Source organism: Chelonia mydas, chromosome 4, assembly GCF_015237465.2.
Source record: "Chelonia mydas isolate rCheMyd1 chromosome 4, rCheMyd1.pri.v2, whole genome shotgun sequence".
NCBI classification, from domain to species: domain Eukaryota; kingdom Metazoa; phylum Chordata; order Testudines; family Cheloniidae; genus Chelonia; species Chelonia mydas.
Genome location: NC_057852.1, coordinates 28,654,335 through 28,942,692, shown reverse-complemented (window position 1 = coordinate 28,942,692; position 288,358 = coordinate 28,654,335). Strand labels below are relative to the sequence as shown.

Genomic DNA, 288,358 nt, shown 5'->3' with positions numbered 1-288,358 from the left:
ATCGGGACACTTTTTTTCACGGGCGGGGGGGAGTGTATAGTTGCCTGTATAAGACGAAGTCCTTAATATCAGGGCATCTGGTCACCCTAATCTCATGTGACACTCAGAACTTCAGAGGCTCCACCCCTTCCTCACATCTGCCTGCTGCACAGCTGGATTCTCATGCAGTGACTCCTCCCAGCCACTAGGGGGCCCAGGTGGCAGCTGCTTTCTGCCTCAATGCTCCCTGCTCCCCATTGGCTTATAGCCACCATGGAACAGCAGCTGGGAAGAGCAGGGAGGCAACAACAGGATAAATGGGGGGGAGGGACGTTCCCTCCCAGCCCAGGCATTGCCACCCACCCTAGCTGTCAAGCACCCACATACTCTGTCACCCAAGCTTCCCCCATCACCACCTCCTTCATCCCTTCTCCCAGATACTGCAGTACCACCAGCAGCAGCTCTCCCCCACCCCATCACCAAACCTGCACCTCCACATGCCCAGTGCAGGGCTCTCACTGTCTGCTTTGGGCAGTGCAACAGAAATAAGCTGCCGGCTCCCCTTCTCTTCCACACCTGTGTCCGCTGCTCTAGGAGATCTCAGCTTCTCCATCCTACCACAGCTGGTCTCGGTGACTTGCTCTCATGTGTGAGAAATGCCAGAAATGAGGTGGTTATGTCTTACAATATAATGCTCCCACTGGTATAGGGTTCCTCCATAGTCCTTAACTTGACCTGCTAACACATGTGAAAACTACAAACTGCCTTGTCTTCACTAGGTTTTACATCATGTTAGCGACCACCTGTTAGCTTACATGCAATAAAAACACTCCTTTTTCCCGCGTGAGGATGCACCCTTAGGTGCCTTTGAAAATCCCCTTTTGTACTAGGATATATTGACCCTTTAAGGCCAGAGGGGGAAGTCTTGGGCGGCAGGCTAACCTGTTTCAGGCTTTCTGGGGCAGACAGAGACCCAGAGAACAGCAGAGGAATACGCTGAGAGAGAAGAAGGGGTCACAGGGTAACGGTGTCTGGAAAAAGCCCCAGCTACTGTTTTCTTTAGCATCTAGGACCAGTATAGGGTGAGGCAGGGTTCATCTCCTTGTCAGCCAAAGAGGACACGTCCTAGGAAGGAGCACAGCATACAATTTTCCCCTTCTGTCATAATGGGGGGAGACACTGGTAGGAAGAGGGTTACCCCGCCAACCTCTACATTCGAGGGAGAACGAGACTGAATTGTTTGACTCTGCTTCCATCTCTAAACTGTGGAGGAACATTGAAAAACTGCATCCCAGCAGAGGTACCTGTAGAGAAACAAACATTTTGTTGTGAAGGTTTTTGTTTCAAGTTTTGTTTATCTGAGAGACTTTGCTGATAGTCTGGGAAGAGCTGGGTGGAAATAATTTAAACGGTCATCTGGGAACTGGCTCAGGGATGCAGCCTGCTAAACCCACCTTAAGGGTATTATTCAACCCGGTGAAAAATTCACCTGAGTTGACAGAAGAATTGAAAAAATATATATATATATATACATACACACCAGCACTAATAATAGGAGAAATATGACTGCATAAATTGTCAATGAGAACAGGGTTTTGGCAAATTAAAATATACTCTTGCAGCACTAGAAATAATGAACAATAGATGAAAGTTTTTAATTGTCTCAGAGACTTTATTAGAATAATACAGTTTTTATTACAACCAAAAAGAAATATAGAAGAGACGAGCATCTAATGACAGAAACAGAAATAATTATATGCATAATGCTTTCAGTCTCAAGGAGTTAGTAACAAGGTAAGATTTTTTTTAAGTACATAACTTTTACACTGACATCTTAAAATAAATTACAAATAAATTTTGTTGCCCATTTCCTTTACAAACAGCAATGTAAAAGTTAGAAAACTGGTAGGCAAAACATATTAAATGATAAACAAACTTTGGCCTTTCCTTTGGCCTGCTATAATGTTCTACACTTCTACATTGGAATCTTAATCTTTCTTTCTTCCTTTACAGCACTGTCTCCAATGCTTGGAAAATTGAGAAAGATGGCTGAGCTGAAAGAGAAACCAAAACTGTAGAAAAGGAGAAAGAGACGAAAAAAAAAGAAGGAACCTGGAAATAAGGAGAGGCAGTGAAAGAAGAGATCAGACTAAAAGGACTTAAACTAGTTTTGTGATTTGGACATTAATGATGTCTCCCAATCAGAAGCAGCTATTTCTTGCTGTCCTTCTCATCTTCAGTGGCCATGTCACGGGTAACAACCTGACCGCTGGTAACCTTTCACAAGTTACATGTTCAATTTCAGGGCATGATCCTGTTGTCTTAGGCAAAGCCTGGGACTTTCCTATTTCACTAAAGGAGTTAGACATTCACGTGCATTGATTTTCAATAGGAGTTGTGTGCCTAACTCTCTTTGGCCCCTTTTAAAATGTTTCTTTAATTCCCTTCTTGTCCTCTAAACAGTTCCTTCTCAGAGGCCCGTTCAATGACCGAGATGAATCCTCACCCTGGAGCCTGTGACCAAGTGAGCATTGGTTGATGCTGTCTGCACAGGAGCACTGTCAGGAGCATCCTGGAAGCCTGCAAGAAACAGAGGAAGTGTCTCCCTTCACTAAATGATGGGTAAGATGGGACCTAACTGTGTCCTATTTGAAGGAATATAAGTACCAGGGAGGTAGAGGGATGGTTTAAGATATTTTTGGTGGGGACATTTGGAGGGATTCTCATGAGTTATGTCTGTTCAGGATGAGAGGGGGATTTGTTCTCCCTCCTCGTTCAACGTGAAGGCCTTTGTCCATACTGCTACTGTGCTGGACCAGAACCCCAACCTTCAGGGGGCACCATTTCCAAGGATGATAGTAATGATCACTTAATTTTGCCCTGTCTTGTAGTTTTGTTGCCTAAACCATGTCTCTCAGGCTGCCTCCTACAGTTTCCTAGGCCATTTATTTTAGTTCCCTGTCTCCTCATCCCCACACTACCTGCATTGCTAAGCACAACTTAGGCACTTCTCCATGTGACAGAATACTAGGACCATAGAACTGACCCAGCACTCTGGTCACTAAGATACTAATTGCCAGCAGATTGAGGGACGTGATCATTCCCCTCTATTCAGCACTGGTGAAGCCTCATCTGGAGTACTGTTTCCAGTTTTGGGTCCCGCACTACAAGAAGGATGTGGAAAAATTGGAAAGAGTCCAGCGGAGGGCAACAAAAATGATTATGGGACTGAAACACATGACTTATGAGGAGAGGCTGAGGGAACTGGGATTGTTTAGTCTGCAGAAGAGAAAAATGGGGGTGGGGAGAGATTTGATAGCTGCTTTCAATTACCTGAAAGGGGGTTCCAAAGAGGATGGATCTAGACTGTTCTCAGTGGTTCCAGATGACAGAACCAGGAGTAATGGTCTCAAATTGCAGTGGGGGAGGTTTAGGTTGGATATTAGGAAAAACTTGTTCACTAGGAGGGTGGTAAAGCACTGGAAGGGGTTACCTAGGGAGGTGGTGGAATCTCCTTCCTTAGAGGTTTTTAAGGTCAGGCTTGACAAAGCCCTGGCTGGGATGATTTAGTTGGGGATTGGTCCCGCTTTGAGCAGGGGGTTGGACTAGATGACCTCCTGAGGTCCCTTCCAACCCTCATATCCCATGATTCTGTGGGATTGGTGAGCTAATGAGAGCAATCAATCCATCAGCTGGGAACAGTTAAAGGACAGGAAAGACATGCAAGGGAGAAGGCTGACAGGGGCAAGGGGAGACAGGATCTCAAGATGAGGGTCGCTTTCCCTCTCCTTCTCTGGAGAGTGGGCTAAGGGGGAGTTTACTTCCAATTACATGTTGCTGCACAAGGCTGAACTGGTGGAGAGGACTCAATAAATAATACATGCTGCTTACAAATGCACAAGTGTCCAGGTTGTTGAAGGTGGTTCAAAGTGTGGAGAAGCCAACTCTGCCACACCCCAGTATCAAACCATTATGCTTCAATTTCTAATTCCCTTTCCATTTACCTAGTTCCTTGTCCCTCAAGTTTTAACTCTCCCAGCTGCTGTATTGCTGGAATGTCTTTTTTCCTGTGACTTCTTCACCAGTACATCACAGTCAGCTGGTGATTGGATACAGGCACCAGACGCTAATTGTAGCTGAATATGATGGGGGAATAAAAGTCTCTAAAGACTGAACAAATGTGTCTGTAGATGAGCTGAAGAAAGGAAATGTGACCCTGGTTCTCTCCAGTGTCACCCAGCTGATAGTGGTGATTATATATGTAATATCTGCTGTCACAGGGGACCATTCTTCTAGCCCTCTCCTGGTCTCGGGCTCCCTGGTGGCTCTGGGGCCCTCATTTATATCCCCTAGCTGGCAATCATCTGACCCAATCACTGGATAGTATCCAGCTGGATCCAATGATGCCTAGCACTTGCTTGGGCAAGTACTTAACAGGGTTAAGTCAGGGACACAGAGAACAGATTCATCCTTAAGAATAATCTCACTTCCTACAGATTCTTTGATTTTGAAAGTGCTGCTGAAAGAACACTTCTCTGACCTGATGTTTACAGCTAACAATTTGGAAATAACAGTAAGTTCATACAGAACTGCCTTACCCACTGTCTGAACCCAGGACCATTCTATCACTTTATTAACAAATACGGGACCAGATGGGCCATTCCACCCCCACACGCACACACTCAATGCAAGAAGCACCTTTTTGATGTTGCTACACTACAATATCTTAGAGTCTTAGCTGGGGTGATTTTTGCAGCTTCATATTAGCTACTGTAGCACCAGGCGGTCTCACAGCATGAGAGGGAACCTAGGAGAAGTGTCACAGCTATGATAGATTTTTCCATTAAGCATCAGTTGTAATACTGCAGGAGATATTTAACCTAAGAGGACCATTAAAATCAGGATAGATCTGAGCTCACCCAGGAGTGAGGCAGCTTTACTTTTGCTCTGACATCTATAAGTCAAGGCAGCATAGAGGATGAATACAATTCCTGACCCTGAGCCATTCCTACCCTTCTTTATCCCTCTGTTTTCTGCTTTCTATGCTCACAGCTATAGAAAAAGAACAATCTCGTGGGGAACACTGTATGGCTGGAAAAGATGGTGTTTATTGTACTTTATTGGTAGGTCACTGTTTGACAACATGCTGTTTATATATAGCACAGATCTAGTTTTCAAACAAAAGGAAAGGATTGCAGTGCTGGAGCTAAAGCAGGTTGGGGAGGGGGTTAGAAACAGTTGACATGGGGCATGATACAAAATCTGGTTGCATTTCATGCCCCCTTTACACAGGTGTGTATGACTACACAAAGTGCAATACAGAGAAAAGTCAGCTTCCACATGTAGTGAGGGAAGGGGGAAATGAATTGTTTACATCCAACTACTTTTTTGGGCTCTTGTCCCCAGTAGGACTATGCAAATGTTTGCAGTTTTGGGGGGCTGATTTTGGTCATAAACATGACAAAGACGGTTTTATATATAGAAACATGGATGCTACAGCACACATACCTTCAACTTCTTTATTCTTACAGGCAAAACATTTTACTTGGGCCCAGGACTAGGTCTGAGGATGGTATAAATGCTTGAGCCAAGGAACATGGAGGTGTGACGTTCCCCTCTGGTGTTATCTGGACCAGTGACCTGCTAGGCCTCTCCAATCCTTGACTCTGGGAGCCAACCTTACCCTGCTGTTCTGTGAAAACCCCCACTCCTGGGCTGTTCATGCACAGCCTCTGGCAGGTAAGCTGCTCCCAGCTACTTGCAAGCAAATGCCACTAGCCAGTATCGCCGGTCGCAGACACAACCCTAGGAACCTCCATCTTGCAGTGTCCAGTTATGCCCGCTGGACGTTGCAAGCTTATAAAAGTTCATCAATTTAACAAGTAACCAGAGCTGATCCAGAAAATAGGAGGGTGTGCTGTCTTCCGGGTGCTAAGATACGGGATGTAGACCTGAGGTTGAAAAGGATTCTAAAGGGAGCGGGAAAGAATCCCCTAATTATCCTTCATGTGGGAACAAATGATACGGCTAGATTCTCGCTGGAAAGTATTAAGGGAGACTATGCTAGGCTGGGGAGGACGCTTAAGGAAATTGAGGCTCAGGTGATCTTTAGTGGGATTCTGCCTGTTCCTAGAGAAGGGCAACAAAGGTGTGACAAGATTATGACTATCAATAGATGGCTTAGGCAGTGGTGCTATAAGGAGGGCTTTGGGATGTATGGCCATTGGGAGGCATTCATGGATAGAGGACAGTTCTCTCGGGATGGACTTCATCTGAGTAGGGAAGGAAATAGACTTCTAGGATGGAGGCTGGCACAACTGATTAAGAGAGCTTTAAACTAGGAATTTGGGGGAGATGGTTGGGAGATGTCCAGGTAATCTCCACGCCAGAATTAAGCATAGAGTGGAAAGAAAATGAAGTAAGAGTGGATACAGCTGTAGGTAGGAGGAAGGGCAGTGTAGATACAAGTCTAATAGGTTATACTGGTAGTAAAATAACCGTGCCTAATAGGGTACAGAATGTGAGTGAGGCTAAACAGCAAAAATTAAGATGTTTGTACACTAATGCAAGGAGCCTAGGTAACAAAATGGAGGAACTAGAGTTACTGGTGCAGGAAGTGAAACCAGATATTATAGGTATAACAGAGACCTGGTGGAATAGTAGTCATGACTGGGCTACAGGTATTGAAGGGTATGTGCTGTTTAGGAAAGACCGAAATAAAGGTAAAGGTGGTGGAGTAGCACTGTATATCAATGATGAGATAGAATGTAAAGAAATAAGAAGCGATGAAATGGATATGACTGAGTCTGTCTGGGCAAAAATTAAATTGGGGAAGAAAACTATTAGAGCCTCCCCTGGGATAGTGCTTGGGGTGTGCTATAGACCGCCGGGATCTAATTTGGATATGGATAGAGCCCTTTTTAATGTTTTTAATAAAGTAAATACTAATGGAAACTGTGTGATCATGGGAGACTTTAACTTCCCAGATATAGACTGGAGGACGAGTGCTAGTAATAATAATAGGGCTCAGATTTTCCTAGATGCGATAGCTGATGGATTCCTTCAGCAAGTAGTTGCTGAACCGACTAGAGGGGATGCCATTTTAGATTTGGTCTTGGTGAGTAATGAGGACCTCATAGAGGAAATGGTTGTAGGGGATAATCTTGGCTCAAGTGATCATGAGCTAATTCAGTTCAAACTGAATGGAAGGATTAACAAAAATAAATCTGCAACTAGGGTTTTTGATTTCAAAAGGGCTGACTTTCAAAAATTAAGGAAATTAGTTAGGGAAGTGGATTGGACTGAAGAATTTATGGGTTTAAAGGTAGAGGAGGCCTGGGATTATTTTAAATTAAAGCTGCAGAAGCTATCGGAAGCCTGCATCCCAAGAAAGGGGAAAAAATTCATAGGCAGGAGTTGTAGACCAAGCTGGATGAGCAAGCATCTTAGAGAGGTAATTAAGAAAAAGCAGAAAGCATATAGGGAGTGGAAAAAGGGAGGGATCAGTAAGGCAAGCTACCTTATTGAGGTCAGAATATGTAGGGATAAAGTGAGACAGGCTAAAAGTCAAGTAGAGTTGGACCTTGCAAAGGGAATTAAAACCAATAGTAAAAGGTTCTATAGTCATATAAATAGGAAGAAAACAAAGAAAGAAGAAGTGGGACCGCTAAAAACTGAGGATGGAGTGGAGGTCAAGGATAATCTAGGCATGGCCCAATATCTAAACAAATACTTTGCCTCAGTCTTTAATAAGACTAAAGAGGATCTTAGGGATAATGGTAGCATGATAAATGGGAATGAGGATATGGAGGTAGACATCACCATATCTGAGGTAGAAGCGAAACTCAAACAGCTTAATGGGACTAAATCGGGGGGCCCAGATAATCTTCATCCAAGAATATTAAAAGAATTGGCACAAGAAATTGCAAGCCCATTAGCAAGAATTTTTAATGAATCTGTAAACTCAGGGGTTGTACCGTATGATTGGAGGATTGCTAACATAGTTCCTATTTTTAAGAAAGGGAAAAAAAGTGATCCAAGTAATTATAGGCCTGTTAGTTTGACATCTGTAGTATGCAAGGTCTTGGAAAAAATTTTGAAGGAGAAGGTAGTTAAGGACATTGAAGTCAATGGTAAATGGGACAAAATACAACATGGTTTTACAAAAGGTAGATCGTGCCAAACCAACCTGATCTCCTTCTTTGAGAAAGTAACAGATTTTTTAGATAAAGGAAACGCAGTGGATCTAATTTACTTAGATTTTAGTAAGGCGTTTGATACGGTGCCACATGGGGAATTATTAGTTAAATTGGATAAGATGGGCATCAATAGGAATATTGAAAGGTGGATAGGGAATTGGTTAAAGGGGAGACTACAACGGGTCCTACTGAAAGGTGAACTGTCAAGTTGGAGGGAGGTTACCAGTGGAGTTCCTCAGGGATCGGTTTTGGGACCAATCTTATTTAATCTTTTTATTACTGACCTGGGCACAAAAAGTGGGAGTGTGCTAATAAAGTTTGCAGATGATACAAAGCTGGGAGGTATTGCTAATTTAGAGAAGGACAGGGATACCCTACAGGAGGATCTGGATGACCTTGTAAACTGGAGTAATAGGAATAGGATGAAATTTAATAGTGAGAAGTGTAAGGTCATGCATTTAGGGATTAATAACAAGAATTTTAGTTATAAGCTAGGGACGCATCAACTAGAAGTAACGGAGGAGGAAAAGGACCTTGGAGTATTGGTTGATCATAGGATGACTATGAGCTGCCAATGTGATATGGCTGTGAAAAAAGCTAATGTCATCTTGGGATGCATCAGGAGAGGTATTTCCAGTAGGGATAAGGAGGTTTTAGTACCGTTATATAAGGCACTGGTGAGACCTCACCTGGAGTACTGTGTGCAGTTCTGGTCTCCCATGTTTAAGAAGGATGAATTCAAACTGGAACAGGTACAGAGAAGGGCTACTAGGATGATCCGAGGAATGGAAAACTTGTCTTATGAAAGGAGACTCAGGGAGGTTGGCTTGTTTAGCCTAACTAAAAGAAGGCTGAGGGGAGATATGATTGCTCTCTATAAATATATCAGAGGGATAAATACCAGAGAGGGAGAGGAATTATTTAAACTCAGTACCAATGTGGACACAAGAACAAATGGATATAAACTGGCCACTAGGAAATTTAGATTAGAAATTAGACGAAGGTTTCTAACCATCAGAGGAGTGAAGTTTTGGAATAGCCTTCCGAGGGAAGTAGTGGGGGCAAAAGATCTATCTTGCTTTAAGATTAAACTCGATAAGTTTATGGAGGAGATGGTATGATGGGATAACATGGTTTTGGTAATTAAATATTCATGGTAAATAGGCCCAATGGCCTGTGATGGGTTTTAGATGGGGTAAGATCCAAGTTACCTGGGAAAGAATTTTCTGTAGTATCTGGCTGATGAATCTTGCCCATATGCTCAGGGTTTAGCTGATCGCCATATTTGGGGTCGGGAAGGAATTTTCCTCCAGGGCAGATTGGAAGAGGCCCTGGAGGTTTTTCGCCTTCCTCTGTAGCATGGGGCACGGGTCACTTGCTGGAGGATTCTCTGCTCCTTGAGGTCTTTAAACTACAATTTGAGGACTTCAATAGCACAGATATAGGTGTGAGGTTTTTTTGTAGGAGTGGTGGGTGAAATTCTGTGGCCTGCGTTGTGCAGGAGGTCAGACTAGATGATCATAATGGTCCCTTCTGACCTAAATATCTATGAATCTATGAATCTATGAATATGTACCAGGCTTGTTCTCCCAAGGGGAATCTCTGACATGCTTCAAACCAAACGCACTGCTTCAGGTAGAATAAACAAACAGATTTATTAACTATAAAGATAGATTTTTAAGTGATTATAAGTCAAAGCATAACAAGTCAGATATATGAAATGAAATAAAATACGTAAATGAAATAAAAGCAAAACGCATTCTAAGCTGATCTTAACACTTGCAATGCCCTTACAAACTTAGATGGTTCTCACTACAGGCTGGCTGCTCTTCAGCCAGGCTCTCCCCTTTGATCAGCGCTTCAGTCACTTGGTGGTGATGGTGTCTGTAGGTGGAGGTGCGAGAGAGAGAGAGAGAGAGAGAGAGAGAGAGCATGGCAAATGTTCAGAGTCAGGTGAGCATTACTGAGTCTCTCCAAGCAAGGTTGAGCAAATCCCCTAGTGTGGCCTCATGCAGGTGAGTCACTGCATTGTAGCTCCCTTGCTGGACAATGGTTGTTGACATCCCGCCTGGAAGTTGGTGACTTTCCTTGCTGTTGCCTCTGGGGAGCTAATATCTATCTGATTCCCCCAACTTACAGCATGTTTTAGTGACAACCATACAACACAATTCTTATAACTTCATATGCATTAATGATACACACAAATGGATAGAGAAATGACTTTCAGCAGATCATAGCCTTTCACCTTACAAGGCATGCTTAATATGTAAGAGCACGATTTTATGAAAATGAGGAATATGGGGATGACAGTACACGCCCCCAAGGTATAGAATGTCACAGGAGGATTGAACTCCTCAGCTAGAATCCTTTCCATCTTTGATTACAAAGTCATAGTAGAAAAGCAGCTGTCAGGGACTGAGACCTACCCTTTGTTTTCTCTCGCTCCTCCTTCTGCAACTCTTAGCCCTCAGGCTTGACAGTGCAGTTATCTAGTCCCCAACACCTTCAGAAAAAACAGGTACTTCATGTTGTGCAACAAATAACCGGAACGGTGATGACCAGAACAAAACAAAAAAAACCAGCACAGACTGGCACATCCCATGGGGAAAATAAGTTTGATAGCAAAATGCCCTCTATCTTTGTTTAGAAACCGTACATTCTATTACAAGCAATTACTCCCCGTTTCATTAAACTGAAGGCACCTTGAAAATGAAGGCTGCTTCTGTTAAATTTAATTATTTCCCCCTGCCCTTTACATGACAAAGAGGTAGCTGTTAAGCAATAGTGGCTACTAAATGAAGTTGCTATTATATTTCTATTAAACCATTATTAATTCTATTATAAACTGCATGGTAAAATATGCCATGTTTGTTTATTACCATATAGCTTAAACTATGATCAGTTTACAATACATAAATACATAACAAAACACCTCTAACAACCAGCTCAGTCTCAAACCCTAAACCAATAGAGAGATCTCACAATATCAGTAGACGAACATGCTATTTAACATTGTTGCTTCCTGAAAGTGATTTTGCAGTGAAGACAGACAGTAGGCTAACTTTCTCATTACAATCCATGTAGTCTAACAGAGGTTCTTTATCATTGGCATTTGTAAGTCCATTGTTGATTTTCCCCCTCCACACCTTTCGCCCTATCCAGACCCCTGCACTGTACAAATGTAGTGAGCTACAAACAAAAGGAAAGCTATTTATATGCTGATCACTTCTATTACCTTTCCCCATCCTCAGAGCACTCTTTGTACTATGGTAAAATTGAATAGCAACTTGTTCTAAGACTGAGGCATGAACAAATCTGTGCTGAGTGGTGATCAAGTTGGATTCAAGACAAAGTTCTGTCATGTTAAATCAAGATGACTGGATATAATGGTATTTCTTCCTGCATCATACAATACAAAATGCCATTCATTCTAAGTACAGTGATCCAGTGCAAGACAAATGTAGTGTCCCATCTAAGGTTTCCAAAAGTAAATGACCAGAAATTGATCAAAGACAAAGAAGAAAAGATGTGCTACACTACCCAAGTAAAAAGACTAGAAAGGTGAGAGTGGTGCCATCTCTTCTGGGGTCCATCAAGGAAGATTTCTATTCCTGATGATGATGTCTAAAAGTTCCTGAGCTTCTTGGAGCCCATGACCTGCAGCCACACTGAGGAGATTTTCCACTTCCCTAAAGAACATACAGTCATTATCAAGAGAAGAAATTTTAAAAACAAAAGTACACAGATAGGAATGAATTAGCTCCCACTGCCTCTCTCTATATTCAGGCTTTTATAACAGCACCCATCACTGTAACACTGAAGAACTTCCTAAGAGTTAATTCTCAACATCACAAAAGGACAATGCCCTAATTTCCTCCCTACTTCTCCCAAGGTCTTTGGAGCTATGCTTTGTTGTGCCTTCTAACTCAGTGGCGTTATAGCTGGGCTGAATGTGTATCACTGATCACTCTAAATACACTTTTCATACAGCTGAGTACATAACTCCACCTACTCTAATGCAGTGTTGTTGAAAGAGAAACATGGGGAAGAGATTTATGACACAGCAGTTTCAGATCATATGGCTTTGTTCAAATCCATTTTTTTTCCAGTTTCAGGTCACTTGATTTTGCACTCCCCAAGATTTATTTTGAGTTTCAGGTTTGAATGAACCAAAAAACTCCAAAACCAAGAAACAAAAACTCAGTCAAATCTGCTGTGAAACTCATTAGTTGACTTAGATCTAAAACCTTCAGTTAACCTAGATTCAATCAAAACTGGACTCCTGTTCTTACACAGTGAACGTACAAAACACCAAGCCAGGCAAGTTTTCTCTGGGTTCCTGATCTCATTCTGAACATTTCATGCAGCGTAAGTGCTCCCAAACACAACATAAAGAAAACCACACTTCACACAAAGAGAGAGAGAGAGAGAGAAGCACGACATTTTCTCAAAGGGCTTCATCCAAAGCTCGTTGATGTCAAGGGGAGTCTTTCTATTGACTTTCAGTGGCTTTTGGATCAGGCCCAAAGAGAGTGCTTTCACGCCAGAGGGACAATTCTGTCTATCTGAAAATTTGACTCTCATTTTTCTCCTCATTGGCCTTGTCTACACTAGTATTTTTCTTAACTTTTCCACACTATAGTACCATCATCAGCACAGTTCTACTGGCAGCAGTATTAATGTAGACAAGCTACGGGCATTTTAACTGCCATATTATCTAATCCTGGTTTTAAAAAAGCAGCAGGTCTACACTAACTCTTCCAACTTTTCTATTACTGGAGGTGCTGTATGACTCACAGTGCAATGGTGGGTAGTTTCAACAAAAATGCTAGTGTAAACTCTCCTATTGATCGTGATATTGGAAGGAACTAGGATTCAGCAAAAGGAAAATGTTACCCTTTGTCAAATGACATGGTCATGTTCTTCAGCTTTCCCACAGCCAGGTTAAAGGAGGAGTGGGGATGGCCCTGCTCTGCAGCTTCCCTGAAAGACAAGAAAAAGGAATATAAGAGGAAAGGGAAAAGAAGGAAACGCTGAGAGGATCCTCCGTGTGAATGAACTAACCCAGGAAAAGAGCAAACAATGAGAAGGCATGAGTAAACTTACATTCTTAAGTGGGATTCGTATTTAAAGTGAGACCCCAATTCAGGAAAGCACTTAAGCTTGTGTTTTTCCTCGTTAGGGATGGCCTTACGAACACATTAAAGTGCTTTCCCAGATTAGGGCATCTGTTGTTAGAAATAGGATTTTTCACCCTTTAAAGCACTGCTGCTGACAGTCTGTTTTCACCATCTTCTGTGTCCAAAAGTGAGTGAGTGTTTGTGGCAGGAATCAAAATTGGGTGTCTCAGTTCATTGGTGAAGTTACAGGGAGTAAAAATCAACATTTACCACGAGCTGTAGTTTCACTTGCTGTGGCAATTTCCACACTAAGGACCAAATTCTTCCTTCAGCTGTGTGCTCCACTCCTGTTAACTTCAAAGGGAGTAGTACATACAGATATGAGGGCAGAATTTGGTCTTAAGCATAGCTAATGCTTCAAATGCCATAGTAAAGGCAGCTGCTGCAGCAGGGTGTACGTTGATATTTTTATGGTACCTACTACTTACTCTTTTTGGATTAGTTTGGGTGTTGCTCTAATGAAAATACATGTAATTGCTCCTAGAAGTGCAGATACCACCACAGACTACTTATAATTCCTGAAGGTGTGTATCTGTTCACTGCAGGTTTGCTGCCTACATAAACATCTTCAGAAGTAGGTAGGGAACTATGGATCTGATTCAAAGACCACTGATGTCAGTGCTACAATGGACTTAGGTGCATATATAAAGTCTGATCCAATCTGCAGGTTCAACAAGCAGTTACTGCAGTCTGTGGTCTGAAAACTGTCTCCCAAAGTTACTGCTTCACTTTACATTAATTGGGCTACTCTTCCATCCATTCTGCAATTCCCATGGCCCTATCTGTGCTAGCAGAACAATGGCGCTCAAAGTAAAATGTTTAAAACCTTGTGTTTGAGATGGCTCTAAGCAAAATCTCCTCTGAACCATTTTCATACTGTCTGATCATGGCATAAACATCTTTTGTAGAGGGATAGTTACCTCACTCTCGCAGCAGAAAGCTTTCATCAGCAATAAATTAACAGTGGGGGGGGGGAATTGTATGCTGCCGATGTCCCTAAATGGTCCTGAGCCTGTACATTTTTTTCCCTCCACTGCCTGCCTGCTGTTCTAGTGTCCCTCAGAGGGCTTTGTTCTTGTCCCTCACAGCCGGAGCAGCACTCAGAGGCCTCGAGAATCTCTCTTTGTAGGTACTTATATGGCCCCCCATCACCTTCGTGTTTGAGCACCTGCTGTGTTTTTTAAAAAAAGAAATAGCAGATGGGGGGAAATCAGACAGAGGTGAAGTGTCTTGCCCAAAGCCCCAGAGGGAGTCAGTGTCCAAGTTAGACCATATTGCTCTCTCATAAATTAGAGCAATTTGGAAACAAACTACAGTACTGGAAAAAAAAATAGTTTGTTTTTCTTCCCTAATCCACTCCTGCAGGAAGTCTTCTAAAGACACCTGTGGACTTTCACCCTGGGGACCAGTGTGGGAGGTTGCCACTTCAGTAATCTTTGACTCCATCTCACCTGAACCAATGCATGGCCATCTCCTCATTCTTTTCCACACCAGCTCCTGGATGTGAGACAAAGACATGGCAAAGAAATGAAGAGAATTTCAGTTAAAATGTACAATATGGGGGCCAACATCTGTCCACAAGGCAACGTATTGTGTAACACATTCACAAGTTCTCTATTTGCACGCACACACATATTCTGAAGCCGAGTTACTCACTGACTTGGAGAAATGTTACCTTGCAGATATCTCTGCCCCACAATGTGTTGGGCATTGGGGTACCCCAGGTGAGCATACATATGAGCCACGTGGAAATGGAAGTTCTCATAGCACAGCAAGATGTAAAGCAGAAGGAGGACGGGGACAATCATAGCCAGCAACTGTAAAGGATAAGGAAAGAGTCATGATAGAGGGAGACATTAAAATGGGAGCTATTACAGCAAATATTTCATTGAAAGCATCTTAGTGTGCTGCTTTCCAAATAGCAAAGCTAGGGAAGCTTCACGCAATAGCGGAAAATGTAATTTAGCCTTGTGCAATGGATACAGAACCTGATCCAACATCCATTAGAGCCTACAGAATGACTCCATAGACTACAAGCGATACTGGACCAGGCCCCTACCTTGTCTATACAGTGTGTGGCAATGTGCACTAGAGGGGTGTGATTTCTAAAGTGCACCAAAGCATTGCCCACTGAGTGGCCCATGTAGATGCTGATGGTGGGCACTAAAAGTTCCCTAATGAATGTTAACATAGTGTTTTGTGCACTAAAGAATGTTTAGCCAGTTAGTGGACAACATACTGGTGCACTTTAGAAATCACACCTTTCTAGCGCGCTTTGCTGTGACGTGTAGATAGGATTGGCCTGGAGTCTCCAGGAATCTGCACAGATCTCCAGCTGACTATTGAAAGCAATCCAGAAGATTTTAATAGGATATTTTAAGAAAATGCCATTACGTCATGTTGGGGGGGAAAAAATTTCCCAGAATAGCTTCAGTCAGAGTTGGCAACCCTATGTGTAGACAAGTAACTTTTGGCTCTGCTGTAGCAAATCATTCCTTTGTCTAATGGCTCTTTTGTGAGATGAATTCATTAGTTGGCAGCAGATCGGGGTGAGCAATTCATTAAGAAGGTTTGTGAGAATGAGTATTTGTCTCCAGGTGGATGGGTTCACAGCCATGTCATTTGCTTCACAGGTAACTGTGTTTACTATGTATAGGTCTGACAGCTCTTTTTATAAACTTTGTGATGAAAGGATTTATAGTTTCACATACTACAGTGGGCAAACTTTTGAAACTCTTTAATTTGGCAGTGGAGTAACAATGGGTCGATTCTCTTTTCAGCTACACTGCTGTAAATAAGGAGTAACTTTGCTTATACTAGTGGAGTTACATCAGTGTAAAGCAGATATAAAATCAGAATCAGGCCCGTTATTTTTCAGTGCCAAATAAAAAGCTTCAAAAACAGGCTCACCAGTAGTTTGTGATAATAGGGATTTACAGATGAAAACTCAAGTTTGCACTGATGGTGCAAGAACCATGCCCCCCGAAAAAGGTTTATAAGCAGACTGTGGCCCCAAAGCGGTGTGGGGCACATACATATCCACTGAGAGGCATTTGCCCTACACAGACACAACCTGAACTTATAAAGGGACTTGATGAAGCAGCAAGGTCTGTAAATTTAATTAAAGGTGTCAGCTCTGTTGATGTTAGCATGCTTTCAATGGTATGTGATGTCATGGGTGCTGATCACTGTCATGAATTGTACCATGCAGAAGACCTTTTTCTTTTAGAAGAGTGAGAGCTGCAAATATTTAACAAATTGCTAAATATGTTTGCACTACGTTGATATAAACGATGTTTGTAGCTGAGCCGTAGTTGACGCTGTGACCGGGGTCTCTGTGACGGCCAGCTGAGGTCACTCTGTATGGGGAGACTCTGGCAAACCAGTAAAGTGCCTGAAACCACTATGGCTTATTGCTAAAAGCAGCCAAGTCAGCAGGCTGTAAATTGGCCATTCAGCACTCTTAGTTTGACCAAGGCAGGAGTGGGGGCGGGGGGAGTTTTGGGTGCCACAGAAAGGGCAGCTTGACCCCTCATCCTTCCTGATAAGAATTGTGTTGAAGTGGCTCATACATGCATTTTCAAAGAGCAGGATGTGCTCCAGGAATGTCTATCGGGGCCTCAAGGCTGCAAACGCTGGAAAAACCCACACCTGGTTAATCGATAATCAGAAGGAACCTCTTGCTTGACTATTGAAACTGCTTACTTAACAAGTTTTCTTTAAGGGACATGTCATTCTATTTCTAATGTTTAAATAAGGGGGAAAAGTTTGAGGTAGTTGGACTCTTTTTGGACTCTCCCTCTGGATACATCTTGCAGTCCCCACTGGCAGACGGGAGATTTGGCCACCGGAAGCCTGCCGCTGTGCCACACGAGAGCCACACTCAGCTTTGGTAATTATCAAGGGTTGGGGGAGTTTTACTAACCTTTTGCGGACGTGTGTTAGTGCTTGAGACTGAGTAAAGTTTAGCTTTAAGTGAAAGCACTCTTGTGTTGTCCTGTTTGTGCCAGCCATCTATCGGTCGGACAGCCATGTCTCCCCTGATTTACTTCCTGATACCACCTCGCACAGAGTAAAAGTTACCAAGAGCTTTGGGTTGAAAGAACCCCGGGTAACAACTCAGTTAGGGTGAACTGCAAAGAATGAGGCAGACAAACCTCAAAGCTGGTGGATAATTCAATACTTAGATTTACCAAGCTAGCATAAAACAGCTTCTTAATTACCTCAGTCGTTATTCAGAAGTCAATAACACTGGTCCCTTAAAAGTACCCAGCCTCAGGCCTCCATCCAGGTGCCCAAGTCAAATATGATGAAGATTTCTGAAAAATCTTATTTCATCATATGAAAGAAAAGGTTCTACCAATCCCAGCGGATCAGACACATTACCTCCCAGGTTAATGAATATTCCAGATCTTACCCAAATACACGCATACAGCTAATTCTTATTAACAAAACTAAAATGTATTAAAAAAGGAGAGAGAGAGTATGGTTAAAAGATCGATATACATACAGACATGAGTTTAATTCTTGAGGTTCAGATACATAGCAGAGATGGTGAGCTTTGTAGTTGCAAAGAGTTTTTAGAATTCAATTCATAGGTTATAATCCAAGTTCCAATATCATATTCAGAGCGTACCAGCATAACTGGGATCTCATCTTGTGATTCAAACTTCCCCTGATGAAGCTTAAGCAGATCTGAGATGAACAGGATCAGGACCCAAGGATTTTTTATACGATTTCATATCTTCTTTGACAAATTGAAGTCCCTCGGAGAACTAAAGGTAATTAGGATGACTTTGAAGGAGGTCCATCTCTGGTACTTAGCTATACGAATTAACATAAGATGATTGGCTTGTTCCTCCACCATTCACAGGTGATTTGCTATACATTTCAAAGAGAGATGAATACAGAGATACCCAGCGTTTACAATTCATGTAAATGCTAGGATGTTCTTTGGATCTCTGAATTACCAGAATACAGCATAGACAGGGACCTTTGATTACATTGTTGACTATTACCCATTATACATGTAAATATGCAAAAACACAAACATCATCTCCCCAGATGTTTTAGAGGGCTGAATTTGAGTCATTCATCCTGCAAGATGTTTAACCCTTTCTGGCCATGCATCATAGACACCTTGTACATAACTTTGTTCTTTTTTATAAGAATATTTCAATTTCTGCAATATTGATACTTTTGACTACCAATAGAATTAGTGATGAACTGAAGATAAAGTCATAAGATCAGTTCTTCACTGTAACGCTTAGCTTAGCTCTTTACATGGCATTTTTCATCCACAAGACAAAGCACTTTGCAAAGGGGGTAATTGTTATCCCATTTTATACACTGGGAAACAAAGCCCTGGAGAGATGAAGTAACTTGGCCAAGGTTGTGCAGCACAGCCAGGAATAGAATTTAGGTTTGCTGTCTCTTAGTCTCAGGGCCTATCCACAGGATTCCTAAAATATTTATTTTTTCTTGTTTGTATTTTGCAAATGATATGTTACTAAGTATTTGCTATAAAATACATTGGTGTTTGTAATGTATTATTCTCAAAGGATTATGGGTTGTAGATGTAAGGGATTATTGGATTGGAATCTCAGCTAGTCATTGCATCCAGTTGTGGGGTCACTGGTAGGGAAGATTGACAAGCCCCTTCTTTAAATTACAGAAGAAACCTCTTAACTAGTACTTAGAATTGTGTTTAGATTCAACAGTGCTAGGAAGATTGGATAGAGAGAGAGTGGCAGAAGCAACCAGGATCATCTGTGCCATATTCACTAGGCGAGAGACCAGGTTGCAGTGGCACTTTAGAGCATATTGTAGAGATGGACTGGAATTGCAAAGATTAGGTCTAAATCCAAACCTCCTCAAAGTTCCAGAGCACTCGGACTCATTGTTCAGGTTCAGCCCATTGTAGACACAGATCTGTCCTGTGACATTCAGATTATGCTCTGCATCTTAACTGTCCTGAAAGATTCAAGATGAGGGAGCTTTGGACCCAGAGTTCTTGGGTTAAATCTTTGGTGTTGAGCAGCCATAATTCTTATTAAAGCCAGCTGATGCTCAGAATCAACATCTCCCAAAATGTGGCTCCTGATTCAGGCCCATCTCTAACTGGATCATATTAAAGCTGAGAATCAAATTAGCTACAGGCAAGTGATAATGGAGCAAACATCTCCCAGTATTCAGACGTCTGGCTGACAAATTTAGGAACATAGGATTCGCTGCCCTGGATTAGACCACCAGTCCAACTAGTACGGTATCCTCTTCAGGCAGTGACCAATGCTTCAGAAAAATGTTCTCCAAGAACCATGTAACATACCTAGACATTCCAGCTGATTGCAGTGGCACAAATAACACATGGGTAAATCTGTGGTGATACCATGGCAATTTTTTTTAAGACGACATCCTAGATTGATCCTGTTTATTGCTGAACATCTTTCCAAGGAGAGGAGATGATGGACCACTCTTTGGGAAAGATCATGCAGAATAATCATTCTGCAGATTGCAGGGCTGAGGGCAAGAAATCATTGTTACTAAAATCAAGTTTCCTTTGATGATTTTAGAACTGTCCTCCAGAAAAGTCACTGAAAGAAGGTGGCAGTAGTCAATGTTTGACTCTTACAGACTTTTCTTGCATGCAGCACATATTAAAGAATGCATCTTGAGACTTGTAGGAGGAAACAGTCACTTGAAAACCTCCTCCTTCAAACTCTGGAGGAACATGGCAACTTACACACAAATAATCACCATGGCAAATGCTCAGATAAGGCCAGCAATTGATGGTAAAGCAAGCTTGTAAGTTTACTTGCATAAGACACTCGGGAGGGGACTCAAGAAGTCTGAAGGAATGTCCCACAAGTGACCTCAGTTGGGTGGTCCTACAAAACTCCAAATCCAGATGTGTGCAACTCATCTGACAGCATAAGAGTGAGATATTGGGAGACATTGCCAAGTTTTTCACCACTTTCTAATGACGCTGCTTATTTGTACTCCCAGGCGTGGATAGATAGATTTCTCTGTGTTGAAGTAGATGGTTAGCTGTTTGGGGTTTTTTTTTTGTTCTTTTCCGGATGGGAAATGACAGGCTAGCTCAGACCTTTTCATCAGCCTTTTGTGTAGGTCACCAATGAGCCAGCTTATCAGCAGGTTTGCAGGTGGCTGCTGCTAATTCATATGAAGCAAACAGGAAGAAAGATCTATATTTTACAGAGAATTCAAACATCTAGCAGGCTGCCTCACCTTAGAAAGGGCCAATTCAACCTTTTAAACAAAACCATGATAGTTCATTGTGCTGCACACAGTTGTTAAAGATAACCACTAACAGTGGAGATTCATCATCCTGTCCCAAGAAGCAATTGGCACTGCGGAGGAGCAGTTATAAAATGGAACCTGGCTTTTAACAGTAACAAGGGAGTGGGATGAGATCCCCTGATCTCCCCTCAGATTCAGCTGATAATACCCACAACTGGCACAAACCATTAGCCCTGCTGAAACATGTATTTGTGAAGCATATTCCAATGTTGTGTATTCAGATTTTGGGACTCAGATAACACTTAGATGAAACAGGTGAAGAAAACAAGAACTCATTTAATGCCAGCTGCCCTTGATACAAAAAACTTCTATGGGAGAAAGCAAGGGAATACAATTAAATTGCTCCCAGAGTCAGGAAATGTGCAAGACCTATTTGTACCCTCCTAAATGCAAGGGGGACAAGGATTGGTGGCTCCAAAATACTTCCTTGTCTTTCTGTTGAACAATCTGTTGCTCATTTCTTTGTATTTTTTTCTCTGGTATTTTTATTTTATTTACATTTATTTCCAGATGTGTCCAGGTATCAGATTCTGCTCTCCTTTACACCACTCTCAATTCACAGCAACTCCATTGAGGGTTTAGTCCTGATTCAGAGCCATGTAGCACTGTGAGCAGAAATTGGCTACAGCTGTGTTATGTGCAACTAAACAATCTTTTTTTTTTTTTTTACCAAAACACAACTATTAAATTGAGAGGAAACTCAGCACCAACTAGTTTGTTCAGCCCTGAAACAGAAAGAACCACAATCATAGAAACATAGGACTGGAAGGGACCTTGAAAGGTCATGTAGTCCAGTCCACTGCTCTCATGACAGGATTAAGTATTATCTAGACCATCCGTGACAGGTGTTTGTCTAATCTGCTCTTAAAAAATCTCGAATGACGGAGATTCCACAACCTCCCTAGGCAATTTATTCCAGTGTTTAACCACCCTGACAGTTAGGAAGTTTTTTCCTAACGTCCAACCTAAACCTCCCTTGCTGCAATTTAAGACCATTGCTTCTGGTCCTATCCTTAGAGGTTAAGAAGAACAAGTCTTCTCCCTCCTCCTTGTAACAACCTTTTATGTACTTTAAAACTATTATGTCCCCTCTCAGTCTTCTCTTTTCCAGACTAAACAAACCCAATTTTTTCACTCTTTCCCCATAGGTCAAGTTTTCTAGACCTTTAATCATTTTTGTTGCTCTTCTCTGGACTTTCTCCACATCTTTCCTGAAATGTGGAGCCCAGAACAGGACACACTACTCTAGTTGAGGCCTAATCAGCATGGAGTAGAGTGGAAGAATTACTTCTCATGTCTTGCTTACAACACTCCTTCTAATACAACCAAGAATCATGTTGGCTTCCCCCGCCCCCAACAGTGTTACACTGTTGACTCATATTTAGCTTGTGGTCCACTATGACCTCCGGATCCCTTTCCGCAGTACTCCTTCCTAGGCAGTCATTTCCCATTTTGTATGTTTGCAACTGATTATTCCTTCCTAAATGGAGTATTTTGCATTTGTCCTTATTGAATCTCATCCTCTTTATTGCAGACCATTTCTCCAGTTTGTCTAGATCATTTTGAATTTTAACGCTATCCTCCAAAGCACCTGCAACCCCTCCCAGCTGGGTATCATCTGCAAACATTATAAGTGTACTCCCCCTGCCATTATCTAAATCATTGATAAAGATATTGAACAGAACCGGACTCAGAACCGATCCTTGTGGGACCCCACTTTTTATGCCCTTCCAGCATGACTGTGAACCACTGATAACTACTCTCGGGGAATGGTTTTCCAACCAGTTTTGCACCCACCTTATAGTAGCTTCATCTAGGTTGCATTTCCTTCGTTTGTTTATGAGAAGGTCATGCGAGACAGCATCAAAAGCTTTACTAAAGTCAAGATATACCACGTCTACCACTTCCCACGTACCCTGTCAAAGAAAGCTATCAGGTTAGTTTGGCATGATTTGTTCTTGACAAATCCATGCTGACTGTTACTTATCACCTTATTATCTTCTAGATTTTTGCAAACTGATTGCTTAATTATTTGCTCCATTATCTTTCCAGGTACACAAGTCAAGCTGACTGGTCTGTAATTCCCCGGGTTGTCCCTTTTTATAGATTGGCATTATATTTGCCCTTTTCCAGTCTTCTGGAATCTCTCCTATCTTCCATGACTTTTCAAAGATAATTGCTAATGGCTCAGATATCGCCACAGTCAGCTCCTTGAGTATTCTAGGATGCATTTCATCAAGCCCTGGTGACTTTAAGACATCTAATTTGTCTAAGTAATTTTTAACTTGTTCTTTTCCTATTTTAGCCTTTGATCCTACCTCATTTTCACTGGCATTCACTATGTTAAACGTCCAGTCACCACCAACCTTCTTGGTGAAAACCAGAACAAAGAAGTCATTAAGCACCTCTGCCATTTCCACACTTTGTTATTATTTCTCTCCTCCGCCCCTCCCCACACACACACATTAACGGGCCTACTCTGTCCTTGGTCTTCCTCTTGCTCCTAATAAACTCGTAGAATGTTTTCTTGTTACCTTTTATATCTCGAGCTAGTTTGATCTTGTTTTGTGCCTTGCCCTTTCTAATTTTGTCCTTACATACTTGTGTTAATTGTTTATATTCATCCTTTGTAATTTGACCTAGTTGCCACTTTTTGTAGGTCTCTTTTTTGATCTTTTAGATCATTAAAGAGCTCCTGGTTAAGCCAGCGTAGTCTCTTGCCATACTTCCTATCTTTCCTACGCAGTGGGATAGTTTGTTCTTGTGGCCTTAATAATGGCTCTTTGGAAAAACTGCCGACTGTCTTCAGTTGTTTTTCCCCTGAGACTTGCTTCCCATTGGATCTTACCTACTAACTCCCTGAGTTTGCTAAAGTCTGCCTTCTTGAAATCCATTGTCCTTATTTTGCTGTTCTCTTACCATTCCTTAGAATCATGAACTCTATAATTTCATGGTCACTTTCAGCCAAGCTGCCTTCCACTTTCAAATTCTCAACCAGTTCCTCCCTATTTGTCAAAATCAAATCTAGAACAGCCTCTCCCGTAGTAGCTTTCTCCACCTTCTGAAATAAAAAATTGTCTCCAATTCATTCCAATGCAATATGATACAATGGCAGCAGCTGCTCCCACATTAGGGTAGCATACGTTAAAAGTCCAGGCTGTGGTCCCCAATTTAGAGGCTCCCTCCTAACTTGAAACCTGGAATCTAGTTCTCCAAGGATACTGCCTTAATTTGCTATTTGAGTGAGGGAAGTGGTTGGTCTTTCCTTAAACTCTGCCGTCTGGATTACTTGTCTCTGACTCTCATACCAGGCCACTTCTACAGAACTTTTTCAGTCATTGCAGCAGTGCTTCGGCCATCTCTCTGCATCATCAACTCTGTCGTAGCATAAGGTTATTTCACATAAGTTGCACCCGGAGCCAAGAGCCAAAGTTCAAAGGGTGCATAAACAGCCTTTGCCATGCTCCAGTAAATTCTTAAAGAAGACTGTTGTATGTTAGCAAACTTCTCTGCTAGTGATAGTTAAGACAATACAAATGAAGTGAGAGCTCCAGTACACTGTTTACACAAACAGAAGCAGCCTAGAGCACTTTATAGATGACTTCGGAGATGTCACAATCCAGTATCTGTGATGTCATAATGCTGAGAAAGAATGTACTTGAAAAAAAAAGATAGGATTCAAATTTGATAAACAGATTGCATTAGAAGCTCTGTAAGGTCCTGATCCTAAGAAGCGCTAAGTGCCTCATGTGATATCCACAGTGCCCTCACTTCCCACCTCTCACGGTGCTCCGCTTATTGCAGGATTTGACCCCATATCAGATCTGACTATATGGGATTTTACTGTTCATGCACAACAGCAATGAAGAGAGTTTGCTGATACAAATGCAGATACAGTACAATATAACGGAAACAAATGGGGGCATTTTGTAAACTGCCGTTTCAATAGCATTTGCACAGACTCAAATCTGTTGAGAATTTATCTGACTGGAACATAGTACATCATCTGATTTCCAGGTGATGACAATCCTACCACCCATCCCACGTTCTGGGGCTGCACACTCACCTCCAATTTATTCCACTCCGAATGAGTTGGTATCTTACTCCTCTGGGAAAGGATCATCCCCCCTGTCTCAGCACCACCTGCCTGGGTCCTTCCTTTCTGTTTCCGTTGTACCGTGGGTTTCATGTTCCTCCACGTCTCTCTCTCAAACCTGCTTCGAACAATCTTGCTTTAATTGAGCATGATCTGCTCCCATCCTCAATCCATACCCAATCCCAACTCTCCCCTATTTCTGGTTATACTCTATTGTTCTCTCTCCTGATCTATCTATTTATACTCTATTGTTCTCTCTCCTAGTACAGATCACCCAGCTGCCTCACTGTGATAAGGAAAATGGATTAATATCCCTCACCAGCGATACAAAGAAAAACAGACTGAACGGTGTGCATTTAACCATCTCAGTGCCAAAGGTCCCCAGCTTCCCTCAGAATTCTCCCTGATCGTGCAAGCCTGTCAATCAGAACAAGTAAGCCTTGGTATCTGGCAAACTTGATAAAGAAAAAAAAAGCTTAAATACAATACAGCAACACAACTGGGTTTTCTCCACTGCTTATTGTGCAAGAACATATTAAATGATTCACAGTGGATGACACTGCAATATCCAAATAAAAATGTTTAGTATCATTATTATTTAATATTTATACTGCATAGGGTCTAGAGGCCCTAATCAGGCTTAGCAACCTGTTGTGCTGAGTGCAATACAAAACCATATAAAGACACTGGCCCTATCCTGAGGATCCAGTATGTCACACAGGTAATACCTGCAGATGAGAAAAGTCAGAGAGAGCTATAGGGCATATGAAAAAATAGCAGGCTAAGGGATAGAATTTTTTTTATTAGTGAGGGAGTTGGAAGTCAGAGGCCAAAATCCATGACCAATTCTTCAAGAACTAACTGTTTTTATATAATGGATAAAGAGACGCATAACATTCTTAACACCATCTGGGGACTTGCAATAGTGGTAAGGCTCTCTCTTCATTTCTAACAGAAGTTGTGTTTTACTGTGGAATAACTAAAACATATTAGCTATCCTGCTGTAAAATCCTAGCGGAGATAAGGCACTGTAGTTTTAGTGTGAGGTAAACTAGGTGAGGCCAACCATGGGCAGGGGTATAATACCGACTTTGCCTGGCTACTTTGTAATGAAAACTACAGGCACCTTGTCTCCACTAGGATTTTACAGTGCGATAACTATCAAGAGTTAGTTACCTCACTGTAAATGAAAAAACAAAACAAAACACCTTTTGGCAGTGAAGACAGCCTAAAACTCCTACAGAAATAAGGGTTGCATATTTTACATTTCAGGTACCTATTTTCATTTCTTAAATTATACTGCCACCAAGTGGCCAATGCATTTTGTTCATTTAAAGTACAGTGGAATTTCAGGAGCTTCTCCCACACTTTTTGACAAAATTGGTTCTTGCCTTTAAAAGTGCGTGAAGATGTTGATACTAGTATTTGAAACTGATTATGCTATTTTAAGGATTTAACAACAAAATTGTATCCCATCTCCTAGATAATCTGAATGTTATTATTACAGCCACTTGTAGAGATATACTCTAAATATTTATATTCTGATGCTTAGCCTATGTTCGTGAAATAAATATTCTCATTGCTATATAGAACATGCCTGGGTTTGTAGTCCTTTGCTATAGGTGGCTAAATTAAGTGTACATAATATTTATTTAATGTTTTAATATCTGATGTGTAATTTATGTTGGTACCAGTTCTACACTTTTCTTAGTCCAGCTGTGATCTTGATTTTGTAAATGTCACCCTAGGTGGAGGGGAAAAACAGGTATTTAGTAACTCAGGATATTGGCACTAGAAACAAACGGCAGGTGTAAGAGATTTACATATTCAAACAACTCTTCAGCAGCCTCTTTGTCACTAGAACCTGGATCCTCTCCTTTCTGCAATAAAACAAGCAGGAGGTACTAATGGAAGAGAAAATCCCTCCTGGATTCTCATGACCTTCACCCTTCCATCCCCACAATGTGCCGTGATGGAACCCATTCCCTCTTTCCATGAAGGAGCAGTTTAGTGAAGAGTCAAGTACTGTCACAGTCAGGTGGAATTTCCCTCTTTCTGTCCACTCCCATTTTTTCCCCACAGAAAGGGCCTATCGTCCTACAGTCTCTATTTTTTTTTCTCCTTTTTACCTCTGAATAAAAGAACTAGAGTTGGAGAATTTATTCAACTTAAACTGAAAGACAATACTTAAATATTTCTGGACTGACTTACGAACGAGAGGTACTTCCCAATTGTCTCTACAGCTGCCTGGCATTGTTGCTGAAGGAGGAATGGATGCCTGTGAACCTGAGGAATTAATAGGAATCTGCCAGCTATCAACATCTGGGCGAGCTGGAGGGAAAGACCGGGAGAACAAAGGAGCTTGACTGAAAACCAGAGATGGAACTCATTGACCTGTTCTTAATTTCTTTCTTTTGTTTAATCTTTGCTTGCCTTTATCTCAAATTAATTGTGTGGTAAATAGATCGATTGAAGGCGGATTATTGTAATTGACTAGTGAAAGAATTGACCCTTGTGTCTTCAATCTCTACTATACCAAATTAGTGAGGTCATAAAAACAAAATAAAACGCATTCAGAGTAAACTGAAAGCCACTATACAATCCAACTGTAACGATTTGGTTAGTTCAAGTACAGACCATGTCTGCACAGCACCAGGCCTGAATTTGCGTAGCCCATAAGCACTGATGAAATTTCTGCAGAAGAGGGTATTGCCTGTGTTTCACTCAAGTATTTCGCCAAGATTTGGGGCCTTGTCTTTGGTAGGAGGAAAATCTGAGAGTATGAGTCAGGTATTTCTTTGGTGCAGTCCTGTTTATTTACAAAGAATGTACACAAAACCCTATTTCCCTGAACACAGAAGAAACAAACAGCAGGAGATGGTTTCCTTCTTCAGAAATCCAGCATTTCCATAGACTACTGTATCTATAAGAAGCTCTGTCTCTCCAGTTCGCCCCAAGGTCTTACCTACCATTTCCTCTCTCACTTGCTTTTGGCTATCTGGTTGCTTTCTGCCTGTCTCATGCACAGTCAGTCCTCTCCACGGCCTCTGCATTTGCTGTCAGTCCTCAGAGGAAACCCTTAAACCGACATGGCTTAGCTTGTGACTGGCCTAGCTCAGTGCTGTGGATGATGGCTTCCTACAGTGTCAACTATCTATCACTACACATAGGAGCATTTAATTGCTCCTTCTATTTAGCCCGAATGAAGGGTGGTTAGTGCACACATCAGCTTTAACCAAGTATGTGACTGATCTGTAGATCAAAGACACACTTAATGGCAGCCATGAATACCTTACACCATAACAATTTGTCTATCTGTTTTCTCACCTGAACTGTTCACAAGTTCTCTCTGACAAAATCGTATTCAATTTTTGCCTCACTGTGGGTTTAGCCAATATACTAAAAATAGATTGTACCATTGTAAATAGGGGTAATTAAGACAGGATCCCTGTTGTTCAGGCCGAGTGCTCTGAGAGACTCAAGAATGCCTCTGAGAAACCAGATTTGATTCTCCCTACTGCTTTGGAACTCAAGCACAACTAATAACTGGGTCCCAAGAATGAAGCCATGGGTAAATATTAAGGGGGAAATTGAGGCATTCACTAAGGGAAGGAGAGTGGGGAGGAAGAGCCTCTGTGCCTGATGAGGGCAGAATTGTAAGGAAGACTTATGATTTGATAGACTCTGTAGCAAATACAGCTCCCATTTAGTCTTATCGATCAAATCCTCCACTTACAATCCTCTCCTATGCTAGTAGTTTCTTTCCTCAACTGCACTGAGCAAGGAGAAAATAAAAATCTATGCCGACCAGTCTTTATGACACTGTTAATAGGAGCTATAAGGAAATACAATCAACATGTGACTATAGCCAAAAGGGGAGTTTGTGCCTCTCTGACAAATAACATGCAGCACACTGCCATAGTCAAGATTTACTGCAGATTCTTAAAGAACTGTTTGTTGATGCCAAGCTAATAAATATATCGGTTAAAATCAACTGTATTTTCCATGCACCATCACACATGATACAAGAGTGCCAGCAGAGGACATATGATCTTCCTGAACTCAGCTGTATGAGTCAGCAGGGAATGCAAAGCCCTATCATTTGACAAAGGTTCTGTCTATACTGCAATTTCAACCATGTCAGGGGAACTGTTACTACAGCATAGTCCCTCAACAAGTTTAAAATATGCTTCAGTCTGGCAGTGCAGGCAAGATCAAACCATGCTACGGTTTTGAACTTTGCAAGGTAGAAGCACAAATCAGGAACAGAAGTTAAAATGCAGTTTGGTTCCCTCTGTACTACAAGACCAACATGTTTTATCTGTTTTCAGTGAGAGGAGGATGAGACCAGATTTCTCCCTACTCCCTGCCTGGTTGATCTTACGATGTACAGGGGCCTAGGCCAAAAGTACTTCAAAAGTATTGAAAGCAGTGAGAGTTAGAAACCTCAGTACCTTTGAGGATATGGGCCTATGGGATATGCAAACAGAAGATACAAATTAAATAATAAAGAATGAAACAATGCTTCCTTAATAAAGGGACTTACTGTAGCATGAACACAATATGTCTGATGGCTAGAAACCATACATCTTCAGAAAAGATACGAGTGTAGGTCAGAAACGTACAGAAACAAGATAACGTGAGTTTCCTCCTTAGAGAGGAAGAATATTCTTCTGGTTGAGGCCCTGCACTAGCAGTGAGGAGATCTGTGTTCAGCCTTCCTCTGAAACATTAGCCATGTCCGTCAATCAATCAATCCCTCTGTGCCTCAGTTCCCCAGCTATAAAGTGGACATAACAATTATTTCTCTTACCCTTGTCTATTTACACTGTAAGATTTTGGGACGGGGCCTGTCTCTCACTCGGTGTTTGTATAACACCCAGTAAAATGCAGCTGGCCCTCTTCTCAGTTGGGGTTTCTAGGTGCTACAAAGATATAAATAATAATATTGTGCAAAGGACAAGAAGACATGTTAATGCACAAAGCAGCTTAGCTAATATGGAAACAGGGTCTCATAGTGGGAAGCGTCAGGCAACCTTAATAATAGGCAATGCTACCAGCCCTGTCCATAATAAAAGCAAGCAGGTTTCACAGCCTGGACACAGATGCCTATAGACAGGTTGCCCCATTGTCTTTAATAGGTATCAGTACCATTACACAACCCCAGTTATTAGCTCTAATCCCTTTTCTTTACAGCTGCTAGCATCTCTTAGAGCTTGTCTGTACAAACTTGTCTGTACAAACACTTAGTTCACGGCAAGGTGGGGTGTAAATCTGCCTTGCACTAGCCTGGTGTGCACTAAATGTCTGTGTGGACCTTCCTGCCATGCACTAAAAGTTTCCTAATGTGCTTTAATCTACCCGCTTTGAAACAGAAATAAGTTAAAGCACAGTAAAAAAACTGTGTGCAGCAGCAGGGTCCACACAGACACAGTGCATTACAGACTAGATTTAAACCCCATCTTGTCACAATTTGTTTTCATATACACAAGCCCTTAGACCACTGGTTACCAAACTTTAACAACCCGTGAACCCCTTTCACTAAAATGTCAAGTCTCACAAACCCCGTCCTAAAAATGAGTATTTCCATGGATTTTCTCCTTTACCCGAGTATAAATTATAAAAGCAGTGATCTTGGAAATATAAAATTTGTTTTTATGACATGCTTATTACACACTTTTTATTATCATTACAGTATTTTATTACATTATGAAAACGGCAACGCTCTTCCAAGATCTCACTTTCATAGCTTGTATCACTTTGAATAAGCCTGTTATAAGACAAGGCTCCTATGTTTCATCAAGGAGTAACAGATGTGAAACAGCATGAAGGTATTTAAGAAGCCAACTCAAAGAGTTCCTCCTACACAAGCATTCAGGTCTTGAGCAGTGCAAGCAAACAACACACTTTACAACAAAGCTTAAACCTGTTCTCCATAATCATTTTAAAAACAATACTAGCTGCCTATTTAATTTTAAAAACAGCAAAAATTATCTACCTCCCTTTCCATTTCTTATAAGAAGTCTTGAAGTTTAAATCTCCTCACTGTGATAGATATGCTTGCTTTGATCTGCTTAGCCCTTGGAAGTCCAGGGGCTCCGGGCTGCTGGCCCCTTGCTGCCCGGAGTCCCAAGGGAGAGCTCTGGCCGCCATTAGGGAATTTTTTCCTGAGACCCCCCTGTAACATTTCACGAACCCCAGTTTGGGAATCATTGCCTTAGACTCAGCATTCAGTACTTTACCTCTTTCCCCATGAACCTTTAATTTTTAAGGGATATTTTGCCTCCTTAAAGGGATCTCTTCTAATTATTATGTGACCAATCAACACCCATCATTCAGCCATCCCCTTGAAACAGCTGAATAACTCCACTTCCATGAGGCAGTGTAGACTCATTATAAAAAGAGAGTCAAGCCAATTGTTCTAGTGTTGTGTAATGAGAGCGGTTCTAGGAGTGCATGCCTGTAAGAACATGGATGTGGTAAGGTAATCTTATGTCATACAATATATAGTGTTTGGACTTCTTTTGTTCTTGTGCAACATTTTTGTTTACAAACTAGTCTCTTACTCTTTGTTTATCTAAGTAGTTTGGCCTTTACCATTAGGATATTGCTAGTTCCTTTTTCAGTGTATCCTAACTTTTTGTACTATATCTTAACTCTAAAGTTGAAGAAAATCAGCACCACAAAAGCCTGGTATTCCTTTCTCAGTATCTCCTAGACATGTTTCCCTATAAGTTTCTGCCTTTCCGAGCATGATGGTGGCACTAATTTTGATTGGGGCTCTCGGCACTAATGCAATACAAATTTATTAAATACATCTACTCCCCTTTGTAGAAGGAAGGGCTTATGTTTATTAAAGCAGATGAGTCTGAGTCACACTTAGATTCTATTCATAAGCTCTCACACAGATTGGTGGTTTTTTTTTTTTTTTAAGGCAAATAACTATTCAGGACCAGCCCTGTAGTTGTACACTCTTATTTGTGAACAAGAATGCCTTGTTCACATTTAGTTTAACGAGTTCCTGAATATCTCCATGTGTAGACAAGCCCTTAGACAAGGGTGTTTAGTGTTCCTCTTGAAAATCAGGCCATAAATGTATTTGTCACTTTACTTGTTTAAAATGGTGATACTTGCTGTAACAATGCTGGTTCTGGTGGGACCCAACTGAGAGTACCAATTCAGGACAAATTGCTTAAAGCTGGGCAGTTACAGCCCAAGGCTGGGGTTCCTTTGCACACCATGGCAAACCATACCAGCCAAATAGAGAAGACTTTGGTTTTACCCCACTGGCTAACCATAAGTCCCACAAGTAGCTCCCTTAGACACTCCAGTTTCCCAGTGTCCCCATAGTGCCACTCATTATGGGGATGAATGGTTATGAAAACCAATACCCCAGTACAAGGAAAAAAGTTCTCCCGATCCCAAAGCACCAAGCCCCAGACCCGGGTCAATATTCCAATCAGATCTTACCACAAATCACACTGTTACCAATCCTTTAGAATCTAAAGGTTTATTCATAAAAGAGAGAAATATAGATGAGAGCTAGAATTGGTTAAATGGAATTAATTATATACAGTAATGGCAAAGTTCTTGGTTCAGGCTTGTAGCAGTGATAGAATAAACTGCAGGTTCAAATCAAGTATCTGGCGTACATCCACAGCTGGGATGGATCATTCAGGCCTTTGTTCAGAGCTTCAGTTTGTAGCAAAGTTCCTCCAGAGGCAAGAAGCAGGATTGAAGACAATATGAATGTGAGGCAGTTGCCTTTTATAGCCTCTTCCAGGTGTAAGGACACCTCTTTGTTCATACTGTGGAAAATTACAGCAAAACGGAGTTTGGAGTCACATGTGCAAGTCACATGTCCATGCATGACTCAGTTCTTTACAGGCGGCAGTCATTGCTCACATGCTATCTTGAATGTTCCCAGAAAGACTTCTTATGTGGATTGGAGTCTCCCAAGGTCCACTGTCTGTTAACTGTTTCTTGACTGTGCACTTAATCTGCAGATTCCTTTCTTAAGAAGCTGACCAAATGCTTTACTAAGGCTTCTTAGAATCAAAACACATTGAGATACAAGTACATAGCCAGTATTCATAACTTTAACTACAAAATTGGTGCACACATACAGACAGCATAATCATACCCTTTCCATAGACATCTTACACGACAACCTTTGTACAATATTTGCTGCAAATATACAACAGTGGTTGCAACAATGATTTATACGGTCATAGGTTACGTCAGTAACGTCACAATTGCCTATCTCGCAAGTGTGTTCTGTCTGTCCAGACTGTCTGCTTTTCATCTAGAGATCAGTCTATGTAAATGCAAAGTAGTGTTAGAAATTTATTGTATCTGAGAAATAGGATGTGGATCCCATTAAAACTAACATTATAATATAAAAAGGAAGGATTAAAGTTTGAGTTGTCGGGAATGCAAGTTAGGTTTTAAGTACCTAACTGTACAACATCAATGTTGCATGAAGATCTGCACTTGGTTTTTGTTTTTTTTCCCCCCTTCGAAAAAAACCAACAAACTTGCAAGTAACTCGTTGCAACTGGGATTTGAAACATGCACCTCACTGAGGTGGGGCTCAGATGTGCTGATGCAGTCTACTTTGACACACACTTCTGCAACATGGCAGCTACATCTTACATTTTTGTTTTTTGCTTCTGCCTATAGTGAAATTACAATTGTGGGGCTCCTGCTGTAACATAGCCCATCTATATGCAATGAGTGGGGAAGGAACTGATTACTAAACAGTTAAATAGTTTACTTAAGCATGGATTATTCTTGCAGTGTCAGTGTGACCTTTTCTATCCATATTTTGGAACCTCATCAGCCAGGCTCATTGCACTATGGACTAGATTTACAAAGAAACTTTGGCATAGTGATATTCAGCTTCACAACACTTAACTTCTAGGCGATCAGACAATCACTGGCATTCACAAAGCCTCAGTTAGGTGCCTAGGCTCCCTGTGGGATGGATGGGGAGAAGAGCAAGCATTCTAGGCAGCTCTGCTGCTACAATAGCCATGGGAGATGCCAAGCTGAGAGGGAGGGTGTGCTAAGCCCCACCCCTCTCTTAGAGCTAGATGCTAAAACCCAGGCTGCAGGGAGGTGCTGCCTTCTCCCTGTGGGATTCTCTGCGGCAAACCTTCTTTTGGTGCTCTAGCAAGAGGCCTATGAGGGGCATGACCTCCCTCATAACTTTTAGTCCAGTACCTAGGTTTCCCATCTAGGATGTGGAAGACCTGCAGTTCAAGGCCCCCCACACACTCCCTGCAGGGTGACCTGGGCTAACTGCTGGACAATGGGGTATTCTGATAAGGGGCTCCCTCAGTCTCTCCCATTAAAGCTGTCCAATGTGGATAGACAACATTTAAAAACAAAAAGAAAAGGAGTACTTGTGGCACCTTAGAGACTAACCAATTTATTTGAGCATGAGCTTTCGTGAGCTACAGCTCACTTCATCGGATGCACCACAGTATGCATCCAATGAAGCGAGCTGTAGCTCACGAAAGCTCATGCTCAAATAAATTGGTTAGTCTCTAAGGTGCCACAAGTACTCCTTTTCTTTTTGCGAATACAGACTAACACAGCTGTTACTCTGAAACCTGTCATTTAAAAACAAATCATTGGAGCAAGAGGACTGGATGTTGGGTGTCTCACCTACAGGTGAGTGCACCAACCACCAGGTTGGCTACAAAGTCATTTTCATGCTTGGACTTTGCCCAATAGCTCAGTGATTAGGGCACCCACCCATTATATAGGAGACAAAGTTCAAGACTCTGCTCCAAATCAGGCAGATCAGGGATTTGAAAACAGGTCTCGATCATCCCAGATAAGTGCCCTAACCACCGAGTTATTGGCTCTAATGGACGTGGATGTTGACACAAGAAAGGGCTGACCTGCCTTAGGCACCTCACTCCAGAAGAGAATTCGTGGCTGTAAATCCTGAGCCAAGACAGACATTTAACTACTTTGAAGAATTTAGGCCCTTCCCCTTGACCTATCCTACTGGAGAGTTTAAGCAACTCCTGTTCAGATTCCTGGCTTTTTTGTGAATCCCATTCATAGGTACTTAACTCTTCCCATGCACTGGATGCCTCACTAGTGGCGGAGAATTCCACTGTATGGCAGGGTATACATAAAAGTTTATCTGTGGCTCTAACCCTAGGTATCTAAAGAGGCAGATGGGCCTGGAGGAATTCTCAAAAGGACCTGGGTGCTCAATGCCCATTGACTTCACTGGAAATTGAGTGCTCCTCTTTAGACATCCAAATACCTTTTAAAAAATGTGCCTCCTTGTCACCAGAGATACTTAACACAACCATCAAATAGTCTTCTCCCTCTAAAATAGAATGTATTATAAAGTGCTGTAATTGTCAGATAATTGCAACTTTCACTGAGCAAAGTACGTTCAGGATCCATGTAGAGTAACTGCTTACAAAAATAAGAAGCTCTGGTATGTAGATTGTAACTTATAAAAACCCACCCATCACTAATTCTTTGGGGTGTATGTACAAAAAAATATACTACCGCTTTTGACCAAAGTTAGTGACCCCTGCCTTCCCCCCAGAACATTACTTCAGCAAACTCCAATATTCTCCTCTCAGGCTAAAGTCTGAAAATGACCTTATCTTGCACTGATAAATAGAACTGGTTGACTTTCCCATCAGAATACTGATTTGTCAAAAGGTTAAACATTCTGCAGAGATGGTACAATTTTGATGAAGGTCAGATGAAAAGCAGGCTGGGTTCTAATGGAATCCTGCCAGGTTTTCTGCCTGCTCCCTGGTGGACTGATGAGGACCCTGGGAGTGCTGGCTCCCAAGCTCATGGTCCCTTGACAGCCTGAGCATCCAGGATAGCCAGCCATGGTAACTACCTCTGAGACAGGGGCTCCATGGTTTTCCTTTTTATGGAGAACTTCAAAATTTAAGCTCTTGTTTTAATTCTGAACAAAATCAAACTTTGAGGTAAATAATCCTGTCTGAGGATTTCAGTTTCTCAGCACAGCTATCTAGTAGGATGGGAAATGAATTCATAAATCAAGGGTGCTTCACGGAGAATATCCTGCCACTACATGTTCCAATTTTGACAGCTGACTTAGGTACATAGGAATTGCCATACTGGATCAAACAGTAGTGTCTTTGGTCTCCTATCCTGTCAGTGGTTCATACCAGGTCATTCAAAGAAGATTGCAAAATGCCTAATGGAGTTATGGAAATATCTGTCTAGGAAAGCTTTTTTTCTCACTCCTGGTAAAATGTCTACAAGGGGTTTTAGCTGAGTTTGCCAAATAATTTTCACTGAAAGTTTGGGGGACTTCTTGTGTAGACCTACACAGAGGCTGCAATAAACAGTCAAAGGTTTGAGCTTGAGACGGGTGAGCAGTGAGAACCCTTATTAATATTAACTCAATTGGAAACACTGTCCTTGCCCCTCAACACATGACTGGAGCCCTTATGGCCATGGTACCCTGTGGCTACAACGGGTAACTGTCCTGAGACTCTTTGGAAGAAATGGGAATGTCTTAAAGAAATCCAGCCTCAGGCCTGAGTCTGGGGTAAGCAGGCAGCAGCTGGGCAGTCCCTGCAACAAACCCTGTTGTGGCAGTGAAGAAATGTATCATGGCCAACTCTTGCAATAGCTGGTATCATCTTTAAAGTCCTGGCCCTTGGAATTATGTGATTACGTGAGACTCTCATTGTCTTTTATTTCTTAAAAGCTGTTTCTAGCTGCCCTGTTCAAGGGCAGAAACCTAAAACGTGACCTGTGAGCATTCACCAGGCTCAAACCCCAGGGAAAATGACACGCGCCCTTCCCCCCGCACCCACTAAGCGTTTGATGCTCCGGATTTTTAAAGCCAGCACTAAGCGGGGGGTGGAGAGGGGGTGACTCATGCTTTCTGGACGCCACAGTTTGGCAACGCTGCTAGCTGCACCAGCATGCACCCCCTGCGCTGAGATAAGCCCGGGGGGGGGGGGGGGGAGATAGCTGGAGGCAGGCACTGGCCAGAGGCCCCAACTTCCCCCAGGAACTGGTGTTGATGGAACAACATGAACCGCGCACTCACCACGCCCGAGACCCTGGAAGGGTGACGTCACTTTAAGTGTGGGCGGAGTCTCCATGGAGGAATGGAGTAGCGGGTTGCCCGCTCCTGTCAGTCAATCAACACTGCCAGTCCCTCTCCATCGCGGGCATATGATTGGTCCTGGCGCCTCAGCTACGGCCCCTCTCCACTCTGCGGTGATTGGCTAGTCGTGGGATCCGGGTTCCCGGATGTGGGCACGTTCGGCGGTTATAAAGCGCTCGCGGAAGGCGGGAGTGGGCGCAGTTTGAATCGCGGCGGGTGCAGGAGTGGTGGTGTAGTTGGGTACGCTCGGTGTGTGTGGGACGCTCGCTCTCTCCTACCCCCCGTGCGGACCTGCAACAACGCTCATAATGGTAAGGGAGCCGCGGAAACCGGCCTCGGTAGGGCGTGCGGCTGCGTCGCCTTGGGGCGGCAGTGGTAGAAGCTGAGGTGAACGAGCCGCAGCGGTGGCGGGGGGGGGGGGGGTAAAAGCACAAGAGGTTAACGAGTGGGTGGTAGCGGTTGTACGAGTGGGAGGTGCTAGTTAATGCTAAACCTGTCGCGTGGGGGGGAGGGAGGAGAGGGTGGTGCACGCGCACTAGTGCTGCCGCCGGGGGGGGGGGAGTGGTTGGGGCGCATGCGCTCGAAAAACCGTCCGTGTCACCGAGTGTGGAGGAATAAGGCGCGCGCGCGCATTGGCGCTGGCTAGAGGTTGGAGGCGCATGCGCAGGGTGGGCGCGTGGCGCGTCTTCAGCTCGCACGCAGGGCGCCGACTGCCTTCGCCACTGCTTGTGGCGTGTGCTGCTGCTCACAGTCTCTCTTTGCGTTAGGCTGGCGGTAAAGCTGGGAAAGATTCTGGAAAGACCAAGACGAAGGCAGTGTCCCGCTCACAGAGAGCCGGTCTGCAGGTGAGGACTGGACTAATTGTCAGCTTACAGCACACCCTCCCCGAAGTGGGAGGGGTTTGCTTGAGGGCCCTCCAGAGTTACAAGGGAACGTGCCTTTTTATTGCAAATCTTGTGATATCTGGTGGTTTATTTTAAAAGCCCCAGCTCCTCACATGTGATTACATGATTAACTTCAGCTCCTTTTCCTCATCTTGAGACAAGAATGCCAAGTTTTTATGCCTTCTGGGCAGAACCTCTAGTGTCCTCGTTTAAATCTAATTATGTAACCTAATCTCTGTTTTGTGAGAGGCTGACTCTTACCCATCAGATGACTGGGTTTGGCTGAGACAGGCCTCCAGCAAGTTTTGCTGGGGAGGAGGGACTGAAAGTATGCTATAAATAGCAGCAGCAGCCACAGACTTCATTATACAGAGGGTGATGGGATAGCCATGCCAGTGTAATCTCAGATGGGATGGAGATCCTGCTAGAAGCACACTCAAACTGCTGTGTTGAATGCAGACATACTTATGCCATATATCCAACATCAGCTAGGTCTTTTTTCTTTTTCCCTGCCTGGATGTTATACACAAGCAAGAGGTGTAAGGATTGCAGCTTTACAGGCACTCTTACTGCAGTGATGTCTGCAACATAGTCTTATCTATTCTGATCTCTTGCAGTTCCCTGTTGGCCGCATCCACCGACATTTGAAATCTAGGACTACCAGTCATGGACGTGTGGGGGCCACAGCTGCTGTATACAGTGCTGCCATCCTGGAGTACCTGACAGCTGAGGTGAAGTTGATGATGGGGAGATGTAGAAGACAGCTGACACTGCTGGAGCTGCATAGTGACCAGGGCTGCTTGTATTCTGCAGTTCTGTGATCATGGAATTTGCTGTAGAGTTGTTCTCTAGAACCTCTGCTTCAATCTTTTGTTTTACAAATTCACTTTAGTTAGCAAAAATGTAAACTAATGTCCCTGAGGCCTGGTCTCCACTAAAAAGTTAGGTTGAGACAGCTACATTGCTCAAGGGTGTGAAGAATCCACACCCCTGAGCAGTGTAGTTAAGCCAATCTATTCTGTTGTGTACATAATGCTGGGTCAGCAAAAGGTCTTCTGTTCTAGCTGCTGCTTCTCCAGGAGGTGGATTACCTATGCTGATGGGAGAACCCCTCCTGTTTGTGTAGGTAATGTCTACACTTGAAATGCTGCAGTGACAGCACTGTAGCTGTGTTGCTGTAGCATTTAAAATGTAGACAAGGCCTCATCAGCGGACCTGAAACTGGCTTTAAGATGTGACTACCCCAGTCATGTCACATGGAGGGGCATGGACTACCTGACTGAAATTGTGGGACTTGCCATTTTTTCCCAAGATGCCACAGAACTCTACATTTTTGTTGCAGAATGAGTATCTTCAACTACAAGCTGTCACTCTTCATTCTCATCCCTTCCACAAGAGAATCTCGCAAGGCAATCAGTAAACACAACTTAATGGTGCATGCTACAGAATGTAGTTACACAAGGCCCTGATAACACTCCATGTAGCCTAGCCTACAGTGCCTGCCATATATTGTTTCGGAAGTGTCATTAACTATTGTAATCTGTGCATGATGGGTAGGCGCTGAAAGTGCTTTTGTCTGCAGGTTCTTGAGCTGGCAGGAAATGCATCCAAAGACTTAAAAGTGAAGCGTATCACTCCCCGTCACTTGCAGCTTGCAATAAGAGGAGATGAAGAATTGGACTCTCTCATTAAAGCAACAATTGCTGGTGGTGGTATGTAGCTGCAACTCAATACTATTCAAACTAAACTTAAAGTCAAATAGGTTTCTTGCTGCTGATTGCTTTTTACAAACATTGTAATACACAAATAGAATACTGTCTGTTTCAAATGATACCGGGAAAATCCACTTCAACTTGCCTTAATCTTATGTGTTTTTTATCTTAGGTGTAATACCACATATCCACAAATCTCTTATCGGAAAGAAAGGACAACAGAAAACTGTCTAAAGGATACCAGTATTCCTTGTTATCTCAGGACTCTTACTACTTAACAGTTGTCCAGTGTTGGTGATTCCAGTGGACTGTATCTGTGAAACACAGTTTTGCCTTTTATAACTTTGAGAAGCTAAAGCTCACTGAGCATTCTAACAAACCAAATTTCTGCATTGAAGTCTTAACCATATTTAAGTGTTACCATGGCTTCAAAGAAGCTGTTGTATCTGTAGGGGTTTTTGATTGAGCTGACTGTTTTAGATCTGTTTGATTTTAATGTGAAGCAGAAGTTAAAGGAAATGTTTGGTTTTGTACAGACTCTTGATCCACTCAAGTGGAAGTATTCAATAAATGTTATATCAATACTAGTCTGTGTATTCGCTATTGCTATGCTTTTTGATAGCAGCTCTTAAGACTGATCAGACCCAGTTCTTGACCAAGGAAATGTTTGTTCTACTGCTGCTATAAATTGTAAAATGCCTTAATTTGATTCAAGCAGGCTCTGTTGGCAGAATATCATTCTGCTTCAATTCTGATCATACTTAGTGACCCCTTATGATGTGTAACTAATCAAGCAATGTAGATTGTAAACTTAAAGCTGTTTAATGGGCTATATCAAGCTCCATGCCACATACTGATTTTTGGCGGGGAATTAATTTGTATTCCAGGGTGCTCCCTCTGCTTACTATCTTCAGTACTGGCCTGTATAAATGGCCCCAAAGCCTATAAAATACTCAGTATTTAAAATAAAAAAAATAACCTTGTGCTAGACTGCCCCAGTGAGTAAAGATTTCTAAGGCTTGTTCTTACTTTTATGAAGTCATGTTAACATCAGCAAATAACAAATGATGCCTCTAAAGTGTCATCTGAGCTTGCTCATACAGGTGAAAATGATCAATTACTGAGTACAGGAACCTTGTTCTAAGTAGGGTCTCTGTTGCCATCACAAGTGAAATTGCAGCAGGTATGTGGTGTGAATCCCTGCAGATGCAGCAGTGGAAGTTAAGATGAATTCTGGAGAGCAAATTTTACAGCACTTCTAGTGCTACTGCAAAATACTCTATTCTCTCTACTAGGACATAAGTAGCATTCAGCAGAGGATCAGTTTCCTAGGATTGAGCAGATCACTTGAGCCTATAGGATAAAGACCTGATTCTGCTTTGTGAGTATAATTTGCCACTATAACCTTAGGGCAACTTCTAACTCATGTAGCATATTCTAGCTGCTATACTAAAATAGTTTGACCCAATTCTTGAATTTGACTAGATACCTACTAAATTACAACCAAGTACCTCATTATTTTAAAATGAGGTGCATCACTCTTGTAAGTTAGTCTCTTCTACATGCATAGAGTGTAGTATCAAGTGAATCATTTCAGGGGAGGAAGAAGGAAAGAACAGTTTAAGGTTAAAGGATGCCTCAGTTACCATTTTAAAGAACTGCTGCATGCCCCTTTCCCCCAGTCTAAAGAATGGGGGGAAATGAAGTACTTTCTAGTTAGAAAATAATTCTGCTGCTAATAAATGTCTATTGCTAGGAAAACAGCCCAAGCCATCTGAAAGGTTTCCATAATTACTGTTAACCTTTATATACATGATGGGGGTTGGTCATAGGCTCTTGTAAAGGGTGGCACTTGCTGGGCAGGAGTGCGGTCATCAAACACTTAAACGAGATTTAGTGATTAGTCTCCACCTGTGCTTTACAACACCCCACGACTGCAGCTTGCCATCGGCCCTAGCTCTCACTGTGGTTTGTTTAGGAGGTATTCGCCATGGAGGCGGTACAAGTTGTTGCCTTCGAAGGCAAGCGCTGCCTCTGATCCAGCGCACTGCGAGTTCATGGGGCGCTGTCAGAGCGTGCCACCCCGGTTCGAGACGCTTATCCCCCGCCTCTCTACTCCTGCCACCAGGGGCCCCTCCTATCGGCCATCTGCCCATTGCTCACCACGCTACTGGCGGGGGGAGTGTCCCTGCGTGATTTCTCTAGTAGCCCCGCAGGCTTGCTGGAGCGGGAGGCAGCAGGATGCACACGTGCAGGAAGGCGTTCAGGGGCCCGTGCGCCGGAGGTGGCGAACCCTCCCCAGGCACGGGACACGCTCCGCCACCTCCAGCCCCAGCCCCGGGCTGCGTCTGGCGGCGCAGTGCGCACGCGCGCCCACAGCGCCCGCTCACCGCCGTCGCGCAGTTTGGCCCGGAAGCAGCCGGCGGCCCGGCCGGTCGGAGCCGCGCGCTGGTGTTGCCGTAGCGGCGGGGAGGATGCGGCGCGCCGGGATGGCTCGTGCGGAGTGAGGAAGAGTCCGACCCCCTTCCACTCCCCCCCACCTCGGCTCCGCTCTGGCTTCAGGCCCCTTCTCTCTGCGCTGCGGCGGGCGGAGGCGGCGCAAGGAGAAGCCTATGGAGGGGAACCGGGACGAGGCCGAGAAATGCATCGAGATCGCCCGGGAGGCGCTGGAGGCCGCCAACCGCGAGCGGGCGCTGCGCTTCCTCCACAAGGCCCAGAAGCTCTACCCGACCGAGACCGCCCGAGGTGAGGCCCGGACCCCCTCCCCGCCTGACCGCCCCGCGACCCCCCTCCTTGGGCCGCGACCCACCGCCGCCCGGCTGCCACCCCCGGGGGCCGCGACCCCCAGCCCTGGGCGAAAGCCCAGACTAGCTCTCCTCGGCCTAGGTGGTCTCTGAGGCCCCATCCCGCCTGTTTGTTGCCTCCTCTCCTCTAGGTTTGCCAAACATAACGCCCCTGGGCGGCCTTGGGTAGGGCCTGACCACCGGAGGGGAGACACTAGTGATCTCTGGGCCACCTTCACCCAGCGTGGCCTCTTTGTGGCTGTGCCCGTGCCCCATGAACACAGACGTACCCTCGTGAGCCGAACACGTCAGTGGACTTTGTGCCTGTGAAATCGCTCACCTCGGACTTCAAGTGATGTGCACAGAAAATTTCACATGTGCGTAGAGCACATGTGTGTATACAGATGCAGGCCAAGGCGAGGGCCCTAGAAGTGAACCCAAAATGATTAGCTTGTTTGTTCAGCAGTATTCAGACTGGTCTGGCTCTAGACATGTAACAGGGAAACCAAATAGTAAGAGGTTTAACTGTTGGAAGATTGACTGTTCGGGTATTTAAAAGGAGAAAGTGGAGTTGGGAAGAGAATCCTTTGACTGGAATCAGGAATTGAAGTCAGCCCTAGACAAGCACAAGTTCAGCTTTGTTCTACTGCACTGGGTCATAGACTGCTATTTCATACAAGTTGCCAAAGAGTATTTCTACACAGCAGCTAGATGTGGCCTGTGCCAGCTGCCGGTGCCTAGTTGTTGTGTAGACATACTCTAAAAGGCTTGAAGAGCTAGTTGAAATTCAGAGAAGCACTTCACTAAAACACTTAGCTAAAACAGTTGGAAGGAACATGCCTTTGATTTACCATGCTCTCTTTAGGGATGTAAAAAGTTAACCGGTAAGCATTAGTTTTATCGGTTAACCCGCCTTAACCGTTAACCCCGAGCTGGCTGGCCAGCCCCAGGGTCCCTGCGCTGGCTGGAGTGGCCCGAGCCGCTTGATCTGTTAACCGTTTAAGTCAGCAGTTCTCAGTCAGGGGTCTGAGGCCCCCTGGAGGTCCACGAGCAGGTTTCAGGGGGTCAGCCAAAGAGGACTGGCATTAGACTCTTTAGAACCCAGGGCAGAAAGCCCACGCTGCCCTGACGCCACCACCTGGGGCTGAAGCCAAAGCGTGAGCAGCTTAGCTTCATGCAGTTGCCCTGCTTGCTTCCCCCTAATGCCAGCTCTGGCTTTTATATGCAGAAAAACAGTGTGTTCTGGCACAGGTGGGCCATAGAGTTTTAATAGCATGTTGGGGGGGCCTCAGAAAGAAAAAGGTTGAGAACCCCTGTTTAAAGGACACATTTTTAATAATTTAAGCGGTTAACTTTTTAAACGGTATTTACATCCCTTGTTCTCCTGTTGAAAGAATTTATTGTGGGTTATTGTTTGCACTTTTAGCCACCAACATGGCTGAATTGGGCCAAACCATTACTGCGGATGGGCTTTACAGCATGATTCACTGCACTAGTACAAGTTGCTCTACTCCATTGTGAACTGGGTCTGCACTAGTCTTTGGCCAGTTACTAATGCTTTTTCATATTACAGTGTCTATCTTTCTAGCAATCGTTTAAAAGATGGTTCTTTAGAGGAAACAATAGCATGGTTTTAAATTTTATTATCGGCATGGTCATTGCCTGTCTAAGGGTATGTCTTCACTACCAACGGTAAAGCGCTGCTACAGCAGCGTTTTAACGTGGCTGTGTAGTCACAGCACCAGCGCTGGGAAAGAGGTCTCCCAGCACTGTAAAAAAACCACTCCCAGCGCTGGGAGCACTGTCTACGCTGCTGCTTTACAGCGCTGAAACTTGCATCCCTCAGGGGGGTGTTTTTTCACACCCCTGAGTGAGAAAGTTTCAGTGCTGTAAAGTGGCTGTAGACAAGGTCTTAAGGTCTTCTAGTCATGCTATGCCAGAAGTTTATTCTAGATATTAGTGCATGCAATGACTTGTTGAGTTTCCAGTCTCCACTGAAATTCCCTTTATTTTCGTCAAAGAATAAGTAAGTTTGTTTTTATTCTTTTCACAGAAATGAAGATTTCCACACAAAATTAAATACTGCAGCATAGAATATTTCAAATTAAAGGTGAAGCTCTCTAGTGTGATGCTCCAAAAATTGATAGTAGGCAATACTATCTTTAGGGTGATGCTCTCTAGGGTGATGCTCCAAAAATATCAGCTCTAGGTGCTCCAGGTTCTTACAGTAATATCAAGTATATATTTACCAAATACGTTCCCTCCTCCTGTGCCTACCTGTTAAATTTTGTGAGCAAGCAAAAAGTAAGGGCTCACAGCATCTGTTGTTGTTTTTTAAAATTACAGTATTGCTTCTTCTGGAATAAAAGATAGATATATTAGGGATCATTAGGACAAGGGAAATCCATTGCCTCCTTATCTCCTTATCCCAGAGTCCTATGGAGAATTGATAGGTCACATGCTTTGCACGTCTTCCACTTTGCCTGTATGTCTTAAGTACTACCAAAAGCCTGTGATAATCCAAAACACTTGCCATGGCTTAGTTGGATGGCCTTCATGAAAATACCCTTTGTCTATAAAAAGGAATATTGGACTGGAAGCCAGGAGACTGAGTTTCAGTCTTGCCTCTTACACTGACTAGAGTTAATAATTTTGTACATTTCACAGTCCCTATGGCAGTGGTCACCATCGCAATCTCTGGTGGTGTAGCGGGGCTGCCGCTAAGGCAAGCTCTTTGCCTGCCCTGGCCCCGTGCAGCTCCCGGAAGCGGCCAATGTGGCCCTGTGGGGGAAGGAGGGAGGGAAGGGGGTCTCTGTGCGCTGCTCTTGCCTGCAAGCACCATCCCCACAGCTCCCATTGGGTGGGAACCAAACTGTGGCCAATGAGAGCTGCAGCGGCAGTGCCTGCAGAGAGGGGTAGTGCGCGGACTGTGGTGCACTTTGGGAAGACTTTACTGCTGCCCTGCAGATTGTTAGGAAGCAGGTCACTTTACAAAAGGCTTGATTGGTTCACTCTCCATTGCAAACCCCAGAAGGCTCTCTCGTAATGTGCTTGCAGATCTCTAATCAGAAGAAAATGGATTAATGCTGACCTGAGTTGCTGCTTTGCAAAGGGGGCGTGGCTTCCATTTTCAGTACAGTGGATTGCAGAATGTTGGGTTAGAGAGCTAAGGAAGTTGTCCCAGGGAATTGTGTGATACTTCCAGATGACTCTTGGGACCTCAGTCAAGCTAGGCTGTATCTACACTGCAAAGCCTTAGGGCTCAGACCCTCCAGCCCTGGCTTGACAGAAGCTCAAACTGTCCAGCCCTGTAAGGTCCTGGGTCCAAGTCCTGGGTTAGCACAATGGCAGTGTAGACGCGAGGGGGGCTCATGCACAGGCTTAGATTGCAGCGTAGACATACCCTAAGTGTCTTAAACTGGGTACTCAAAAATTAGTGGGCTCTTCCAAATTTAGGTTTTAATCACTCTGTGCTTGTTTCCTATCTTTAAAATAGGGATAATATCTCTCTACCTCACCAAGGTGTTGAAAAAAATTTGTGAGGTGCTATTACATTGATGAGTGCAATAGATAAGCCTTTGAGTAAAATTTAAAAAAAAAATTATATTCAGGTCAGGATTTGGATGATGTGCAGTAGATAAGGAATGGAATCACATATTGAATGATGAGGATAAAATGAAATATGGAATAGCTGCCTCATTATAAGTGTACCATCCCTTCTTTCCAGTGAATGAAGCAGGGGTCCTGTGGGAAAAATAGTATGTTATCACGTAATTTAAAGCTAATGCACACGTACGCAAGCAGGCAAAATTAAGGTTTCATGGGCAGCGTTAGTTCTGGCTCTTCCTAACGCGAGTGCTTGATTTGAAACCTTAATAATGTTCTTTGGAAGGGGTTTTTTTTGTATGGAATGTACTATTTATTTTCTTAATTATATTTGGACCATCAAGTGGATGCTCTAGAATCTTAGAAGATCTGGAAACTATTGAGAAGTGTTTTGGGGGCTTTTTAGTATGTCTACACTACTGTTTTTAGGAGATTTCCCACTGTCACACTAGTGCAGCTCCCTCTGTGGTAATAATGATGAAAATGCTAGTGTAGACAGGCCTTAGATGTTTTTTACCACTAGGTCATCCAAGCCACCACTGTGTGTTGTGGCAGACTTTACAAGAAGGATGTAGAGAAGGTTTTAAGAACATAAGGATGGCCATACTGCGTCAGACCAATGATCCATCTAGCCCAGTATCCTGTCTTCGGACATGGCCAATGCCAGGTTCTTCAGAGGGCATGAACAGAACAGATAATCACCAAGTGATCCATCCCCTATCGCCCGTTCCCAGCTTCTGGCTAACAGAGACTAGGGATGCTTCAAAGCATGGTTTTGCATCCCTGCCCATCCTGGCTAATAGCCATTTCTGGACCATGAACTTATCTAGTTCTTTTTTGAACCCTAGGGGTTCTAGTTCTCTCTTCCCAGCCTCTTAGAGAAAACGGAGTTATTTAACAATGTAAAACTCCAACAAGCTTAAAAAGTGAGTGGAAACTTTTTCTTCAGGAATTTATAAAGCATTGTGTTGTTGATAGTGTGTGAAACTTAATATCTCCCTATGTAGTCTGCCATCTTGTTCTATAAAGTGACTTTTCAATATCTCTGGCCTCTAAATTAGCCCCTTAAGTTAGGATAAGATGGGATAAATACCCACTGACTACATGAAACCAAAATTGGAACAAGTCACAGTGCATCTTTCACTGCATCTTAAAAATTGGCAAATTTGAGCTCTGCTGGAATTTAAAAAGGAGGGAAGGATATTTAAGGGCCCAGTATGAGTATGCCCTACCACTAGTGTCATGAGTTCAGCTTTGGGGACAGCTGTGGGGTAGGTCTCCAGACAATAATCAGTACTCTGAATTTCACTTGTAAATTGATTGGGAGCTAGTGCAGAGTGTGGAACGCAAAACTGTATTGATGTTGGCCCAGCCCAGGTTCGACATGAACAGCCATGTTCTTGGTAGCTGAAGAGTCAGAGTGACTTTCAAGGATACCCCTAAATAGAGGGCATTACAACTTTCCAGCCTGGAAGTGACAAAGGCGTAAGAACTATGATGTGGTCCATTTCTGTCTTTGCTTGTCTCGTCACTGTAGTATCTGAGCACCTTTCAGTCACTAATGGTATTTAATTTATAAAGATTTAATTATATTTTATTTATATAGGAACTTTATTCCCAAAGGATTCCAAAACAAACACATAGATTTATCAATTGCAGTAGAACCTCTCTTATCTCGCTTTGATAATTCTCACTAAAATCCCTGTGTATCATCCTACTTCTCATTGATTTAATGGCAAGTGGTATTGTAATGCAATCTCATATTTTTTACTTCTGATATGCTGTCCAATATGGTTATAATTAAATCTAAACAACACCCTTCAGAATAAGTGAAGTGCATTACTATTTTTTAACACATGGGTTCATTTATTTGCTAATTTTCAAAATGAAGTAACCTGCAATGGGTCTTGTAGTCATCAGAGTGAGCTAGCAGGTTTCTTTTGTATTCACAGAGATTCTCTTATCCTCCACTGAAATGCACATCTTGTGGAGTGATTAGTCACAGCTACTTAACAGCAGTCAGCAACACAACCATTCAGGACAGCAGTTTAATTCTTCATTATTTAACACTTTTTGGTTTTTTGTGATGTATGCCTCTTTATAATTAGATATAATGATTAGAATCTTCAATATTAGTACGTCTCCTTTGCGGCATGTAAAGATACAGTGGAATTAACTGTTGAAGATTATGCTTAAACCATATTTTAGCAAGCTTCTTCCAGATTCCCATCTTCATTTCTGCAAACATTCTTCAAATTTCCCAGTGGAAGAGATGTCACAATTTGGAAAGTAAGGTAATTGAGAAGTTAGATGTAGATCAGCAAAGGTTTGTTTCCTTCAGTAAAAAGTACAAGCAGTATCTACAGATACAGCCAGGTATCTTGGCTTCTACAAAAAACACAGGCCCAGATTCTGCCTTGCTTTGTGGCTGCTTTATGCCACACTGCCAGCACAAAGCATTTCTAAAGTCCAAGGTATAAGTGATCCTCCAGTGGCACAGAGACAGCTACTAATCATAATAGATCACATGATTATGGAATTTCACTCCTGCCCAGAGGGTTCCGAATTACAGCAGAGAAATTCTATGCAGCATTGCTGTAGCTGTATCAGTCCCAGGATATAAGAGAGACAAGGTGGGTGAGGTAATATCTTTTATTGGACCAGCTTCTGTTGTTGAGAGAGATGAGCTGAAGAGGTTTGTGTTAGCTTTAAAGCTCATCTCTCTCACTAACAGAAGTTGGTCCAATAAAAGATAGTACCTCACCCACCGTGTCTCTATAAGAAGAGAAATCAATCAGTCTTGTTGTTTTCACTCTGCTCCTGCTTGTCATTTCGAATCAGCGGCAGAAACATAGGAGCTGTTTGCAGACTCAGGAAGGCAACAGTCCATTGGTTTGTGTTCAGTTCACATTTGGCAGGGTATCTCAGCCATAAGTGTTAGAAACTTAATATTATAAAGAAAAAATGTTTATTCTTCTGCAGAAATTGATGGCTTAAACCCCACACTAGTCAGGGAAAGCTTTCTACTCATTACAATACTAGCAAATAGGTGAATGGATTTATTATTTTTCAAGCCCTCCATATACTGTCTTTGTAAACGGACCATAGAAATGTCAATGCCCGATGACCTCTGTTTCTGTGAGTTGCCTCCTCTTTATGGGAAATGAAGGGTGTCTTTTGTATTCCTTTCAGAGTTCTGGGGATATATCCTACTTTCACATGTCCTCACTGTCCAGAATGTACCCTTCTTGTCATAATGCTTTTCTTAAGATTACTGTCCTTCTAGACGAAGATGGGCTGAGACTCACTTTGTATCCTCCAAGAACCAATCCTTAATCTGCTGTTGTGACATGACACACTTCTGCTCCTTGCATCTCAGCACTTTGCCTTGTATAGCACTTCCAGCCCTTGGTCCAGGAAAAAGGGCCAAGAATTAAGTCCAAGCTCATATGTGTTGTTGGGCCAGTCCTGCAGTGGTCCCTAGGAGATAAACTAAACACTAAAGAACCTGTTTCAGTAGTTCTCAGACTCTGTGTACTGCTGATGGTGTGTGGAGAGCTGATTCCTCCTTTCTATTTCCAGGTACTTATTCAGGCATTTAGGGCTTTCGTTGCAAAGAGGGGGATAAATACTTGTAAAAGCAGCTGGAAAGTGAGGAACCAGCCTAGCTGTCTCCACTACTCTACATTGCTACATTAGAAAAGAAGAAGAAGGAGGGGAGACTGGGGGCACGAGTCGACCAGTTAGCAATTTTCTAAATGCTTTCCATTGTAAGCAGTTGCTTCAAGAATTTTGTGTTTGTGAATAGAAGGGGTTGTGGACCAGGTGAGGGGGGATCCATAAGACAATCTCTTAAGATGTGGTCCACGGAATGAAAAAGTTTCAGAGCCCCTACCTTAATAGGGCTCTTTCATCTGCAATGTGTATTATGATGTTATGGTTATATTGTCTCTACAGTTTTGTTGGAAGCAATTATGAAGAATGGAAGTGCTGCTGGGAGTGGTCCATACTGCCAAAAGCCAGCAAATGGCAATGATCAAAGTAAACCCAGTAGTACAAAGGACAGCAATGCGTCTGCTGCAGGTGAAAGTGGGAAAGGCTACACCAAAGATCAAGTGGAAGGAGTACTCAGGTATCGACTTACATAAACACATCACCTCTTGTATCATATGCTTGTGGATATTATTCACTTAAGCTTTGAGGTAAAGAATCTAAAAAAGCATCTCTTAGACCTAGCTCATCTTTAGAGTAGAGATGCTGGCACTGAATGGAGACTTTTAATTTTTTTTTGAATAACACAAATTGTGATATATGTTCATTCCTTGTGAGAGTATTGTACAAATCTACATTGCAAATATCTCTACCTGTTAAAAAATCCAAGGTTGTTATTGAGGAGCTGTCATGGCAAAATGACAGTGACTGTGGAAGTCCTGATGTGAAACCTTCAAGGCAGTGTTTCTATCTTAGATATTTATAAGGTGTCTAAAATATACTACTTCAAAGTGAAATTAAAAATCCAGGGGTTAGAACTGTGAGGAGAAGTATGAATACATTCACAGCTAACATTAAAATTTTCAAGACAATCACACTATGCACATGGGTTTTAGATTAATTTGAATATTAAAAGCAGCTCCTTATTGGAGGGAGCTGTGTCTAAGGAACCCCTTGACTAAATGACCTCAGCTTGGACTACTAATTCTACCCTGGGCCTCATGTAGCGCAGTAATATTATAGTGGAAGAGTAGAGCCAGCACAGTTAAGGTTGCACCTTGATTTTTGTTCTGTCAAGATGAAAAATTCCTTTAGATTAGAGTATCATTTTAAAATTTTCCTTGTAGCTTGAGCAATTCTTGATTCCCCCCCCCCCCCCCATGGCAATTTGTGGGGGAGAAATTATCATTGAGATCTGCTATAAAAGTTTTTAAAAGGGCCACGTGACTGAAAATTTTCTAATGTCTTGCATTTCCTTTGGACCTTTTTTTCCTCAAGGACAGCACTTTGAGGGATGGAAACAATAGTTGTCCTTTTTGGTTTGTGTAGATTGGATAAATTCTCTTAGAAAGTAAAAACATTGGTTACTGTTTTGACTGATGGCAGTATCCTGCACGTTAGTCAATATCAACTGTATGCCAATGTTTAGAATAGGGCTCCCTGTTACGGGTTTGTTTCCTGAAGCCCAGTAACCCCTTTGATCATACCAACTTTGATAAAAGTTGCTTTTTGGTTACACCCAGTCCCATTGTTCAGGAAACTAGTGCAGAGCATGCATCTTGATTAGATTGCCCTATTGCTGCTGGTTACTAGAGTCTTTCATCATCTTTCTATTTAATGTAATTTTCTTTGACAATACCTCAAACAAAAAGTGTGAGTGTGCATGAGGACTTTAGAGCACTTTGAAATATCAGCTCTTACCTTGAAAGCAAAGCTTCCAGTTTAAAACTTCCAGAAGGAGCTCCTACAGAATGCAGGCAGCGAGCAACACATACAGTAGAACAGCAGAGTTATGGACTGCCCGGTCCACCACACACTTCATTTGGAAGTGGAAGTACGCAGTCAGAAAAATATAGTATAGTACTGTTAAACGTAAACTACTAAAAACATAAAGGGAACATTTCCAAAAAAAGCTTAGATGAGGTAAGGAAACTATTTCTGTTCTTGTTTCATTTCAATTAAGATGGTTAAAAGCAGCATTTTTCTTTTGCATAGTAAAGTTTCAAAGCTGTATTAAGTCAGTGTTCAGTTGTAAACTTTTGAAAAAACAACCATAACATTTTATTCAGGGTTACGAACGTTTCAGAGTGATGAACAACCTCCATTCCGGAGGTGTTCATAACTCTGAGGTTCTACTGGACGGAGAAAGCTGCCAAGGGCAAGACTCGAACTCAGTGTATATGCGTGCTGCCAACGTTCAATGGCCACAGCATGTCACCTTGAGTCACCTGTTAGTAATTCTGACATCAAGCACTTGAAGCGTAACCTTTAAGAACATAAGACATAAATCAGAAGGGACCCCAGGGCTGCCAGGCCCTGCCTCATATCATTGCAAGCCACCGCATCATACAATCCCACTCATAAATGTGTCCAGCTGTCCCTTAAAACTAACTAATTTGTTAGTGCCCACAACTCCTATTGGGAGGCTGTTCCAGAACCTCGTTCCTCTGTTGGTTAGAAACCATCTAATTTCCAGCCTGCATTTGTTCATGGCCACTTTGTACCCATTTGTTGTTGTATCAGCATTGTCTTTTAGCTTAAATAGCTGTTTACCCTTTCACCCCCCCCCCCATGTATTTATAGAGAGCAGTCATTCATCTCTTCTCTTAGCCTTCTTTTTGCTAGGTTAAACAAATCAAGCTCTTACAATCTCCTCTCATAAGATAGGCCCTCTATTCCCCTGATCTTCCTAGGTAGTGCTTCTCTGCATCTGTTCTAGTTTAAATTTTTCTGTCTTGAACATGGGTAATAAGAATTGTACACGGTATTCCAATTGAGCTCTTACCAGTGCCATGTACAATGGCTTTAATATTTCTCTGTGTCTACTGGAAATGCCTTACCTGATACATCCTGTGATCGCATTTGCCTTTTTGCAGCCCCATCACATTGATGGCTTATTGTGATCAAACAACACACCCAGGTCTCTTCTCTATTGCTTCCTTCCATCTGATGAGCCCCACGCTTGGAGCAGAAATTCTTATTATTAGACACTAAGTGCATGATCTTACACCTTGTACTATTGAATTTCATCCCATTTCTGTTATTCTACAAGGTCATCCAGATATTCCTGTATAATATGTGGATCCTCCTTTGAATTGCCAGTGCCCCCCAACTTTGTATCATCAGCAAATTTCATTAGCACACTCCTACTTTTTGTGACAAGGTCATTAATAAAAATATTGAATACGATTGGTCCCAAAACTGATTCTTGGGGAACTCCACTAATAACCTTCCAATCTGATAGTTACCTTTCTGCACAAGGTATTGTCTTCTGTCCATTAGCCAGTTCCATATCTACTTTACAATTGTTGTACTATTCCCATCTTTTCTAATGTAACTAGTAATTTCCCATGCAATACCGTGTCAAATGTTTTACTGAAATCCAAGTATATTAGATCTGTTGATTTCCCGTATCTAAAAATATCAGTTATTTTTCTCAAAGAAGGAAATCAGGTTAGGTTGGCATGATCTGCCTTTTATGAGCACATGTTACATTACAGTCACGGAGGTAAACAGAAAAAGGGATGTAATTATTCTTCATAATTTGTTACAAAGTCTTGATTACTACTGAGATTAGACTAACAGATCTGTAATTGCCTGGATTGTTTTTTGTCCCCTTTCTTAAGTTTAGGTATGATGATAGCTATTCTCCAGTCATACAGTACTACCCCCCAGATTGATTGATTAAACGAAATCCTTACTACTGGATTAACAATCTCAAATAGTTATTCAGATGTGGTAGATTTGAGTAAAGGATAGGGAACTACTGTGTGAGTAAAGGCAGGATTAATATGCTTCAGTATTTTATATATTTTGATGGTGTTAGTTTATATATTTTAACAGTATAAATAAATTAGTTTTACATGGAAATTGGTGAATGAATTCCTTCGTCAGGTGGGGTTTTTTTCACATTTTTCCGTTTTGTGTGAGGTAAATCCCAAAATTGTAATCTGTTCTCAATTTTGTTGAGTTTAGTTTTTTCATGAATCTGACTATGTAATTAAAACTGTTTTGGATGTTTAAAATACTTATTTGAAGTATAGCCCATCTTCTTTCTGTTGCCCCAGTTGCCCTCCTGCAGCATTTGGATACATATTGATAAGCTAATGGATACTGAGAGAAGATATTCAGGATCCAGCTTCAGTGGATTTGTGGTTTTCCTACAGGGTTTTGTTTGTTTTCATCAGCACAGACATGTCCTTAGAAGAGAGGGGACCTTACCTTTGAGATCCCTGTAATAGAACATTCTGCATTAGAATTCCTATCCTGATCAGACTGTCCTAAATTTGTTTGTTATAACAATAGAGTTAAGATACACAGTGGAGACAAGTCTGGAGTAGAACAACTCAACAAATGGGTTTACTGCATTGGTTTTCATCAGTGTTGCGCTAGTATTGTGGGTAGATACAAATATAAACAAGCCCTGATGTGCTGTTTTTTAAATTTCTTCCATATACACAAGGGACGTGGTTCATAGCCACCATAGCTGTAGAGCATTGCATGATAGTGCAAACAAGTTGCTCAATGGGGAGAAGTGTAAGATGCAATACCTCTCGGTTGATTGCATAAGTACTGAGTGATATGCTATGAATAGTAAGAAGAGTTTAAAAGAATATTATTCGTTCAGTGCAGAAGTTTGACAGCTCACATACTGAGAAACTCTTCTCTCGTGAGCTGAAATGTATTTGAAAATAACTTATTTTCTTAAAATGTGTACATCTTTCCTGCTAATAGTGATCATCTTGTTCAAAATGTACATAGTGACAGTAATATAAAAGCCAAAAGCAGGTCAGATCAAACCAGCTCCCTCCTGTTTTAATGCTATCTCCACCTCAAAAGCTCTATTTTACTACAGAAGCAAAGAGTTTGCTTCTTGATCACAGCTGAATTTACAGAAAACAAGCATAACAAAGACAGGAAGCAGCCACACAGCAGTGGGAGAAGCTTGATTTTTCCCCTCCACCCTTGTTTTAGTTCATTTAATACAGACGCACACACACACCATCCTCCCAATTCCACAAAAACTGTAATAGGGTCCTGGATAGGGTTACAACTTTTAGGAACGAGAATTGCTTGAAGGTGGTGTTACCGGGTGCCTGGTATGGGCGCCTGGTATGGGCCACACTGAGAGTGCCACACTCAGGGCAGACTGCAAGAAACAGGGTGTACAATACCCCAGAATTGGTGGTTTGTTCTGTAGTCAACAGACCAGTATCAAAGAGCTTCTGCAGCACCACACTGGTTAACAAGAAGCCAAACACAGTCCCCTGTAGGCAATGCAGCCCTTGGCTCCCATCTAGGCAAGCTGGTATAATATAACTAGAGGTTACCGAAAACCCAATTCACCATATGTGAGGTTCTACTAATCCCAAAGGATTGGACATTTACCCCCCAGGTCAATGTGAGTATCAGATCTTACCCAAATGTCACGCTGTCAGGCAATCCTTAATAAACTAACTAAAAATTTATTGAGAGAAAGAGAGAAGAAAGTTATTGAATTGCTAAAAGATTATATACATTACAAATGCTTGCAAGGTCCTTATATCAGATTTGTAGCAGTGATGGATGAGTCTGCTGGCTTGCAAAAGTCTCTCTGGACTCATCCCAAAAGGTTATAATCCAAATGCATCTTATGTAGAGTCCGTTAGTCTTTCCTTGCATTTTTCAGGGTATTCCAAATAACTACTTGGAAGATCTCAGTCCCATGGCTGAAACTTTCCCTGTTTAAAGCTCAGCAGACAAGAGATGCAGGATCAGACCCGAAAAGCGGGCTGTCAAGTGCTTTGAGCACAGCATATGACTGTGGATTCCTCTTTGTTGAGCATGCACTGACCCACCACTTTGAAGTTAACATTTCCCTGGGTATACACCATAATCTAATTACACTAGAAGGCAACATCCGGTCATTCAGCATAACAGGGATAGATAAGCTGAAGACAATGTAGATAATATTAGTTTCTGCAGTATCTCACATCTTTGATCTTAAGATTAACTGGACACATTCTTATACATAATGTAAGGCAATTAAGTCATGAAAATATTTAGAATCTAAAAGCTAATTTGGTTACAATGGTAAACTTCTAACAGGATACAGATACACAGACAAACACATTTAGCATCTACCCTTGATTTCTGTTACTACAAATGAACGGGTTAGTGATTGCTTGTCTAGTACATCTGTTTGATGTTCACATGCAAGTGAATTCTCCTGATACAATTGTAATGCCTCTTGTTAAGTTGTTATGGGTCATACACAGGTTAGCTGGTTTGCCAGTATCACAGGTGGATACATGCTTTACCATTCCACTAGAAGCAGCACTGCAGAACACCTGAAATTGTTCTGTGGACTACCAGAGATCCACAGAACACATTTATTCTAAACTGTTTTTATACACTTTTTAAAACCCCTTTAACGAGGAATTAGTTGTGAAACATGTTAATCCCTCCTTCCTGTTCCTTTCAGTGCTGTCAAGTGTGGGTATGCAACTGACTCTGGCAGCCCCAGAAGAGGAGTCTAAGAAACACAGAAATGTTATATTTTACATCTTTTTTTTTTAATAAAGCAATTTAAAATGCATAAGGTGTTCCAGGTCTTATATTCTTAAAAAATAATATAAAAACCTTAGCACAAATAAATTGCTCAATACCTAAAATTTCCTACTATGATTAGAAATGTTGCTGTGGTTGAGATACATTCTTGTGAAGAATTAATTGAAGTATTGCATCTCTTGCCGTGTCTTGTGTTCTTTTATTCGTACAAGAGGAAGGCTTGGAGGAAGAGTCCTTAATCTGAATTGGAACTGTGCCAATCTGTGAGAAGGATGAGATAATAGCAACAAGAATTTTACCAGACAAGATTAAAATTTACTGTAATTGCAGTTTACTTGAATTTAGAAAGTAAGCCAAAAAATTGCCTGAACACATTTCCATTGATCCAAAACTATACAGCAAAGACTGCAAGTCATGTGGCCCTATTGAAGTCCAGTCCAATCTTTCTTCATCTGCTTCTGCAAACTCAGTGAAAAGAGAGACCATTTTGTAGTCTTAGTGCAGATGATGAACAAGAACGTAGATAAAAGGGTTTAAACAGATAATGTTGCAAATTATTGTCACTGCTTAGGTCAAAAAACGAACTGAAAATGGAAGTAGGAGTGTTCATCGTGGATTAAAACAAAAAAACAAGCAAAGAAATTGGAACATTTATTTAATTAGGTTGTTAAAAATGTGAAGTTTTCAGCAATCATGTTGACTTCTAAACCAGTGGCTCTCAACCTTTCCAGACTGCTGGACTCCTTCAGGAGTCTGATTTGTCTTGCATGCCACCAAGTTATACCTCATTTAAAAACTACTTATTTTTATGTCTTATTTTGTAAGCAACAGCACGCTGTTACTGAAAAATTGCTTACTTTTTTATTTTTACCATAAATTATAAAATAAATCAACTGGAATATAAATATTGTACTTACATTTCAGTGTATAGTATATAGAACATAGTATATAGTATATAAACAGTCATCTATATGAAATTTTAGGTTTTAGACTGACTTTGCTAATGCTTTATATGTAACCTGTTGTAAAACTAGGCAAATATGTAAATGAGTTGATGTTCCCCCTGGAAGACCACTGTATACCCTCAGGGGTATGCATACCCCTGATTGAGAACCACCGTTCTGAACAGTGCAAGCTAGAAGCTGCAATATTTGCTTTTCAAGAGAAAAGTGACAGAGGAAAACCCTGCTAGGCTTTATGAAAAAGTTCCTGCAGCAGTTATAAATTGGACAGGCATCAAAGTCCATCTGATTTAAAACTGTCCTGTGGGGGAGTGTCAGCTGTGATATGCTCAAACTCCATCAAAGAACTCCATGAAATCTCTCAGAAAAGCAATTCCACCCTTTACCTCACCACCCTTTCTCTCTTGGCATGACAGCCAGACTTCTGAGGAACATGAATTGTACATGTCAGTTTTTTACTGATGTGAAGTGTTATTTAGATACTATTAACCTTAACGAGAAAGACTAAGTTACTTACAGTTAACTTGTGAAACAATTGACGTGTTAGTACAGACCTCTTTGGTTTGGGACACGTGTTTTGTCGTTGGCAATGTACAGTTTTTCATTTCTCTTGTCTGTTTACCTCATACACAATTGGTGTGAATTGAAGCTAAATGTTTTTAAAGAATTAAACCTGTGTGTTTTGTCTTAATTCTATGAGAATTTTTTGTATGCTGTAAAGATTTTTTTGGGGTGAGTAATATTAGTTGGATGGCATTGGAGTGTTCAGATGTTTTTAACAACTTTTTTAACACTAACAAACACTGTTAATTCGTGGTCATTCATTACCGTATAGTGTACCAATACGTGTTTTTCAAGTTGTGTTCATAATAAAAGTAATCCAGATACTGAAGGCTTCAAAGGAAACAACGAATTCAGAAATTAAGGCAAATGTTCTTGTGGTCGTCATGCCTAAGCACGGACTCAGTTTCTTAAACACAGGAAAAATGATCCCTTGAATGAGACACCACTTGATCAATCTGTGATTTTAACAATATCTTGTAAAATGGTCTGGCCTGACTTCTTAGGCTAGCATACTTTTAATTGTAGAATTCCCATTCCTGTATAAAATTTCTTCATTTCGTGAGCCAGCCAAAGGCCTGCTTACCTTTATACCTATTCAACTTTGATGATTGATTGGGCTGGAGCTTTTGGAGCACTAAGGCATTATCACTTTAGAAACTGGCATATTTAAAGCGATACAAACTCCTAGTGTGGATACTCTTACAGAAGGTGAAGGTGCTTATCTTATTCCCATACATTTATAGTGGTATAAAACCCCTAAAGGCAACCCTTAGTCTGAAGGTAGTGTTAGCCATCTTGCTGCCTACTAGTCAGGAGGCCCCTTGGATGCTTTATTATTTAATTTCTGGGCATTAACTTTTCTGTTTTTTGCTTGCACCAAATATTTTCTTCCGGTTTTCACCAAATGTCAATGTACTGCAACATTGGCAAACCCTGCTAGTTTAGTTATACGGGAGAATCCTGCAGTTCCAAAATACTTTACTTATGTTTCTGAACTCTCTACCCCATAATTCAGTTTGGATTTAAAATTAATGCCCTGCTTTTGATCAAACCTTCCTGTTCCCATGGATTTAAGGTGCTGTCTATCCCCTGTGACTTCTGTCTCCACCTCATTTCTGGGTGTTTTAAAATGCAGCAAATTATTACATCATTGTCCTGATATTACAGGATTAAACAAAGTTTTAAGTATCAAAGTTGTTAAGGCTTTCTGTAGAGTTAATGCAATGTTAAGCATTCTAGGTCATCAGGATATAGGATTAGTGCTATTTTATTTATTATTTCTTTGGATTTATGCAAGCAGTTTATAGAAGTAAAATAGGTTTCTGGGATCCACATGTATGCCTGTCTATCAAAATATCTCATGTAATTGCTTAAGCGCATTGATATTTCCTGTCAATGGATATCCAAATCAGATCTTCTGTTTATATATAAAAACATATTTTTCTGACTACCCATCCTGCTAAGTCAAATTGGGTTATTTCTGATTGATGGCAGCATTAGCAAAAAAGATTCTCTGATTCTGTGGAAGTTGTGCAAGCCAGAACAGAATCCAGTTCCGTCTCTTACCGTTGTATTAGCTTCATATCATAAAAAGGATTAAAAAGAATAATCTCTGAGTACACTAAATAATGTGTACACAGCAAAATAACCTTTGTGCGAGAAGGTGCAATTTTTATAAATTAATTTATAGAATATCTTTAGTTATATAAATATGCTAATTTTGATATCTGCAGTGACTTCTCTGTTTGCAGTTATATTCAACTGTATTGTATTTAGATCTTTGTTTGAAATCTTTTCGCTTATTCTTTTCTGCAGTATAAAGAAAAGTAAAAATTATTATGAAGTACTCAGAGTGTCAAAAGATGCAGGTGAAGAAGACTTGAAGAAGGCTTATCGAAAGCTTGCTTTGAAATTTCATCCAGACAAAAACCATGCACCTGGAGCAACAGATGCTTTTAAAAGTAAAAGTTTTTATAATTAAACTTTGTACATGGAGAAAGCCTTTTAGAATATATGGGGCCCATCTACTGTACAGAACTAGCTGTGTTAAAGCACAGTGGTTTAGTACTGATTAATCCTATCTGCATAGAATGGACCAAGCAACAGTTTGTTGTGTAGGTCAAAAAGGGCCCTTAAATAATTACTTTTTTGGAAAATGATTGGTCGTATGTATAAATTAAGGGACATCTCAGTGTATGCATGTAAATAAAGCAAAATGGTTAATTTAATATGAAGACATTTTACATGATTTTGCATACTAATGCCATCATAACATTTACATATATACCATTGCTTTTGGTCCGTGGGGCATTTGTAGTAAGAACAGGTTGCAGAGTAAGAACAGTACTTACTGGTGGTAGCTGTTACAAAACCATGTTTTCAGATATTTCTATCTTGTCGCATCCTGGTTTAAAAGAACACAAAATGAGAGATGGATTTGCATTATTTAGTGTATATCTATACTGGCAACAAAAGTTTTATAATGTTAGCATATTAATTAATATAATTAATTTATCTTAGGAACACAAGTAGTTTGTTTTTCAGTGTAAACATTGACATTTGCCATTCCAAGCATCTAGACTGACTATGCAAAATCACATCAAGAAAGTTCATGCTTGGTTTAATGCCAGTGCAGTTTGATGAGGTATAGATTTGATTGTGCCTTTGCTATTGGACGTTTAAAAAAAACCAAGCAGTTTGAATCAAAGTGCAGTTTTCATTCAGTCACATGATATGCTGTTACCTTGTTCTTAGAGTTTTGTGTGTATAACTCTTTTTTTCAGACAAAAACAGATTTGTTCAAAACGGACCAAATTCCAACTGCTTTTTGACCAATCCCTAGCTCAGTTTAATATCCAGACAGCTAGGACTGCCAAGATTTCTCCTGGATCAGGCTAAATTGCTGATGGGAAAGGTTTTGGCGAAAAAGCATCCTTTAATATTGCATGCATACTTGAAGGAAAATGTGAACTTTTCAGAAATAATTGTTTTTCTCAAGTGCAATCTAACTATGGTATTTTTCTTTCATTTTACATGGTCTTTTGGTGATGGAACAAATCAAAACACAAAACAAGGCTCTTATTTCTAGTTTAAGCCCTGAACAAAACTTTCTGTGTAGACCTGCCCAAGAGTACTAATTATGACACATTAAGGGTTTAAGATGGGAAATAGATTACTCATAGCAATCAAGTTAATTGCTAATAATTGTCTTAAGATAATTACACATGTTTTTGATAGCTAAACTTTATTCTATAAATTATATTATTTGTTTTAAAAGGTCCCTGTCAAATTTAAAAAATTGTTTTAAATTTTTTCACCTTGTGACTAATAATACTTTCAAGTACAGTGGACCCTCGCTAGAGCGCGGATTTGCATATAGCGCGGGCATGGTGATGGATCCCAAATTTAAACATTTAAATTGGGATCCATGATAACACGGCCCCTGCTATAACGCGGTTAACGCATGGATTCCGAACCCTACGTTCTAACGAGGATCTGGTGTATTAACTTGGAGATTTCCAAAATCAAACTTTCACTATTTCACTCTTCATTCAGGATGCACATTTTAAACAAAATTACTCGTCTTCTGGTTCTTCAGCAAATGCACATTACTTCAGTGTATGGGTTGAAAATGGTGCAGGGGAATGTTGGAGTCCCGACTGCTTTAATAGAAGTGTGTATTTTTCTTAACATTTCAGAAGTATCATTTGATCAGTCTCTGGAATACTGCCAGACAACATATTTTACTAAGTTGTCCAAGGGCCTATTCTTTTTATTTTAAGAACATTGATCAGGTTGTCTTTTTATTTCCTCTAAATTCTGTTTATAAAAAAAAAAACACAACTTTTTGAATTGCTGTGATCAGTTATTAGCAGTTTGTGATCGTTCGTGGCACAACATAAGCAAAAAAAAAAAAAAAAGTTGTCTAAAACATTTTTTGCAATAAGTTTTCTTCATGTGTATTTGTTATGAGCTGACTGACTTCTTTCTAATTTCTCTCCACAACTGAGGATGTCAAACTCTTACCACCATCTTTACCATGAGGCAGAGTAACCCTGATAACTGTATTTGAAGTGTGTGTCCTACAGCAGGGTTTCCGTGTAATCTCTTGTAGCTTGGTCTGTCATTTAAAAGCAGCACTGCCAGCAGTGTCACATGACAGTGTAAAAAAATATGGCTCTACATGCACCTCAGTAACCAAGATCAAGCACACACAGGTCAGGTAATTCCAAAAGTGAAGGTAGATTCACTAATATTAACTCTCATATTGCATGTGTAGTATTTTCTATTTGTCTTATTGAATGTAAATCTTAATGTATTATTCCTATTAATATAACCCATAAAATATACAGAAGACGCTGCATGGTAGAGCTAATGTTGTTGGATCAAGCCAAATGTTTGCAATTACCTGACTTTTGAGTTCACATTAAAGCTAAGTTTTTTAAATTGCAACGAGGGGGAAATATTTCAGCAGATGAAGACATTCCTTTGAAGATATAAACGTAACTGTCCAGCCTTCTATAGCTACTTTACCATGATGCAGGGCCTTGGAGGGAGTAGGAAACTGAAGATGTTTCTGGGCACCCTGTTCCACTGCAGTTGATTTTGTAACGTACAGTATCGCCTATGAATGATGCTAATCTTCAGCAAGTTCTTGACTGAAATTACAACTGTAATTACAGAACAGCTCTTATTGTTCAATTGTGTGAGCACTCTGTGTTCCCTGTTTCAGAGATTGGAAATGCATATGCTGTGCTGAGCAATCCAGAAAAACGAAAGCAATATGACCTTACAGGCAGTGAAGAGCAAGCATGCAATCACCCTGGCAATGGTAGATTTAATTTCCACAGAGGTTGTGAAGCTGATATTACTCCAGAGGATTTATTCAATATGTTCTTCGGAGGAGCGTTTCCATCAGGTATTTACTCATTAATATTTCATGGATATTTATCAGAGCTGCACTACTGAGTTCATATGATGATTTTTAGAATACTTAATCCAAACTTTTATTTTCCTAATCTACTGTAAGCAATTTTTCCTCTATGTATTGCTACAGTTTCCTTTTCTGATTGCTATGGTGACCTCAAGAGTACATGAAATCATAAATTCATAAATATTGTAGGTTTTCAAAAATAAGACCTAGTTTATTTAATGCAAATTTCAAAATAGAAGAAGTTTAAATATGAGCTATTTTAAATGTCTCACTCTGTATATTAATTCCCCAGTCTATAGTCATCAAGGCATTTTAGTTTCTCACTCATCTTGCGTGTTTATAACAGGTGTTTTCTTGACTGTTGATGCTTCTTTTTGTAGGTAGTGTACATTCATTTTCTAATGGTCGAGCTGGCTACAGTCATCCTAATCAACACCGTCATAGTGGACATGAGAGAGAAGAGGAGAGGGGTGATGTATGTTTGAGTGGTTTTGACCTGAATCTACTGCTAGAGAAAGAAGATTATAGTCATATACATGGCATGATTGCAGGGGAATCTTGGCTCTGTAGGAACAGCTCAATTTGCAAGTGAAATATTTTTACAGGGACAGCCTAGCTCCTTTGGTAAACAGACATGAAGATTTGCATAAGGTGCAGTAAACAGAACAAAAGAGCCCAAACTAACACCCTAATTGATTTAAGCTAGTGACTGGTCACTAAGAGCTTGTATGTACTTGAAAATTAATTTGGATTGAGCAGGGCAGATTGATTTAAATCACCAAGTGGAAACCGTTGATTTAAATAATCAATTTTAATGAACTTTTCCATCCGTACTTCAGTTATTTTCTAAAGAAAGTTGCATTCTCATTGGTTGATATAACTATTAACATATTTTGATTTACAACTAAATAGTCTTTACATTAGATGTGGTACATCTTTTTGCTGCCTCGGAGGGTACACTAACTATAGGCATTTATTTCAGAAATTATATAACATAACATTTTCAGGTTATTAATTTTACATTTATTATGTTAAAAATAGTGACTGATACATCGCTTATATATCGTGTAAATAATTTTTGCTCATGATTTTGTGTCAAGCTGAATTAGGATGGTAACTGGAATTTAATTTAACACCGTAAAACAGCTATATAATTTATTAAAACAACACTAAATGTTTTGGATATATAAATTTCTCTTATCAAAACATGTTACACATTTACAACTAAATTTTAATAAGTTTAGGCCTTAACATGTTTTGTATTAAATTGAGATTTCATTTTCAAATGGGTTTATTTTTAAAAAAGAACTTCTTATTTAAATAACAAAAATTTAAAAAATCCAATTTAAAAAGTCCAATTTTTTTCCACCTTGATATTAAGGTAGGAAGTTAATTTAAAACACAATAGCTACTCCTGAGAATAACTTCATGTGTGGACGCTCTTGTTCTGGAATAAGAGCGCCTTATTCACATTTATCCTAATCTACTTTAAAAGTGGATTAAGTTAAGAGCATTCACACATGCAGTTACTTAAGAATAGCTGTTTCAGAATTTCAGAATAGCCCTAAGTGTGGCGTGCTGTGTACCTGCATTTAGTTGCTTATTTGACATCTATATAAACCTGGTCCAGTCCATTAAATCAGTGAAAAGACTCATTGACTTCAGTGGGCGTTGAATTACAACTCTGGAGTTTTAAATGCATCTCTTCAGTGTTGTATGATACAATATGTATTGCATTCCTGTTAACTAACTAATTACTTAGGTTGTAAACTGTTGGGATAGGGAAAGCCTTTCTCTTGTGTGTGTGCAGTGTCAGCACAATGGGGTTCTAATTTTTGATTGGAGTCTCTGGGCACTATTACAGTACAAATAATAATTATGAGTGATTTTGGGGTAGGGATATCTGACAGTACCTAAAATTTGTAGTTGTTCTACAAAGCAGTTGGTCTTTTGGATTTTTAGGTTATTGGTATAGTGTTCAATCTTAAAAAGCAAATCCCAGATTAAACCCTGCCAAATTTGCATACTATCTTGATCCCGATTTTATGAAATGCCCAAATCTTATTTGTTCTGTTCCGTAGGGAGGCTTTTCTATGTTCATCCAGCTGATGCCTATTATTGTATTGATCCTCGTCTCTTTGTTGAGCCAGTTGATGGTTTCTAATCCTCCTTATGCCTTGTACCCAAGATCGTAAGTAATGCTGATTAAATTTGTTAAAAAAATACTTCTCCATTTTTAAAATGCCCTTTTTATTTCTTTGCATGGCTTTTTAACATCTGCTTTGCAGAGTCATCTTCTACTTGTATCAAGTCAGGCAGTTGATAAAAACAACCTCCTGACCTGTGTTGTTAAGGTCTGAATTATAATGAAAGCTGGAGAAAGTCTCTATTCCCCCTTTTCCCCCAGAGTAGACTTTGTTACAATATATTATCCCTGCCTGTCTGGGAGGGAATACAGGTGTTGAAACTCATATCTATTTCAGATGGAAGGGAATCTAAAACTCCATATTTTTTCTTGAAAGAAATAACTCCCTTGACAAATCATGCAGGAGGTAAATTGCTATCGCTGCTTGTAGGGTTCTCACTCTCTTGCTGAACTTCATAGAAGGAAGGCTCCTTCTCCTGCAGCGTTTGAGCTCCACAGGAGAGAGATCTTCTTCCCTTTTGAGGCTAAGCTCCTGTGATACAAGCACCACTCCTCCAGAGCACGCACAAACCATGCGTTTTTAATCCACAATGTGCCAGCATGCAGGTGGATTTCTCAAGGGCTGCAGTAAAACATTTTAGAGTGAAATGTTGCAGGCTGTGGACCTCGTTTTTTGTTTTGCCAGGTTCCAGTGTTGGTTGGCTGTTTTATACTTATTTATTTATAATGTTTTAAAACAAAGATGGCTTACTAAAATTACTTTTGGAGATGGAGAGAGGTAAAAGGCAGAAGTTCTATATTCATATGAATGTAAACATTTTCTTTTGTTAAACATGACACTCCCACTGCTTTTCATTACAACTCTGACTTTTCTGTACCTTGAAATAGTGTACTCAGTGAGACCTTATTGCTGCTCACCAATGGCAACATTTGAAACGTACATATTGTGTATATAAAAAGAATAACAAACATGGGGGGGAGGGATAGCTCAGTGGTTTGAGCATTGGTCTGCTAAACCCAGGGTTGTGAGTTCAATCCTTGAGGGGCCATTTAGGGATCTGGGCCAAAAATTGGGGATTGGTCCTGCTTTGAGCAGGGGGTTGGACTAGATGACCTCCTGAGGTCCCTTCCAACCCTGATATTCTATGATTCTATGTGTCTCTCACAGTGGTACAGGGCAGACCATCAAAATGAAGACAGAAAACCTGGGTGTCATTTATTATGTCAGCAAGGACTTCAGAAATGAATACAAAGGAGTGTCATTACAGAAGGTGGAAAAGAGTGTGGAAGAGGACTATGTGTCCAACATTCGAAATAACTGTTGGAAGGAGAGGCAGCAAAGTAAGTTTACCCAATGAGTAATGTTTGGCACTTCTCAAAAACATGTGTTACCATGAAAAGCTTATTTCTGTGTTAGAATAGAATGAAGTGACTATTTTTACTAAAAGGTGTTTACATGTGATTTGCATGAAAGAACCAATACAAAGGCCAGACTTTCACGTTTGTTGCATTTTAAAAATACGCCAATAGTCTGTGTTAATTCCCAAGGTTTTTACTTGACGACTGAAGGAAACAACTGCCACCTACAAAATGATAGATTCCTTGTTCTGTTAACTGTGACCGTTTCTTAGAAAGTGAATTGCTGTAAATTTTTGGCATTGAATGACACACTTATTAATTTGACTACATTAATAATGGGAAAGAAGGAAAACTTACTTTGACCTGAGGTCTTGAACTTCCTGTATTTAGTCCTGGACCACACTAAAAATGACACATTGAAATTTCAATATCATGTACATCTTTGGGGCCCAAAATAAATGTTTCACTTTCTGTCATTTTATCTCCCTTCCCAACAACTAGCAACTTGTGCAATATCAGATCTTAAACAGGTTGTTTAGGCTACTAACTTTTTTCTTACCCCCATTAATTCAAATATAATTTAACCAGCTACTTTTTAGAAGGGATAGAGCGCAAATCCAATCCTTTAATACCTGTGAGCGACGTAAAACGTTGTCAGACTGTGAAGGTAGGGCTGCAAAAAATCACATCAAAACTGAAGTGAGAAAGAAAAATGACATGTTTTTTAACATCCAATATCTCACAATCTACAGGGACTAGATATTCTTTGGACCAGTACAAATGTTTACAAGATCATGAAGTCTTCCACTCATTGGTCATGGATCAATCAACAGACATAAATAAAAGTTAGATCCCTATTTTTTGTCCCTCCAAAATAAATTAACATCCTTTAGGTAAAGCTTAGAATTAATTAATTTAGAATCATTAATACTAGAGTTGGACGAAATAATTTTTTCCCATGAAAGATTTTGAACAAACATTTTTCATTCACGGTTTTTGAGAAATTTTGAAATGAAATTTAAAATTTTGAGTTTTGAATTCTGATATTTTTTTTCCTCTCTCTCCCTCTTCACATTCCCCTTTTTTCCCCCATTGGAAACACTGATGCGATAGAGATTTTTTTTAAGTGTGTGAAAGTAGGACGGGGTGCTCTTCCGCACTTGTTTAAACATGGAAAAATGGAAAGTAAACACAAATAGTACTCTCTCTAATTTGTTTTTACTTTTTTCACTTTCGATTTTTTTTAAGAATATATTCTCCACCTTCTCACGCTAAAAAAACCCACGCTTTTAGCCAACATCATCCTGAGGGGAAAAGTACAAAAGAGACAGAGAGAAAAATAGTTTTTCCCACTTTCTGAGGTTTGTTAATCTCTACTGCCCCTTATGCTTGCTTTTTTCCAGTAGTAAAAGATGGGGGGAGTAAATAAGGGTGAGAGGGGTGGGTGAAGATTCCAAAAGTAAAAAGCAAAATAGTTGTTTTGAAATCTAAACTGAAAGGAGAAACAGTTAGGAATGAAAACTTTCATTTTGAAATTTGCTGTCATAAAATGTGGTCAGATAACATTTTCCTGCTTAAAAAAATGGTTTTCAATTAAATCCTATTTTTCTACAGGATACATTTGCTATTTAGAATAGGAAACGTACAAATGTATTTGTAGATTTGAGCTTAAATGTTGATGTGACTTCTCCTTAAAATAATTGCTAAAAAAATGAGACATGCAAGGGTACATAGGTACCATCTCATAATAGATGCAACATAATCTTTTTGTGAAGTAATACCATATTATTGTTTAGTCCCTTTGTTTCTGTTTTACAGCAGGTTTTTGCATAATGCAAGATGCTGCAAAAAAAAAAAAAAAAAAAGGTGGGGAGGGATGTGGAGGGTAGGAATTCTATAGAAGTTCTCTAAATCAAAAATTGATTTAAAAAATATCCTATCCAAAGCAGGGTTGGAGATGGGTTTTGGATGGGTTATTTTCTTCAAGGCTTAAACACGTCAATTTGAATATTTAATGGAAGTCTCACAAACTATAATGTGGTTAAAATAGCAAATCCAGGTAGGGGATCACCAGGTGACTGAACTAAATTGCTGCTGTATGTCTGAGTTCTGAGGGGATAGCACAGTAATCTGCCTTTATTGACCCCTCATCCCCCATATCTGCTAATCCCACTCCCCCACCCCACCCCCGAAAGCAGAGCATGGGATTGCAGAGGAAGGACCATTCAAAAACATCCCCAAATTTAAAAAAAAAAAAATAAACACCCTCACTAAGAAGTCTTTCAGGCTCGCGATATGGGGGAGGCCTCTCTGACTTCAATTTGAAGACAAAGCACCCAAAACAAGGAGGAATGAGCGGGCCAAAGAAAATCAACCACCAACCAGGGCGAACGTTAAGGAGTAGATCTTTGAGTCTGACTACCAGATGTAAGACATCCAAGATTCAAGCAGTAAAGAAGGAAGTTACTGATGTGGAATATTGAGTCACTGTGCTAGAAATGTCTGGCCTAGGACAAACGAGAGAGAGAGAGATGTAGCATAAATTGGACGATACGGAAAATAGATCAAGGAGAAACAATATTGGACTTAAAGGATTGCCTAAAAACTCCGAAGCAGGAAATCCAATTTGGTTTGTAAGATCTTCAGTCACAGAGTTGATCAGTCAGAGCTGTGGGGGGTCAGAGAGCACATAGGGTGCAGCTCTCTCCACGAGGACCTCTTACCAGTCCTCATTGTGCCATTTCATTACTATCAGCAGAAAGATTTAATTATGAAAAAAGCCAGAGGGCATCTGCAGCTTGTACTCAAATGGGGTAAGCTGCAATTTTTCCAAAACCTTTCTGTCCTAACTAGAGCTGTGTGCAGAAGTTGCATTTTGCAAACACTTCCAAGGTTTTGGAATTTGACTTTATTCTGAATCAGAATGGAAGCCTAAAACTTTACAATGATCTGTGAAGGAAAATTCCTGAAGAAAATCATTGCAGGTTGATTGAAATGTTTCTTTTATGACCATCTAAATGTTTTGTATAGTATATAATACAAAAAATTTTTTAAAAAAAAATCAAAATAGTCATTTCAAAATGAAAAATCTAAATGTTTCATTCCAAAAAGTTGAAATGTGATGTTTCAACATTAGAACTTTTTTCAGGGGTTTCTTCTGAAATAAAAGTGAAATGAACTTATTTTTTCAAAGTGTTTCACTTTAGACAGTAGAATGCAGTAGCATATGGTTCCATCAAAATTCTCCAACCAGCTCTAGCCCAAGCTTTAAAAAAAGAGGAGAGAGCTAGGGGAGATTATAGTGGCTGTCAGGATGGCAAAGATTTGCTAAAGATGGGGATTCCTGTTTAAATTCTCATTCAGCTTCCAAAATCAGTATTGTATAGTTAGAGACTTTAAACGAGGGAAAATACAGTCCAGTTTCTTTGGATAGAAATCCACATTTCAGACATACGAGAGTATACCCCAGAGGTAGAAAATAATAATGAGCTGATTAAAAAACTTTGGCAGATTCTGAAGCCCAGGGAAAGGAGGGTAGGAAAAGATAAAATACTCTAGAGTACATACTGGCAACGGCAGAAGTGAAGCTGAACAAGAGAAGAGTCAGAAGTTTCACTCAATTTCATAAAGACTTTGGAAACAATATGTCCTAGATGGTGTAAAAAGGCTCACTCTGTAATATGGTAATGCCCTGTTAAATTGGAGGGATTTGATGATAATTTCTCATTATGCAGTAATATGATAATTTTGTTTGTGATGTTTACATGGCATTGATTTTGTAAACCTAATAAAACTTCCTAAATAGCTTTTAAAAACCAAAGAAATAGCAAATCCTAAAAATTAGAGTTTCTATATGTGTAATAAGCTATTCCTGCTTTGTATTTTATTTATGAAAATATCTGCTCCGTGTTCAATGGTGGGTTTTTCAGATGTCATTCTTTGCTATTTAAAAACTTCTTTCCAAAGCTGTTTGTCTTTAATTAATGACTTATTCGTTAGAATTTTAACCTGAGACTGAAAAAGAGATGTTACGCAATTCAGATACTCCACAATGTAGGAACTCCTGTAAAACAGAACACAGGGATTATTTTATGCCTGAGAAACTGGCATATTTAGTGTGCTGGACAACTAGGTCTCAAAGGCATTTAACTCTCAGAATGGATTTTGAACACTGCCAGGGTAACTAGAGGTGTACCATTAAGATCACACAGAAGATCATTGACCACAGGGGTGAAGTGATCAATATCTTTATTGGTGTACAGTAAGTAAGCAAGTAATGGGGGATAGGGAATCTCTCTGAAATCAGAAAGTACGGATTGAAATATAAGAACACTGAAAGTCTGTTACCGGCATTGCCCTTCAAACTGGCAAGCAATGCTGACGGAAATCCAGCAGAGGGAAGCCTGCAATAAAATGACACATTGATGTCACTATGATTATCAATTGGGAGTAGCAAACAGAGTGATGCAAGGTGTGAGGAGGATTTAGATGTTTGGGGTAGTTCTGAGTGAGAGAGAGTCCTGCATACACGTGAAATTACTACTTTAACCCTAAAAATCTTTCTTTTTTAAGAAACAGACTTGCTGTACGCAGCAAAAGTGTACCGAGATGATCGCCTCCGAAAGAAAGCAGACTCCTTGCCCATGGACAACTGCAAAGAACTAGAAAGGCTCACCAGTATCTATCGAGGAGGATGAACTAGAATTTTACCCGTGCATCCTTAAGTACGCTATTATATCTCTTGTCAAGTGAGAAGAGATTTAGCTTCATCCTGAAAGTTGAAAAGAGGGTGGATGTAAAACTCTACTGTGTAGCTGTTTCCAGAATCCTTATGATGAAATTTCATTTAATGGCTTCTTTACCTACTATGAAATATAGAACAAAGTCAGTTTACATATTTTAATTGTTTAGATTTTACTTCAAAGGTTTCCATGAATTCTTTCAGCAGAGAGAGTAGCTCAGAAAGGATGCCACGCTTGTAGAGACTTAGTCATAGTGGTTCTCCTCTAACATATTTGTCATGTAAATATCTATGGAAAGAACACTTTGTGTATATACAAGTTAAATGACTTTCTATTTAAAATCTCAGAAATTTAGCTCCATAAAACATTTTGTTTCACTGATGAAATAAATAGTATGACTACATCACTCCTTATTCAGATGTCAAGTGTGTGTAGTTTAAAAAAAAAAATGTTAAACACTTTATCTCTAACTTTATGTAAAATCTTCAGGCTTTACCAGCTTAGAGGAACTTGATATTTTTAAAATATAGCAGTGTATATTCCGAAATATATGTTGGGATAAATTTAATTTGGTGTAGAGTAGCAGTTAGCTGTTGTCGTTTTTAAGAATTTCTGACCAATACTAAGAAAACCAAGAGCTTCACTAATCTCTTTTAAAAGTAAATATTTGTAAAGTGCTATGCAGAAGTTATGAACATTGCTTTTAGTACTTGGAGTACTTTACAGCAACTCTGCCCTTTGGTATTTCAGTTGTATATAAGTCCATAAGCATGTTGAACATGCATTCCCAGGTTCCTTATTTTTCACTGAAAAGGTAGAGGGAAAACCTGCAATAGTAATTAGTTTAAAAAAAACAAACAAAAACAATGTTTCCTCTGGGGAGATTCGCAGTTTCTCATTTCAAGCTAGTATCTTAAAACTGATTCCTATTCACTCAACACAAGTGGAATAGGAAAATCACTGCTCAAGTCAAGCGTTGTGCCTTTTAACACTTCTGACAATTAACTATTAAATGCTTAGCTGCCTTGTAACATTTTGCTGTGATCAGAGCCCCACAAATTTGATCAAGTACAGGAACAAGAGGAAGTTACAAGAAATAAAGTTGTTTCAGTCCAGAATCTTGCTGGATGGACTTCCTGTAGATGAGAAAACATACCATTTAACTATTAAATACAATAAAGTATCATTTAATTCCATGGACTGAACATGTAAATTATATGTATCCACACATGCTGTCACAAATTAAGGGGCATTCTGAAAAAACTGGATACAGGGTGTGTGGTGCTGATAGAAAGAAATGAGTAGGTGCTTTGAGTGTAGTAGGTGAAATTTCTACATCATTGTACTTTTGTCAATGCAACATAGCAAAATATTTTGTCTTTCATTTGTGAATGCTGGCTATTTGGTAATAAGGGCAGTCCATTGTTTTAGAGAATTTCTCTCTCTAAATTTATCAAATTGTGGGGAGGCAAATTCTGCTCTCTGGTTATAACAGTGTAGCTACTTAACTGAAGTCTTCAACTTCATTGGGCTTACTTTGGATTTACACTGGTGTACTTTGTGAGCATAATTAGTCCTCAGAGCCACATTAAATGCTGCTAATTTGAGTGGACCTTAAGCCTTTTGTGTTTACCTTTTCTAAAGTGTCTCACTGGAAGTGCCCAGTATTGTATATGGTGGTGTAACATGGAACAGGCTGGCTGGTGACGTACAAAGCTAATAGCCAAACCAAAACATTCTTGCTCTTTTGGAAGAGGTAATGTTCATAGTAGAAATCAAAGGTGAACTTCAAAGCGAAGAGCTGAAAACTGAAACGAAGCAGGGTTTCTGTGCTGAATGTCCCCACGAATCTGGTTTTGGGGCAAGGAGAGACAAATGATGTATCACATTCATCTGTTTATTGTAGAAATCATCCAAATGTTTGCAGTTTGCCTTAGAAGTAAAGAAAGCAAGCAAATGTGGATTACCTAAATTCTAAAAGTATCCCGAAAGCATCATAAATATGCTAATTTGGAGGACATAACATCAAAGAACTTGTCAAATTCTCTAGATAGTCGTAATAGAAGAATTTTTTCAATGGTCTTGAGCAAATGCACTGGCCTCCTGCTTCATAGATATGCCTGTATGCTTGTGGGTGCCATTTTTTCAGTGAACACAAAAGGAAATGATTTCATAGTGTGTTTATAAAATATGGGGGCTGTGAAATCACAGTTAAGAAATATTTTTAATAAAGCTGCTTACAATAAACCTGTAGTTACTGCACAGTTAGAACTAGGCTGCTACATTCCATTGAATTATAAATTATTAGAAAAATAATTACCTTTCTAAGCATATTCCATTTAAAAAACATGTTTTGATTGGTTGAAAAAATGCTGCTTAACACTTAATAGATTAAGTATTTGCAGTCTCTCTTACTGAGACCAGGGTATGGGGACTGGGGAAGCATGGGTATTACTTCCTATACCTGCCTACCTTAAAGGTGATCTGCAAGGATTCTTTTAAAGTTGGCCATGTGTCCTGTTTTGCTTCTTTGTAATGTATTTTAAAAATAAAAGTCTGGGGGTTTTTACTTTTTTTAAAAAAAACTTAATATCAGGAATGTCAAGTCTCCTTTTCCTTGGTTTTGCTGAAGGATCTTCTGGGTAGCTCAAAGTATGTTTCTTGTGAGCAAGATGTTAACTGAAGGGATAAATATCCTTTCTCAAAAATGTGAATTAGTCTTAAGTTAAATATTATCAAAAAAACAAACCAGAGTTTTAAGCAGCCTGACTTAAAAATCCCTGCACTTTTTAGCCGCTCGGATTTTAATCTGGACTTTTGTGAGTCAGTCACTTCACTAGTCCTCCAGTCACCATAGAGATTTCCAGCTTGCACAGAACCTGAATTTCTCAACTGAAAAACCAGCTGAGAAAAATCATTTAACAAAAGAGATCCTTGTAGGCTAACTTGATATATAATAAAGAAGCAAAAACAAGCCCATTTATTTCCTTTGCAAAGGTGACCTTTAAAAAAAATCCCCACAACATAACATCTATGTTTTAGTCAGTGGAGAACCCTGATTTGTTACCAGTTTACGGTAATATATATTTTGCACATTTGGTAAACATTTCAGTAGAAGTTCTGTTTGTTTACCTAAAAACAAACTTAAAAGTGAATTTAGGACTTTAAAAAAAAAAAGACTTATTTGTAAGATTACAAAAGACAAAGTTTATAGCCATTAAAATATAGTTAGCACTTTATTTTAAAGCAAGGATCTCAAACTCAGATCACCACGAGGGCCACATGAGGACTAGTACGTTGGCCCGAGGGCTGCATAACTGAAACCTTTTCATACAATGATACAAAAGTATAGTCAAAAATGAAAAAAATGAAGAGTAATATAGTATGCTATTAAAAGTCAATGTAGTAACTTTTTAAAAACTGTAATGCGAAGAGGGGTTTTAATAAAATATAAACACCTGTAACTATTCCTTATGTGGTCAGTAACACTGAGGATGATCTATACTAACAGTCTATCAACACAGCTGTAATTGCAGAAACTTTTTAAAGTAACTATACATACAAAATATGTTGTCACTTTTAACAAACATTCTTCCCAACTACTTACAGCAAAGAATCTCACATGCTGAACTTCATACGTCAGACTCCTCATTTAGTCCATGAGGCCCTGCCACTGCCCTGCCTCTTCCCACCCCTTCACTGACCCCATTCCAACACCTTCCCCAAAGTCCCCGCCCCAACTCCGCCTCCTCTCTGCCCCTATTCCAACCCCTTCCCCAAATCCCTGTCCCAGTCCTGCCTCTTCTCCACCTCCTCCCCTGAGCATGCCATGTCCCCGCTCCTCCCCCCTCCCTCTTGGAAAGTCCTAAGTGCTGCCAAACAGCTGTTTGGCAGCGCGAAGTGCTGTGAAGTAGGCGGAGGAGCAGGGAGGAGGGGATCCTGGGAGTTTGGCTGCCAGTGGAGTTGGCGCCTATGATGGGCTGCAGGAAATAATTCCGCTGGCTGTGTGTTTGAGACCCCTGTTTTAAAGGATCAGAGTCAATTTAAAAACTTCCCTCTGGAAATCTTTGACCTATTGTTACAAGTAACAAGTAAGAGTGCTATTATGATGAAGAGGCAAAACAATATCTATTTTTCAAGTTTGTTTATTTTGTAGTAGTTTCACTGACTGACTCACTATTACAGGGGAATCAGTGTCCTCTGTGTGGGTCTTTCACATAGCAACAAGTAGAGGAAAACACAGGAAAATGCAATAGTAAAACGAAAAACTGACGGGAACTCAAAGGTAGGCGTCATTACCTGAAACTTTCACCCTTTTTATTTAATTCACCAAAGTGATCGTAAGAATGGTCATACTGGATCAGACCAAAGGTCCATCTAGCCCAGTATCCTGTCTTCCAACAGTGGCCAATGCCAGGTACTCCAGAGAGAATGAACAGAACAGGTAATCCATCAAGTGATCCATCCCATCGCCCATTCCCAGCTTATGGCAAACAGAGGCTAGGGACACCATCCCTGCCCTTCTGGCTAATGGCCATTGATGGACCTATCCTCCATGAACTTATCTAGTTCTTTTTTGAACCCTGTTGTAGTCTTGGCCTTCACACCATCCTCTGGCAAAGAGTTCCACAGGTTGAGTATGTTGTGTGAAGAAATACTTCCCTTTGTTTGTTTTAAATCTGCTGCCTATTTAATTTCATTTAGTGACCCCTACTTCCTGTGTTAGGAGGAGGAGTAAATAACACTTCCTTATTTACTTTCTCCACACCAGTTATGATTTTATAGAGCTCTATCATATCCAATTAGTCATCTCTTTTCCAAGCTGAAAAGTCCTAGTCTTATTAATCTTTCCCTCATATGGAAGCTATTCCACACCCCTAATCATTTTTGTTGCCCTTTTATGTACCTTTTCTAATTCCAATATATCTTTCTTGAGATGGGGCGATCAGATCTGCATACAGTAATCAAGATGTGGGCATAACAGGGATTTATATAGAGGCAACATGATACTTTGTCTTCTTTTCTGTGCCTTTCCTAATGATGCCCAACATTCTGTTCACTTTTTTGACTGCCGCTGCATATTGAGTGGATGTTTTCAGAGAGCTATCCACAATGACTCAAAGATCTCTTTTTTGAGTGGTAACAGCTAATTTAGACCCCATCATTTTATATGTTGGGATTACATTTTCTAATGTGCATTGCTTTGCATTTATCAACGTTGAATTTCATCTGCCATGTCGTTGCCCAATCACCCAGTTTTGTGAGATCCCTTTGTAACGCTTGTAACTCTTTGGAATTAACCATCTTGAGTAGTTTTGTATCATCTGCAAATTTTGCCACCTCACTGTTTACCCCTTTTTCCGGATCATTTATTAACATGTTGAATAAGACTGATCCCAGTACAGACCCCTGGGGGACACCACTATTTACCTCTCTCCATTCTGGAAACTGACCATGTATTCCTACCCTTTGTTTTCTATCTTTTAACCAGTTACCAATCCATGAGAGGACCTTCTCTCTTATCCCACGACAGTTTACATTGCTTAAGAGCCTGCATTGCAACCTTCTCAGTTTCTTTTCCAAAGGGAACAAACATCACATTCCATAGATATATTGTAGGTGTGATCAAAATCTTTCATTATTTAAACCTCCTGTTTTCCTATCCTTTGTAGTACTTGTGGTGTCACTCTAGCAGAAACCAGAAAATGTGGAGCTCAGATTTCTCAGGACCTTGGAAGAGATTTTGCTGAAGATGTAGTGCTTAATAACAATTTTACATAGCCAAATACTTTTCCCCCTCTTGGTGAAGCTGCTTTCTTTGAAATCCGTGGCAAAATTCCATTTCATTGAACTCAGTGGCAAATGTCATTTATTAAATACAATACAGTATAATTTAATTCCACGAACGGAGTATGTATGTTCCATCTATCAACACATGCTGACAAATTACGGGACTTCCTGAACCTGTGGGATACAGGGTACATGATGCCTGTAGAAAGAGTGAGAGAGTGTTTGAGTTAGTAGGTGACAGTGATTCAGTTGCTCTTTGGGGACTTCAGTGGGGCTTGGGGGCGGGGGGGAACAAAAGTGGAATTAGCCATTTGCAGTATCAGGCCCATACACCTTAGCAAAGCCATTCATTTTACTTTAAATCATTCTTGGTGTACAGTAGGGAACAGTTTAATCTTAAACCTCTGTTCACGGTTTTCCCCCATGTAGCCATTTTAATTATACCAGAAGCTCCCATGATCTGTTAATGAGGCAGCTGAAGATTTTACAGGGATCTTATTTCACTGGGAATCTCTTTAGAAGTTACCTTAGTCCACCAAATCCATTATTTTATCCTATGTTCCTATGATTATTTTTGGTAGGAGATAGTGGGTCCTCAACTTTCATTAAAACTAATTGCCTTTTTCATATTCTGCAAGAATGATTTGTATCTCTTTATGCCTGAACTGGTGGTTTGTTTGTTTTTAACACAAGGCCAAATATTCAAAAGTACTCCGAATTTGTTGTGGAGCTGGATTTTTCAAAAGAGCTTAACTTCTATTTAGGCACTTAAAGCAGTCAGATTTTCAAAAGTTCCCAACACCCAGCAGCTCCTGTTTAGTACAATAACAGCTGTTGGATGCTGAGCGCCTTTGAAAATCTGCTCCTATGGTCTTGGGGGAGAGGGTTGAGGTTGTTCTTTGTTACAACCATCTGAACAAGCGAAATACTGAATATTCACAACCGCTATTTGTACTTATAAAAATACAGGCAATCTTGCATTATGTGACAACTTCATTTCCCTTTTTGAATATGGTATGTAATACTTATATAGTATCATGCAGATCCATAGTTATATGATGCATGCACATGCAAATACTAATATATGCATACACCTATATATCTATAAAACTGCATTTACTGGAAATGGGCCTCAATGGGGAGGGGCAAGTAAGTCATGAACTATCTTGATAAGGTCTCTGAGCATTTCAGTCTTTCACCTTCTACTGTTAACTTTGAGAGTAACGTTGTTGGCATTGTTAAAAAAAATTTTTTTAAACCATTTGCTTTTTGGGTATTAACCATCATAGCAGAAACATTTATAATCTTATGAAAATGGATAAACTTCCCACAATGCTTGATTATTGTTAATTGACAAATTTTCAATTTTGATCTTTCGGAATCTTCACCTTTTCCCTAACTGAGTCAGCCTACCACTTGAACTGTGTGGATTGTAATCCACTGACTAACCACGTCGTAAGTTTAGGTTCATCATCATGAACCAACACAAGATTCCCTTTCGTCCATTAAATCTGCATGGAGATGCGTTTTGTTCCTCCACATAGTGGGATAGAGGAATGAATGAACACAGTGATCAGACTGTCCAGTTTTGGGCACTTAACAGAATAGATGGCTGCCTCTATATTTCTAATCCCATCAATTTAGCTGAAGAAGGGGGCGGGGAGAGGGTGCGAACTGATAGGAGAAACTTGGAAAAGGAAAAAGAAAACCATCCTTTTAACTTTCATGCAGATCTAGTCTGTGTTTAAGGGGAAATAGGTAGAATGAGGCCTCTTGGTGTAATCTTTTAGATGACTTTGTAATCTTGAAGGAAAGCTTCAGGTTTCAAGCTCCTTTTTCAGTTTGGTTACTCACTATTAAAGATATGAATTTTTTCCAATATGTTTAAATAATTTCCTTTTTAAGCATGTTGAACAGAAACATAAATATTCCTTATATTAAGGGTTATGTGAAATGTAGTTTTTAAAGCTTCTTTGCATGTATAATTTCCCTGACAAATACATGATTCCTTTTCACTCAGTAACAAGGTTTGCTGGTCTTGGGACCACTAGACTTGTGAATCCTGTGTGTGCATGTGTTTAGAGGTGTATATATTTCTTTTCCAGCTAATACCTCAAACTTGTGATAGTTTAATATTGTGCCACTGTAAGTTTGCACAGAGCAGAGCTTCCATTAGGAATTAAAATTATCCACCCAATTTTGAGAGTTCTGGTGTCACTGATCTTTAAATGCTTTTTTTCCCTGCCACCCCGACCCCCTCAGTATGTGGGTAAGAATTCCCATTACAGCAGGGGTGGGCAAACTTTTTGGCCCAGGGACCACATCTGGGTATGGAAATTGTATGGCAGACCATGAATGCTCATGAAATTGGGGGTGGAGTGCAGGAGGGGGTAAGGGCTCCGGTTGGGGATGCAGGCCAGAAATGAGGAGTTCAGGGTGTGGGATTGGGCTCCGGGCTGGGGTAGGGGGTTGGAGTGCAGGGGTGTGTGTGAGGGCTCTGGCTGGGGGTGCAGGCTCTGGGGTGAGGCTAGGGATGAGGGGTTGGGGGTGCAGGAGGCTGCTCCAGGCTGGGGTTGAGAGGGCGGGAGGGGGATCAGGGCTGGGGCAGGGGTACAGGTGCTGAGTGGTACTTACCTCAAGCAGCTCCCAGAAGCAGTGGCATGTCCCCGCTCCAGCTCCTATTCGGAAGCACTGCCAGGCGGCTCTGCATGCTGCCCTGTCCACAGACACCACCCCTGCAGCTCCCATTGGCTGTGGTTCTTGGCCAATGGGAGCTGCGGGGGCAGTATGTGGAGCCTCTTGGCTGCCCCTAAGCGGTAGGAGCCAGAGCGGGGACATGCCATTGCTTCTGGGAGGTGCGCGGAGCGAGACAAGCCCCAGACCCCGCTCCCTGGCGGGAGCGCGAGGGCCAGATTAAAACGTCTGGAGGTCCGGCTGCAGCCCCTGGGCTGTAGTTTGTCCACCCTGCATTACAGGGTCCATTTTTAGAAAATTATACCCTTTTGCTCTGCTCAGCAATCTGAAATCTGACAAAGTAAAAAGCATTTCTCAATGTGAATAAACTGAAATGTGGTTGGAAATGGCTTACATTTGAAATGACATTTCTGAACTTGCTGCTGGTACTGGCTGTTTTGCTCAATTGTGACTGATATTTTACAAGTGTATGTTGGAGAATATAAAGTCCCTCACCTGCTTTAAAAATCTGAAGGAATTCTAAATGCTTGTTCTTTGGACTTTTATAAAAAACAGTGCGGGAGAGGTTATACAGTCTTTGCAAATCATGTTCAAGACACCTAATAAATTTAATAGAAGGCTTGCAAAAGAAATCCGGTGAAATGAAGGTAGTATCTTAACAACGAAGATCTTATTTTATTTTGTCTAATTTGAAAGCATTTTCAAGATTTAAAGGTTAAGTTTTAAAAAAAGACTTGTCTGATTTATAATATCTAATGTAATATTAGACATATCAAAATAAAATTATTTTCAGTGTGAAAATGTGCAAAAATCTTACTTTTTTTTACATGTTAAAGAAAACCCCAGGTTGACTAGTCATTCTAGTTCTGTTTTAAATTCAGTGGCTTGCATTTAAAAGGAACAGCTATTTCACTGTATGCTCAGCTCATGTAGATACTGAGAACTAAGACTAGGAACATACTTTATCTTATAAAATCAGTTATTCCTTTTTAAGGCAAAGTGTTCTAGCTACTAAAATGTTGTCTAATCTTAAATTATTCTTAAATATTTTGAAAATACTGCTGAATTGTTTTATAAATTGACTTTTCGACACAGCCATTAATTACCAAAACGGAAGACTGCCTTCTTGCAGTAAACTATTTTTCATTTCTGCTGGGAAAAACTACTACTAATCATAAACAATATTCTGGTGCAACAAACTCCCTTTAACAAATGATTTAGAAGGTGAAAGTAGCAATATCGTACAGTCTGTTAGTCTGTGGTTATTTTAAATGTAGTTGAGACATTGGGTGACGGTGATACATGCAAACATTAAGAGCTCTGGACTTTGGCAGACCTGAAACAGGTTCTGTGATTTATATCTGCAACCCTAAGCTACTCACTTAAAGTGAAATCCATGCCCCACACTGCAGTCATTGGCAGAACCCCTATTGATTTTAATGGGGCCAAGATTACACCGTTAATCCTGCTCACAATTCTTTGGGTTTATGTATTTGTTACACATGTATCTGAAATCTTATGTCCATTTTTAATATTAATCTACTATGGTTATATACGTATGATGACTTTTTAAGGAACAAAATTCCTCTTCAAATTGAAAAGAAATTGAGTAGCAGAATTACAGGACATACACACACCTCTGGGTGTGAAGGTGGGAATCTGCCTCATCCCTTACAATGTATTAAAGCCAGGTGGAGATCTAATATAATTGCAGGTCTACAGCTTATATAATTAGATGGCACATAAACTGCCTTATATAAAAAATGAGTAAACTGCAGTGTTAAAGGAAATAAGCTAGTCAGAAAAGTGGTGTAAAACTAAAATTCTTCATTTTGGGGGAGATTTTTTCAAAAGATGACTAGACATTTCATTCCTGGGAAGGAGCATATAAACGGCAAAAGTCTAAACTTGTCAAAATTGACATACTTGAACACACACCCCATTTGGATAATCTGCCTTCTAGAACTAAAAGAAGAAAATGATTTTTAAATCTTGGAGAGAAATTCCTAAAATGATACTAAACGTCCACTCTTGTCCTGTTTAATTATATAAAAATCATCAAGTACAGCACTTAACTTCACTCTAATCACGGTTTTTAAAAATACAGCAATGTGACTTACTAGAACAAATGCTGCTGACCTCCTCTACATATACATAATGGCAAACACAGCAGGTGAGCCTCTGTCACTAATTTTTACTGAACTATATAATATCTTTAAAAAACTGCAACTTAGTTGCTCAGTCCCACTGCAGGTGGAAACCCCTCCAACAGGAATAATGGATAAGACATTTGAAAATTGCCCTCTGAATAGCAACTGGCCTGTCACACCCTCCTGTTAGAGAATGTGAACACGATTTGGGATTGCCAGTTATTTTGCTGTTAAAGCACTATTTTTTTTCATGTTAGATATAAAATTTAGCATAGGTGACAGATTCGCATATAGTGTAATTCTAGCTGCATTCCAACATAAAAGCTTAAACAATTCATTCTCTTTGTTCCTTATCTCTTTTGTTCCTGAATTGATCGGTATCTCCCCTCAAGCGTCACCCATTTGCTAGGCACCGCTAAATATGTGTATTTGGCAGAATGTTCTTCCCTCTTTAGAATTTATAATGAGAAGAGATTGCCAAGATTTATTCCTAGTTAAACTGAATAGTTGTTGATACAATCCCTTCTTAATGGTTAAGACAACTCTTTGCATTATAAGAAAAGGAGGACTTGTGGCACCTTAGAGATGAACAAATTTATTTGAGCATAAGCTTTCGTGAGCTACACCTCACTTCATCGGATGCACATGCACATGCATCCGATGAAGTGAGCTGTAGCTCAGGAAAGCTTATGCTCAAATAAATTTGTTTGTCTCTAAGGTGCCACAAGTCCTCCTTTTCTTTTTGCGAATACAGACTAACACGGCTGCTACTCTGAAACCTTTGCATTATAGTGTGTGAACACATGATTTACATTGATGTAACACCTTTCACCCAGAAGGTCCCAAAGTATTTACAAAATATGTTATACGTTGTGCAAGTGAGATCACTTTGCCAATCTGTAACAAGATAATTCTCACATCAAATTTTGGAACTGTTCAACAGCATACAGCAACAGTATACCATAATTTAGGACTTGAAGTGACGATTATGTCACATGAAACCACTAGTGAAATTATAGCTGGGGTGCACATAACGTGAATTGGGCCAGGAATTCAGGGTAATGCCCTCAACTCTTAAGAAACATACATGACCTTAAATAAGTAGCAGGACTTCCGTTTTGCATTTCTTGCACAAGCCAGGATCTTCAGCAGCACATTGCCATCTTTCTGGGAAGAGAGTGACCTGCCATCTTACCACACCATTTTATGCAGCATCCCTTTCCTTCGAGGCCATTTGAGCACGGATTCAGCCCAACTATCTAGATTTATGAGAGCTGATCTGCTGGGTAGGATGTGCTTTTTCTTCTTAAATCATTCTAACATGTATGGTGTAAATATACATAATTTATCCTGTATAACAATTATGTGGAACATCATTTGTATAGATGCACAGGACTGCACCTCTAATTCATCCAGATCTTCAGTGTGCTGAGAGGAGATCCCCTTCCATTTCCACTGGCTGGTGTCTCAACTGTAAACCAGCTACCTAACTCCCAAAAGTCAGAAACCTTGGAAGAGCTGGGCTGCCCTAGCAGGAATGAAGGCAAACCACCTGCAAAGGAGGGGATTATTATATTTTTAAGATGACCTGTCATCACTTTACTCCACAGCTGAAAGGAACTTCAGAGGAAATGCAAATAATCTCTGAACTACCTTAGTCCCTGAAATGTCAAATGCTCTGAGATTCCACATTGCAAACTATTGCATCTGCTATCATCTGTTATATCTTCCTATTATTACACTGTTGTTTGCAGCGGTGTGGTATCCCTAGCGGCCCCAAGATATCAGAGATACGAGGTGGGTGGAATACGCTGGTCTCTTCCACCAACCGCCGTTGGTGCAATAAAAGGTATTACCTCACCCAGCTTGTCTCCCTGTTATTACAAACAGAAGAAACTGCTAAATCAGGCCGGTGTCACTAGGAGAAGGGCTGCCCCTAAATTGCATCGTGCATTAGGGTCTTTAATTGTGTGTGTGTGTTTCAGGGCTACTAAGTGTTACAAGGGGTGGTGGGGTGCGCACTGAACCCCCCCGCCCCGAACAATGGGGTGAGGGCAGGCGATTCACGGACAGCCCAGGATTCCTGGGTCAGCAGCACCGGCTCACAAAGCCCCCTGAAAATCAGTGCTGGGGCTCGCCGCCCAGCACCCCGCCTCTGTGCCCGCGGGCAGGCGCCCCGAGAGCACCAGCTCCGCAACGGGCGCGCGGCCCTGGGCGCGACCGCGAGCCCCTCTGGTCCCCGCGGGCTCCCGACGCCCAGTGCCGTCACATGACCTCACATTTGCTTTGGGGCGGAAGGAGGCAGAGACGCCGCCGTGGCTTCGCCCCTTCGCTTGTCCCCTCCCGCGTCCACTAGCGCAGCCCTTTCGCTGCGCTCACTGAGCAGGCGCAGACGGGTGGGCATGCTCATGAGCTGGCAGCGAGACAGATCTGACGCTACACCGGAAGTGAGGACGGCGCGCGGGGGGGCGGCAGGGATCGTTTCTTGGGTGGGGAGTCATGTGATCGAGGGTGAAAGGGGAAGCGGCTGCTGTCAGCTGGGGTGTTTCTGTGAGGGATTCCGGCAGAAGCGGGCGGCCTGTTGGACCCTGGGGTAAGGGACCCCCCCCCCCCCAAGCAGAGGTTGTGTGTTGTGGTAATTGTTATTATAGGGCCTACTATATTAAGAACCCCCCACCCCGTGCTGCGCGGCGTGGAGCGGGAGGGGTCCTGCGACCGGCCTCCTCTCCGCCCCCGCATCCTCCGCCCCGGGGCTGGGGGACTCGGAGCTCCGCGAGCCCCAGCGCCTTGGCAGGGCTGCTGGGACAGTTTGGGGGGGGCTGAGAGCCACAGAACCAGACTGTGACCCCTGGGCATGATGGAAACCGCTTCAAGTCAGGGGTGCGGCCGCGCCCCGAGTTCCAGCTCCCACCCGCCTTGGGCCAGGGAGCAGCCGCGCCTGTCCTCGGCCGCCCCGTGCACAGCTGCGGGAGCCCTGTGGCCTGTTAGGTGCCAAGGGCACAACCCGAGGAGGGGCCGGGGTTCTCGGCTGACCTGCCTTAGGAGCAGGTGCAATCTGCTCCTCTGCTGGCTGGCTTCCCTCCTGGAGTCAGGGAAGGGCGGGATTTGAGCGACACCCTCCACCCCTGCAGCAGCAAGGGAACCTAGACCAGCCGGGACAGGTGTTTGTCCAACCTGTTCTGAAAACCTGCCCTGGGGGATTCCACAGCCTCCCTTGGAAAGCTGGTCCAGTTCTCAGCTATCTTTATCGCTAGGACGTTTTTCCTAGTATTTCACCTAAATCTCACTTGCTGCAGATTAGGCCCATTACTTCTTATCCTACTCTTAATTAGACACAGAGAACAAGTGATCCCTCGCCTTCTAACAGCCTTTTCCATATCTGATGACTGTTAGCTTCCCCCACTCAGTCTCTTCAGACTAAAGGTCCCCAGTGTTTTTAACCTTTTCTCATAGATCAGGTTTTTTAACCCTTCTGTCGTTTTCGTTGCTCTTCTTTGGACTCTCTCCATTTTGTTCACATATTTCCTAAAATGTGGTACCCAAAACTGGACCCAGTGCTCCAGCGGAGGCCTCACCAGTGCAGAGTAGACTGAGCCAGTTACCATCCCTGTCTTGCGTCTAATGCTGACAGCAGTCTACACTAATTGAAACTGCCTTTGGAAGTTAGTCCATGCAGAGGGTGTTTCCAGGGGAAAGGTGACAAAGACACAGATGTCTGACTGCCTTCATGACCAAAGGAACAGGGTACCTAGGCAATTGAAGAGTCAGTGGGCAGGGTTTGCAACACTAACACTCCTGCTGCCTGGACATCCAGAAACAAACACAGATTTCGGATGGCAAGAACTCTGGGAGAACTCAATCCAAGGCACAGACAGTGCTTTCAGTTACTTCCTCTGCTGTGCTGGTATTAAATCTCTCTTATCTGGATTGAGTTAAAGCTGACTGACTCATGTGGTTCAATGATTATAGCAGAGGCTTGAAAGAGGTAGCTCAGAAAATATCTAGACTAACTTCTGCCTCGTGTTAGCCCATTGAAACATACAAACTTGCTGGCAGAGTGGCTGTCAGGCAGTTTTATTGTGGAGAGTATCCAGGAATAACATGTGTACCTACCTTCACCTTACACTCATTCCTCTCTTTAGCGCCCCATCAGTGAGGCCAGGTCTACACTACAAACTTACATCGTATAACTACGTTGCTCAAGGGTGTGAAAAATCCACATTCATGAGCGATGCAGTTATACCAACCTAACCCTGGGTGTAGATAGTGCTGTGTCAAGAGCTTCTCCTGCTGACATAGCTGCTACCACTTCTCGCGGAGGTGGATGAACTACGCGGACAGTAGAAGCACTACACCAGGACAGATCTACACAAGCACAACACCAAGTGTAGATCTGCCCTGAGACTCCCTCTACACAGTTTATGCAGCTTTTGACTCATGTTTCCTCCTGAGATGGGTGGGACAGTTGCAACAGGGCTGCTTGTGGGGGAAGGGCCTCTGGGGAAGGGCTTGTGTGTAGCTTGTGGTAAGTCAGTTTCTTTTAAGAGCAGTTTAATGCCAATAATTCACTCTGTTGGGCAGGGTAGCGTGAGCGTCCTCCTCTTCACATTGGCACCAGAAGGAGCTGTGGGATGCTGGAAATTAATAGGGATGCTTCTCCCTCCTTCTTAATTTTGTGTGAGAGTAAGCAAAAGAGAGAGACAGACGGAGGTCATAAAAGCTTAGGTGCATGACTAATGTTGACTCTTATTTTTCAGGAACTTTGACAGTACATCTGATTATTTTTTTCCCAAAAATTTCTAAACATGGCTGACGTAAGTATTTTGAAAAATATTTTCAAACGGAAATGTGTATTTCTTTATGTATTTATGTGTATTTATATGGATTTGTTTGTTTGTTTTGGGAGGTTTTGTTTCACTATTTGTGAAAGCTACCAAACAGGAAGAAACTATAGACCCTGTGCCAAAAAGCTTACTTTACAGCCCCAATCCTGTAAACTGATCCATATGGACACACCCTTATGAAGCCTCAATCAGTTCAGTGGGACTACTGATGTCAGTAAAGTTATGCACGAGCAAAAGTATTTGCAGGACTAAGGCCTTAGAAGACTATAAATACTTGGAAAGGAGAAGAGGCCTGGCTTGATTGAGAATGACCTGATTATGCAAAAGGAGAGAGAATCTGCGCTTTGTTCAGTAACTTGTGATGTGGTGATATTTGGAAGACACTAAAACAAAGTTCACGTGTGTCTGGGATATGCATTTGTGGCAGCGATTGTGTTAAAATGTTCAAGTGCTATGTATTTAATGTGTTAACGTGAAACATTATATTTAAAACACTTGGGGAGGACAGAGAAATACAACAATATGCTTGCTGCCACTTCACTAAATGTATTGGATGCATTTTGGTTAGTTAACAAATACCTGTATGTACATTTTCAGAGCCACTGAAATGAGTGACTGAAGTAAAGGAACAAGTAATACAAGTACTATACGTATGCAAATTCTGGAACTTGGACTATTTTTGTCTACAGGCACCGAAGGGGGGCGGGGAGGGAGTTGGTCAGAGTTATAATTCAAAATACTCCACACAGTGCAATTTAAAAGAAGTGTTTTGTGGTAGAATGGAATAGGAATTTTTTAAATGACATGAATGGTTTCTACTGGGATAAAATTGTGAAAGTTTCATACATATGATTATTTTGAAAAATAAAGCCTATTTCATCCTCTTATTTTTCTTTATAGGAGCTGAAAAGGTTTCTGTACAAAAAATTACCAAGGTAACATCGCTATCATGCTACAGTGAAGTGTTCACTTTGCACTCTGTGCTGCTTCGCAATTAATGTATATTAATATTTAGCTGGATTTTAGTAGGCTCTACTGAAAGTAATCCAACAGACTGTCCATACTGTCTGAACACTTTTTTAAAAGAATCTATTACGTTTTACACTGTAGGTTCCTATACTCTGAATAATATTTATTTGGCTGCAAAAACCTATCTTTTGGTAACCCAGTTTAATATTAAAGAGACACTTATCTTGAAAATTATTCAACACTGTTATTTCTGAATGAGTTAAAAATCAGTTCAGGTGGAAATAACTTAAACCTTTCCATCTGTCCACCCCAAAAGAAGTACAGTACTCTTCATTTCATTTTAAGGGAATAGTGTGTTTTAAAAAAAAAAAAAAAAAAAAGCTTCTGTTCCTGGAATAATTCTTCTCGAATTCAAACAACACTTTGTACTGGCTTTTTGAGGACTTGGTTCATCTTGATAACTTACAGTTTCTGGTAACTGCAAGTAGCTAGGCTAGGCCAATCATTAGCAGCACTGAATAGTCATGCTCTGGGACTGTGTGCAAATACAGTGACACCTGCACTAAGGACTACTTCCAATAGCAGTCCCCTTACTTAAGCTGAAGGACCTCCACGATTTCCAATTCCAATTCTGTTTCTAGTACAAGTCTGTCTTTGGTCCGTTGGATGATCGCATAACAAAAGCTAGTTTAATTGTGGGCACTCCTTGCATTATCACATCTCTCCTTGCTACTTCTGTTTTCACGTTGGTACGTATTTGCTGAATAAAAATGAATCTCGCTGCCAACATTTAAACATGGTAAAAACAACAGTTTTATTTTGTTTTCTCTAGTGTTGAAGGTCTTCATGCTATTTTAGTGTCAGACAGAGATGGTGTGCCTGTTATCAAAGGTAAATCATAACATCTGATTGTACATCTACTGTATAATAATTGATATCTTTAACTGAAAGAGAAAAAGTGGCTTCCTATTGGAGAGAGGGCTCTTCCTCCTGTCTGGCTTTTAGTTTACTGTAAATATTGGAGGTTCATCTAAGCATTAAGTCAGACATGCTCAAATTTGGGACATTTTAACAAGAGAAATTATCTCTTAAAGGGAGTCTCTGTCTAGGTACATGCAGTGTGTTTAACACCATAGTCTGTAGGCACCTTACCATGTCATCAGTGAAAAGAGTTGGAATCATGTAAGGAGTTTATATCTTAAAGCTGCTTTCAGATTGGTAGTCAACACCAGGATTGGTTGAACAGAAGTCTTCTCCTAAGACTGATATGACCAAATGCTACCCGCGGATAGATGCATCCAACCGCCCTCGACGTAATTCTGAATTTGTTTGCATTGGGGTTGTGCTATCCTTCCCTTACTTTCCAGTAGTAGTATGAGACATCTAGTGCAACAGGCACAATGGTGTAAGTGAAGAATCTAAAGATTCAGGCATCTGCAGACGGTTTTTATGTCCCATCTCATTTAATGATGCTCAGTAGGAGTGGCATGTATGTGTGAATCTGAAGACAGATAGATGGCGTAAGCATGATATGGGTGAAACGCAAATGGGTCTGGCGTGCTACTGCAGGTGACACAATAAAACAAAACAGCATCCGCACAGATCATGGTGCAACAAACAAGCATGTAGAAAATAAGCCATCCTCAGAACATTAGGAAAGCTGGCTGCTGAAGTGGTGATAAAGATATACAGAGTAAAACATTTACATGCATCTTCCAAAGCACATCAGTAGGCATTCATTATTGAGGGAAGCTGGGAAGCAGGGAGGGGCGGTTTGATATGTATGAGATCTGATCTAGTTTACTGTTGCCTCATATGCAGGATGCCTCACCCATATCATATAGGAATGTGAAATATGTTTTGTTCCAGTTGCCAATGATAATGCTCCAGAGCATGCGCTTAGACCTGGTTTCTTGTCCACCTTTGCACTTGCAACAGACCAGGGCAGCAAACTAGGGCTTTCAAAAAACAAGAGTATCATCTGTTACTACAACACATACCAGGTAAGGGTCTATTGGCCAGAGCTAGTCCTCTGTGACTTTTTTTTTTTTTTTTAACTATGCTGGCTTTCCACTGGGGATTGATTATATTTAAATGTGTATTTTATTTTCTAAAATATGTAAGAGCTGGTTATGCCGAATTTTTGCAATATTCATTGAAATTAGCTTTTGTTTTCCAGCATCAATAATGAGTTACTGGTTCAGGGCAGTACTTGAAGCTCACTGTGTTCTCCAGCAGATGGTGCCTGTTGCAAATCTCTAATATCTACCATTCTAAATTTGTGTTTATTGCTGATCATTTAAAAATATTTCTCTTGAAGAACAAAATGCTCATATTTATATACATGTGATCAGTGATACTGCTGAACAAGCTGGGGCTTCTGTCCACTTTAAACTGTGTAACCGTTAAATCCTGCTTCAGTAATAGTGTCTGGGCAAGGACATTTACATAAAAGAATTCACAGTTTAGAAACTTGGTGTTGTTTTTCATGTGTCTACTGAAATCCATCACCCTTCAACAGATTCACACTCCTGCTCAGTTCACAGTGGATTGATGAGCAGAATTTACAGAAGGGCGTTCGGCTTTTGTCATTTCTTTGCATTAACTGTTTAGACTTGCTGCATTCAGCTTTGTTTGATGGAAAGTAAATGTAAAAAAGTAGCTGTTTGCCCCTGACCTGACAGCATTGGCCTGACATTCTTCTGACCCTACTACTGTATGTTCAGCATTTCTGAATTCTTCATGAATATCTGGGCAATAATATCTCCTTCCCTCAAATAGTTTTTTTTAATCATGTAACAAGAGGGAGGAAATAACATACACACTATGCTACAGCTTTTAAAATTGGTTAGATTTCACAATGTGTAACATACCGTACATACCTGTGAGACAGCAATCCCATTTTGTGACTCTCTCTGCTAGCACCTTTGAACGCTGAATCTTTAAAACCTGTACATAAAACCCAGTCCTTATTCCGATTTATAATTTAAATTGATGGGGCCAGTTGCATGAGTAAGGACTGCAGGATTAGGGAATGAGTATAGGAAATGTCACACTGTTTTTCTGACAAGCAGTATATTGATGTTTTTTGTTTCTGAGGAACTTTTGTTTTTATGTTTTTAAGGTGGTCCAGTTCAATCGGTTACCTTTGGTAGTAAGTTTCATTGCTAGCAGCAATGCCAACACCGGTACGTTTTCATTATCAGTAATTTCCGAAACTGTTATGACTAGAGTGATCTATTTTCAATAAGACTTAAAATAATTCATTTGAAAAATATGAGTTCCATAAGCTTAGGTCAGTATTCATTACAAAACTGCATATTAGCTTGTCACCAGCATGAAATCTGATAAAAAAGGGTGTCATGATTGATTGGAAAAAAGTAAGTCCCAAAGGGGGCTAATATTTGAAACTTTTGAAAATAGCAGTTCGGCAAAATTTTCAAAAATGCCTATCATCTTTCTTCGAAGCAATTCATTTTCCTGCCTGTTCTAATAATGCGTTACCTTAAACAGGATGTGAACCTCACTTATTTGGAAAATGCACTGGTAATGACCCCACAATACAAACAGTTGACAATCTTTCTTCTCCCTCAGTGCCCACAAAAAGCAAACCAAACATGAAAACAAAAACTAACAAAAGCCTCTACGTTATTCCGTCCTCCTCCAGGCTTCAGTGTCTAGTCTTCACTTTTGTCTGTTAGATGCTAAGGTCTGCAGGGAAAGTACTGTCTTGTCTTATGTCTTGAACAGCTTCATACATTAGTGCTTAATACTTTTTGCTAGTGATGATACAGATGACGTAACAAAGATTCTGCAGGCCAGATTTTGCCCTCTGTTGACCCGTGCAACACCTTGTCTCAAAATTAAGCCCTTCAGTTATGCAGGACTCTGAGTTAGACACTCCAATATGTCCTTCTGGCTCTCTGCTTGTTCCAGAAGAAATCCTCTCTTGTGGCGTCATTCTTCTGACTTTCCAACATATACATTCTCCCAGTACTCCCTAGAGCCTGCATGGTGTGGAAGCAATGCTGCAGGTGCCAGAGGAAGACTGTGCTTGCATTGGGGACTTTCCTGCCCCGTTTTGCTCTGATTGATTCTTATTTGCTTCGAAGAGGAAGAGACCAGAGGGCACTTAATTATAGTGGCAATTGCTGGTCGCCGCTGTGACTAGCTCTCATATGCTGCTTCCTTGCAGCATGAGACGCTGAAGTGAAATCAGTTTAGTTTTAATAAACCCTTTCATTATTATTGACTACTTTGGAGAGAGGCGTAATGGATACTGTGTGTAGTGTAACTATTTTGTATCTCTTCTTTATTGTTACAGGATTGATCGTCAGCTTAGAGAAGGAGCTTGCTCCCTTGTTTGAAGAGTTGAGGCAGGTTGTAGAGGTTTCTTAACCTGATGATGTCATCAAGTGCGGCATCTCTTCGCTACGCAGTGGGACATAAAGATTCAATAATTCTCAGCCCACAAATAACAAATGTTTGAGAGGAAATATCACTTCCCCGTATTGTACTCAATAAGATTAAACTTGTACATAGTGCTGAATCGGAAATGAGATACTAGTGTGTTGTAGACAGACGCTTTCGCCACGTGTCTTGTATTGTGCAGTACTGGAGAGACCACCAAATGGCTCCAGTGGAGCCCTTACTAAGGATCAGGTTTAACAGAGTTGACTAGTATCCGCATACTGTCGGTCCAGATAAGTGACCCGCAGCTGCCTTGCTGTACAGGGAATGAAGCATTGAGTAGGGTTTACCTAACTCTGACTAGCCACCACTACATAGTGGGGAAGTAGAATTAATTTTCATTGTCCTGTAATGAATGCTTCATTGCTTGTGCTAGGAAAAAGAGAACATATGCTGGCAGTCCTAGCAGTACAATCAGTAACTATCCCCTGGTGGTTTTTTTGTGATGCGTTGGTAAAGGAATACTACTAATCTGAATGTGAGCTTCCTTGGTACGGGAGAAGGATGCTGCTATTTCTATATAAGTTACAGCTTCAAGCGTTTTCCTTATTACTGGGTACAAGTGCCCAATCGGTGTTGCACTTTCTTGTATTTCTTTTGTACAGTGTAGGTGTGATGCCCATGATTGTCTTTTGTTCTGGTATTTGTGGCTATGTTAGTGGTAACACTTGACCTGCTCATTTATGTTTAGGTTTTCCTAAGTAAATGTCTAAATAAAACAGTATTTTTTAAAAATCTTGTAGCCTGATCCATTTTTATGACTGTCCTAAAATATTGCTGGTAAACCTACTTTTCCATGCAGATAACGGTCTCCCTTGTTGCTTTGTAAATGTACACCAACTTGGAGAATTTATGGGCTAAATAATAACCTGTGTAGATCTCATCTGGGTCTCATCATTTTTGAATTTCTACATTTTTATAAAAACTCGCATCATTTGCTGTCAACTGTTGACCTCTAGACGTTGGTTTTCTAGAAGTGAAAACACTTGGGGGCCATATAATGCCTTTTTTTAGAGCAAAACTTCAGAGTTTGGTGTGGGATTTCTGATTTAAAATAGATAGCACGGATTTCCCTTGGTAACCGTTACTAAAATTCCACCTCAAAATTGAGGGTGGGGACACTTTCTGCCTCCAACAACAACAACAAATCCCATCTTACCAGTTCAACCTTGAATCCCTCAGCCCACTGCCTCTTCAGTGACCTGAGAAGGAAAAGATCGGCTTTACAGCGTATTTCCAAGGTGAACACATTTGGGTTCTAGTCTATGGGATTGTGAATTCTTCAGTTGAAGAATCTTTACAGAGACTGCCTTGCCAGCTGTCTCTTCCACTTAAATCAAGGGGCTCCAGCATGTGCCGATTGTAACTGCCGAAGTATCCCATGCAAGAGGCAGTCTTTCAGATAATCTAGTCCCAAAACATCTGCATTTTTAATACATTAAGGCAAACACTTCAAATTCCATCTAGAAACTAATCAGCCAATGTAGACCCCTGATCAACCAGTGTAACAGCCTGTCTGTGTGAAGCTCCATTTGAAAAGCAGCAAGCTGTATTCTAACCTGGCTTCAGTTTGCGATTGTTCGTTTGAGCGAGGGAGTGTGTACTATGTCTTGTTTCCAGTATTCTGTAACCGGCCTGTTCCCATGGGAAGAAGCTCTGATTTGTGAGATGATTTGACCTCACATAGGATTTTCCATCCATTAGTAGAGAGGCATGACTATTGTTAGCTTACCAACAGGGTTGTACCGGATATTTTTATTGTATTGCAGTTATCTTATTTCTTTGGGAGGAAAACGGAGATGCAAATCATTACTTTATAAAACTTTGTTGTGTATGAACACCATTCTGCTAACTTCCTTGACTGCAGGCATCACAATCTAAGTTTTAAAAGAGTACCTTTTAATAGTATGGTGAAACAGTATTTACTCAAGACATCTTAAAATATTTAGTCTATACAAAATTCATCAAATACTGTGAACATCTAAGTTAAAACAAAATACTATTCCTGTAATTACAACTCTGAATTCTTCCTCTATCATAATGGAGTCTCTTCTTTTTCCAGGCTTAGCTGCCTTTTCTATGTGAAGAGAGGCAGCTATGGAAAATTAAACTGGTTGGTGTGCTTTTTTTAAAAAATGCCACAGCAGTTTATATGGCAGGAGAACATAACATGGCCTTGTCTAATGTAAAACATTTTTGAGCAGGTACAATTCAAGCTAATTTGATATTTAAAAACAAATTCATGATCCCTTCTTTCTTTGTCCAGAGAGCTGCCAAATGCTTTACAATTGATTTCCAGAATATAACTTGTCTTATCCCCTCGCCCCTGTCCCCTAAAACACACAAACCTAATCAATTAAAATTAATAGCTTCTGCCTGTAAACTCTCAATACTAACCAAGGAAAAGATCATTACAAGCAGATGCGGCTAGCAGAAATGCGTAAAATTTAATGATCATCTTCATGTGGGCAAGTGACAGGCACTTGACTCTGCTAGAATTCCACTAAAAAGCTCTTGGCCCAATGGGAACCAAGGGCTTTGCTGGCTGTACAGCATTCTGTCCTCATTCCCTGGGTGCCTATGGCTACTCCTTCATGGGTGTACTGGGAATGGAGACGCTGGGGTCCAACTGCCCTGTGCCCTTATCACCCCAATGTATAAATAAGGATGCTCTCAATATTGTACATGTCTGTAACATACATTCTATTTAACAGAAAGAGAGAGCAGCAATCTACACACTTGCAACTACCACTGCCAAAATGTAGAACCAGACCAGACGCTAATATCTTTAATCAAAACCAATTATTATTCATCACCCACTTTGACACTGGACTTTAAAAATATTAAGTTTATATTTTCCATGTAATAGGGACTCACATTAATTACAAAAATACACTCTAGTCAGTTTCACAATGAAAAAAATCCACTCTGGAGACATAATTTTCCTCTAGGATTTAAACCCTTAAAACACAACGCAAAACAAATATTTAAGGTTTCCAGAAAAAAGGTGATTTCAAATGAGTGGGCTAACCCCTGCAGAACAGCTGTTGCTAGTAGTTAGTTATGCATTTATTACAGAAGCTCAATGAAGCTAACTGAGAGTGCTTTACTACGATGCCGAAAGTTTCAAATACTGAACACTTTTGTGCTGCATAAGTGAACCGAATAGGAACACGTGAGTGGGTAGGGAACCAGCATTGTTAGGATGCAACAGCTTTCACTGATAACACTTCACATTCTGAAAGTGTCCCTTTAGCATTAATCTTATATATGCAAGTACATAGATGTACACTGTAGGTAACGCATGTGCTGACACCGCTCCTGTGTGAAGTGACACTCAATGCTGAAGGCTGACTCTCGCTGACTAAATTATTTAGAGGCATAACTACAGAGCAGAGGTGGCATCACGCTGGTCCTGTTGTTTTCTTATTTGTGACTGAAACAAAAGACAATCTATTACTTATTCATATATGTGGCGAGTTAAAAAGAAATATCAAAGAAAATAAAAATTGGGCAGGGATAAAATACTAGCTGCTGATTTTTGAGCAAGTTAGATTTATAACACGTTGCCCTGTCTTCTTGACTCCCACCTGATCTCCCAACGTATGCTGTCTGTGTGGGCCTGTATTATCTACAGTCTAGGTAAAAAATTCCCTTGGGGCACGGGCCATGTCTCTTTCTGTGTTCTGTACAGGACTATGAACACAGAAGGCACTCCAGACAACAGTACTGTAGAATATGCACATACAAAATGCTTAACCAGTTTTGTGTGTGCATCTCTTAATGCAATGATCTTAAACTGTAGATCAAGTCTAGTTAGTTGTCCCTGTTGGGGATTTACAGACATGCAGGGGAATTCCAACAAACAAGATCCTGGGAAAAAACCTAACATGCCCTTCCTGTATGGCAGATGCACTTTTAAAGGGACTATGCTGTATATATGCCTTAATATCTTATTATTAATCATGTTTATTACAATAGTGCCTAGGGACCGACCAAGAACAGTGAGCCACATTGTACCAGGCACTGCATAAAAAGAATAGCAGACAGGTCCTGCACCAAAGAGTTTACAGTCGAAATAGGCAAGATAGAAAAAGGATAGCAGAGAGATCAATGTGGTGGTGACAAATGTCATGTCATGTCCTTACCATTATGGAATGTATACAGGGGTGAAAGTAAAATTGAACTCTTACCGGTACGGGGAGCTAGCTCCGGCCCCCCTGGAAGGGGCGGGGCCTCGGGCAGAAGGGGCGGGGCCTCGGGCAGAAGGGGCAGGGCTGGGGGTTAGCGTCCCCCAGCCAGCCCATCCGCTGAGCCTGGCTCGCGCCACCCAGGGCTCCAGCAGCGATTTAAAGAGCCCAGGTTAGGGTTAGGGGCAGCTGCTCCTTTTGCTCCCTCCCCTCCCATCGGCGGCCCAGGGGAGGGGGGTGTCAAAAGGGGCAACGATGTTAAAGCGCTGCCCCAGCAGCACTTTAAATAGGGTTCTTTGCCGTGGCAGCGCTTTAAAGTCAGCTGTACAGGCCGGTACTGGCGGACACTTTTTCCCAGTACGCCGTACCGGCTTACTTTTACCCCTAAATGTATACCTCATAAAAAGCAGTCTTATTCACTTTATAGGCCTTGCAAAGTTCATATGTACAGATTTCATAATGTGTGATACATGTAGTGGAATAGACTCCAAGCATGCAACTCACTGAAGTCAATAGAAGTTGCATGCTAATCTTTGAAGGTTCAGACTTGCTCACTGAAATTTTAACTGAGTGGGAGCAATACTTTCTCAATTTGTTCACAGCATCGCCAACCCTAGCCAGTCAAAAATCATCATGAGTTGGGTCCCTAAAATCATCAATTTAAAAAAAAATATAAGAATGTGGGTTCTTTTTATGTTCCTTCTAATTTTTGGAGCCTTTAGGTTTCATGTTTTCAAGCTTTTCTCTGCTACCATGATGGCTAGAAAGTCACTTTTCCTTCCCATGAAAACAGAATTTCACTTAACAACATGATGCCAGGTGTTTAAGAAAAATACCAAGAATCATGAGATTAATGATAAAACCACGAGAGTTGACAACACTCTGTTGGAGATTACTGTTTAATGTATTTTATATACGCACTCAGAGCCCATTTGACTGGAGCATTTTTACAAATAAAAAAATTGCTAAGTGTACATATGGATGGTGTACACACATTAGGAAGGAGAATACCTCATTGTGCAGAGAATCTCAAACCAACTCCACAATGAGATTTCTGTAGCACTGGAAATAAATCCATAATTTAAGAATTGAAAAAGAAAAATATCTAGGATGACAACTTGTTCTATGGTCATTCAAAATGGAGAAGGCTATATAGTTTCAACAAGGGTATGGCAATGTAATCATAGCTGGATTAATGCATTGCTATGGTAAATACATCTATCTGTTAGACATGTAAATACAGGAAAGAGCCAACAAATGCTTGTCTGATCTTTTGGTGTGCTAAATCCTAGGGATTAGCCTTCTGCCCACACTGCCATTTAACACACCATTTCCTTACCAATTTCCATCGCAGTATCTTAATCCACTCATCAGCTTCTATGCCAGTCTTTGCACACAGGTAATATGTCCTTAGCGGGAATACTAAACTGTAAAGAAAACATAATCTAAATCCATTCCAATAATCAGTATTTCCTCCCACAGCGATGCTTCCTCCCACATTGGCACCGACCAGTTTTTGTTCAGACTTCAGGTGCTGGAGTGATGCTACATTTGTGTGGCTAATGTCTCAGGTCCTACCTACAGTCCGGTTTCAGCTGTTTAGCCAGAACTATTTTTTAATCCAGTTCTTGAGAGTGAGAGTCTTGTTAATACATTGTGCCTGGCCAATATTGACAAATGAATTGTGTTTTGCAGAATTGTGCGGGGGTTGGCTTTAGTGCACGCGCCGCAAAAATAACCAGGGTTAAATTCACTGGTGGTGGTCTCACCTCAGTATGAGTTGCACCTGCCTACCCTGGGGCTGAATTTAGTTTTCTGAGTGGAAGTGGGAATCAATAATGAATGAACCCCGTAGCTCAAGCAAGAGTACTATCTCCATCATTGACTTTTACAGAGCTATATGGAACTGATCAAGGGAGCTGGTTGAGATACATGGATACAATAAAGAGTGGGAGAGACTCTATAATGCTCACCCATTATCATCGGGTATCTGTCAGGAGTGGCTGGCAATAGCAAATCAATGTTTCCTGAGTATATTACGGCTTTCGGAAAAGCTAGGCAAAAGAATCAAGGGTTAATTTGGACTGCAACTTACCAGAAACAGTTTACTCGTTCCTGTGAGTAATCAAATTGCACTGCTGAGCATTCCGTTAAGTCTAGTACCCGAATTGGTTCTGTGGACTTCAAAATAACATATTTTAAAAATGAGAGTGTGTGAAACTGGAAGAAAGACAGTAGCTGACCTCACTCCCAAGGTTTCACTTTCTTTCCATGCACTAACGGTGACAAGGGGCCAGATTCTGCTCTCAGTTATGTTGGAGTAGTAAATGCAGAGTAACACAGTGGAGTCTATCCAAATTTACAGCGATATATCTGAGAGCAGAATTTGGATGAATACAAGGAACAGGAAAATACCTTTAAATTTAGAGTTGGGCTGATGACAGCATGGTACTGCCAGCTGGAAGAGAATAGGTTTGGGGCACACTTACAGGGATATAGCTGACTAATGACTCTGCCACCAAAATAGCAAGGCTTTTCATATAGCTTCCCACTAAAGTGGGGCTTCTGGTGAAGAGGGTATGCTGGTGGCTATATATCCCATGATGGCAGGAAAAGGGTTATCCACGCTGTTACATCTGGGGCAAAGTAATGTAAAACAGAGCAACAGAGAGAGTAAATGCTTGGAAAGCAGGAATACCAAAAGGGGAGAAAAGGCATTGTGTAACTCCGAATAATGGGGTGAAACTGAGGAAAGGAAAATAAACCCTGAATATCAGGAAAAATATCCCATTAATAATTCAGTGAGGTTGTGGAACAGCATTCTCAAGTGAAAGTGTTCAGTGATAACTCAGTGATTAAGGGCTTGTAAAAGATCTGCTTTATTCTGTGTCTGGTTCCATCTGGCTGTACATAAGCACAAGAACTTCACAGCCTGCTGCCCAGGCTCTCTCTCAGAAACTCAGCCCTTGAAGGTACAGTCCCCAATACCACTTCTGCCCTTTAAACAAGATTAAACAAAGCAATTTAGAATATACTGTAAAGAACAGCTTTGTATTGGGTTATGGCCAAGACATTAAACATCTACTAGGCTATAATATTTATAATTATTCTCTAAAGTCAATGACAAAACTACTATTGACTTCACCGGGAGCAAGATTAACCTGTCATCACTTGGCATGTGATGGCTAAAAACATGCATGAGTTCCACAAGTGGAACCATGGCATTTGTGAAAAAGGTGAGGTCAGGGGAGCATGGCACTGCAGGGATTTAAATACTGGAATTGATGTCAATTGTATTCAGCCTGAGAAATGCTAGGGCACCTACAACTCCCACTGAATTCCAAAGGATTTGAATGCTCTCAGGATCAGGCCCTATTTGAGATCTGATCATTTTAAACCATGTCAAATTACAATTTGCTACTCACCGTCTGGTCTTTGAAATATTTAAGTTCATTCCTATGCAGTGTAAACCACCTCATTTTCCAATTCTGAGAAATCAAGAAAGAAAGCAAATGGTTTGAGAATTTTAAAATAAAGTAAAAAAAATACAGCAGTCAAAATCAAGCAACCTTTTTCTTGAAACCATTTTGTTTCTTAAAGATGAGAGGCTCTATGTTTAATCAGAAGAACACTTTCCTATAACAGGAAGTGTCCTTTACTAAACTAGACTGGCATCCAAAAAGATAATATAGATATTATATAAAATAAAATGGGAATTAGATGCATTAAAATGAAGACCTTGACCATGAAAGGCCTAAGATTGGTGATAATATTAATCACTACCATACACTTTCTGCCTACGGATCACAAAGTTCTTTACAAAGAAGAATAAGTTTTATCACCATTTTACAGATGGGAAAATTGAGGTTCAGAGAGGTTAGATGACTTGCCCATGATTGCTGGCCTGAAAAGGCACAGTATCTGCCTCTCAGATCAAAGTTCCTAGGAAAGCCCAGACCTTGAGACTTCGTCACAGATTGCCTGGTACTGATAGACGTTAGGGTCCAGATTGGTATATTATATTAAGGGATCTGCTATTGTGAGGTTCTCTGAACAGCCTCAATGATGGAAGCTGAGGGTGCTCAGCACCTTACATGAGTAGGACTGAAGTCATGAGATACAGAGGATCAGACTGATGGAGAGCTTTTAAACAATCAATGAAACAAATGTGTATATATTACAGCATTTAACGTCAAACCAATTAAATGGACCTTTGAGCAACTGACTGACAGAAAGAGATCAAAGACATAAGAATGGCCATACTGGGTCAGATCAATGGTCCGTCTAGCTCAGTATCCTGTCTCTGACAGTGGCCTGTGCCAGGTGCTTCAACAGGAGTGATCAGAACAGGGCAATTTATCAAGTGATCCATTCCTCATCATCCAACCCATGCTTCTAGCAGTCAGAGGCTTAGGGACACCCAGAGGAGGGGGTTGCATCCCTGACCATCTTGGCTAGGGACCTATCCTCCATGAACTTTTCTAATTCTTTTTTGAACGCAGTTATACTTTTGGCCTTCACAACATCCCCTGGCGATGAGTTCCACAGGTTGACAGTGCATTGTGTGAAGAAGTACTTCCTTAGGTTTGTTTTAAACCATGGCCTATTGATTTCATTGTGTGACTCCTGGTTTGTGTGTTATGTAAAGGGGTAGATAACACTTCCTTATTAATTGTCTCCACACTATTCCTGATTTTACTGACCAGTATCACATCCCCCCTCAGTCGTCTCTTTTCCAAACTGAACAGTCCCAGTCTTTTTAATCTCTCCTCAGATGGAAATTGTTCCATACACCTAATCATTTTTGTTGCCCTTCACTGTACTTTTTCCAGTTCTAACATATCTTTTTTGAGCGGATATGTCCAGAACTTTTTTGAGCGGATATGTCCAGAAGTGCAGTGTTCAAGGTCTGGGCTTATCATGGCTTTATATAGTAGCATTATGATATGTTCGATCTTTTTATCTATTTCTTTCCTAATAGTTCCGAACATTCTATTAGCTTTTTTGACTGCCACTGTACATTGAGCAGATGTTTTCAGAGAACTATCCACAATGAAGCCAACATCTCTTTCTTGAATGGTAACAGCTAATTGAGACCCCATCATTTTATATGTATGGTAGGGATTATGTTTTCCAATGTGCATTACTTTCAGCTTATCAACATTGCATTTCATCTGCCATTTTCTTACCCACTCATCTAGTTTTGTGAGATCCCTTTGTAACTCTTCAGAGTCTGCTTAACTATCCTGAGTAATTTTGTATCATCTGCAAACTTTCCCACCTCACTATTTACCCTCTTTTTCCAGATCATTTATGAATATGTAGAACAGCACTAGTCCCAATACAGATCCTTGGTGGACCCTGCTGTTTACCTCTTTCCATTGTTAAAACTGACCTTTTATTCCTAGCCTTCTTTTAACCAGTTACTGAGCCATGAGAGGACCTTCCCTCTTATCCCATGACTATTTAGTTTGCTTAAGAGCCTTTGGTGAGGGACCTTGTCAAAGTTTTTCTGAAAGTCCAAGTACACTGTATCCACTGGATCACCCTTGTCCACATGTTTGTTGACCCCCCTCAAAGAAATCTAATAGATTGGTGAGGCATGATTTCCCTTTACAAAAGCCATGTTGACTCTTCCCCAACATATCACGTTCATCTATGCGTCTGCTAATCACTATCGTTTCAACCAATTTGCCTGGTATTTTTCAGGTTTACTGGCCTGGAACTGCCAAGATGACTTCTGGAGCTTTTTTAAAGAAATTGTCATCACATTAGTTATCCGCCAGTCATCAGCTACAGAGGCTGAATTAAGCAATAGGGTACATACCACAGTTAGTAGTTCTGCAATTTCATATCTGAGTCCCTTCAGAACTCTTTGGTGAGTATCATCTGGTCCAGGAGACTTATTACTGTTTAATTTACCAATCTGTTCGAAAACCTCCTCTATTTACACTTCTATATGGGTGAGTTCCTCAGATTTGTCTTCTAAAAAGAATGGCTCAGGTGTAGATATCTCCCACACATCCTCTTCAGTGAAGACCAATGCAAAGAATTCATTTAGCTTCTCCGCAACGGCCTTGTCTTTTTTGCGTGTTCCTTTAGCACCTCAATTGCCCATTGGCCCCACCAATTGTTTCCCAGGCATCCTGATCCTGATGTACTTAAAACAAAATTTGCTGTTAATTTTTGTGTCATTTGCTAGCTGCTCTTCATATTCTTTTTTGATCTGCCTAATTATACTTTTACACTTCACTTGCCAGAGTTTGTTTCTATTTTTCTGGGTAATGATTTATTTCTCATTTCACTATATATAGGATATTAAACCACAGAGATGCTAAGTTAAACCTGGGATTTTCTCTTCCTCCTCAATTTTCATTTCTTTCTATGGGCATGGGATGGAAGAGAGGAGTATGAAAGCTCTGAAGTTTTTCTTACCTTTACTATTTTGCCTTGTTTTATCAAGTATCCTTCTTTTGTACCAAGCTGCAAAGAAAGAAGGAAAGACTCAGCTGTGTTTATATTTTGTTCCTTTTTATTATGAGCAAAACAAAATCAAACTATAGCTCATTCTTCTCCAGATACCTCCCACAACGACTCATCTTATCCTTATGCTCGTGCAGCTTCTGTACTGCCTCAGAGTGTGGGCCAAATTCCCCCAAACGTCATTCCATTGACTTCAAAGGAGTGGTACCCTCTTACACCAGGGGGTAATTGTGAATATGAGTAGGCCAGAATCTATTCACAGAGTTCTCCAAGTATATAATGACCCATATTCAGTAAAATATACTCAGCAATTAAGTCATTTTACTTCATTTACCTAGATGCCACATGTCATAATACTTAAGCCAATGGGATTATCCATGTAAACTGTTCTGGAAACATTAAAAAAACCCAAAGAACTGGGACAGATTTTAATTTGCCTTGGTTAAGTATTCTCTATATGTGACAAAAGCCCTTCCAACTAAAGATGAGCAGAGTACGAACAGAACATAGCATAACACAAAGCATGCGCTAGGGAATTTTTGATCCAGTTAGGCAAAAACACGCATTTGACAACAGTCGGAATGTTGGATGCACAATTTTGGCCTTGATTTTCAAAAATGATTAATGATGTGGGTGCTTAAACTTCTTGGATGCGCCCCCTTGAAGCTTCAAGAAAGGCCTGACTTTTCATCATCTTCACCAGAGATATCTGGAAATCACTAAATCATAGAAGTGCAGGACTGGAAGGGACCTCAATAGGTCATCTAATCCAGTTCCCTGCACTCAAGACAGGACTAAGTAATAACTAGACCATTCCTAAAAAGAAAAGGGGTACTTGTGGCACCTTAGAGACTAACAAATTTATTTGAGCGTAAGCTTTCGTGAGCTACAGCTCACTTCATCGGATGCATGAAATACTCCTTTTCTTTTTGCGAATACAGACTAACACGGCTGCTACTCTGAAACCTGTCATCTAGACCATTCCTGACAGGTATTTGTCTAACCTGTTCTTAAAAATTTCCAATGACAGAGATTCCACAACCCCCTCCCCCAGGCAATTTGTTCCAGTGCTTAACCATCCTGACAATTAGAAAATTTTTCCTAATGTCCAACCTAAACCTCCCCTGCCACAATTTAAGACCATTGTTTCTTGTCCTATCCTCAGAGGTTAATGAGAACAATTTTTTAGCCTTCTCTTTGTAACAGCCTTTTATGTAGTGAAAACTGTTATCATGTCCCCCTTCAGTCTTCTCTTCTCCAGACTAAACAAACCCAATGTTTTCAATCTTTCATCATAGACCACGTTTTCTAGACCTTTAATCATTTTTGTTGCTCTCCTCTAGACTTTTTCCAATTTGTCCACATCTTTCCTGAAATATGGTGCCCAGAACTGGACACAGTGCAGTACTCCAGTTGAGGCCATATCAGTGTGGAGTAGAATGGTAGAATTACTTCCCGTGTCTTGCTTACAATACTTCTGCTGATACATCCCAGAATGATATTTGCTTTTTTTTTTTTGCAAGTGTTACACTGTTCACTCATATTTACCTTGTGGTCCACTGTGACCCCCAGATCCCTTTCCTCAGTACTCCTTCCTAGGCAGTCATTTCTCATTTTGTATGTGTGCAACTGATTGTTCCTTCCTAAGTGGAGAACTTTGCATTTGTCCTTATTGAATTTCATGTTATTTACTTCAGACCACTTCTCCAGTTTGTCCAGATCATTTTGAATTGTAATCCTATCCTCCAAAGCACTTGTAACCTCTCCCAGCTTTGTATTGTCCGCAGACTTTTTAAGTGTACTCTCTATGCCATTCTCTAAATCATTTATGAAGATACTGAACAGAACTGGACCTAGCAGCCATCCCTGCAGGACTCCACCCAAGATGCCTTTCCCGCTTGACTGTGAACCATTGATAACTACTCTGGCCATGTCTCTACGTACAGCACTGTAGCGGCACAGCTATACTGATACCGTTGCACTGCTGCAACATGTCTGGTGAAGACGCTCCATGCCGACGGGAGAGAGCTCTCCCATCAGTATAATAAAACACCTCCGCGAGCAGCAGAAGCTGTGTCACCGGGAGAAGCTCTCCCACCGACGTAGCTCTGTGCTCACGAGCGCTTATGTCGGTGTAATTTATGTCACTCAGGGGGTGGTTTTTTCACACCACAGTGACGTAAGTTATGCCAACATAGCTTGTAGTGTAGACATAGCCTCCCTGGGAATGGTTTTCCAACCAGTAATGCACCAACCTTCCAGTAGCTCCAGCTAGGCTATATTTCCCAAGTTTGTTTATGAGAGGGTCATGTGAGACAATGTCAAAAGCCTTACTGAAGTCAAGATGTACCTCATCTACCACATCCACAAGGCTTGTTACTCTGTCAAAGAAAGCTATTAGGTTGGTTTGACAGGATTTATTATTGATAAACCTATGCTGACTGTTACTTATCACCTTATTATCTTCCAGGTGTTTGCAAATTGATTGCCAGATTATTTGCTCCTTTGTCTTTCTGGATACTGAAGTTAAGCTGTCTGGTCTATAATTCCCCGGGTTGTCCTTTTTCCCCTTTTTATAAATGGGCACTATATTTGCCCTCTTCCAGTTCTCTGGAATCTCTCCCATTTTCCATGAGTTTTCAGAGGTAATCGCTAATGGTTCAGATATCTCCTCAGTCAGCTCCTTGAGTATTCTAGGATGTATTTCATCATTAAATCATTCTGGCTATGATTTTTTTGTAAAAACTGACTAGTTTCAAAACTTTTTAAAGTTAATATTCTAAAGGGATGGGGTGGAGCTCTTTGGTTCTTCAAGAGTCAAAAATAATTTTAGTTCAGATGGAAAGATTTGCATATGACAGCTCGCTTATTAACATTTTCTAATGCTCAGCATTGCTGATCTCCTGAGGAGAATGGTGGAAAGGTTCTTATTCATCACAAGACTATGTACCGGCAGGATTATTTTCTTGGCTATAACCATTTTTAAAAGGGTAGATGCTCTTGGCTGGCTGCATTACACTCAGAGTCTTAATAACAGAAAAGTAACTTACCGAAGGTGCATTCAGGACAAGATCATTTTCAGTTTTTCCTGTTTGCATCGCAGTGTGAACCCGGACAGACTCATAAATAGAAGGTTCTTCCACTTTCCGGGGATACGGATGTTTCAGTACAATTAGGGTGCCTGAATAAAAGATAGCACAAGTGAGTGATGTGACAAAGTGGATAATACAAAATGATTGTCCCAGCTCTGTGTGTGTGTGTGTGTGTTTGGAGTTCTGGAGCACTCCTGTGTTGTCAGGTTCCTAAGACAAGAGTGGGATTTTGGCCACACACAGGTCAGAGGACAATCATGTCATAAATGACACTTAAATTATTGATTAAATTAGGCAAATCATTTTCAAAGTGCACAGCCTAAGTAACTGGACTGTACATAAGGTTTTCCACAGGGGACAAGAATCCTTCCCCACAAACTGCAGAGCGGCTATGGACAGTGAGTAATGGATCTGTGTAGCAGCGGTTCCATCTGACTCGAGTGGATCCTTCACCCTTGACTCTACCCTGCCCTGCTCCCAGAAAGTCCTGGACCTCTGTTCCACTGTGCATGTGGACTCAGGATCTCCTGTGTGGGTTACCCAAATCCTGCCCCTCTGCTGTGTCTGAAAACCTCTGCTTTCCTATACATGCCCAACTGCACCTCTTCTCTTCTATTCCTTCAAGTAGGTGCCATGGTTGTGTCTACACTATAGAGCTGATGCCGGCATAGCTATGTTGACACACCCATACCAACATAGGCCCCTCAAGTAGCTGCAGCACCAACAGAAGGAGGAGTTCTGCTGGTTTAAAAACACCTCCCCCCCCCCCCCATGACATCAGCTAAGAAGCCCTTTTCTCTTGGCATAGCTGAGTCTACACTGAGGTTTTGTCAGCACAGCTATTACAGAAGGTAATGTTGTTTTTTTCACACCCCTGACTGACATAGCTATAAGTTTTAAGTGAAGACCAGGCCTGACTTTTTGAATTTGCCTTCAAGCAGATATTCATGTAAACCTCTTCCTAATTTGATATGAGTGGAAAAGCCAAGAAGGCAGCACCACAGAACTTTCACACCTGCATGAGGCAAGAAAAATATGTTTTCTTTGTTCCCTTTAGAGATGTAGTTTGAATCTGCTTTTGTTCATGGAATCATCATTATTAGGATAATTGGAGTAGACACACAACATGCGGCTTTCTTGATTATCAAGCACCTAATCTGTGTTTCACAATTGGAAGCCATTTCTTACCTCACATAAATCTCTGACATGGATAAACATCCTTCTCATTAGAAGAGATGGAATTATGTATCTATGCCCAGTATCCTCGATTTTTTCATAGTTGTATATAAATACATTGTGCCTTTTTTAAGCACCCAAACTCAGAGTTGTGGATATAAGGACCCAAAGTTTTTAAGTCTAGTGCAAAGATGGAGAGATGTTCACTTCAGTCTTTTATGCACAATGAAGAGAATGGTCCAGTAGATGGGACCCGCGATCAGGTACCAGGAGACTGTTGTTATCTGCCTGGATGTGCCACTGACCTACTGTGTGGCATTGGTCAAATCACTTCATCTCCCTGGGCTTTCATTTTCCCTTCTGCAATAATAACGCTGGGAATAATAAAGCTGACCCACCTTTGATAATTACTCTATGGATGAAAAGTGCTTTTCTTCTGGGTGACCAGATAGAAAGTGTGAAAAATCGGGACAGGAGGTGGGGGGGTAATAGGCACCTATATAAGAAAAAGTCCCAAATATCGGGACTGTCCCTATAAAATTGAGACATCTGGTCACCCTAAGTGCTTTCTACTGTAAATGCTTCATATTTCCTATTAGAGAAGATTTACAACTTCTATTTTTATAGAACTTCCTCAGTAAATACAATCTTGGCTATAGAATGTATGAGGTAGTACCTAAAAGGCAGGGTGGTTGTTGGTTTGTTTGTTTTTTGAAACACTCATTTTCTATTTGTGAAAGAGAAACAAATTACATGAAAATGACGTTTTTGAGGCCTTCCCTCCATTTAGCATATGTTAAAATATCTGTTATTTAATTTCCATGATTGAAACTTGACTAGTCATGTCCTCTTGAGCTTGTGATCATTGGTTCTCACAAGCTAAGCAATGTTAAGACTAATAAGGACTTGGATTGGAGATCCACAAGGAAAACCCAAAGTGCTGTAGGAAGAGGTACTGCTGTCCGCTGAACCAGTGACCTGGATAGGGTACTAAGGGACACTGCTGCTACCTGGGGCCCCAATCCTGCAGACACTTATGCACATGCTTCCGATCTTGGGGAAGAGGGGTCGCTCTGCTTCAGATGCTTGCAAGCGATCTCTTTATTCTGTGTCCAGTTCCAGCTGGCTGGGCATAACAACAAGAGCTTCACAGTGTCCAGACTATCTAGGAAGCTCAGCCCTTAAAGACACAATCCCCAATACCACAAGATCCCATCTACACTAGAAAAGGTTTAGTGGTATACCTATATAGGCAATCCTCCTAACATAGCTGTATCTTATTCTGGCAACAGAGTACTTTACAATAGGTTGTACCAGTTCCCAAGCAAAACAAGCTGTACCAGCAAAAGCCCTTTTTTTGCTAGTATAACTGTGTCTGTTTTGGTGGCCCAAATATTGTGTACAAAAATTAAACCTTTGCCTAACAATACTAAACTGGCAATGTTTATAAAAATAGACCTGGCCTAAATTTATGCACTACAGTTAGTCCCATTTAAATCAATAGGTTTACTTAGTATATTAAGTTAAGCATATAATTAAATCTTCAGAGTATCAAGGCTTAAGAGAGCCATCCTAAGAGAGATACAAAGGCAGCCCTGAGCAGTTGTGATCAGCTGATGGGTTTTGTGTTTGTGGGTGTGCTGTGGTGTTAGAGAAGAGGGGTGTTAACGGCTGTTTTGGCAATATTCTGACTCAGCTACAGTCTGTCCACTTGCAAAGTGATAAGGTAAAACTTAAAAACAGGAAACCAGGGATGAAACAAAAATAAATCCAGATTTTTATTATTCAAACCTAACAGAATAGAAGGACATGAATATCTACAACATGTAAACAACCTGACTTCATTGGTATCTCACACTAAAATCCCTAATCTTCTGGAAGTTAACAACCTAACTTGTCCTCTTTATTTAAACTGCACTATCTTCTTTCAGTATTATCTAGTTATACGTGACCTTCTCCACACTTGGTTCGTTCATTTTATAAGATCCATTCCCAGAATGCTCTCCTCTAATAGCCAACCCTTTAAAACCAGGGGAAAGAACCAGCTGCACCCCTCAGGGGCCCATGGTGGCCATTAGTGGATTGCAGCTGACTGTATCTTTCTTCCTTCTAGCTGGTAAGTATTTGGCTCATGTTTAGTTTTTCTTGTTTTTTTCCTTTCCTTTGCAGGCAGAGAAGTTCCTTTGAGGGTGGTTTTTAAGCCACACTCCAAGCTTCTCACACAGACTCAGCTAACATAATTAATTAAACCCCTTCACCAAGTAGCTGATCTGGTAGTTAATAAGGCTACAGGTATCCCAGATAGAACCTGCCACCTTCCCTCAGAGTAATGAAAAAACTAAGATATAGCAGGGTCCACTATTGATGAATCAAACATGCCTCTATTTGTATGAGCTTACTCCAGCAGGCTATAGGAACCTCTGTATCTAAAGAATTTACTGAGCTCAGCTAAAGAGACCAGTAACCTTTGGTAATCAGAAAAGGAGCTTCCATTCTCTTCTCTTAGTCCTGAGTAGGTGGCACAACCTCACGCTGCTATATAAATATCAGGCAATAATAATACATTTAGAATTTTTACCTATATATATCTCAAAGCACTTCACAAAGGTGAGTAAGCATTATTATCCCCATTGTAGAGATAGGGAAATGAAGCACCATCACACACTGAATCAACGGTAAAGTCAGGAAGAGAAACCAGGTTCCTTGACTCTTGGTTTGGTAATCTAGCCAGTGGGTCACACTACCTTAATAAAACAAGAACACAGTAGTCTGTTGTTGGTCAGTTTGTTCCAGTTAGCACTATGACTTGGTTACAATGTCATAACATTTAACTTTGTTTTTAGGGTAGAAGTATCACCTTTTCTGAAACAAGCTATTAATATTCTTGCTCGCTATATCACTGCTTGGTAAGACGAAGTCTTATACAAGTGTCATCAAGTATGTGATCCGCATGTCCTTCAGGCTAACCTTCATGGAGCTGTGATTAAACAGCGGAGAGTTTATGTTTGCAGCAAAACACTAGCAAAGGAGATCTCTAAAATTAGACTGGTGCTTCACATCCAACCTTCTTCACTACCCATATGCATTTTCTAAAACTACAAAGCTCACAAGCCTAGCTGAAAAAGGAGATCAAAGAGACAATACAAAATAAACTTTCCAAATGATTGTTAATAATGTATTAAATTCTCCCGATGAGTTATATTTTGCAAGAGGGGATGGGGAAAAAATAACATTTGAAGTAAATAGCTGACATCTGATCATAGAAACAGGGAAGCATGCAAATGTGATATGCTTAACTTGAGCTATGTGGTGTAGGTCAAGGGTCATAGGCAGTTTAATTCTCCCTAGCTCTACGGAAAATTTCTTTTACATTTAATAAGGATGGAACCAAGAGGCCTCTATTAGCAATTACTCGAAATGAAGAGAGAGCGATATCCTGTGTATTAAGTTCCGTAGACAATTATATACTTGCGGCAGAATTGCATACCCGAGTTTAAACATTCTATAAAAATGATACTATTTTCTATTAAGTTCTGTAGGATTTTTCCATAAGGAATATTTTAGGTAGCATCATTCAGTAAATATATAAGAAATAGAAATGTCCAGTTCAATCCGTAGCAAGACATTTTTGTGGGGTGTGTGTGGTTTTAGGGTTGGGTTTTTTTGGGGGGGGGGTGCGGGAGGGTTGGTATATATTTCTGCTTTCCAACAAATAGGGATCTTCTGAAAACTAACAGAACAGGAAAATATCAGTACGTGACTATATTCTTGGAAATTTAAGCCGATTAAAGCCACAGTTTGGTTTTTCTGTCTGGTTAATGACTCAAAGCTTACACATGGTTTTTAAAAACCATTAGCTGAGAACTAGTAAAGAAAGCAAACAAATAGAAAAAAAATAATCTTTTGACTATGTTTGTTTGGCAAGAAGACGGAAATGTGACCGTGTATTGCTTCTACCCTTGTTACTGAACTGAGCTTTTATACCAGTCAATTGTCTATTCAAGAAACTGTCTCACAGCAAATACTAGCCTGAGTCACATTTTTGTTTGTTTGAATTTTTGCATTATAGGAAGTAAGGGAAGAAGTGTGCACACTGGAACACTGAAGTAAAACCAGCATTAATGTGTATAGCTATTTGCAATGACTAATAAAGCTATAGACAGAAATAAGGCTAGTTAGAATTCTAACGCTTAGGCCCCAATCCAGAACGAAAGTACCTCTGTACCCACATGCATCACTTCGCAGGATCTCAGGGTAGGGTTGCCAGGTGTCCATTTTTAGACCCTGGTGGCTCCGGTCAGCACTGCCGACCAGGCCGTTAAAAGTCCGGTCGGCAGCGCAGCGGGGGCCTGGGCTAAGACAGGTTCCCTACCTGCCCTGGCTCTGCGTGGCTCCCAGAAGCGGCCACCAGGCACATGGGTAGCCAGGGAGGCGCCGTGCGCTGTTGCCACTCCTAGTGCTGACCAATGGGAGCTGCGGGGGCACTGCCTGCAGGTGCAAGGGCAGCGCGCGGAGCCTCTCTGGCCACCCATGCACCTAGGGGCTGCTAGGACCTGTCGACCACTTCCTAGGAGCCATGGTAAGCGCCACCGGGACCCTGTACCCCGAACCCCCTCCCGCACCCCAACCCTCTGCCCCATCTTGGAGTACCCTCCCAAACCCAAATTCCCTTGCAAACCCTGCACCCCACACACCCCCAATACCCTGCCCCAGCCCTGAGCTCCCAAACTCCTCAGCCCCAGCTCAGAGCCCCCTCATTCACCCCAAACCTCTCAACCCCGGCCCCACCCCAGCGCCCACACTCCCAGCCAGAGCCTTCACCCCCTCCCACACGCCGAACCCCTCGGCCCCAGCCCAGAGCCCCCTCCTGCACCCCAAACCTCTCATCCCCGCAGGGCCAGCTCCAGGCACCAGCTTTCCAAGCAGGTGCTTGGGGGGCATTCAGAATGGGGCGGCAGTCTGTGTCCCGCGGCGGCAATTCGGCGGCACCTCCGCCGCTCTTCCAGGTGCGGCAGGGCAGCAATTTGGTGCCAACTGCTTGGGGCGGCAAAATTGGTAGAGCCGCCCCTGCATCCCCGGCCCCACCCCAGAGCCCACACTCCCAGCCGGAGCCCTCACCCCCTTCCACACTCCAAACCCCTCAGCCCCAACCCAGAGCCCCTCCTGCACCCCAAACCTCTCATCCCTGGCCCCATCCCAGAGCCTGCACCGCGAGCTGGAGTCATCACCTTCCTCTGTACCCTAACCCCCTGCCCTAGCCTGGAAATCCTCTTCTGCACCCTGAACCCCACATTTCTGGCCCCACCTGGAGCCTGCACCCCCAACCCGATCTCAGGGCCTTATACAACTTTTCATCCATAGATCTCCAAGTGCTTTACAAAGCTCAGGTTCGTAATTTCCTCACCTGACAGATAGGTAACCCAGAGCATCTAAATGACTTGGCTAAGGTTTCACAGTGAGACGGTGATAGAGTGGGAGGAGAAATAAACTCTCCTGACTCAGTGTGATGCCCTAATCACTGGAACTACATTAAAAAACACACAGCGTTTAAAAGTGAGCACAAAACAATCATTAGTGTCGTAGAAAAGTCACTAGAGCTGGTCAAAAAATGAGTACAATAAAATATTTCATGTTTCCATTCTAAATGGGTTGAAATTAACCCATTTTTCATTAAAAAAATATATTTTTCACAACTTTTTGCAAAATGTTTGTCTAAAACATCAAGTGATTTTCATTTAGTGATTTTTATTTTTTTAATAAATGAAAACATTTTCATTTACTGAAAACCTGAGTTTTGGTAAATGGAAATTTTTGAATTAGACTTCTTTTGTGAAAATTTCTGATAATGACAATTGATCACAAAAGTTTACATTTTCAAAAGTCGTCTATTTTTAAATAAATAAACTTTTTGTTGAAAAAATGTTGACAAGCTCCACTAAGTTACACCCTCCTTTCCCAGGAACATGGAACTTAGGCTTGAGAACCATGAGTTTGTTTGAATTTTTTTCCTGCACCTCTAAAACCTTTCAGAGCCCACACTAACTGTACTTTTTAATGTAGCAAAATGAAAATTGGATGGGGAGCCTTTGGAGATGATTTCTATTTCTCTGTTGGTGATAGCATGTGCTTGTGAAGTCCTTTGTTTATAAACCAGCCAGAGAATATAATAATTCAGGTTCCTTGTTTATTCCGTCATATTGCTGAGCTGCCAATTTTACCATATAACATTCCATGCCAGTATTTAAAAAAAAAAAGAAACTCATTGATTATACAATTACTGACCGCTAGCACCTGAGCCAAAGTTCTCACGTTATCTATCATTGAGTGAGAGCATGGACTGAGAGCCAGAACCGGATTCTGTTCCCAGCTCTGCCACTGATATGTTTTCTGACCTTGGGCCAGATAGTTCACCTCTTTTGGCCTAATGACATTTACCTTCTTATGGATAACAGCTAAGTATTATAATTCTTTTAAAGGGTTGTGCTTGAACAGACAACTTACTGCTCCTGCCCCATTAAATTAGCCATTACCCCACAGGCAGCTATTATTATTAATCATGTTTATTATGGTAGTGCTCAAGGGGCTGGACATCAGGATGTGAAATCAGCATTGGTGCTCTGTCTTCCTGTATGTTGCGGCATATAGGCAAGGAAAGTGGAAAGGGAACAAGCTTGTTGGCGAGATACTTTAATACCCATTTCCAGCCTCTAGCTCTGTCTGATTTAGACAGATGAGATGGGTTTCACAGAGCTAGCAGAATCTGATTAGGGGGCCTTAAGCCAACTGCCAAGCACATCATTCAGCACTAAGGATCCAGCTTGCAGAGATCATATAGCACCAAATCCTTATTTACTAATGGATGTAACACATGGAGTGAAGGAAGGAAAAATCATAATTTTCTACATGTCATCTGAAATATTTGAAAGGTTAAACTTGCTGATATATTTCTGACTTCAGATAAGAATCTTCTCATAGCCCAAAATGGATATTTAGATTGAAACATTTTCATCTTAAACTTTAAACCAAAACAGTTCCTGCGAACTAGTACTTTGAAGCATGGTTCATAGTATAGTTGCATTTTTAACATAAACCTTTTTAACCCTGTGATTGGATTAATACTTAGATCCCAAATATACAGAAGTGCTTGAGTACATACTTATTGATGTATATGCCATCACAGTAATTGCACCTGGAGGTAATCATTTAGGCATCTATCTGATTATTTACATGTACAAATACCACTACTGCACATACAAATTATTTGCATATTTTTTGCACACACAAATTATTAACAGTTTTCTGCCTTACAAATGTTCATTAATCCTAGCAATTTCCACTGTGGAGGTAGGTAAGCCTTAATCTTTTTTAAAGATAAGAAAACCACAACAAGAAAGACTGGCCCAAGGCCACAGAAGCGACAGTGCCAAATCTAGCATTAGAACTCAGGAGTACCTGGCACCTAGACCTAACCTATACTTTTAGCACCCCTCTTTCTCTCAGAATTAGTACTAGAAATTTGAGCTCAGCGTTTTAAATTTCATTCCTACAAGTGAGTTGGTCTATGATCTGCTGGTAGGAAGAGTCTTTCTCCTTCTCCTTGACCCCATTCAAGCAGCAGCTGTCTGTTGAAATGGTCTGTGCTCCTCTTGTGGTAAATAACACACTGATTAAGCTAACATTTTTTTAAAAAAAATCCCTGTTTCAGGGCAGAGCAAGTCAACAAGCAGGCTGCTCTGCCTCAGCGGAGGAAATCACTTGTTAATGGTGAAGTATAGGGCATGTAAACTGCAGGTGAGGTGAGGAAACCAATGTGGATTTCTGGCCTGGGAAGTAGTGGAAATAAATTCCTTCATAGCTCTCTCCTTCCTCTACTCTCAGCCCCCTCCCTCCATGCCTCCTCTTCTGAGAAGATGTTTAAATGTTATTTTGGGACAGTCATCAAATTGTAGTTTTTAACCCTGTATTTCTTAATCTAGTAAAATAAAAAGCTGGCGGGAGAGGAGATTAAGGGTCCTATGCTCCTCAGCATATGCACATTCTGAAATGCTTCTTCTGAGCTAAGATTGTGCTAGCAGCAAAGACAAGGCAACAACAGAAGCTTCTTAGGTTAAAACAATCACACACTACATCACCTTGTTAGACAAGTGCATAATAAGCACAGGTATTTCACTGGTAATCATCATCATGTGACCATCTTCTGTTCTCAGCAATCAATTCTTTTCTCAGTAACACTGGAATAAATCAAAACTAACTCTATTGACTTCACTGCTGAGAGCAATTTCTATAGTTCTGTGTCACATCAAGCTGCTCTAACCTGTTTCTGGCACCAGCTGATTCTAATAGATACAAAGTTCTACCACGTGGCTCCCTAAAACCGCTACGGTTCCCTCCTTTCTCCAGGGTGGATCCAAGCAAAGGCCTCTGCCTCAGGGATTGGAGACAACATCCTGTTACTGGCTCTACCCTGACACCAAAAAAGGCTTGTGTCCCAGGCTGGTAAAATCACAAGCTACTGACTTTGGTTTGTGTTTAGATTAAGCAGAAGGCATCTCTAAACCTAAACCTCTGGTATGTTTAACGTTGGCACACACAAAATAATATCCGAAGAGGTACATCTGGGCAGGTTTTGAGTAAAAATGACTGTCTGGTGTAAATATGAAGTGGGTTCCCTAAAGCCATCTCCACACTCACACATATGACACACATCGTTTACCTGTCTCGCTTCCAATTAAAGGCTGGTTTGCAAAATGCATGACTAACTCCTTCAAGCTGGGAAATTCATTAAATCCAAACTTGAATGAAGACCCCATGTGCTCCACATGGAAATGTTTCACAGAATCTCTTGCTCTAAAAGGAAAAAGAGAATTGTCCAAATACGTAAAGTTTGCAAATTACAAAATGTTTCTGGAGGAAAATGTAAACACTTATTGCTTTGTGCTTACACAGCACCAACCATGTTTAGATCTTGGAGCTTTATGAACGTTGGGACTGATTTTTCAAAGCCACAGCATTTTCAGAGCTCCCATTCACTCCAGTTCCAGTTGTAGGTGCTTGACACCTCTGGAAGCCAGGCCTATTAATTAAGAGTTGCAACACCACTATGAGGTAGGGTAAGTATTATCACTGTTTTACAGATGTGGTAATGAAAACACAGAAAGCTTAAGTGACTGGTCCAAGGTCACATTGGGAGTCAATAACAGAGTGTACCCAAGAGTCCTTTCTCCTAGCCTCCTGCTCTACCCACCAGGATGCCTGTCCAGTTAGTAGCAATACTGCCCTTTGTACGCACCGCCCGGCCCTACTACCGATTGGATGGTTTAGTGAGGTCCTCAGATCGGCCCTGCCAGGGTCGGTCACGGCCCTGGTGGAGCGCCGAGAAGACAGTCGAACTGCATACTGCTAATTCTTAAGATATAATCTCTCTGTTCAGTGTACACATTTTATTTATTGGATAACAATTTCAAAATTAGGCACTTTTAAAAGTGGCCTGATTTTTTTTTTTTCCAGAAGTCTCCCTAATCTCACAGGGAAGTCACTTTGTGTTACAGGCACTCAGTACCTTTTCAAAATCAGGCCTCCTTTATGTAAGTGTCTAAATCTATATTTAGAGCTTAATTTTAGGCATCCGGATTTGAGAATTTTTGGCCTACTATTTACTTTCACCACCAAAGGCTCCGATCAGGATAGGGGGTCTCTTGTGCTAGGCACTAAACAAATGCACACAGGAAGAGATGTGTCAGTACAGTGCACACAGTACAGTGCCATTCAGGAGAACTTGGTGATGTACAAAGAGCTATACAAGTCCTGACTTCCTCACTGGATGTTATTCATACATAAGGCAGCGAAGCAATTCATATCAGAGGCATTGGAGCCGGCATTTCTCTTCTGTTAAAGTGGATCTTGTTAACAATAGCACCTAAGGTAATCCAGAGAATCTTTAAAAGAAAAGGTTACGAAAAAAACAAGAAACAAATATATTCAAAATAGTGGAGAAAGGGGAGAGTTATGAACTCCTATTATTTTCTCATCATTTAGTAGGAACTACTTTTCATAGTGGATGCGTACAATCCCTGATATATTTTAATGGGTCTTATTAATTATATTTAATTATGTTAAAGAGCCATGTTCTGAGCACAGCTGGCCACTCTAGAGTGTGCATTCATAGGCCTTAGAGCACCGCTCTTGTGGCTGAAAAGACCTTCTGCCTTCAGCCTCCCATCACACAATGCAGGCAAGACATGTGCCAATAGCATACTAGCATGTATGCTGTCGTGGCTTCTTGCTACAGTGCGGTCATGTTTTCATCTTTTCATCTAATTTCACAGGAAATAAAGTGTGGCAATGAGAGTAGGCTCTATTCATTGCTTAGTTTCTCTTCAAAGTTAGTGAATTTAACCACTCACTAGCTTCACACTGCTAATGTCAATCAAAATATCAAGGTATATCTGAGCATAGTTTCATACTGAAGCAAGCCATTAATGATGACTGATAAAGTCTGGGCATGTGTGAAAGGACAGATGTGTGAAAGGACAGATAGAAGATATTCAGGAGAGTAGATCAGCTATACACTAAGATATAGAGCTGGCTGGAAAATGTTATGCATGTTCCATGAAAAATATCTTAACAAAATTTAAACTTTTCATTTTGTAATGAACATTTTTTTTTATTAGCTTCATCAAAACATCCAGGACATAATTTAGAATTAAACAAGCATTTTTCATTTTGTTTGAAAATATCTTTCAATTAACCAAATTTTTGTTTCAAATGAAAAATTGTCACTTTTCCTCCCTTTTCCCTCCCCCTCCCTTTATTTCTGTGGGGAAAAGAAAAAGGGGATAGTATAATGGAATAAAATGAAAAATTTTATTTGAATCAAACTTTTTCAATTCATTTGGCTGAAAAATAAAAAAATAGTCAAGGGAAATACATTACTGCTAAAAATTTTCATTTCCTTTGACAAGCCATTTTTTGTATTAAAAAAGTTATGATTAAAAAATTTTGACCAGTTCTACTGAGGTATCTTCTGATCTACAGCATCCAAAGATGGAAGCAAACATTTATACCAAACTGTAAAGCACTCTGAGGACTAAATTTAATTATGCTCATTGACCCTGAGTTTTGGATACTAATTTTTCACATGAAATCTATTTTCATACATCTGAAGTGTCATCTTTGGATGCCTTATATAAGAATTAAAAAAAAGCTGAGTAATTAAAAAAATAAAATCTATCATTCAAAGACTTACTCTGATTTCATCTTCTAAATAACAGGACATACATTCCCACAGAGGAAATTTGCTAGATGTTTGTTTTGTGCATTTCTTCCTCTCCTTCACAATGCAATCAGCTACCCCACAACAGTTGGGTAACTAGGAAAGCATGTACTCTAGCTGATATGCACCATGTCCCCGCATAATAAGTTGTTATTACATGCATCTCTGAAGGAACTATCAGTGGGCATCTAAAAGATCTGGGCAGTCTGAGCTGTCAGTGAAACTTAATATTCTCTACTCCACTCACCACTTTTGTGCTGGAGTGACTCCACTGACTTCAATAGAGATAAACCAGCATAAAAGTGACGTAACGGAGTAAAGAATCAGGGCCAAGGATCCCGACCTGTGATTTTTATTTCAACTAACAAAGTAACAAACCAATGACACTGTATCAATATTCACTTCACAATTTTCAAGGATGAATAAACCCTTCCAGCATGAACCTCAGTCTTGCAGATATAAAATGAGACTTAAGGAGCAATTTTCTTTTTATCAGTTGTTTACAAATATTTAATTTATTCTTAAGTTATTGCAAGTAGTAACTCTTTTAAATACATTTTCTGGTTTACTATATATAACTTTCAGATTGTCATGCAAAACTGGATTTTGTTTGAGAAATTGCCAGTGGCAGAGGCTTAGTTCAAATACTGCTTAATTCTTTCTGCTAGTGTAAAAATAGTCAGGCCACTGAGAAATTATATTCTTTAAAAATTAAGAAATAACTGTTTGTTTCTAAGAGTTTTCCTTTTCATGATTTTTACACTAGGCACCTGTTATCGATACTTATTGTTTGTGTTGTAGTAGTTCCTAGAGGCCCCATTGTGCTAGGCACTGTATAGATGAGGGTTTGTGGGTTTGTTTTTAAGGCTTCCCCTGCCCCACAAAGCTCACAGTCTGGGAACATGTCTGTACTGAAGATATTTGTGCTGGTGTGTATACACTGATGAAAACCACTGGTGTTGATGCTCTGCACCACTGTGAAACTGGGCTTCACAAGTGCAACTGACCTTCGTTTCAAAGTGCAATATATTACAATGACTCCAGACCAGGGGTCAGCAACTTTTCACCATGGAGTCTTTCTGCTCACTTCAGTTCTGCCTCCCTTTATTATTATGGCTGCTAATCTAATTGATTTTACCATTATAGAGGGTTTTGAGTGATTGTACAATGTTTAATTTTAAAGCAGTTCATGGAATGAAGTATCTCTCAGCAAGATGAACTCTTATGGACCTCTGAAGTTGGGCACAAATATTAGGTATTGGGATGTTTCAAACCTTTTTTTGATTACCAGATCACAGAAACTATTAATGTGATTATTACCAGTTAATAAAGTGCATTACTATTGCAAATAAACCTGGTGGTAAGTGAAGGATGCTTAAAATTAGTAGTAACGTGAAGTCATGTAAGTTAATTCAGCTTTCCCCCCATATTGTACCTTACTGAGAGAGAATACAAGTCATTCCTTTCATTACTCTTCCTTAAGAGATAGCTTCCATCACATCCATTGGAAAGAAGAAGAGCCTCTGCTGCATGGCGGGTGAGATTATCGTGGTACCACCTAGCAAGACATAAAAGTTAAAGCTTCACTCAATTCTGGTTGACATGTAGTGAGTTGTGAAGCAGTAATAACTCCATAGTTGGGGCTGCAACCAGCTCTCTGTTATAACCCTGAATATTCACACATACATGCTCTCTCTCACACACACACACACGCACACACACGTGCACACATGCACACATTTTGCAGGACAACTCCTTTTGGCCTGGAAATTTTCAAGAGGAGACTCTCTTTGGGAAGTCTGAAAGAAACTGGCTCAGTAAAAAATTAACACAATTCTGACTTTGGGGGGTTGGGAGGGGGAGTCTAGCTATTTTGTTCAGTTATATCTCAAAAGGGGGATGGTTTTAAATATCCAACTTCTCCTTCAGTTACTTCTTCCAAGGAACTGGTTCAGACTTTGTTTGAAACCCTCAAATGTTCTGACTATAAAGCCACTTGTTTCCTTCCATTGAATGGTGCAGGGGGTAGCAAATTGTGGCATATTATGGGGAAAAAATCCAAGTTCTCTCAACTTAGTCTCCTGATAGTACTTCAAACTGGACCTCCAGACACCATAGTAAACAGGAGCATTGTGGGGGACCGACCCAAATCAGGGCAGGGTAGGAGCTCATGAGCACTCTGGTTTCTGCAGCACGCTTCCTTCAAGTCTAGGTCGATTTCTGATTGGAAATCCACCCACAAGTTACTGCTGTTTTCACCAATAGTTACAGTCTCTCCAGGACTGTGAACGTCCACCTTCAGAAAGGGGGATTGTCGTGATGTGTCGCTTTAAGCCACTGTACCATAACTGAACCATTCCAGTGCTTCTTGTGCCAACATTGTCCTTTAGCTTAAATAGCTCTTCACCTCTCTGATGTATACCCCTTGATCTGTCTATCAAAAGCAATCCTATCTCCTCTCAGCCTGCTTTTTGCTAGGCTAAACAAGCCAAGTCTCCTCTCATAAAAGCAATGGTTGTACTCCAAAGGCATCAGTAAGCATTCAGCATTGGACAGTGAAAACACAGGTGGTGAGATGTGCACCCCGATTGGATTTATTTACATTAACAAGGGGTTAAGGCTGGATACAAATAGCGTATAAAATCACAAGCCAATCTGCCACCTGTGGAGCTCCACTGGTGTTCACAATGTTGGGAGCCCTGATGTGATGAGCTGCGAGAATTTTAAGCCCGATGTCATACAATTCTGCTCACTTAAAGAGCTCAGCAGCAGCTGCTCTGTGCTGGGGCTCCCAGTCTCACTCAGGTGGGGCTGAGCCAGTGGGAGCTACTATATTTTTCACATTTCCCTCTATGGGCCCAGGGCCATGGAGGAATAAAGGACGTGTGGAGCCAGACAACATTAATGCAGTAGATTATGTAAATCACAGGTTTACATGAGATGCATTATGAGAAACAGCCTCTCAGCATGGGTATTAAGGAGGGAAGATCCTCCAATGGAAAAGCTAATAGTGTTGTATTGTGTGCCTCTCGCTCTTTTGACTCAGGGAATGCTGAAGATTATTTACGCTGAAAGGGAACCACAAATGACTCTTTATTATATTTTTTGTGCACTTTATGCATTTGACAGCACTCTGTGTATAGAGACTAAGTGAAAAGACCCTTTCAGACATCAATAGGCAAGCAGAAAAACCCATTTAAAAAAATCCAGGTAGACTGTTTAAAAGGTGCTCTCTTAGAAAATGAACTTTAATTTTTTTTTTTAAATACCTCAGGTTGACAGTGTCCCTCTAAATACTTATTCACAGCTCATTGGTTGTTGTAGTTTCTACAAAAATCTGAGTTTAACTTTCTATAATATTTTTCTTTCCCTCCTGCAAGAGACATTGATTTAGCTGGAAGACATTTCTTTACCCTTTTTAAGCTCTGTCTACTATCTTCTAAATCTGTATTTCCTGAAATGTTTTTTCTCTGGTACACTTCTTCTTTTGGGCAAATGTCTCATGCAGCACATACGATTGTAACCAAAAAGACAAGGGTGTTAAGAAAAACCCTGTACATTAACGCATCATCTCAGCAACACCATTCATCCATATCACTAAACCAGTGGTTCTCAAACTTTTGTACTGGTGACCCCTTTCACACAGCAAGCCTCTGAGTGCGACCCCCACCCCCACCCCCACATTAAAAACACTTTTTTATATATTTAACATCATTATAAATGCTGGAGGAAAAGCGTGATTTGGAGTGGAGGCTGACAGCTCACGACCTCCTGCACTAAACAAACTGCAGACAAATAGAACTGTCTCAATTAAAATCTTCAGTGGAGGAAGTATAACTTTTTGCAGCAGAGGGGAAGAGAGTGAAATCTAAAATTTCATCTAAAAATGTTTAGTCCTTCTATAGCCAGGACTGAATCCTGCAAAGTTCTGAGCACTATTTGTGGGATGTAGGTAACCTGGCTTAAATTTCTGGAGGAAGGTAACATAGAATAGAGTAAATCAGAATGAAAAGGGGCACCGAATAAATGGGAAGATCTCACAGAAATTGTCCTGGTACAACTTAACGGTAGACCGGATACCAAAAAGGGCACCGACCACGCAGGCCAGACTACCAACCCCTGTTAAAGGCCCTGTCCCTATATAAAAAGTCTAAAAATGAGTGGGAGAGGAGAGAATACAATATCTGACCGTCACATGGTAGACTGGGCCCCGTAAGAGGGAACTGGTCCAGACCACCTGTGCCTCATTAACAGCTTCACATGGCATCTGATAGAGGGCAGCTGGTCTCTATAAACATAGGGAAACAGAGAGAGGAAGCTGTGACAGGGACTGTAGAAGAGTGGCAGTGAGCAGGAGGCTCCTGCAAAGGACTCTTGACCAGCTAGGGAGGGCTGTGAGCACCAGGCAAGACAGAAGCCTGGGATGTGGGAAGAGCTGCCAACAGCAGATTCCCGGGGAGAAGAAAAGACCCCACACACACACACACCCCCCAGCTCGGAAGGTCTGGGAGTGGTCTGCTAAAAGCAGGGAATTGAGTTGAACTTTGCAGACTTTGAGTTTTGTTCTGAACTTTGATGTTAATAAACCCAGGCCCTACGGATGGGTGTTGAAGAGAGAGAAGTCTGTTTGTGGAATTTATTGAGGATCCCTGGTGAGAGGGAATGAAGCAGGGTACTGCAGAGCCACCCTAGCCAGAAGGGGGCTCCCAGGAGGTAGCCAGTCCATATACCCTGGCAAGTGAAACTGTACTCCTGCTAATAAATAAATTACTAGTGATACTGTGGGTGTCTTAAGAGACAATTGTGATTTAGAGGACATGCTAGGCATGTATTGAGTTAGCATTTTGTTTTGAAACCTAAGGAAATCTGAGTTTAGCTGGGCTCTTGTTTTTGTTTTTCCTTTCTTTGCTCTGTGTGTATATATAAGAAAAGTTATTGGGACAAATTTATGCTCTCAGCTACACCAACAATGCATTTAGACCAATGTAACTGAAAGCAGAAGTTGGACCACAGGATTTCCTGGCATTCATGATACAGCAGTCCCTAACCTGACACATGGTAACAGTGTGTCCCCCTTTTCTCCTCATTCGTCATTGCAATTCAGTATTTAAATGGACACTTCCTATGAAGATTTAATGATAATTTATGATTGCTTCTTGAAGCCTATTGAAGAAGCAAAGGCCAGTTAGTCTGTATGTCTCCTTATTAAAAAAGACTTCACAATTTTAAGCTCTATGGAAGACAAGACCCCAATGAAACCTAATGCAGATAGAAACTTAACACAATCAAGACTGTTTGGGTTTTGGACCTGCTCAGAGAACCACCTACACACTACACAGTATGCAATAAAACATAATGCACATTTAAAGATCAAAGCATCATCCTTTAAAACACCTGTTAGTCAAAACGTGCTTTGTAACCAAGCCCCAGAATAACTAACAGTCAAAGGTCAGATCTGTGTTGTTCCAATACCATGGTGATGAGACCAGTATAAACACGTACCCACTTCTAGAGCTGGAAGAAAGGGCAACGTTTTTTGGTGAAATTTCATATAAAATGCTTCCTCACTTCATTCTGTGATCAAGAAACACAGGTTTTCCCCCTAAAATTTCCAGAAAATATTTATTTTCACATTGAAGGCATGTTAAACTTGAAGTTGGTCATGTACACTATTGTTCCTTCAAAAGAAATGAGAAGTTTCAGAAGGCCTTCTTTCTGAGATTTAAAAATAGAAGTATTTTGAATAAAAAGCCATTTTCACTTTCAAACACAGTTTCTTTTCGAGCACAAATATTGAAATAGTTTTGATGAAATGGGACCTTTTTAAAAATATGGAAAATTAAATGGAAAAATTTAACATTCATAAAATGGGGTTTCTAGTTTTTGTTCAAAATGTTCTCACACCTTTGACTGGATATATTTTGGCTTTTAGGTCGAGGGGTTATTTTGCAAGGTGTTTGTATGCCAAGAAAGCCCCCACACAAACAAAAGTCCCTGAAATCCTGGTCAGCTCATAAAGAAAGTAAAAATGGATGTGGCAATATCAATTAGCTGCTGCTACCAAAGCAACTGTGTCAGACTTAGTAGAATTACTTTCTTTCTTCTTTTTGCTCTCTGACACAATGAAAGGTCTCAGTAATCTGGAAATTTTTATTATTGACTGATCCTTGAAATGGTCACTCAAAATCTGTTTTCTTTGACCTACTGCATATATTTAGGGACAACCGTTTTTATTTTATTTTGGTTAAAGCCTGCAGACAAATCAAATATTTTCATGCAACTATCGCCAGGAAAGTCTGTAAATGGCCATTTATGCATATAAATAGATGGTTTGCTCTCAGTCATCGTAACTGTTTTCCTCAAGTCAGCAGTGTAGATGTTCAAAAGGTCAGAATTCATCTCGGTACAAATCCGCTATGAAATGTACTTGACAAAAAAGTTTTTAATTACACTTGGCATTGCTGCTAGTGCGGGTCACCTGTTTGCAAAGGGAGTTCATGTGTGACACGAGCCATGGGGCTGTCCCCCTGTAAAAGGGTTACAGATCAGTTTCTGACCTGCACTAACCTCAGTTTAACAATCAATAAAAATATTTTAATGTTAAATATATAACGAAGATGTATTAAACCCAATGACACCCCACATTTTTATATTGTTCTTAATTTAGTTCTACTGCAGTACTGCCTAGGAGCCTCGCTTGTCCCATTGTGCTAGGGCACTGTGCAGACATAGTCAATGATAGTTGTTGATACAGTATTGAAAGAGGATCCAGACATCTTTTTACTGTCTCTCACAGTGAACTTGTCTACTTCTGCACAAATTTAATCACACACAAAGCTCATTAAAGCATCCTGAATTAACCCGAGGAGCCACCCAGAGCCATTATTTATTGACAATACAAATAACTTTCAGCTCGATTTGTGCATCTTCAGGAAAACCCCATTTGGAAATAAACGGTTAACCAGCCCCCTTAAATTTGACTGAAGAAAAGCAGTATAGTCATGGTTACGTATAACTGGGTTCAAAAAAGAATTAGATAAGTTCATGGAAGATAGGTCTATCAATGGCTATTAGCCAAGATGGGCAGGGATGGAACCCCATGCTCTTGGTGTCCCTAAACCTCTGATTGCTAGAAGCTGGGACTGGATGACAGGGGATGGATCACTCTATAATTTCTCTGTTCTGTTCACTCCCTCTGAAGCAGCTTGCACTGGCCACTATCAGAAGATAGGATACTGGGTGAGGTGGACCACTGATGACCCAGTATAGCTGTTCTTATGTGAATAAACAATCCATTCTAAACATATCCGCAGACTACAGTACACTTGTTATTCACACATTGACGATAAATAAATCTTTTGGGTGTGAATATAGTACACTCAGCTCGGAGACCTGGATCAAAAGAACTTTACCCTGGGTGGTCAATTTTAACTTAATCTCTGTTTTCATTCTATGTGATGCCTGAAGCAGACAACTGTTTGGATTAGGGAATCCCATACAGCTCAGTGGCTTCTTAAATACAGAAGGGATTGGGCCAAGCGAGGGAAACAATAGGCAGATGGAGAAGGGAATTTATAGTCTTCACTGGTAATTTAAAACAAGTACTGCTAATGTTATTAGGAGGAAATTAATATTGCTGCTAGTATGATATAAAATGAAAGGACTGTTCACTGTTAAAGTATCTGTCTCTTTGAATGCATCACTAAGATCAGCCACATGTAATTCCAATAATTTGCTTTCTTTGAATACACTGAAAGGCATCTTATGTAATATTTGTTTGAATTTGCACCATGGTTTGGATTCTGTACACCTCTGAGAGTCATCAGAGTGATTTTGGGAAGGTCCCGCCAAAAATAACTCCCCTACTTTACTCAGAATAAATAGTTTGCTCCTCTGGGTAATGTTCCAGAAACAGAGCTCTACACACTGCAGACGTATTGTACTGAAGGTCAGCCAGGGACACACAGCCTGCTTTGGCTTCTTTGGAGGGCTTTGTGTGAAGAGAGAGATTAAGGCATTCTAGTGCCATAGCTATCTTCACTGCCATTCACTTATGTGGTACTAATATTTTTACAATGAGCTCCCCTTTGTCTGTGCTAAATCCTACGTACAATATGAGGAGAGAAGGAAGGTTGTTTTTAGAGAGGAGGAATGAGGGACCATGCAATCTTATTTATTTGTCTCATCATTTCCACAAAAGTCATTTCTTGGAAACATAACCAAAGAGACAGGTGATGCTCTCAGACAAACAAACTTATACTGAGTCCTGGTAATGTTAATACATTGCTCCAGAAATTTATTTTAGGCTTAATTGGCATGTGCGCACACAAACACATATGCTCTCAGGGGACCACTGTGTCCAGCCATGGCATGATCCCCAAGGAAACCCAAGTAACAGTCCCACCACCATCCTCCATTTGGGGAAAGCCGCTTTAAATTACAACCTTATCTACAGAGGACCCCTCCCCTGCCCGGAAACTGTGCTGAATTAGTGCCTCTCCTGGGCATGTTCACCCTGACTCTTTGGCCTTGGAAGTCTTCCAGTAGGTCTAATAGATGTACATTATTGGATGTTACTGTTTCTCCAAAAGGTCTCGTTTCTCCCAGCAAAACCTCAGCTCTTCAGTTAATTTTCAATTTCTTGATTCCTGCTTTATTTTTTAGTCTGGGCTCTCCACTATTCGTCACTCAGCTTCTGTGATACAGAACTTCATTTTTTCACCTTTTCCAGAAGGACATTCTTGTTGTCATCTGTGTGTTGCTTCAATTACTTGTTACCCTGGGTAACCTCATCTCTTTATCCCAGGCTCGTAACCATGGTACAGTACGTGAGTGTCTAAGAGCGCTTTTAATGAATTTACTATTGGAGGCTCATCCTCTGATAGGAGATTTTCCCTGCTCATTCAGGGAGGGAACAACATTTATTTTTGATTCGGATCAAGGATGGTGCTGGTCTGATGCTGGCTTTTTTTTTTTTTTTTTTTAGTATGTACATAGCAATAATGAGCACTGACTTCTCTTGCTTCAGAGGAGAATAACTTTCAGGAATTAGTCACCTTCTGCTACCCTACTGTTTTACTGACAGATTAAATTAGTGATAGGATAGGCTTTACTGGAGCTGCTGTTCACATAAAAGGTGACAAGAGATAGCTCCCCTGAAAGGCAAGAACAGAGCTCAGCCTTGTTCTAAAGTCTTATCTACACTTGGCTTTTAGCCACCAGTGCAAACTCCTGTTGTCGAACAGGATAAGCTGTGCAACAGCACAAATTGTGTCTGTGCTAGGAGTTTGCAGTGGTGGTTAAAATCCCAGTGTAGACAACGTGTTAGTCTTATGGCCTCTTATTTTACAATATTCATATGTACTTAGCATGGTGACAGGCACTGTACAGACAAATATGAGAAGCTTTTCTTCCAATTTTTTTTTTAATCTCTCAGGAATGATACTTGTCTCAGATAACATTTTTTGCAAGAACGGGCTTGTCTGTACCCCATCACGTTTTTTGTGTCTTGAGCAGAATATCTACCTCAGTGATAAGACTTAATGGAGAGAAACTAGTGGTAAATCAGAACACCCACATAGTTCCACATAATAAGAATTTAGGCAGTGTCTTCTTAGCAACACCAATCACTATTCACTTGGGTCACTTCCCCATTTCATTTTGTGAAGCAGCAATGTGATATTGCACCTATTAATGTGTCATTGGCAGCAGGGAGTGAACCTGGGAGTCTAGATCTTAACGCATGAGCCTCTTCCCTAAACTAAAAGAGCCTTTGTTAGTTGAGGTTTATGAATCTCTCTACATGGCCCAGCTACCAAGTGAAGGGGACAGAGCACTGCACTGAGGGGATGTGGGTTACACATGGCTCCCCATCAGGGATCTTCCCCCCTCCTCCCCAATCAGGTGAATTTTCACAGCTATACTCTATAAAAGAGAATTTGAATTGAAAATGACATATTGTGGAGGTGTCTTCCTCCTATCCCCCCACCTACACCAAGACTGACCCAAGATTCTCTCTTGTCCCTAAGATCTTACCAGCCTGAAGATTCTTTCATCCCTAGTGTAAAGAGTCTGGCAGCATAGTGCAGTAAAATCTCATTCTCTGGGCAAGTTAGTGACAGAAAGATAAGGGAGCTGTCATTTGATTTGTAAAGATCTACAGAACCATCATTTCAATGGTGTCTGCAACATGGCAGGGGGACTCACTGTCCCACTCACCCATCCTCTGGCTCCCAGCTCCAGGTCCTCCAGTTGGTGGAAATTTTGATAATACAGTGTCATCAGAAATGGGTCCAGTTGGGTGTCATTCGAAAGCCCTTTCTCCCACAAACACAATGATACCAAATATGACAAATCTAGAACAATTATGTAGATGTATATTTGAGAAAATGATTTTAAAATCAACATTTTAAAATTGTACTTTAACATAGAGATGCACTGCTTACACCAAAAAGACATTGACCTTTGGTAATCCTAGGGAAGCTAGCCTTGCCATGTAGGACTGAAAACATTTATTCATCAAAGCCATCATCTATGTCATTTCCATCTAGGGCACATTATCACATCAATCCTTGTCTGTGCCACACTACAAGGCAGGCTGTTGGCCAAACATTTGCAGAGGGAACATTTGGTCTTTGCACCTGAGCATTAGATTATCTGAAGGATTAATTGGGGAGCACATGGTATTTCACCCGCAGCTGGTGCGGTCAGTCCATCCTCCAAGACCCATTCATGCCTGATTGATTGAGCACATCCAAAGCTGTCCTCCCCTTTCTGGAGCCATTCCATTGCTTGATAATTTGCCCTCTTGATAGCTGGAATAAGTGCATACCTTGTCAGTGGAAATTTTTCTCTATATGCCTGCTTGTTTGGAAACCATTCACCAACGTAGCTCTGCAAGTGTCATAATATCGGTCTTCAAACAGTAAACTCAGCATATGAATGCCTCCAGTGCATTTATGACCTCCTCAGCCATTCTGAGCACTTTCAGAGTGAGGAGAGAGAGAGTCTTCAGAGACTAATCAAATGCCTTCCAGTGGGATAATTTGGTCTTTCTAGCCAACCTGCCAGTAGTGTGTCACTCTGAAAGGAAATGGAAACCTGGCAGTCTGGCAGCTTCTAATAGTCCAACTGATAGGAACACATCTCTGCTGTGCTGTCCCGCAACTGCAGGCACAAAAACAGAATCTGGCCGAAGTCTTGGGTACTGTCTCACAGAGAGCACTAGAACATCTGTGTCGTGTGCAATAATCTGGAATTTAGTATCATCTCTCTGTGGCATTGATGGCATACAACGTAATTTTAATGTTGGCCTCCTCATGGGAACTACGAAGAAACTCCATTGAACAGTAAGAGGCGGAAATTTCATTCGGCCATGCAATGACAAAATTCTCTGGGCAATTCTTCGCATGCTGGAGCATTTTTCCTGCAAGATATGCAGTTAACTCATCCTTTGTGCCGGCACAAGACAGTAGTTCTTCATTGTGACACCGCAGGTGTTTGTGGAGTCAATGATTTTGTCGTGGAAAGGTGCAAAAAACTGCCGCCGCGGACGGCAAAAGGGAGAAGCTGCCGCCGAATTGCCGCCGTGGCCGGAGGAACTGCTGCCCCTTTCTAACTGCCGCCCCAAGCACCTGCTTGGAACGCTTCTTGGTCTCTTCTTTCTGGTAATATTTTTAATTGATTAGATGGACTTTGTCACAGGTCTAGTATTTTCTCTTCAGCCTCCGAACCAAGTGTTCAGCCAAATCTTGGCAGGTGTTACCATAGTAACCCAGGCCCTGGCCCTAGCACCTGCGGCAGCCGTGGTACAGCAGCACAGAGCGCTGTCCTGGGGAGAGAGAGAGCGCCCGGGAGAGGGCCGCTCGAGCTCAGAATTTGCCTGCAGTGGGCAGTTGGAAAGTGGTTAGAGAAGAAGGGGTGAAAAGTGACTGTGCTGGGGTGAAAAGAGGATTTGCCAGAGGAAGCTGTGTTAGAGAAAACTGGACTGTGAAGGGCCATATGCAAGGAGCCCGGGGAGAAAGGGGGTTGGATAGGGGTTGGGGTCCCGGGGGGCAGTCGGGGCAGGGGTGTGGATAGGGGTCGGGGCAGTCAGGGTTACTGGGAGCAGGGGGGGCTGGGTGGGGGTGGTGTTCCTGGGGGTGGTTGGGGCAGGGGTCCCTGGAGGGGGCGGTCAGGGGACAAGGAGTTGGATGGGTTGGGAGTTCTGATGGGGGCAGTCAGGGGGCAGGAAGTGGGAGGGGGTGGATACGGGGGCGGGGTCCATGCTGTTTGGGGAGGCACAGCCTTTCCTACCTGGCCCTCCATAAAGTTTTGCAACCCTGATGTGGCCCTCGGGCCAAAAAGTTTGCCCACCCCTGGTCAGGTCATCCCAGTCATGATTAATGTTTCATTCCAAATTCAGTGGAGTTCTGGAGCTGTCAGAAAAAACCAGCGGAGAGCATCTGGATGCTGTGTTATGCCCACCAGCCCCCAATGACCTTCATTGCTCTGTTTTCATGTTCTAAGGCTTCATCTGAGCTAAGAGCACAGAAGGGAACTGTCGACCTTTTAACAACCCAATTTCCTTTTTGAAATTCTTCCCATATGTCCAGGTCAGACTTTTCTACACCTCTTATTTCAGTGAGGTACCAGGCAATCATCGCAGAATCGTTCATCTAACGCAAAAAAGTATTTCATGAAGTCTTCCAATGCTGCAAGGTGAAAATTCCAATTAGCAGTCCTGACAAATTGACTAAAAAGCAACAGAAGCTCAACCATCTTCATGCCGCACCACTCCAAAAGTTGGCTTTGTCACCAATTCAACCTGATGAAATTGCTTGATCCGTTCCGTGGTATTGCAGCTCTCCAGGGTGCACAATAGGTCATAGAGAGTGGAATGTATGCCCGGTGAGTGGAACTGGTTTGGCAAGTCCTGTACACTTTGGAAAATGACTTCAAAGACATCAGTCTGCTCTTCACAGAAGACGCTGAATTACGTTCTGTAATGTACAGTTGAACCTCAGCATTCCGAACATCTCGGAAATGGAGGTTGCTCGTAAAACTGAACAATACATTATGGTTGTTCTTTCAAAAATTTACTCTGAACATTGACTTAATACAGCTTTGAAACTTTACTAGGCAAAAGAAAAATGCTCCTTTCTCTTTATTTTTTTAGTAGTTTACGTTTAACACAGTACGGTACTGTTTTTTTGTTTTTTGTTGTATCTGCTGCTGCCTGATTGCGTATGTCTGGTTCCAAATGAGGTGTGTGATTGGTTAGTTCATAACTCTGGTGTTCATAACGCTGAGGCTCTACTGTACTTATGTACCAATGTGCATACCATTTGCAGATGGATTCCAGTAATTTCTGGAGATGCTGATGTCTTAGCCAGTGCTTCATTACAACTCTTTTGACCTAATAAACAAAGCTGATAATCAGTACTGCTGAACTACCAGTGCTTCTTTTTTTGCCAATGATGGTAAATCAACTTGAAGCACTGCTTCCACTTATAGTAATCGGTAACATCAAAAAATTAATTGGATATCGAGTTCTGAGCATTAACTGGTAACACAGTACTGTCAGTCAAGGGTCACATTTTAGCTGTGTGAGGGCTGCATGTTTGACATGCCTGTCTTAAGTAAAATTAAAAAACCCTATTTTTAAACATTTTCTTGAATATATATCTGCATCGAATCATAAAACTGGAAAGGACCTCGAGAGGTCATCTAGTTCAGTCCCCTGCACTCGTGGCAGGACTAAGATTATCTAGACCATTCCTGACAGGTGTTTGTCTAACCTGCATAATTGTTCTAGGTTTGTCGTGTTTGGTACCACTGTCCTTGTGGGATAACGGGATTTTGAATGATACCCAATTATGATTCTGTAGATTTTTGCAAATCAAATGACACCTCTCTTACCTTTCTATTGCCCATGGAATTATGCATGTTCCCAGACAGAAAGAGCCAGATCCAAAGCCCACTGAAGTCAATAGGAAAGACTTTTATGACTTCAGTGGGCATTGGATCAGACACAAAGTGGACCACTACTCTGAAAAGTGACTTTGCAATATGGCATCACTGGTTCCTGTATTTATCATCTCATTGATTTCCAGATCAATTATGCTGAGTTACCAGTTTTAAAAAAAATATCTTTTTCTACCTACTAGCCCTGGAAACTCCATCTGGCATCTGAGAGTCAAACTGGGTTCTTTCTGCCTCACATGTCACTAACAGTAAGGATTCTGCAATTAGGACATAGCTAATAATTTTGCTGATGGAGTGCGAACAGAAATAGCAAACTCCCTCTCCCTCTGTAAGGCTAAAATGAGTAAAGGATAGCAGAAAATTATTTTAGTCAGTAAACAGAAACTAATATCCACAGGGAGCAGAGCTACTGGGTAAGAAGGGGCCTACTTTGCAGAACAAAACCAGACTTTAAGGTCAGATCCTCCTCCATTACTTTGTTTTGCTAGAGAAAAAATAATAAAATGTAGGAACATGAGTAACTGAAAGTAATTTTTCCAGCCTTAAAGGCTTATGTCTTTTCTAGCTGTATTCTTTCTCTCCTTCCACTTCTTTAATCTCTTCCACTCTCACTTCCATTTTCTCTTCCCCTTCTCTCAACTGATTATCTATTTCTGTGTGTCTCCAATTTCCTTTTCTTCATCTTTACATCCTCACCTGCTTTCTAATCTAATAATCTATTTCCATAAGGGTCTAATTCTGACCTTGGTTAAACAGATAGATACAAGAGGACAGAAGAGGACCCTAAGCATTTATCCTGTGCTCATCACTCTGTCGGAGTACGTAATAAAAATGTATCACTACAGTATAAAGGCCTGAATGTGGTCTCGTTTCCTCCCTCTTTCTACCTAAAGAAATGTGTTGTTCAGTATAGCATAGCATACTATTTAAGTATGTACAAAACCCATCGGTGTGGAAAAACAAGAGATGAACTGTATACACCTTACAAAAAAGAAACGCTTGGCATGTACAGAAAAAACACTTCAAAAATAGTATCACACAATGTTGCTGTCACCTCCATACCAGAAAGAACAGAAAATGAACCAGTAGCACTGCAACTCATACTTATTGAAATTACATTGCAGAACTGGCCTCTTGCTTCTCAGATGACAAGCTGATCCACATTCTAATCTCTTGCACAAATATGTGAATTACAAGAGGATGGAATTCCCCTATGCCCCATGATTGCATCAAACGTGTTTCTAATCACAACACAAATAGAAGTTAGCATATATATGAACAGAAACAGCTATAAACACTCTAAGTAGATCCTAGGAGCAACCAAATACAGAATTTTTAAAAATTGCCTTATTTCCTCCTTTGTCAGTAAGAAGTCTCGCTAACAATCTTTTGCAGACACTTCTGTGTATCTCTCGGTGAATTTCAGTGCTTCCCTTTTAATCTTTTTAGTAATTTCAGGGAAGTGAGTTTTAACTGATGACTCCAGTCCCGGCGATGTCGATTTCAGCGCTAATCCCCTCGTCGGGGAGGAGTACAGAAATCAATTTTAAGAGCCCATTAAGTCGAAAAAATGGCTTCGTTGTGTGGACAGGTGCAGGGTTAAATTGATCTAACGCTGCTAAATTCGACCTAAACTCGTATTGTAGACGAGGGCTTAGGCTACTCAGGATGTTCCAGCTTTTTCCTTTTCGCTCCTTTTGCCAGGCACCTTCTCAGTGCACCAAACACCTTCCTTGTGTTGTTAGCAGGATTTGAGTTTTCACACTTGACTCATGATTATCTGACCCCTAAAACTCTTGGCTATCCAAAGAGCTCCAAACATGTACTGCCTATACCGGCCATCATCCTTCCACCCCCTCCCCAGCTCCCCAAGACTGGGTGGCCAAAGGGAAGAGAATGCGAAGAGGAAAAACTTCTTGTGGTGGTGGGGTTCTCCAAAACTGTATGGTGGCTTAACAAAAGAAAGGAGAGAGTGAGGTGAGGCTAGGTTCTGGTTTTGATTTGGTTGGGAAGTTTGCCTATCAGAAAGACTAAAAGTATGTCTCTTGAAAGAAAACTGAGATTCTGGAGAAAAATAACCCAATCTGAGGAAAATCTGCAGTCAGACCCCAAAGAACTGGATTTACATTGCTTGAGATTATCTCTGTTTATAATTTTCAGGGAAAAATCTTACCTCCTGGTTGTTGACATTTTGAGTGATATATGTTTCTGAGTTATGTCAGAGGCAGGAGGGAAAAGGTGCTTTTTGCAAACATTGGCTTCAATGTTTTGACACAACAAGAATACAAACAACTGTTGTCAAAATTAGTGCACTGAGTACTTGAAGTTACTGCATTACTCTGGGTGTCTAGAGAAGGATTTCACCATGGGGTGCATGGGTTCTAGTTATTGCAATCATTTTACATTCCTGTCCACTTCTGATTTGGTGGCAGGGTGACACATGAGGCATTTCCTGTGGCCTCTCTCCTTTGCCTCAAACATGAAGATTTTTTTTTCCTCACGCTTCAGTTAAAATGGTTTCCCATTTCTGATGGCTACTTCTTCAAAACCTCTCCAAATTCTTTGTTTCTATACAGTGAAGCAGAAGGCATGTCTGGTGCAGTTTCTTCACTGGCACATGAATTGCACACCTCTTTTGGAGGTGTAATGTGCTTTATGCCTAATGGTTTTCATTTTAGCAATAAGCCACTATTGCTTGGTCCCAAGTGCATCCAGGTGCCTTCAACAACCCAAAAAGTTTGCCAGTAACCTATAATGATTTTGTGCTATTAGTTGCGGCTCATTGATTTTACAGTTAATTTAAAAAACACATTATTTATGTGGTCTTTACACAGTGTGTATCCTTCCACTATGAAAACTAGTTTCTACGCAAAAGCTGATACAAAATACTAGGGAAAAGGTTACAAACACCTGTTCTAAACTATTCTAACTATATTAATTTTTTAAAAATTTCCTTCTAACATTAACTTATTTTTCCAAAGTTCCTGGGGTATTTGTGTTCTTATCTCCCCTGTCCTGTGGCCCAAATGTCTAGCTGCCTTTTTCAATAGCAGTTTATGGCCTAACAGCCAGTTTCAACTCACTTTCTTCTATTAAAAAAACAAGTGGAATAATGAACAACTCAGTTTTAGCTTTTATAGTAGAAAGTGGATTACAAATAGCTCAAAGGCCACAAACCACTGCTGAAAGAGCAGACTGGCACTTGACCAAAAGGAACAGTTAAAACTTCACTTTTTCTCCTCTTAACCTTCCTCCTTTTTGTTTCAATTCAATCTAACCCTTCCACCTCTTCAATTAAGGTGTGACAGAACTCACAATAAACATCTCATAGTACCCCCAACAAGGCCTCCAGCAAATCAAGGGAAGACCAGAACTGACATTCCTGATTAAATCTGGATAACAACAAGCAGACAAAAACATTTCAAGTAAATGAACAAAAAGTCAACCAACCATTCAGGCCTCCTTTATACACCATAAGGAAACAAAAAAGGGTTATGGAATTAAACTAAATCAAGCCTTAAACTGGTTTAGATGTATCTATAGTAGGGGTTTGCACTGGTGTAACTAGATTGATTTTTAAATTGTTACACTGATCCAACTTTTCTAATATAGGCCAGGTCCAATCCAATGTATTACAAAACTCCCAGCATTTTTCCTTTTATTTTTTCCCTTAGTTATTTTTCCATTTGATTCTCATATTACCTGTTGGACTAAATGCACAGTCATTTCTTTCAGTATGTGATCACTCACTTTCTATTTTTTTCTTTAAAGAATTTCAATTACATTACTTATATTAAAGTAATGCTGAGAGCCCCCAATCAGGTTCCAAGTCTTGTTGCACTAGGGACTGCACACATGTATGGTAGTCATTTGTCCTTATCCTAAAGACTGATGTTAACCGAAAAAGCCTACATTATAGGTTAGAATTTAAGGCTATGATCTTGCGAGATGGTCTATGTGGATGGATCCCCAGGTCCACTGTAGGTGAGAGGCTTCAAGGAGCCAGTGAGATAACTTGTGGATCCTATTAACTGAGAGAAAAAAGGGGAGACTTTGTCTTCTCAGACTGAGGTACCCTTCCTGTATACCCTCGTTCCCCCTCATTAGGGGAGGGTGGGAGGATTCAGAGATGGGCTGAATCCTAGCAGTTAGACTGAAGGGGGCCAACCTTGAATATTGGTTATTTGGCAAGGAGCCTTTTAACGTTGCACTTGCGCTCAAGTAGATGCCTGATATTGGTGGGGGTGGAGTCCCTCCCATTAAAATTAAAATAAAATAAAATAAAGTTGCAGCCCTTCTCCTTTTCAATCCATCCCTGCATCTGTGTTTCATTCACCTGCGTGTCCTGATCTGCTATGTCACGGTTGAAAATTTAAAGCTGTGATCCTGCAAGGTTGTCTCTGAGGATGGATCCCCACTGAAGTCAGTTTTCAGAGTAGCAGCCGTGTTAGTCTGTATTCGCAAAAAGAAAAGGAGTACTTGTGGCACCTTAGAGACGAACACATTTATTTGAGCATAAGCGAGCTGTAGCTCACGAAAGCTTATGCTCAGATAAATGTGTTCTTCTCTAAGGTGCCACAAGTCCTCCTTTTCTTTTTACTGAAGTCAGTGGGGCTCCATGTGGGCCCAGGTCTCTGCCTGCTCAGACTACCTGACTGAATCAGGGTCTAAATGAATAAGTCAGGTAATGAGAATGTAATAAGTCAGCTAATGATTCTCACAGCAGCTGCAACTCAACCTATTTGCACATGGCTAAAGCGTACCTTTAACATCATGACCAGTAATATTACAAATGAAAAAGAGAAATAAGTTACAGTTGCTGTGGGAACCATTACTCAGTGCTTTCATTTCACTTTTGCCATGAGTAGATCTTCCCGCCTCTACACTTTCAAATGGGGGTGGGGGGAATACCTGTTGGGAGGAGGTTTTAATTCTGAGTTTCTTCAGAGTGTCAAATTTACTTTCTTCATTCATTAAACTTGCCTTCAAAAGAAACAGACACATAATCTCCACCCTTACATTAAGCATTTTTTTTTCCTTTGTGGGTCTTCTAATCTTCACCAACTTCCTCGGAAACTATAGATGCCCTCCCAGCCTTTCTGTTTCTGGGATTTTATTTGTGGTTTTCTCCTTCCTCCTTTGCCTCCTCTCCCCCTCCTCAATCCCGTCTGTGCTGTTGCTCCCATCCACAGCTTTTGCTTAGAGCAACACAGCCAGCCTGAAACTGATGCAAGCCTAGTCAGTTTCACTGTCTTGGCATGATGAAAGCACTGTAGGCAGATCTTACAAAATGCACTCAACCAATTACCAGCAGTGCGTAAGTAGGGTGACCAGATAGCAACTGTGAAAAAACGGGACAGGGCGTGCAGGGTAATAGGTGCCTATATAAGAAAAAGTCCCAAAAAACAGGACTGTCCCTTTAAAAACGGGACATCTGATCACCCTATGCAAAAGGAACTGGCCCACAGTTTAAACTTGTGTGTGTGTGTGTGTGTGTGTCTCACATTTTCAACAGTGGCTAGTAATTTTGAGTGACTCCATTTCTGGGCACCCAATTTGTGACACGTTTTCAGAAGTACTGTGTAACAAGCTGGGTGTGTTTGACTGAAACCAAACCAAACCAAGCAGATGATGATCTAGTGGGGAAAATGTTATGCTTGTTTTGCTGAACTCCCTGTTGCAGACCTTTCGCTAACTCAGTCAGGTGTTAAGGAGAGAGGAGTGACGCTCTAGAGATGACATGGGCTATGCAGTCTTTTGACAGGAACTTGAGGAGCAGCCACGCCTGGTGAAAAGGCTTTTGCTGGATTTTGTGTTTCAGCAGGAGTTATTTTGGTGAATAAAACCAAACTGCAGGAAGATGTTCCAAATACTGTGGTCAATGGCACCCCATCCAACCTCACTAGAAATGAAAGGAATTGCAAAGGGTGTAAGTCAGCACAGAATTTGTCCATATGGAAGGAGGCCAAATTCTGCCCTTGGATGCACACACAGAGCTTACTTTGAAGTTAATTGGAGGCTCTGGTGTAGATGCAGAACAAGCATTTGGTCGGTGTAATTTGCCAGCTACTACCATTTTAGCACAGTAGTAGTTCTCATTTCTGATCAAGCATAAGGACACACTTTAACTCCTCATTATCTCCCAGTTCATAATGATAATAGCAAAGGTACCAAACACAAGCAAATAGTCATGCAGAACCTTCATATTACTGCGTTGTTTTTTTCTCTCCTCACCCCTTATTTTTTCAACGGTGCATTCAAATAAATAAATCATAATTCTGTTAAAATGTTCTGAAAAAATACTAACTCTCAAAGACTATTCAGCAACAGCAGACAACCTCAAATCCTAACAGCTGCTGAAATGTCCCTCTTTAATCGATAAAGTTTCTTGCAGGCTTTTCCGCATTTTTTAAATTCACATTTTGGGTGATTTAACAGATCATCCTCTTTTTAAAAAAAAAAAAAAAAAATAGTTCTCAAACAGAAACTTGCAATGACCCCTTCATGCTGATACCACACATCCACCCAGCTGCACGGAGATCCGCACACAGGCAGACGCACAGAGCTGGTGACAGCAACTTCCTCATTCCTGGTGGGGAAGGAGGGGGACGACCATCGCAACCGTTGTCTTGGGCTGGAGGCCCCAAACCCAGCCGCCCTCCTGCAGCTGCCACGGTGGAAGCAGCCCCGGGCATTCCTGCGATTGCTCACCATCCACACAATGCACAGCGATCCCTGCTTCCCCTCTGGCTTCCAGGCCGGGAGGGAAAGGAGGCGACGGGCCAGCAGCAGGGAGGAGTGACCTGCAGCTAGGTACCAGCCATGCGATTTCTGGGGGGAGGGCTTCAAACACTGGCTTGACCCCCACCGCGCGCGGTGCAGGGAAAGCCCAGGGCCGTGCTGCCCCTTACCCTAGGCTCTGCAGCTCCTCTAGCACGTCCCCTTCTTGCTCCGCGGGGAGGACCCCCGTGCCTCGGCTCATCTTCGCGCCTCCTCCCGGCTCTGCTTTTCCCATCCGCACCACCTGCGGCTCGCGCCCCGCCGCGCGCGGGGACAGGAAGGCAGAGACAGGAGGCTCCCTGCCCCGGCTCCCGCTCAGCGGCCGCGGAGCAGGCGCTCCGCACGAGCAGCAGCCCGCTGCTGCTGCTGCTGCATGGCAAGCGAGCCCAATGAGGAAGTGAGAGCGGGTCCCTCCCTGCACCTAACCACCCTGCCCGAGGCGCCGGCAGGGAGGGAAGAGCTGGCCCCCGGGGGAATGCAGCCGGCGCGCGCGGCATTGTGTGGAAGGTGCGTGTGGCTCGAGCTGAGAGGAGGAGGAGGAGGAGGAAGGCTTGCGGCTAGGGACCAAGCCTCGGCAATTCCCCGCCTCCAAACAGCCTTTTCTCTGCTTCCTCATCTTCTGTGACACCGCCCCGTTGGAGACCTGCAGTGACTTCCCTTCCTCACTCCAGGAACTGAGTAAGCCAGGGGTAGGCAACCTAGGGCACGCCAGCTGATTTTCAGTGGCGCTCACACTGCCCGGGTCCTGGCCACTGGTCCGGGGAGGGGGCTCTGCATTTTAATTTAATTTTAAATGAAGCTTCTTAAACACCTTTAAAAACCTCATTTACTCTACATACAACAATAGTTCCATTATATATTATCGACTTATAGAAAGAGACCGTCTACAAACAGTAAAATGCAGTACTGGCCCGCGAAACCTTCAGTTAGAGTGAATAGATGAAGACTCGGCACACCACTTCTGAAAGGTTGCTGACCCCTGGAGGGTTCTGGGTTTCCAGTGGCGCCATGGAGCTGGGCCCACGCTCAGAAGGGACCCCGGCCCGCTCCGTTTGCTGGCTTCTTCCCTCCTCCGACCCCCCCGCACTTGTTCCTCTCGACCTGCAGGGTTGTGCAGGGCGCTCTGCATTTGTGGGTGGATTTTGGGGAGGCTCTGGCCATAGGGAGTCGGGGGAGCTCCCAAAGCGATTGTGCCTCAGCAACAAATCCTTCCATGAGTGACAAGTGTGCAGGGGATGTATGCAGGCTGCATTATCCTTGACAATGGTTCAGCTTGATAACCTGCACCTGACACACTCTAGCTGCTTATTAGGGAATTAGGGGAATTGGAACATGTAATTCACCACCAATGTGGCACCCCTGGGGGTAATGCCAGCCATCATGTCACTCAGAGCTTAGGTGTATGATGTGGTGTTAAAAACACCTGAGGCCTCTGTATGCTACATCTTCTACTGTTACTATCACCCCTGGAGAATGGGCAACAGGAGACTTGATGATTACCTGTTCCGTTCATTCCCTCTGGGCCACCTGGCATTGGCCACTGTCGGAAGACAGGATACTGGCTAGATGGACCTTTGGTCTGACCCAGTATGGCTATTCTTATGTAGCTGTTCCAGTGGTAAATTACAAGTTTAAATTTTCCTAAGGCCTGTCAGGTGGTTGGGGGGGAGAGGTGGGAGATGGAAATAGTCTGGATTTATCTCCTTCCTGCCCATCATTACTGCTCAATTTGTGTGATGTGTATGTCCAGCGATGCACAAAGGGAGGAATCTTTTTTCCTGCTACTGCTACCTCCTTACCTTCCCCATTCATACCTATCAACAGTAGATCTTCTCAAGGCTATCCTGAAGTCTCTTCTCCACACACAATTCCACACCTACCTATTAGCAGATTTGTCTTGGGATTTATCCTCTGAAGTCTGCACAGAAAGGGGCAGGCCTGCTGACTGCCTCCTGAAGATGTCAGTGGCCCAGTGGGTTTAGTAGACTATCATGCCTCATCCATCTCAAGAAGATAATATCAAGTAGTGAGAGCCACAGTGTGAGGGGAGTTGTGTGAGGACTGAGCCTCACGGGATGCGGTTTTCATAGCTTCAGAAAAGTGTCAACTACCAGATGTTTAATCAAGTCCCAGAACCTTTGACATTTCCCCATTGTTGGTGTTTATTCGTTTTGCAAAGCTGTTGTTAGTTTTGGTGGATGTTCTTATGATTTTTACAATGTAGTGGCTGCATTTTGTGCATCTTTTTATATGTGTTTAAGGTAATGTTTCTGCTGAATTTTCTGGGTATGTATTTTTTCAATGCTTTTTAAACTGTTTTTATTCATGAGGTTATTTTATACACTTTGATTATGCAAATGCTGGCAAATTCTTGTCTTTGTTAAGCCACTTTGTTAATGTGAAAATGTTTCAATGAACCTGTTATGTTCATGATATAGAAACAGAGAAAATAGCAAAAAGCATAAAATACTCTTTCTGGGAGGCTGAATTGCAATAGTACTTTATTTCTTAAAATACAGAACTTTTACATACAAGAATCAAAAACACAGAGAGAGAAAGCAGGCTGCTTCTTAAGGCAGAGAGGCATAACTCAATCCACCTTGCTGCAGGCTGGCTCCTTGCAAACTGACTGCTGATAGGCTCTGATTGTACACTTCTCTACAGAGCCCCTTAGCCTACAAGCAGGACTAGGAAACCCCTAGAGAATTTTAAGTGATAGTTTACAAATTTAACACAGATTTCAAATGCATGACCGAACCAAAAATTGCTTGTAGCAAATACTTTAATGTAATACACTCAGTCTGAAATTTGCACCGTATGCCCATTGTTGAGTGAGTGGTGTATACTTAAAGGAGTGAGCAGAACTGATATGTACTTTTCTGATATACACAGTAATGTGACTAACACATGATGTTATTGTGTATTGGTCAAACATGAAAGGTTGGCAAGAATAGCCTGGCGCCCTGCTAATTAAAGATTCATAGATTATAGGCCACAAGGGACCGCTGTGATCATCTAGTGTGACCTCCTGTATAACACAGGCCAGAGAACGTCTCTGAATTAAATTCTAGAGCAGATCTTTCAGAAAAACATCCAATCTTGATTTTAAAAGTGAATCAATTAATATTATGTTACATATAACCAAAAATTCAAAATAGATTCAGGCACAAGTCTCCAATAGTTGGATATCCCGCTCAGAATCCCATTTTATTTAGAGAATTATCCCTTGGAAAAAAAATATGTCATGTTGACAACTAAGCACATTTACATATTCAGTGATTCTAGAGCACCACACTTCCTTCCTCTTTCTTCTCCCCACACCAGACTCAAACAGTTCCCAAACTCATGAATTTACTAGTGTATCCTGGTTAAACTCACCAGACCTTTGTATTTTTGAGTGGTGGTTCTGCAGAGCCCCACTCTGTGTCCTATCATTAGACTGCCTTGCTCATTTGTTGATTTGGGACTTTATCCTTACATCTTCTGTCAACCTTCCTTTCATTTCACATCAGGGCTTGCTTTGCCATTTAAAGAAGCTGTACATTAAAGATATGCAAATATCCTCCTAACGGTTGCTGTTTGCTTGTGAAAGCAAAATATCATGTGTTTGTAAAGGTCATGCTCTTTGTCTTGGCACTGATTTCTCAAAAATAAAATATGCACTAAAATGAAACTAGTCTAGAACAATTTATTTGATTTGCAATGAAGGCCTACTTCTTTGTTGCTCTTTGTGTTACAGATTAAACAATTTAGAAGGAAAGAACTTTCGTGAACTCAGTGATGGCTAATGCTCTGTAAGATTTTCCACAGGTTAGGCAGGAATTGTTTGCTAGTTGCGCCTCTAACTCTTGCTTTCTTTGCCTGCAATGTGCCACCTTCTCTCCTTGACTATACATCTCACATCAAAACAAATTCTGCCCCAGATACCATTTTGGCTGGTTCAAATGAGCTTGCTTGTTAGCTTCCCACAGGTTGATATTGGTCATAGTGGGAGAGGCTTTTTCCCAGTGCATCTTTGTAGCTTTTTTATCCATTAAAAAGTTCACTAGATAACATTTCTTTTGGGAGCCTGGCAATCATAGATATTTTTGACATCTCCATTGTCCTTTTGAGCTTGATTTTTTTTCTTTCCTATCCTACCAGCTGCCTTGCTTCTATCAAAGTTTGCAGAGATGGTTGAAATGACCTTTTTATTTATTTTCTTTTTTTTTTCCTCCATGTCTGGGTTATCTCATTGTGAGAAAAAGAAAGGTGCAAATCAAAATTTCTCTTTATTTGAAAAAAGACTAAAAGAAGAAATTTAATAAAATCCAAACAACAAACCATCACACACCTTTTTAAGGGCTTTACCAACTGCATCACAAATCAGCATAAAAGCTCATAGCTCAATGCTCATAGCTTGAGACAGGCTTTTATAAGCTCTTGTGTTCTCTACAGCAGTGCATCTTGGTAGGTGAATGTTACCTAGCTGTCAAGCTCAGCTCATTTTAGAGAAGTTGCTTCCTCCTACTTGGCATGTGAATTTCTCTTCATACAGAAAAAACAAACAAACTTGCATATTGTGCCTATTGATTGTCATTCTAATCAGCTACATCTAATAATTCTTAAAATCACATTCTTCACTTGAACCAATTACAGACACACTGGGAACAGAAAGGCCATGTGACTGCTAAACTACATTTCCCAGAATACCACAGGCTGTAGGGTCAGGGTTCATTCCTCATTCCCAGGTACAAAAGCTGCTGCCACAGAGTAATTAGTTCATGTAGGAGACTGGTAGGAAACAGCAATGTTCCAGCTCACTGGTCAGCCTGAAGCATAGTCAACTGTATAAACATCATCAACAGAAACAACACAATAAGGTACTGTTTTGATGATGAAGGTATAGTTTGGTTGCATCTCTCCTCTTTCCCCTGTCCACACTATATGCTCAGCTTCATAAGTGTTTCATTTTCCTCAGAAATGATCCCTTAAATGATACTCAAATAGCCATGGAAATTATAGGTGTTTAAACACTTTCCCCTGCCCCCCAACAATCTCTGTCTCAGGGTAATACTTGCATATTTTACATTCACCTCACAAGAAAAACAAAACTTAAAGTCTCCTGGCCCGCAAACTGTGGGGAGGGAGAAGTAGTAGCAGTACCCTTTGTTTCCTGTCTTAAGTATTTGCATTGCCATTCCATGCAGTAGCAAGGCACCCTAATTATGGCAAGGCTTTAAATGCCAATAGATACTCTCTAATTAGAAGCTCCCATGCTCCATACACTCTTGAAGTCTTTGCATCAAGATTGGATGTCTTTCTAAAACGTATGCTATTGTTCAACCAGAAATTATGGAAGTGATGCAGAAATATGGACAATATAACTGTGTGAGGGTCTATTGCGTGCGTTATGCAGGAGTTCAGACTAGACAATTATAATGGCCCCGTCTGGCCTTAAAGTTTATGAAGCAGTTGTTTAAAGTTGTTTGGAATAATTTCAGTTAACTTTAGAATAAACAACAGCTAATTATTAAATGCATATAATAGAAGTTTATCGACATTCATGGATGTAATAGGAAATAATTATGAGATACATTCTGCGCTCATTTAGACTGCTGTAAATCTGGACTTCGGTTGCAGTAGATTTATGACTATAATACAAAGTAGAATCTGCTTTATACAGTTGTTAACCTAATAAACATGTTAAAGAGACACTATCAATATAAAAATCTCATTTAAAAACACTTATTGCTTTTATTAGTAATGCTTTAGATAATTGAAACTGAGAGAATTTGAAAACTCTAATGTACTTATCGCTGGTTTATTTTTTCATATCATTCCTCTTAAGCAATGTGAGTAGACTCATCAGGTTCTAGATCACTTGTACTAGCACAAATGCAGTGATATTTGGGTTGTAAACACCAAAAGGAAATGTTTTCATCCAGACAAACTTCTTGAAATAGAAAAAAATTTCAGAGACATGACGTCCTTGCTCAGTTTTTACTCAGGCAAACTTAGTTAATGAAAGTTTTGCTCCAATAGGATCAGAGCCAAAATCTGAAAATTTTGCATCTCTAGATTTTTCCTTGTCAGATCAAATTTGTGGTTTAAAATACTTATTTGAAGTTGCAATAACTTGTGAGTATTCTATATCTGGCTTCTAAATATATGAAGCTATCCCTGTGCAATCTTGCTTAGTTCAGTACGGTTGTCTGGGTGCAACTGAGGACAGAATCTGGTTTGATCACTCATGGTGGTGATTTTATGTTTGTTTGTTTTTCCCCAAATCCACCATTCCACTGAAGAGAAATCTCTCTGGCACATCTAAGACACAGTTGAAGACAAGCAAATGGGACTTTTGTGTGCCCTCTGCTGACTCTGAAACGGTTAACTAGCACATCTTATTCCCAAAGCCTTGGGATATCCTTGCTCATACTGATGAGCATACAACAGAGGGACTAGACCTTAAGCAAGACTTAGAACGATTAGATATCTACGAGTAAATGTTGGTAAACATCACTTTCACTGTACACACACAAACCAATGGAAAAAAATGTTTCCATCAATGATAATTGATAGGCAAAGTAAGAAAATGCTGTTTTAGAACTTATTAGAGCTTGCTTTAAAGTTATTTACTTTGTATATTTGATATGTGATGCTTACAATTTGTGTTTTAATGCTTATAAAGCTTTAACTTTTGAAATATTCAATGACAGCAGACATTCAGAATTGTCTGACCCCCCCATAATTTCCTGTTGTGAAAATTTAAATTGATAAAAAAATAAACTATATTATCTGTCAAAATTATGTTAAAAGATTGAATTTTGCCAAGCCAGCTTTAAGGCACTCGCCCTCCAGCCCCTGAAAAAGTAAACGAAAATGGATTGTTAATGTCAAGCTCCAGCAGCATCATTGAGTGGAAAAATCTGTTTGCAAGATAAAAAGAGACAAAATTGCTAGGAAAATAAAATGCATGTTTAGAGTTTAAATGGTTAGATACAGGAGTAGATTAAAGCACACTGATCAGGTAACTTATAGTGCACAGCAGCAGGGTCCACATAGACACTCAGTACACAGCAGGTTAGTACAGGATAATATTTACATCCCAGCTTGCTGCGAACTTAATGTCTCTATAGACTAGCCCTGAGAGTGTTGCAATTCATGGAGTAAAACTGTTAAATTAGAAATCAAGTAAAGCTATGAACAGTTTCACATGCCTGCCTGAGAAACTTAATTTAGTTTTGCCAAAAGAACAAATTAGAGTCTTGCGATCTGATTCTGCAGCCTCTTTACATGAGCAATTCCCATGAAGTCAATAGGAGTCACCCATGTGGAACAGCACAGAATCAGACCATAATCCCAAAATAAGTACATTAAGTGGAGCATTCTGAGGGACGTAGAGATAAATAAGGTAAAAGGAAGCTTCTCTTTAATATCAGAATAGTTTAGTAAATGTATAATTGTCTCTAGCATGGAGATGATCGTAGGTGCAGGTTAATTAACTCTGCTATTGCAGTCACCATCCATATGCCCCTCACCCCCGCTCTCCGGACCTTACCTTCCCGGCTGCCCCCTTCACATCACCTGAGCCGGCAGCACAACGTGGAGCTGGTCTGCCTCCGAACTGCACCTAGGAAACATCCATATGTGTTCATGCGCCACACCCTTCGCTTCCTCACCCTTGTGTCCTGCTCCGACACCTGGTGGTGGGACCTCCTACCACCTATGGAGGGAGAGGAGCCCCGGTGGGCCAGTGCCTATTCAGCCTGCCACGGATGTTAGCTGGTGGCTCCTTCATGGAGCTGTGAGCATGGGTGTATAAGGGGCATGGTTCAACACCTGCCCCTTCCGCGTGGAGAGGGAGACTCTGGCGCATATCTACATTGAGTGCACCAGGTTGCTGCCCTTTTCTAGCTCCTCCAAAACCTTCTCCTTCTGGCTGCACTTTTCCCTGCACCTCCTGATCTATGCATATCCTATCCATGGCCCCACAAAGTCATAAGACCTCCATGTCAACCTCCACCTGGCATTGGCCAAGATGGCCATTCACCATACCAGGAGAAAGAAGCGGGACAGGGAGGTGCTCTGCAACTGTGGGGTCTATTCCTGCTCCTCCCTGAAGTCATGTCTCTGGGCAGAGTTCCTCTGGGCCATGTCCACTGGCTCCCCGGATGCCTTCAAGGAGCAGTGGGTGCTGACCGGGATTCTGTGCTCAGTGTCCCCCTCTGGATCCCTGCTTTTGAACCTGTAACCCTCACTCCTGTCCCTGTTTTTCATTTATTATCCCCTGTAATCTTTTGATGCCTGGATCCTGTGGCTCCTCCCCTGAGGCTGGCGAGGGCTTTTAGATGTGGTCGGGCTTGTGCCCACCCATTCCCAGAGGCTCAATAGGTTCTGTCCATATGGCTGCATGGATATAACTGAAGGCAGATTTGGCTCTTGTGTTTCACTGGCATAGTCTAGATTCTCATGTTTGTAAATCCATGAGAGGTAAGATCTGTCAGACTTTTCTCCAACTTCAGAGTCTAGATTCAAATAGTATGGAGAATATATACGTAAATTATCAAAATTCATGGCCTATTTTTTATGCCACATTGGCTTATTAAACTTTTAACTCTGGGACAAATTGCATAAGCAATTGATGCTGACTGATTATGGATTCTTTTTCCTAAATAAAGTTATGGTTTGTAAACAAATGTAACATCCTGCAACATTCAGTGGTTTACATTATATTACAATGTTCTATGAAAGAGTACTGTTCATAAGCTGAGTAAAAAAAAAATGTATGTAAATTTCTTTCTGAGGACAATCATATTGGCTTAAATGCCTCCTCACTTCTGGAGGGACATGGGTTAATGTGCTGCTTACATCTGTGTAATTGAAACCCAGAAGGCACCAAGCAAGATTTATGGACGCAAGGCATTTTCCAAAGTGGTGTTGACAGCTCGGTTCATTGCCAGTTGCTTATTTAAAGTTACAAATGCCCTCTGGCATGAAAGTCTTCTAAAAAGAAAAAGTTCCTAATCTTATACAGCATGCAAATGTTTCGCTGTAAATATTTCATAGGCTTTATTCAACTCGATTTGTGTTTAATGCATTGCATGCCGTGTATCTCGATTGATCCTTTTCTCTCTGTCCTTCAGCAGCAAGTGATATGAATGATGTATTTACATGCCATCGGCAGTTTCATCTTCCATTTGAGTTGAGGCATTTTGGTGATTCTAAAAACCAGTATTTTGTCACATTAACACTCTGTACTGACCACCTATCAGGCTGCTAGTTATAAATAAAGATCCTCTCTAGAGGTATAGTCTTACCTGGGACAGCCATCTGTGAGAATTACACGGCATGATCCTGGCATGTCTATTACTTGGCAGTTGCTATTGATTTTGCTTTTGAAGAGAAGAGGCAGGAAGTATGCATTTCGTTACTGTGTACAATGTGCTTTGCCAGTTAATATTAAAACTCCCATTAAATGAAAATGAAGGAAGCAAGTGCACTGTTTTTTGTTGAGCAGAGGGACACATTTAAGCAACCTCAGAGGCATTATTTGAATAGCTGGTGGAGTGGGAGAGGTAGGCAAACATGGTGTATCCTGATCTAATCCTTTCTTAGCACATGAGCTATATATGCTGCTAATAGTAAACATGTTTTAAACTGACAGTATGTAATTGTTGCAACTTTTTGCTTTTCCTACATCAATTTGTACACATTTGTGTAACCAAGTGGCACAGCAGGTGGTATTCCCCCCAGAAAATCTATTGTGACCAAGTACCTTCTCATGGTTATTTATTGTAACACAGACTACAACAGCTGCACTCAGGTCCCATGTGATATACGTGTTGGGTCTCTGCCAGCATGTCAATCCATCAAGTCCTTTATTTTTATGTAGCGCCTTTCATAGTAGTGATCTCGCTCCTCTTCACGAACGTTATAATTAGACCTTCAAAATCAGTTCAGATAAACAAAAATCCAATTTTACAAATCCCCAAACTGATTCAGATAAGGCTGGGAGAGCTCAGGAGGCTTGGTTTTGATGTGCCCTTGTCACCATTGCTCTGACACAGCAGAGTAGCTCTGCTTTGGTTAGTAAAAATGCTGCTTTTTGTAATGGCTCCATTTTATGGTCCCAGAGTCATCCCTGGGAATGGAATTAAAGTCACTTAGTTCACAAGGATGAATATAGTTAATTCCACTTGCAATGTAGCCGTCATGGTTATAGTAACATAAAATGGGGTGGGTTTTATCTCTTTATTGTTCTGTTTAAAACTGTTTACAAGTTTCTGGGTCTACACAGCGGGTTTGCTCAAGTTATAGCAACGAGTGTAATTGCATTGGTGCAACCACTAGTGTAGGTAGGCAAAGCAGCTCTAAACCATGACTGTATACAGCAATGCTAATAACTGAAATCCTCAGTGTAGACAAGGGCTTCATCGTAACTCAGCTAGAAGTATTTCTGTGCAATAAGAAACAAAATTGACTTTAAAGAGGACTATTCCGCAGCCCTGTAGAGTCACCAGCGAAGTATTGCTTCATCTGCATGTGATTAGAATAAAGCACTGAGGGTTGGGAGCAGAAGGATACGGAAGGATTGAGAAGCTGAAGATTCTAGACACAAACAGACATGATACTCTAAGGGGAACTGGAATAAGCTGGGCTCGTGGTAGATCCTGATTTGGCTTCAGGGAATTAAGGGTTGCTTTTCTGAGACTCAGAGAATGGATCTGTGTATGTATTAGCCAGGAGAGTTTGCTATCTGTACAAGTCCTGGTGCATTTTGAGACAGAACAGCTAAATTTGGAACTCAGCTTCTTTTACGGACTATCTTTATTTTCAGCACTTTCCCAGTTATTGAAGTTGACATGTAATGTGCAGTGTTTGTCTTGAAAATTTGACTTGTATAAACAAAGGATAGCTGTATGCTCCATCAAAATCCAAAACCTAGGACAACAAATCAGAAGTTGTTGACAGTTTACCACTAACTAGAAGCAAGCACTTCCCTGGAAACCTTTATTTTTTATGGATTTTAAAATTTGACAAAATGAATGCAAATTTGACAAGCTCAGGTTCAAAAGTATTCAGTAGCCCAAGAGCCTAGGTACATAAAAGGCAGAATGCTTTCCAAAAGTTTTCAGGCTATATTTTGTAGAGAGTTCCGTCCATACATAAGGAGCTTACGCATCCTGGAAACCACGCCCATGTCAATAGCTACCCAAATCTTAGCAACCATGAAAAACCAGAGCTTTTCACTTCTGCCAGAGCTGATCAGTGTAATTGTAGATGTTATACCCATAGTCAAGTAGATTTCCTCAGCTGGTGTATAAACTAGACACGGTGCATGGATACGTTTATTTCAAATATTGTAAGAGCTTCACGCACAAAACATTCCTTGACAAACATTATTCCTGTAAGTAACATAGGATCCTGCTAATATCTCATCACCCGCAAAGTCTCAGGAACAGGGCACTGGTAATGAACACACACACACTGTAGAGGCAAGTCACATTTAGGCTAGCAGAGATGACTCTTGTCTCTTCAGGACATACCTGTAGCATCCATGCTGTCCACCTTGTTTTATTTGGGTACAATATGTCTCAGCTCAGGATCTCAAAATGTTTTACAGACATTAACTAGTTTGCACAAGGTGCTAGTGAGGTGGGTGAATGTTACATGCATTTTGGAGATGGATGAACTCCAGCACAGTGAGGATGAGTGATTTGTCCAAAGTCAAATAGTAAGTAGCCTAGCTGGGAATAGAATTTTACCTGCTAATTCCCTTCTCCACTCACAAGACAAATCTGTCTCCCTTATGATTCCTACCTGCCTGAGATGTGTCATGAGGTTTAATTAAGTAATTTGCCCGGTACTTTGAGTCTTCAGAAGAAACGTGCTACAGGAATGAAAACTATTATTGTGATTTAGGAACTTTTTATACTTCAGCATAAATCTGAATCGCAAAGTGAGCTCAGTGAACTGTTTAGATCTGATCCTATACCGTTGAAATATAGGGCAGTTTTGACATTGATTTAGTAGGAATATTGAGGAGGATTTGAAGAAACTGAAGCCTTGTAAATTGAAAGTCTAGTTTTAAAATCAGTCTGAGCTGAAGTGGAGAGCCAGTGTAAGGAACTGGGGATACAGCAAAATTTTCTGTTTGCTTCAGGTGGCAGGGGTCATTCTGGCTGCCACATTCTGGATGGATCCCAAGTCATGTAAGAGTGTTCCTGGCAAAGCCACAAATGAAGAATTTACAGTAATCCAATCTGGATGTAACAAACAGTATGGGTCCACAGGAGTTGGGCAGCATTTAATATGTGACATATTTCACAGGTGATATTAAACTGTTTAAATAGTAAATATATATTTTTAAACATGTTTGTAAAAAAAGAGACTTGCAAATCTAAAATAAGTTGGAGGTGGCTTGCTGGTGCATAAATAGGGATGCACTCTCAGAAGCGCCTGAAGAAATTTAGTGTAGTTGGATTGGGGTGTGCATTCTGTTTAATGCCAAGAATGAAAATGTCAGTTTGACTCTGACGCTTTGTCAGTGTGCTATAACGGGTACAAGAAACAACCCAGCCTCCAGTCTCTGCCAGTTCTCTGTAAAACAACCACTAGGTTTCACTCTGTAGGGGGGAGCAAGGGTGAAAACTGCTTTTCACAGCAACGACTGTCATTTACTACACGTTTGTGCATCACAATGGGGCCCCTATTTGGTTGGCCTCCAGGTGCTACCACAATATACATATTCATAAAATATTATAATATTTTCCTGAACACTTTCAGATCAGATTCAGGGAGAATATTAGCTCTTTTGCTGGCAAACACAGCTCTTTGACTTCAGGAAATACCTTATCATATCTGTAGAACCTTTAAATGCCTCAGCATTGCATAATTCTTTAAAATTGTATAGATGTGGCCACCTCTGAGACTGAGTGGCAGAGAAGCAGGCAACCGGTAAACAATGGTAATGTGGGAGGAAAGAGAAGGGAAAATTTATCCAAGAGGAGTTCGTACATTGCTGTTACAAAAAGCACGCTGGGGTCTTTAAAGTTCGCATAGAGCAGATAGAATCTTGGACTTTAAGGTCTCATCTGTAGGATTCCACATAGGGTAAATTGCAGAGAACTCTGTCACCTGAGGAGAATGAAGGCTGAGTCAACCCACTGATGATCTGAACCGGTGGTTTCAGGGGTCTCGGTATTTTATTTCTGATGCTCAGCCCAGTAAGCCCAGCAAGATATTTCTTGAGTGAACATACATTTTTCCTTGAAGAGAAATTTTTCCAGTGTTGGCATTTTACAGTGGAACATCTATCAAAATTCCCAGTTAGTTACATTCAAATCTGTTGCAAAGTTGAGGGAACATGGGGAACATATTGTGTGTTGCCTTCAGTAAGAAACTGTGGATAGAGCTCTTCCATCTGCAGAACTATTTGGAAAGTGCAATAGAGTGTGAAAAGGGTCTGTCAAGAGCTAACTGTGACTGGGGGCAGGTTGTCTCCTCAGATCTAAAATTTCAGACTTATGTCTCAGTGAATCCTTTGAACAGGCAGCAGCTTTTACACACAAACAAGCAAAAGGATGTATACAAAACCAGCCCCTACTGGAGCTTACCTTAGTGCTGTACCTGTAAACAAGTCGTGAATAATGTTCACCCAAATTAACAGAGAGAGAGTCATCACCAAACTATTGTATGAGCCAGGCCAATGTGTACTGCCTGAAAGGCCTGCATAGCTTTGAGATCTATCCCACGTGTTAGTAGAGTCAATGTCCCATTCCTTGTGAGTTGTTGAGTGCCCTCACACTTGCAGGCCTTTGGTTCGAAGTCCTTCTGGGAGGCGGGTTCTCGGCTGGTCACAGTATCCAGCCCAAAGTTCTCTGTTAGATTTAAGAGCAATACTGCACCCTCTCTTTATTTAAGTCAGCCTTGATTGCACTATGAAAAAAATCTTTAAATATGATTAGGAATTATATTTGTGGCCAGACTGTGCTATAACTTGGTGTAATTTTGCCTCCTTTGAGCAGCAGAAGAAATTAACCCATGTTATAACTATGGTCGAGAACCATGTTTCAGCATGTAAGTATGTAGCAGTGTTTAAAATATGATTATAACATATCTTTGTCCATCTACACAGGCAAGAAAATCCACACTAATTATAACACTGTTTGGCCACACCTGTGTTTAAACATGGTTATTTCTGAAGTGCAGACAGGCCTAAGCTTGTCTAATGATTATAAATAATAATAATAAAGCCGGTTTTGTTCAGTAAGTAGGCCCATGTGCTCATCAATTCCACGGCCACAAAATTCCACCCTTGCTGCAAAAGTGTGCTCTAAAATCTAAGCCTTCATTTACAAAAAAAGCTGTCCAACTCCCCAGGCTGTGAAAAATAACCTCGAAAACATGACCCAAAACTGCTACAGAATTTTTAGTCTGCCGCACTGAAGTGTTATTGAAACAGAGTATGTGGGGATTATATAGTTCTGAAGAGATCCAGAGTGAAGCTTCTCAGGAAAATTACAGCAATTCAAATGATTTCCGTATCCACCATTTGTTTCCCCCAACAAATATTCTAAGAGAGAAAATTACTAAAAAAAAAAAAATCTCCATTGGCCAAAGACCTTTACTCAAGTTCAAGTGTCACTAAACCAGCTGGAAGGAAGGTTCTCTTATGCCTGTTACGTGCCTACAAAACCAAGCAGGCTGGATAGAATGATAGTGAGAGTCTAAATCAGTTTGACTAACAGCAGTCTTGTTTAGACATCTGCTCCACTACAGTAACCAAAGGTAACTGATCCCTTTGTAAGTGTACATGTCTAGACAGGCCTGCAGGTCTCAATGACCTCCACTAAAATTATCCTATTTGGAGAGGAGTTTCTTGTGAATCTGTTTTGAATCTTATATTCCCTTCAAATAAAAATGAAAAACCAGAGTAGCAGCTTAGTTGCACACCCTTTTTTCCTGAATGTTTTCATGCTCATGGTTTCCTTCAAAGTCTGGTGATAAGAAAATGGTCATTTGTATATGGGAGTGAAAGGAATCTGTACGGTAGGTTCAGCTTCTTTTAAACTACCACTAACTTCAATATGTAGGGCCGATCCAAAATCAATGGAAAGACCCTTGTTGACTTCAGTGCGCATTGGATGAGGCCCTTTGGGAGGAAGCATAGCGTGGTGGACAGGGCACTCTAGTGGGAGTTGGAGAGCTAGGTTCTATTCCTGGGCTCTGTCGTCAGTTCCCGGTGGACTCCTGTGTAAACCACTTCATCTTTCTATGCCTCAGTTTCCCCATCTGTAAAATGGGGTAATGATACTTACCCACCTTTTTAAAGAACCTGGAGATCTTGTATGAAAAGCAGTGTGACCTAGTGGACAGAGTATTGGCCAGGGTTTTAATTCCATCTTTTAATCTTTGGCTGGCTGGGTGACCTTGGGCAATTCACTTTGCCTCTACATGCCTGAGTGTCCCCATCTGTAAGAAGGGGATTATGATATCTGCTTTGTTTGTACAGCTCTGTGGATGAAAATCACTGTATAAGACTTATGCATTATATAAGTTCCTATTATATATGTTTGTATTATATTTTAGGTTGTAATTCAAAAAGTTACGATCCAGGTTTGTTCAAATGGGGCCAGAGTCTGACGCTTTGGCTACTTCTGCCTCAGGGTAGATTTGCCTCAATGGACGAAATGTGCTGTTGCCCCCAGCCCTTCTGCCTGTCTGTTTCTGGTGGGGTGGGAAGGGCAGCTTTAGTTTTAGGCCTGAGCTCTATAGAAGCCCTACTGCTGGGGCTGCTGACGGGGATACACTGAATCAGCATATCCCTCAGCTACTTTGGCCGCTTGCACTTCCTGGCAAATCTGCTCACTCTTTGGGCTTCCCTGGCTATCTGTCTGCCTAAATGTATTTATATTATGCTTGCCAGACACTATAATGATGAGTGTGTATGACTAGATTACAGAGCACGCTCTTCACTGAAATATCTGAATGTGGTGTAAGTATGATTGGACAGAAGCCACAACCTCCCCTTCTCTGGGGAGCTCTGTTTCCTGCTATTGCAAGTTCTTCCCCTGCTGAACTTCCTGTCTTGGGTCTTTGTGTCTAGGTTTACACTGAAGAAAGATAGGATAAACTTGGGCTGAATCTGTTCTTTTAGCTGTAGCGTTGATCCCAGCAACAGTCTAATAGACTCAACTGATAACAATACTTTGCACTCACATAGCTCTGTAAACCCAAGAATGACAGAGGGCTTTATAAACATGAATGAACCCTCACAACAGTCCGTGAGGTGATGGGTTCCAGACAGGGAAGCTGAGATACAGAGAGAGAGGTTAAATTATGTAGTCAAGAACTCAAAGCCAGTTAGCGTCAAGTCCACAAAACCCAAGTCCTGCTTTCCAGCCCTGTGCTCTAGCCTCAAAACCATCTTTCCCCTCACAAATTGGGAAACTGAGGTGCAGGGTGACTAAGTGATAGAGCCATGGTCAGACAGGAATTCTGTGGCCCACTAATTTCTATGGAGTTCTTTATCATTTATGCATTCTGTCTGGGACTTAGAACTGATATTTTTTTAAATACTTAGAAGTCCTTGAATGCTAATACTGTATAGCTGCACAGTGTTTCTCAAATGCAGCCACCGGGGGCTTTTCCTGTGGCTACAGCCTCCTGGACAGTGATTGGGGGGCAAAGCAGCTGCACCTCCCTGTTGCTTCTGGATGTGCCACCTTGATGTTGGTTGCTGGGATTGCCAACAGGGGTTGGCCCGTGCCCCGCTCTGGAGACACCTGGGGCACAACCCTGGAGGAGCAGGCAGCCTGTGAGTTCCCCACTTTCCCAGGGGTGGTGGGGCTCGGGCTTCAGCCCTGGGATGGTGGGGTGGCAGGTTCCGGCCACGGGGCTTCAGGCTTCGGGCTCTGGCCCGATCCTGTGGCCGCAAGGCCCCACCTCCTGGCTGCAGGTCTTCAGGCTATGGCCCCGGGCTTCAAGCTCCTTCTTGGGGCCCCATTTCTCAGGCTTCAGGCTCTGGCTCCCCGCTGCCTTCCCCAACCCTCATTGTCCCTGGCCCCTGCTGCTATCCATCCACCTCCCCATCCAGGACTTAATTTGTCCCCAGGCTTGCCGGGGCTGAGTAAGTCTGCTGTGAAAAGTGTTAATATCCCTTTTCACAGCAGAGAGACTTGTTAGCTAGCTGGAAGGCTGTGAAAAAGTGATACTAACAAACGTACAAAAATCACTTTTCACAGCAGCAGACTCACAAGCTAGCAATAAATAAATTACAAGGATTTTGATGTGCGTATTTATTTGTTTCTCTTCAAGTTAATTATTTTAGAAAAAATTGTCAGAGTTGCCACGAGTAGCAGTTGGTGGCCGTACTCTGAGGCCACCAACATTTTGTCGTGAGAAACCCTGGCTTAGGAGTTAGCATGTACATTATGTAAAATTTATAATAGAACTGAAGAAAAACCCAAACTCTCCCCAGGCCCCACGATCCCCTATACTTTCTATTGGTAAAGATTTTGGTTAAATATCTGCTTCAAGGTTCTCAATATATATGTCCCCAAAGGAAATAAATGCTAAAGACTCAGGTGTTGTTTTGTGAAAGTTTTAACACTCAAGCTGTCAAACATGAGAATTCCGGAGGTTTCATTATTTCCTTTAATGACTTGGCTAAAAAACTGAAACTCTGTCCTCCACTATCACTGAGCACACAAGGCTCTGTTGGATTTTTTTGTTCTTAATAGTTTCGTGAACAATTATTCAATGTAACAAAGGAGTTGGTGTTATTTTTTAGCAAAGTTAATTATTAAAAAGATATATGTTCCAAATTTTGAAACGTCCTCCAAAAATGCAGGCACAAATGTTGCCCATGTCCTCATTGTTCTTTGCAAAGAGAAGTCTCTCCAGACAACTTGGGCAAATGCATTTCTAACAATAAATTCTGAGCTCTCACATGTTGGTTTGCACCCACAAAGGCAAATTTTGTGTGCACAAATTAAACGCTTTCTGGAGCAGCTTTGAAGATCATTTTGAAAACTTGGCTTTATATATTCAATAACTGTAAAAAAGGTGGGAAAAGAAACTCCTCTTGAGACAGCAGGTGACCATCTGCAGCTGGTTGCTATGGAGGATGTGAAAGAAAACTGCAAACTGTCCCAGGCTCTGCTTAAAGACTAGTCTCCTGAGTGAAAATCCTGAACCCCCTATCTCCCCATGTGTGAAATTCTTGCAGGCTGTCCAGATAAGTTGCTGGGATGGCCTATCACCTAAATTTAAAGATAAGATTTATACTACTACAACTGGGGATATCACATGATATCTGAGACCAGAGGGAGTGTGGGGGAAGGAATTGTCTTTCTTGGCAACGCTTTTGTCTGACTGGCATGAAGCCACCTCCTTTTTCTTGCCACTGGGATATAGATATATATATTTTTTTAGAGTGGAAAAAACACAGACAGGATTGCAACTAGCAGTTGTGCTCTGAGCAGAGTTATTATATGGCAGCTAGGTTTTCCCATCCTGCTGTCCAGTAAACTGGGAAAAATCAATACCAAAAATCTAGCATGTATCAACATTTGTCAAACCTACATCTGTGGTTTGTGTACTGTATTGCTCTGAGCTTCCAAAGAATTTCACATGCATTCAGAGCTGTGTAAGGTGATGAGAAATGGCTAGGAGTAGTGAAAAGGAGAATCTTCTGTCTTGTTTTGTGAATTAGATGGTGACTTATTTTGTCTTTTAAAATAATACAATGAACTCTGGCTATAATGGTCTGTTCTTATATGTGATCCCTGTTGCATTATAAAACTTTGTGGTGTCTGGACCAGTCCAATAGAAGTCACTCCTCTATAGCAAGCAATCCAGAGCTCCCAGGACCACATTCGCAGGGAAGGGAACAGGGTGATTTATTACTCAAAGGCTCTCTTATATTTTTCTTTCTTAAATGTAGGTTCACTGCTGTTGAAAAGTACCTGACTGATAGCCCTGGAGAATGAAATCATTAGAGCTGTTACAGCACCGGCGGTGGCACTGCAAAATTTCCCCACGCTGCTCCACTGTTGTGCCTGAACCCTGACCTATAGGGAAGGATTCAATCTCCATGCCAATTCATTTCTTGGTCTCGCCTAAGAGTGCAAATTAGGGAGCTCCTCAATTTTCCTTTCTTACCCACTGGGGTAGACAGAACAGCGTATGCAAATTAGGTGGTCTGCAGGAAGGAAAAGGCCCTCAATTTTCTCACATCACCCATAGAGGGAGCCAAAAAGCTTCCATTCCCACAACCCCGCTAACTATAACTAGCCAGAAATAAGATAGGCATGTTTCCTGGGATAAAAATTAATGATTTTTCACGTTGTTCAAAATTGTGCATGAAATATTTCACCTTTTGACCAAAAAAAATTCGTTTTGGTAGGGGAAAAAACATTTTTTCTTAAAAAGAAACATTTTTTCCACTAGAAAATGATGGAGAAAAGCTTTTCTGTGAAAAATGTCATTGTCAAAAAAAAAAATAATCAAATCTCAACCAGCTCTATTGCTAATCTTAGTCACACACAGGCTCAGATCCTGCAATCACTTATAAATCCATTGATTCCATGAGGCTACTCAGTAGTAAAATTAAGCCTGTGGATAAGTCTTTGCAGGATTGGGGTCCTAGATTATAAGCTTTTTGGAGCAGGGACCATCTTTTGGTTATAAGTATGTACAGTGCAGTCTGGGATTGCTAGACAATGCTGTAATACAAATAAATAATACTAATATGTGAGACTGGACAGGAGGGTGCTTTGGGAATCCTCAGAACAGAGGTGATAACTGAAACTGGGGGAGAATTTGGGGGTTGCATAAAAATAGGGAGAAGGAAATGGAGGCTAAGGACAGAACTTTGAGATATGTAAAGCTAGGAGGAGAGGGTAGAGCCAGGATCTACCAAAAGGGGTGTTGAAGCATAGTAAAATGAAAACTAGTAAACTACAGAGACACAGAAGCTTAGAGTATTGCAGCCAGATAAGAGTGAAAATGGAGAAGTGCCCTTCAGGTCACTGGTTAAAATTTGGTCAGGCCCCCGCCCCCCCCCCCCGCCAACATATTTTTTTTTTAAAAAACCCACAACATTCTAAACTACTTTTTAAATGAAAGGGAAGTTTTCTTACATTTAGAAACAAAATAGAATTTGGGGGGGTTCCCATCCTTTCTCTCCCTTTTTAACTCCCTCTGCCCCTTTCTTTTATTTTATTAACTTTTTCTTGTTTGAAAAAGAGGAAGTAAAAGTTAAAACAAAAGTTTTAAAAAAAGAATAGAGTGACACTTTTTGTTTGTTTTTTTTTTGGCCATTTCAAACAAAACTTAAAAAAAACCGCCCTGAAATATCTTCAAAAATGAAAAATTGTAATGATATTGAAATTTGCCATGAACATTTTTTGCTGTCATTAAAACTCCACATTTCAGAAAAAAAAATTATATTCATCTGGCTCTAGTCAGACCAGCAAGATGGAAGGAGCAAGGAACGCTGAAGGAGAAAACAACTAGCAGCTGGAATATATAGCCCAGCTCATTCCAGGATTTTAGAGGCTAATGAAAGGAGGGAGACAGGTCCATAGCAAATAAGATTGAGGGAAAACTTGTTCATTTGTTTTTTTTCCCAACATGGGGAAACAAGGGCATGCTGCAGATACTTAGACTCATGTGGCAGACACTTAGAAGTCAGGTAGAGAGCAGGTAAATAAAGGAGTGTAAAGAAGCTAGAGAACTGAATGAGGAATGACTGGAGATGGCAAAGGATGGAGTTGAGGAGTTAGAGGCAGATCGGAAAAGGGCAAACTTCGAGTCTTGCATTAGACCCATCAAGTACTTCGTCCAGTCTATATTTAAATAGCACTCAATATTTGTGAATCATGGAAGAGCTGCTCCGTCTCAGCTGTAAAATCAGCAAAGACAACATATATTTCATAAAAATTATAAACACGTAAATCTGTGGGTTCCATATACAATTCGTACATTAAAAATCTTAGGTGTAGTTGTTTCTGATGTGGAGTGGGGCTCTACAATACTCACCATTTCTAGAAGGAAAATAAGGATTTCCCTTTTTATTGACCGTATATGAGTATGTCTACACTGCAATTAGACACCCATCGCTGAACTGTGCCAGCTGACTCAGGCTTGCAGGACTCGAGCTAAGGGGCTGTTTAGCTGCGGTGTAGATGTTTGGGCTTGAGCTGCAGCCTGTGCTCTTGGACCTTCCCACCTCACAGGGTCCAGAACCCAGGCTCCTTTCTGAGCCCGAACATTTGTGTGTATAGGGAGCTGGAGAAAATGTATTTGGGAAGAAGTGGTGGACATGCTTAATAGGTAGGTCGAGTGAGGGCGACCCTCAGATTAGCAATGCCATGGTCAGAGGGGAGAGGATTACTTTCAAGGGATGAAATCTATTGACTTCTCTTTTTTTCTTGGTAGTTTAGATCAGAAAGGCTAATCTGGTTTCCCTGTGGAAAAGGGAACTCTCGAGATTTTTAGGCAAACCATTTCTTTGGTTTTGTTTTCTGGGTTATTTTACACAGACTACCCTCAAAGAAGGAAAACACTCTAAACTCTGACAGGAGGTGTTGAGGGGTAAAGAGTTTCTGAAACCTAGACCTCTCATGCAGTCTCAGTCAAGGGGCTTGCATGAAGGTGTCCAGTCCCAAGGAGTTGCGTTACCAACAGGATGCAGTGGGTGAGGTCAAGGAAAGAAGCCAAAAGACCAAGGAGGAGACAAAAGTTGATGGTGATGTTGGCTGCGCAAACATTAGCCCTAAGGCCATGTCCACATTTAAGAAATTACTAAATATGGATTTACCTTAGTGTAGGTGGGGCCTAACTAATGCTTATAATACCCCCTGAAAGGGAAGTTAGTAAGTATTATTCCCATTTCCCCAGATGGGGAAACTGAGGAAGAGAGGTGAAGAAGCTTGCCCAAGACCACAGAGCAAATCAGTGGCAGAGACAGGATTATAATTCAGGAGTTCCCAGTTCCATGCATTCATTCCTCTAGACCATGGTCTCTCTTAATTTTGCAGGGATGGAATTTGCGTGATATTTAAAGAGCAGTGTATCATTTTTCCATGGAGTTCAGACTAGAAAGGCACAGACAGCAGTTGATAGCTATACGTTGGCATGAAGAGGGTGATATCATACCCAGAGGAATCCAAGCCCTGAAGCCCTGTGTCCCCCATTTGGAATTCTCTGTACATGGAATAGCTGATTAACAAAGGCATAAAATTAAGGATTAAAATACAAACTTGCATGTTGAAGGGGTTGCCTACTGTGCTTGTAGCAATGATTATCATGACTTTCCTAAGAAGATCTCAAAGCACTTTACAAAGGTGGGCAAGCAGTAGATACTCCATTGCATACACAGGATGAGAAGACAATTTGATGATACGTTATTTTTTAAAATGCAAAACAATTGGACAAACCAAAACAATGCCAGGAGATCCTCTTTCTCAAACCCCAATCTGCCTTCACGTAAAGTGGAACTTGGACTGAAAAGGGCCTTTAGCTGCCTGTGGAGGTGTGTATTCATTGTTTTTGCAACTAAATCCTCCAAAATGTGTATGCTCTAAGGGAGCAGTCCAGGATATTGTACAAAGCCAACTCAGTGCCCTTCTTTTTTTTTCCAGGAGGTGAGGAGGATGTGTGCTCAACTGTGGAAAAACAGTAATATTTTGCAAGTAAAGCACAAGCTTTGTAATATCCTGTATTCATGCTGTATGAATAACGATGCACTTATTTTTAGAAAGACTTGAGGATTAGATGCAGTGAAGTACAGCTATGCAGCCATCCCAGGGAGGAAACATGAGGAAGACTGATAACTTATCATTCTGTTACATGTGCCAGAAGACTAAAAAAAGTTTTGTTGAGGAAACCGTGCAAAACCTAGTATTGTTTTGCTTTGGTATTTAATGTAAGTGTTCATGCTGGTAGCCTCTCTGTTTGCTTCCTTATAAATGCTATTTTCACCAGCCTTTTTTTAAGATGCTTGTTTTAATCAGTGTAGATTTGATTTAATCTTGATTGCTCGTATGACAATTGGGACCAAATGAACCCTTGAATCAATCAATGGATCCCATTGACTTTAATAGGATCTTGGCATCTGAAGGAAGAATTTTGGCCACTGAATACAGATAAGCGGAATGGCAGAGGTGAGGAAGATGGATGTGGGCTGTACAGAACCCAGTAAGAGAAGCTGATTGGTCTGAACAACTACCTTTCACTGACTGCAATACAGTATATTGGAGCCATCACTTAGACGCTTATTGATTTAGGTATGGAAGTGGTTTTCAAGTGAAGGTAATGGGGTAACATGAAGGGGACTGTGACTGCTTTTACACACTCAGTAGCAGCAGTGTCTTACACTCCAGGGGATGTTTGTGATAGTCCCAGCTGTGCTGGGGTTCTGTGATTTGAGAGAAGAAATATTGTCCAAAGAACTGGTAGCAGCTTCCACACTTGTTGAATAATGTTACAAGAGCTTTAAATTAGCAGCCCAGCAGTCAGAGGGGGCAGAAGTTTGATAGGATGCTGCACACAAGCAGTCAGAGGGACGATGAATTCAGAGGGGTGAAAACTCAGACAGTTGTCAGAGCTTTGTGGGCATGCTTCTTCGAGAGGCCGCTGTGCATTCCCATGTCTGGGATAGAAAAACTCCCACGCTTATGGCCGCGAATTTGGTAGACCCCTAAATATAAATGCTGCTTGTGAGACATGAAAGGGTAAAAGTTTAGTGAATGCATGTGTGACAGTTGCCCCCCCCCGCACTCTGTGGTGCCACCTGATATACTGAGGTCCCACTGAGCCCACCCATTCCACCAGCCCGGGCTCCCTCACTCTGCCCTGCTGTGCCAGGCCCTCAAGCCTACTCCAGCACACACACACAGGTAGGGACACACCCAGCTGCAGAAAGATACACAGACAGTGATCAGCTCTGTGTGGGAAGACTCAGCTTGGGGATTGCTCAGCCCTCAAGTGCACACCTCCTATGGAATGCAAACCCAAAATTATATCGTCTTGCGCTGCATAGAGATCTATACAGCGTAAACTCATGAAATCTGTCCCCTCCCTCAATGTGGAGGAAGATAGGCAAAGCTTTTTGCTGCCCCCAGTTATGAATGACACAAACTGCTTTTAGAATAAACAAAAAACAAGTTTATTGACTACAAAAGGTAGATTTTAACTGATCATAAAGGATAGCAAACAGATCAAAGCAGATTACTGGGCAAATAAAACAAAACATGCAAACTAAGCTTATTATATTAAATTAACTGGTTAATAGTAGCAAACTCTGGTTTCTTGAAGGTAAACTGCACTGCTTGCAGCTTAAATCTCCCAGGTATTCCTTTCACAGGCTAGACCTTTCTCACCTGGGCTCAACCTCTCTCTCCCTCCTCCCCCGCTAGTTTAGTTCCTTTATTTCTTCAGGTGTTTTCAGTCGTCTTCCTTCTTGGGCGGGGAGGCAGTTGAGAAAAACCTAGATTAACTGACTCCCCAGCCTTAAATAGGATTTGCATATGGTGGGAATCCTTTGTTTCCCAGTTTGATCCCTACCCCCTCCTAGTGGAGAAATACCAGCAGTCCAAGATGGTGTCCAGTACCTGGTGACATGATCACATGATCCTGCAGTGTCAAACCAGCATCCCAGGAAATGTCTCAGGAAGGAGGGAGATTAGTATTTTCAAAATCCTATGGTTCTCCCTAATGGCCCATTCCAGGCTGATTGCATACTGTCTGGTGGGTATTCCCCAGGTGAAAACACAAATGTAATTGTTACAAAGTCAATATTCTTAACTTCAGATACAGAAATGTTATAGGCATACAAATTGGATAATCACATTAGTAAATGATAATCTTTCTAACGATACCTCACATGACCCAACTTGCATAAAACATATCCTAGTTACACCATATTCATATCATAAGCATATCTCTATGAAGAATATGGGGCGCAGTATCACAGTATGGGTTTTATTCAGCTCCAAAAATTAAATCATGAGCAGTGAAAGTTTTCAGGCTGAGTCTTTCTTCCCCTGTGACAGTCTTAAGAGTCTTTGATGGCTATATTGTGAAGAGAGCTAGATCTCCGTATAAAAAGATCCATAAGCTTCACACGTATTAGGTTTTTATTACTTCATTTTGACATCCTTCCTGAAAGGTCTGCCATGTGATTAGCTTAAGTTCTTCATGCTTCCTCAGTGGTGTTAATGCTGTTAATTTTACACTCTTTGCTCCTAGTCATATGACAAAACCTGGACATCGTACAATGCTTTATGGCTATAGTACATATGATTCGGTATTAACATGTCACATTAATTTATCTTTGAAATGAAACTGGGCTTAAATACATTGAAATAGTTTTCCAATTATACAGTTTGAATGTACTCTCCAAGAAAAGATGTCTTTCTCATCAAGAAATCTTTTCTCCTCTCTCTTTAAGAACAGCTTTGTCCAAGGGCAATATTCTCTTTTTTAATATATGGAGAAGGAGCTCAACACCTGTTCTCGGCTTGATTCATATCTGCTGCCACAAGGAGCCAATTGTGCCCCAGTATGTATTCACCCCCAGAGGAGGGCGGTGGCTATTTGCAATGCTGAACTCCCTCAAGGAGAGAAGATCTTTCAAGGCGTCTGTGGCTCCATAGGAATCCTGTCTGTGGAGGCTGCCTGAGGGATGCATTGAATCAGCACATTGCTTGGCTTTCCTACTCAGGTGCTCTCCATGACCATTGTTAGATTCATAGATTCATAGATATTTAGGTCAGAAGGGACCATTATGATCATCTAGTCTGACCTCCTGCACAACGCAGGCCACAGAATTTCACCCACCACTCCTGCGAAAAACCTCTCACCTATGTCTGAGCTATTGAAGTCTTCAAATCGTGGTTTAAAGACTTCAAGGAGCAGAGAATCCTCCAGCAAGTGACCTGTGCCCCATGCTACAGAGGAAGGCAAAAAACCTCCAGGGCCTCTTCCAATCTGCCCTGGAGGAAAATTACTTCCCAACCCCAAATATGGCGATCAGCTAAACCCTGAGCATATGGGCAAGATTCACCAGCCAGATACTACAGAAAATTCTTTCCTGGGTAAATCAGATCCCACCTCATCTAATATCCCATCACAGGCCATTGGGCCTATTTACCATGAATATTTAATTACCAAAACCATGTTATCCCATCAGACCATCTCCTCCGTAAACTTATCGAGTTTAATCTTAAAGCCAGATAGATCTTTTGCCCCACTGCTTCCCTTGGAAGGCTATTCCAAAACTTCACTCCTCTGATGGTTAGAAACCTTCGTCTAATTTCAAGTCTAAATGTCCTGGTGGCCAGTTTATATCCATTTGTTCTTGTGTCCACATTGATACTGAGCTTTGTTGCCTGCTTTGAGGCTGTCTTGCTACACTGTCTTGCTACAGTGCAATTCCTGTTAGACTTCCCACCTTAGGGTTAAGTGTCCGTCTGCCTAGGTTATACCCATGGAAGAGGGCATTACTCAGAGATGAGACCAATCCTGGAGTTACTCAGGAAGTTTAGCATATAGCTCCTGTTAGCAGAAATAGAAATGTTTGTGAGATCACAATTGTGTCAGACAGTTCCCATTGGTGGAAGTGAAGCAAGAGCAAGTTGTCCTGTGTGTTCTGAAGGAAAGTGCACACATCCACGTAACTGTTCCTGATCACCTTTCTCTCCTCTAAGTGCTTCAAAATGGATTCCTTGAGGGCCTGCTCCATGATTTTTCCAGGCCTGAGGTGAAGCTGATCTGTCTGTAGTTCCCCAGGTTCTCCTCCTTCACGTTTTTAAAGATGGGCACTATATTTGCCTTTTTCCAATTGTCCAGGACCTCCCCCAATTGCCATGAGTTTTCAAAGATAATGGCCAATGGCTCTGTAATCACATCAGCCAGCTCCCTCAGCACCCTCGGATGCATGGCATCAGGCCCCATGGACCTGTGTATGTCCAGCTTTTCTAAATAGTCCTTAACCTGTTCTTCCACTACTGAGGGCTACTCGCTTCTTCCCCATACTGTTCTGCCCAGTGCAGCAGTCTGGGAGCTGACCTTGTCTGTGAAGACCGTGGCAAAAAAAGCATTGAGTACTGCAGCTTTTCCACATCATCTGTCATTAACATGCCTCCCCCATTCGGTAGGGGTCCCACACTTTCCCTGACCTTCACATACCTGTAGAAACCTTTCTTGTTAGCCTTCACATCCCTTGCTAGCTGCAACTCCAATTGTGCTTTGGCCTTCCTGATTACACCCTTGTATGCTTGAGCAATGTTTTTTATACTCCTCCCTAGTCATCTGTCCAAGTTTCCACTTCTTGTAAGCTGTCTTTCTGAGTTTAAGCTCACCGACGATTTCTCTGTTAAGCCAAGCTTGTCACCCTCCATATTTGTTATTCTTTCTGCACTTTAGGATGGTTTGTTCCTGCACCCTCAATAAGGCTTCTTTAAAATAGAATCATAGACTGTCAGGTTGGAAGGGACCTCAGGAGATCTAGTCCAACCCCCTGCTCAAAGCAGGACCAATCCCCAATTTTTGCCCCAGATCCCTAAATGGCTCCCTCAAGGATTGAACTCACAACGAGCTCTCCTGGACTCCTTTCCTCCTCATATTAGCCTTCCAGGGGATCCTGCCCATCAGTTCCCTGAGGGAGTCAAGGTCTGATTTTCTGAAGTCCAGGGTCCGTATTCTGCTGTTCTCCTTTCTTCCTTTTGTCAGGATCCTGAACTCAACCATCTCATGGTCACTGCTGCCCAGGTTGCCACCCACTTCTACTTCCCCTACCAATTCTTCCCTGTTTGTGAGCAGCAGGTCAAGAGGAGTGTGGCCCCTAGTTGGTTCCTCCAGCACTTGTACCAGGAAGTTGTTCCCAACACTCTCCAAAAACTTCCTGGATTGTCTGTGTACTGCTGTATTGGCTTCTATGATGAGATAACTGGCTCTGTGGATATGGGGAAAGTGGTGAATGTGATATACCTTGACTTTAGCAAAGCTTTTGTTACGATCTCCCACAGTATTCTTGCCAGCAAGTGAAAGAAGTATGGATTGGATGAGTGGACTATAAGGTGGATAGAAAGCTGGCTAGATGTTAAGACTGTCACAGGGGAAGAAATACTCAACCTGAAAACTTTCACTCAGAGTTGGCAATATCGGCTTATAACTCATCTATGTTGTTCATACAGTGGTCGCCATTAAAAAATATAAACATTTACCTACAGTTAGAATGGAATGATACCTGAGATCCACAGGGCTATCCCTACCCTAAGTAGACATTTGACCAAAGGTCCAAGTTTTTGTGAAAATGTTTGTTTAGCTGCAAAATACTCACAAAGCAAGTATGGGTAATGACCATAGGTCTCATCATTGGTAAGTTTTTTCTGCAAGGTGCTGACATTACACAGCCCTTTTAATGCCTGCAAGGATGCTGCAAACTGTTTGAGGGATTCTCCTGACTTCTGAGCTCACTAGCTGAAAGTAAAATCCTGTGGTGACCAGGCTCAATGTCTAGTTGGCAGCCGGTATCAAGCAGAGTGCCCCAGAGGTCAATCCTGGGGCTGGTTTTGTCCAACATCTTCATTAATGATCTGGATGATGGGATGGATTGCACCCTCAGCAAGTTCGCAGATGACACTAAGCTGTGGGGAGAGGTAGATAAACTGGAGGAAAGGGATAGGGTCCAGAGTGACCTGGACAAATTGGAGGATTGGGCTAAAAGAAATCTGATGAGGTTCAACAAGGACAAGTGCAGAGTTGTGCACTTAGGGCGGAAGAATCCCTCGCACCGCTACAGACTAGGGACCGACTGGCTTAGCGGCAGTTCTGCAGAAAAGGACCTGGGGATTACAGTGGACCAGAAGCCGGATATGAGTCAGCAGTGTGCCCTTGTTGCCAAGAAGGCTAACGGCATATTGGGCTGCATTAGTAGGAGCATTGCCAGCAGATCGAGTGAAATTATTATTCCCCTCTATTTGGCATTGGTGAGGCCACATCTGGAGTATTGCGTCCAGTTTTGGGCCCCCCAAGTACAGAAAGGATGTGGACAAATTGGAGACAGTCCAGCGGAGGGCAATTAAAATGATTATGGGGCACATGACTTATGAGGAGGGGCTGAGGGAACTCAGATTATTTAGTCTGCAAAAGAGAAGAGTGGGGGGGCGGATTTGATAGCAGACTTCAACTACCTGAAGTGGGATTCCAAAGAGGATGGAGCTAGGCTGTTCTCAGTGGTGGCAGGTGACAGAACAAGAAGCAATGGTCTCACGTTGCAGTGGGGGAGGTCTAGGTTAGATATTAGGAAAAACTATTTCACAGGGAGGGTGGTGAAGCACTGGAATGGGTTACCTAGGGAGGTGGTGGAATCTCCATCCTTAGGGGGTTTTAAGGCCCGCCTTGACAAAACCCTGGCTGGGATGATTTAGTTGGGGTTGGTCTTTCTTTGAGCAGGGGGTTGGACTAGATGACCTCCTGAGGTCTCTTCCAACACAAATCTTCTACGATTCTATGATTTTTATTAGTTCTGAGTAACATTTGCCAGAAGAGGATAGTTTGTTTGTCTCCCACTCCCTCCCCCCCCGACCTTATTTTAATGTGACAATAGCTCTGCTTTGATAAGAATGTACCACTGCAAACAGGGCAGGCCATTGAAAAAGCCCTGAAAATGCATTTGAGGACTGGCATAATGTCATCACGCTGTAACACTGAATCACTACACGAGGGCACAATGCAATATCACAATCTAGTGACATGAGGATAAAGTCTCAGGTGGCAGTTATATAGGTGGAAACTCTGCACAGTTGGCTTAATCCTGCAACTACAGTCCCACTTCTTGGTAGTACCAAGGGATCCTTATATAGCACCTTAGTCCTGGTGGGTGTAGTTTAGCAGCATTTTGCTGGTGTTCAGGCCACAGGATGTTACAAATATCTGTGCGAGCTGTTCTGTGTCATAATCGGGAGAGCCAGGATGTATGTGCAATGAAGGAACCTCAACCAGCAAATATGAATAGGCTAACAGCATAAGGGAAAAAACTGGGTACTTCGAGCCCGGTCACCACAGAATTTTACTTTCAGCTAGTGAGCTCAGAAATCAGGAGAATCCCTCAAACAGTTTGCAACATCCTTGCAGGCATTAAAAGGACTGTGTAATGTCAGCACCTTGCAGAAAAACTTAACCAATGACAAGACCTAGGGTCATTACCCATACTTGCTTTGTGAGTATTTTGCAGCTAAACAAACATTTTCACAAAAACTTGGACCTTTGGTCAAATGTATGCTTAGGGTAGGATAGCCCTGTGGATCTCAGCCATCAGTCCATTCTCACGGTAGGTAAACGTTTATGTATATTTTTAATGGCGACCACTGTATGAGCAACATAGATGAGTTATAAGCCGATATTGCCAACTCTGAGTGAATCTCGCCATAATTGGTGTTTTTCTTAAAGCCCCTGGAATCCGTGACTAGATGCAAATCTCAGCTTTCATATAAAAATATATATTTCTATCCTTCATGGGTACAGAGAAAAGGATGAAAATTTCAACTCTCAAGGCTCAAACATCCGAGAACAACTAAAAGGACCCCCACTCTACTATTTTTAAAAAAATCTCATGATTTTTAGGGGCCAGGTACATGATTTTTAAATGCTTGGGGTTGGCAGTACTGTGAACCATAGGGTCAAGACTTGAACATGTACCAAAGAATATCCACAGTGCTTGATGTGCTAACATGAAATTCTTGGCACCACACCACCCTGGTCTGTTAACCGTATGTGATCAAAGCGCTGCGCTTTGTGTCACTTTAAAACTGCAGTTCGCTCTAGGACTGAGAGATTGTTTAGGGAACCTTGACAATTCTGCCCTTTCATTCTGCCCCCAAGTTTCTTAATTAGTGTTATTTCCAACGCTCTGACTTACTATCTAATAGATATTTCTGCCAAGTACCATAGAAGATGTATATTATCCTTCCAGAAACGGCTGTTTGAGCGCCATGTAATACCTTTATATATAGCCAGTCCAGCTAGCACATCAACATTAACAATGTTTTCCTCCATGTGGAGGATACCAGGTTTTAGAGGGTATTGGATTTCAAGCTTCTCACTCTACCTACCCATGTTTTATGGGGATGTCCCTCACAGTTTCAAATTGAGGGGAATTATGATGGTGTACTGTACTTAAAACCAGTGAGCTGTTAAAACACTGCCCAATCAATGTGAATCTTGCCAAGGGTTTCTCCATTCTTGTTGTTTGGAAACTGAAGTCCTCCTTTGCTTCTGGGAATTGCCAGCTTGTCTATAAAGGAATATTATCTCCCATTTCTTCTGTTTACTCATCAGAGAAAAAGTTGGACACACTTAGTCAGCAAAATATTTAGCAGACAGTTAGGGGCCTGATTCTGCTTTCATATTGGTAAATCAGAACGAACTCCATTGAAGTAAATGGGTCAGATCCTCTGCTGCAGTAAATGGGCATAGCACCATCATGACTTCAATGAGATTTGTGGGTGCTCAGCACCTCAGAGTCTGGCCACTTATGTTTAGATGCCTAAATATGAATATGAATGGCTTTAGGAATCTAGCTTTGAAAACTTTGTCCTATATTTTACATCAGAAAGTGAGCATGTTAACTTTTTCTAAATCCTACCTTCTCTTTATCTGACTCATCAAAAAGTTAAAATGTTGAATTTCTATACACATAACAAACAGCCTGGCTAGATTGTTTAAGTGTAAATGTAGTTACATTTACAATAACAGGTTTCAGAGTAACAGCCGTGTTAGTCTGTATTCGCAAAAAGAAAAGGAGTACTTGTGGCACCTTAGAGACTAACCAATTTATTTGAGCCTAAGCTTTCGTGAGCTACAGCTCACTTCATCGGATGCATACTGTGGAAAGTGTAGAAGATATTTTATATACACACAAAGCATGAAAAAATACCTCCTCCCACCCCACTCTCCTGCTGGTAATAGCTTATCTAAAGTGATCACTCTCCTTACAATGTGTATGATAATCAAGTTGGGCCATTTCCAGCACAAATCCAGGTTTTCTCACCTCCCCCCCCCCCCCCCCCCCCACACACACACACAAATCCACTCTCCTGCTGGTAATAGCTTATCTAAAGTGATCACTCTCCTTACAATGTGTATGATAATCAAGGTGGGCCATTTCCATCATACACATTGTAAGGAGAGTGATCACTTTAGATAAGCTATTACCAGCAGGAGAGTGGGTGGGAGGAGGTATTTTTTCATGCTTTGTGTGTATATAAAAAGATCTTCTACACTTTCCACAGTATGCATCTGATGAAGTGAGCTGTAGCTCACGAAAGCTTATGCTCAAATAAATTGGTTAGTCTCTAAGGTGCCACAAGTACTCCTTTTCTTTTTACAGTAACCTGTCTGGTACATTGTTATGCTTTCTTGACACGAAGAATGTTTTGTATTTGTCTCATTGTACTTCCGTATGAAAGATTAGATAATCCATATTCTGATGAGTTAACATATCCAGCTGGTCAGTCAAGAAGTGGTTTGCCATACAATGTCAGCTGTTATTAATATTCATATCTGGGGGATTTCCCTCAGAGGGTGGTGAAGCACTAGAACAGCAGCAGACTTATACAGATGGAGAAAACTTCTAGCAAACATTACTGTGTTCTGTGAATAAATCCAATATCAAAATGGAATAATTTCCCATTCAAACAATACTAGCCCCTCTTTTTATATATACAAAGGGACAGATTGAATACAACTTTAACTTTGTTGTTGCCTGCTTTTTGTGTGCTTTGATTTGCAGTTTTAATGTTCTTTTAATGTAAATGTTTGTAATGAAATAGTTACTCTAATACTCTATGTCCCATAATACTAGGTTACACTATCTGGAAATAAAGACTGTGCAAAATATGATGAAAACTGGCTGCTCTGTGTATACAAGTGCCCAAATTCTTTTCGAGCTATGTCATGAAGGTCCAGAATTTTTAGAGGTTCATTTATCAAGCCATTCCTGAGTAACACAGCTTTGGAACAAAAGTCTCTAAAAGACAGAATGTGAACAACCTCCCCTATGCTAGTACCCAAAGACGTTTCTGGGAAAAGTCTAGTGTGTTATGTGCTGAGAGAACATTTAATGTATTTGGGGAGGAAGGGGGGGTGGGGAAGAGAGCACTTTTGTAGATATGTTTGTCTTGCTTGGTTGGCTTTTGTGCCAGCTTCAGAGCCATCTGCTCTGGAGTAGAAAGCCTGCCTAACAGACTAAGGCAGCTGCCATGAAAGTTTTTGCACACTGCTCCTTCAGTTACCTCTGCTGTAACCTTGAATGACCACCCTTTCTAGGTAAAGGGAGAGAATTTAATCTTACAGTTGATAAGTCCCAGGTTTCTCCTACACACAGACTACTTGTTATGTTAGTCTAGCTAAATGATAGATGATTTAGCCACATCAGATCCTAACTTGAGAAGCTGTTCATTTATATTAGTGGCTGGAGTTACTTGATTCCCTGTCTGTTTCATCTGATAAATTGTCACTATTTTTAAAAAGCATTTGATAGGATATATTGTCTCTCTACCCTTATATGGTTATTTTATGAAAATAGGGACTGCTTTCAGGTTGTCTCCACTTTTATAACAATATTTTAATTCTGTTCTGATCTGTAATGAAAAAAAGATGCGACACCATTCTCCTCTGTTGTATTCCCTTTGCATCTGCTCCTTAGACAAGAGGATATACTGTTAGCTAAAACTTTCTTGCCTGCTGCCCCCTTGATTTTATTCAAGATCTTTTTATCATTGCCACCTCCCCATATTCACCTCCAACATGGCTGCAGTAGATGTACAGGGATATTAGCTCAGTGTGGCGATGATATTTAATAACAGTGATTGTCATTTCCTGTGGACAGACACCAGCCATAGTTGGAAAATTTCTGTACATTTCTATTTTGTGATTTTTTTTTTGCCAGATTCAAAAATTAACTTGCTTCGGGCCCCGGTATTAAGGGGTTCTGAACACCCTCAATTCCTATTGACTTTGCACCTTCCAGAATCAGGCCTTTACTGAAGAAGCCTTTGTGTAATGAGGCGATTATGTGCAATAGAGGAACACTTGTAAAATAATTTTTTCACTGGAGCACTGACATGTATAAGCAGTTAAATTAATTTTGGGAACATCTTTCAAGCTAAATATAGCATTAGAGTGTAGGAGGAGGTATTAGACATTAATCTCTTATATGACTGCACTTTTCCATACAGAATCATTCGAACGTTTTAATAGGATTTACCGTCATTCATAAAAGCAGCCTGAAGGACAGACTGTTTCATTTAACATTTCTTTAAGCAGCTGTAATGTTTTATTAGGTAACTCTGTCCTAACTGGGATCCTCACTCTCTCTATCTTGCAGATATTTTTTTTTTTTTACCAGATATGGGTGGGTGACCGGGGTCCCAGGGAACCACATTGGAGTTACTCAATTAGGGTGAACTGCAAAGAATGGGGCAGACAATCCTCAAAGCTGGTGGATAGTTCAATACTTAAATGTTTTGTGCTGGTTTGGTAAATCTTCTATAATACCTTACTGGTTACCCAGAAGCCACCAACACAGTTCCCTTAAAGCAACCCAACCTTGGGGCTCCACCCAGACACCCAAGTCAAATATGATGAGGATTACTGAAAATCTTATTCATCATATAAAAAAATTTATACCAATCCCAAAGGATCAGACACATTACCTCCCCGGTTAATGAATATTTCAGATCTTACCCAAACGTATGCTTACAGCCAATCCTTATTAACTAAACTAAAATTTCTTTAAAAAGAAAAGAGAGAAAATATTGGGTACAGTTTCTGAGATCAGCTTCACAGTAAGATGGTGAGCTTTGTAGTTGCAAAGAGTTCTTTAAGAATTGGTCCACAAGTTATAGTCCAATGTCCATATTCAGGGTGATCCAGCTCAGGACTGGAGATCTCAGCTTTACGACTTAAGCTTCCCTGGCATGAAGTATCAAGCTGGTCTGAGATAAAAAGGATCGGGACCCAAGGCATCTTTATACCGTTCCAGGCCTTCTTTGACAGCTCGGAGTCCTCAGGCGAACAATAGGCAATTATGGAGACTTTTAAGTAGGTCTGTTTCCTAAGCATTACCGGTAATTAGCTATACGGATTAACATAAAACAATTGCCCGTTTTTCACCATTCTCAGGTGATTTGCTATACATTTCAGAGAGAGATGAATACAGTGATATTACTATGGTTACAGTTCATTTAAATGTTAATGTTTCCTTTTGATCTCTGAATCAATAGCTATAGTGACAGACAGGAACTGTCTGTTTACATGGCTAACATCTGACAAGATATAAGTACACACATACAGTTAGTACCACCTCCAATTCTCTAACAATACAGGTTTGCATTTCAAAGTTCTAGCCTATCTATCATGGAGTGGCCCTAATTACCATTCACATACTTTTCTAACATGTCTCTGATGGGTTGACTCTGGTCATTTATCCTGCAGGATACTTAACCCTTTCTGGCCATGTGTCACAGGGATTTCCAGTCCTGCTGCAGTACTTCATTTACCTCTGCAAAAGTGTAAAAGATGACTAAGGGTACGGTAGGGAATCCCTCTGGAAACGTTCTTTTATTTTCCTTGTAAATAGAAAACAAGGCTGCTATTTTATCAGTCACTTCCTCAGGAAGTTGATCACTATCTCTCCCCCAATAATGCTATGGAAGTCAACATTCCTAAAACTTCGTGGTTGGTGAACTTCTTTTGGAACCTTTTCTTGGGCAGACAAGCATCCAAATGGACAGATTCTTATGCAAAGCTTATTTTGAAGCTCTTGTACCTCAGAAGTTGGGCTGGAAGCTTTATAAAGGCAGACCACCTGTTTTCTCTTTTCCACATACTTTCCATGTATCTCTCCAGTTCTGGCTGGCATCAGGAAATGCAGCGGATACAAAAATTAAAAATTATTTCAAAAGGAAATTGACTAAACGTTTTCTCCCCCTTCCCCCACTGCAGTCTTCTAAAACAAAGGATGGAAGGTCCGGAAAGAGGTTTGGGTGGATTCTTATTAGAAATGCTTCTCTAGCGTGTCACTGTACAGAAGAAATTGTAATGACTATAAAAGGGATTCTTGATTGACAATGTCCTGTGCTTCTCTCTGGCTGCCAGTGAGTGTGTCTACACAGCTCATGGAAGCAAGCCTCCCAGCCCGGGTTGACAGACTTGGGCTAGTGGGCTCACACTAGTGCTCTAAAAATAGCTTTGTAGAGGATGCTTTAAAGTTGCAGCTCAGGTTCTGAAGCGTAGGGAGAGGGATAGGCTTGCTTCCACAGCAGAGGTACTGGAACAATTTGTATAGTATGGGTGCTGAGAGCCATTGAACCAAACTGTAAACCATGGATAAATATTACTGTGTTAGCAGTTTGTTGTTTCTTCATTCCAGTCTTACCTTGATGTATCAATAGGTAGTGGCAAGGCAAGTGCAATATGAGGAATAGCACCTGTGACAGACCCAGACCAGTGGGGTACAGGAGTCTGGCAGAAGGCAAATATACTGGCCACTGGACGAATCATTTTCTGTTCCCTGAGTGACCAGAGCAGGGGCGGCGCTAGAGCAATCAGGAACCTGCTAGAACCAATTAAGACAGGCAAGCTAATTAAGACACCTGGAGCCAATTAGGAACATACTAGAATCAGTTATGGCAGGCAGACTAATCAGGACCCCTGGTTTAAATAGGACCTCCCATCAGTTAGTGGAGGGTGTGCAAGGAGCAGGGAGTGAGAAGACCCTGGGCTGGAACCCCGTGTAGAGTGCGGGCCCGGGTTCCCCCCATCCCCTCCAACTCCTGATCGAATACAGGAGAAGTTGACCTGGTCTGTGAGCAACACCAGAAGGGAAGTTCTAATTTGGAAAGGAATCTGGCCTGTCCCCGACCCACTAGGTGGGATAACGGAGACGGTGGAGATTGTTCTCCATTTCCCCCATGCTGGCCAGTGATGAGGTTAACTGAGCCTCTAGCAGAAGAGACCAAACTGAAGGCTGCCGTGAACCTCTGAGGTGAGCAAATTGCCAAAAACCCCAGGACGCAGCAAGGCAGAGGAGGAACTTTGTCACACACCAGTTTGAGAAGAAAGGCCTTATTGAAACTGCCTTGTTTTTCCTTTCCCAAGTCAGTGCAGCAGTGAAGCTGACCATTCAGCCAACAAAGAGATGAAAGGGTCTCTTGGAATGGGACAGCCACCTTTCAAAGCTTTTTGTTCCAAGCACTATTCAGAGCCACAACCACTAGGTTCATTAGTCAAAGGCCTGATACTGCCGCTTGTGCTGAACTGTTAGAGAGATTACAAAGGAGGCTGCATGAGGCCTGTGCCACAGCAGCACAAGGACATGGCAGCTGGAACTATGTTATATGACCAAGCACCACTTGATGCTTAGACCTTCACTTGCCTGTTTGTGTGTGGGGAGGAAGGACTGTGGGGGGAAAAAACAAGTGCGAAAATCTGCATCTGAACCAAAGAATCATTTATTGGTATCAAGAATGGTGTCAATGTAGAGCATATTTATAAAATATATGTTTAAAGATGGCCCAAGCCTACTCCAATCCAAGTGAAGGGGGAAAACATTTCATAGAATTCAGTGATGCAGAATAGGCCCTAAATGATTTAGGGGACAGAGTGAAGAGCTGCTAGCTGCAGCAATGGTTTCGTACACGAGTCGTTCATCTTTTGGGCCCTGCGTTCAAATCTGATTTTGGCCACAGACTAGATGACTACGCAGATTTTTGGCCTTTTGCATTTCCTGTCCTTAAAAAAGGTTAACTCTGCAGCTTGGAAGTTCTGCCTGGGTATAGCTTAGTGCATTATATAGACACTGTGCGTAAGACCTTACCTTAAAATGTGATGGTTGCTTTTATCTATACTGCAGGAAAAAATTACCAGATTTTGAAAATAAAGTTAAAAAATAAGGATCCAGTTATGGCAATGCCTTATTCATGTGAGTAGCCTTCGCTTAGCAGAGTAGTTCCACTGATCACTATGGGACTACTTACAGGAGCAAGGACTTCTCCTCAGAGTGAGGTTTGGCAGGATCAAGAACTAAATTTGAAATTAAAAAAGAATATGCAGTCCAATTTAAACAAATCCCCCCTCTCATATTACCCAGTTACCTTCTGCCAAGATATTGTTTTTCAGCATCGTAAACATGTCAAGTCATTAGAGATTTGGCATGATCTCCTTGTGAACCTGACCTTTACAACTCATTTTACAACTAGGTTTAGAAATCTCACTCTTGCTTTTGTTTAAAGTTCTTTGTCAGGGATTTTTTATTTTGGGACAGTTCCCAGCTCAGGCTAACTAAAGTGATTTGCTGTCGGATAGCAGTTGATGTGATTTATAATTGCTTATAATATATACCCTCACTTTTAGGTACTGATTGTACTCATGAAATGGGCTTATGTGTGTGTATAACCTTAGTCCCAGGCAGGCAGATTGCACACAGTTCACAAGGGTGTTTATTGCACTGCCCTATATATAGAAAGGTCCAGTCAGATAGAGGCTTTGCTTTGAGAGCTGTTTGATCCTCCTTTTCATCGCCATGTGGTGAAAAGTACTTTGGCTGGCCCTCAGTGCAGGCCAAGGGAGAAATACCCACAAGACTTTCACTGCACGAACTTCAGCTACTGTGACCAAACATAGGCCCCTGTGGCAGAAAGGTTTGCATAATAAACCAGGATTGCTTTTCGTGTGATCTTTCAAACATACTCGTTGAACTTGGCAAACAAAATAACTTCAGGCAAATGCTGGCTACTGTCCAGAGTGCAGCAATTTCATGTTTCAGTGTGACAGGCCAACACTATTAATCTATTGCTTAGATGCCCGAGGCACATTCACGCTTTCAGCCCCTAGAAACTGTTTGATGTAAACGAAGTGTTGCCTGCATTCAAAATCCTTTTGTACTGCAGTTGGTCACATACGATCTATGCACTCTTGTTCAACAAAATACCTAATCTGGACACCTGCATTGTTATTTTTAAAGCAAGCAAACAGCAGTGTGACAAGGCAAAAGCAAATAAATTCCCTAATTAGATTATATTCATCCAGTGATTAGTAGAGCCATGCAAAACTCAACTTACATTCACATGAATTGGTGGAAGTACTTTCTTTGATTTCAGTTTGGTGGGCTTAACACCTTGAATTTTGCTTTAAATTTCTAGGTTTGAATAAAAACAAAAACTTACAGCAAAACTCAGTCAAAACATCTGAATGGTATGATGAGACCATGCTAAATGGGTAGAGACAGACCTGAAGCAAAATCCTCATTCCAAACACCTCAACCTTTAGATCCAAACCCAGACTTTTCTAAACTTTCTTCTTTAAGCCCATTTCTAAAAATGATGAGTTTCACCTGATTTTAATTGGAAATCATAAATCAGCGCAGGTTTTCTCAGCCTGGCTAACAATATGAAACCATGCAAGCAACGTGGTTTTGTGTTTTGTTTCAAGTGCTTTGCACAGCTCTAATGGCCATACATATCTGCAATGAGTTTTTAATCACACAGTAATGCAATACAAATAGCAGTCGTGTCCAGGTCAGCACATATCGCCCATCCAGAAAACACACACACGAGTAAAGTTACTTGTGTGTATCAACAGTCCCATTTTTGATGGGACAATTCCCATGAAAGCAGTTATGTGTAGAAGTGTGTGTTTATAAATAAATTGTTGCCTGCATTCGCAATCCTTTTATACTGCACAGTCCAGTTCACATTCATTGTTGCTGACGAAGCACAGATAGCCACCTAAATATTCTTTCATATCAGTGGCACAAAAGACCCAGTTTAGCTTGCTATATGAAAAATTAAGTTAAGCCTAGGACAGCAGGTATTTAACTCTTAATTCATGTGAGCCACTGAGCATTGCATAAATGCATGGACAGATGTTGAGTATATCTGCAGATGAGCTGAACCATGTCTAAGAAACCTGAGTACTTGTGTTTTTATGAAAGCATTTCAACAGCCAACAAGGAAAATCTTGAAAAGTTGAAGGTTAACATTCATCACTTGGAACTGACAGGGTCTGAAGACCTTCTAAGGTGACCAATGTGACCTGATTAAGGCAAAGGCCAAAGAGACATTAAGGAGTGTGATGCAACAGCCAGAACATGATCCTTTCTCATCCTGGAAGGAAATGTAGTCTTCCATTATAAGGGCCAAGTGAAGGCCTTTAAATTCTTTAAACTCAAACACTCAGGTTAGGGTCTTGAAATCCATTCAGCTCTATGGTTTCTTTTCCTGGAAGAGCGTCTCATTTGCAGGGGAAGGGAGGATTGAGAGGGCTGCCAGGAGAAAAACCACAGAGGTTTTAAATTTGCAAGATGATTGATTAAATGAGGCCCCTAAATCTCTCAAGCAAACTTAAAGGCTGAAAGGAAACAGGGGATCTCTCTCAGCTTCTGTTACCTTCTGAAGCAGATTGGGGAATGATTTCTAGAGGTGCGGACTTCAGTTGGAAGCTCAGCACTTCTGAAAATCAGGCCCTATATGACCAAAAGAGAGCACTGTCTTAAAGCAAACTAAAGTGACAGCTCTGAAAATCCAGAATTTGCTGTAAGGGGGGCATACCACCTGGCCCTTGTGCAGTGTGTGTGTGTGTGTGTGTGTGTGTGGTTTAATATAGTCCAGTAGCACCCAGAGACTGAATCTGGTTCAGGGCTCTATTAAACGTGGCCAAAACAGAACTTGTAATCAACCCTCATAAACCTTCTCCGCTTCTCCCTCTTCTGTCAGTGGTCCTCCTTGTAGCTCAAACCCACAACATGGGAGTTAACTTTGACACCTTCTCCCTTGCTCCACACATGCAGGCTATCGCCAAATCTTTATGTACTTATTTTGGTTTTACATAATGAAAAGATGTCTATACAAAGCTCTAGGTGCCCAGACACATAATTAATATTACAAAAAATAAAAATCCAAACAAACAACACCCCCCACTAAACCCAGCAGCATTCAAATGATTATTCAAAAGGAGCTCTGCTCCCCTGACGCCTACAAATAAGAAAAAGGCTCCTTTGTACCCCTGTGTCACTCTGGGAAGAACACAGTCAGCCCTTTCAAAACATCCTGTGAAAGAGATGTCTTTTGCACCATGTTCAGAAGGTCACCAAATCCTGCTGCTTCTTCCTTCTCAATATCGCCAAGATCCATCATTTCTTTTCATCCCCGCAGCCAAATCTCTTATTTGGGCTTTCTTTGTATTCCACATTGATTACTGGACCAGGCTCCTTTCCTGGTCTTTTTAGTCATTTTCAGGGTCTCATGCCATGCGCTAATGTTCTGCTGCGGAGTTGGTTTTGCAAATGGTGTAGAAAGGAGCAAGGAGTGTGTTAACAAATAAATCTTCTTAAAGAACTATGATCTCTAGCCATATAGATATCATAATGTATCAAAATACCAGCATGAAAAGGAAAAGGAGTCCTTCTTTCTGAAAGGTCTGCTAGTCTATTTTTATTAGTGCAGAGCAAAAGCTAACTACTGTATTTCATATAACTTCTCCCTGCTGTGACTCAAATAGAAGCATTTGGCTGGAGACAGGATAACTTGGGCTTGGTACGAGCTCCTAGGGTCTTTTATGTCTAGGTAACTGGGTCAAATCTAACCTAGGTCCCATTAGGTTTTGGGTGGCTTTTGACATTATATGAGCGGCGGTAGGATATGGCTGTTTTGGGCGAATTTTTCTGAGGGAAGTCATTTGATTTCTTTAAGTTTTAATAGAACTTTGCAGCACCTGGCTACTTTTGTTGACAGTTACATTGTAGGATACATTTAAAAAAAAATCTGTGGTTTCAATCTAGTTTAGTTTGTCCACATTATAGCTGGCACTAGCTGGGCCCCGCATTGGCAAGTGCATCCAAGAGACCAAGAAATGAATGGGGCTGAAGACTGAACTAGAAGAACAAGGCTACGGCCTCTGCCAAGATGGTGTGGGGGAAGCCTGTCCTACTATTGCCCACTACGTGGCATCTGTTCTGTGGATAAGTTCAGTGTCCAGGGCCTGCCTGTCTGACACCTTTCATAAAATATTAAATTCACTGATAATTTTAAAGGGAAAAATAGCAGTTGAAGCTATTCTACTAATATAGATATCAGAGAACTGATTTCGATGGTACCACGACTGGGCCCTAAATTCATGAAGTATTTAAAATAAAGTACAAGAGTGGGGTGATATCAGGCAGTTGACTGTTTTTTTGTGAACTATGTAAAACTACTTGTTAAGGGCCCTGTTCTGCAACCCTTAGACATGTGGGTGACAGTGTGTCATACTGGTAGTAGTGGTAGCTGAAAGCCAGTGCTGTCTAATGGGTGTAACTGGTAAAGTCAAAATGGCTGAGAACTTAAAAACTGGGTGGTAACAGACAGCGAATCCCAGTGATGATTGAACCTGGTGATATTCTAAACAAAAAAGAGCTCTCAGCCAGGCTCGTAGCAGTTTCCATCACTTCACACTGACTCAACAGCCATCCTAGGCTCCAGAGTGACACTCAGATGATAATCCTGGAATCTTATTATATACATTGTTGACTGTAGTAAGACTGGACAGAAGCCTTAAATTACCTAATTACCATCTTATCGTTGTATACTGTAGATAGGATTAAAATTACTTAATTTCTCTCTGTTGCATTAGTCTGCTGGGGATTTACATGAATGAAGAAGAGTTGCCTTGCTTCCATTTCTACTCATGTGTATACACATTCAGAATAAACATGTAAGAACATGAATCGGACCAGATGTTTTGCCTGTCATAAATAGAAATGAGCTGAGGAAGAAGTGTTGGGGTATGGATTAGTTTCAGGCTAGAGTTTGGATTCAGGTTCACCACTGCCAATATCTTTTGGCCTGATGACCTCCCCATCCCACCTCCCCAAAAAGTCACTAGAGCAACTGTTTTCATGACACTTCCGTCATCTTGGACTGAAGGCTCAAGGGCACACATCTGAACCACAGTTGGAAAATAGGCCCCCTCCAGCTTTGGATCTGACCTGTGACTTGAACAGTGGCAAAACTTCCAATCTCAAGATTAAAATCCAACTCTCACCTGACCCCAAATATTGGAAGAGATTGGATTTGAGGTTCTGGTTTTGGCCCATTGATAGTTTTTTCTCCTAATGGTTTCAGGCCTTTTTCCATGGCTGCCCAGAGGCAGTAAACTGTTGTAATTCCCTGCATGGGGATGGGGCCAGAATTTGGTAAACCTGTGCACAGCATATGCCCTGTCTGTATGTGGCTTGGAGTACAGCTACATGAAACACTGTTGCATAAGTAAGGAGAGTTGAGTCTAGGCAATGATGGGCCAAGGGAAGAGGAGGGGCTGGTGGGTCCACTGCTGTGAAGAATTACTGGCCATTGTCCCCCATTTTATGGAGTACAACAGAGTCACTGGAGCTAGTGCAGGTTCTGATTTTCAGGAAGACCTGTGAAGCCACTCCTTTGAATATGGGAAAAAGTCCTTGTGCCTGGCTCCGATGGAGATCCTTAGCACACGAGCTGACTGCTCATGCTGTGCTCTGATTCAGCCCTTAGTGACCACTGTCCAACGTAATGTGCCATTGCAAATACGTAGACTTCTAAGGATGGGAACGCACTAGCTCATCATCTTCCAGGTACGGGAAAGCAGCTCCACAATGTAAGCAAAGTCAGTTCTTCTTGCAGTCTCCTTACAACTGGTAGCTATGAAATATTAAATTATGTTATAAAACCGTCAGCCTCTTAAAGTTAACCACATTTTTTTACACACCAGCATAGGGAGCCTTGTTGACTTCAGTGGAGCTTCTTGTGGGCACAGCTGTCTACCTGCATGCCCCACAATATACAATACAATGAGGTATTTTCTCGCACCCCCGCCCCCGGCCCTGGCCCAACTCCACCCCTTCCCCGCCCTCATTCCAACCCCTTCTCCAAAGTCCCCGACCCAACTCCACCCCCTCCCTGCCCCATTGGACCCCTTCCCCAAATCCCCACCATGGCCCCACCTCCTCCCCTGAGCACGCCACGTTCCCCCTCCTCCCCACTCCCTCCCAGCCACGCAAAACAGCTGTTTTGTGGCTCAAGTGCTGGGAGCTAGGGGGGAAAAGCGGGCACTCTCTCGAGTGATCAGCATTCACTTTCTTTCTCGAGTGATCAACATTCACTCTCTTTCTTGAATGATCAACTCTTCTTTGGGGAAAAATAATGGCAAAATCACGGACGTTTTTAGATATTTAAAAATTCCTCCCAGACGGCGATTTAAGAACCAAAAAGCTGGACAGGTCCGGGAAAATACAGACATGTGGTAACCCTACCCTATGAGATAAGCATACTTCATCTTGGGACCACTGCCAGTTCTGACAAGAGAATTTCCTCAGACCTCAGGCCCCTGTGGGAATAGAAGAACTGTTCCAAATTTCTTTGTTCATGCATAGGAAGAGGATCCATAGCTGGCTGATTTCCTTGAGCTATGAAGAAGCAGTCCTAGGTGGTCTCCTGTTGTTCAGTCCCCTAAACTGGCAGCATTATTGAGTTGAGGGAGGTAAATAATGGGGGGAGGGGGTAGCAGAAATATTGTTAAACTCTCTTTGGATTATATTTATTCCCTGCTGATTTTTGTTAAATCCAGTATTTCCAGGTTAATTTAACCCTCTCCTACATCTGAAGACATTTTTCTTTGATTAAAAGAAAGTGTGTAGACTGATTTAATTAAACAAATAAAACCTGGGAATCCTAACTATATTTAACCCTCAGGATCTCACACCTGTGTATATTACATACACGCATATATTCCACCTTTGTAAAGTGCATGTGTCTGTGTGTGCATGTGTTTGTATAATTTAGTACCTAGTTCTTATATAACACTCTTCAACCATGGCTCTCAGTGTTTTACAAAGGCAGAAAGAAACATTATATATCTTCTCCCCAGATGATGGTCAAAATGGGTCAGAAAATCCTGACAAAGGATAAATAAAAGATAAAAAAAAGGAGGCATTTACTCTTTAAAAACATGCCCTCCTCTACCAGTCATAAAGAAGCTAGAACAATATATTTCAGAGTGGGAGCCGTGGGAGCCCGTATCGGCAAAAAAAACATTAGTCTCCAAATAAATTTGTTAGTCTCTAAGGTGCCACAAGGATTCCTCGTTGTTTTAGAATGATATAGTATTTCAACACTAGGGGGCTGCTTTGTATAATCTAACCATTCCTAGGGTTATTACCAAATTCCCTAGCATAGTGTGCAGGCTTTGTAAAATGCATTGTATTCAGATGTTCACAAGTACTTTGTGGCACGTTTTGTGCCCTGCAGTAAATACTGTTGCACATGTTGAAATGAGTAGTTATAAATAAGACCATCATAATGGGGTGAGAGATGGCAGATTTTTTTTTAAAAATAGAAATAACTGAAATGCTATAAATGCAAATGTTCTTAGGTTGGAATTTCTTAGGGTGGATTTTTGGGGCTGCCTTCATTTTCTATTCCTCATCCCTATCTCCCGCCAAGCATCCCAGGGCATCAAAGCATGGACACATGCTTGCATGGTTTACTTCCCTCAGGTATAGACTCAGAATATTACTGTGTGTGTCTGTGTTGGTCCTAAGCTTTTTCATCCACCCCTTCATTCCAAGCCCACCTTTTTCCATTTATAAACCCGTCCTGCGTTGAAATTGTAACCCTTCCTGAACACTGGAATAGCTCTTCATAACCAGCTGCTAAGGAGTGTGGAATTATGATGCATTTCCTTTCTCCTCCCCAGAGGCTGAAATACCGCCCCCAACCCACATGATCTCAGCCCCAGGTGACTTGAGAAGTGCATGTTCCGCGCTGACTCCCATATGTGGGTGTCCTTTTTGGCAGATTATTGAATTAGACCCAGCAGTGTGACTGGCTCTGTTCCCTATTCTAACTGATTGAAAATCCATCCTGTAACGTAATCTGAACACTTTCCCCCCAAGAAATTCTGCTTTAGTTATAACTAGCACTTAAGATTGCATATCTATTTATAGGTGTTTCACTGGTATGGTAATTATCACAGTTAGTGAACTGTTTAACCTCTAAGTACTACAGTTTGTATTACTGTATATTGAATGTGAAAAGAGCATTTCTTAAGCCTCTCTTTCTAAGAAGGTATTCTGTATATTCTATCTCCAGTGAATCCCAGACTGTGTGTGGGTACATGGTCTGACTTTGAAAGGCTTACCCTGAATATACATGTTATATGCCATCATTTTACAGTTTAATAATAGAACAAAATAATCAAGCCACAATTACAATCCCAAAGAAATAATTTCATTAAATTGGAGTTAAGATGGTAAATATTCATCAGTTACTTAATGTGTAAAAAAACCTTAAATGAGAACTATAAAAACCAAATGCTACAAAACCTGCAAATGTAAAGTCAAGGTTACTTTAAAAGAAAATGAGAGTATGGAAATGCAGAATTAACGGCATCCGAACAGCCTCAACTCTGCCTGTTCTCCAGCAACCTGCCTGCACCACTTTGCCTATGCCACACAACCCTTCCATCCTGACAACTTCTACTTTGTTTCCTCAGGGGAGATATTTTGATGAAAGAATCTTATTAATTTGATTTAATATGTACTTGGAGTGGTTTGCAGTCAGAGCTACAGGCATCTTCAAACCACTTTATTTGTGCATTTTGTCTGAGTAGCCAAGGAACTGACAAGAACATAGCTTTAGTTTTGTATGTGCATTTGTGATAGCTAAACGTGATTCCCCTGCACTCACGTTGTAAGCAACCTAATTTTTGGCCTGGTTGGTAGCAGGTTTAGCACTCCAGCTATAATCTCTACTTGTCTATGCTAAATCTCACAGAATGACAACACTTTTACTTTTGAAACTTCTCTACTTTTCAGGAATTATCCTAACAGAGTTATCCTGACAGAATGTGGTTAAGATATGTAACAATCTGGCTTTTTTGTGATGACGGCTTACGGCATTATAGAAGGTAGCCCTAGTTCCATGTGGCACGATCTCATTATACAGTACTGTACTATTTTTAAATGGAAGTGCACTATGTGTCTAGGAACAAGAGGAGGTAGCCCACTTATCTTCAAACAATACATATGTCCCAGTTATCAGTTCTTGTGTGGCATAAGAACATAAGAATGGCCATACTGAATTAGACCAGTGGTCCATCTAGCCCAGTATCCTGTCTTCCGACAGTAGCCAACAGGGCCGGCCCACAACATTTTGGCACCTGAGGCAGGGAGCTCAAATGACGCCCCTATGCCCCCTCGCTTGGGCCAAAACTTTGAAAGTTCTCAATTCTACCTTCTTCCTCTTCTACTCCTCTCATGGTACTGCTCTGCTACCTACCTCAATAAAGGAGAACTAACAACTTAAAATGCCTTGTTCAAAAATTTTAAGTAACACTTAACTTTCAAACACCTGAACAGCAAAAGGTAAACATAGTAAACACTGGCATTTTTATCTGTTTGAATAATCAATGTGGTGCTTTCCGTGCCTTCTTGGTTGCAAAGATTTGAACTGCTTCTTGAAGGTCCACAGTCTGGGCCAGCTCATGCTCTATTGAGATGGCTGCAAGGCTGACCAGCCTCTCCTGTGTCATTGTGGAGCGTAGATGTGTTTTTATTAACTTCAGCTTGGAGAAGCTGCATTCTCCACAGGCAGCTGTTACAGGAAGTGTTAGAAGTATGCGCAGAGCAACAAAAGCATTTGAAAAGAGGGTGGTCATCTTATTTGTGCACATATATTCCTGAACAGCCTTTGGAGTTGATCCTGCTGAAATGTATCTTGAAAGGGCTTTCAGTTCATCACCTAAATCACTCGCATCAATATCGCGCATGTCATCATGTGTCAACACTGTCTCTAGTGCCCTGCATTGCTGGTGTAGTTCTTCTTTAGGTATAGTGAGGAGTTTTGGAATATCATACAACATCCCAAATATACTGCTGCGTTCCTTGAGCTGTATGAAACATTCTTCAACTGAATGCACAATCTAGCACCTGGTTAAAGAATTCAACTTTGAATTGTTTGGGGTCTCTTATGGGATTATCCCATGCCTCATAATCAAAATGTCTTCTTCAGTGACTCTTGTATTGTTGAATGGGTGGGAAAATAGCTTCAGTGTGAAGTTCGTCTGCCAACTTCTGTGCACTCTTCAGAAGGTTTTGAAATCCCCCATCTGACCGGTAAGACTGTAGGTATGACTTTGCTTTGTCCAGTTGTTCCATTGCTCCAGATATATCACAGTTAATACCTTGGAGTCCCGCTTGCTTACAACATTTATTTCAAACAGTATGTCATGCCACAACACTAAGCCACACAGAAATTTGAAGTTATGTATGTTTTTGGTGATTCCATTTCCCTCTGCCACTGTTCTCCCACGAACAGTTCCTGTCATAGCATTATCCTCCATAATGGCAACTATGGCATCATTTATCTTCCCAATTTGGTGTTCGATAGGCTTTATCACCTCCACTCGACTTTCCCATCGTGTGGCACTCAGTGGCTTCAGTGTCAGAGAGGATGTTCCCAGATGTTGCTTCAAAATTTGCCATCGATGAGTTGATGCAGTTGATGAGTTGATGCTTTGAATTACATTAAATTCAGCAGGCTCACTAGAAGCTGATGCTGCATCACTGACCTCCAAGTTTAACGAATGAGAACTGCATGGGACAAAAAAAGCTCGAGGGTTTAACTCTCGGATCCATGTCTGCACTCCTCTGTTCTTTCCTCTCATGTTGGCACCATTATCGTAGCCCTGACCTCTCATGTCAGCTATCGCAATTCACGTACCTTCCAGCTTTTTAAGAAGCACATTTGTCATACCAGCTCCTATAATATCATCAATGTCAATAAATTCTAGAAAATGCTCTCTGACAGTCACCATTGCAGGGACATTTTCACTAGGTTCTGTTGTTACAAAATGCACCATTAAAGTCATTTGTTCCGTATGGCTGATGTCAGGTGTGCAGTCCAGAATAACAGAGTAATATCTTGCTGACTTCAGCTCTGCCACAATCTTCTGTTTGACTTTTGTTGCCAGGAACTGTATGATCTCATTTTGAATTGTTTTTCCAAGGTAGTGGTGTGTGTGTACATTTCTTGGGTGGTGACTCTTCTTAGATGCTTCTGGAGTACAGCATCAAACTCAGCCATCAGCTCCACAATTTTAAGGAAGTTTCCATTGTTTGGCACGTACAGCTAACCTGAAGTGCCAATCAGTGCTTGCTACCCAAAACCTAGCATTCTCACAATGGCAATGAGCCTTTTCAGAACGTTTTGCCAGTAAAGAGACTCCGATGCAATCTTCTCTTGATGCTGATCATCTATGCTGGCCTTTAACCTTAGTCTCATCTCAAGCTCTTTCCTCCTATGGAATGCTCTCTGGTGATTTGCTACCTTCTCATGGCTTGCCAGATTTCTAGCCAGATTTTTCCAGTCCTTTGTTCCTGTAGAGCCCAATGTGGCTGGAACGTTAGACTGGAAGAGTTTGCAACAAAAACAGTATGCAGCATTCTGGGTTTTTGAGTACATAAGCCATGGCCTCTCCACTTTGTCACCATTGGGGATTTCACATCCGTAATGTGTTGGATGGAATCTTCACGTTCCCGAAAGACAATGAAAATAGAAGTTTTTCACTTGTTGTGGCCCATGCTGTACAAGGAAGTCCCTCAGGCTACTGCTCAAGTGGGTCCATGGTCCTGGATCATCTAGACTTAAGGAATTAAACTTAGCAGCAGCTGTTTCTTGCGCCTGCACCACACTCTTCTCTGATCTACACTTTTCTTCAGGAATGGTTACATCCATTTGAGATGGAGATATGGATGCTGCAGTAGCTATCGGGTCACCTGCACTCTGACTAACTGGAAGATCAGGCATCTCCTCACCACTCACATCCTCACTGGGGCCGGAAGGCTCACCGTGAACATTTGTGTCTATGTATGTCAGGAGAGCTCCTTCCTGCTTAGATAGAAAAGCTTCCTTTGCTTGCTTTCTTTTTCTGAATGCTGCCCCAGAGGGGCATTTTCTTCTTTCCCTCATGACTGTTGTTCTGTGCCAGCTATGGTGGCTCTCAACACTCAATTGAAGGGGACAAATAAGCAGGCTGGTAGCAGGGCCTGAGTGAGGGAAGATATCAGCATCTTAAGGGCCTAACTGGCTCCTACTACTTCAGGTGACTGCCTGTTCTCCTCAAGTGGGTTCAGGGAAGCAGCAGGAAGCTCCCGGAGAAGCTGGTATTAATCAGTCCAGGCTCCTGGGAGTGCTAGAGAGATACATAAGAGGCGGCTCCTCCTCTCCCTCCCTGCAGCTCCTGCTGCTTTCTGTTATTCCCTCTCACCTTTCTCCTGCCTGCCTGTTATGTCTCTTGTGCCCTCCTTCCTCCAGCACAGCACTCCACCATCTCTGTACATCTAGAGCAGAGAGACTACATATGCGCCAGTAGCAGACACAATTTTCTACACTCTGGGTCCTGGTGATGCCCCCTGCCCCCCACACACAGTCTAGCACCTGAGGCGGCCACCTCAGTTTGCCTCATGGTAAGGCCAGCCACTTCAGAGGGAATGAGCAGAACAGGTAATCAAGTAAAGTAGGAATTTGAGGGAGATGGTTGGGAGATGTCCAGGTAATCTGCATGCCGGATTTTAACATTGAGAGGGAAGAAAACAAAGTAAGAAAGGATACAGCTGTGGGTAGCAGAATGGACATAAGGCGGAAGGGCAGTGTACACAGCAATCTAATAGGTAATATTGGTGGTAGAATGTCTGTGCCCAATTGGGTAAAAAATGTGAGCGAAGCCAAACGGCAAAAATTAAGATGTTTGTACACTAATGCGAGGAGCCGAGGTAACAAAATGGAGGAACTAGAGCTACTGGTGTAGGAAGTGAAACCAGATATGATAGGGATAACAGAAACATGGTGGACTAGTAGTAATGACTGGAGTACAGGTATTGAAGGGTATGTGCTGTTTAGGAAAGACGGAAATAAAGGCAAAGGTGGCGGAGTAGCATTGTATATCAATGATGAGGTAGACTGTAAAGAAATAAGAAGTGATGAAATGGATAAGACAGAGTCTGTCTGGGCAAAAATCGCATTGGGGAAGAAAGCTACTAGAGCCTCCCCTGGGACAGTGCTTGGAGTGTGCTGTAGACCGCCAGGATCCGATGTGGATATGGATAGAGACCCCTTTAATGTTTTTAATGAAGTAACTACTGATGGGAATTGTGTGATCATGGGAGACTTTAACTTCCCAGATATAGACTGGAGGACAAGTACTAGTAATAATAATAGGGCTCAGATTTTCCTGGATGCGATAGCTGATGGATTCCTTCACCAAGTAATCGCTGAACCAACAAGAGGGGATGCCATTTTAGATTTGGTTTTGGTGAGTAGTGAGGACCTCATAGAAGAAATGGTTGTAGGGAACAACCTTGGTTCGAGTGATCATGAGCTAATTCAGTTCAAACTGAAAGGAAAGATAAACAAAAATAGATCTGTGACTAGGGTTTTTGATTTTAAAAGGGCTAACTTAACAAAATTAAGGAAATTAGTTAGGGAAGTGGATTGGACTGAAGAACTTGTGGATCTAAAGGCGGAGGAGCCTGGAATTACTTCAAGTCAAGGTTGCAGAAACTATCAGAAGCCTGCATCCCAAGATAGGGGGAAAAACTCAAAGGCAGGACCAAGCTGGATGAGCAAGCATCTCAGAGAGGTGATTAAGAAAAAGCAGAAAGCCTACAAGGAGTAGAAGTGGGGGGATCAGCAAGGAGGTCAGAACATGTAGGGATAAAGTGAGAAAGGCCAAAAGCCATGTAGAGTTGGACCTTGCAAAGGGAATTAAAACCAACAGTAAAAGGTTCTATAGCCATATAAATTAGAAGAAAACAAAAAAAGAAGAAGTGGGACCACTAAACACTGAGGATGAAGTGGAGGTTGAGGATAATTTAGGCATGGCCCAATATCTAAACAAATACTTTGCCTCAGTCTTCAATGAGGCTAATGAGGAGCTTAGGGACAATGGTAGGATGACAAATGGGAATGAGGATATGGAGGTAGATATTACCACATCCGAGGTATAGGCCAAACTCGAACAGCTTAATGGAACTAAATCGGGGGGCCCAGATAATCTTCATCCAAGAATATTAAAGGAATTGGCACACGAAATTGCAAGCCCATTAGCAAGAATTTTTAATGAATCTGTAAACACAGGGGTTGTATTGTATGACTGGAGAATTGCTAACATAGTTTGTATTATTAAGAAAGGGGGAAAAAGTGAGCCGGGTAGCTACAGGCCTGTTAGTTTGACATCTGTAGTATGCAAGGTCTTGGAAAAAAATTTGAAGGAGAAAGTAGTTAAGGACATTGAGGTCAATGGTAATTGGGACACAATACAACATGGTTTTACAAAAGGTACATCGTGCCAAACCAATCTGATCTCCTTCTTTGAGAAGGTAACAGATTTTTTAGACAAAGGAAAAGCAGTGGATCTAATTTACCTTGATGTCAGTAAGGCATTTGATACGGTTCCACATGGGGAATTATTAGCTAAATTGGAAAAGATGGGGATCAGTATGAAAACTGAAAGATGGATAAGGAACTGGTTAAAGGGGAGACTACAGTGGGTCACACTGAAAGGTGAACTGTCAGGTTGGAAGGGGGTTACTAGTGGAGTTCCTCAGGGATCGGTTTTGGGACCAATCTTATTTAATCTTTTTATTAAATGGCACAAAAAAGTGGGAATGTGCTAACAAAATTTGTGGATGACGTGAAGCTGGGAGGTATTGCCAATTCAGAGAGGGACCGGGAAATCATACAGGAAGATCTGGATGACCTTGTAAACTGGAGTAATAGTAATAGGATGAAATTTAATAGTGAAAAGTGCAAGGTCATGCATTTAGGGATTAAGAACAAGAATTTTTGTTATAAACTGGGGACGCATCACTTGGAAGTAACAGAGAAGGAGAAGGACCTTGGAATATTGGTTGATCACAGGATGACTGTGAGCCGCCAATGTGATATGGCTGTCAAAAAAGCTAATGCGGTCTTGGGATGCATCAGGCAAGGTATTTCCAGTAGAGATAAGGAGGTGTTAGTACTGTTATACAAAGCAATGGTGAGACCTCATCTGGAATATTGTGTGCAGTTCTGGTCTCCCATGTTTAAGAAGGATGAATTCAAACTGGAACAGGTACAGAGAAGGGCTACTAGGATGATCCGAGGAATGGAAAACCTGTCTTATGAAAAAAGGAGTACTTGTGGCACCTTAGAGACTCTAAGGTGCCACAAGTACTCCTTTTCTTTCTGCGGATACAGACTAACACGGCTGCTACTTTGAAACCTGTCTTATGAAAGGAGACTCAAAGAGCTTGGCTTGTTTAGCCTAACCAAAAGAAGGCTGATGGAGATATGATTGCTCTCTATAAATATATAAGAGTGAGAAATACCAGGGAGGGAGAGGAATTATTTAAGCTCAGTACCAATGTGGACACAAGAACAAATGGGTATAAACTGGCCATCAGGAAGTTTAGACTTGAAATTAGATGAAGGTTTCTAACCATTAGAGGAGTGAAGTTCTGGAATAGCCTTACAAGGGCAGCAGTGGAGGCAAAAGACATATCTGGCTTCAAGACTCAGCTTGATAAATTTATGGAGGGGATGGTATGATGGGATAGCCTAATTTTGGCAATTAATTGATCTTTGACTATTAGCGGTTAATATGCCCAATGGCCTGTGATGGGACACTAGATAGGGTGGGATCTGAGTTACTACAGAGAATTGTTTCCTGGGTGTCTGGCTGGTGAGTCTTGCCCACATGCTCAGGGTTTAGCTGATCGCCATATTTGGGGTCGGGAAGGAATTTTCTTCCAGGGCAGATTGGCAGAGGCCCTGGGGGTTTTTCACCTTCCTGTGCAGCATGGGACACGGGTCACTTTAAACCACGATTTGAGGACTTCAGTAGCTCAGACATAGGTCAGGAGTTTGTTACAGGAGTGGGTGGGTGAGATTTTGTGGCCTGCATTGTGCAGGAGGTCAGACTAGACTATCATAATGGTCCCTTCTGACCTTAAAGTCTGTGATTCTATGATCCATCCTCTGTTGCCCACTCCCAGCTTCTGGCAAACAGAGGCTAGGGACAACATCCCTGCCCATCCAGGCTAATAGCATTGATGCACCTATTCTGTGTGAATGTATCTAGTTCTTTTTTGAACCCTATTATAGTCTTGGCCTTCACCACATCCTCTTGCAAAGACCCACAGGTTGACTGTGCATTGTGTGAAGAAATACTTCCGGATGAAGTGAGCTGTAGCTCATGAAAGCTTATGCTCAAATCAATTTGTTAGTCTCTAAGGTGCCACAAGTCCTCCTTTTATTTTTGCAGATACAGACTAACATGGCTGCTACTCTGAAACTTCCCCTTTTGTTTGTTTTAAACCTGCTGCCTATTAAATTCATTTGGTAATCCCTAGTACTTGTGTTATGAGGGGTAAATAACACTTCCTTATTGACTTTCTCCACACCAGTCATGATTTTATAGACCTTAATCATTCCTCCTTAGTAGTCTCTTTTCCAAGCTGAAAAGTCCCAGTCTTATTAATCTCTCCTCCGATGGAAGCTGTTCCATACCCCTAATCATTTTTTGGCCCTTTTTTGTGTCTTTTCCAATTCCAATTTGGGCTGTCAAGCAATTAAAAAAATTAATTGCTGTTAATTGCACTCTTAATAGAATACCATTTATTTAAATATTTTTGGATGTTTTCTACATTTTCAAATGTATTGATTTCAATTACAACACAGACTACAAAGTGTACAGTGCTCACTTTATATTTATTTTTATTACAAATATTTGCACTGTAAAAATCAAATAGTATTTTTCAATTCACTTCATACAAGTACTGTAGTGCAATCTCTTTATCATGAAAGTTGAACTTACAAATGTAGAATTCTGTACCAAAAAACACCTGCATTCAAAAATAAAACAATGTAAAACTTTAGAGCCTACAAATCCAATCAGTCCTACTTCTTGTTCAGCCAACTGCATGGACAAACAAGTTTGTTTACATTTTCAGAAGATAATGCTGCCTGCTTCTTGTTTACAATGTCATCTGAAAGTGAGAACAGGCATTTGCATGGCACTGTGGTAGCCAGCGTCGCAAAATATTTACATGCCAGATGCGCTAAAGATTCATATGTCCCTTCATGCTTCAACCACCATTCCCGAGGACATGCGTCCATGCTGATGATGGGTTCTGCTCGATAATGATCCAAAGCTGTGTGGACCGACAATGTTCATTTTCATAATCTGAGTCAGATGCCCGGAGCAGATGGTTGATTTTCTTTTTTGGTAGTTTGGGTTCTGTTGTTTTTGCATCAGAGTGTTGCTCTTTTTAGATTTCTGAAAGCATGATCCACACCTCGTCTCTCTGATTTTGGAAGGCACTTCAGATTCTTAAATCTTGGGTCAAGTGCTTTAGTTATCTTTAGAAATTTCACATCGGTACCTTCTTTGCATTTTGTCAAATTTGCAGTGAAAGTGTTCTTAAAATGAACAACATGTGCTGGGTCATCATCTGAGACTGCTATAATATGAAATATACGGCAGAATTCAGGTAAAACAGCAGGAGACGTACAATTCTCCCCCAAGGAGTTCAGTCACAAATATAATCAACACAGTATTTTTTTAACAAGCGTCATCAGCATGGAAGCATGCAAATATCTTGCGATGCCAACTTACAACAGTGCCATGTGAGCACCTGTTCTCACTTTCAGGTGATGCAATTAAGAAGTGGGCAGCATTATCTCCTGTAAATGTAAACAAACTTGTTTCTCTTAGCCATTGGCTAAGTTAATCACGTGAGTTAACTGTGATTAATTGACAGCCCTAATTCCAATATTTCTTTTTTGAGATGGGGCGACCACATCTGCACGCAGTATTCAAGATGTGGGCATACCATAGATCAATACAGAGGAAATACGATATTCCTAATGTCCTATGATGTTCCCAACATTGTTAGCTTTTTTTTGACTGCCGCTTCACATTGAGTGGATGTTTTCAGAGAACTACCCACAATGACTCCAAGATCTCTTTCTTAAGTGGTAACAGCTAATTTAGACCACATCATTTTATATGTATATTTGGGATTATATTTTCCAATGTGCATTAATTATGTTGCATTTATCAACATTGAATCTCATCTGCCATTTTGTTGTCCAGTCACCCAGTTTTGTGAGATCCCTTTGTAACTCTTCGCAGTCTGCTTTGGACTTAACCTTCTTGAATAGTTTTGTATCATCTGCAAATTCTGCCACCTCACTGTTTACCCGTTTTTCCAGATCATTTTTTAATATGTTGAACAGACCCCTGGGGGACACTGCTATTTACCTCTCTCCATTCTGAAAACTTATTTCTATCCTTTGTGTCCTATCTTTTAACCAGTTACTGATCTATGAGAGACAGAATTAAGGTTGCCGGGCTGACCCTATCTCTGCATTTCCATTTATAAAGTGTGATCTTAACTTAGTATTTCCTGTCTAAATTTGTGTTTTATGGAAAATGGCCCTTGAAAGTCTTTTCCCCTGTAAATTTCAATAACTATAAAGAGAGGAGGACACAGAGTTAAGATCACATTTTAAAAAATCCTCACTACCTTAACACCAGATGGATATGTTTTTTATTTTTACTATTTTGGCCTAGGAATTTAATAATTACTCAGTGAGTCGAGCTGCCAGGATTCCAGCTATGGACCTTTCTCAGTCAACTGTAAAATCTACTCTGCCACAAACTGTTCCGTTTCTGTGCCTGGACCTCCTACTAATATTAATGGGAGTAATGCATATCAGTCGTGTGCAGGACAGGGTTATAAACTGGCTCAAAATGATCTCTAGGGGGAATGGTTGGCAGTTGAAGGGACCTGCAGCAGGTCAGTTTGTTCCATTAATTTATCCGCCTCTTCCCAGAGGCTAAGATTTTGATTCCACTTCCTTTTAAAATTGGCTTTATTCCCTAGTTATATCCTACCCTTATGCTTCCTCCATTAAGCATCTTACCATTAATTACATTTCCATTTTCTATAAGGAAGACCAGGCAAAATTTGGTGACAAAACAACTTCCTTTGAGAGATCTGCTATCAGATACTGAAGATATACACATCAGAACAATATATTTTTATTTTAATAGTGCCTACCTGATACATAGCGTTTTTAGTGGAGCATCTCCTTGAAGGATCATTTTGCTAGAGACCAAAGTTTCTGTAAGTGTGTGGCATTTAGAGAGCCAACCGATTGGAGAAATTCTGTTGAGACGTTGTCCATCCAAAAGAATCAAGTTAGTCTTCCACTTAAGCAATCTTCTCTACCCATAGTAAACTAAATGCAGGAGAGGAGTGCAAATAATTGTAGGTAAAAACTTGCACGTTTTCTGTGCCTTTTTGCATTCCACATAGGTAGGTATCCCCCTTTCAGGTTTCTTCCAATGAGACAAATACTCAGTCCCTGCTCTAAATATTTGAAACTGGAAAGATGATTAACAACATTCTGTGTTGGTGGGGGTGTGATTCTAGTAAGTGATGGCTGATCGTGTTATTTTCGTTATACGCAAATGTGAACGTTTTAAATAGTACTTAATTCAATCGGCATAAATGACAGCATAGTCTATGTTTAGTTAATAGTTTTGACCTGGCCAGTGGCACTGTTCTCACAAAACCGCACAGCAGAGCCTTTACCTCGAGCAAAGTGGCTAAGAAAAACTGAATCAGTTTGCATCTGATTAGCTGCGACCCCTCTTCCCGAATCAATCAAAATACATCTATGAAGATCCAGTACAACGAGACTTGTTTTACATCTCTGGCTTATAAAGGGTAAATTATTTGTTATACCTTATCATTTGCGTCTCCTGTGCTGTAATGTGTTTGAAATATGATTGGACTAAATCATCGAACGGATCTCTGTTTAATAGGATTTTAATTTTCTTGCAATTGATTTTAGAAGGTCAAGAGCATAACAGAATGGCCCCCGCGACTTTAGACCGGTTAAGTTTGACTATCACTTGGCATCCTGATGTTATTCAGAGCATCAGATCAAGTTAAAATAACGTTTTCACATGTCCACATTTCATCATAAATATTCTTTACAGAACCGCAAGGACTGCTCAAATATCCACAGACACAGGTGTTTAAATACTCTGGGAGGAAAACGATTTATCATGAATCTTGCTGCATGGCTGGAGTAAGATAAAAGCTCCTGGAAGAACAGCTTTGGATACCTTTGCAATGAATAAGTGGGCACGTTTTAAATATATATGAAACCCATAAGATGAAGACCGCCCGTTGGAAAGTTAACTGGACATGACCGGTTTGCTTAAGTTTATCCTCCAGGAGAAGCAATGCGCCTAACTTCTGAAAATCCTTGGGTGCAGTGCCAGGGCAACACCTCTGCAAATAGTCTATGAAACGTGCGCTTTAGAAAGCAGCTCTTTTAGTCACAGAACACGTGCCCCTCTGTCTTCTCCCTGCGCCCGCCCCAGGGCCGAGTCACAAACGGGGCTGGCTAACGGCCCCGCAGGAATGACCCTGGAATGAGGCAAACCTCCCCCCGCCCCGCCCGTAGCACAAGGAGAAACAGAAGAATTGCCATGTGCTTTCTCTTCGTTTCTGGGTGGCTGGGGGTCGGGCTGCAGCTGCTGTCCTTGCTGCTACTTCTGTTACCAATGGCATTCAGACGGACAGCTCTCAATGCCAAACCAACAACTGTACGCAGGAGCTCCGGAACAAGCCACTGGCAGCGGCCGCGGGAACAGCAGCCGCCGCCACCCCAGCCCGGCCGGGACACTCTCCCGGGTCCACCGCGGCCACGGAACAGCGAAGAGCGAAGCCGCGGGCGACCCTGCAAGAGACCCGTGCGTGTCCGCCGGCTTTGCAGTCCCGGGGCCATATCTCCGCCTGTTCCCTTCGCCCTCGGCCACATGCTGACGGCATGAGCATGGACGCCCTCTCACAATCGCCCGGCGAGCAAAGCACGAGCCAAAAGGGGGGAGCGGGAGCGAAGGGCTGCAGAACAAAGCGCCGCCCTGCAGAGCCAGGCACCGCCGTCACCTCCAAGCAATCGACCTATGTGGAGATTCAGGATTTCCCCCGAGGAAGGGACGCCAGCCCCCAGACCCTAAAGCTGACTTTGGCAGGGAGCGGAGGAAAAGTGGCCTTGCTCAGCCCTAAAAACGGAGCTTGCGAGCTCAGCGCTGTTAGCAGCTCGGAAAGTGGAAAGCCAGCATCCCTGGCCCGTGAATCTGGACCAGGGGCCAGCCCGGGGTCCCCGGGGAGGAAGGGTAATGAAGCGGAGGGATGCAGCGCTGGCTCCAACTCAGGAGGGTCGAATGAAAACACTTCGCCGGGACTCCCCCACAAGCCGCTTTCCCCGAGCGGCTGCCCGGAGTGGTCCTCCTCTTGCCCATCCCCGGTGAACAAGACAAGCGCCTTCCCCAAAACGGACGACACCGTGACCGAGGGCAAAACCTCCTCTTCTTCCTTTGGGTACGAAAGTGACGAGGACGAGGACGCGGACTGCAAAGCAAGCTGCTTGGTTAACCCCAGAGGGGGCAGCCGGGGGGCTTCCCAGCCCACCTACTGCGGCAAGAGCAGCCCTGCTAACGAGGAGGCGCATTACATTACCACGCACGAAATCCAGCTCAGCGAGGTGGACCACGACATGGACTTTGACTTTGGCCTGGCCTCCAGGTGGGACTTTGAAGACAACAATGTGATCTACTCCTTCGTGGATTACGCCTCCTTTGGGAGCGACGAGACCCTCGGGGACACGCAGACGGAGGAGGACAATAGCTGTTATCTCAGCACGACCAGCGATGCCAATAACCAGACGGACAGCATCGAGAATACCAGCAGTACGGAGATAGTCAGCATTAACTCTGAAAACGATACCCCCAGCACAGACAAATGCGCCAGCTCGGAAGAAAGCCAGTCCAAGAACCCCAGCCACATGAGCGAGAACCCAGCTGCAGGCCACATTCTCCTATCAATCAAACCGACTTCCAGGGCTATAAATGAGCTTAGCAACCTGCCCGAGAAGCAAAGCATTATTTACGCTCCCAAGCATGAAGGCGACATGAGCCTCCGTGTCTCCACAGCTCCCGAACGCAAGGCCAGTTTCAAACAAGACGCGATTCATGACCAGGCAAAAAAATTTATTGCCGTCCCCGCGCGTTTGCAAACGCGGTGTGGAGCCATACGGGCGAAGGAAGTGGGGGGATATTCCAGCGGTGCCTCCAGCGCGGTCAGCGAGCTGGATGATGCGGATAAAGAAGTGCGAAACCTGACGGCCCGAGCTTTCCGGAGCTTGGCTTACCCCTACTTTGACACGCTGAACTTCAGCTCCAGGGAGTCCTCCGCGTCCCTTTCGGACCAGGCGCTCGGGATCAACCGATGGTCCACTTATTTAGACCTGAAGTGCGGCAATCTCGGGCAGAAACCGGAGCAGAACCTGCTCAAGAGCAGCGCCGAACCCACCGGCTGGCACAGAAGCGCTGGGGCGAAGACATGCCGTGACCAGTTCTACATTCGCTCCAATAAATCGCAGACGAAAGCCCTAGAGTTCGTGGTCAGCAAGCTCGATGGGGAAATAACCCACGTGGAAACGCCAGCGTGCTTCGAGAAGCGGATCCAGTCGGGCTCCCGGGTTGTAACTTTGTTGGAGACGCTGAATTTTAGCAGCAATATCAATGCTGGTGTCCCCAGAGCTGCGAAACGTCCTGACCATGCTGCCGCGGCGGCAGGTTGCGCAGATGAGCTTCCAGAAACGCTGCCCAGGGAGCCGGGCCAGGAGGCTAGCAAACAAACCGGGCTGGCCGCGGCAGAAGTCCCGGAGGGCACCCCGAATAAATCGAAATTCGCCTCCAGCCTCCTCAAGAATGTCATCTCGAAGAAAATGCAGCGGGAGCACGAGTTCAAAATGGAGAGGGGGGAGATCACAGACACTTCGTACACCAGGCTGGCCGCGCCCTTGCCCGGCAAGGAGCAGGAGGGCTCGGCCAGGGAGAAGCTGAAAGACGGGGGCATGCAGAGGCAGAACTCCAGGTATTCCGAGGGCAGCTCTGACTACACCATTGTGACAGCAGAGGACCCGGGGGAGTTTTCTGACAGCAAGTCGCCGACCTCCAAGGCGTCTACCCCTCACCTAGACCGACCCCTTTCGGAAACGCGATTGGAGGACGTGTGTGAAATTAAGAAGAGCGCCTCGGAGGCCATCAAGGCGACCTTCCTCCGCAGCCAGAACAGCGCGTTCAGATCCTGGAAAGAGAAAGAGGCAGAGAAGAAGAAAGAAGAGCGAGCTCCCATCGGGAAGCTTCAGTTCTCCTCCGCCAAATACGACTGGCGGGCCGATCTGGGTGAGATCTCAGCCGGCAAGTCCACTAAAATGTCGCGTCTCTTCGTCCCAAACATTCAGCGCACCCCCAAGGACAAACAGCCTGGCACGCAGGTGACACAGCCCTCCGCAGCCACCTACGCGGCTCGGGCGGGCACCCCCGTCAAGCCCAGAGCCCCCGAGATCAAGATCAGCCTGGGCAGCGTGCAGCCAAGCAAGGATCACCCCTTTGACCTCGCCAAGCTGCTCACCCCCAAACTAGCCGCTACCGCACCCACCCTTTTCAAGGCAGCGGAGGAGCCCCGAGGCCAGCCGCAGAAGGCATTCAAAGCGGACGGCCTGGACAAGGTGCCGCAATTCTTGGTGCGCGATATCAGAGACAACAAGCCGAAAGTCCCCGGCCCCATTCACCAGGTGAGGGACGTCAGGAAACTGATCAAGAGCGCCTACGGCCACGACTCGGGCGATGCCAGCAGCGACCGGAGCAGCGCGCTCTCCGATCAGGGCAGCGCGGAGCAGAAACCGAGGCAGCTGGCCATAGCGGGCATCCCCAGGGCTCTGTCTCCCATGGTGATCACCTGCCAGGCGGTCAGTAACAGCAGGGAGGACAAGAGGCCGGGCGAGACGGGGGCCAAAGCCCCAGCAGGGGGCAAGGTGCTGCCTGCCACGCCGGAGGGGACAATCCTGGTGCACAGGACCTCGGGGAGGCTGCCCGTGGCCACCATCGCCCCCAACAAGAGCGACCCTCGCTTGCCCGCCGTGCTGAAGATCGTGTCCAAAGCCTCCGCCCCCTGGAGGCAGCAGCCGCCGCCGCCGCCGCCCCCCGCGCCCGCCCCGCCTGAGAGGGGCAAGGGAGCGGACGAGGATCCGCGGGAGGAGCCCAAGGCGCCGCCCAGCCGCAACGCGCTGGAGAAGCTGACGGCGGCGGTGCGCAGCATGGAGGAGCTGTACAGCTTCAGCAAGCACGAGTGGAAGCGCAAGAGCGACCCGCGGCCCATCACCGACAGCCACGTGCTCTCCCTCATCGCCAGCGAGGAGCGGGGCGGCCGGGCGCCCGCCCCCGAGCGCCAGCCCCTGCCGGGCTCCGGCTCCGGCCCCAAGCCCGACAAGGTCTCGGCCGCCTTCGAGAGCCTGGCGCGGGAACGGCCCCGCCCCCTGCCCGGGCCCCGCGGGGAGGCGGCCGCGGCGGACAGAGCCCCGGGCCCGCAGCCGCCGCGGAGCAGCTTCTTCACCGTCAGCTCCGCGCAGAAGGCGGCAGCGGCGGCCGCCCCGGCCAAGCTCCCCGCCGCGGCCTCGCCGCTCCGCAGCCTGAAGGGCCAGGCCGGGCCGGCGCCGCGCTCCCTCAAGCTCTCCCCGGCCCCCGCCGCCGCCGAGGAGAAGGGGCCCGGCGAGGCCGAGAAGGGCGCGGCCGGGCCCGACTGCGGGAACTACCTGGCCATGCCGCTCAAGGAGCCGCCGGCCGCGGGAGGGGGCGCCCACCCCCCGGGCCCGCTCTCGGCCTCGGCGGCCGCCGCCGCCCTGCAGCCCTTCAGCGCCGCCAAGAGCCGGGGCCGCCTCAGCCCCAAGCAGCAGCCCGGCCCCGCCGCCCCGCCTGCGGCCGCCCCGGAGCTGCCGCCCGCCGCCATCTACCACCCGCCGCTGCCCGTGGCCGCCCTGCACGGGGCGCAGCCCCCGCCGCTGCTCTGCTTCTCGCCGCCCTCGGCCGCCGAGCCCTTCCCGCAGACGCAGCGCAAGGTGCTGCTGGACCTGAGCACCGGGCAGTACTACCTGGTGGACACGCCCGTGCAGCAGCCCCTCAAGAAGAGGCTCTTTGACCCCGAGACCGGGCAGTACGTGGAGGTGCCCGTGCCCATGCCCCCGCAGCCGGCCGTGGCCCCGATGCCGCTCCCCATCTCCCCGCTAGCGCTCAACCCGGGGGCCTATGGGGCCACCTACATGATCTACCCGGGCTTCCTGCCCACCACCATGCTGCCAGCGAATGCCCTGCAGACCCAGCTCTCCCTCCCGGGCGGCGACGTCAGCGCCCCCGCCGAGACCAGCAGCCCAGGGGCAGCGCTGGGGGGAGGAGGAGAGGCCACTTTTGTGGAAAGTCCTTATTATATCGCCACGGGTAAATCCCAGCCGTCAGCCGCCCCTGCCCAGCTCAGGGGGGCAGAGGGGAAGCCGGTCATCAGCATCACATCCCAGCAAATGGGGCCAAGGATAATTGCCCCGCCCTCCTTTGATGGTACCACCATGAGGTTCGTGGTGGAGCACAGATGATGATAAACCAAAGAGGCTGCTGGTGAGTTGGCTTGTGCTCTTAAAAATGCACGTGATGGGAGCAATTTGAAATCAAAATTAAGCATCCAGTAGATATAATAAAATACTTAATCTCAGAGGTGGGTAAGTATTCAAGCTTTTGTAAAAAAAAAAATGTCCTAATGTCCCCAAAGATTTTTTTTTTTTTTAAATGTCACTTGACACAATCTGGTGTAGGCACCAAAGTGGGAGAAAATAACGTTTGTATGGATCTTTATTAATCTTCCCTGGCAGGGCTGGTTTGTGCTCCCTTCTCTTTTGGGTATTTCTTAAAACACTTGCCTAATTTGAAACGTAAAGATACCTAAATTATAACCTATTTTCCATGACAATGGGCATTTATTTACTTTTTTCTCTTCTCCCTCTCCTCCCTTCTTTGTTGGTTAGTGTTTGCAGGATCTGGTTTTCTTAGGACCCTTAGTTTTTGTAAATAGCTTCTTAAAACTGTTTCTAAAATGTGTCTATACGTAAACACACTCAATATTATCATCTGGTTATTTGGTCTCAGTTTCAAGATGAAGGTCATAGCTTTCTAGTGAAAAAAGCCGTCTATCTCTTGGTGGCAGGGGAAGCAAGAGCTAAGTTTGAAAGGCCTTCCTGCCTTAATTTCTCCTTCAGTAAGTTAAGGAGGGTCACACGCGAAGGTGAACCTCCCTCTTCTCACTCCCCAGTGGGAGAGGGACACAAGTTAGCATTCCTTTTTCTGTGTTCCAGTGAAGGAGTATTGGGTCACCTTCTTGCTTATTTTCGAGATAGGTAGGAAGAAAAAGAAAAGCAGACCACCCTAGTGCATTTCTCCTGCTCATTGGGGATGGTGGAAGATTTGGTCCGAAAGATACCAACTCCATTTCACTTCCCTTTGTTGGGGAGGTTCTTTTGAAGACCATGCCAATTGCATGAAATGGCACTAAAAGGAGCACAGTCATGGGATAGGAGTGTTCTGAGGCTTTGTTTACACTGAGAATTTCAGCAATTATTGGCCAGCTGTCAGCATAGCTCTATCGATGCAAACCTCTAGTGTAAGCAGTTGCTACAAACTCTGATTCGCACAAGTTCAACTTGCCTCCGTTTCAAGCATGGGTAATGTCGTACCAGGGCAAATCACAGCTTAACCTGTCTATTCTGAAGAGTTTGCCTCTGTGCAGTTACACGAGTGTCTGGCCACGGATGACTGTAACCAGGGCAAACCTTCGATGTAGACATTGCTTGACTGTTCAGGGAGGTTAGATGTATCACCCAAGAGGGAAGATGGGATTGAGTACAGTATTCAGCAAATGCAGAAGTCAGGCTGCAAAACAGCTTAGCCTTTTAATTGTGGGGATGGGTGGCAATTCTAAAAAGACAATGAACATCTTTATCAAAGGCCAGTTTACATTTCATTACAAAACAAATGTAAATATTAAGCAATTGACTTTGGGATTGGTGGTGTGTGTTTGGCTCTAGAAAGTGCCATCTGCTTTTCTGTTAATCTGTACTTTACCAAGAATATGTGTGACAGTTGTGCACAGTGCTCTTGTCAATCTTTTTAATAAATTCCCAAAGTTTTAGGTTTAGCCCTAATTTGCTATCTGCTTTGTTTAGTCCCACATTTGTTTCTAATTTTTTCTTTCCCCTATTTTGTGTTGTCATAAGAACGGCCATACTGGGTCAAACCAAAGGTCCATCTAGCCTAATAGTCTGTCTTCTGACAAGTGGCTGATGCCAGGTGCCCCAGAGGGAATGAACAGAACAGGTAATCATCAAGTGATCCATTCCCTGTCGCTCATTCCCAGCCTCTGGCAAACAGAGGCTAGGGACACCATCCCTGCCTATCCTGGCTAATAGCCATTGATGGGCCTATTCTCCATGAATTTATCTAGTTCTTTTTTTTTTTTTTTTGGTCCTTTTTTGTGTTTTAATCCATGGGAATACAAAAATTACTGAATAATTGGTCTCCAGTTGACTAAAACTTTCCTTAGGTTAGGTGCCTTGTGCATCCAGCATTCCTTTGTTTGTAATTGTTTGTAAATCATTTTATTTTCTTCTACATTTAAATTGAATTGTTTCCAGTGTTAATTATTGGATTCACCAAGAGGTAGCCAAACATCACTCAGGTGGATTCACAATCCATTGTTTAGGTTGACAGTTATCTAATGCTAATCTAGCTAATCCTAGCAGGAATTTTTCATCTGGGAAAATTGTACACATCTTTTTCTCTCCTTTGTTTCACCTCTTTCCTCTTTAGAAAAGATCTCAAGTCACTGGTGCAAGGGATTGTGGAGAGTAATTTATTTCTTAGATTACTGTGCAGATATGAGTTATTTAAAAAAATAGACGTGTTTATATATGTTATATTAGGGGCACAGTATTGTAATTGTAACAACTGTACAAAAGAAAAGAATACATTTTTCAAATATGTCTTTTTTATTACTCTGAGAAGCGAAAAGTTCACCTTTTTTCTCATGTTATTTGTGTCCAAAGTTAGTGGGTTATTCTACTATTTGTTTAGTTATCTATTTGGTTATCTAAACAAATGTTTCTGACTGAAGGATGTGCTTTGAGCACTGTAGTCCATATACCCCTTGATAGTGATGGGCATATTGCATCCATTTCCCTTTGCATCTCGCTGAACATTTATTCCTGTGAGTGCAGCATGAAAGATACATCATATGACCAAAATATGGGTGACACAAAATGTATGATGCTAAATTTGGTACATAAAATAATTCAGGCGTTTACAGCAGCTCACTGGACTTTTCTGTACTCAAAAGAATGCTGTTAAATTGGTTAGTCCTAAAATTTCATCTACTTGGTTTTTCTTCTAAAATGGGAAGAAAGGTGTCTATCCTTAAGGATGTGGAACTGAGGTAAACATCAGACAGGTGATACAGCATGGGATGCTTTTTGCTCAACACCTGACTTAAAGCAAAAAACTAATGGAAAGAAATAGTTTTTATTACTTAGTCACATACCACAAGACACATTTTAGTTCATCTTCAAGCTTTGGTCACTTAAATTATTTTCAGTGAAAAAATTGTGAGACAATGTTGCAACCATAAACTGTTGCCCTGTTCTCCTTTCTGTATGTTGACTTCATTTTCCACTTCCCTGTTCTTTCACGGTGTCTCCTACTATCATCCTTTTTCTGTGTATCTTTCCCTGCATCTTTTTATATATATTTTCTCTCTTCTTCCACTTTTTCCTCTTTCACTTCTCTCATTTTCTCTATTCTCTCTCTCTCTCTCTCTCTTTGATTTGTCTACTTTTGTTTTACTTTTCTGTTTTTGTTTTCTCTGCCCAAGGACAGTAGACACAGTAGTAGTGCACTCAATAGTTCTGCCTCTGAAACCCACTAACTAGGACTGTTCATTGCTGATTAATTTCACTCTGCTTCCAATTCCATTTGTAAAGTGTTTGAGTGCAGAACTTTTTTACAGAGCCTAAAGTGAACTGAAATAAGTGCCAGATCTCATGAGCTAGCCATGGATTTTCAGGAGTTTTCTTTTTAGCTTCTCTTCTCACAGAGAAATAACATAATTTACTAACCTAAAACCTTGTGTATGAGTGTTCTTGATTCCCTTTTTCCATTCCTTATTTTTCTTTCTTCCCATCTCTTTCTGTCCCTCTCTCTGCTAGCATATCATTTTCCTTCTTCCTCAGATCCTCCTCTGCTAACTGTGTCACTGTGCCAAGGACTGATAGATACCAGAAACTGGTATCTTTGGGAGGGTCATTGTGACTTGATTCACTTTGTCTTGTTTCTTTGTATGTTCCTATTGGTGGTGATTGTTTTATTTTAGGGCCTGATCTTGCAAACGTTTGTGCCTGTTGTGTTTCTTTGCTACTGTGCGTAGTTCTGTTAACTTCAATATGAGTAGACCTGGTAGAAAGTGTTTGCATGCACTACTGGGCCCTTAGTCAGCTATCTGGTTAAAGTGCAACCTTGCTGAATATTTTTTAGATTCTTAGTATACAGCATATGTCAAGAAAAAAGTTGCTTTATCCCTCAGATATAGCCTGCTATTTATTCCTCCCTCAAAAAATGAATAACCACTTTTGTGAGCTTGCTGATAAAATAGTTCTTAATTGTTAGGGTTCCTCTATTTCTTTAGCAGCAGTTAATTAAAGCTGCCTGCTTCCCTGGCATTAGTTATGCTGGTGCACATACAAATAGGTAAATAAAAATTAATATTAATTTTCATCTTCTTTGGAATACATGCTGCGTGGAATGAGGTGGGGAAAGCCTGTTTGCTACATAGAAAAGACCGACATTGGAAGGAGAGCCGTTTGATTTCAAGTTCCTGTGGGATTATCATGAACAAAAGCCCCTGTCTTGCAATGAATTTATTATGGGTGGACCCCATGCACCTGCATGAGGTCATGGAGTTCTGCCTGCTTGTATACAGTTCATTGCTGGATTGGACCCTTAGATTTAAAGAAAAGTAAAACTGTTCCGGGGCTGGCAGCACTTGCGTGGCCTGGGAGGTGGGGGGTGGGGGTGGGGAGTGGAACTCTAGTGAGAAAGGTGGGGCCTCACTCAAGCAGAAAGGGTGGTCCAGGCCAGGGGCTAGCCTCCCCGAGCCAGGGGTTCACCCACTGCTCATACCTGGGGTTCCCAGACACTGCTGGCATGGCAGCCCCTGTACAGTTGCCGCCTTTGCTCCCTTCCTCCCTCTCCCCCCGTCGGCAGGCCTGTTTACATTTAATATTCTTGGAGGGTTATAACATGGTTATATATCTTTGCTGTGAGTCGAAACATGGCTTAAAACTGCTCAGGCTATAAGTGAGTTGTGTTTTCTCTACCCATGTAAGCACTTTTAATTACCAAATGAAATGGTCACATTTTTAAAAGTCTGACTTTCTTTAATTATGGAACTATTCCGTGCACATGATGATGCACTTTATTAAGCCTAAGAAATCAACCTACACTTAAAAGTTCTGCATTTAGAGTTCAACTGTGCAAGGTGTCTGATCTAGCCCTGATCTAGCCAAAGCTGTGAGACCAGAATTCAGCAAAGCATTGAATCTTCTAGACACTATTATTTGATATTGGCAACAGATTAAGAAATTGGCAGTAACATTATTGTAATAATGAAGTGAAATGTTATTTATTGTTCTGCAATACTATCGAGTGCTTAAATTAGTGATTAATTTAATTTAAGAATTTCTGATGTAAACCTGTACAATGTTCTAAAAACTTAATTTCTTTTATTGGTGTATTTTTACAGGAACAAGGAAGAAGAATTATCCTCCTTTAATCTGAAACATGGTAACACTAGGCATTCATCCTTAAAAACTGCTTCCACAGTTTTCTCATTTTTTGCTTCATACAAAACAAGTGTGTAAGTTTCTTGTTTTCTCCTCAATACCCCCATTTTTGGTGTATGTATACATTTAGTTATGCAAAGCAGGCTGAATTATTGCATTATTTTCTGTAAAATTGTTCCTTTTTATACTGAAGCCAAGCAGACATTATACATGCCCCTACTCTTATGGCGAAGTGAAAATGCTAAAATTGTTCACATACTTCCGTTTCTTTTACCTTTACAAAAAAAACAAAAAAAAAAAACTTACTGAGTAGTGTTAATACTACTCTACTGTTCTTGTAAAAACAAGTGTGTAAATGTGACATGATTTTAAGTTTGGATCAAAATATATCTTTTTACAGGTACTCAAAATTTGTTATGAATATGTAATGCAGCTGTATAATTTACAAAACAGAGGCCCTAAATCTTCTCCCATTGAAGTCAACGGGAGTCTTGCCATAGACTTCAGTGGGAGCAGGATCAGGCCCCTAGTTTATAACATTATAGGTGTGCACTTTGAATAACAATCATAGGGATATGTAGTCTTTAGGTTATTGTTAGTGTGTATTTTTGGCATGACTTCAAACATGGTTGTGAAACTATCACAAAACTTGTTTTTTTTGCTGTCATTTTTTATTTGCTCTTTTGTACTGTGTTTGACATTACAGGTTGCCTTAATCATGGCAGTTTTTAAACACTAGGCAGCCAGAAATTGAATGTAATCTTTTTAGGCCCCAATTTTAAAGGAGAGGATAGCATTTATTTCTCTTTAAGACTGCAATCTTTTGTTAAAACTTTGTAACTTTATTCAAAATTTATTTAATCTCAGTGATCCACACAACAAAAGAACTTTGTAATGTTGTTTTTCAGTGTTGTGTTCTTTTGTGTCCATTCTACAGCAGATTTATCTGAGGCCCAAATTAACAATATATTTGCTGAAGAAATTATTTCTTTCTGAAGGGGGAAAAAAATACAATATATGGCTAGTCAGAAATGGGCCTGTTATAATTCTGCTGAAGCTGGTGGAGTTATACCGATGATGAATTTGTCTTATTAAAAGAGAACTGTTCACATGATGGTAGGTTTACATTACATTTGATTTTAATCAATGACCTGCTCATGTATTGATTGCCCTCACAAAGTTCCCATTCAAATCAACGAGAGGGCAAGGAATGCAAGATGAGCCTATAGTATCTAATTTAAAGCGCTCTCAAGGGCACAGCTTGCCTTCCATTGATGCCATTTAAAAATAAAATAAAAAAGGACATGTGTGTGTATAGTTTATCCAGATATGCAGTTTTCTCATACTGGTTCCAAAATTTGCCCTTATCTTACAAGCAGTCTGTTGTTAACTGTAAACAACCTCTAATCTGTACCTGGTCTTGATTTGTGTATGAAAGAAAAATAACATTTTGTTTTTTAGTAAAATGCTGTGCTGTTCAGAGAATATGGCAGAAATTTAAACCAGAACACCCAAGTATTGTAGGGGACAACCTTAGCTCTGCGAGCTTAGCTCTACATACACAGTAGGTTTCAGAGTAGCAGCCTTGTTAATCCGTATTCACAAAAATAAAAGGAGGACTTGTGGCACCTTCGAGACTAACAAATTTATTTGAGCATAAGCTTTCGTGAGCTACTGCTCACTTCATCGGATGCATTCAGTGGAAACTACAGTGGGGAGACAGGCCAGTCCTTGCTTACAGACAGCCCCCCAACCTGAAGCAAATACTCACCAGCAACCACATACCTCACAACAGAACCACTAACCCAGGAACCTATCCTTGCAACAAAGCCCGTTACCAACTGTGTCCACATATCTATTCAGGGGACACCATCATAGGGCCTAATCACCTCAGCCACACCATCAGAGGCTCATTCACCTGCACATCTACCAATGTGATATATGCCATCATGTGCCAGCAATGCCCCTCTGCCATGTAGAGTGGTCAAACTAGACAGTCTCTAAGTAAAAGAATAAATGGACACAAATCAGATGTCAAGAATTATAACATTCATAAACCAGTCGGAGAACACTTCAATGTCTCTGGTCACTCGATTACAGACCTAAAAGTCGCAATATTACAACAAAAAGACTTCAAAAACAGACTCCAATGAGAGACTGCTGAATTGGAATTAATTTGCACACTGGATACAATTAACTTAGTCTTGAATAGAGACTGGGAGTTGATGGGTCATTACACAAAGTAAAACTATTCCCCCATGTTTATTATTCCCCCCACACACACACACACACACTGTTCCTCAGACGTTCTTGTCAACTGTTGGAAATGGCCCACCTGGATTATCACAACAAAACCTTTTCTCCCCTCCTCCCCCCACCCCCGCGCTCTCTTGCTGGTATTAACTCATCTTAAGTGATCACTCTCCTTACAGTGTGTATGATAACACCCATTGTTTCATGTTCTCTATGTATATAAATCTCCCCACTGTATTTTCCACTGAATGCATCCGATGAAGTGAGCTGTAGCTCACGAAAGCTTATGCTCAAATAAATTTGTTAGTCTCTAAGGTGCCATAAGTCCTCCTTTTCTTTTTACATACACAGTAGTTTCAGTTGCTGGTCAGTAATATTCTTAGATTCCAAAGCTTTGGTACATTGAAGTCCTAAATTGTTCATAAATCATAGACTTTAGAAATTGAATGATTGAGGAGCCTCAGAACCAATTTTAAGATCAAATAAACTTTCAGTTCTTTAGAACACAGACAGGAACTTTACAACAAAACAGAATTACTCTTTTGTGTTGCTAAATTGTCACCTTTTAAAGGTAATTATCTTTTTTACTTTTAGAAAACTCTTTTATATTATATGCCGTTCTAAAATACTCATGGCTCGTTAGTTAGATGTTTAGAACTATTACCTATTTATCTTTATATGAAAGATACGAAGTAGACTTTTGCTTTACTGGTTAGTAAGAACTAAAAATGAGTGTAACTTTAAAACATCAGAAAGGCTTGAGACTCCTCAAGTGTAAGAGAAAACAAACTTTTATTTGAGGGTATGTCTATACGAATATTTAGTTCACGGCAAGCTGGGAAATCTACCTCGTGCTAGCCTGTCGTACGTGAAGTGTTCGTGTGGAGACTGTTACTGCAGACTAAAGGTTCCATAGTGCTCTTTGATCTATCCTGCTTTGAAATGGGAGTAGGTCAAAGCACCTTCGGGAACTTTTAGTGTTTGTATAGACAGGAGCTTGGATGAGATGTGTTTCAGGTTCTTCAGTTGAGTAAAGAAAGATATTTGGTTTTGAATACTTATAAATGTAACTATCTTAAAAAGAAAAAGTTGACAGGATGTCAAAATTCAAGAAGTCAGATCTTGCATTCTTTACTCAGTCCTTCCTTAAGTAAAATTCCCATTAATTTCAAAGGGGTTTTCCCAGAGTAAGGAGAAATAGTCTTGCTCCCGTTGAAGTCAGTGGCTAAACTGCTATTGACTTCAGGGGAAATAGGATCAGGCTACAAGTAAGGAATGTGGGATTTGTCCCTAAATTCGTTTAAAGTCATTTGACATATTTTAATATAAAATATTGTTTTCCATATTTAAACATATGCAGTTGAATTTGATCAATGGAGGAAACCTGTTCAAAAATACAATATATTTAATACCCAACTTTCTTATTTATGACTTTCTGCAGAAGAAAATATCTGGAGCCTTCTGACCATGCAAGCCTGGGAAGGCTCTGGCTTTTGGCTCTGTGAAACATTGACCTATTCAGGAGAAAGGTCTTCCTTCCACTGAAGCTCTAATAAAATAAAATCTAACAGCTCAGTTGCCAAAAACTGTGGAGCTGATAGACAGCTGGGAAGCTCATGCAAATAAATTTGCCTCCCAGAATGCCTGATTCTTGCTTCCTTTGTAACCGTCGTCCTCCCCAACTACTGGTTGCCATTCAGTAAGTTGGAATTATTCCAGCGGTAGGTCAGAGTAGTTCTGCTTCACAAGTTTTTGAGTTTTTTCCTCTGATGACCTACCTATATATAATGTAACTATAACTATGGTTTGGCGACTGCTCCACTGTAGTACATGTTTAAAGTTTTAAAAATGACTTTGTGGTTCTGAACCTATTTGCCCCATGTCCATTTGTTTAATTGCTGGTCTCTTCAGTCTTTTCTGTAGCTCACAGGTTCATTTGTGAAACCAGCCAACAAGAGCTGTGACTCTGCATGGCCCACGGGCCATACAGTAATAGTTCCTGCACTACAGTCCAGGGAGCACAAATGGTCTCTACAACAAAATGTTTTCAAATTGAAACAATAGGGGATTGGGAGGAGAGATGCTATGAGAAAATCTCTCTCTCACAAACTGGTCCACAGAAGGAAATGTGCATCCCTGCCACACAATAAATCCCTGCCACACAGTATATGGAAATTAGACTCCTGAAAATGCAGTTGCGGATTCCATTGAACTTGCTCAGGGATTCTCCTCGGAGCATTTCTTTCAGATGAATAGGCCAATGGTGACATGAGCAACTCACTTGGACTGACTTTTAAGAATGGACATGTCAGCCTAGCAAGAACTCAAATGCAGAACTTCTCCAAGTTCATTCCCTAGAGAACTCATTCCTTTAAGATGTCTGTGGAAGTGGTCTCCCTTCTTGGGGAAACTAGCAATTTGCTGGAGAGAGACTTAGGCTCTGTAGTCTAGACCCTCTCAGTGTCGGCATAGCTATGCTGGCATAGCCCTCTACTGTAGAAACAGCCTACGGCAACCAAGTTATGTCCATCGGTGTAGGAACATCACCTCCCTGAACGACGTTAGCGAAGTTGACAGAAGCCTTCTTCTGTCCACATAGCTGTGTCTACTCTGGGGGTTTTGTTGGCACAGCATCATCTGTCAGAGGTGTGGGTTTTTTCGCACCCCTGATTGACATAGCTATGCTGGCGTAACTTTTAAGAATAGATCAGGTCTTTGACTTTCATTCAACTTTGTGCTCTAACAATCCACAGGGCTTGAGTTGCTCCAAACACAAGTGTCACGGATAGCCCGCAATAACACTCCAGCGCACAGCACAATGGCTTATCATTAAGGTAGGAATAGGGAATCTGAATTATGCGAAATGGATGTGTGCAGGTGTTTGGGAGTTTCAGTTCTCTATATAGTGTTCCCTGAGCATGCTCTGAGAAATCCCCTTATTTCCTTATATGAAATGATAGTCATAGACCCTACTCTGGAGATAGGTGTGATATAGCTAATGCCTACTGAAGTGTTCTGCAGCTATTGAAGAGAGTACATTTCCACAGAAGAAGAAAAATTCAAGTTAGGAAGCACAGAACCCAGAAGGTTCTTACTGCTTTTATGGACTAGAAGTCACACGTGCTTCTTTCAGCGAGTTTGAGCCCTAAAATTGCCACTTTAATAATTACCAGTGATTTAATAAAGGCAGTACAGGAATAGATGGTTCTGTCCAAATCATTTTGGGCTGTACCTTGCATTCTTTACTCTGGCAAAACTGCCAGTGAAGTCAATGGGAGTTTTCAGTGAATAAGAACCTAAACTTTATATAAAAATGTTGAGACTAATAGGAAAGTTTTAAAAATGACCTTTCTTGAAGTAAAAACAAACAAACAAAAAACCTGCTTAAATAATGTTTTATTTTAATACATTTGTCTATTTGTGTGTTTGTCACATTTAAGGAAAATCTTAGGATTTAATTTACAGTTTTGTTTCCACTGATGAGGTATAAAAAATCAGCTACAATTGTCTTGAAGTACACATGTGATTTTATTTCACCAGAATTTATTTGTTTGCAGGCACAAATTGAAATTATCCTCAGGATGAAATGCACTGCAAGTATACAGATAGTGATTTAACATATGCTGTTCTCATTTACCTGCATCATTGTGGAAATCAGGTGAAAGAAATAATGTTTTAACACTTTAAGAACTTCCAAGTGCACAACTAGAATATATAGCATGTAAAGTTCATCCCTGTGTTCCTCAGTAATACTGCCTAGACTTATAAGCTTTACATTTTTATCAGAATTTTGCTTTTCTGTTCAAGTGCCTCTTAAAGACAATGAATGCATCTTTGCTGTTTTCATAAATGATCATGATAAATGTCTCTATATGGTACAAATAGGATTTCTGTGTTATATGAAACAGACAGTACTTCAGACTGCAGGACAGTATAGATACCAAAGTAGATTGACCATTGTCACACAAATATGTGTATGGTGTACACACGATAAGGCTAGCATCTGCATTTAGAAATATTAGCGACATCATACCTTTTTCTATAACGGTGCTCAGAGAGGAGTTTCACATTACAGTTTACAAGATGTAGGTTTGCACACACAAAACTCAGGGTTTACAGTTTTGCCCAGTGTACTTGAAAGGAAAAAAAAGGTGCCCTGTATTTCAACATATGTTGTTGGAAAAAAAATATTTGTAGTAATTGTTTTTGTTAAACTGCCTGTAAAAAATTAAAGCAATAACATGAAGCAGTATCAACAATTAACTGTTTTCTCAGGGGAAATCTCTTCAATAGAATGTTTTGACATTAGGATTGAAACAGTGTTTGCTTAATTTTGTCTCTTAATACTAAACAGACTACATGTTTGCATAAAGGGTCAGTTATGCGACGTGTTGTATGCTTTGGTCCTGATCCAGCAAAGCACTTGAGTAGCTCCACCTACTTCAGTGGAACTACTGACATGTTTAAAGTTAGGCATGTGCTTCAGTGCTTTGCCTCGTTGGGGCCAGTACTCTCAGCATCCTGCCAGATGGAGCCCCAGATCCTTAACATTATCTGTATACAAGTAGTACTCCAGGCTTGAGTCTAACATGAAATATGCAGGCATACATTGCTGCAAAGAGTAGCTAGAAAAATCCTGTAATGTGGTGCTTATGCATGCGTACCCAGTGGTGAATTTGTCAAGCTAACGTGGTTGTGTATAACCACATATCTTGGATTAGAATCAAGCCCTCTGTGTCAGGGTTCACAAGCTGCTAGTATTGTGTGTTTCATATTGTGGTCATAGTACTTTATGGGTGAAATTCACCCCTCTGTGGAGAATCAGCACAAAACCCAGGCACCGCTCAAGTTCCACATAAGCTCTGTGGGCCCGATCCAAAGCCCTCTGACGTCAACATAAAGAGTCCTGCTGATTTCAGTGGATTTTGAATCACGTCCTGCTTGAAGGCTCAAATGGGACTCGAGAGGCATAGACCTTGTGTTAATCTGCAGCGCGGGGGGGCGGTGGGTGAATTTCACTCTTTTAGAATTATTGATACATATTCCCTTTGGTGAATAATTTTAAAAGTATATTTATGGGTTGTGTGTTTATTTCTGTCTGCATTTGAAGATGAGTTTACTATGTAGTGGTGATGGCCAAAGTGTCATTCCTTTTCTTAGAAGTTACCATGAACTCGTGGCTACCTGAGAATGCATACAATGCTTTAAAACGTGCTTGATGTGGAAGAGAATCCTTTTTTTTTTTTTTTTGGCGGGGGGAGGGGGGAGATGCATCAGTATTAAGACATTGAACAGCACAAATATGAAGTAAAGACCATGATTGTTGAAGAGAATGTGAGTGGTATGTTTGATTAGAGCATAGTGGGTTACACTGTAAATGATAAAGGCAGAGTGTTGTGAAGGTTTTGTAATGACAATGGATTACTGCCAGTGGAAAAAGAGAAGATATATAAATGGAGAGAATTTGACTCTTTAAATTGCTTTCAACCTAGACAACATTGTGGCAAGTTCCTAGCTGAAGTCTGAAGTGATCACATTACAGAATGCTGTGAGCTTGGAATTTAAGGACAAAAAATACAGCAAAACAGCTCTGAGAATTGCACTAACTGTGTGTTGCACAAGGAGAAAATTTCATAGATGTGAATCATGTGAGAATGGCCTGTTTGAAACCGTTGAATACCAAAGTTTGTAATTCATTGGCAAGCATTTGCGTATGTTTTTCTTGAATGTTATGACAAATGAAATGTATTTTCCAGTAAAAGACACATTGCAAACAAGTATAAACTGTTTGACCTTGTTTTTGTGAAATTGAATGCATTTGTCCATAATAATGCCATGACATTATTTAACATGTAAAATACCAGATAACCAAAGGAAAGTTTACACTATGTAGCAAGCCCCAAAATGTACTTTTCAAAAGAACTTTTAATTTGTATCTCAAAATGCTGTGTCAGAATATAAAAGCTTTGTAGGAATAAGCAAATTCAGAACATGATTTTCCTGTCTGAACTCCTCAGTGATTTGAATTAGGGTGCGACTTTACAGCATTGGTTCTAATAATGTGGTTCATGGGCCAACCAGCTGTCTACTTTTCTTGTAGTCCACAGGCTCAGATATTTTGAGAGCCACATAATTAATGGGGGCTAGGGATAGGATAGGTGGGATCTGTGAAAGGAACATTTTCTTATGAAGTGATTTGCGGTATAAGTTGGAGAAAATCTGCTCTATAGCAAAGTATCCAGCTTCCCTATGGACCCAATTCTGCAAGATGCTGCATAGGCTCCTATACTGCAAGATGTCATTTCTCCCCATCAGCAGTCTGAGGCTCTTTCTGCATTGAAAAAACATTTTTTTTCAGTGGAAAGGCTATTTGGTGGGAACAGTAATATTTTGGGCCAGTTATTTTCTATACAGCCCCACTGACTTTAGAAGAGGTGTAAGTGGCATAAGTCAGGAAAAAATTTGGTCCTTTGAGGCACTTCCCCGGTTTTTGATCAGGATATAAATCAAGGAGAAAATACTGTGCCATTTATTTATTTAAGTAATCAGGAGAACAGCCAGGGGCAGATCTCTGGTCCCCATTGAAGTCCATAACAAAACTCCAATTGATTTCAGTTGTGCCCGATCTGGTCCGAAGATAAAGTACTCCATTATAATAGAGTATGAAAAGCACTGACTGACTGGCCTAAGAAAAACTCTCCCTTGGTTTCCACAGAGCCAGGCCAATAAGGTCCTTATCCTGAACCATTAATGAATGTCTGTGTGAACTTTGCCATTGACTTCAATGAATACTGGATCGGGCCCTAAATGAGCAGAGAAAAGACTCGTATTCTTTCATGGGCACCCTAGGATTCTAAGACTCCTGCTGTATGTCATCAGGAGCCTGATTCAGCTCCCGTTGAAGTCAGTTGGCATTTTCCCATTAACTTCCCTAGGAGAGAGATTGAGGTCTAAGGCTATGTCTACACCGCAGTTAAAAACCCCTGGTTGGCCCAGGCTCACAGGGCTCAGACTCAGAGGCTGTTTAATTGCAGTGTAGATGTTCTGGCTTGGGCTAGAGTCAAGACTCTAGGACCCTGGAAGGCTGCCACCTGAGCCCAAACGTCTACACCACGATTAAACAGCCTCTTAGCCTGAGTCAGGTGGCACGGGCCAGCCATGCGTGTCTAATTGCAGTGTAGACATACTCACAGTGCTCAAAGTCCCCCTTTAAAGGAGCTAGAATGTATGATACGCTTCACGGCCCTAGTCCGGTGAGGGGTACGTTGGTTTTCATAGGCGTTCAGGACACTGGGCACCTGGCAAATTTGGGGCTCTCTGCTTGTTCCTGTTTAGCATGCTACATCACCCTTTGTCAAGCAGTTACAGTGCTCCTCTTTAAACATTTGCCTTTTAGGAGAGCTTTTAAAGTACAAATGCTTCCTACCTTGATTTTTTTTAAAAAAACTAACTGGCTGAATTGTCTTCTCCCACCTGTTTTTTACTGGTGTAGCTGCATTGACATCTGTGAAGTTACACTAGTTTGAAAGGAAATCAGGCCCAAACTTGTTCTTACATATAGCAAGTAAACTGTGTCTGAATGAAAGAATGACTGCCACTTTTTCAATTACACAGGCACGTACAGAATTAGAATGGGAGAGGGTAAAGGATAATAATTGTGTCTATTTCTATCAAAGGAAATAAGCAACAATGATATCTCGCTTAAAGCAGCCCATTTACAAAAACCTCCCAATCCCCTAAATGTCTTTCGCTAAATGATAAAGGAAGTATGTTTTGAATTGAGAGAGCAAGAGACAAGATGACAGCCTGGCTTTATGCAGGTCACCCAGCAGCAGCATGTGGTAAATTTAAACAGTTATTATTAGGAAGTTAGCAGTGGAGTTTTAGAAGGTTGTTTTCTAAAATCATTCCAGATTAACTAGTAATGAGTGGTTTCAGAGTAACAGCCGTGTTAGTCTGTATTCGCAAAAAGAAAAGGAGTACTTGTGGAACCTTAGAGACTAACCAATTTATTTGAGCATAAGCTTTCGTGACCTACGGAAGTGAGCTGTAGGGTGACAACACTTTTAGGTTAGTATTGGAGAGCTTTGTGGAAGGAATAAGTTTTAGGTAATTTGAACAAAGTAATGGTGGTAGCCTTGCCCACCCACCAAGAATGGGAAGGAGTTCCAAACATATAGGGCAGGATGGAAGAGGGTAGGAAGATGAAAATAGGAGAAGGATTTGAGGGGAGTAGTGAAGCCAGAGTTATTGAGAGAAGAAAGCACTGAGAGGGGAGTTTAAGACAAAAAAAAGAAATCAGAGCTATAAACAAAGGGAGTCCTGCAGAGCACTGAAGATGAGAAGCTTGAGTTTAATATGGAAAGTGAGAAGAAGCTGGTCGAAGGTTTAAAAGAGGGATGATGCTGCCTTAACATCAGGCACAGAAGTTTATTTTAATTACCGCAACTTGGAGAGATTGGAGAGGAGTGAGAATGGGAATCAGGGATATCAGAGAGGGGAGACATTTGCATTTCAAGGCTAGTAGATAATCAAGGAATGGACAAACATTTTATCCAGAGGGACAGAAAAGAAGGGTCAGATTTTTTTTTTTTTAAAATGTGGAGAAAATAACCAGTGAAATTTGGTGACAACATGGATGCATAGGGAAGAAAAAGCAGAGTTGTCACCCTGGCTGATGGGGGAAAATGGTGTTAACAGAAAGCAAGAATCTCCCACCATCACCAAAACACTCCATTGCGCACACAATTCTCCCCCTGGAGAGAAGATTAGAGTAAGAAGAAACCAGATGTGACATTAGTCATGTCACTTAATGCACTGGTGCTCAGATCCTCTGGTGATGAACTTGAAAAACAACTTGAATAGAATAGTAAAATGGAGAAGGCAGGGAGAGGACCAGTGAAGAAAAGTTAGTTCAGTATTAGCCAGCTTGTGCGAGATATCCCACCTGGTACTTAAGAAAACCAGACACGTGACTGGATGGAAGGGGGAAGGTCAGGATGGACAGAGAAATTTGTGAATCTTTGGTACAGAAATAACTGCTTGGAGCCATGTGAGCCACAGACTAGGTTGCCCAGAGATAATATATAGTGTGGGGAGGGGGCAGGGATTTAGCATCTAAACCCAAGTCCCAGTTTTAGGCTCCACTGTGATCCACAAACCTCCTGCCGAACGCTGTAGGCACCTAAGTTTTTGCCTCTGGGCATATACATTGCTGCCTTGCTCTGGGCATCTGGATGCCTATCTCCTGCCCAAGCCCCAGAATGATCAATGGATCGACAGAAGATGGGTGCTCGCCCATGATCTTGAGTGCATAGCCTGATCTGATAGGCTTTCTCACTCCCTCTCTGGCCAATGACTATTTAATATATCCACAGTGGAGCAGTTGTTGGACTAGAGAGAGAGAGAGAGAATGACTTTATAGTCCAGTGGTTAAGGCTCCTATTTGGGGAGTGGGAGACCCCTGGGCTAGTCCCCCTGCTCAAATCACTCTTTCATTATTTATCTGCAGTGAAACAACTTGAGCTGGAGAGATGGAGGGAGCCCCACATAAGAATATCCCATAGCTCAGTGGTTTGAACACCTCCCTGAGAAGTATAACAGGGTTAAAAAAAACTAGATAAGTTCATGGTGGATAGGTCCATCAATGGCTATTAGCCAGGGTGGGCAGGGATGGGGTCCTTAGCCTCTGTTTGCCAGAAGCTGGGCATTGGCGACAGGGGCTGCATCACTCGATGATTACTGCTCTGTTCGTTCCCTCTGGGGCACCTGCATTGGCCACTGTTGGAAGACAGGATACTGGGCTAGATGGACCTTTGGTCTGACCCAGAAGGGCCGTTCTAATGTTAAGTGTGAGACCCTTATTCAGATTCTTTTTCCCTTCCAGGTAGAAAGGGGAGCTAAACCTGGGTGTCTCATATGTCAGGTGAGTGCTCTAACCACTGAGCTACTAGGTATATGGTGGGCACGACCATCTCCTGCAGCCGGTTTTGTGTGGAGTGAGGCAGGTGCCTAATTCGTTCCCACAAGAATAGCTTAGGCCTCTAAGCTGCCTACTCCTGGAGAAGGCTTCCCATTCGTGGATCACTAAACAGAGACAGGTACCTTCCTGTAGCCTGGACTTGGGGAACTAGCTCCGTGGGAGGGCTGAGCTCAGACCCCCTTTCATTGGGATCTCCCATTGGCTAGCATAGGTGGTTCCCCACTTAGCATACTGGCTTTTGTGGATCCCATTCTAAGGTGCCTATCTCTTTCCATTCATTGTACAGGCACCCTAGGCACCTAACTCAGGCTTTGTGGATCACAGTTTTGTTCCTATGATTTTCTAGGCATCATGATGCTGGGTGTTGTCATGCTGAAGTCCCTTTGTGGTTCCAGGCCAAAGTCCTGAGGGAGTCTGACAGGGGTTACACGAAGAGCCACCATAGGGGAGACAGAATGGCCTGAGCTGTAGGAGAAGAATCAAGAGAGATTAGAGCCACAGACTTTGCTCAGAAGGAGCAAGTGTGCAGCTGTACAAAGGCACAGACTATTCAGAGCTGTTTAGATTGAGAAGAAGCCCTGAGATTTCTCCAGGAGAAAGTTACTGGAAATCTTAGAGCAATTTCAATGAAAACTGTACAGTGCTTTAGTATTCTACACTCTACCACATCTTAAAATAATCTAAAATTTGAAACTCTTTTAAATTGAAGTCTCTACTAAAGAAAGATCAGAAGTATAGGTTGCACTTGACTGATCTTCCAGTCATTCCCAAAGAGCACAATTTTCCAGCCAAATGAGATTGTAGAGCATGGAATCTTATACCTGGAGAATGTGATGGAACAAAAATTCAAGAATTTCTGGCAAAATTAAAAACAGATTTATACCAAGTACAGGCTCTGATGAAATGTATCTGATTTTTGAGGGACTAGTAGAGGAAATCCTGGAATCTCTGAATAATTTCTTAACAAATGAAGATGGTGACAGAGGTACTGAACAACTGAAAACATAGAGTTGTTGTACCTGTCCGTCAAAAGGGTAAAAATGAAACTAGAAATGAAATAGGAGGTAACTACCTGATGTCTGTTCCAAGCAAACAATCAGGACATAATGTAAGCAAGAAAGTATTGTATGGTTTTGGAAGCAATATAACTGCCAAAAAACTGGATTATCATAAATGAGTAAATAATTTGTCTGGCAAGACCTATGTATCTAATCCATCTAGTTCTAGTATGTCTAAGGCACGGGTGGGCAAATTACGGCTTGCGGGCTGGATCCGGCTCTTCAGGGCTTTGGATCCGGCCCAAGGGATTGCCCCCCGTGGTGCCGCAGGCCCCGCATCACTCTCAGAAGCGACCGGCACTATGTCCCTGCGACTGGGGAGCAGAGGGCTCTGTGCGTTGCCCTTGCCTCCAGGGACCGCCCCCTGCAGCTCCGATTGGCCAGGAACAGGAACCGCAGCCAATGGGAGCTTCGGGGGAGGTACCTGGAGGCACGGCAAGGGCAACGCTTGGAGCCTTGTGCTTTCCCCCCCCTCCCAGGGGCTGCACAGGGAGCTGGTGCTGGCTGCTTCCTGGAGTGGCGCTGCCTGGGGCCAGGGCAGGCAGGCAGGGAGCCCGCTCTGGCCTCGGTGCGCGCTGCTGCCACCCCGGAGCCTCTTTAGGTAGGCTTGCCCCCCAACTCCCTGCACCTCGCACTTCTCCTGCACCCCAACTCCCTGCCCTGAGCCCCCTGTCACACCCCGCACCCCTCCTGCACCCCAACCCACTGCCCTGAGCTCCCTCCCGCAGTCCGTACCCCTCTGCACCCCTTCCCTGAGCCCCCTCATACACCTCGCTCCCCTCCTCTGCCCCAGTCCCATGCCCTGAGCCCGTTCCTGCACACTGCTCCCCCTCCTGCACCCCAGCCCCCTGCGCCGGCCCTGCATACAATTTCCCCACCCAGATGTGGCCCTCGGCCCAAAAAGTTTGCCCACCCCGGTCTAAGGCATCTATCACCTAATTACCAAAGTAGGCCTTGATCCTACAATATGTTATGTCACTGATTAATTTCAAATGATCAGTTAATGAGGATTCCAATGACTAGATAGATAAATTTGTAAAATTTTTGATTATTTCTCTATCTATCTTATTAAAGTGAATTTAGTGAAAGAGTGGTGCCTTTTGGGCTGATCCATAAAAAAGATCTATTAGAAAGAAAAGTTTATTTGAAAAAAAGAAAGAGATCTCAGTGTGAACCACCTGTGTATTTTTCAAAATTGCACTTGAAGTAACTTACACAATTCTTGAGCTGCTTACATTCATTTACTTGCAAAATTTTCACCTTGATGTTTCATTTGGAATTGTGAGAAGTAAAACAACAGAAGTGAAGCCATGGAGGAGTGAGGGGGTTTGCCAGGGGAGGTGATGGTAGTGTAGTTTGGGTGCTTCCGGTTTGCTGATTTACATAGAAAACGTGGGGCTGGTCTTTGAAAAGGCAGCTCAGTGATCTTGCCTACTGTAGAACGAGCGACAGCAATGGCAACTGTCCATTAAAAGGAGAGGGATTTAAGAATATAAAGAAGAAAAGAGACCATGAGAGGGGTGCACAAGACTTCTGAGAGATTGATGTTTAAATTCTGCCTTCGTTTACATCTGTTCAATCTCACTTAATTCACCTCCCTTCTGAAAACTCAAGTCTTTGGGGTTGCATGGATGCAAATAATGGTATTATTTGGTCTTTATTGGACTAATTAGACCTTTTTTTTTTTTTAAGTCCACTACTCTTTGGTGGCCAACTTGATACAGCTAAGCCCTGTTTTTTCCCCAGAGGTATAGATCACCTGCAACTTCAACTGATTTCCATGGGAGCTGTGGCCTCTCGGCACCACTGAGAATCAAACCCTACATGTCTCAAATTTCAAGCTGGTCATCTGTAATTAGTTGACAGCTTTGAAAACTAAGGGACACTTTTTACACTTATGTCAGCCACACACTGAATCAATGGCAGAGCCAGAAATAGACCCCACAAGTCTTGACCCCTAACCCCAGGTTCTAACCATCACTTGCATGCCCTCTTGTTTCAAATAAGCTTGCACAACACGACATTTCCACCTGACAATTCCAGGGAAATTCTAGGATTTCTGCTCCTGGGCCAGACGCTCGACTAGGGTTCATTGGCATAGCTTATTGACCTCAGTAGAGCTATGCAATTTTATACTACTTTAAGATCTGGCCCAGTGAAATCCGATCAATGGAGCTATGCTAATTTATATCTGTGGAGACTCTGGTCACAGGAGGCAGAGTCCTAAATTCAGAGTTACCCTATTGCTTCAATAGAGAACTTCCTTGAAAAACATTTTTATTTCCGTATAATAATATCTACATTTGTTTTATGTGTGAGGTGACATACACCAAAAAGTAGAAGATCACCTGAGTTTTTTAAGCTGTTCACATGGCCTTTAAAATGTTCATTTCATGCAGTGCAGAGTTTCCCTCTAGAGAAACTGTGACTGCCAAACCAATTGGGGTTTTTTTGTATTCCACCATGTGTACATGAAGGTACTATCAGGCCTGCGGTGAAAAGCCTTTATCAAGGTGTTTGTTTTTATATGAGAAATAGCTTTTAAAAATAGACTCGAATTTTAAGGAGATGGTTTAAAAAAATCTATTTAATCATGGCTTGTTGTTTTTTTTCCTGACTAGCTGTGTTTATAGTGGTCTCTTTTGTGGACTTTCCTTAATAGGAATTGATACTTCATGCACACAATTCTGCGTAGAGGAAATAATGTATTATTAACTTCCACATTTTGTCATTTGGAAAAATGATTTGTAACGATTTCAAAGGCTTAATAAAAATAAACAATTCAAAAAATCATCTTCTAGCCCCAAATTATTTGATAAGTGTAGAAAATGTTTGCTTTGATCGTAACTAAGTGTGTTTTTATTTCAAATGGGGGCTTAGGCAGTGTATTATGTTCACCTTATTTTTAGAAGATTGTCAGTTTTGTTGTTTCTGTAACTATGGAGTCAGTGTAAGTAAGCCATTACCTTCTATTACCCAGCTGTTGGGCTAAAACCCTTTAGGAATTCCCATTATGTCCAGCTGTTAGGGTAAAATATCTTCAGAAACAAGTGCACTGGAATGATACCATGTAGTATCCATTAGGACATTTATCACTTTTGGAGTAACTCTGGCCTCAGAGGCTTTCTTTTGCTGACAGCTCCATTTGATTTAATTTCAAGGGACACTCTCCAAGTTGTTGAAGTCTAAAACTTGACCTAGTGAGACAGTTGTTCCATCTGAAAGGACTTATTTTTAATAATGCAGCTGCATAGATTTTCTCAGTCTATGCTCGTGCAAGATGAGTAATTTTTTTTAAAAAGCCCAATCATATGAGTGTCTTCGGGGGACTGACTTACTCGCAGTAAACAAACTTGTGCATGTTCTTATGAAGGGTAGAAAAACTTAGCATTATTGTAGTTGGGGGTACCTTGCTCTCCAGCTGTGTGGCAATAGTGAGGTGATCCTGTACAATCGTAAAACATTTTATAATAGTATTACTTTTTTTTTTTAAAGGACATGTGGTATGCTACATTTCCATACAAAGGGCCCAATCCTACAAGCATGTGCCCGAACTCTGGGCATGGGAAAAGTTCTTAACAGTTGTATATTTGAGAGGGAGGCTGGTCATGTAGTTTAGGCATTGGTCTGGGACACCCGCCGCAGACATCCTGTATGGCCTGGAGCACTTAAGGCTCCAAGCCTGCATTGAGAAGCCAGCGGTGCTCTAAGTGGGTGGTGGTGTCTGCTTGTGCTGATCACAGTGTGTGTGTGTGTGTGAATACATAGCACAACAGCACTCTGATCTCATATTTGATCTGTAGGTGCTGCAATACACAAATAATAGAGAGACAAGGTGGGTGAGGTAATAGCTTTTATTGAACTAACTTCCGTTGGTGAGAGACAAGTTTTCGAGCTTACACAGAGCTCTTCTTCAGGTCTGGGACCACCATGGCTACAACACTGCATATAATAATAAATAGCAATAATAAGACATTGAAATAAAAAAAACCATTCTCTAAAAACAATTAAGATTGCTAATACAGCAGTGTAGTTACCTGACACATCATTTACAAAATCAAAGCACTTAAAACCAGGAAAATGAGTAGGTAAGCACAACCTAAAACTTACACTGTCCACGTAATAAATGCATTATTCTTATAAAAGAAAAGCTTTTCTCGTCACAACACAAAAGCCTTAACTCTGCCCCCTGGATTATTGGGATTTTAATATATTATTTTAATCTTGATATTGGTATCTAAATATTTTCTTTATGGAATACTGTAAATTATGGAACTTTATCAGTTAAGATATTTATCAGTTGACAGGACAATTTCTTTGCAATTAACATTTATAATGATTGTTTCTTGAGAAATGCTGAAGAGATGATTTAATAGGAAAAATGTATAATAATAATGTCAGTGATTTATGGGATGTGTCCTGTGTGGATTTGCATTTGAGGCTGCTTAAGCTGTATCGTTAATGTATATATGTATTATTAATTTATTTGCATTTAGTTACTTGGGTTTTATAAATGACTTGATAGGTAACTTTGTCTAATCATTTAGCAACCTAAACAAGTCATTATGCTGAAATTTTGTGTTTGGGAATTTACTGGGGTTTTTTAATATCTCGGGTTTTTGTGTTTTTTTGTTTCTTGGGTTTTTTTGGTAGGACATAAAGACCCAGTGTAGTAAATTTTGAATAAATGGGATGGATGATTCTCAAGATAACTAAGTTCAAAGAGTGAGCAACACTGGCCACAATAATATTAGCTCTTGCAGAGCCCTGTCTCATTCAGTCACACCTGCCAGGATGCTGTTTCACTGGGTAGTTAATTAGCCATGCATACGCAGCACAGCCAAACTACATTCTGATTCCTGGTTAAAAGTGCTAAAAATTATAACAACATAAGTGTCAGACCTACCTCGTGTGGTGCTGCCATGAATGCCCAATACACTAGGTCCTCAACCTTTTCCATACTGAGACTCCCTTTGGACATTCCAAAACTTCATGAGATCCTCCTCTGATCTACCTGGGATCCTCCCCCCTCTTAGCAATATGGGAAGGGCAGGAAGGGTTGTGATACCCAGCCTGAGAACGCCTGTACTAGGTCGTAGTCACGGGTGTCCTTTTAAGGGAGGGACAAGGGACATTTCCATCTCAACTTTGAGCTTGGGGAGAAAATGACACTATACTACTTACAACCAATTTTCAGCCCTAGTTGGAGGGGAGAGCAGGTGGAAGAGGAGGGAGTAGTCAGAGACTGTAGCTTAGTGCAGCTCAGAACTTTCACTGCACCTTACCAGCTGGGTAAAGAGGCAGCTACAGCCTCTTGCCCTCAGGGGTCGTTCTGTCCCTGTTGGTTCTGGAGAAGACACTGAGTCTTAGCAGCAGCTCTTCCTCTGTGAAGGAGGTTCAGGTCTGATAGGGGAATTGGAACTGTAGCGGGTGGGCACTGGACTGTACACAGTATTGTGGGGGGGGTGAGGGGATCTTGTGGAGTCACAATATTCATAATTAATACCTAGCTCTTTTATAGCTGGGGGTGTTTGGGGGCAGGGATCCATGCTCTAGGGGACGTTTGGGAGGGGAGTTGGGGAAAGGACATAGCTTCAAGGGATGTTTTGAGTTGGGGGACCAAGACTTGAGGGGAGCCCTTGGGGAGGGGACTTGTGGGGAGATGCAACCCCAGTGGCAGTCTTAAGAAAAAGACCCAGGCTTAAAGGGGTACCTTGTGGGAGGGGAGCTGTGGGTGGGAAGCCTCAGAAGAGACACTGGAGGCAGAAGAGCTGGGAGGAGGGCACAGACTCGGAGAGAGCCTTGAGAAGGGAAGCTGAGCTGGGAGACAGCTTGGGGGAGTCTTGGGTATGTGGGGAGCAGCAGGTTTGGGAGTGGGGGTTTGGTGGGAGAGAGAAGGAATATTTGGGGAGAAGAAAGTGTTCAGAGCCTTATTGGTAGGGAGCTGCAGGAAAGAAAGAGGGAATGTGTATGACTGAGAGACTCTGAGGAGTCTCACAGTACAGCTAGGCTCTGTCTCCCCCACAGCTTTGCTGGCAAAATTACTCTACTGGCCACGTAGTGCATTTTCATCTCTGGGTTGCTAACCACTTTACAAAGGTGAGTACATCTTAATATCCCAATTACACAACTGGTTGAAGCAATTTGTATAAGGTTGTGGTTTTCAACCTGTGGTCTGCAGACCCCTGGGGGTCCACAGACTATGTCTAAGATTTCCAAAGGGGTCCACACCTATATTTGAAAATTCATAGGGGTCCGCAAATGAAAAAGGTTGGAAACCACTGGTATAAAAGGTATTGTGATCTAGTGGATTAGGGATGAGGCTACCACTGCAGAGATAAGATCTCTGTTTCCAGCACTGCCACAAACTTACAGTGTAAAATAGTTTGACAAAATTTCTTTAAACTTTCCAGACTCCATCTTCTTGACCTTCAGAGTAACCATGCCAATTTTCCGACCAAACCAATTTTCCAAGCCAAAGATGTAATGGAATTAAAACAGGGCTATATAATGGAAGCTGGTCACAACCCTTATTATGAATACCTGTGGGTTGTGTTTGGGGTTATTTTTCCCTAATTTGACTTTACTTACAACTTTTAAAAAATTATCATTGGATATTCAGTATGTAGCACCGAAATGTGATTTGCATCTCTTCAAATTGAATTCAGTTCAAGTCAAGTTCCAGTTGACATTAGCATACTGGGAAAAGAACAGTCATACCAATTGTAATTGATTTTGCTAGTATCTTTCAAGATTTCTGGTGCTGGTGTTGAAGATTGTTCCCATTCACAAACTAACTTATCTTTCTGTTTGAATCCTGAATGAAGTGATATATCTGTGTTTCCAGTGTGACATTATCGCTATAATAACTGTGACATCACAACGCAAGCCTTATAATGTCTTTGCCGGTAAGGAATAAAGACAGGCTTTCAGCATTCTGCATCGCTGGAGAGGTATGATTCCCCACCCTCAGAATAGGCTGACAATCTACAAGGGGTGCCAGGAGCAGGAAAGGGCCTGCAGTACTGCATGCAGCAGCAGAAGCAGAAGGAACTCAAGAGGTGAGTGTCCTCCAATTACCACCCCTTAGAGAATAAAACTACCCAAAACACAAAAATAACAAACCAAAACCAAGAGTGAAAGAAGGATTTTTGTTTATTTTATTTTGCCCCATTTTATTTTTAGGCTCTGGCAAAAAATGTGCTTTTGCATCAACGGTATATTTGGGAAATACAGTAATCAACCCATAAGTTCCTGTTTATAATTCTAAAACAAACAGATTAGCTGTTTGTGTTGAACAGACTGGCAGTTTTATATCAGGATAAGGATTTTGGCGTTGGGGGTGTGAGTATGTGAGACAATCCAAAAGCTTTTTCTGCCAGATTTCATTTTCTGAAATGCAACTTATCCAAGGTTATTTGAGCCCAGCACTTACACTAGACACCCTGTCGCATGGAATTACAAATAATGTGGATCACTTGAGGGATCAAAAGAATGGGAAAGTCATATGTTCTGTGATGGGAGATATTTGTTTGTTTATTACATTGTAATAACTGCAAAATGATTAATAAATACAGGGTTTTTTCCAGCCAAGGTTGGTCCTGATCCTGTAAAACCCTTACTCACACAAATGATCCTTACTGCCCTGAGTAGTACTATTGATTTCAATAGAACTACTTGTGTGAGTAATGATAACTTAGGCTCCTCTTTTAGTCTAAATAAGTAATCTCCCATAGAGGAGAATACTAGAATTTTCTCTGTCCTTACAGGACCTGCTAGATGGTGCATTCACAACTCATTTGCAAGTCTTTAAAACTAATCATATTTCACACTGTTGCTACAGTGAGTGCTCATCTCTAGAAATGTGCGTGCTTTGATGCCCCATAGTTACATGAAGTTTCAGAGTGGGCTCTTCAGACATGATCAGCATTGGCATAACTTTGCTTCCATTGAAGTCAAGAGGCATTTTCAATTTATGTCAGTGAGAGAAGAGTTAGGCAAATGCGGAGCACTCTTGAAAATTTTTAATCAAACATGTCTAACCATAGCACTCTATAAAAAAAGACAGATAATACTTATGAGACTAAGGCTCTAAAAAAATTGTAAAAATACACCCTGCTTTTGATTAAACAGACAGACAGCCGTAAGCGACCAAGAATTAATGGTCCTTCTTAGAATGCTGCTGCTGTGTATTTAAATGAGAACTGGTTAGTTTTTTAACAAATGGCTGCCTCTAAATGTATTTATAAATAATCATTCTTTCTACAGCATAATTGTTCTTACTGAAAATCAGAAGCATGGGCTTCTGTATTCCCACTTTGAGAAAAATATGAATGTCTTTCTGCTATTGAAAAAAAAAAAATTACAGATCATAGCTCCTGAGGGGGAGTGAATGGGTTGCCTCCAAATTGTTTTTTGTTTTTATCTTAGCTTTTTATAAAAGTCTTAAATATATGTAAATATGTAAACACTCTGCACATAATAAGAGTTTGATCCTGGGCCTGTTGGAATTCAGTGACAAACTTCCCACTGATTTCAACAGTGCAGGATCGGGGCTGAGCTAGTACAGTACATGGACGCCTAAGTCACTCAGGGGGCCATGGATTCAGTAAAATGAAAGAACAGGTGCCCATTTCAAAACCAGCTGTCAGAGGAGTCCGACTGAGTGCTGAAAACCTTTCTGCACATGTTGGAGTTCTCTTGATGGAGAGGGTATTCAGAACCTGCCAGCAGTTTGACTTTTCCTTTCCGAGAGGTATACCGTTTGCCAGATGGCAGGCTTTCGTATTTAGTCACATATTGCCTGCAAAGACACAACATTGTTATCTAGTATAGCAAAACTGATATAAAATCTGCACCCACACATGTGAATCTAGGTAGGGGCATACCACATCCATACCTGATTGATTGGTTTCAATGGGATTAGTGGTTTGTATATATAATCAGCATACATATCTATCAGTACAACTAATACCGTATTTTCAGAGAGATGGGATTCCTGGGAGAGCTTTAGGAAATTCCCATCTATTGGGCCAATCACTGTACACGTTGTCCTCTGGCCAAGAAGCACTGAATGGAAGCCTTTCTCACAGGGACAGAGAATGCTGTCACAGACCATTCTCAATTCTTAGCAGATCTGTAGCAATTCTTAGCGGACCAAGACCAAAAAGCAAACCTAGGCCTCTTACAAGGGAATGCAGTGCTACCACTTGCCCATTGGAAAACATCTTTTACTTTATTGTATAGTTATTTTAAATTTCAAGGTGGAAAACTGACTCTAGTCAAAACAATATTTCCAAACATATTGAAGTACTGTATCTATTACAGAGCATGATAATTGAGCTGAGCACTAAATATTCTGGCTAATTTCACAAGCATCAGGAACCAGTAAGTCATAAAGGCAACCTTGCAGGCTCAAGTCCTTTACAGCTAAGCACGGCACCGTCACTGGCCTAATGAACAGAGGATAGACATTGCTGGTGGTGCTTCTTTGTTTGACTCTCAGGTTTTCTCACCATCTATAATGATGACATGTTAGGGTAATTTAGTGGGTTATTTCACTTGGTTTTTACTTCTAAAAGCTGGGTGGAAAATCTAACAAAAATGAGAAATCAAAGCAAGTGCAGTGGTGGTTGTCAAAGTCCCTACTAAACATTTATCCATATTTCTGGCATGTTGTACATCAGGGATGAATGGCATTAGCAGAGACATATGTGTGTGAGAGTGATCTTGCACTGCACTTGCTTGTACTACGCTTAAATCTAGTCTCTGTTTTTAATCCCTCATGTTTGTGAACATAGAACACATGGAGGGGAAAAAAGTTTTGGAGTCCCCAAATGGTTAATTGGAAATCTCAGATAGTGTTTTTATTTCTTACCTGAATGGAGATTCAATATTGTCCATCTGCATGCAAACTAAAAATGGATATTCTGAAAACTGCACTGTGGAGATGAAGTTTAGTGTTGCCTCTGTTTCAAAACTGGTTTCCATACCAGCCTTCACAAAGAAGGAATCGACAAAGATGTTACCAGCTACCACTAGGGCTCCCCTAGTAAATTCAGATATTAGAATTTATTATTAACAGGGCTCAGAAACAAACAGGAGGTTAAACTGCAAATAGTTCTAACACTTGAAAAGTATAATACTGACTATTCTCTTAGAGTTTGTTCTCATGTAAGTGTAGCTAGAGAACTTCAGTTGACACCACTGGGGATTGTGCACGTATGCATGCACACACACACGCAGAGAGGTGAAAACAGCCATTAATGTTGGGTGAATTATACGCTCTTTGGAACATGCATCCTTTATGACTGGCGCTTGCTGCAAAAGCATGGTGTGTAGGCTGTTGTGATGTCCAGGGCTGATTCCTCAAAGGGCCTCCTTTAGTTATCTACCTGAGGAAAAGAGAGATGTAAAATACTACCCTGTTGATTTGGTAGTATTTTATACTCACTTTGTTCTGGTGCAAATGACCACACCAGGTGTCTCTGGCAAATCAGACCCAAAGTCTTTGCTTTCACTGGCATTTTTGACAAAGCTATCCAGGGCTTTAAGAACTTACAAAACATCACTGTCGGGGAGTGAAACTCAGACCTGGTGGAAATGGGACCAGTGGAGATGCACCCACTTACACTAGGAAGTCTCTGTTTCAGGGTTATCTTTGAGAGCGCTGACATCTATTTTGTCATTGCTTTATTGGTCTCCAGTCAAGAACCATACTATATGGATGGGTAAGCTTCACTCACTATCTAGGAGAGGGATCCTTGCCATTCAAAGCTGGTAAAATCAGTAAGGTAAGCCTAAATCTATTATTGACAGTCATTATTAATTTCATTAATGTAAAACACACTACCCGAAAGCAAGTTGTATTTAGATCTTGTTCAATAAATCATAAGTTAACATTAACAACCTTGCCCATTTTCACTCTTCTCTCAAACACCACCCCTTTTGGGCTTCATCATGCTTTTCTCGCACATCCAAAATGCCCATGGAAGTCAACACAACATGAGGGTGCTCAGCATCCTATAGGAGATGCGCGGCACCTTGCATGGGCAGACACCTTTTCTACCCCCTTTGGAGACCAGCATCTCATAATTCCAGTTTCCATTCAGAGGGCTAAAGATGTAATTCTTCCAAGAGAGGCCACGTTCTTACTTCTGGTCAAGATTGAGTGAGTCACTTCTGCAGTACTGCTTCAAGCTACAGATCTAGTAATATAAAATCCACTCTCAAGTTCTAAAGAGGTAGCGTAATCTATCAGGTCAGACATGAGTTTGGAAGCAAGGAACTCCTGCATTTTAATCCTTATTCTGACACTGATTTGCTGTATATTGGGTAAATTACTTGATCTCTTTGCCTCTTTCCTTCACTTTAAAATGATGGTAATTATTTCACAGGTGAGGATTAACTAATTAATTAGGGAGGTAACATTTTCAAAAGTAATTGAGGCACCTAAGGGCCTAACTCCCACTGACTTTCAATGAGGCTTAAGTACCTGTCATTTTTGAAAATGGGACATAGGTTCCTAAATCATGTAGGCGCTTTGGAAAAATTTACCCAGTGTATTTATAGCTCTTTGAAGACCTGGGGTCAAGTTCGGTTCTCAGATCTACTGATACAGTCTCACGGAGACCGGTGGAGCTGTCTCAGTCTAAAAGAGGGCAGAATGTAGCCTTTGAAGCAATAACGTTCATTCAGATTTTCTATAATAGGTTAAAGGTGATTTGTTTTTGTATCTTTTCTTTCACTGGCATTTTCAAACAGACAACATACTTATTGCCACATTATTTTCCCCCTGAAATGCGAATCTAATTTTAAAAGGCGTTTAATATAACTGTCCCTTAATTTTAAAGAAAATGCAAGGCTGCTTCTGTTTTGAAAGCCTCAAAATAGACCAGCTCATTTTACATTTTTCGTCTTTCAGAGTATAAGGTTACAGCGTGCACTTTAAGTATCTCACCGGTTCTTAACACTGGTTTTGGATTCTCTGTACCAAAGACTGAACTCCATTCCACCTGAAATGTCAATGGCCAGACCACCCTGGAACTCTGCACTGGCCTTCAGCCCAGACTGTAACTGAATGACCTGAAAGCATAAAAAAGCAGAAATCACACTCCATTTTGCTAAATGCAGATCAAAACGGTGTTCATTTTCTTTTTTCTTTGAGGACTGTTCAAGTGGGGAGGAAGCACATGGAGCTCCCCTCTATCCTCTTCCATCCTTGTGGATGGGGATGGACAGAACTTCACTGCAGAGTATATCCTCTGCTCTTGCCCAGCACCTTTATGAAAAGGAGATAAGACTGGGACCCCAAGTGTGTCCTTCCTCCCACTCCACCCACGATACAGCATTACTGGTCAGGTGCAGAACAGGGAGCATCCTGCCCCCTCCTTGCAAAGTGTGACAGAGCTACCACACAGGCCTGCACTTCCCAGGAAAACCACAGAGGAATTCATCCGATGATGTGAGCTGTAGCTCACGAAAGCTTATGCTCAAATAAATTTGTTAGTCTCTAAGGTGCCACAAGTCTTTTTCTTCTTACTCTTAGTTTGTCTTGGATGAGCCTGCCAGTTGGGAGCACCCAGTGCAGAATCTTACCCCATAATGGCAATAAAATACCCACTGTTGCCCAGCAGGACCATCGAGAATGATACAGAACTATAGTGGAGGGATTTGATCTGAAGAATCACGTGGCTACCACAAATACAAATTGCCTTTGATATTTTGCTGTCAATGCACTTTTTGCCAGCATTGGGCATGCTTATGGCTGCTTGAAACCTTTACAGCTGGACTGGAAATGCATTGCCTGGAGTCAGTTTCGGAAGTGATAATCGCTCAGCCTCACAGCAGCTCGTTACGTTTGAATTTTGAGAGTCAGCCAAGTTTTTAAAGTTCACAGCACTGGGTAATCTGATTTGCCTTATATAACTGCCCCACTCACCTGAAAACTAGACAGTCTAATTCATTTTTTTAAAAGTACATTTCAGTTTGAAAAAGGTTGATTTAGGCCATAACACCCCCCCACTCCCAGCCCCAACTTTGCAGTGTCAGTGGCTGGCACTAATCAGTAAATCGAACTTATTGCTAAGGTCCATGGAACACCATCGGTGGGGAGAGAGGTACAGTTTAGTGCACTGAGCACAGACCAGGGAGACAGGAACCCCCACTTCTAATCCTGGCTCTGACACTGACTGCCTCTGTGGCCTTGGTCAAGTCACTTAGGGCCTGATCCTGAGCCCACTGAAGTCAATAAAAAGATTCTAATTGACTTCAGTGGGCTTTGGATAAGGTTTTTAATCTCTCTCTCCTCAGTTCACCTTCTGTACAGTTAAGATGCAGATCAGAGCTGTGCAGAGGATAATTACATTTCATGAAGGATTTTTAAATTTGGCTTCATTTTGAATTGGAATGAAACAAAAATTTCAAAATTCTCCAATAAGGTAAATTTGGGCAGTGGGGGGGAGTTGGATCAATCAAAATGTTTTGTTTTGTTTTATACTTTGTTAAAAAAAAACATTAAAATATTTCATAAAAAAACCAACCCCAAAAGGTTTATTCTGAAAAATGTCAAAATGGGACATTTTGATATTGTCAAATGTTTTTGTTTTCACCAAAACAAAATGTGGGTGAAATCAACAGGGATTTTGCAAAGCATTCTGATTTTGAGGGACCTGCATTTTCCAGCAAAAAATGGTTTTGTTGGTCTTCTGAGCTCTAAAAATGATGAGTTTCTACCTGATGTAGAATTAGTGAATTAAAGCAGCACTCTGAGCCTCACTTGGGAGAAGACAGTGATTGCCCAGTACATTTTTAATTTTTAAAAATGGCCCCCGGAGCACCTCTCTCCAGCTATTGATGTCTGACAGGCAGCCTAGGCCTCCCTTGTGGCAGCAGCAGGCGGCAGCCAGGCATCTGATGGTACGTCTGCACTGCAATAACTCACCTGTGGCTGGCCCACATCAGCTGGCTCGGGCTGTGGAGTTATAAAATTGCAGCCCAAATGCCTACACTGCAATTTTATAGCCCCACAGCCCAAGCCCCATGAGCTGTAGTCGGCTAACACGGGCTAGCCGTGGTTGTTTTATCGCAGTATAGACATACTCAGAAGCCACTGGGTTGGGTATAAAGACCGTAGGCTCCTCCATTCCTTCTGGGGCTTGAAGAAGCAGGATCAAGCTACACCCTCCTCCAAAAACACCAGCACTAATGGTGGGGGCAGGAGCCTATGTTCCCTTTGCATCTGAAGGAAATAGCAGGTGTGGGGCATGGGCAGATGGGCACTCTGCCTGGAGGAACAGTCACAGGAGAAATGAGAATGGGAGCAGCCCCTTTCAATACAATGGGAGCTGGCTTCCCATTCCCCTCCATTCAGGCAGAGGGCCTGTCTCCCCTCACTGTTGAGGGAAGAGGGGCCTGTGGCTGGCCAGCCCATCTTTCACCCCTGTTGTCCTAGTGAGATGAATTCCCTCACACGGAGCAGGGCTAGTGGCGTGTGTGTGAGGGGCTGGCCAGTGGAGGATGTACACACAAGCTGGTGTCTATTCTTAGTGAAATCTGCTGCTCTCTTTCTCCGTTTCCCCTGTGACCAGGGCTCTTTGGGATGGGGATACTTGTCCTCCCCGATCCTCACCGGGGTCCCTCCCTCTGCCAGTACCTCTGCTCCTATATTGTTCCCTGTATTACTGCAGCATGCAGGAGTGTTTGATGCTTCTACCCCCCTTGCATTCCTAGGCTGGACAAAGGGATCTCTCTATGTCCTTCCCTTGCTAGCTGCTCAGCAGCCCTGCTGTCTCCTGCGGAACAAGCTTATAGGTTCCCTCCCCAACTCAATCAGCAGGGGCTGGTGCTTAAAGAGGTTGATTGGGGGGAGGGTCTTAGAACCTTCCCCTCACAGCGTATGGAGCCTGGAGAAATGTGGTGACTGTATCTGGTTACTTCACCTTTTAAGGTCTGAATCATTCTGTGGAGCAGAGTTCAATCGGCTTGTCACTTGGCAGTCAGTTGCAACTGGAGTGGGCTGGAGATTTAACCTAAGAATGCAGTGGGCTTGGATGTAGCTTATAAACAAGGATGCCCCTCACTAGCCTGATCACATGTTGTTGTCCTGTTTTCTTGTTATCTAGTTAAAGTCATTGTGTGAAATCCTGGCCACCCTGAAACGAAAGGGAATTTTGCCATTGATTTTAATGGTCCCAGATTTCACCCATGGTAGCTAATTAAAAATGCCTGGCTTATTTGGATCTGGAGACATTCCATGCCTCTCTTTTAAAAATTAGAACCAGACTGGACTATAACTGAATGTATGTGAGGGTGTAATAGCATGCATTCTGAAAGTCATTTGTGCACAAACAGGGCAGCAGATTTTTTGAGATGCATGTCAAATTGCACTTAAGTATTTGAATGAGGAATCAATTTGCAAAGGCTGAATTATTAAATTTAACAGTTACTGTGGATGTGATTATTTAGGACGTCAGAGGCTGCAATAGTTAAGTTAAATTTGCCATTAAAACTCAAAGAATATATCATGAACACCCGTGTCTCTTTGTTTAATGTTTTTATGAGACTTGAAGACAAAGTTGACCTGATCATCCATTACTTACTCCAGGGCTGAATTCTATCCTCAGCTAAACATGTGCAAATCCCATTAAAGTCAATGGAGTTGGCCTTTTAGAGGCGCTCCTTTCCTTTGCCTTTCTATTTAAAGCTTAACAGCGTCCTTTGTAACAGAAGACATGATATGAAAAACTGGGATCAATGTCTTGGTACTGATTCAAAATGCTGAAGTAGACCACATTTCAACAAAGCCCCACTACGTACTATACTCCTGGAATGGAACGCAAACGGCAAGGCTGAAAAAGGCACTTATTTGGGGGGGGGTCTGGTTTTCAAATGGCTGCTTTGACCTCATAAAATATTCAGTTTCTCTGCTCTTCTGGCAGGTGCGATACCGAGAAAAATATTGTTCCTACACCCAGGAGCGTTAATGCAGGTGTCTTTGGGGGCTCAAAAATAATTCCGTGAGAGGCGTTTCTTTTATGAAGGGGACTATGATTTGCCACCCTGTCACTCTTAACCTTTGAACCAAGTTGGGAAAGGTGGTAATAGATGCATAGGGGATACCCTGAGGATATTTGTTTGTGCATTTTTGGAATATCCTCTCTCACAAAAACATTGCATCATGGGTAATGGGCAGGAGCAGGAGTTTAAAGGGACATCATCAACTTAGAATTCACATCTGTCTGAGAATGCTGTTGACTATAGTAATGATTACTACAGCTGAAAGGAGCTAGTGAAAGAAAACTATTTTTCCAGGTATTTTTATATTGTATATTTGACAACACTTTGTGTGTAGTCAATTTCACTTTTCACCTGTTTAGTCAGTTAGCAGTGGAGCAATTACGACCTGAAGTGATCCATATAAAGATGAACAAAAGAGAAGAAAAACCTTTATAACAGTTCTGAAGGACTTTAAAAAAAACAACAGAATATACTGTTTCAAGAGTCCCTGTAAAATAGAATATTCTGAAATTAGTTTTCAAAAGTGTAATTGGCCAGTTTTAAATTCCTCCTTTCAGCTTTCAAGTCATCCTCCTATAAATAGGATAGCAACTGTGCTATCTACATCCTTTACTGTTACACATTTGTTCCCTGTCTGTGCTGAAACAATATTGCCCCAAGCCATGACTCACTGTGGATGGGGCTAGCAGGTAACTGACCACTGGGCACTGTAGAGAAGAATGAACAATGTTATAAACTCTTTTATAAAGCCATACTGTTGGTCAGGATGGTTTTATAAACTCTTTTATAAAGCCATATAGTTGTGTGCCACTCTCCAGGCTGGCCCAGGAAACAGAGTTAGTGCCCTGGAAGCAAAAACCATGGGTAAGAAGCTACGTGAATCATGGCTGTTGGTGCAATGGCATCAGCACAAGTGCAGGGAGTGACTCTTTTCCTCTCTCAGATCTAGATTCTTAAATGCCAGTCTTACCATTCAATTAAGGCTCCATCTACACTTCTGTTTACATTGTTTCCTGATAGAGTTCTAGTTCTAAGCACAGTTCAAAGGCACTTCAGGTGAAGATGTTTATAACGCAGTATAGTGGGCCTATATGGAAGTGGCAAACCAATGTGAAGGCTGTTTCTAATCTTAAACATGATTGTTAAAACTAGTCTCAGTCACTTGCTGGAGGATTCTCTGCTCCTTGAAGTCTTTAAACCACGATTTGAGGACTTCCATAGCTCAGACATAGGTGAGAGGTTTATCGCAGGGGTGGGTGGATGAGATTCTGTGGCCTGCGTTGTGCAGGAGGTCGGACTAGATGATCATAATGGTCCCTTCTGACCTAAATATCTATGAATCTATGAGAAAAAAAAAAGTTTAGCCTGAAGCTTTTTTTTTTTTGGTGAACAGTGTTGTAAACCAATTGAGGACCCTGTGTGGATGGAGCTTAAAAGGATCCGGTGATTTCCTGGCTAGGAAGGATCAATTGAGGTATCTGCTACCTGGAACCTAGCTTGCTTGAGCAGCAACTGTGCGGTCAGTGACACAAAAGAGAAAGCAGAGAGTGATCCCATCTGCTCACTGTGCTGTTAGAGCTTCCATTGCCAAGGCTTCCTGAATTTCAGTGACTGACCTCAAATGATATGCCCTGCTGTTGTGAGGGATGGCATGCAGCTCCAACACTGGCGTGCCCTGCACTCTTACTAGGTTGTCCGAAGTTAAGGAGTCTGGAATCCGCTGGCTGGCAGAGTTCTCAGGGTGCCTAGCCAAGTGATTCTGCCAGAATATTTAGGGAGCTTTGTGCATGCATGGCAGTTGGAAAGATTTAGTTCTGGAAACACGGCCCTTATGTGATCTGAGCTTGAGAACATAAAGGTCTGATCATGTTTCCCACCTGCCAGGTTTGTAAAATAAGTCACTGACACGCTGTCTGTTAGCTGGACCTCTGGCATGTAATCTTGTTAGAACCCAACCCGTTTTCTCAGTGAACTTTAGTTCACAGTTTGTGCACTGGGTGTGAAACTCTTAGCTGACAGAACCATTTAAAAGTGGCTGTGCTTGATTTCAAATGCAAATGCCAATCCTCTGCTGCAGAAGACCTGGTGCTCAGGATCATTTCTGGTTGGTATTGCTGATCATTTCTGGTTGGTATTGTGTTAGTCTGTATTCGCAAAAAGAAAAGGAGTACTAGTGGCACCTTAGAGACTAACCAATTTATTTGAGCATAAGCTTTCATGAGCTACAGCTCACTTCATGCATCGGATGAAGTGAGCTGTAGCTCACGAAAGCTTATGCTCAAATAAATTGGTTAGTCTCTAAGGTGCCACTAGTACTCCTTTTCTTTTTAAGGGTACAGTGTTAGTCAGACTGTCTTTGAACAGTTTGACATTCTCCTCCACCAAAAAGTAGGGGAGATAAATGAGATTCTATGAAGTGAGAAGATCCACGGCTGGAGCCTCTCTGAACTTTTGCACTGGGAGCTGTTTGCACCACGCTTGCCCAGTAATCCAATACAGTACTGCTTTGGGATAAAACTGGAGCCTACAGTTCTTCTATAGGTTGAGTTCTACCTTTAGATTTCCCAGTTCCACATATCTGTATTTAAGCAGAACAGAAAAAACAGACCACAGGCTGCCTCTTCACTCTCGGTTAAGTGTCTAGATTTGTGCTACTCAGATGCATGGTTGTTCCATATCTGAAGCTAGGTTTAGTGCATATGGTGTTCGTTAAAGATGCAAAGATTATCTGCAGTGCTATCGTCGGCACAGGAGTGACAACTACATCTAAAGTTGAATAATAGCTTCAACTTTAAATCCCTGTTTTCAGATGGTTATAATGTCTGAACCCTTCACCTTTGGTGATTTCCACCTGAAGAGGAATAGTTTGGGAAAGTTTGACCAAATATAACTCAGTGGCTTGGCGATACAAGGACAGTGAAAAACACTCGCCCCATCACACGCAAAGAAAAAACCTTGTAACTTTTTTTTTTTTTTAACATCGCTGGTGCCAATTTGGTTGAGGGAAGAATGTTTACTGAGAAGAGCCTTTTTGACTTTCGATGACAGATCATTTTGATGTCACTGACTTATGAGCCTTTGAAAATTGCACTCTGTGCATTCACAGTAAATTCTGAACAATGCTAGCACTAAGCTTGTAAAGTGAGCAGTTAAGGAAGATCACATGGTGCATGCAAGCCTGGGTAACTTAGCTGAGCATTTGACAAGATGAACAAGATGGGTCTCAGATCACTGGATAACTTCTGAGCTATAAAAACAGATGGCTGTTGGTGACCCCTCCACTTTAATAGGAATTGTACATTACAAAATAACTGGTTAGAGAGTATATGTTGGGAAGCTGCAGGGTTTTTCCGCAGGGAACTGGTTTGTTTTTTATAGTAGTAACGTGGTTTTTTAGAGTGATATGTATTTGCAGCCTTTATCTTAACTCTTTTTCTTCTATCCAGGCTGATTTCCTGTCTTCTGATTTCATGCACTATATAATTTCCCTTTCGATTGAAAAGTAAGCAAAGTCTTATAGACTTTTCAGTATCAAATAAGTGGAGCAAACTGTCAGATTAATTTAATGTGTCTGGAGGAGCAGGACTAGGAGAGAGAGAGAGAGAGTGTGTGTGTGTGTCCACCTGAGAGACAAAAAAAGTTTAGAATGAGATATTAGTACCTGTGAGTAATCTGTCAGAAGGATAAGTCCTTTCACCACATTCACAGGATCTCCAGTTGCCGAGAACATTTTAGACATTAAATCTCCATACCCCTGGAAAAAGGTAACGGGCCTGAGTTGAACATCAAACAAGATTGCTGACATGCCAGCAAAGGACTCCAGGTTTTCCTCGCCTTCATCAGCAGATGCAGCTATTATGGCTTCTAGGCCTTGAGCTTCAATCACAACCTAAAAGGCAAAAGTGACACACTATCCATGACAAAGTGCCCGATCTAGAATTTTAAACACTACAAGGATTTCTAGTACAGAAGAGTTGAAATTTAAAGTTAACTTAATTTTTTTTTAAATTTTACTTTCAGTGAAAAAAGCATCTGATCATAATATAACAGTGTTTCAAAGCAGTAGGAGAAACAGACAGTAAAGTAGTCTCATAGCAGCTATTGCCATTAGTTAGATGTGGATGGAATTTGCGCCTAGCAGGTAGACTATATAGTCTTTCCCTAGAAGTAAAACTTTGGATCTGTTCTATAAGGAACTACCTTTCTTTTGTATAGTACATTTGCCTCATTGTCAGCAGTTTTTTCTGTTATTGGCATATTCTCTGCCTGACGCAATAGTCCTTACATGCACAAACCCCCTGGTTTTCAATGGGAGATACGTTAGTTTAAAGGCTGCAGGAACAGGCCCATATGCTAGCTCAGTGTTTACACAGTGCATGGCAGTTACCTGGCTGGCATGAAGGTGAGCATTTTTATTGAAAAGAAAGATGTTCATGTTACTACTTCTTAAAATCCCAGAGCCTGAGTAGAGGATGTCAAGGCTGTATGTGGATGATGCATCAGGACCACCTTAATCGACAAAGACACCAAATATTAATAATGCCTGCAACTAAGTCAAGTGACCAGCAATATAAACAGGCTTAAAAAGCTATTTTTCTGATTACATACGTGTCACGTAGCCAGAATAGGCAGAAGAAGACCCAGTCTTGGAGAAGCGATCATAGTTATGAACAACCATGTCCTTCAGAACTTTACGAATCATTTTGCTGCATTATTTAAAAAAAAAAAAAAACTAATTTGCTACTGCACTGTCTTCCATGAGAACATTAAGACTGTCAGCCTATTGGGAAAGAGAAGATTTAGCTTTGCACAAACTACTCTATGCCTGACTCAAAGCCTACTGAAGTCAATGGGAATCTTTTAATTGACTTCACAGGGCTTTGGATCATCAGTTCCTAAAACCTGAAGATAAATAGATAAGGGATAATAGATGGTATTTCAGAAACTGCCTAAGAAATTTAGGAGCACGAGTCCCACTGAATCGCTTAGGCACTTTTGAAAATTCCACCCAGTGTTGATTATTTCCTTTCTTTCTTGAAAGAATTTTAAGGTCCTAGATGGACAAACCCCTGGGGAGTAAAGTTCCTATCCACAGAAGAGGTGGTATCTGACTTTTTGGTGCTTCACTTTGCACCTTTAATGTTCTTTTGAATGTAAGATTTTTAATCTGTCTATATAAATTGATATTTCAATAACAGAAATGTAAAAGATTACGACTGGAAGATTTTTTGTTAAATACCTGGCTTAATTGTTGAGATACTTTTATAAGGTCTTGGCCACAGATCTGGGTTTGGTTGCAGGAAGGTTATCAGTTAAAATGGTTTTATTTGAAAACTAACAGTCTAGAATGAAAGATATTTCAATGATTTTCTTTTAATGCTGCAACTTTTCAAAGAGCTTCACTTTCCAGAAACACAAAACATAAGCTCCATCGAACATCAAGAATGAAGATCAGGTGGGAAGATTTTCAAAGGCACAACTGGCAGGAAAGCACCTAACTAATCGAAAATCAGCAGGGAGCGAGGCGCCATTTGTGCCTTTGAAAATCTCCTGTCAGGCGTTCAGTGTCTGCCCCTGGAATATATGGATTTATTTTAAAATGGCAGTAGCCAAAAATAGAAAGATGAGCATGTGCCCGCTTATGATCTCTTAAAAACTACACATTATTTAGCCATTAACTGAATACCCTTTGTTTTTATCCCGTCACATTAGTACGGAGAGCAATAAGTAAAAAACTGTTTGTTTATATCTGTGTATGCCTGTACATTTGTGCGTGTGTGTGTGTATATATATATATACACACATATATTAAACATAATGTACCTTGCAGGCATTTCAAAATGAAGTATATCTTGGACTAATGAGAGCATGTACTTGTTCATTTCCAATGGCAGTTCTCCAATAGAAAGCAAGAGATTTTTCACTTCCATGTAGGATGGGTTACTGCTGAAGATGATGGCAGCTGCCGTGGTTCTGAGGGTCTTTTCATAAATTTTATGATTCTGGTGATAAATCCTGTTCATAGTTTCCTTCACCTAATCATAAAACAGAATATTCACCTAATAAATCACAGGTATCCATAGAAAATGTACAGCTTGGAATCATATTAATTTATGAAGTCAGAGATGCAAACACATAGCCTGAATGCTGTCAAGTCTAGGTCCATAGCTAATACATTCAAGTATGTTTTAATATAGTGCTTTTTATGCTCCCTGTGTCACTTTACACATTAAACACTAGTAGTACAGTGATTGTGCAAGGAAATGGCACAGCCATTATGTTCTCACCAATAGCTCATACTTACACATTAGCACTGTCAGCAAGATTGTTGGCCAGAACATAGTGGAGGAGAATTAATACAATGCTGACAATGGCTAAGGAGATTTCTATAAATGGTTCAGAGAAGAGGTTTCTTAAAAGTAATCATACATTTCCCACAAGCTAAGGATTGTCTGCTATTGAGGTATCTTACCATGAAGGGCTGCAGAGCTACTTCCTAACTAATGGAGTGACAGAGAGCGAAGCAGTCATGGCTTGCTGATGGACTGAGATGGTTGCGTTGTGAAATTGCATCATGGCAATGCAAGGTCAGCAATGGTTGGTGCAGAACAGCAACAGAAGTACACAGTGCAATGCAGTGATGTCTGGATCTCGCTCTGGGGTAATCTTCTGTAGTTCCATTTGCCATTATTTCTCAGTATTCCTCTTAACCTATCCCTTTCCTGGCTGCTGGGAAGGAAGACAGAGGTACCTCTCTCTCCTCCTTGCCACCCATTTTCCTTAGCTACTTGGGGGGCAAGGAAGGATCCTGTTTACTCTGATTCACATGTTCAGCATTCCCTCTAATGTCTCTTGTGTGCCACACAGCAAAGTGAGCACATCTGTGAATGGAGTTCAGATCAGAGCCGGGATCTCCACATGCTGTACCATAATTGTTGCATGTGACTCTAGAGCCGATTAATTCTAGATACTGCTCAATGGGAAGAGAGAGAGGTGTAGAGATCAAAACTGCCATGAACAGTTTTCTGGCTACACCATGAGAGGGTATAAAAGACCATTTATTGAAAGAAAAAATATCTAGTGTAAATTGAAATGGGGTGAGACATGAAGAATGGGCTCCACTTAATTTACATTTGATTTTAAATGTCCTCTCTTGTACTTTTTTCCTTGCAGTAAATCTTCTCACCTCACTGGTGATGAAAGAGATGCCATATCTCTGCAGAGCAGTGGCAGCAATGTTACTGATGGGCCCTTCTCCTGACTCAGCATATTTTAGCAGCAGTGGAATTCCTTCAGGCAGAAGGGCGTTCTTCATTGCCAGCAGGTACATCTTCACATCATCCTCTTTCTTTGCCCTGTCTAATCCTCCTAGGATCAGCTTCTTAGCTCGCACAACAGCCTGAAAAGAAAATAGATGCCACATATAAGACTTGATGCTCCGAGCTGCTAAGCGCTTCCTGCAAGGTGCTAAGCGTGGTCAATGCCCATGTGAGTTGGAGCTGCAGGACTGGGTCCTGATACTTTTGGCTGGTTGAAAACATAGTTGGTCACATTTAGCAAAGTTACGACTTTTCAGCTGCATACTGAAAACTTCCTTGAATCGACAGGCATGCCCCGATGCATGAGCCCTAAACATGCCACTCACTTAGCATGCACGTGTTGGTTCAAGGAACTTACAGACTCCACTGTTGAGGCCAACAGACACAATTTAAATAATTGTGACAGAAAAAAATGACACGGGAAATGTTCCTTCTTGCCTATTCACACAGTGGTATAGGAATGCATGGCACTTAACAGAAAAATAAAAGGTGTAAATCCTTGGGTGCTGGCTGGATGCTCTTCAGCGGTGCAAAGGAGTCATACATCCAGCAGATCTGGCCAGTTGAGGATTCCTTGTCCCTCAGGTTGCTATACTTCTTGTCACGACCCATAGAATGGCATAGAATCAGTCCTAGGAGCTCCCTGCACTGAGCACAGATTAGATACAGTCCAGCACTGGACCAATATTCCTGTTCCAGTGAATTTGCTGTTTCTACGTTTTAGGTAGACCCTGACTGCACAAAGTTTTCAGGGGATACCAAAAACTTCTGCAAAACCAGACAAAAGCACCATGTCTACCGCCAGGCTCGGAACATACAGGCATTTGGGATTAGAGAGAGGTCTGATGTTAGTTACCCTAGTGTAAATCAGGAGTTACTAGAGTTATCTGCATTCCCACAAGATGTAAAGGAGATCAGAATCTGACCCCCAGGGCACAAAATAAAACCTGTTCTAAAGGAAGTCTGTCCATCACATTAATGGTAGGTGTCTGTAAGCTATGTTAAAAACCTGAGGGCAAATTCTGAGGGATGCTTGCATGAGTTTTAGGGTGACCAGATGTCCCGATTTTATAGGGACAGTCCTGATATTTGGGGCTTTGTCTTATATAGGTTCCTACCCCCGTCCCGATTTTTCACACTTGCTCTCTGGTCACCCTAATGAGTCTCCCAATACTTTCAGCAGGGGTTGTGCATGTGCATCCATTGGCAGAATTTGGCCAGTAGAAAAACAGCAAATACTTACTGGAAGTTTGCAGCCTCCCTTGTCACACAGCTTTTTGATGAGTGCACCAACGATGATGGTAACAGTTTCTCTGATTTCACTATTTCCAATCTGGCCCTGGAGTCTATTCTGGTATTGAAAGGGAACACTGTTAGCCTTCACATCTAAATAGAATGGTACAAATCCTGCAATGTGCTGAGCGCCCTTTACTCCTGTTGACTTCTCTGGGAGAGGAGGGTGCTCATCGCCTCACAGGATCGCACTCGTACTCAGCAGAGTACTGCTCTGCTGTCGGGTGTAATAACCAAATGTAGTTTTTTTCCTTTTAAGTTTCATTCAGAATATCTGGCCCAGCAGTTCCTTATGAAGCTGATGTTTAAAGCCTGATATCAACAGATAATAGAAATACTTAGCTCTTATATATTTCATCTCTGAATTGGTATACTAACAAGAACAATTTGTAAAATGTTGCTTGATCTGGTAGTCTCTAGGACAGGGGTGGGCAAACTACGGCCTGCCAGCCATTTTAATCCGTCCCTTGAGCTCCTGGTGGGGAGCGAGGTCTGGGGCTTTCCCCGCTCCAGCCAGGGAGCAGGGTTGAGGGCCACTCTGTGCGGCTCCTGGAAGCAGCAGCATGTCCCTCCTCCCGCTCCTACGCATAGGGGCAGCCGGGGGCTCTGCTTTGCACACTGCCCCCACCCCAAGTGCCACAGCTCCCATTGGCCGGAAACCACGGCCAATGGGAGCTTTCGGGATGGTACCTGCGGACGGGGCAGTGTGCAACAGAGCTGTTTGGCCACACCTCCACAGTAGGAGCCGGATGGGGGACATGCCGCGGCTTCTGGGGCCACTTGAGGTAAGTGCTGCCCTGAGCCTGCACCCCTGAGCCACTCCCCAGTACCCCAACCCCGTGCCCCAGCCCTGATCCCCCTCCCACCCTCCGAACCCCTCAGTCCCAGCCTGGAGCACCTTCTTACACCCCAAACCTCTTATCCCCAGCCCCACTCCAGAGCCCGCACTACCAGCTGGAGCTCACACTCCACCCTCACGGCCCCAGCCCGGACCCCCCTCCTGCACCCTGAACTCCTCATTTCTGGCCCCATGCCAGAGCCCACACCCCCCAGCCAGAGTCCTCACCCCCTCGCGCACCCCAACCCCAATTTCATGAGCATTCATGGCCCACCATATAATTTCTATACCCAGATGTGGCCCTCGGGCCAAAAAGTTTGCCCACCCCACTCTAGGAGAACTGGGATGTATCTACATACTGTTATGTAATAGGTTTTCCGTGGTGTAAGCAGAGGTGACATTTTACAAAGTAGATATAGGTTCTGCATCTGAAATCCTATGCATTGTGGGTACTGTATGAGCCACAACCTGCAGCAGAATGTGCACACCTCAAAGTTGTGAGGTGCTTGGACAACGCCCCTTCCCTCCCCTCTCAGCGTGGCTTAGGCTCTTTGAGTAATAAATTAGCTTGTGTTTTTTCTGCCATTTTGGCTTACAATTAAAGATTTCAGTAGCAACTCATTGGGGTGGGAAGCAAATCCACAGGCATATAGGAACCGCTCCTGCAGAACAGAGCTGCTTCCATTCTTAAAGTCCAGGAACTCCAGCATGGCCGCCAGTGAGGCTGGGGTCTGAGCAGAGGTTACAGCATCCACCAGCTGAGGACTGTGAAGGGAGGAGTGGAAATTAACACGTTATTGAAGTGTGTTAGGCAATGTATTGAAAAGACACTGCTACTTACAGAAACAAAGAGGTTGGGCTATTGACAGGTCTTATCATGGCAAGTAAATCACAGGTAACATTTATTACTCTTTTTGGCTGCTACTGCTTTCAGCGTTTACATTTTTAGCAAAACCAGTGCTCCTGAAATCTTCCAGAGCAAGATAGTTGAAGGACAGCAAGGGGTATCCATACACGTAGATTATATTTTGTTTTATGCCAGTACAGAGGAGGAGTATGACAAAAGACTTAGAAGTGTTCTGAGTGTTTTAAAACCCACAAGATTAAATCTGAAAAAGGAAAAGTGTGTCTGTAAAAAGAAAAGAGCTATAACTCCAGATGAAGGGGTTTCCACTCAGCGTGAGTTCCAGCTTTGATTCTGTTGTTTACCAGAGATCACACTGTCTGGGATGCTATACAGTTGCCAGAGGCATCTAGGGGCTGAATAATAAACTGCAAGAACATGTTATTGCAGAAGCAAACACACTATCATACAAAAACTTCCCCTTTCATGTAGATAGAAAAGTGTTAACTATTACAGATCTAGTATATCCCTAATATGACTACACATGTATGTGTATGAATTACTCCCTCCCATGTACCCACCCCACATTTTTTGTGTTTTGTAAACCCTTTATTAGACCATAAAAGGTTGTTCTTGGTGACTTACAGTACTGCATTTCTTTCACTTCTAAGAATTTGAAGTATCTCCTCTTTTGTAGCTTCCCTGAGGTTCTGAATAAAGGACAAAAAACTTCTTGTTGCTTCAGCTTTGGAAAGGTTTTCAGGTTCCAGTTGTTTCCTGATAGCCTGCCAGTGCTCAGAAATCTGCAAAATAATTAAACAAATTGATGTCAAACCTTACACACTGGTCTCAATTCTCAGAAATCAGTCCCATGATAGCTATGTTGAGTATAGTTTATACTAGCTGAAATCTCATAAACTGGAGATTCCTTAGATAGATATCACTTAATATGCCTCTGCTATGGTACCATGTGTTCCTTAAAACTTTTCCAGGTCCCAGCAGCCTCTGTAAATATAGTGTTCATATGATTTGGCTCTAGTTTTCTTGAAACTTCACGATAGAAAGAAATGTGAAATGCCACACTGAAATTATTTTTAGAAGGTGGCACTTTTGTAAGCAGCCTTGGCATATGCCCCCGTAAGACTTTCCCTTTTCTGTCTTTTACAGTTGTGTATGGTGAAGAGGGGTAGCAATTTGTGACTGCTTTATAAAATGGTAGTTAGCAGAGTATTGGAAACAGGATGATTTTGCATGCTTTCAGTTGTTGAATCATTAATAATATTTTACATGTATATAGCACATCATCCCAAAGTATCTTTAAAGTGCTCCACAAACTATATCACTGAAATACATCTACCTCTGCTGTGGTGGATAGCAATCAAGTGGGGCACAGCATGCTGCACAACAGTTGTGGAAGGGAAAGGGAGTGAAATTTAGGCCAAGATAAAGAGTCAGTCAAAAGTGATGCACCAGCACTACAGGTACACAAGAATTGCCATACTAAATCAGACCAATGGTTCCTCTAGTCAAGTATCCTGTGCACAAAGGTGGGAAGTACAAGATACTTGAGCGGGAGGGGCATGAAACCCTGCAGTAGGCAGTTGTGGGATAATATGTCCAAAAGAAAAGTTTCTTCCTTCCTTCTGTGGTTAGAGATTAGTTTATGTCCTGAATTGTGAGGATTTATATCCCATCCAGTTGTTGTCATCCTCTCTCTCTCTCTTTTTTAAATCCTTACTATTGTACCTCTGGATGTTCCTGTTAGTGATATAAATGTCCAATCCCTTTTTTCAATCCAGCTAAGCTCTCTGCATCAATTTTATACATTTCCAGACTTCCCATTGCTGTATTTTAGAAGCCCATGTTCCACATTAAGAAATCTAGAGGTTGAGAGGGTTACTTTCTTTCAGACACCCTTTGTAAGAAATCTGTACAGGTATTTTGACCTTTTCTCTGTTCTATCACCTGCCTCCACTTCTGTTATCTAGTATTATCTAGGACATTCCTTGGTGAAAACTCATCTGTTCTTTTCAGCAGTGTTTATTGCAGTTCTCGAAAGTGGGAAATCACATCAATACCAGTTCAATCTTTGCTAAAATATTCTGTCTTCACAGGGTTTGTATTAAGCTAGAGCACTTAAACCTGCCTGCAAACAGAAATATCATTTCAGTGCTACAGAGTGTAATTTCCATGAACTGTAACAGACAGTAATTAGGCAACAATGACAGAGGCACTGGATATTTCCTGGGGATTAATGACCATCTGGGAGGAATTGATGGCCTGGGGCACAGATGGCCTGGGGCTGTTAATCTCTGCTGGTCACTGATACCCAGCATCAAGGTCAATATTGCTATTGTAAGCTGAAAATGAATAAATATACATCACAGAGAAAGGGATTTTTGTGGTGAGTGACACACTTTGGTTGGTGTGCTCTAGACAATCAATGTCTTTTGCATTACACTAGGTTACTCTAAATCATCTTTTAACATTCATCCAGCTTTAATGATTCTTTTGCATCTTCTGGCAGCTGACCAGTTTGAGGAGGTTAGGCCCCAAGAAGAACTTGGGGTCTCGAATTCATCTGGTCATTAATTGCCAGGAAATGCTTCACCTGTTGCAGTTAGAAATCATGTAAAATGGATAAAGAAAAATTATAATGCAGTTACTATTTTTATGTGTTGACAAGTTAATAGTTAAACTACATGAGAAGCAGCTTCAAATTTCAACTGTGACGCCTGGGGAAAGTTCCTTAAGCCAAAATTTTCAAATGTGCGTGACTAAAGTAGCCATCTTAATAAATGGCTTGATTCCCAGAAATGTTGAGCACCCATTTATATAAGAACAATGATTGCTCAGTACTTCTGAAAATCAAGTGACTTATGTGAGGTGCCTAAATATGGATTTGCATGCCTAACTTTAAGCTTCCAAGTTTAAAAATCTTGGCCTTCCTTTCTCTGTATCTAGGTTTCCTACTTGTAAAATGGGGATAATGGTTACTTTTACTAATCCTAACCACACCTAAGTGAGCTAGGTAATGTTTGTGAAGGCCTTTGACAATGTAAAGGTGTGTGGCATACTATATCAGAGTGGTATTCATGTATATTATGACATGGAAGTACTAAATATTATGATGTTGCTGTTCTGGATGTAGTGTTCTGTTTATAGACCCAGTCTTTGTATAGCAGTTACAGTAGAATATGGCAGGGAAGCAGGACTCCATTGTCAGCGTTCCCCTAGGTTTATAGTGAGAATGTCATGCCTCATTCCTCATGCAGTGCTCTGTAAAGATACTCAATGATTTTTAATTTGGCCTGGAAATTATCTCTACAACTATTATGACAAATTCAGATCCAAACGATTTGACCTCAGCTCTCACAATAAGTGAGAAACTGTTCAGTGTAAACATTCATAAGCAGAACCCCATGGGGAAGGAGGGCACCTCTCTTTCTCAGCTGTTTGCCTCCCATCGATGTACCCGCCCCTTCAGAACTTCTTTACTACTCATGCAATATCCCTTCTGTTTCAGATTTCCCCAACTTATGTTTTTTTAACTTCTGTGCAGCTATACAAACTCTAGGAAAAAAGACAACATTACAGCATGATTTTACTGCCAAATAATTTACACAGGCTCCAGGACAGAAAGGTATTTTAAGTGCATGAATAGACCATTAAAAGTGCTTAAAATGATGCACATACTTCAGTATCTTGCTGAATTGGAGCCATACCTTCCACATCAAAAAGTTTTTAGAATCATAACTTCTAAATTCTAGGGTATCAGTTCACTGAAAAAAAAAATCAGTTATCATAGTATCAGTAAAAATTTGTTGACAATATCAATACACTTTTTTAAAGTAGCTTTTATCTTAGATTTTGCTAGTGTGTAAGTCAAATCTCAAAAAGCAAGATTGTTTTGCTCGAGGGAGTGGGAAGAAAGGTTAGACTTTCAAAAAAATACATATAAAAAGGTCCATTTTATTTTAAAGTGATTCTAATTAATACATTTAAGAATTTACTTGTAAATTCTCAGAAACTTCATTACCTATTGTTAAGAATATGTGCTGTAAGTTTAGAGGGAGATACATGATATTATTCATAGAATACAAAAGGGTTTAATTCCACTTCAAGTGCAAAACTCAATTCAGCCTTGGTTGTTGACTCACTACAGCACTACCATAATGTTCAGAAGTTTGGGGGAATTCCTGGGGCACTTATAATGATATACTACACATCTTTCTTTGGCATATTTGTTGGATAGAAATTTCTTTTTCAAACCTGTTCTACTCACCTCCTTGAATTTAAGTCTCTAACAGTGTGTTTACTTACTGAGGGACAGTTTTTGCATTCAGTCTTGACTGGCTCTGCCACTAGTGGAATTGCTATATAATTAGGGTCCAAAGTCTTGATAACGCTGGCAACCTGCTTCCCAGCAATCACTCCAGGGCCAACTTCTGTTGACTTCAGTTCCAGTTTCTGCCTGCACAGCCACATATTGAAAAAACACTGTTAAGTCAGAATGTGTTTTGAAGAAATAAATGAATCATGTCGAGAAAGAAATATATTATCCCATTGATGTGAATCATAGAATCAATGAATTTCTCATTTGAGAAGTTATAGGAAAACACGGTAAATCTTTTTTCCATTTTAAGCTATCAGGAGGATTTAACACTAGTGGAGGTGTTGCTGGAGGGAAATGGAGGAAATTGATCTGTCTAATTAATAAGGTGCCCAAATATTAGGTTATTTTCTGGGATTCAGCTCCATAACATATGGGAAACAGCCTTCCAGAACTTGTAGGTGTAAAAATAATGCTAAGGGCTTGTCTACATGGAGACTTAGTGCACTGCAGGCTGGGGTGCAAATCTACAGTGCACTAGCTGGTTGTGCACTAACTGTCCACGTGGACCCTGCCACCCAAACAGCAGTATGTCAGTGCTCACTGTGGATCTTTCAGTGTGCAGCAGCAGGGTCCACAGGGTGAATTTGTGTGCAGCAGGCTAGTGAGCTGTACATTGGCACCTTGGTTTGCTGCACACTAAGTCTTAGTAGACAAACCCTAAAAATGTTCCTGAACCAATTCACTGGATATGAATGCCTCCAAACTCCGGTGGGGATCTGGGAGTCTGGACTCAGACATTGTTCCAAATTTTGCAGTTCATCCCGATCTATATAACAGGCCATGACCCAAACACCTCTGAACTTTCAGATGCTGGAAGTCTAGATGTGGAGATGCATCTTGCAGCTTGGGTCAATCTCTGTTTAAAATTCTACTAAAGAAATGAGAGGATGCAGAAATGGAATGACTCCAAAACTGGAATGTTGTTATGGCTTAATACCTCCATTAAGAATGTGATCAAAAACTGAACAAATATCATTATCCAAAAAAATCAGCACTCTTTAAAAAAAAAATTCATGGACACCCTGAATTTTTCAAAATGGTCTGACCAGCTCCAACTATTATTATTTCATTATTTATTATTTGCGGCATGATAGTACATTTGCGCCCCATTGAACTAGGTACTCCACAAACATATAGGTTGGACAGAAATCCTTTCTGAAGAGTTTATGGTCTTAGGCCATGATCATGCAGACACTTTACTCACACAAGCAGTCTCATTGCAGTCAATGGCACTGCTTGCATGAATAAAATACATGTGTTTGCAGACATGAGCCCTAATTTAAGACAAGACACCACAAGTGTGTATAACAAACAACAGGAAATAGTGAGGGAGGGAGAATGATGACAGAAGTGACTGCAAAGTATAGTTACATACACTAAATATATACACTAGTTGATGGTTTTCTATTTTTAATTATAAGGTTAAGTAAACATCTAAAATACATATAATTAATTATTCCTACCCAGCCATTATTAGTTGGATTTAACAGTTAAACATTTAAAAAAATCAAATTAGCCACCTTACTTGGAAACTAGTTTGGCATTTGTTGTTTGCCGGAAATTCAGAGACAAAACATGATTCTCTTCTGCTCTCACAGATTTAATAAAGCTGTCTTCTAGGACATAAATTGTAGCAGATGTGGCTTTTGTACTGACATCTAAAAGCTGAAAAATAATAACAAACAAGAAAATAGGGCCAGATCCTACAGTCCAAACCCAAGGCAAAACTCTAACTGAACTAAGGCCCTGTTGAGGAATGTGGGACTGGGCCTGTCCCCCTGGTGTAGGAAAGAGATCTAAGCCCAGGATTGGGAGCCAAGATCTCCAGAGCTTTCATTTAATTTCTGACATGATTTCCTTATCTGTGACCACGAGCCAATCGCTTCCCCGTTATGCCTCTCAAATTTTTCATTGGCAAATTGCAATAATGCTTCCCTACCTCACAGAGGGTGGTGGGGAGAGAAACGGGGGGCTAGCGAATTGAATATTGCTGAAAAGACACTCAATAATTCGTAGATCAAGGTTTTTTCTTTTTTTTAAAGGCAACCACCAGAAAACAAGATTCTAGAGAAAATCAGTGGGGCGACTCCTAGGAGTCAGATTTCCTCATGTGAGTTGGTGTTGCAGGATCTGGCCCAACATTGTTGGCCTCCCATATCTAGAACATATTGTGGAAAGGAAACTAGTTACCTACTCTAATGACCTGTTCATAAACAACTTGAATTCTTTGTGGTAAGCTTGAAATACTAGGTGCTCAATGCTTAGGCCCAGCCACACTGCCCTCGGTGCAGGGGCCAAGAAGGAGCAGGGCAAATATGGCTGTATACCGCCTTTGTGCTTTATGGATCTCTACAGCGGACAAGGATTAGTTTGGGCTCTTGGGTTAGCTTGAGTACCATTAGCATGGCTCTAAGTTGCACTCATTAGTAACAGCCCAAAGGAGGCATTTATGCTAGCCATGGATCACTAGGGCACAGATGCTTTGTGGCCACATCCATACCATACCTCCTTTGTCATGCCAGGGGAACCAGCTGTGCAGTTCGGCCAAATTTACTACCTCCCTATGCTACCAAAGTGCCATATCAGGTTAGGGATCTGGCCCTACATCTGCAGTATGTACTAAACACATATATAATTGCTGGGGAAGGGTTTACAATTATTACTAGCACAGCAAATATATAGAAGCTTTACCCACATAGAAAGAAACACATATTAATTAAAACCACAAAGAAGACAGGACATCCTGGAAGTCTCCATAGACACTGCAAGTAAAATACATCCTGGATCAGATCACCAGCAGGTATACATGTTCTAATTCCATTGATTTCAGTTGAACTATGACATTTTACACAGTTGAGGATCTACCCCCACGTTTTCATTTGTTGGTAATGCACACAGTATTTTGCGGTAAAGCATATACTAGGAAGTATCCTGCATGAAACATGCAGCTGTAGCATGCGCTCTACAATGCAAAGAAGGGAATAAATGAGAGCAAGTAAAGAGGGTATAATCAGAATGTATTTTAAGGTAAAACAAATAATGAACATTAAAATGACTTCCATTGGTCACACATATCTACCACTGCGTATGGACAAACATCAAATAAACTATGGCTCAGAACTGGCTCTTTTAATTTTAGACATGCTGATTCTCGTATTTATTTTTTCAAAAATGAATGACATTGTACCTCATTATGGCTTGTAAATCCTGTCTTTTCGATTTCACAGGTGCCCAGGGCTTTAATTTTAGTCACTTGACTTTCTCGAGCATGGTAAGTAACATTGCATTTCCCAGAGACGTCCACCTTGAAAAAGGAAAAAGAAAAATTATTTTCAGTGTCACCCATTTCTCATTTGTTGTCATGTTTTTGATGTTTGTTTTTTCCCTCTCATACACGTACACCGTCTTTACTGGATGGCAGGCTTGCAGTATTTGCAACCTGCAGGAGTCTTAACAACATGTCCAGAGGCAATTACTTGAATCAATCTGTTGTGCTATAGGGTGCACTCCAAAGATCATCTGTTTTCTTAATTCTTGGGTACTTGTGTGAGAGGTGGTGTACTGTCCGAGGTTGATTTTCATTTGGGTTCACTATTTTCTAGTTTGCGGGGGGGTAAGAGAGGCTGCTGGTTTTATTTTTGTTTGTTTTTAACTTATGCAAAAAGTACTTTCTCTTGGATGGGCAAAAATTATTTTTTATTAGCGGCATGTGAAGCAAAGTAAACGTTAATTTAACAAATGTGAATTTTCTAAACAGTTGATGATGATGATGATGGCACTGCATTTGCCTGTGCTGGAGTGAATTTTGGCAAGACTCTGGCCTTGTCCATGTTCCAAGTTTCATGAGCTTAGCTAACCATGAATGGACACTCTTAATTCTATTGAAACCTCACTTATGTTGATTTAGTTTAAGTTGATTCTTTAGTGAATTAAACAAAATTGAAACAAGGGACTTTTAAATCATATTAAGTATGTCCACACAGGGGTAGCTCTGGTTTCACTAAATTAGTTTTTAAATCTTATAAAGTTAAACATCTGCAACTTTGAATGTAGCCAAACACAGTGTAACCAAAGGCTCCACCAATGATCTTTTCAATCACAAGTTCAAGTTTAAACAAAAGGACAAATTCTGTCCTGGCCTTTAAATACTTGTGAAGTCAATGGGAACCACATATATGCATTCAGGACTCTATCAATCTGATTATCTCTATATTGCTGATGTAGTACAGTACCTCCCTGGCAGCACCAGAGTGCAGCTGTATCTGAAATAGACTAGCCAGACCTCTCTTGAGATTTTGAACAACTGCAGGTTCATTTTTATAGGAGTAGAAGTTTTTAACCTGTGGAAACAAAAACAAACAGTAAATCTATACATCTGATTAAATCAGAGAAACACCACGTGATCCCCTGCAAACTTCCTTCCAGTTTCTAGAGTTCAGCTCAGGAAACTGAGCTTATTTGACCTTATCCTGTAGTTTTTTCTTAAGCAAAACCCCACTGACTGCAAGATCCAGCCCATAACTGAAGCCTCTGGCAAAAACTAAAAAGGCCTCACTTGAGAAGACTTCCTGTATGCTAATGAGAGAGAATTTAGAAGAGAAATGAGTAGAAGAGAAATGGAAAACTAAATATAAGATCACAAGTGGTTCACTCTTACATGCAGGTTAAAATGGGTCCCTTACAGCATTATTCTCTCAAAGATGTGTCCAAAAGTATCACATCCCATAGTAATCCCTCCCTTCGCACCCCATTGCCTCCCCGCATACATCTAGTACCCATTGCACTTTAACCACCAGTTACAATATGTCAGAATGAATCATAACTAAATCAGAGTTGGAGAGACTTAAATGACGTGTCAAGCATGCGCCAACCTTTGAACCACAAGGGAAGACTGTCCTGTCTGAGCTTTTTCTCTAGTAACACAAGACTTTGCACCTTCAATCTGCATTTAAGGAGCTTTTATACTGCCCGTCTTCCTAGAAACTAAATGTAATCAATGTTATCTGTGTTAGTGTTGCAGCATTAGAGGGAACAGGCATGGAAGAGGAGATCCTGTCATTGTGACAGGGGATAGAGTAACATACTAGTTGGCAAGAAAAAGAGATTATAGAAAGCGCTATATGGAAAACAACATCTCAGCCTCTAGTAGGAGAGTTGCATCTGCCAACATATTTGCAGTGTATTGGGAGCAGAGGTATTCAGATTGTGCTATTCTGATACTTTAGTCATGGTTTAGAGATGCGTACAGTGGAGAGCCAGTGCCATCCTGTTCCTTTGTATGTTTTGTAAAACTAATGACGAGGCTAAATTTGAAACTTACAGAGCAGACCCAGTGGCATCTGCATCCGGGCAGACCAAACTAACGGCCAGTGTATGTGCTCAGAATCTGTTTACAGCAGTAGGTGAAGATCTTTTGGGGGTTAGAGAGTCACAGCCCTTAGTCAAGTTTGCAGAGGGCTGAAAAGGAGTGACCCCTCTGCTCAGCACAAGGCAGGTTTGTCACTGGCTGCAGTTGGGAGAGCAGGGGCTGCTCCCCTGATACGCTCTGCTGTGAGCCAGTGGGTGGGAAGGGAATAGAGAGAGAGTGAGAGTAATCTTGGCTCCACCCTTCCCGTCACTGGCCAGAGTAGTTGGCTGGACACAGTGAGGAAACTAAGCTGCTCCATGAAAGGAAACTAAGCTGCTCCATGAAACTAAGTTGCTCATACTCAAGTAACTTATTCCTTCCCCTGAGTAAATGGGAGCTCTCTCTGAGTCACAACGGGTTCTCTGAGCTGTTCCTGTGGCAGCTATGTGCTGCCCTTTACTCGGGACAAGTTGTAAAATCACAGTCCAGCCCATTGCCAGTGGGAGAGGAAACACTTTTTTTTTTCTTCCTGATTCTTGATGAAATCCCACAGTACAGGAACAACACAGAAAATTTCAGATTTTCAATCTCAGGATATTTTATCTAATTATTTTGTAACCAGTGGAGGCTCTACATGATGATCTGACACGAGTGCTGTGTTGGATGGTGATCTCAGATCAAATTTTCATAAACACGTGACTTACAACCTAGGCCACATTTTCAAAAGTGAATTAGGCAGTCGGGAGCCTACATCTCATTGAAATCATTGAAGATTCAGGGTTTTGGATATCCTATCTGATGAACTTATCTGACTATAATAATTTGAACTAACACTGCTATAGCCAGTAAGGATATACTCAAGTACTCACCAGAGTGATTAACATTGCTCCAGACTAGACTCAGTATTGTCTACCTTCATGGTAAATAATATCTCCTCTTCTCCCTCTACCTCTTGGGTGAAATCCTGGCCCCAGTGAAATCAGTGACAAAACTCCTATTGATTTCAGTAGAACAAGGATTTCATCCCTTATCATTGCACGATATCATTCAGTTTTGCAGCTTCAGTTACTGCCTGTATACCGATAACTCCCCAATCTACCTTCCCCTCTCTGTTCCTCTGGGATGCCGTGGCCTGCTCTCTCTGCTGTGCTATGCCCAGCAGGTCTGTGGGCTGGAGGGGGTGCAGCCATGGCTTTGCTTTCTCCTGGCTCTCTTTGCATAATTGCGTGTCCCCAGATGTGCACAAGAAAGCAGGGACTAGTTTTGGCTGGCCCCTTTGCAAGGTATTAAGAGCTGGTGTAAAGAGCTGCACAGAGGAAGCTATCTGCAATGCAAAAAAAGCTAGTTTTATTGGTCCTACCTCAGAACTATGCTACATATTCTTGAGTGACATCTCCTGGCACCTTCCCCATGAACAATTTACATATATACAGACATAGAGCCAGGAGCTGACGAGGTTCCTTATGTCCTCACCACTATGCACCCAAATAAGGGCAAGTCATAGTCTAGCCCAAAATGAATATATTTTATGTACAAAAATAAGACAGGATGGTGTATTAGTAACTCTAAAGAGACAACAAATTACTAAATGTTTTCATGCCAACAAGAAATGACTTGTTCAGGGCTTCTCCAAGGAATATGCATGAACTTTAAAAGGCAGGGACTTACCTTTCCACGGGTCCATTGGAGAACTATAGGCCTTTGTAAAGCTGACAGATATTCTTTTCCAATTATATTCTCTGAGTGTTTCCCTTTAAAGATGTTTTTTGCTGCTGGACGTTCATTCACATTTTCAATCTTAACATCTTTTATCTAGAAAAGTAAAAGCAAAAAAAAAAAAAAAAAAATAGGGAGCAACCATGCATTGGCAGGAGGATGGATGGACAATATCACCTAGAAGATCTTTTCATTCTGTTATTTGCCTTCCATGGTATCTGAGAGACAGATGTAGGGCAGATTTTCAAAAGAGAGTCAGAACCCACCACCGAAAAAAGATTTTTTCAGAACAGCTGAGCTCAGATGAAGGCACCTACCTGAAATGGCTAAATTTTTAGAAGTACCTAGCAAATCTCATTGTTCTCAACAAGAGCTGCTGGATGCTGAGCATGTCTGACAATCTGGCCAGCTCATGTCAGTGCCTAAATGGAAGCTGTTGGGTGCAGAGCTGTTGTGTTAATCTGGCCTGTAATGTTCTGGTACCACACAGTGAATTTATATTCTGTGGGCAGCTACTCAACCTACAAACTAATTTTAGTTGGTGGAACTCAGATAGGATGGTACGGTAATATGCTCATTTTCTAAAAAGAATTGTACCCCAACAGGAAACATTTCTTCAAGATCAATCTGCCTATGCTGTCAGTTAAACAGAATTTACTAGAATATCTGTGACTCTTAATAATGTTTACAACAGGGTCATACATAATGGCTATTTGATAAGGCAGTTAGATCTTTTTTTTGTATAGACAAACAAATCTTGGAAAACTCTTTATTTTTAGTTTGGATGGAGTTTTGTTTAGAATCTGAGCATCACTCCGGCAAAATATAACAACTTCAGTAAACAAAACATTACATGGTGCCAAAATATTTCATATATTACATAGACATAATGGAGGACTTGTCATACAGTCAAAACTTAGAGATGGAAAGGACCTATTAGATGATCTTGTCCTCACGTGGATGTTCTCTGTAGCAACAGGAGGTGCTCAGAGCCGTGCAGGGCCTGGCCTTTGCCTCAGATATATTGTTTCAGCAGGTGACAGATTTCTGGCTTGTAGATGTATAACAATCTCTTTGTTTGAGTAATTCATCCCAATTTTCATAAACCCTTTAATTTACCATACATGTCACAAAGCAGCACACAATGCAAATTAGACTACTGAAAAAGGTGGGTTCTTAAAGTAATTTGTCTGCTTTTATATGTTTTTGAAACTCCTACCATAATTTTGATCAACTGGTCGTCATCGTTGTTGGGGTTTCTCCATACTAGGTTGACATCCACACCGGATGAAATCCGGTAGCCCGCGCTATCCTCTGGTAATCCTTTAACCCTATCGATAAGCACTTCTGTTGAATAGGTGAATTTGTATAGCTTGTCATTATTTATTCTTGGTCCTGTAGTGTGCCCTGTGTGGAAAAAATGAGATGAAAAATGCACATGGCATCATTTTAGCAATCACCACAGACCCAAATGATCTGTCATTTTCTCTCTCAAACATGTAGAATCAGCTTTAGAAGAACTAAAGACCTTTTCTCTAACAAAGGATTCCATGTCTGATCCTGCAGCCTTTACTGAGTTACATTGACTTTGATGGGACTGCTTTTTCTGAGTTTGGCAATTTGACCAGAATGTCCATAAAAATCTTTGTAACTTTACACAGAGATATTAGAAGATTTGGCTTAAGTTCCAATTCTTCCCTTCGGATAGGTTTTTTTTAAAAATGAATGCAGAGTGAGCTCAGAATATAAAGAATTTTCTATCACTAGAAAGCAATCTGTTTGGCAACCTGAGAAGTGCTGAGTGCCCTGATCTCCCATGGGAGTTAATGGAAGTTGAAGGCACTCAGCCTATATTAGGAATCACTCCTCATCTTTCAGGACCTTGCCTGTAGTCACTGTATTGAGACTCCATCCAAGGGATGACACAAATGAAAGTAATGAAGATCAGTAGAAAGCAGTGGGGTTGCTTTTTTCACTCAGAGCAGTAAACCCATTTTCTTCAAATAAAATACATGTCTCTAGGAGTTATCACTTGATTTTGTTACACTTAGACCCCACAATGTATTTTAAAAGACACATCCCCCCCCACCCCAATAAATAAATAAAATAAAATCACAGACGCAGCTTTCAAATTAGGCATCTAATTTAGGGCACCCCCTGCCATAGGTGTGCTCCCACTGATACTTCCAGCGCTTCTGCACCAGCAAAAATGACACACATTATTCCCCAGCAGTTCAGCTCTGCTATTGCTTATGTAAGCTGAAGCTGGAGTGTGTAGACAAGGCTCAAGAGTTTTTTCCACCATCTCAGCTAACCTTGCCCATAGTGCCCAATGCCCTATTTCTTCCTCCCTTCCCCCTTCTCCTCTGCACTGCTACAGCGGGGGGACACATCACACCCCAGTTCCACTGTCAAGGATCCCTCTCCAGCCTCAGAAGTGGGAGCTAGCTTTGGCTCTACAGGCCTGATTTGAGAATCACACTGCATGGAGGTTTCACTCACTTTAATTGCAGCACACGGAACAGTTATACCATTTGATCCATAAAGTGTTTGTTGTTAAGAGAATGCTATCAATTGGAATTTTTTAACTGACTTTAAAAAAAACAAAGTTTTCTGGTAGCAAATCCTTTAAATACTATGCCCTGAAATAAATGTATAAAATTCCCTTTAAATAAATGTTTACAAGGGTTTTTCTCCTCTCTTGTTGATGGTTATAAAGGTCTCTTGTGTACAAGGGAGTATTGACTAATTCACTCATCATATAGAGGCTGGTGCTGGAGATGGGACGTGAAACTGACTGACTACATACAAATTGCAGCCAACAGGGGTGCTGGAACAATTTGTATTGTGAGGGTGCTGAGAGCCATTGAACCAAACTGTAAACCCTGGATATAACAGAAACCACTTCAAGCCAGGGGGTGGGGCAGCACCCCCAGTTTCAGCGCCTCTGGCTGCCAAAGGCACAAAGTAAACTAACGACAAAAATGAGATCCCTCCTCCCCCTTGCCCTCCAAATTACTTTGTTATAATGATTTGATGTTCTATTTGTAACTAAAGAGCTGAGTCCTACTCAGCTCCAATCCTACACCAATGGGAGCCTTGCCATGGACTTCAGTGGGTGCAGGATCAGACATTTAAACTGAAGAAGCTGCATTCAAACCTCTGCAACGGAGTTCAACCAGAAAGGTCGCATTGTTTTCTACAGGAGGGATGAGTAAGTCTCTTAGCAAACACAGAAAAGGAAAATCCGCCACACCACCTCAGACAGATTCTCAAACCAACTGGAACTCAATCAGTGTGTTCTGTGTTCCTGTCAGAGAATTGACAGTACCAGGGTTTCCCAATTTGTATAATGTCTTGCACCATTTGATATGACTTGGCCAAATAAAAGTTTCAATACATCTAATCAAGAAAAAATGCAAAGTATTTGTTTGTTCAAATGGCAGGTAAAAGTTTAAATTCTTCCTTTGATTAGATACGTGTTGGAGATCCACCATGACAGGATGGATTTCTTTTTTTAAAAATCAAGTTAATTTCATAAGTTAAAAAAAAAATCTCTCAAGGCACTTTCCACTCCCTTTTTTTGGTCAAATTTTTTCAGATGTGATAGTCAATAGCATGCTAAGGTAGAGTCGAAGGGAACCGAAACATACTTCTCAAAGGGAGGCTGTACCCCCAAAGAGCCAGAATTTTAGCCACTGTAAATTGGCATAGCACCATAGAAGTTCAATAGAACGACACTGATTTGCACCAGCTGAGGATCTGGTCCTGAGATTTTGCAGTCCCTGATGTTGAGAACTACTACCTAGAGCTGAAAGTTGGGGCTGTCGTCTCATCATCTTGCTACTGTAATGATGCTGGGAAGCACTTCCTTGTAGGCCAGAGGTTTTTCTTTAAAAATAAAGGGCCTGCTCCTATAAGGGTCTGCGAGTGCTTCCTATGGTGTGCTGAGCACCCTCTGCTCCCATCAACGTCAGTGGCATAAAAGCTTGTCAACACCTATCAGGAACAGACCCCAATTCCTGGAAATAAATCTTTGCTGAAGTCCCATGGCTTGTTTTAAGTGTATTGTAACTTAGTACCAATTACACTGTTGAGTATTTAATATTTATTGAGAGTGGGGTAGTGCAGTGTGCTAGGTGCTTTCTAACCACAGAAGATGATGCTGTACTTACCCCTGAGGGCATTCACTCTAAAAAGGCAAAGACATGAAGGGTGGGGGAAAGGACATGTGAGTAAAATGATCAGGGGGACGACAGACTGGTCTTGTTAGTTACAGCATAGGATTGTTTGTTCTCTTTTTACATTTTTCTTAAGTTTAAGCTCCCTACAATCCCCTTTCCCCACCCCTCCTCCACAAATTCAGCCCATGTGTATTTTTCTATAATAGTTCTCATTTAATATTCCCTTTGTGCCCTGCCCGCCCTACACTGGATCCCCTCCACATGCAGAGGAGCAGTTCACTCATGCAGGAAACAGATACGCAAACGACTTCACCAGCTAGTTTCTCCTGGTAGTCATGGAAGCAATGAGTGTCTGGGAGGGACTGAAATGTGGGGAGGAGAGTGGCTTTATGCACCAGCTTTGCAAGGGCATTCCATGCATAGGAGGCAGCATGGAAGAAAGTACAGACAGTTGCTGGAGAAGCAGACACACAGGTCACAAAGCCGAAGAGGGGTTGTGGTGGAAAGATGTGATAAGACTAAGAGACTATGGAGGGCAAGTAGGGAAGGGGACAATCATGAGAAGCATGAACTTATTGCAGTAGAAAAGGGGAAGCCAGCAGAGATTAAAGGGGCAGTAGGGTAACGTGGCTAGATTAACAGGCAAAGAAGATATTAGCAGCTGTGTTTTATGTGGACTGGGTGATGTTATGTGCAAAACCGATACCCAAGCTAGCTTTTACAAAATACATGTACTATTTCCATCGTAAGACAAATAGCAGTACTGTTTAGGTAAATAATTAAATCATGATGGTGTATAATATAGAAGGTTATGCTGCATTTCTGTTCCTAGCCAATAGAAACCTCTCTCAAAAATCAGAGACTTAGTATTATGCTGCCTGTTGGAGATCTGTACTGTACTGTCAGTCCTACATAATGTTGTGATGTTTATTCCTTTGATCCTATTTCCATTGCAGTCAATGGCAAAACCCTCACTGACTTAAAGGGGACCAGGACTGGACCCAGGGACAGCATTCTGCTCTGCTGTGTCGGGGTCAGAAATGCCTGTGTGGACTGTGTCGCTTTCAAGGTGGAGTGCATAACACGTAGTTTGACTAGTAATGTTAAGTGTCTGTCATTAAGGGTAACATGCCAATTCTATAATTAAATTATGATAGTGTACATACAATACAGAAGGTTACACTGCATGAGCAGAGACAGCTGTCAAATCCTGTGCCTTTTATTAATACATTTGGCATGCACAACATGTGCATCTCTAACCACTAACTGGCTCTAAGACCATAAATTACATTTGCCAGTTCTTATGATATTGGATACCTTTAAAAAAACGAAAGCCATCTATTTATTTGAAAACATTTTAAAAATGTAACCAAAGCTAGAAATGTATCGTGTGCAATTATCCGACTGACTTGAATGTACAGAATACTCCATAAGTATTTTAAAGAGGCAGCACAGTCTGGTGGACTGAGAGCCAAGAACTGAATTCTAATCCCAGCTCTGCTGTTGATTCACCCTCTGGCCTTGGGCAAATCACTTAACCACTCTGAGTTTCAGCTTCCCCATCTGTGCAATGGAAATAATGATTTATCACGGGGCTGTTTTGAGAACTACTGAATGAGTTAATGTTTGCACAGCATGTTGGCAATGTAAAGTGCTAAGTATTTTTATTCCATATTCCTTTACACTGGGGTAGCTTGGCTAAAATAACATTATCTCAGAAGCTGAGAATAGCAAATACTAGAGGTACAGCACGTTAGTTGAGTAGTTATATAATAAGATCGTTTTGGCAGCATGGTGAAATTCACCTGCTGGTAGAGGGATTGTATGATGAGCCCTGTGCTTTGCCACTTCTGTGAGGGAAAAGGTGAGCAGAGAAGATGCACAGGGAGCTTCTGCACCCATTGCAAACTGAGGAGGTGGGCTGTGTGCTGGTTCCACATTTACTGGTGTGGAAGAGAGCAATGGGGCCCAAGTGACAGTGAGCTGGAGGAGCAGCACTTGGTCTGTGCTTGCACAGATCCAATGGCCTGGATTCTCTACATGAGAGACAGGGAGGGGCAGTAACAACCAGCCCATCCCACAGGCTACCCTACAGCCTGGCCTAATATTGGATGGTTAATTAATATGGATGTAGGGTATCTGCATAAAACTATATTAATTACCATTTATTTGAGTTTTAAGAATATGGCCCTCAAAGTACAGACTCATAGAACAGAATGCTCTTGCATCATTTTCACCCAAAATGTTGATTGCTTTGGCCTAAAAGTCTTGTAAATTTAATCCATCATTTACAAACAGTGGCAGAATATCCCCCCATAGGCACTGTGTGAGACAACTTCTATCCCATAGGCTGGTGACACTGAAGTGTGCAGAGGGGCTGCAGGGGAGTCCTGTGTGTGGATCTTGTACCCCTGACTCTTGTGCAAGAGACCTGCATAAAACCATTTTATGTGAGCACCCAGAATTTCACCCTGAGAGCAGATCCAGCTCCAACTCCCATTCAAGTTAATGGGAGTCTTTTTATTGATTTTAATGGGAGCTGGAAAAAGCACATAGGGCTCAGTTATGCAGAGCTGAGCACTCTGGCTCTAATCCATCAAAGCTCTTAAACAAGTGCTTAACTTTAAGCATGTGAGTAGCGCCTTTGAAGTCAAAGGAACTACTTTTATGTGCTTTGCTGGATCAGGGCCAGTGTTCAACCCCTTGCAGGATTGAGCCTAAAATGAAAATTCTATGGCATTTTTAAATCTGTAGATCTCAAAATGCTTTACAAAGGAGGATAAGTAGCATTAGCCCCATTTAACAACTGGGAAGCGGAGAGGTGAAATGACTTGCCCCAGGTCACTGATAATGCCAAGACTAGAAGCCAGGTCTTCTGACTTCTAGGCCAGTGCCACATGCACTTGACCCCTTTGCCTTTTCTATAAACTAGGGTGAAACTAACATTACAAGTGCATGTGCTGCATATTTATTTTCATTTAGTAAATCCATTTAAAAATTCTGCTCCTCGAGAACCCCTTTAGTATAAGATCTTCCTTTCTTATGTAAAAAATATACCACTGTACATTCACCACTGCTACCACCAAAAGATTAATAAAAAAACAGTGTAGACCTACCTTTAACAGAGGCGGAGTTTGTGGAAAAGATGCAGAGGAAAAGCACAGTAAGAAGAATCATGTTTGACTCTTCTGAGCTCTTGACTATAGCATTAAATGTTAAAACTACCAAGAAGTGAACTCTTCAGATGGGAGTGAAGTTTGCAAAGAGAGCCTCTGAATCTGCAACTGTGTTTATCTAGATGTAGTAAAGGTCAGATTCCAAATTCCATACTCAGGTACTAAGTTCATTGATGGTCTTCCGTTAATCATTCACAACTGAGGTAATTGGGGCTTTTACCTATTTTATTGTTCACCTCAGTTTTCATTTTTGAATACTAATCAGATTCAGCCTGTACAAGCTCCTCTTCCCCAAGTCTGCAGAGTCAATGCTCTATTTTGGAGAGGGTGAATGGTATGAGCCATTGCCTCCCTTAAACCACCAGGCTTAAACCAAGATAATGATGGCCTTATGTTACTTCCACATCTGTGGCATGAAACACTCCCCAACCCCAATGCAAGGGTGGGAAGATTGAGGCAGACAGAGGCTTATGTGGAGACCATAGCAACACATTTCCTTAAGGAATGTGGGGCCAGAGAGTAGGACTGGTTCTCCTTACAAGAGTCCTAATGTTCGATGGATTTCCCAAGATCCCAGATTTTCAGTACACCGGTGGCTTTGGAGGGTCAAGCCTACTTCACATTCTGTAAGAGGACCACTCATCTCAGCTTAGAACAATGATTCTCAAACTTTTGTACTGATAGCCCCTATCACATACCAATCCTCTGACTGCGACCCCCCCCTTATAAATGAAAAACACTTTTTTATATATTTAACACCATTAGAAATGCTGGATGCAAAGCGGGGTTTGGGATGGAGGCTGACAGCTTGCGACCCCACATGTAATAACCTCGCAACCCCCTGAGGGGTCCTGACCCCCAGTTTGAGAACCCCTGGCTTAGAAGATAGGTGGAAACTGATTTTCAATTTCTAATGTGTCCTAGCACCTACATGGGCCTTTCCCTTGTAGGGAATATAACCGTTTATTTTGATGTTTAGGGTCAAATTCTGCCTTTAGTTACACCTGAGCAAATCCAGTGCAGTCAACAATATTTCATGTATGTAACTGAATGCAGAAATTGTTTCCTAGGGTACAAATCTGAAATAGGTTTGAGTGGAGCTTTCTTTGCAAGTCTGGTGCAAGGCTGCCAGCTGGTTACATGTTTCCCGTGGTAGTTTTAATTTATATTATACCTTCTATGTGATATGCTCTTGCATTACAAGAGTTGCGTAACATATGACTATTTCTCGATTGCAGCTGATATTCCTGCTGTGTTCTCTATTGCTTGGAAAGCATAGAACTTTGCAAACTGCTGTACTCTTTGGAAACTGAATAATCTGAAGCAAATACTCACCAGCAACCACATACCACACACAGAACCACTAACCCAGGAACCTATCCTTGCAACAAAGCCCGTTGCCAACTGTGTCCACATATCTATTCAGGGGACACCATCATAGGGCCTAATCACATCAGCCACACTATCAGAGGCTTGTTCACCTGCACATCTACCAATGTGATATATGCCATCATGTGCCAGCAATGCCCCTCTGCCATGTACATTGGTCAAACTGGACAGTCTCTACGTAAAAGAATAAATGGACACAAATCAGATGTCAAGAATTATAACATTCATAAAACCAGTCGGAGAACACTTCAATCTCTCTGGTCACTCGATTACAGACCTAAAAGTCGCAATATTACAACAAAAAGACTTCAGAAACAGACTCCAATGAGAGACAGCTGAATTGGAATTAATTTGCAAACTGGATACAGTTAACTTAGGCTTGAATAGAGACTGGGAGTGGATGGGTCATTACACAAAGTAAAACTATTTCCCCATGTTTATTTCCGCTCCCCCCCCCCCCCCCCCCCCGCCCCTGAGACGTTCTTGTCAACTGCTGGAAATGGCCCACCTTGATTATCACTACAAAAGGTTTATCACTACAAAAGGTTTTCTTCCCTCCCCCCCTCCCCCAGGTGGTACTTGTGGCAAGGAGTACTTGTGGCACCTTAGAGACTAACCAATTTATTTGAGCATAAGCTTTCGTGAGCTACAGCTCACTTCATCGGATGCAACCGATTTATGCTCAGATAAATTTGTTAGTCTCTAAGGTGCCACAAGTACTCCTTTTCTTTTTGCGAATACAGACTAACACGGCTGCTACTCTGAAACCTCTCCTTACAGTGTGTATGATAACATCCATTGTTTCATATTCTCTGTGTATATAAATCTCCCCAATGTATTTTCCACTGAATGCATCCGATGAAGTGAGCTGTAGCTCACGAAAGCTTATGCTCAAATAAATTTGTTAGTCTCTAAGGTGCCTCAAGTACTCCTTTTCTTTTTGTGAATACAGACTAACACGGCTGCTACTCTGAAACCTGAATAATCTGTCACCTTGCACAGGTAATTTTATGGTTGGTGAGAGCATGGAAATGTAGATTCTGGGCTGGAAATGTTGAGGTATGGAATTTTGTCTCCAAAGGAGAGTTATGTCTGGGTTTTTTTTCCTGTGGAAATGCCTTATCAGCTTTTTGCATATTTTTTACATCTTTGGAATTTAATCAAGAAATATATTTCATACATCTTGTCCATCCTTAAAATAAAGTCAAGAAGAGTGTCTTTTAAACAGTTAAAACATTAGGAGCCAAATCACCAGTTGGTGTAAATCAGTTTATATCCTGTGAAGTCAATGGAGCTATGGCAATTTACACAAGCCAAGGATCTGGACACTGTACCTCTATTGGTAGATAGTGTGTGTGGGTGTGTGTATTCTACTCAAAAACAGAGAGCTTAATTCTAATCTCAATTATACTCGGTACAAATCAGGAGTAAATCCACTGAGGTCAAGGGAATTAACATTAGAACTGACTTTTAGGGGTAAATCCTGCACCCACTGAAATCAGTGGAAGTATTTACACCTGAATTCAGTGGGTGCAGGACTGGCCACTTAATGTACACCTCAGTTAAGCCCTGTTGGCATGTGTTCCAGGGTTAAAGTACTACCGTTGTCACCTATATTCCAGAGTCCAAACAATAAGCTTATTATTACCTAATAAAACTTATTACACTCCTTTTGCTCATTTGAGTTCAATGAAATAGTCTTGCTGTTCTTTACAAAAGATGGAGTGAAATTTTAATTTTTCTCTAATCTATTCCAATCAAAATCTTAGAAGAAGGGGGTCACTTTAAAAGCATGTCTGCATTAGGTGAATTACTTGTTGGTCATAATAATGAACTAGTGTGACTGAACATGTTGTAGTTGCAAGGGTTGCCAAGAACAAACCACACTGATTTAGCTATACACCTTGAGGGCAAAGGGTTTTACAATGGGTAATTTTATAGTATAGACAATGCTTCAGAGGAGTGGAAGTAGGAGGTTATGTCAACCAGAATCCAGGGTAGGAAGCTCTGAGGAAATATGGCTACACACCCCGTATGGTTTGTACTTTTCTGTTTTGTTGTTTTCAGTGTGAGATAACCCAGAAGAACCTCTGCAATCAAACCTTACCCAGAGACTGATTTCTGTGTACAAACCTGTCTCCAGTTAATTTTGTTTCTCTCTCATTGTTCTGCAACTTGCCCTGCAACATCACCTTCTCTATAGATGTTCTTATTATTACATAATATCATTGGGCTGCTGGTTTTTAGCTGCTCCTGTGTTTAGTTTGCCTCTTATATTTTTGCTTAATTTGTTTTTTTTATTTTGCTGTTGATACTTTTTGTATTCACTGTACTTTTGTTCACGCAAACTCACTTTTTAAATTAACATCTTCAAGGTTCACATTGGACTCTATCAGAATACTTAGTCTAGCACTGTTTTTGAGCTATTTGCAACTGTTTGGGCCATCAGTGTACCCTGTCACCACTTGGCACTGTGACAGATTTTAGACCAGAATGGTTTCATTGCCCCACTACTGCCATTTAAAGAAACATAGGTTTGATCCAAAATGCTGCCATCCTGGAAAATCAGAAAGTGGGGGAGGGGAATGTTTTGCTAATCAAAACCTTTGAGGATCTTCACACGCCTAAGAAAAAAAAGAGTTGAATGCTGCTGCTTTTTTAAAAACAAAACACAAAAAGAAAGAAAGAGAACCAAACAAAAACAAACGGGCTTTGTCAGCAACCAAACTGCAGCCCTTTAATGACCAAGTGAAAATGAAGGATTCTTTATTGGGACTGTGATGCAATTGAACTTGTGTGATTCTAGTATGTAAATCTAGATATAAATAGAAACATGGTGAGGTTTAAAATAGACAATAGCATAAGCAAATGTAAATCCAGGTTTTTTAAAGTAATCCAGATATATGGGGCCCCTGAGAAAATCAAATATTAAAATTTCTACATATGGAGGAATTTGTGTACCAGCTAAAGGTAAATGTCTTACCATGGATACCACACTGTTTTGTGACTTCTAATACAGCAGAAATAAATCTGAAACCAACACTGTGACTGAAATGCAGTGTATATCTGGCACCAATGAAACTTGAGATAAGCATTAATATACATGAAAAAGATTCTATGGTTCCACAGACAGATGTGTTTGCTGCCTTCGCATGTCTCAGTAACGGAGCTTGGAAAGTGTCACCATCTATACTGTCACGAAAGTGTACTTATATCACATTTCACACACTCTGAACTCCAGAATAAACTCCAGCTCTATTGCGACATTCTTCCAGCATATTGTCTGGTTGGGAAAGATAAGAAGTGCATAGTGTACTTCAACTCCAATTGGGCAATGGCACTGCAGTCTTCAGAACTAAGTGATAATGCCAGTTGAATGTGAAATGTGAATAGTGTAACACTTTTTAAAGGGGTGAAATGGATATGTAATTGATTTTTTAAAACCATGGTTCTTCTCTGAAGAATGTGACACTATAAATAGAACACCTTCTTACCCCCTGTGTGCACTCAGTCACGTCACTAAAACCAGCAGATAAAAATAATGTTTTCTTTACTTTTCACTCTTGAGTCTGTCGAGCCAACACAGCTAAGAGAGAATAAACTGAATTCTATTATTTCTTGCCCATTCTCAACAGAATTAACTTACCTCCTCCAAACACTTATGCTTGTGAGTAGTCTCCTTGACTTCAGTAGGACTACTCATTTGCATAAATGTTTGCAGGAGTGAAGTCTAAGTTGCAATTGCAGTGCCCAGTTCTGGCCTTAGAGCTGGTCTACACTACAAAGTTATGTTGACGTAAGGGTGCCTTGTGTTGACCCAGTCATGCATATGTCTAGACTTAAATTTGTCTCCCAACGATGTAAGTGCCCTGTTATGCCAACATAGTAACGCCACCTCCGTGAATGACATCGAGCCATGGTCGATGTACTACGGTCAACACATGAGTATAGACACTGTGTTGACCCTAACAGTCCTCTAGCAGCTGTCCCACAATACCCCAAACTGACTGCCGTGGTCACCATTGTGAACTCCACTGCCCAGAGGCCACACAGACTGGAAGCTCAACCCCTCCTCCTTAAATGTGAATTTTAAAAATTCCTTTTCCTGATTGCCCAGCTTGGCAAGCACACCTAGCGGCTCTCCATTGTTGAACGCAACTGCCCAATGATGCACTCATGTCTGAAGTACACAGGAGATAGTGGATCTCCTGGGTGCATGGGGAGAAGACGCTAACAAGCTGTAGAAATGTGGACATCGCCAAGCAGATTGCTTGGGTGATGCACGAGAAGAGGTGCAACAGGGACCAGCAGCAGCGCTGCATGAAAGCCAAGAAGTTGCGGCAGGCATACCAGAAGGGCGGCTCAGGGATGCCAATAATCAATACAGTGCCAAGCTGCAGATCTACCACTCTTAAAACAAGCTGCCTGCCATCTTGGTGGAGACTCCACTACCACCCCACACATCACTCTGGATACCTCGGAGGAGCCTGAGTCCCAGGCCCCTGCCATGAACAGTGAGGAGGAGGAGGTGGATGAGGAAGATGGGGGACAGGCAACTGGGGGATCCAGCTGCGCAGCAAGACAGGACCTGTTTTTGAGTCCACTACAGTCCAGTCAGTCCTGCCAGTCAAGCACAGGTGAACCAGATGCAGAGGAAGGAACTTCGGGTAAGTGTGTAGCTAATTTTTCCATTACTGGGATGGCATCCCCAAAATAGCAGGACACAGCTTTTGACTTTTCAGTAATTTGTTTGTGATAGTAGCAGTGGTATAATTGAGAGAGAGTTGCTATCTTTTCATTCTCCTCTAGACTTAGGCAGGGGGGCCATGCAGAACAGTTGACTTCTTAGAGCAGAAGCACACTTCAAGTGACTAGCATGCAGGAAATGTCAGTGACAAAACTGCTTTTGAGGAAACATGATTAAGGCTTTTTCTACATTAGGAAAAGGAGTAGTATTGTAAAACATGTTAATTTATGCAATAGTCCCAGTGTACATAAACTGAATGATGAATACATATCTCTTCTTATGCTGCCAACTGTCATTTTAAGTATGTTTTCAAATTCTGCTAATAACAATGGCATGATATTCTTAGACTTTTCTCCCCCCGCATAGCGTCATCATGCGAGACACGAGTTTCATAAAAAGGGGTTTCAGAAACACTCTGTGGTCAAGAAAACGTATTCGCTGAGACCAAGGGAAATTAACCCAAGCAAAAGTGAAGTCTAAAAATAGTGGGAGGTGTGACCATAAATAAAAAGTAGATCTCTCACACACGACAGCGCTCCTTACAGCGTACAGGCGTTTTGTTCTGTCGCCATATTGAGACCTAGGAATCCCCTAATGCTTCCGGCCAGGTACCTGCATCCCGCGACGCACCTGAGTCAAGTTCCTCACACGCGCACCCTCCTTAACCGTATCGGGGAGCTTCCTGTGAGGACGGGGGTGACGCGGCGATAACTAGGGGAATTGTTTCGCTGGAGACTGACCAGCCTGGTTTGTGCGGGTGTCAGCCCGCAGCTGTTCCAGTTGTTGGGCCTCCCCCTCGCAGGCTGCCGCTGGTGGGCTCGGCCCCTGCCTCAGGCCCCGACTCTCGCCCCCGGGCCAGGCTGGGCGCGCGCGGCCGGCAGAGCGGAGTCGCTGCCTCCTGAGGCACCGGCTGCGGGGCGTGGGGGGAGGGGTTTAATTCACACGCCCCAAACGCTGCGGGTCTCCTCCCGGCGGCCCTGTGTGTCGTGGCTGGAGAGGGGCCCGAGGCGCCTGTGGCAAGCCAGACAGTCGGGGCAGATTCACCCCTGGCTAGGTCTGCACAACATCGCCGGGCCGCCGCCCCCCGGGCGGCACCTCAGGGGCGGCTGGGGGCGAGGCCGTTGCTCCGGGTGTGGGTACACGAGGGGACTGGCTCGGCCGCTGAGCCGCCTCCCCGCTGACGCTGCAGCTCGCCCGCCCCGCCCCGCCCCCGGCGATAGACCCAAAGGCAGGGGCGCGGCCCGATGACGACAGATGGGCGACGCGGTTCCGGTTACTGCGTGAGTCGCCGGTGCCGCGGCTGAGGGGAGGGGGCTTTGGAAGCGGTTCTGGCCGTTGGAGGCGGGACCCCCCCGCTCCAGTCTCGCGCTGCCGCGCGCGCGGGTAAGTGCGGGGCGGCCGGCCCCCGTGGGTGCTCGTGAGTCAGCGCTGCCGCCAGCCGCCTGCGCTGAGCCTGGGGACGGGACGGGACGGGACTCCCCCCTCACGAGTCATCAGCCGCCCCGCCGGCCGGTATCGCTCGCCTGCGGGCCCCCGGGCCGGGGGGCGGGGCCGCGCGCGCTCTCCGCAGAGCGGTGCGGGGGCTCCCTGGGCGCCGCGGTGGGAAGAAGAGCGACTGTCCCCGCCGGGCCGCAGGAGCTCGGCGGCGCTTTTCCGCTGCGGCGCGCTGCCATGGCCTGGGGCTCAGCGCTGTGTGCAGGCTTCAATCCGACACGGCTGGTGCCCCACCCACCTCCTGCGCCAGGAGCTTCTGTCTGTCCCTGTTCGCCCCTTCATTAAGCCGCCAGTCCGTTCTCCAAAGCCAGAGAAGATTTTCTGTCTTTTTAAAATCTCTTTTCCGCCATCCCCCCCCGCCCCCCGGGTCTCTTAAAATCAAACTTGTGTCTGAATTAATTTTAACTTCTGTTTATAATTAACCTCTAACATCAGGATAACTGAAAGAGTAGAGAAACGTTCTCTACTTTGTTCTGTTTTCCTTTGTGCCTTTCAGGGTACTGTGTATGCATGATAGTTAATTTAACTCTTTTCCCTATACTGTTGGTCTGGTATAGCCCCCTATTTGTCTGCAGGATTTACACATCAACAGGGTGGGGGAAAAGAAAAACACTTAAAAAATAGGATAAGGTGATTGGAAAACCAAAAAAATTATGAGGGACTTCCAACTAAGAACTATATGCAACTACGTTGAATTCTTTTTAAAAAATGAAGAGGTAAAACTGTTTATTGAAAGTGATAGCTTTGGGAAATCTGCAGTAAATAGGCTGTCTAAACAACAAAGAACTTTATTTAAAAACAAACAGACATCTGAGTCATGCTTTCAGAATTCTGTCCTCCTGATATTCTTTCTCCTGCACATGCATTTGGGAGTCATTTTGAACTCAATTTTGACGGGTGGTCACAGAAATTAAATGAGTCTGGTCATAACATAGCATATTGAGGCTGTCCGCCTCTGGGTTTAAAATAAATCTTTAAATAGGTGGTATGTCATCGGTAGCTAAGAGCTGATTTTCTAGAAAAGGATTGAATACTACAGTTATATTTGTTACTACGTGCTCTTGAGCATTAGTTGCTTGTTGAGGCACAGATCAAGGCTTAGAATTGGGGAAAAGCCTGTCTACGGTTCTTGTTTGTCATTGCCCCCAACCCCCTCCCCCCATTTACAGTAGGTTTAAAGTGATACTAATCTGAAGTAGACTTCTTGTGGTATTTCTGAACTATTCTGTCTTCTGTTTCTTGCAGAAACAGTATTGGAGGAAAAAAAGACTTACTCTACAAATTCAAGCTTCTTTAGACAAGATCCACTAAAGCCATCGGAAAGCAAATGTCATCAGAAATGCCAGCAGAAAATCCATTACCCACAGACTTTCCTGATGTGGAAGAAAAGATTAATTCAAATGACAATCAAGTCAAGAAAGGGGAGGCAGGATCAGACAAGACAGAGAGCATTGCAGTGATGTCAAAGAGGCAAATGAAGAAGCTAATGAAGCAGAAACAATGGGAAGAGCAAAGAGATTTACGCAGGTGTGATTTGAATTATGTCTCCTATGTTGCTGATTCCAATCCAGTATTTAATTTTAATGATTATGTATATGAGCAGAATTTATACATAAACTTCATGCACAGCAAAAAAGAGAATTAAAGTCAGTGTTGGTTCAAATGTGGAGTGTGTGAAACATGCTGGGCTTCTCTGTTAGAGCACCAGGGAGAACTTATTTTAGATCAGTGTCCTCAATGGTCTATGATTCAGCAACTGTTTCTCAGCAGGTTGAGGATGTCAGGAGGGTAAACCTGCAAATACTCTGCACTAATTGGCCAGAATGGTTGTTGCTGAGCAACGAGAGATATTATTTCTACTTTCTGAACTGGCTGAGTGTGCTGCCCCTGTATCACTGCCAGCCCCTGTAGCCTGGTGAGCGAGACTAGAACCAGGAATCAGTGAGGGTCTCCTCTTTTTGATAATACAGGATGCTGTCACAATCAGAGTGGCTCATTATCTTTTAGGATGATGTGATGGTAGGAATTTATTTTGGGGGTAAGGAAAGGGGTATCAAAGCATGGGCTCTTCTAGGTCAAGCTGAACCCCCAGTGTTACCCCAATTAGTACCTTCCCAAGACAGTGGCTATTCAGAATGAACTTCTTGAGCCTTAGTTTCCCGCCTTGATCTTGGGCTGACCCTTCCCATCTCTCACACTGTAGCATACTTCCTAAACCACTGAAAAGATATATGTTAGAGTCTGGAGTGTAACATATATTGTTTCACTGAGACCCCTAACTGGCTCTTTTGTCCACAGTGGTTGTATATGACCTGATCCAAGTCCCCTTGAAATAGATGGGATTCTTTCCAGTGGTGTTAGTTAGCTCTGGATCACACACCTAGTGTTACAGGTTTTCTCACTATTCTACAAACATAGAAAAATGAGCCATGGGTTGTTTCTGAACTTGTCTCCATTGCTACACTACGACCCAAGAAACCGGGGCAGCCTCACACTATCTCTTATTTGAACTTTTCAATAAAGTATATGTTAATCTCCTAACATCTGCACCATGCAGAACATCTAACCAGCTGTACAGACCTAGCAATCCTTATTTTTTAACTGTTTATAACTTTTTAGGCAGAGACGAAAAGAGAAACGCCAGAAAAGAAAACTGGAGCGTCAGTATCAGTTGGAATCTAACAATGAAGGGAGTGACAGGAAGCGTATACGTAGGGATGTTGTTCCTAGTACTCTTCGTCTTATTATAGACTGCAGTTTTGACAACTTGATGGTATTAAAGGTAAATGAAATTTTGCTATTGGAAGCACATGGATTCTCTGATACTAATATGGCATGATCTGAGATTGGAAGAACTTGTGGGTAGATGAAAATTAAATAATCTCTTTGTCTTGGTGCATGAGGGATAGCTTATATGTTTGTTTCTTAAATCTGTCAGATTTCAAAATAGTACCGCTATGTAAACTTGCTAAAAATAGCAGTCATCTTCCTGGAGATCTGTTCTTGTAAATTGACTTGATTCCAGAATAGAAAGTAGAACCTTGTCCCTGGTATCAGCCATTAAATTTTCTCATGCTCCAAGAGCACTCTTCTGAGGGGTACTGCAGAGGTCTTTCCTCTCCCCCACGCCGTCTCCTGTTCCAACTATGTTTGAGGCCCCTAGCAGAGTTAGTGAGAACACATGGGATACAGCGTGTTCAGTATTATGGTGATACTCAGCTCTGTTTCAGTCACATCAAAGCTGTATGGTCCAGTAGAACAAGTAATGTAGAATTTTTATGACATCTCAGAATGGATGAAGTCGAATTGGCTTCTGGATTATAAAGAAAACATTGGAGTGATTTTGGTGGGTAGGGGTATGGAATAAGGAGAATCAGAAACGGCACCCCCTATACTCCAAGGGAGTGTTTCCACCATTTGTAAGCCAGGTGCCATCCAGAGCCGTCCCTAGGGTACAGCAAATCGATGCAACTGCCCTGGGCCCCGCACTTCGTGGGGAGGTGAGGCGGGGGAGCAAAGAGGAGCCCCCCTACCAATCTCGCCCAACCCCTCCAGCGCTTCCTGCCCACCTGCGGGCCCCGCTGATCAGCGGCTCTTCCTCCCTCCCAGTGTCTATGGCCCTTTCAGCGTCTGGAGGCGCTGGTGGGGTGGGGAGCGAGGGCTCAACGCGCTCGGGGGAGGGGGTGGAACAGGGCAGATGGGGCCTCGGGGGAAAGGGGTGGAGTGGGGACGGCGCCTGGGCAGAGCCAGGGGGAGAACCCCCTGGCAGATAGAAACTTGGTGCCTATGTCCCGGGCCCTGCACCCCTCTAGGGATGACCCTGGTGACATCTGAGTTTTACTGTACTACTTGTTGACTAAATAGCAGCTGTAGACAAAAAGGCATATTTTTTTTACCTACATCTGGCGAGAAGAGTGTGCCCTTTTCTTTTTTGATGCAAGCCTTTCTATCATCATCTGTCTTTATTATTTGTATTATTATAGCACTTAGGAGCCCTTGTCATGGATCAGGACCCTATTGTCGTAGGTGCTGTACAAATACAGACCCTAAGGACGGTCTCTGCCCTGAAGAATTGACAGTCTGAGTAATGAGTCAAGACTAAACCACCATATTACACTGGTGAGGCTGCACATTGAAACGCTCAAATACAAACTAGCGCAAAATACACAGGCAGCTAGAGTGTAATACAGGGAGCATATAACACTAGTACTCAGTGTCACTGTTGTCCAGTAGGTTTCTGGGTAGAGTTCAAAGTGATTGTCTGAACCTATTAAAGTCCTAAATGAGTTGGAACCCAGTTACCTGAGGCATTTCTCTTTGTCATACTGTCACAAGTGAGATCAGAGGTGCTCCTTTGAGATACATGAGAGGTTGCTGCTGGTAGGGCATTTTCTATAAAAGTTTCTAGACTCTCGAATGCACTTCCTTCCTTTGCGTGCAAAGCCCGTAGTTTTTCTCAGGTATTTATGCAGGCTGACGGATTATAGGTGGAGGGTCTGGCGAGTTTGATTGTTTCCTGGTACGGTTGGTTAGAGGGAGGCCATTGTTTGTTTGTTTTTTTGTTTGTCATTTTTTGGATAGTCTAAACATTGTTTTTATTTCAGTTACATAAAAACATTGTATTGATGAACTTCATATCCATGACTTGTTTGAAATAATAAAAAAATAGTAAATTTCCCTGGGGTGTGTTGTGTGGGTGTGAAAGGGTGTTTTTATAGTTAAAATAAACATGATAAAGGAGTCTATTCTGTTCCTGGAAGTAGTTACAATCTGTAACTCAATAGTAATATGTGTATGTTCTATGTAATAAGTCAATGAGTGACTGAATAATAATGTGACTCGAGTCACAATTATTGTAATAGTTGTTAAATACGTACTCTATGGGAGATGCATATATTTGTGTGTGTACATAATTCCCTCACAGCTGTCATTCTCCTTTTCTCTCGAAGGGTCTGATGCTTTCCCACTCAGGAATCTATTTTGCTGGTTAAAAGCTTCCTTTCTCTCTCTCTAGCGTCTGACTGACTCTTGGTAAAGCATTTTGTGGTGATCTGTCTGAAGGACTGTATAAAAACAAATTGTGTTACATACAGGATGTCAAGAAGCTTCACAAGCAAATTCAGAGATGTTATGCAGAAAACCGTAAAGCATTACATCCTGTACAGGTATGTTACAACAACTGTCTATATTTGAGCACTGGCCATGCTTAGTGAAGTACAGAGCATGTAGAAGAGGCAGTCCTTGCCCAAAAGAGTATAATTTTAGTAAAATGAAAAAAATAACTTGGTTTGATCATATTTCTGTCATTCCTGTATTAAAGGAATGCTAACACTACCTTCCTGATAGTGACCACCATAAAAATACCTACATAGATGAAAAGGCATATGAATGTCAGTATAAAAGCTGCCAGTCCAAGATAGCTTTTGGATGTACACTTTTCTTTCTGCAGGACATAAGGCAAAAAATGCTTAGTTGTTAACCCTTTGTACTGACCATTAAAAAATGTTCTTAGTGCCAGATTCCTCTGGTAAATAATGAAAGTGAGTTTTAGTTAACACTTCAGAATAAAAAGCTTGTCTGATAAAGCATATGTGGTGACAAATCAGCATCTTGAATTTGGATATTTTGCACTTTTTTTTTTTTTTTTGTATCCCTCTTAAGTTTTACTTGACCAGTCATGGAGGCCAGTTGAAGAACAACATGAATGAAAATGACAAAGGATGGGTCAACTGGAAGGTAATGACAGAAAATTAAGCAATTCTGTGACTCTGAAATTTCCCAAGAAAAATACAGTCTTAATATTCATTCAAAGATTGCTACAGTTTCTTTGGCTTGTATCTCTTCCATGTACTGTATTTTATCAAGACATCAAAAAAGTGGTGTGTGTTTAGCTCTTAATGACTTCAGTTTTGAGTGAATTTAGTGTTCATACGAGTGACTGCCCTGACTTGAGACTAGCTTTGCATAAGTTGGCATTTCTTCAGTTAATATTGCTGATGCATCTCTGTGCTGACTTGTAATGCTCCAACTCCTTGATTCTTGCTATTCCTGGCTTTTTATCTCAGATTGTATTGACTAACCGTGAAACTAAATACATCTGTTATGCCTTGATCAAGACTAGATTCTGGTTTCCAGAGGTGAAATGCTAATGAGCTGGCCCATACTACCTTGCCTGGCTCCAGAAAATAACGCCAGTACTGTCAAGAATAGCACATTCAGTAAGATTGCTGACATGCTGGGTTTCTTATCCTTGTAACTCTTTTTTCTTTAATAATGTTCCTATGTTATTTTAATTATTTGCATAAGGAAGGATTGCTTAGGAGGAGGTCAGAATTCCTTACTCAGCTCTGTCAAATGTTGTGTGACCTTGAGCAAATCTCTTTGGGTATATCTACACTGCAATAAAACACCCATGGCTGGCCTGTTAGTGTTGGGCTAAAAAATGATTTTAAAATAACATATGACTAGAGGCTTACCATCCCCTGATGGTAGTCTGGGTGGCCCTAACTTCTTCAGATACCCACATTAGGGGTGTCTGTCCAGTCTGTTGGGTCTGATTCCACCACACAACTACTCCCTCTCTTGAAAGTGATCATTTTTAAACCATGTGATAAATCTGTACGTGGTCTTTTTCCTATCCTGGCATTCTTTCTTAACAACACTTGAGTGTTTGCAGAGAAGTGGCATATCTTGAGCTATTCTTCCCTTCCTGCTTGATTTTTCTTACAGCACCTATTAAACTAAACCAATATATTCATACAATAACTTGGTCAACAAACTGTATTCATAAATTATAGACCAGTTCCATCACACAAGTCCTGGTGACTGCTTTTTAAAAGCTGCAGCAGAAACCTTTCTTGCCAAGCAATAGCTGAGCATCAGGCGGGGGGAGGGAGGGGCGGCATAGCTCAGTGGTTTGAGCATTGGCCTGCTAAACCCAGGGTTGTGAGTTCAATCCTTGAGGGGACCATTTAGGGACCTGGGGCAAAAATTGGGGATTGGTCCTGCTTTGAGCAGGGGGTTGGACTAGATGACCTCCTGAGGTCCCTTCCAGCCCTGATATTCTATGATTCATTTATTCTGGCTTCCCTTTCGAAAAAAGGTCTTGGAAGTGACTTAGGTCCACAGGGACTTTCCACAGGGAGTCACAAGTGTTTGACCTCTTCTGCAATTCCTCTGGACTCTCAGAAGGCCTTAAACTTTTCACAAGCCACTGCTTCAGAGAGCTATGCTGGGAACTGTGGGTTCGATACCGAGAAAGCAGTACGGTGGATATGGGACAAAACTGTATTTGACTTGGCATGGGCAGCATGGACACACTGCTCCATTGGTACTTCTGCTGGTGTTTAGCCTGGCCATGCATTATTCAATAGCATGTGTAACATTTGAACTTCTTTGTATCTCAAAGGATATCCATATTTCATCAGAGCATTATAGTGAGCTAATGAAGAAGGAAGACCTTGTGTATCTTACATCAGACTCCCCTGACGTGCTGAATGAACTAGATGAGACTAAAGCCTATGTAATTGGAGGTCTGGTGGATCACAATCACCACAAGGTAGACGGATATTACTTTCTTTAAAGCTGCTCTTTCAGCATCTAATTCAGTGTTATTACTGTACACATGCAAATCAGCAAAAATGGATACTTATTTAAAAAACATATTGGTTGATTTTGTGCAATAAAACTCTTAAAAACCAAAACGTTGTTGTGGAGGTGGTTGTATGTAGTGATTTTTTTGCTGATTTCTTTTTTTAAATATGTTTTGATTTTATCTTTTACTTCAAATCTATAATGATCCATGCTTAAATTTAATCTTCTGTTGTACCCACTGAAGGCCAGATTTTCTGAAAGAGATCTTTGGTTTGTGTGTATTCAGTTATTCACTTGCATGTGTAAACGGAATTGTCATGATTGTACATGTAATGGATCTTGGACATCCTTCTTTAATAACTTGGTTTGTCAATATGGCCTAATCAAGGAACACATTTGCCTCTGGGTTCTAGTTCAATGCCTGGACATGGCGTTGTACTCTGTGCAATTGGCATGTCAGTTAGACTGCTACTGGAAGGGTTAGAGCACTATTAAAAATTATTTCCTTTGGATAGTGTACCGAACTAATGCCCTTTGACCTATTTAATAGTTCATGTGTCATAAAAAAATTTGGGGGATAAATTTTGTCTTGGCAAATGATTCTTCAGAACAAAGCAGGTTGAGCTACTGTCAAAGGCTGAGAACTAAATAAGGCTCTATTTGCTTGCAGAATGTAGTCACTGCAGTACCAATTCCTTACTTTTTCATAAGCGTTAAAGTAGTACTGGAATTTAAAAAAAAACCAAAAACACTACTCTGTAGCGTCTCTTTTTAAAAAAAATAAACAAACAGCTCAGGTAAAATTGAGTTTGAATGTTCTCTAAACAAGATACAAATCTGAATGATTTGTATTATTTCTTACTGTGTTGAACACAAACACTCCCTTAAAACAGACTGTATTTCCCACTTTGTCTTGAGTTGCAACAGTATGACACTGCTTGCAAAACCCCTGCCTGAAAACAGTAATTCTTATTCATTTTGTCTTTCTTTCCCAGTAGTAGAAAGCTCATTTGTATTGTACAGTCTGATCAAAAATCATGATTCTTGGTTAACCTTTTTGGGGGGGTGTCTTTGCTACAGGGGATTACTTACAAAAAAGCACTAGAACAGGGAATTGGTCATGTGCAGCTTCCTCTTGGAAATTTTGTGAAAATGAACAGCCGGAAAGTATTGGCAGTTAATCATGGTAAGTCATGAGTTTGAAAAATAAAAATGAAAATGTTACAGAATGTGTCAGCAATATCAAATTATATGAATCTTCAAAAGTACGTCAGCATATAAAGACCTAATTCTTATTTCAGTAGTGGCTGGATGCCTTTAATCTTTATAAAAGTGAGATTTTTTTTCCAACCGTGCCTGAGTGACTTAGGAACTTAAGTCCCATTGAGTTGTCGTATGGAAAACATGCCACTCTTGAAAATCCTACCCACAGTGGCTAAATTCCCTCCTTGAAAACGGTCAAAGGACCAGAATATTAGGATATACCCTTGTGTTTCTATTCCCTTTAAAAGATAAATGCAAGGGATGAAAAACTGCCACTGTTTCACAGTTTAGGTGTGCATTGATTTTCGTGGTGGATAGTTGCACAATTTGTTCAACTTGCTAGTAGCAAAATTCTGTTTTCTCTCCCCGATTCTTTCTTTTGCATTGGCATTTAGCAAGAGCCCAAAATGTGTGTACTTGGTTTTCGGAGTCTGTTAGATTGAGGTATGCAACCACACTCTCCACCTAATCTTTTTTTAAAAAAAAAAAGCCCTTAGTCTTTCAGTTCTGACACCTGCGACCTTTAACTAATTAGTTAGATTTAAATATAAGCATATGCAATATGGTTGTTCCTCAACCTTTTTTAAATTTGGTTTTACTATTTTGTGTCTTTATTTTGCACCTTTTGAATTTCTTCTACCTTCTCTTATTTTATTGAAAATGTCTAAAAGTATTTTATTCTCTTAAATATTATCAAATGAGGATGATGTATGCAATGGCATGCTCATCCAATCTCAGAATTGCCAGTGGATGTACATCATAAATTTAGCAGAGAATCAGCTATAACTTTGAATCTTAAGTCACTAATTAATGATTAAGCTTAAGTATTACCAAAACCCAAATATTGGAAACCTTTCACACACACACAGCTGTAGCTTTAAATCTTGTATCACAAGGTAGAGAACAGGGTTCCACATATTATCCATAAAAAACTGCAGGATGTTAGCTAGGTCCATTTTAGTAGTTCTCCTGCAACAGTCGTATACTGACCTCTAGTACAGGGGTAGGCAAACTACGGCCCAGGGGCCGCATCCAGCCCTCCAGATGTTTTTAATCTGGCCCTCAAGCTCCCACCCGGGAGCAGGGTCCGGGGCTTGACCCGCTCTGTGCAGCTCCCAGAAGCAGCAGCATGTCTCCTCTCCTGGTCCTACGCACAGGGGCAGCCAAGGGCTCCACATGCTGCCCCCGCCTCAAGCGCTGCCCCCACTGTTCCCATTGGTCGGGAACCACAGCAGGTGCAGGGGTGGCGCCCATGGACAGGGTAGCGCACAGAGCCGCCTGGCTGTGCCTCCATGTAGGAGCCGGAGGAGGGACATGCTGCTGCTGCTTCTGGGAGCTGCTTGAGGTAAGCACCCCGCAGAGCCTGCACCCCAGACTCACTCCCGTGCTCGAACCTCCTGCACCACTCCTGATCCTCCTCCCACCTTCTGAACCCCTCAGTCCTAGCCCAGAGCACCCTCCTGCACCCCCAACCCCTCATCCTCAGGCCCACCAGCCAGAGCCCTCCCCTTCCCTGCACCCCAACCCTCTGCCCCAGCCCGGAGTTCCCTCCCACATCCTGAACTCATTTCTGGCCCCACCCTAGAGCCCACACCCCCAGCCAGAGCCCTCACCCCCTCCCACACCCCAACCCCCAGTTTCATGAGCATTCATGGCCCGCCATACAATTTCCCTACACAGATGTTGTACTTGGGCCAAAAAGTTTGCCCACCCCTGCTCTAGTATAATTTCTGGGAGCTATCTTCTAGGGTGGGAGTCGGATCGCAGTTCTGTTCCTGACTCTTCTGCTGATCCACTGTGTGTTTTGGGGCAAGTCTCTTAGCCTCTCTGACTCTTTTGTATCTATCTGTAAAATGGGATTTTTTTTATGTTTATGTGCCATTGTAAAGCATTTTGAGAACAATAATTGAAAAGCACTAAACACATAAAATACTTCTATTAAAATCCAGTGTTAATGCAGTATCCGTGCTGAGGATTTTAGGCACAAAAGACAGGAAATTCAAAATTTAACTATTGTAATTCAATCCCTTGCACATATTGCAACCTTAATATTATTTGGCCCAATTTTAATAGGAATACTTGCATGCAAAGTACAACTTGACATGAATAAGGATGGCAGAATTGGGCCACCCCCATTCTGTATCTGTATGTATAACGTAAGGGATATTTTCGTGTTGTTTTTTTTTTTAAACTATAAATATATATATTTGCATTTATTTCACTATGTGCTATTGCACAGTGAAACACCTGTTTGGTTCTAACTCTGCTGTTCTTGGAAATGAAAGGTATAGTACCAGGTCCCACAGGCTGGGCTCTCTTGCTATTGTCTCGGGGGGCATGAGGAGGGATAGATCCATACCATAAACATTTTAGTAGGGTTACTATTCTGTCAAGCATTTTAATTAAATAGAACCCCCGGGTGGTGGAAAATGGACAAGAACAGTGTTAAATTTACATTTGAGATATAATTAGAGCTCATGGAGGATTTTTAGCGTGGGCTCTGGGAGGGAGCTTGGGGCATGGGAGGGGGGCAGTGCACAGATTCCCAGCCAATGGGAGTTGTGTTGATAGTGCTCGGGGCAGGGGCAGCACACAGAGCCACCTGCTGCGCTTCTGCCTAGAAGCAGCCGGGACAGGTCACCGCTTGCAGGGAGCTGCCCAAGGTGAGCAGCCCCTGGATCTGGCACCCCCTCCCGCACCCAAACTCCCTCCCAGAGTCTGTGCTTCACAGCCCCTTCTGTACCCCAACCCCCTGCTGGCTCCACACCAATTGGACTATAAACCAGAATTTCAATGAAGATCAGAAATGCTGGTTTGTAGAGCTTTCTGGTTGGTGAAGTGCCAGATAAAACAGCTTTTACTGTACTTGGTTTAGGATTTAAAAGATTCTCATCTTTTGGATCCAAAATGCCGTATCATTAATAGCCAAGAGAGGATTATATGGATAAGTAACTTTGTTTCCTCCAGTTAAACGCAACATTCTAAGACTAGTACTTTGTAATATTGGAAAACATTGTTTAAAATTTCCCTCCACCTCTGAACATTCTTTCTAGTTCTGGCAGCTGTATTGAGACCACTCTCTCTATCAAGACTGTGAGCTAGGAACTGCTGGCTTGGATGTTGCGTCCCTCTCAGCATTAGGCAGAGGTTAAGCAACTTTCCTCCATTTCCCCATCTGTAAAATGTAGATATTTACTTGTCTGTTTGGAGGATCATTGTGCGGATTTAACTGCTTATAAAGCACTAAGAAGTTTAAGCATACTACACATAGAGTAATTACAAAATATTATAAGAAGGCAGGTCAAATTTAGGGCCTACATTAACTTATGTCCTTTTATTTAAAAACAAATGCAACTAAATCAGTGTGGCATAACTGTGATGGTCCCATTTTTCCATTGTCAGAGTGCGGTGGGTGGAAGAGATGACAACTGTTTCTGTTTGGGTAATGATCTTTTCTTCACCATTCTTTAGTGTAGTAAAAGGAAGCAAATACATTGTGTGCCTGGGTTGGGTGTGTCTCCATGACTTTGTAAGGCTGTTCTACATAATTTTCAAAGCATACTTATTTTGGGGGCAGAGGGAAAGCTCATACAAGAACTTACTGCTGCAGCAGTACTGCATTTTCTGTTTAATCCAGAGGGCTTTATTTATTTCGCATTGTTGCAGGAAGAGGTAAGATCCTTGCAACTGTTGGCTTATGTTTTTAAATGTGTGTTCTTTAAAAATTAGTCTCTGTTCCTGTCAGAAATTCAGTTACTTCACTATTGAAGAGCTGGTCGTCTCTCTTGGTTGCAGTGTTTGAGATAATCCTCTCTTATCTGGAGAAGAGAAACTGGAAGGAAGCATTTTTCAGTGTCTTGCCACCGCGGAAAGGGGCCAGTCCTCTGGGCGAAGCCAATGACGCCTCCAAATGTGAGCTGTGTGAAAAAGAAGCCGGTGAAGATAATAGCTCGGACAGCGACTAGGCAACTGTGGAAGCAGGCAGGAATGTAAAGTGCATGTGGCACAAAGGATAGAAATGAGACATGAGTTAGATGAAACCTCTGAGAACAATCTATCGAACTAGTGGTATTTAATTGTTTAAGTGGCTACACTTGGAAAGGAGTGGTAAAGATAAATGTTATTTTTACCTTGAAAATACTTCCTTTTTTTCGCTTTTTATAAAGTAAATTAATGGCAAATGCAGAACTTATTTTGTTATGGAAGCTAATATTTATTTTCCTTTTTAAAATATTTTATTTGATACATACAGAACGGTTTTACTTTCTTGAAGCTTGTGATGGAAGCTAATAATTAATGTGTTAGTAACTGTCCCTGTTTTGTGCATGTACCCTTGATATTTTATTATTATTCTCTACCCACCCCTATCCTATATTATGTCTTAAAAGCAATGAGTGTCAAAGGTCAATGAATCTAAAATCTCCTTCTGGCATTGCCTGTTGCAAAGTGTGTATAACTTCTCACCGTCAGTGGGGGCTTTTCTGAGCAAAGAATGGTCTTATAGTCTCTGAAAAAACATTGGGAGCCAAGAACTCTGCTTTGGGCCTGCTTTGGATACTTTTTTAAGACATAATTTTTTTTAAAAACATCCTCTGTCACAGCAGACCTGCCTTCTCTGGCAGGATTGTGCGTATTTCAAAAAGAGTTACTCTTCTTGCCTCTTGAACTGAAGCTCTCTGTTCTAACTAAATTTTTTAAATAGCCATTTCAGTACTCCTGAAGCAGGCCAAAAGACAGCCTTGTGGGGCGGAAGGTGTCCTTTTGCACCAGAGGAGCCATTCTCTCATCCCTTTCTGCAGAGACTATCCAGAAGGGAGCCAGTTGTAGTGTAGCTTTTGGGATGTGGACAAGTATCTACAGAGAGCAATTCTGCAATCATCAATAGACTCCCCAAGAGCATTTGGAGGGTAGCAGCTTCTGGTCACTTTTGGCGTGGGCTGGTTTTGAACAGGTGATATAGATGTGACTGGCTCTGTATCCAGATCCAGTCCTCCCTCCACTGTCACCACTTTCAGACTGGGAGTTGAACTGGAATATGTGTAGATGTACATGTGGCCTATAGTTTTACAGGGTTGGCAACAAGCAAATTATGATTTGACATGTTCAGTGTGATCATTTTAATGCTTTTTTAATATAAATTTTGAGAACTCTTTGGGCAGCCATCTGATAAACTACAGTGAAGATTCATCTGCCTTAGGTCGTGGGCAACAGTTTGTTGCTCAAATAAAATACTGTGGTGGGGTTATTGTGTAGATATGCCAAGAAATGTGTTAAATTTTGTCTCTGAACCTGGAGAAACTTCTGGACAAAAGCATTGTCTTGTTTTGTTTTGAAGAGCCAAAGAAATATACAGCATAAACAAAGTAAAGCACTTGCCAGTACCAGTTTCCTCTGTTAGTAAGTAAATGTCTAAAATAGCAAAGGTACAAAGTGTATATTTTACAATTGAGGTATTGCATACTGCTGCACATAGTATTCATTAAATCTGATCTAAGCATTTGAAGTTTCAGTTAAGATTCTTTACCACGTGTCTTGTTTCCTTCTCAGATTTAAGCACATTAAAATTAAATGCCACAATTTATTCATGAGGAATTAATTCCACAACTCTAAAAGGTAGTTCTTCTGCATTGTTCTATTGACCAGAACTACTACTATTTTTTTTTTGGTATGATGGAAGTTACGTTTTTTGTTTGTTTGTTTGTTTTTTTTTAACAACAAAATATATTCTCTGGTCTCTTCACTGGTGTGATTACATATTAAGCAAGAATTCATTTTTTTAACCCAAAGAAGCTCTGAAAT

The 288,358-nt window shown here is 41.8% G+C and overlaps 8 protein-coding genes and 2 long non-coding RNA genes across 38 annotated transcripts; 7 read left to right on the top strand and 3 right to left on the bottom strand.

The window, feature by feature from the left end:
* Positions 1–10,159: 10,159 nt before the first annotated feature.
* LOC119565990 (secretory immunoglobulin A-binding protein EsiB-like) lies at positions 10,160–25,268 on the bottom strand. The gene is made up of 5 exons (XM_037896427.2): positions 24,744–25,268; positions 15,033–15,174; positions 14,809–14,854; positions 13,074–13,160; positions 10,160–11,866 (listed from the first exon to the last, which is right to left on the bottom strand). The coding sequence occupies exons 1-5, from the start codon at positions 24,864–24,866 to the stop codon at positions 11,770–11,772; spliced, it is 495 nt and encodes a 164-aa protein (XP_037752355.2). The 5' UTR covers positions 24,867–25,268; the 3' UTR covers positions 10,160–11,769.
* Positions 17,197–28,816, top strand: LOC119565989. Its single transcript, XR_005224992.2, has 3 exons — positions 17,197–17,249; positions 25,038–25,206; positions 27,017–28,816. It is a non-coding gene; the product is annotated as an uncharacterized LOC119565989 (long non-coding RNA).
* Positions 28,817–37,035: 8,219 nt separating this feature from the next.
* Positions 37,036–40,098, top strand: LOC102929329 (histone H2A.Z). The gene is made up of 5 exons (XM_007063024.4): positions 37,036–37,226; positions 37,683–37,760; positions 38,417–38,530; positions 39,382–39,511; positions 39,684–40,098. Exons 1-5 carry the CDS (start codon positions 37,224–37,226, stop codon positions 39,743–39,745), a joined length of 387 nt encoding a protein of 128 aa, XP_007063086.1. The 5' UTR covers positions 37,036–37,223; the 3' UTR covers positions 39,746–40,098.
* A 1,444-nt stretch (positions 40,099–41,542) lies between these two features.
* On the top strand, positions 41,543–80,151 carry DNAJB14 (DnaJ heat shock protein family (Hsp40) member B14). 4 transcript variants are annotated; one of them, XM_007063022.4, is made up of 8 exons: positions 41,543–42,256; positions 49,858–50,032; positions 59,502–59,647; positions 62,419–62,604; positions 63,000–63,094; positions 64,701–64,810; positions 65,934–66,106; positions 70,697–80,151. In XM_007063022.4, the coding sequence occupies exons 1-8, from the start codon at positions 42,124–42,126 to the stop codon at positions 70,819–70,821; spliced, it is 1,143 nt and encodes a 380-aa protein (XP_007063084.1). In that variant the 5' UTR covers positions 41,543–42,123; the 3' UTR covers positions 70,822–80,151. The 4 variants fall into 4 exon arrangements, with proteins under 4 accessions (XP_007063084.1, XP_043401169.1, XP_037752891.1 ...); XM_043545234.1 differs by having other exon boundaries at positions 41,725–42,256; positions 65,934–66,110; XM_037896962.2 differs by lacking the exon at positions 49,858–50,032 and having other exon boundaries at positions 41,884–42,256.
* Positions 80,152–83,828: 3,677 nt separating this feature from the next.
* LAMTOR3 (late endosomal/lysosomal adaptor, MAPK and MTOR activator 3) lies at positions 83,829–92,518 on the top strand. 4 transcript variants are annotated; one of them, XM_043545232.1, is made up of 7 exons: positions 83,829–83,947; positions 86,258–86,314; positions 87,245–87,279; positions 88,146–88,204; positions 89,183–89,316; positions 90,438–90,501; positions 91,638–92,518. In XM_043545232.1, exons 2-7 carry the CDS (start codon positions 86,306–86,308, stop codon positions 91,709–91,711), a joined length of 375 nt encoding a protein of 124 aa, XP_043401167.1. In that variant the 5' UTR covers positions 83,829–83,947; positions 86,258–86,305; the 3' UTR covers positions 91,712–92,518. The 4 variants fall into 4 exon arrangements, with proteins under 4 accessions (XP_043401167.1, XP_007063082.1, XP_037752889.1 ...); XM_007063020.4 differs by having other exon boundaries at positions 83,936–84,093; XM_037896961.2 differs by lacking the exon at positions 83,829–83,947 and adding an exon at positions 83,970–84,122.
* Positions 92,519–93,917: 1,399 nt separating this feature from the next.
* DAPP1 (dual adaptor of phosphotyrosine and 3-phosphoinositides 1) lies at positions 93,918–139,135 on the bottom strand. The gene is made up of 9 exons (XM_007063037.4): positions 138,873–139,135; positions 119,432–119,554; positions 115,438–115,571; positions 105,507–105,637; positions 102,409–102,456; positions 99,399–99,461; positions 98,069–98,154; positions 97,313–97,400; positions 93,918–95,219 (listed from the first exon to the last, which is right to left on the bottom strand). Exons 1-9 carry the CDS (start codon positions 138,974–138,976, stop codon positions 95,169–95,171), a joined length of 828 nt encoding a protein of 275 aa, XP_007063099.1. The 5' UTR covers positions 138,977–139,135; the 3' UTR covers positions 93,918–95,168.
* A 3,350-nt stretch (positions 139,136–142,485) lies between these two features.
* On the top strand, positions 142,486–221,372 carry C4H4orf54 (chromosome 4 C4orf54 homolog). Of its 14 annotated transcripts, none has more exons than XM_043545224.1 (5): positions 193,548–202,386; positions 207,611–207,724; positions 213,461–213,561; positions 219,790–219,828; positions 220,232–221,372. In XM_043545224.1, the coding sequence occupies exon 1, from the start codon at positions 197,703–197,705 to the stop codon at positions 202,362–202,364; it is 4,662 nt and encodes a 1,553-aa protein (XP_043401159.1). In that variant the 5' UTR covers positions 193,548–197,702; the 3' UTR covers positions 202,365–202,386; positions 207,611–207,724; positions 213,461–213,561; positions 219,790–219,828; positions 220,232–221,372. The 14 variants fall into 14 exon arrangements, 13 of the variants coding, with proteins under 13 accessions (XP_043401159.1, XP_043401162.1, XP_043401158.1 ...); XM_043545227.1 differs by lacking the exons at positions 219,790–219,828; positions 220,232–221,372 and adding exons at positions 212,657–212,737; positions 215,396–215,680; XR_006290324.1 differs by lacking the exons at positions 193,548–202,386; positions 219,790–219,828; positions 220,232–221,372 and adding exons at positions 142,486–143,603; positions 215,396–215,680.
* A 6,702-nt stretch (positions 221,373–228,074) lies between these two features.
* Positions 228,075–273,081, bottom strand: LOC102947459 (microsomal triglyceride transfer protein). Of its 7 annotated transcripts, none has more exons than XM_043545215.1 (18): positions 272,950–273,081; positions 259,933–260,120; positions 258,666–258,809; positions 255,883–255,990; positions 254,838–254,954; positions 253,176–253,315; positions 251,578–251,728; positions 247,900–248,057; positions 247,007–247,175; positions 245,523–245,630; positions 244,147–244,359; positions 242,784–242,995; positions 241,569–241,666; positions 241,348–241,469; positions 240,622–240,849; positions 232,903–233,027; positions 230,821–230,991; positions 228,075–229,746 (listed from the first exon to the last, which is right to left on the bottom strand). In XM_043545215.1, exons 2-18 carry the CDS (start codon positions 259,933–259,935, stop codon positions 229,578–229,580), a joined length of 2,436 nt encoding a protein of 811 aa, XP_043401150.1. In that variant the 5' UTR covers positions 259,936–260,120; positions 272,950–273,081; the 3' UTR covers positions 228,075–229,577. The 7 variants fall into 7 exon arrangements, with proteins under 7 accessions (XP_043401150.1, XP_037752884.1, XP_037752885.1 ...); XM_037896956.2 differs by having other exon boundaries at positions 272,840–272,976; XM_037896957.2 differs by having other exon boundaries at positions 272,822–272,957.
* Positions 244,168–267,493, top strand: LOC119566082. 3 transcript variants are annotated; one of them, XR_006290321.1, is made up of 4 exons: positions 244,168–244,284; positions 254,878–254,921; positions 263,854–263,966; positions 267,312–267,493. It is a non-coding gene; the product is annotated as an uncharacterized LOC119566082 (long non-coding RNA). The 3 variants fall into 3 exon arrangements; XR_006290323.1 differs by lacking the exons at positions 263,854–263,966; positions 267,312–267,493 and adding an exon at positions 260,217–262,151; XR_006290322.1 differs by lacking the exons at positions 244,168–244,284; positions 263,854–263,966 and adding an exon at positions 253,507–253,760.
* A 285-nt stretch (positions 273,082–273,366) lies between the features above and the next one.
* Positions 273,367–288,056, top strand: TRMT10A (tRNA methyltransferase 10A). Of its 2 annotated transcripts, none has more exons than XM_037896960.2 (8): positions 273,367–273,592; positions 274,949–275,230; positions 276,323–276,485; positions 278,797–278,868; positions 279,365–279,439; positions 281,112–281,261; positions 282,377–282,482; positions 286,355–288,056. In XM_037896960.2, exons 2-8 carry the CDS (start codon positions 275,031–275,033, stop codon positions 286,522–286,524), a joined length of 936 nt encoding a protein of 311 aa, XP_037752888.1. In that variant the 5' UTR covers positions 273,367–273,592; positions 274,949–275,030; the 3' UTR covers positions 286,525–288,056. The 2 variants fall into 2 exon arrangements, with proteins under 2 accessions (XP_037752888.1, XP_043401153.1); XM_043545218.1 differs by lacking the exon at positions 286,355–288,056 and adding an exon at positions 285,613–286,348.
* The last annotated feature ends 302 nt before the right edge of the window (positions 288,057–288,358 follow it).

Excerpts from the sequence above, each read along its gene's own strand:
- TRMT10A (XM_037896960.2), top strand. The coding sequence starts at position 275,031 with ATGTCATCAGAAATGCCAGCAGAAAATCCATTACCCACAGACTTTCCT. Across the intron at positions 279,440-281,111 it reads AAGGATGGGTCAACTGGAAG|GATATCCATATTTCATCAGA; the intron begins GTAATGACAGAA and ends TGTATCTCAAAG. Across the intron at positions 282,483-286,354 it reads AGTATTGGCAGTTAATCATG|TGTTTGAGATAATCCTCTCT; the intron begins GTAAGTCATGAG and ends TCTTGGTTGCAG.
- DAPP1 (XM_007063037.4), bottom strand. The coding sequence starts at position 138,976 with ATGGGAAAAGCAGAGCCGGGAGGAGGCGCGAAGATGAGCCGAGGCACG. Across the intron at positions 119,555-138,872 it reads GAGGAGCTGCAGAGCCTAGG|GTGGTACCACGATAATCTCA; the intron begins GTAAGGGGCAGC and ends ATGTCTTGCTAG. Across the intron at positions 115,572-119,431 it reads TTGTATTCTCTCTCAGTAAG|AGCAAGAGATTCTGTGAAAC; the intron begins GTACAATATGGG and ends TTTTCCTTTTAG.
- LAMTOR3 (XM_043545232.1), top strand. Across the intron at positions 87,280-88,145 it reads CTGTACAAAAAATTACCAAG|TGTTGAAGGTCTTCATGCTA; the intron begins GTAACATCGCTA and ends TGTTTTCTCTAG. Across the intron at positions 88,205-89,182 it reads TGGTGTGCCTGTTATCAAAG|TTGCCAATGATAATGCTCCA; the intron begins GTAAATCATAAC and ends GTTTTGTTCCAG.
- LOC119565990 (XM_037896427.2), bottom strand. The coding sequence starts at position 24,866 with ATGAAACCCACGGTACAACGGAAACAGAAAGGAAGGACCCAGGCAGGT. Across the intron at positions 14,855-15,032 it reads GGGGCAGAGATATCTGCAAG|GAGCTGGTGTGGAAAAGAAT; the intron begins GTAACATTTCTC and ends TCTCACATCCAG. Across the intron at positions 11,867-13,073 it reads ACCATGTCATTTGACAAAGG|GGAAGTGGAAAATCTCCTCA; the intron begins GTAACATTTTCC and ends TATGTTCTTTAG.
- DNAJB14 (XM_007063022.4), top strand. The coding sequence starts at position 42,124 with ATGGAGGGGAACCGGGACGAGGCCGAGAAATGCATCGAGATCGCCCGG. Across the intron at positions 50,033-59,501 it reads CAAGTGGAAGGAGTACTCAG|TATAAAGAAAAGTAAAAATT; the intron begins GTATCGACTTAC and ends TCTTTTCTGCAG. Across the intron at positions 66,107-70,696 it reads TTGGAAGGAGAGGCAGCAAA|AAACAGACTTGCTGTACGCA; the intron begins GTAAGTTTACCC and ends TTCTTTTTTAAG.
- C4H4orf54 (XM_043545224.1), top strand. The coding sequence starts at position 197,703 with ATGAGCATGGACGCCCTCTCACAATCGCCCGGCGAGCAAAGCACGAGC.
- LOC102947459 (XM_037896954.2), bottom strand. The coding sequence starts at position 266,074 with ATGATTCTTCTTACTGTGCTTTTCCTCTGCATCTTTTCCACAAACTCC. Across the intron at positions 233,028-240,621 it reads TTCTGACAGATTACTCACAG|GTCATTCAGTTACAGTCTGG; the intron begins GTACTAATATCT and ends TTATGCTTTCAG. Across the intron at positions 230,992-232,902 it reads AAAACCAGTGTTAAGAACCG|GGGAGCCCTAGTGGTAGCTG; the intron begins GTGAGATACTTA and ends TGAATTTACTAG.
- LOC102929329 (XM_007063024.4), top strand. Across the intron at positions 38,531-39,381 it reads TGGAGTACCTGACAGCTGAG|GTTCTTGAGCTGGCAGGAAA; the intron begins GTGAAGTTGATG and ends TTTTGTCTGCAG. Across the intron at positions 39,512-39,683 it reads AGCAACAATTGCTGGTGGTG|GTGTAATACCACATATCCAC; the intron begins GTATGTAGCTGC and ends TTTTTATCTTAG.